Consider the following 288,358-nt stretch of genomic DNA (forward strand, 5'->3'; position numbering starts at 1 on the left):
TTTGAAGAGATGAGCATGAGGTTGCGTCATCAGAGGATGGCAACTACATGGTAAACGATGCATTCAAGAAGAGCACAGAAGGTGAGAAGCAGAATGCACCCTGTATGGCTGAAGAGAATAAGTACAGCCGTGAGAGATTAACATGTGAGATACAGCCAGAGTCAGTGGAGAGAGAAAGAGAGAGTGAGGAAAGTTGAGAAGGGTGGGCGATGAGGAGATGAAGCAGTGATCTCATGATAAGCCTGATAGAAAGAGGGCTCAGAGTTCTCCCGGGGAGCAGGTCGAGGGAGGTGGATGGATGCAGCAGACGTCACATCGGGCACCACTGCCATCAGCGGGACCTCGGCATCGGCAGAGGGCCTGCAGCCGGTAAGGTGCCAGTGCAGATGCAGATGAACGAGCGTCAGAGAGAAACAATTGGGCAGGGGGCAACGGGATGGGCATGAGGGGAGGCAGATAGAAGGAGAGAGGGAGCTAGGGAGAGGGTACCATCCCTGCTGCTCTTTATCGCAGCCATTGATCGTGGCGTGTGTGCATTGATCCAAGTCGACCATCTGCTAGAGTTAGATAAGCGTGCGAGGGCCTGGGCATTGTGCTGTCACTCATGGAGTGTGCACTAAGAGAGAGAGAGAAAGAGCGAGATGGAGGGAGAGCGAGATAGAGAAAAAGGGAGTGGTGATGTTGAGGAAGGAGGGGTACTTTGGCTGCAGGGAATTATGGGGGCAGGATTAGCCTCCTCACTTGCAGGAAACAGAATTTTAAACGGCTGTCTCCTGGCTCCCTCACACAGACACGCACACGCAAACACACACACACACACACACACACACACACACACACTACCCCCCTGTGTCTTCTCTCCCTGCCCCCGCCCTGACTCCTCACACACTCTGTATTACAGTGAACTTCATCAGAGCAGCTCCAGTGTGTGTGTGCTTGGGTGTGTGTGTGTGTTTGTGTGTGTGTGTGGTTGTGTGTGTGTGTGTGTGTGTGTGCGTGTGTCTGTGTGTGTGTGTGTGTACCCCCAGAGGCCACACAGTGGATTGTCTCGATGACTTCAGTGGCCTTGAGCTTCGACCCTGGACTTCTTTCTCCCTCCTCTTGCCTTAGTGGCTCCAACCATCATAAGAAAGGGAACCACATTTCATTGAGATGTCTCAAATCATTATCATCATCATTCTTTTAAGTTTGTTTTTGGTAGATTTCGGATGCAATTTTGGTTTCTAGAAATGGCTCAAAAGACATCCAATTTGGTACAAAATCCTGAATCACGGCTTGATTTCAAAGGCATACAACCAGTATGTCCCGTGTGAAAATATTCAAGTGGGCAACTCTTGTTTAAGGAGCCTGAAATGAGATTCACATTTTGTTGATGATTTCTTAAAAAATCACGTTTGATCCTCCAGCAAAGAGAGCCCTTGGAAGCCACAATCCCCACTTTTTTCTGTTTGTTCACATTTGGCTGCCTTTTTGTTTTACTGGCTAATCCAGCAGGATTTAGAAAGAAACAATATGGTGTAGCACAGTCGCTATTTGTGTAGAACGGTAAGCCCATGTGCATTCGGCTGAGTGGCACCTGTCCCCTTCCCCCTGGCTTGTAGTCTTTCTAGAAAATGGAAAATACGGAGGATTCGGGGGAAACATTTTGGTTGCCAAGGAGACCTATAAAAGAGCAACTGCAGCAGCATCAGGGTCCGACCTGAGGGGGAGAGTGGCAGCAGAGGGAGCGTGTGTTCTCGCAGCGATGGAGCCTACCATGCCCCCACTCTCGCCCTAAAGCTCACCCTATCTTCTGTGCAACTGTCTTTAAGTCTATTCTGCTCTGTTGTTGCAACTTTTTCTTTGCTCCATTTTCCTCTTTAGAATTTGCACATTGGGGTCCAACGCACAAGACCGCTGCTTTGTGGGAGGGTGGGGGGGGTTTTGATGTGAAGGCGAAAGTGGTATGGAGGGATTAGTGTGGCCGGTTGGATCATCTTACAGCCGCCGACCCCCCCACCAGACTCGTGGACAATGGGGATTAAAACTTCTCTTATTCTTCGGCCCCAAACGGCAGGATGACAAAGACAGTATTCCTCGGGGTCTTTTAACACCGGGCTGCACAGCTGAAGTTGTGGACAGGGTGGGGGTTGGGGGTCTGGGCAGGGGTTTTATACAGAAAATTAATCCTATGGAATTTTCTCCTCATTGCAAATGGAGATTTGTAGCTTTTGCCTTGCTATCTTGGCCAATCCCACATAACGTATCAGTGTCACTCAATAGAGGATAACAGCATCCGGTGGAGTGAATGTTTATATCTGAGGCACCCAGGGGCCAGACACAGCTGATAGGCATCTACATCCACGCAGCAGCACAGCTTCAAAGGGAAGGTGTCAATGGCTCATTTGGAATTGATGTGATAGATTAATTATATTTCACTTACACTGGCGTCCCACAACACCGCTCCTTTGCAAATTACAAGGCCCAGGCAACAGTCAGCGTGTCCAAAATGCTGAACGGGCCTCGATTTCTTCCTCATCATTTCACCTAGCAGTGCAGGACTGTAATTCTCTGCATGGGGGAGTGAATGTGTTTCTGATCTGAAATTGACCTTTAAACATGATGTTATGTATTGTGCCTGCTAGGTCATCTGAATCATGTGAATGTCAATTACCTGACTATTATAACCTGCCTGCCACTCTATGACTCCACCACAAGTTAACAAAAGGCTCCTTCTAGGTTAATTTATGCCGGTGTCTAAAATCACTCACCATCATCACATTGCATTGTGTTGTTGTTGTTGGTTGGCTTTATCCCAACAGAGGAAACTCACAATGTCACTCCGTTCCCTTTCACTGATGAATGGAGAAATGCAATGTCGTCTTTGGGGGTTGACAGCGAGCAATTTCCAACAACAAATGACAAACTACCCCTTCCTCCAACCGGGTGTGTGGCAAAATTGTTTCTCTAATAAAAAAAAGCATCTTTTGATTGTGAGGGTGGGGATATTTTAAATATATGCATATTATCTTTCCCTCGTTCACCCTCTCTCACCCCCTCCCCCTTCTCTCCTATCGCTCTTCCCTTTCGCTCCCTCTCTTTCTCCCTCTCTCTCCTACACCCTCTTCTCCCCTCTCTGTCTCTTGCTCTCTCGCTCCCCCTCTCTCTCTTTGCAGTAAATAAAAGATTAAAATGACTGTTCTAAAAACACCGACTGGTCACCAGAAGATAATTGTTTCAGCTTTGTTTACTGTGCGTGAATGTTTTCTCCCTTTTTAGTCCTTTTTTCTTTTTCATTGTGTCCATAATTAAAATTCCTTTATTTTCAAAGTAGTTCTAAAAGAGGGAGCTAAATTGCCTTTTCTGTGTTTATGTTGTCATTGGCCCACTGTCGGGAAGGGTAGAGGAGGGGGAGAATGCAATGTCCTTGGGCTGAATGGAAGATCAACTTTTAGTGTATAGTAAATGGCATTTATACGACGACGAAAGTGTGTGTGGGTGTGTGTGTGTGTGTGTGTGTGTGTGTGTGTGTGCGTGTGTGTGTGGGCGCGCGCGTGGCAGGCAACAAACTCAATGTGGTTCTTATGCATATGTACATTCAGAGGTGCACATCTGCTGCGATCCGACATTGTGTGCTCATTTTAATGCTAAGAGTTACACAAACAAATGTAATCTTACTTTGTGCTTCAGAAGTAAATTCCCACCTGTCTTCTGTGAGGAGGTGCATGCTGGGTGGGCTAATCTAATATCTTCAAATTGGTCATTATACGCAATTGAGGTGTTGATGGATCCCAACAACAACAGTATGTAAATGTGAATGAAAATTACAAGAGCAACTCTAACACCTTGTAATGAACACAGCGTCTCCTCAAAAACACACTGCACAAACACTGACCTGAAACATGCTTATGTGGCACAGGCGACAGAAATGAATTTCCGGAAGCCTTACTTTCATGCACATTGATGAAGCCACAGAGTAGTTCCAGTTCGCCTCCCACAACCAGGCTTTACGTCTCTACACCTCCTCCTCCCCCTTTTTCCTAAAGCAATGTCAGAACTGAGAACACATTTGATGATCAGGGAACTCATTAGAAAAAGGTGACAATGAGGTTTCACAACTCTGGATTTCCACCAGCCAATTTTCCACATCTCCCTTTGCTACCCCGAGCACGGCTGGGAAGACTGACGTGGGCTGCCTTTGAATGATGACAAGACTCCTGGAGGGAGAGATTGGACGGCCTTTTGCCCCTGATTCAAGCCAGCAAGGACAAGAAACGACACCACATTATAAGCCCTCATATATAACTCACCCACAGTGACCAGGAATGTTCACGCATACATACACTTCACACAGATACAGAAACATACAGACAAGCTCCACTATACAATCACAGTCCCCTCACCCCTGCTCACAGTGCTATCCCTCTTCTGCTTAGCCAGGCGCCCGTAATTGAATCTCAGGTTGGGATTAATTCTAGGAGCTGCACTTGACTCGGTCAAAAACAACTATTACAGAGAGGCAATGTATTTTTTTACACAGCACTTCACATTGATTAGGCAATGTGCAGCGATGAGAGATGCATTGGATTCTAGATGACTGTCATTTGCATTAAATGAGGGGTTTGCCGCATCCAGTGGAGAGGGGCTGCCTGACACCAAGCGGAACAGACTGAATAGCACTTTCCATAATGTACTGAGAGCTACACACCTGCATGTACTAGTGCATGCACAAACACCAGCCTACACACAAGTTGGTTTGCATTGCGTTGGTTACACATGCCAACCCTATATGCCACATACACAAACACAGCTGATCATATTTTATGGTTCAACTTCATAAAATTCGAAGACTTTTGACTAAGATCCAGAATGTGTTGGTTGGGTAGAGATGGGTTGAGTTTTCATCTCAAGAACAGTTGATTAAAATTACATGATCATAGCTTCTCCAAATGTAACTCCTCTTTTGTCATTCCAAGGATGAACTCAATGAAATGCGGCGTGATCTCAGTGGAGCTCGTGGTCGGAGAAAGCTACGGGCTGTTTCATTGCAGGGGGAAAAGAAGAAGAGGGGCGAGATGATGGAGGGAAGGCAGAAGTGGTTGGCGAGGAGGGGGGAGACTGAAAAAGGCCCTCTTTAAGTTTTGAATGAGAGCAGGAGAACGTTTTTCTTGCCTCCTCCCGTCGTGCTGTCAAACTCGATCAGCACTGAGGAGCAGTGACGCTGCTCGCCTCCCAGACTCCCCCTCTGCACAATGGAGTCTGCGAGGACCCACCATGCATTTCACATTCAATTTAGCCCTCCCCGGGACATGGCTGTCAGGGTCAGCATCGGCGGTATGAGACAAGGCTGGGGGTGGAGGCCAATGTCTTGGATGGTGGCAGGTTTCGAGGGGAGGAGGGGTATAATGACAATGCTGATGGGTTTGGGCTCATAGTCGAGAGAAGGGGTGCTGGTGCTGGTCAGGTTGGAGGGAGGTCGGCGGGGACAGAAGATCCAAGGAGAATGGACAGGAGATTTGGGGTGAAAATGGGGGTGATGGAGGGTGGCCTCTTCCCAATAATAAAAAAACTCCAAAAGAAAGGTCTGGCCAGGGCCTTTATTCGATGGAGCTTATGCAGCTTTCCATGGGGTCTTCAATGGGGGCTAGGAGACTGTTACTCTGCCGAAGCCCATTAGCCAGCATTAGGAGCGTCCACACATCCGCACAAGGAGATTTGAGACAAACCCTAAACAGCCCACAATAACCGCGAGGTACAAGCCTTGAGCCTTAAGACCTCAGCTTGGCCCAAAAGGGCCTTGAATAGACGCGCCCCAAATCATGTTGTTGAACAAATCAGGTATTAAGGAGAGAGGAGTTTGTCCGAATTTACTTTCCCTAAAGACTTTAGTTAAGCTAGTTACTGCGGAGCTTTAGTTAGGCGTCGGTTGCTTGTGTGTGATTGTGCATGTGTGAGGGGCCATCATTCTTCAGACGTCTTACACTATGACACCGTACAACCTCCCGGCAACATAAAGCCTTCCATCTCTTCCCCCTTTCACATAAAAACACAGCCACACTGAAGCCTAAATTCAGCCACTCCAAACAATGGGCTGCTATTGGCAATTAAATGGCATTTGGCAATCCTGGGTGCAAGTTAATGGTATTACTGTTGCAATTCTTCTCCTGAATAGCAAAACGGACTCCCCTCTCCACCAATAAAGCACTACTCACTGTCTTACCAGCATTACATAGCTTACCGTAGGCTTATGATTCACGGCCTTCCGATTACCATTTGAATATTTCCTTTTTCCGAAGCGCTGGCTGATGTAGTTTGAGGTGATGCTGGGCCTCCAGCTATTCATGGGTGAGGAGGCCGGGCTGTCGTCACCCATCGCAGGCCTGTCCTTCAAGCCGGCCGCTGCTCTCCCACAGTCCATAACAGGACAGCCACCCAGGTAGATATGCTGTACTCCTTACTCACATTGCTTCTTGGATTTGTCACTCACACCCTATAGAAACTTTAAGCATAAAGACAATCAGTTTAACATGCATCAGTAGCTTTTAGAGAATACTCTAAACGCTTTCAGGTGTGATGAATGCTTGTTCATTTAATTAAAAGTAGTTATTGCCTGACGAAAGCCTTTTTATTATCACCTGCTTGCTATTAGAATTAGTCAGATTTCCCCTATAATTTTCTATTACAACTCGTAGCAACATGGAAAGCAGAAATAATAGGAGGCATATTTATTCCTCTTCAGTGGTTAAATAATTTGCCTCCAATAGGTCTCCCATTTCTCTCTTTCTCCACATCTCTTGTTTGTCCAGAGATCCGCTTTGGCAGGCGCCTTTTCTATGGACAAGATGCTTTGAGAGGAATATGAAAAGGCAGATTTAAAGGTGACGGCTGGTCAGAGGGGACAGCGAGAGAGAGACTGGTTATCACAGCTATGCGGCTACATTTATAACGCTCCCTCCCCTCTTCACCCTTAGCTGAAATGAACAAGAGGGGAAATGGTGCAACTGAACAAAGTCACAGCGAGAAAGGTCTGCTCCTAACAAAGATGAATGAAATGATGAAAGGACTGAAAAGCTCAGGGGAAATATCTAATGTATTTCTCTACTGCTCTACTCATTCACACCTTTATTCTGCTTTCACAATGTGAAGTGAGCCTGAAACTTTATTGCAAAGATACTGCCAAACCTCAAATGCATGTGCATTGAAATATAATCCCCTACTACAATATGGAACAAAAAAACTAAACAAAAAAACTGGCCATTTTGTTGTAGGGCCCAATTAAATAATGATTCCCATTGAAGGAGCAGGGACGATGGCAGGCCAAGGACTACACATAGGAAAGGCTCGGAGATCAGTTGAGGGTTTGTTTATAGATTTGGTTCCCACAAGCACTAAAGGGGCTCCCTTAACTTGACAGACCAAACAGATCAGGCGGAGAACAGAGCAAGCCCTGTCAATAGTGAGGATTATGGGAACGGCTGTTTGGCCTCCAACCATTTTGCCCGCCAGAAGACACAAGAGGGCTCCAGTTTGATTCAGTTCCACTCTTATTGTCAAGTATCTCTGGCGCTAACATGCCCCGGTGCTAGCAGACAGACTGACAGAGATTTGGCGATTGACCTACTGTCATTTTTGCCTTATTTACATAAACATTTGAATATGCAGTACCATGTGCTCAAATAATAAATTTCAAACATATATTTTAAAATGTGCCATGACATTGGCTTCACATGAAATGACATCACACCAGCACAACGGGAGCAGTTCTCCTTCATGCTTTGTTGACATTACATTAATGTAAATAAAATGTATGCAGTCATGCACCCTGCCTCCCAATAAAACATACATGTGCATTCATGGGCTGCAGGAAGATGGTGTCTCACTGGCATTGTTCAGTTCCTCTGGGACGTGACTGGTATTGCGGTACAGTTTAAGCCATTTCAGCCACAGCTATGATCTTAATTAGCTACACCTAAAGCCCATCTCTTCCCCAGACAAGTCTAATTAAGCCCAGCGCCTTTCCACAGCAGAGCCCTTCTGCTAGCTAAAAGGGAGCCCACGATCTCTTGTCCGAGGATTACAACCTGGGATACATCACAAGCAATCATCTTCCCCCACAGCCCCAAAACCTTGAACGCTGCCCCCCACCAATGCTTGTTTCATGAAAGGCACAATACCGGTCCCTCACTAATTTGCAGTGTGTGTGTATTAACCAGCCTCTTCACCCAAGTCAAAGAGGAAGAGAAGCCCTCTTACAGGAGTCTTAATAAGTCCAGGGCATAGAGGCTAACTGTGTAGCAAAAAGCAGTCGTCCCTTTGTAAGTGGCAGCAGTCGCTCAAGCTAAACGGCTTGTTATTAGTAGATGGGGGTGTATCTTTTCTGCATTAGCTGGAGCAGCGACTCTTGCCTCGCTTGTGAGGCTCCAACATTCGTATGAATGCATTGAAAGGCGCGAATCCTTAATTGGATAGTTCCCTTAACCCTGCGCGAATCTTTGATCCTTATTGTAAACTTTCATTGTTGTCCATCAGTCTTACGGCAGCTACTGCAATTGCTGTGTCTCATCTTAGCATCCTAAACTCCTTAGTGTTAGTATCAGCTCAAGCTCTTAGCGCTGGATAAGCCCTTGCTAATGTCATAATGGTGATGATTTGGCTGAGCCCTCCGGCGTTATGTCAATTCAGCCGAGGAAAGTAAGAGCCACAATTAACAGAAATTAGCTAAATGCTATTGAGTGGTTCTGCATATTTGAGGGCAGGGCGCTGACCCCAACAACCCCACACTGTGTTGCCAATCAATTATATTGTCACTGCTGCGGGCCAACTTTATGATTGTGAGCATCAGCCAGAATCATTCAGTCAATTATACAATAATCTGCAATAATCTGTGGAGTTTGAACCCTTTTTGCCTCATCATCAGTTCACCCTGAACAGATATGAGTACCGGTACACACTTCACAGAAATGTCTAATATTAATGAATGATGCACTCTTTGTCGCTATAATTACATGAATGTCAGTGTGTGAGACATATTATAAAGGTATGCTATTGAGTAAAATTCTGAAAGGCAAATTAATTCAATATTAAAGTATTTATAGAAGTGTTATAGTGGGGGCATAGTGGAAGGTTTTACTGGCTCCACTCTGAACACAGCTGAAATGACTCTCACTTTGAAGTTCCTTAACAGACTTGTGGGTCAGACCTCCTGAGGAGAAAGAAAGACTCAATTCATCAGGGTGCAATACAAGTGAAAGTAGAATACTCTTCATGTCCAATCACTGGGGGGGGCAAGTGTGTAAGGCTGGAAGTGAGACTGCTGCAGGAAAGACGGAGCAGAGCAGAGCTGAGGAGTGTGTGAGGATCTCCTGCGAGGAGGCCAGCCCTGGGTGGTTCTCACTGAAAGCCTATTTGTGGATGAAAGTGCAGCAGCCCTGGGGTCCACTCGCACAGAGAGACGAGGCCAGTGATTAAAGGGGTGCAAGGGCAGGACGGCCCTTTAATTTGGGACTGCGGAGAGAAGGGGGGGGCCGGCACTGGTGTATCTGTAGCCAGACAATGGCGATTACCTTCCTCTTTATCTGGCGGAGAGGGGGCTTTGAGAGAGCAATCTGAGGAGCGGAGGAAATGGCACGACACAGGATTAGTGGCACAACAGGACGGTAAATTAAATGTTGGAGATGAAAGAATGAGGCTCTGACATGCATCAATAGAGAGCATTTGCTGCATTCTAATAACAGCAGCCGAGGAGAAATACCTGTAGAGATTAGCGTGTGTGTGTGAGAGGGAAAGATACACAATCATATAAATGACTTTGGACGTCTTTTATCATGTGACAACCCTCAGCGGGGAAGCAAACAGGAAGGTTGTGTTTGTGACCATGACTGTTACTCTACTTTGAAGTGTGTGTGAGAGAAATGGGTCTGAACGTCATTATAACTGCACAAACACTGAATGTCCATAGTGCATAGTCAGGTGTGATTTAAGTGTTCTTCTTGCACATCACTTCATGAAAGGTGTTGGTTGCAAGTTGTTGGACTTTTTTGGACTGGGTTAACCGGACATTTGTGTGCATTCAGGATTCATATCTCCACAATTGGGCCACGAGTATAATAAGCCCATAAGCATTAAGAATGTTTTCAGGATCTTTTTTTGGTTATTTACTGATGATTATGGGAACCCCATATTTAATTTAAATTTTTTTTTAAACAGGAGGATTGGTACTATTGTCTGATCAAATAACTCAGATGGAAATCACTTTTTTACATAACATTTCTCTATGATGTGATGTATTTGAGTGCCATGATTTCAGTATTAAAACAGAAGTCCAACGCAGATTTCAAAAGCCCCAAAATCTAAAAGACATGCCGCACCATTTCCTTGCCTCCTAATTTTAATACGAGTGTGTCGGTGTGGGTATATCTGTATGAGGCTGGCACCTATCAATACAAATGTTGCACTGCATACAATCCACAACACCCCCGGAAGGATCGCCAATAAGTCGCTGTCGACTCCCACATGAGATCAAAGACTTGATAGGTATATACACTAGGTGGTATAATAATTAAAAGTTTAAGCAAAAGTTCTGTCCTGTGTTAGATACAGTTGGTGAATTTACAGACAATATTCAAACATATTAAAGTCATCATTAGTGAAAAAATCAACACTCACAAACATGCTCATTAGCGTCTAGCATAGTGACTGACAGGTATTATAGATAAATAAAAACAGAGAGGAATGACATAGTGACAGAGTTATGAAGGGGACAAAAGAGTAGAAACAAAGTGTCTGATGCACAGGAGACAGGTGATGGGGTGAGCGAGAGTAGGTCCTGAACATGAGCAGAAATGATTCAATCAAAGAGTAGCTTTATCTTGGTTATTACTACACTGGAGCAGGATGATGAAGAGGAGGTTTGCCTTAATCTCAGCCACAATGGAAGGGAACAAAGGCGTGCTTACAAGCACTATCAGCCACAAATATCAAATCAGCTCTAGCTGCACCTAATCCTGCCAGACAGCATTGTTGATTCAATGAACCTGCGGTCAGAGACATACACAGCTATATGTGCAAAGGAGGTACACACACTGACATGCACACATTAGGTGAGAGCTACAATGTGTCTCATGTTGTCACATTCTGCGCTGATTCAAACTGGTGTAACTGGCTAACGACCAGAAGCACATTTATTATTCATACTGATTTAGTTAGTAAATATGGTTGACATGGAACATATGTATTTCAGACTAGTGGTGTAATACAAGTCTGTTGATTACATTTACTTTTCAAGCAGCACCGCTGCATTCATCTGCTCCAACACCATATCTTTATAGAATAACTTCTTCTGTTACACTACACCACTGTCATAAGACAGTTTGTTAAACCTTATACGACTACTATTACTTAACAAAAGCCTTCAACAGATCTATGACACACGTTGTGACCTCTGAACTTCTTGACAACCTTCTCCTCAGGGCCCTGTCCACGGTAACAGCAGCAGTGGTGGGAATGTCCTTGTTCAGGATGGCACTTGGCAGAGGGAAAAGGACACTGGCAACTTCATTATCCCACAATAACAGGCTAATTATTGTGTTTGTTAGCAACAAATCAGAGCACAACAGCCTGCATGTCCCTGTCCTGTTTTGAGCATCTTAATTACTTACCCCCCCACACCCATCCCCACACCCCCATCCCTCTCTCTGTTGCCACTGCTGCTGTTGTTATTTTGCATATAAAAGGCAACAGCTAATTGTCTGGACTATAAATATTCGGCATGCAATTAGCGTCCTGGCCTGCCTCTGCGTTGTGTTATCACCTCGCTGTTTGGAACGCGGTGCAGACCGCACACTCAATTCTCCATATCTAATGGGAGTTTGATAGCAGCACAGAACCTTTGTTTATAAGAACAAATGACAGTGAGCGCCTCCCTGTCGTCTCGCCCCTCCACTCGGCTTTGAGGAAAGAACACATCCACATTAGAAGGTTAATGCCACACCGATTATACCTGTGAAAAGTGTGCTACGGTAGGTAAGGAAAGGCAAGTTTATCTGTATTGCACACTTTAAAAACAAAGGCAAAGATCAAAGTCATTCACATAACGTGTTAAAGACATAAAAAAAATTAAAAGCAGCATGAAAACATTCAAATGCAAATGAATGATAATATAAATATTTATAAAGCGTATTGAAAGGGTCATGGTAGGGGCATGTTGTAGCAGCAATAAAGAGAAGGGCAGCTCATGTAGGGGAATTTGGTTAAAGACATTGTTTTGTTGTATTCTGAGAAAAGACACCTTAATATTGCAACAAACAACAAAGTCAGCACCGCTGTTGCAAGTGAAATGCTACAAATTAAATGTTTCCCACTGGCCGACGGGAGAAAGAAAAAGAGCAAAAGCATGAGAGAGATGAGGAGGGGCAGAAGTGAAAGAGGAGTTGAAACACCCAGTATGCAGACACTCTCCTCCACCTGACCTGAAATCAAAGAACGAAGGGTCTAGGGGAGAGGTGCAGAAGAGAGACAGTGGGGGTGGATGGGTAGGAGAGTCTTCACGGATGATTGCAGCCCAGTTTGAGCTGCTAAAGTGCAGACGTGAACTTCTTTCATCTACCTTCAGGGTCACTGTCCATGGAGGGAAGGGTCCTGTCATCCTGCTCTCACTTCCCCACAGAGAGCTTCCCAGCTCCTCAAGATTCCCACCCAACAGAGCCATGGCACCCTGTGAAAGCCGAGCAAACGCAACAGGAGTAGCATCACCCCAAAGCTGAAAGCAACTATGTGCAGCAGAGACTTCAGGCATCACATGGCCCGAAGCAGGTTAGAAAGAGGCCTTATTTGCTCTCATTAAGAAGTTCACTTTAGGGCGAGTCAAAATGTAGAGGGGGTTCACAATAGGGCCAACATGGATGATTAGATGAAGCACATGGAGTAAAAAGGAAGACAAAAGCTAAACTGTGGTTTGAGTATAACTGTGGTGATGAGTAAAAATACTAAAGAAACCTCTTGAGATCACTGACCTCCAAAGTGGGTGAAACCAAAAATGATTAATGAAAGGCAGAATAAAGCAGAGTTGGTAGTTAGACTTAGTCCAGTCTGTGTGGAGAGGCCGACTGGAGCCTGGAGGCTCGTTAGAGGCAAGATGCTGAGGGCTCCTAATTGGGCCAGCCAGGGCCAGGCAGTCTGAGAGAGAGAGAGAGGGGAGTCAGTCTCAAGATCTGGGTTTGCAGAAGGAGAGCATGGAGGGGTGTGGGAGTTAATGGTGAAGGGGGCTTTCCAAGTCACATGAAAGTTTGTGGGGATGAATGTGCCATAATTAGATTAATAAGTAGCTTAATTTATCGCAGCAGAGGATATCAGCGGCCCCACATTAGAGGCAGGCCAGAAGATTAGCCTCGATCGGCGTTTCCAAAACACGATTAGCCCCCCGGCACAAAGACCAGGCTCTTTCACAGGTTCCTACCACAAGGGCTGGGATTAGAGAAACATGTTGAATAATCAGCAGTGCCCCTGCATGCTCCTCTCAAGTCTGCACCGCAGCCAGGGGTGCACTGCAACCCTTTGCCCCCTCGCTGTCCTGCACACAACACTTATCAATTAGACTATTACAGGAACCAATTAAAGTCACGAGCAGCTCCACTAACACCAGGTCTGCCTGTACCACCCAGGTGCAGACACATTCTGCATGTTCACTTCATCCACCTTCACCTGTCGATTCACGAGTCGACCTTCAGTAACTTCAAGAAAATCTCAACAAATGGCATTTGCCCATGAAGTCAAGCTCAGTTGATTAGCATCTGGGTGTGTGGATATCCCGAGAGCCCATGGGAACATGGCTAATTGATTGTCCCTCCAATATCCTTGCGAATGCCAATAAAGACCTCAGCATATGTTCTCTCCAGCCTCGGCCACATGCATCATGAATGCAGTACTCTTAGTAAGCTTTAGATCCCTTGATCCTCTACAACCACCACATCCGGCCTCTTGTTTGAATAAAAAATAAAAAAAGTAGATCTTGGCAGAGTAGCCCATTTATATTAGAGAAGTTGCAGCTCTTAGTCATCTCCTGATACTTGAGTAAAATCTCTAGGATTTTTCAAACAAGCAAAACCCTGGCACAAGAGACACTTGACCAGTCTTTGTTTCAGTTTGCCTGGACAGTTGGAGAATCACAAGGAATGTGGAGAGGAAAGCATCTCATACATGGGAGATGTTTGTCCAACCAGACGGCGCATATTACTCCCAACCTGAGAGCCTTGGTATTTCAGCTCTTCTGGGCACCAAATGGAGCACATTTACAGCATCTAATGCCACTTCTGCTGCAGATAAGCTATTCTTCACATGGTTTATACCTCTCAGAATCACAGTGTTGCAACAAATATTCCAAATAGCTAGCAGGTCTTAGTGTAACACCAGCAAGATGCTGGTTTTGGCCCACTACAGGTGCAGATTTCAGAGATGTGCACCCCCATCATGAATATAGACCCTCTTCCCCAGAGCATGTTTTATAAATCAGTTGGCCTGTCACCACCTTGTCAGGGAGGTGAAGTCCTGTTTACCCTTGAAAAACTAGCAACTTTTACATTTCCTGCTGCTGTGCCGCTACTGCAGGCCAATTATCCTGTGTGACTATGCAGCGCCATGCATTTGGTGATAATGTGCGCAGAGTCAACATGTCTCACAGACTGAGCTCGCTGGTTGGTGCTGGCCTCTACACGCTCCAGCCCACCCTGTCATTCAGGTCACTACAGCAGGGCTCACCTGCCTGCACCTAGCTTCTGGACAGAGAGTGTGTGTGTGTGTGTGTGTGTGTGTGTGTGTGTGTGTGTGTGTGTGTGTGTATGTGTGTGTGTGTGTGTGTGTGTGTGTGTGTGTGTGTGTGTGTGTGTGTGTGCGTGCGTGCGTGCGTTTGTGTGTTAATCTAAGTACTGTCTAATGTTTTAGTACACAATATATTTACTTGATGTACAACAATATGTCAAATGTATACTTTATGTCAATATTAACATTTCAAGCTTACTTAATACTACTACATCCCTGTAATTTGAAACTCCACTGCATGTATTTGAATGTTATAGCGATACATTACAATGTACATAAAATAGCACATACAACATGTTGCATTGTTATACAAATCAAACAACAGTACATACAATTAGCTCCACCTCCACCAGCTACATTAAAACATGGCTTACACATAATGATCCACTAATATATAATAATACAACACTGATTGAGATCAATCTCCTACATAATGAGTATTGTTTTTTGGCACATTTGCTGACAAAAGTTGTTATTGTAATTTGAATACAGTATTTTTAGATCACAATATTGCTAGTTTACTCAAGTTAAGGATCTCAACATAATGCCATATCAACATTTACAGATAAGCCGTATGTCTGTCTAATAAAATACTTCTTATGTGGAATCTTATACTTATACCAGAACCTTGAAACAAGCACATTGGAACTGGAGGTACTTTTATAAATATGAAACTTTGTCTTTGCAATTACATTTTTGTAAATAAAAGTCTTAAAGTGAACTCTAGTGTCAGCAGTTTCCTATCCTTTATCATTCCTAACTAAACCTTTAATTCTTCTGGGCTCTATATTATATGAATTAGTGCTTAAAGCCAAAATCAAGCTTAGTTTGACTTTTTAAATTGGTATCTTGACCTTTGAAATCCCTCAGTGGCATCAGATTGTGAAATCTAAGGGTCGCCTGGAGTTGAGAAGAGGACTTACGTAGCTGGAGCTCCACCTGAGAGTCACCCAGTGAAAGGTAAGAGGTAGTTTAGATAGACAGTATGTGATGTAGAGAGAAAGTGACAGCTCAGAGATCTCGTTGAAACTTTTAAATCATACTTTAAGTGTGCCTTAAAAGAAGCAAAACACTTCTCCAGAATAGCATTGACAATGTACCAGGCCACGATCGCCGACGTTGCCAGTTCCACCAGTGGCCAACCAGCTCTCTCCAACACCTCAGCCCAGCATCACGGCCCAGCACTCTCTCTGCACTCTGCTTGTTAGATAGCAGCTGTTACACTCTCTCTTGGAGAAGCGATGTCTGTTGCTGAACAAACGAGGGAAAAACAAACAAGCCCTGGGCTTGATCGGGCCATGTGCAGCGTGCGGCGTGTTGCGCACCCTGCTCCGCTCCGCTAGATACTCCGGCAGCTAGCCTTCGCCGAGCATCAAATTAGAAACCCTCGCCATCAGGCAGACAGCTGGCAGCCTTCCCTCGGGAATGCCAATTAAGTTTGTAAATCATTTAGACAACAAAACTGTACAAGAGAAAAACATCCCATAGAGGCGTCCGTCCCCACAACTCCCAGTAGTCCTCACCATGACCTCCACTGCACCCCCTGCCCATCTGCAGCCGCCTCAGGAAACATACACAGGCCCAAGAGATCAGCAAATATGCTCAGAGAAATACATGAATATCAAATCAAAGCCATTGATTTTGTCATGCTAATGTGTTGTTATAGCAAATTAAGGGACGATGTTTTATTAATAAGTCTACTCCATCAAATAAAGATTGGCATAACAGTCTTCTGCTAAACAGTCACATATTAATCGACGGCTCCTTAGCAGTGTCGTTAGTTTGACAGTAGAGTCAGTAGAAGACAGGTAGGCATTGAACACCTCAAACCGGCCATTGTTGTCATTTCATGCCACACACAGTGTTGTAACAAACTAAACCGCGGCTTCAAACTTTAGCACTACGCCTGATCAAGTGTCCAAAGTGGTAACCTGAGTCTTTGGCCTTGGGGGGAAAAAAAGCTGGGTAGGGATTAGAATAATACCTAAGTAGCTTTCTGAAAATTGAACCCTTGAGTAGGAAAGGAATATGGTGGCCTGAGGCAAGAGTGTGACCCACGCTCTCCTGCTGAACACTCGCACTAAGACTTGTTGTGTGTTCATCTGACGCAGCCCACTCTACAGTTGTTTCAGTGTGACACACCAGGATGTGACAGACAGAGTGACAGCGCGGGTAACTAATTGAGACGGGATGCACGAAAGATCCTCTGAGCTTTAAGTAAATGGAAGTGGGAGAATATCCTCGTCTCCCAGCACCCCCCACCCCTCCACACACACACACAAAGCACTATCCCTGCTCAGGGCATCTCAATCAATGTTAATTAGATGAGCAATGATTAATATGGAAGCTAAACAAAGTTATTTCATGTAATCGGTGCTTCTGTTGAAAGATCATTCATTATGTCAATAAAACTCTGAATTCCTGTCAGACAACATTGTTACAGCGAGAGAAGAGAGGTGAAGCTGAAAGACCTCAAATTAAGGAACCGGCTTTGAAGAATATAGTCTGCAAATTACTACACAGGCTCAGTTTATTCATTCATGACAGAAATGCCCTTCTCCTGTTTCCTTTCTGACTAGCACTGATTAAAACATGTATTCGTATCCGTAGTACAAGTATGTGTTGGCTATTTTTTGCTGCGAATGGTGTAGAAAAACTACACTATACACAATTAAAATGAAAAAACAGCATACAAAATCACAAGCGGGGGGACTTGGTTAGACACAAGAATAAACAGACCGGATCAAGCCAAAGGTAAAGAGAAATATTCAATTTATTTCCATAATTTTCTCAGATAATAACAATCTGAGTCTGTAATTAGCAAAAACAAGCACTTTTAGTGGACTTACATGACAGTGAGGAGTTGTTGCCCCGAGCGATTACACTGAAGCTTGTTTCGCAGCTGCTGTCTGCAACGTTTGGGTTCAAATACTCGAACAATTTAAAAAATTGTTGTCCCCATTAGTCACTTAGACATAAAGCAGAGCATCAGCCACTGGAGGCAGTGCAGCACAAAAAGTCAAAATCTAACTTTCTAATGTTTCAGCTCTCTTGTGAATCAAGAGCAGCAATCAGTAGATTAAACTGTTTACATTGTCAGCATCTCTGCGCCTGATTTACTCTCTCATCATCGCTGCTATCAGATGACCTCTCTTTCCACACTATGGCACAAGAGCAGATGCTGACAGCTTCATAATTGTCCTGACAAACAGCTCAGTAAATGATCACTTTGCCACTATGTTAACACACTCAGACCCAGGAATGAAGCCAGAATTTAATTTCAGCAGACTGTGTGCCTCATCTAGATATACTTTTTATTAAGAACTGGAAGCTGGTAATTTTAGATACAAGCAGTGTAAATGCACAGACAGCTAATGGAGTTCCATTTTAGAGAGGCCTTTTCCTTTTTGGGGCTTTTAGAATCTAATCTCAGCCTATTGTCAGGATGGTCAGGGTGTCTAATCACCCTTAACCTTGCATCAGTGCCATAACCCCTTCTTTTTTCCTTGCCCTCCAACAATTTAAACATAATTTTAACATAATAACGAGACTTTAAGCATCATAGTGACTGCACCTTCCACCAGAATCACCACAACTAATGGGATCTAATCTATACAATAAGGGACATTAATATATATGCAAATCAGCCGAGGCTACATCTCTCATGGGGGAGATAGAGCGAGTTGGCATACACTTGTATCATTTCCGTCACATGTGTCACTTAGTTGTTAATTACTGTTAACATTCCTAAAATGCAAATATGTAGTTCTGCAAATAGCGCAGCACGTGTATCCTTAAGTAATAAGGTTCTGGTGAAGAGAAAGGCCCCCTTCCCCCTTGAAGGTCCAGCAGTGAGGAGAGAATTTGAGGCATTGGGGGGGGGTTGCAGGTCGGCTGTTCAAAGCCACTCTGTGCATTGTTGGGTAGTAGGGGATTAGGTCTCTCCAGGCTGCAGAATTTGCTTTCTAATTAAAAGGGATAAGATGTAGAAAAATAGTGAGGGGCATTACTACTGTAGAAAAGAAGGGAGAGGGGGGGGCAGCTCTGAAATGTTGAAAAGAGGGGATAGAAGTTTGTAGTGTCACCACTGGTGTTTAATCACAAGACTAAGCAAGAGTTACCAACCTCTTGTTCGGACTCTCACTGGTCATTTCCCCCCTCTGTGCTCCATCTCCAGCCTCCATCTCATTAACTCCTGTTGTTTGCTATTTAAGGCAATAAATATGCATTATTACTGAAAAGTACAGCGGCCTCAATTTTCTGTTCTGGTCTCTTTGTTTCCAATATTATTAGAATTAAACATCACTTGGTACATTATCCTTTTAGTTGGTGTTGTGTAAAGCAACTGGCGTATTAATGATTGCATTATCTTCATACAAAATATACAAATAATGCAAATACATTTACTCAAGTACAGTAAGTACACATGTTGAGTATTACAATGTTACTATTTATGGTACAATTAGGAATAGTTTGACATTTTGGAAAATTATTTAAATTTTAGGCTGCAGCCAGCAGCCAGTTAGCTTAGCTTAGCATTAAGATGGGGGGGGGGGGATTTTAGGACTGGTTCTGTCCACAGGTCCATAATAATAATAATAATACGTCTACCAATACCTTTAAAACTCCGTAAGTAACATGTTGTAAAAGTGTAAATGTAAAAACAACACCAGTCAAGGAATTGTGCTGCACATCACCCCCACAAACGTGTTTAAACAAATGAAATACGTTGTGTTAGTGTAAAGGTGCAGGTAGGTGGACAACTGTAGGTTGATAGAAGCAGGCTAACCATTTCCCACTTCCAGTCCTTCGTAAGCTGGCTGCTGGCTGCTGACTGCCGTACGAAACATGCAATGGTGATATCATTCTTCTCATGTTTCTGCAGAAAGCTAAAAAAAGAATGACCCCAAATGTCCAACTATTGCTGAAATACTTGTACTCACCTTTCACAGGGAAATAGTATATCCTCCTCTTTGGTCCGCTAAATGTATCCGACAGTTAGTTTTCATTTATACTTAAAGTACAGTTTTCTAATTGTACTTTCAATTTTAAAGGAGTATTTTTACACTGTGCTATTGTTACTTTTACGTCACTTTAGGACCTGAAAACTTTTATCTCCACTGATGAAAATAAGACAAGATCAATGGAATCAAGTATTGGGTTAAAGTGAAGATTTAAGGATCTTCCGAATATTGAAACACTTAATTTGAACCACTTAATTGTATAATACTAAACCCAGGGGGCTGGTCTGTGACCCAGCATGTGTTTGTATTTAACCCTTTCCTCAAGTGTCCCTCCTTCAGTCAGCATGCTGCTGTTTTGTTACCTTGTCCTCCAGCAGGGGTCCGGCTCTCCCCAGGCGCAAACGAAGCCTGAGTTTGCTTTTATTCCCCTGAGCCCTGGGAGGTTAACGACATGCCAACGACATGATAGTCTCACTCCCCTCCTCTTTTGGCCAGACCCCTTACCAGCACACATGCACTGGGACTTGTTGGTTGTGCTGCACCAGCACAAACCTCTCAAACCTTCGAGCCCTTGGAACTCCTTCTGAAACAGAGCTCATTTCTTGGTAGTGTCTGGTTGTGGGAGCACCCCCCTTACAACACCACCACTACCACCGAGCTCCATGAAGCTCTCACCTTTTACTCCCAGGCAATCCGATCCTATTTGGAGTGTGTGACGAGCGCCATTCTCCATCACCTCACTGATCAAGAGCCCCCCTGTAAAGCGGGCCCAGGGATGAGCAGGTACAGATTTGGTGAGAAGAGGGAGTGGGGCATGTAGTGAAAGATTCTGCAGTGAGCCAAGGAGAAGATTAAACGGCGGCTAACCGCCAGTGCTCCTCGACCCACCCTCCCCCTCCCTCTTCCTTCAGCACTCCCTTCTACTTTACTTGTGTCCTGAGGGGGAGTACCAGGGGGAGGGAGGGGAGGAATAAAGCCAGGGGAGGCCAGTGGCACAGTGGTGGCTGAGCCATCTTGTCATCATAGCAGGACAAGCACATTCAACCGTGTCCTCTGTACCCTCCCATCTTATTACAGACACTGTATTGCCCTCCGCTGAAATCCACCAACCCCCCACGCCCCCTCTTGTTGGAAGAGCGCTCTCCACTGGTGTCTTTCCTTTTTTAAAGGGCAGAGATGAGTCCTGGGCTCTGCAGTCTTTCCAAGCATCCAAATTAATTTGCGTCTGGGCAGCAACATAAGCAGCACGGGGCTATTCGATGAGAGTGTAGGGCATTGACATGCACTGGCAGTCATGCCTTGATCTCTTGCTTTCTTTCCTTGTCACTTTTCACCTCACCTTAGTGCCAGACTCATGCCAGCCTCATCCAGATGGGTGGCACATCCAGACCAATCCCTGTGTTTCTAAGAGGAGTAATAACTGGTGCGACTGAGAATACACTTCAAATCAAGAGTTCCTGGTTTTGTGTTCATCAAATAACCTTCTTAATGCAATCTTAAATTACCAAACTTCAACCACCAGCCACCCAAAAACACATACATCACAACGTGTATTGTCCTCACAGTGAATAAAATGAGGATGCACAGAGCAATTTATGAAAATCCCTCTGCTAATTTTGCTGATCAATACCTCAAAAACAGATCCGTTTCATAATAATAAACACACTAAGGACATCTACAAAACAGCATTCCTTTAGTTTGATAAATGGATGTCAAAGTGAACTTAATGCAATTTGACATGCATTTGAAGTTGTGATCCAAAAAGGGGCCCACAGTTAATGCCTAATTAGCGTCCCTAAATAATAAAGCAACTTAGACTAATAATTATTGCATGTACCCATTCTACCAGTTGCACTGACAATTAACCTTTCTCAACTGGTGATTCGCAATTTGAGTAAATCCTGTTATCAGCAAATATAACACATGGCACACACACACACACACACACACACACACACGTTTCAAACACCACTCAAGGAAATCTATGCAGTGTTTACGGTCGGAAAGCAAAACAACAAAACAAACAGCAGATATCCACTTTCAGTAAACACCACACAACCACTTATGCAGTATCTTCCCAGTGGCTTAGAGTGGGTGGGGAATCAACTTTAGGTGGCTGCTGTGAATGTCATTGAACTACTTGTGTTTACCCAGGCTTAATATTGCCATGACAAGGTCTCTTTAAGCACACAACGAATGCTTCAGAATGTATTGGGTCAATTCTGCTCCAGGGTCTAGTTATATAAATGCCTGGCGAAAAATATTTTACAATTTCAATTTTAGAGCCCAAAGGACAGTGGAAGAATGTACACACTAAGGAGCAGTGATGGAGAATATCACAACAGAAGGTGTGGGTGTCTCTGCTGCTGCTGACCACTGTTCAAATAACAAATGCTGTCCAAGTCTCTGATATTAGATCAAATGAGCCAAAAACATGATTACCCAGAGACAAAATAAAGGTGAAAAGATTCAGGGTTGAGCATTATCCCAAAAGTGTTCTCCCTCATCCCAATTTGGCAGCACTTGGCTTGTTGCCCACTCACATTGTGTGGACGGCCCTGCCACTGTTGCCATGGGGATGTGTGGACCTGTGCAGGCCCTGAAGGCAGAATGGCCTGGTGGTGAGGTGGGGGTTATCATCAGCAGCAGACTCCGCTGGGCCCTCATCCAGAGGCCTGGGTGCATGAGGAGCACCCACAACATCTCTGCAGGGCCTCTCTGCTGGTGGACACTGCTGCCGACTTGAACCCAGTAGAGGCTCTGAGATGGGGCGCAGTACTGTAGGGCTCCGGCCTGTCCACTGGGGGTCGGCTGCCTGACTCCCGTAAGCCTGGGCCAGACGGGGTGGGCTGGGGTGGGTAGGGGCCAGGCGAGGCGAGCTGGACTGCGGCCCAGTGCGGTGACTGCCTGTCTGCCCAGGCGCTGGGCCACGCTGCCACTCCTCCCTGGGCTCGTGCCCCTGCACTTGGATTTCAAAGGGATGTGACGGGGGGACTGGCTTTCCCTCTCCATTGCAGGATGCCTGCCCCACCAACTTCTCCGAAGCCCCCCCTCAAACAGCTTTCAGCCCCCACTCTCCCCAAGCCCCCAAATGCCCCTCCAACAGATTTTCTGTTTCAACCATGAACCCAGGCTCCCTCTCACACTGTGCCATTCCCACCACTGCTGCCTCACATTTGGGAGGGGAAGGGGGAGGTTGTGCTGCTACACTGCACCCATCTGCCCCATGTATTTCCATGCTGTGGACCATGATGCTGCAGCATGGCTCTCTGGGCGCCATAAAGACTTTGGCAAGTACACTGGGCCTTCAAGCACCCCTCCCGTTGTACTCTCCCTGTCCGCCACATGCACACACTGATGCACACCATCTGATTTAAAATGTACTTACACAAAAACTAGTGCATGTGATCAGGCTCATGTCTTGGCGAGACAGATGGTGGTTAATATAGATGGATGATTTACACTGAAACTGTAAAACAATAACAGTTTCAAATGCAATGACTTTACTTTAAGCTACCTCCGCTACGCCCACTGAACCCCGAGCCATCTGCGAAGGACCGAAGTCGGATGCGGTGCCACTGTGTCTGTGTGGCAACCAGCTCATTCAGCAACTGGCCCATCATCAGTAAGCATCCTACAAAACTGAAATGACACTGACAGGCTGTGTTTCAATTGGCTGAGATCTCCTTTTCTCCCCTCTTTCTCTCTCTCTCTCTCTTTCTCTCTCTCTCTCTCTCTTTCTCTCTCTTTCTCTCTCTCTATCTATCTAGGTTTCTCTCTTCATCGCTCCCTGCATGGCATTTCTCTGGCAGATCCTCCAGTAAAATTCCTCCCCTCCTGGTCTCGGCATTCCCGCAGCCAGCCTCCCTGCCTGGGCAGAGCGGAGTGGCTGGGGTTGGTTGGGATGGCGCTTCCCCCGAGCTGGTCCCAAGCTACGGCTACAACTCCAGCCCACAACACATTCCTCCAGCTGCTGACCAGTCACCCCAGCAACCAGGAGAGAGGTGAAGAGAGGAGGGACGGAGGCTTAGTGGAGGTTTGTATCTGCTGGGGTGCTACATGGAAATAATACACATGTGCATGAAATACCTTGCAGGAAACAGCTTCCACTCATCAACATGTTCATCACTGTGCATGTTCTGATCTGCAAAACTTTCAGATCATCTTGAGTGATCAGTTTCTTTGTATTTTCTCTACAAAGATTCAGTTCAATGACAAGCCTTCTCAGTGGTTCACCGATGCTCAACAAGGTACACATGGAAACGTGATGTTTCTCAGCATGTTAACAGACTACACTCTCCTCCACATCTCAGAGATGTGATGGGGTGTCAGTCCAAAGTTGCTCCTGGACAGCTCAAGTTGCAGTAGGACAGGAGCCGGACGGTCTCCTGCTCCGCTCCCTCCTACTTGTCCCCCAAGCCGAGCCGGGCGCTGTGTTTACTCTCCTAATTACAGGGGAGGGGCCGGCTGACAGGCGAGCCATCACAGATTCCCCACAGGCCTGGGGCTGGGAACGCTACAAACACCCGCCACTGTCTCCCAAATGTGAAGGCGATGTCCAACTGTCACAGGGGAGCCTTCACTGGCAGAACCCAAGGGCCCAAAGAGAGATATTAAAGACATGAGAGGAATTGGCAGAGTTGGCACTAACAGGGGGTACGCTTGAGAAGTCGAAGTGGGGAGCTGAGGGCATCGCCAAAATGTCATTCAAAGCAAAGTGTGGTTTGGATAGGGCATAAACACTGATGTACACACACACACACACACACACACACACACACACACACACACAACACTGCTCTAAGGCGGGAGAGTTACAGTACATGTACCAGACAAGAAAAGGAAATAGTGAAGCCATCAAACCATGTGATGGACTGTGTTCGAGAAGTCTGGATAACATTATTTTCTCCATCTAAATCACCATGCCGCATTAGAACATAACTTTGTACTGTTTTGGTGGAAAAGAGGCATGATATTTAAAGCCCCCAACACACACACACACACTCGTAAAATAGGTTTTGCTTATTGATACTTCACCTCACTGAGCAGAATAATGTACAGAGTTTGAAACTACAAAGCTGTTTTTTTTATTAATTTGCGAAAGGGTAAACGTTTCTCTGTTCTCACCTTAAATATATGTTTAAGATTGTGTGATATCAAAACGAGTCTCGATTTTAGACACACAAGATGTGGGAACTTGAAGCGTGAAGTGACCAAACACTGAAAATGGACTTTTACACAAAGTAGCAGACAACTTCAGTCCAGCAGTTAAACTTTTAAAATCAAGAACATTTGCGTAGTCAGAGACTCTGAATGCTTCAATGAGGAAGAAGGAGGTGTCATTTTTAGAATGTTCAACAAGGTAAATTAACTTTTTTTGTGTAAAAAACATATCCAAATAATTATTCAAAGCTGAGTATCTTATATGTCGTAAACCATGTCTGGAGGGGGCCTTTAAAATTAGATTTATTAGACTTGCATATTATTTAAAACTTTACAAAACGATACAGCCGCACAGTTTTCTACTTAACTGTATTAATGCAAAGTATGAAGCACTTTACAAAGCATGGAGAAAAGAGAAGCGCTTATTAATCTATCGCTGCATGTGGCTTTGATCAAATATACAGACTTTAATAAACTGTACCCACAGTGTGTGTGTGTGTGTGTGTGTGTGTGTGTGTGTGTGTGTGTGTGTGTGTGTGTGTGTGTGTACACTAACTCTCCTACCAGGGAGGTATAATCCACTAGAGGTTGTAATGCACCAGTGCTGTTGGGGGGGTCTGAGAGAATCCCTCTGGAGGCGCGGTGGCTGACCCTATCACATATTCAGGTCTCAAGTGTTGAGAGAAAGGTTAAAACGCAGGAATCATCTCCTCAACGGCTCTCGCATCCGACAGACGAGATCTTCCCGTTCCCTGCCGGCAACACACACCTCACCCCCGAGAGGCAAGACAAGAAAACCATTTGATAAATCATGAATAGTCACAGTTGTGCAAGTGCTGTGACCATTTCTAAAATGTATTATGGGGATTACACACAAAATCACACAATGTAACATTTTCAAATGTGTTATGAATGCCTCCCAGAATCCAATTCAAATCCTAGGTTACCAAATAAGCCTGAACAAATCCCCCACATTGAGTTCCTACTCCTTTGAAGACTCGAGAGGTCCGGTCTGCAGGGCAGGTTTTACTCGACATGCAGACACCTCCGCACACAGAGGAGAAGGCTACTGATGGCTGAGTTGAGAGGGAGAGAGCAAGAGAGCAGGCTGGTGCTTTCACAATAGTCTTTATTTGAACATTTGTGTTTTTAATTACTTTCAAGACAGTGTGGAGGCAGAAGAAACACTTTTTTTTGCAAATACAGCGAAATATGACATCAACTAAGAATTATTACAAGGTGTTTAATTCAAAAACAGCTTGTGATGTGTGTTTGTAGAAGACGCAGAACTATCCAGATTGATGAAGTCTGAACACAGTTCAAGTTTAACCTTGAGGAGGCCGAGTCTTCTTCCCTCTTACATTTGTCCTTGTTGGTTAGTCAGTCTTGACTTTGCCTCCTCATTGATGATCTGAAGGCGAGTGTGTTTAATTGCATCCGTTTGTTTGTTGGCGAACTCCTGCACAAACACAACACAAACAATTATGGCACTAATTAAAAGGCATGGCATATTAATGGAAAGAGCACACTTGACAAACACACACACACACACACACACACAAACACACACACAGCTACGGCATTATTGAGGCTCCGCATTTGAATTGACGGAGAAAATGTGTGTTTGGAAAATAAACCCAATATTTTCCTGATCAGCACATCTTTGTCATTGCAGAGGCACGGCACTAAAAACTAGAATACAGACTCATTCAACATTTGATTTTAAGCACAACTTTGATCCAAATCTAAATTTGTAACATTGGGAGTAATTTTATAGAAATACAATTGCAGAGTGCTGCTGGTGAATCCGTCTATGTGCCTCTGTGTCAGTAAACTCTCTCCAAACTGACACTGAATGAGGTTTCTCCCTCTTTAATCCCTGGGGAAAAGACTGGATGTGTTTTGATGACCTTTAGGGTCAGTTACATGTTACATTACACAAAGGTTTAGCTCCTTTGTGATAAGAAAATAGTGTGGGGAAAGCCCTCAGTTTAGAGACCTTTCTTATACGCACTGCACCTTTTTTTGAAAAGCAGCAGCAGCAGTGGCAACGTATCTATCAAACCTGCCGGGCTAATTAAAATACAGCTTGTGATTATCCTACTTCACCTCCTCTCTCTCGTTCACCCACACACACACACACACACTCACACACACACAACCAAACACACGCACACACACACACACACACACACTGTATATCTATTCACAATAATACCAGCTACAGATTTGTTTTAAAGATATGTACGCATGATCCAATAAATGGTAAATAATTTTAAAAAACATTATTACAACATTTATTTGTCAGTTTTTCAGTAACGATAATAACTGAGATATGTCAATCTGTAAAGCAAGAAAGTTTAAAGGATACAAATCTAAAGGAAGATTGAGGTATTAATTATAACTTTCTGGGTTTAAGCACACCAACAAAAGAAGGGAAATAATATTGATAAAAGCAACTCTAAAGTAACCTATTGTTTTAAAGTCAAAAGGCAGTATCGACTCAGGTACATTTAAATCCCAAATGCCAAAGGAAAAGCTTTGTCTTGACATTACAGATTATCATAATTTCTATATAGCCTTTCTTAGATTTAATTCCCTTTTTTCTGGTTCCTTTTTTTTTTTAGCTCAGGTTTAATTCCACCAACACATTCCTCATATTCAGCCATGCGGATATCAAACAGAAAATAAAGCTGCCTATAGAAGAGATATATAAATATATGCTTTAAATTCACATAAATCACCACAGCATTTAAAATGTGTCTTTTTTGCTAAACAGATGTTGTGTCTATTTGTTCTATTAAATCTTTAGAAGGTATGTATCCATTCTATAATGTGTTGATTATTTCTCTTTAAGCCTGGTTGAGGCGCAGAGCAGGGGGAGAAGAGGGCTGCCTGCTCGGTAATTATCCATAAATAAGATTTTTCTTTTCAACGCTATCAAACAAGGGTCAAACACCCATGCCTGTGCAATGCATTAGTACGGATGCATAGGCTCCGCATTAACTGGTAGGAATCACAGGTTGGAGCCGGCCTGGTGAAACCCTCCTCACCCTCAGGTTGAATGTAGCAGAGGCGAAGATAAAAGCCGTCGTCGTCAATTAGCCGCGAGTCAGTGGGAGCTGCTCGCCAGAGGCGTTTAACTCCTTCTGCCTTTAAACGTCCTTTTAAGATACAAAGTCCCTGCGGAGGGCCTGGCTTTACACTTTAATAAATTATTTAGCAATTTAAACGGTGAGATGCAGCAGATAACTGCATCAGACGTCACGATTTTGCACGCATGCAGTTTGAAAGTCTCGCGTTAGGGGCATTACCATGCAGCTGCTAAAATATTAGCAGCTTAAATCCACCTTTTTAAAAAGGGATTTTTTTTATGGAGGTGGGGGGGGGGGCTGCGAGCTGATTAATCTGAAATATATATATATATATATATATATATATATATATATATATATATATATATATATATATATATATAGCATCTCAATTTAAACTTTACATCCCGCAATAAAAATTGTGATTTTTGGCTGGAGTCTGGGGGAGTTTGTTGCAGTAAACATCTGGGCATGCTGCCCATTGGGATGGTCATAAGGTAAACAGAAATAAAATACCAAAAGAGTGTGAAGCTGCTCTCTATGATAGGATATGACGTGCATTTTAAATTAACTTAAACAGGGGATTGTATGTGTTTTATTCTACCTTTTTCATCGTATCAAAGCTGACAAAAATAATTGTGTATTATCTGTCAGTAAAAACATAAACATAAATAAAAAACACAAAATAAACAAACTGGGATACCTGGAGGTGTTGCAGTTCCTCGTCTCCTGACAGACTCACAGCAAAACCTTTTTCTTCTGCATGTTTGTTAAAAGAAATCCGGAGTTATGATCCATTCAGCGGCTTCTTCTGGTCGAGATCTGTCAAAAGAGATGTCACTGAGTTGGTAAAGTTGATACATGTTGTACCAGTGTGTGTGAGCCCCAGCAGGCTGCAGCCCTGAGTGAAAACCAGTTCTCCCAGCAGCTGTCACTGCACCTTTGACTCTGGCCTTCCACACGAGCCACAGAGAGAGGCAAAATGACGATTCATAAAACCCACGGTCTGCCTGTGTTTATAAATCTAAATCAATATTCAAATCTGTTTGAAGTAAGCGGGTGTGTCCGTGCAAGCGCTCAGAGTGTGTGTGCGTGTGTGTGTGTGTGTGTGTGTGTGTGTGTGTGTGTGTGTGTGTGTGTGTGTGTGTGTGTGTGTGAGAGAGGGAGAGAGAGAGAGAGAGAGAGAGTGTGTGTGTGTGTGTGTGTAGGTGTTCCGCAAAGCCTCTTAAGATGATACATTTACCAAGCCGTGACAAAAACCTTCGGCATATTATTTTGAGATGGGCACGCAGGTTCCAAAATTCAAGTGACATATGAGGAAGCGTGCTTGTCCCTTGTAGCCTTTCCTTGTGAAATAAGATTAATCCTGAGCTAAACGACTATCATAACATCACGTTTTTAAAAACGACAAATTATAATTATTTACTTATTACATATTATTACAATGTGACATAAAACCTAAAAAAAATTACCGTATTTTCATAAATCAAATAAAACAGTCCTACCTCCATAACGATGTTCTTTCACATCCTCCTCTTGTGGAACGCGTGTCAAGTGAAATAATGTCTCCATGTAGAAGCGGCCTCTATCTACCTTTCCCCTTTTATTTCTCCTCATCGACTGCCTGGTGTCTCTCGCTGGGAACTCCCATGTGCATATTGTCGGTGAATGTTGGCGCAGGCCCGTATCGGGCTGATGGGAGCTGACTGACTGGCTCTGTGGATGGGAGGACAGTTTTAAGGAAATAAGTCGCTCTAAATCCCCTTTTTTTTGCGACGCGCTGGAATGTGAGAGGACGGTGCAGCCTCCGAGCAATGCTTCAGTCCAGGCGATTCTTTCCCCTGCATGTCTTTTTGTCACATAATTAATTTGATGCCCTTCTCTAACAAACAGACCTATGAACAGTTTACATTTGTTTTGTGCCGGGTTCCCATAAAGTCCACAAAATCATATTAAGATGCTTTTATATTGTTATTGTCTGAAACTTAAAAAATGTGAATACATCTGAAGAACAACATTCACATTAATAGATGTCACTGTAAATATATATATATATATATATATATATATATATGTATATATATATATATATATATATATATATATATATATATATATATATATATATATACTGTATATGAGCGTGCTATGCATTCATACCACTAATATATTGGGCATTATGTTTCCAACCATTTATTTGCCCATGTATCCCCCTACCAGCCTTCATGTAACTTTCTTCAGGTCAATGGATCCACTGGATAACAGCGATGTCGAATATAAAATGTAATAAAAATGTGACTAAACTGACTTTTCCTCGATTTAAACTCCACTTCTCGACATCCACCGGCACACCGTGTGTTTACTGTTATTGTACCCTCTCTGCGGTGGGATGGGGATGTTGTCAGTCGCCCTCTCGCTGCCATTGGCTGAGGACTGTGCGTCAAAAAAAGTAGCTGGAGACATTTGTTTCCCAGGAGAAAAAAAAAAAGAAGAAAAAAAACCCCTCATCCTCCCCACCAGTGTGAGAGACGGAGACAGAGACAGACCTCAGCTCAGTCCTGCGGCTCCCATTGGCTGGCAGTTTGTACAAAATCCAACTCGAACCACTTCACTCACAACACACCAACAAATCCTAAAGGCGTACATGCAGTCTCCTCCATCACTCCGCTGCTGTCGCACCGCTTCGAAACCGGATGCAGGGGCTCAACCTATAACTTTTATGCTTTTATTTGAGCTGCTGTTCTGCCACTGAAGAAGACTACTGCCTGCGCGTTGACTGGGTGTTGTATTGTTTTATGCGCCAGGACGCCGGTCATCAGCACCGAGTTGTATTTTTTCTCCAGGAGGAAACCAAGTAGACAAAGAACTTTACAGTCGTCGATACCAGGGTGAGTTGGACTTTATTACTATAGTAGTATTATTTAAACTGTCGTTATTAGTATCGTTATCATCATCATTAATATTAGCCTATTATTTTCATTATGATCCTACATCGAAATAAGGAATCACAAAAGAGTCAAAGAAGTAAAAACAATTAGAAGCCGAATCACACCATTAAAAACACATTTTTAAAGGCTTTTAAACGCATTTATTTTAAAGAGGGAATTCAGCGTTTCAACAGTGGTCCTATGGGGCTGATATACAACACGCGAAGACACTCCAAAGAAATGCCATGAAGGCTTTGCCCTGTTATAAACTCAGCCTGTTATGAGCACACAGAAGTAAGTGTGCAAACCCTTTTAGATCAATACATAGATGCCCACAGCATCCGATAAATATAGACTACCAAACTGATGAAGTTACACCATGATAGGCTCTGCTAATGGAAACTAAGACAGATTCAAAGCTAAATTAAAGCGTTTCTATAATTATTATTATTGCCTTTTTATAATAATTGTATAATTCATATTTTACTCATTTCATACACTTACTAACTGCAGTGGTGCTACCGAGGACTAATTCAGTGAGTGAAGTTTCAACTTAAAACGAAACCCTATTCATTTCATCCTGCACCCTTGACCTCGACATTAATTTACAGCCGACATAATAGATAACTGTGGAGGGTTGAGGCGGAAAGCTGCACAGAAAATAAAGAACATTTATGCCTGCTATTTAAAAAAGAAATAGTTTCGGGGCCTTTTCCCTCTGCTGACTCTCCTTTGCCTCCAGAGACGAATCATTTCCAGGACAATAAATACATCACATTTCATATTTCACCCGTGTGATCAAGGATCTGATGACAGATTGTTTTTATGCGTCTAAATTGGGAATGTTGCTTGATTAAATAAACATGTATAATAATTACATGTATCCTTCTGAAAAGGGTCTGATGATTATTCTGAAAATTATTTTTGATTACAATTCACTATCGTTGCTAATTTGCAGCATTATTTTTAAGGAGCCTGCAGCACTTTAGGCTGTTTAAATATCAAACTGCGGTTCCAGTTAGATGCCACTCAGATTATCTCGTTAATTCATCAACAGGAGAAAAAAAGAAAAAAACATTGATCATAATTAATTCTTGGACAGGATGATCATTATTGAGCGGGGGTGTGCAACTGGTAGACGGGTGTTTTAAGTGTGACAGATTGGGATGAGGGGGTTAAAACCGTTGGATGTTGGAGGAAAAAAAATGCAGCTAATCAAGACGCGCAGTGGGGATAGCGGGCGAGGGTCACTGAAGTTGAAGTGACAGCAATCACACATATACCAATCAACATCTCAGAGAGCATTTATTTCTGATTAAACAACTGTTATGTGTCCAATAATAAAATGAAAAAATCGAAATGATTTTCACTCTAAATTGCCTTTAAAATTCCAATCTTGTTCAAAAGATTACAGATTATCAATTATCAAGCAGAATTATATACTATCATTAAAAAGCTATAGGTAATTTTAAATTGATGATGATTTGTTATGTTGTTTTATAGTTTATTGTTTCAGTTTCTTATTTCACATGCCAATGATTAGCTGTTAACAGTTCTAAACAACATTTTAAATTAAATAAGGTCAAAGAGTTAATAAAAGAGAGCCAAAGAAACCGAAACAAAGCGAAAATGAAGTATATTCTTTTTTAGTTGTATATGAATAGCCCGGACAGTGTTATTGTACTTGATATAAAAGAGCCATTGTCTCTATTGAACTATGAAGTGACTCGTTTCAATCATAGTGCCGGTGTATTGCTTTTTGTTTGTGGGAGGGGTTGGGGGTTGGAAAGATGAGGACAGCTGGACAAGTGGTTGGTGCTTTTTGAGGGGCGCCGTGCGTTTTGGAGAGAGGGCTTATTTCGCGACAACAGACATAATATCTCTTCACAAGGTGCATCTTCATCGGTGTCTTCTCCTCTTGTCATTTTTGGAACAGGTTCCCGGTGTAAGACGGACCACACGGTGAGCAGAGGACACCAAGTACATATCGGGAGCTCCATCAATTTTTCAAAATTTTTTCCAACTTCAGCCCTCAGACAAACATTAGCATGATGTCGTATCTAAAGCAACCACCTTACACAGTTAATGGCCTCAGCTTAACTACTTCTGGAATGGACCTTTTGCATCCATCAGTAGGCTATCCAGGTGGGTTTAAACGTTTGAATAAATAAGGTGTAATGAAATGACAGTAATTGCTTGGGGGGTATAAACTTAATGGACTGGAAATGTTACAGTGTGTGATCAATACCTATTTCAAAACCTCCAAATCTAAAGTCTTTTTTTTGTTTATTTGTGCGTAATTACGCAAACAAGAACAAATAAATATACTTTGATTCTGTCTGCCTTTGATAACTTTTGATCTTTTTTACTTGCTTTTACTTCTTTTTCAGATGGACATATACGTTACATGTTTCATTTCATTTACATTTTTTCTTTTAATTGCAGCAACGCCACGGAAGCAGAGGCGAGAGAGGACTACTTTTACACGCGCACAGCTCGACATTTTGGAGGCGTTATTCGGCAAAACTCGGTACCCGGACATATTCATGCGCGAAGAGGTGGCATTGAAAATTAATCTACCTGAGTCCCGAGTACAGGTGAGTTTACCAGAACATCAGCTACATTTAGAAAATGATCAATATAAATGAATACGTTATGAAAAATGAAGAATGTTTTATTTGTGGGACACCAAAGGGAACGTGTTAACACATTTTATGACACATTTGAATGTTAAAACAACTGTTAGATTTTACAATGTGAAAAATGGCAGGATACATATGAAACAAAAGAAGCTCGAATGAAACTGGTAAAAATAGATGTGAGGAAGAAACGCCCGTCTAACCCGTGACAGTAAATCTAAAGCTTAGAATTTTGTCTTCCTTAAATCAAGTGGAAAACGTTTGCCAGAGGGGTGAGATAATTCAACTTAGATTCCTGTTTCGAGAATTTGAGTAATGAAATAAGACCGATCCACTGGTACCAACAACTTTGTTTTATTATGAAAGACAAGCTAGATCTCTCTCGATTTTGACTGAAATAAATTAATCACTATTTCTTTCCATATAGATTAATACAAACTCCATATTATTTGCAAGGGAAACAATATTCGATGTAACTATCTGTGCTCTATATATTGGAACACGTATGATTTCGATTATATTTACTCTGTAATTAAGGGATCTCGAAAACTTACATGTACCAATATGTGACTATTTCAGGTCTGGTTTAAGAACCGGCGGGCAAAGTGTCGCCAGCAGCAGCAACAGCAACAGAACGGGGGTCAGAACAAGGTGCGACCTGCCAAAAAGAAAAGTTCCCCAACCAGAGAAGTGAGCTCAGAGAGCGGGGCCAGCGGCCAGTTCACGCCCCCCACAAGCACCACCACCGCCCCCGTCATCTCCACCAGCACCGCCCCAGTGTCCATCTGGAGCCCGGCGTCCATCTCTCCGCTCTCAGACCCCCTGTCTACCTCCTCCTCCTGCATGCAGAGGTCTTATCCCATGACCTACACCCAGGCCTCGGGCTACAGCCAGAGCTACGCCGGCTCGACGTCCTACTTCGGCGGCATGGACTGCGGCTCTTACCTCACTCCCATGCACCACCAGTTGTCAGGCCCTGGCTCAACACTTAGTCCGATGAGCACAAACGCGGTCACGAGCCATCTGAACCAGTCCCCGGCGTCCCTCTCCACCCAAGGCTACGGGACGTCCGGCCTGGGCTTCAACTCCACAGCAGACTGCTTGGATTATAAGGACCAAGCGGCGTCGTGGAAGCTGAACTTCAATGCCGATTGCTTGGATTATAAGGATCAAACATCCTCGTGGAAATTCCAGGTCCTGTGAACAGAGCAATCAGCTGTCAAAAAAGTGCACAAAACAGTGACGATCACATCAGACACGGCGCTGCCACCCCTCAATAAAACAGTCAGCCGGGCTCGGCGAGGCAGGGCTCTCAGGGGCCTCGGGTTTTTGGCATGATGGTCTTTGGTCCTCTTAGAGGAGAGGTTTAATTTATTTTAGCACCGGCTAAGAGATTTTTTCCGTTCGTTCACAGGTTGTAGCCCCTCATCCATGTCTGTCAGTGTGTGCCTCTACGCGTAAAAAACACCTGTTGAGGGCAACACACAATGGACTAAAAGAAAAGTACACCGCAGCCACGGAACTAATGTTTATCCAAGAACATAACTCACGTCCATTCTCCTCGTGAAGTGCTCGGGCTGGACAGACCTCCTTCTCAAGCTCCTTACGCAACTTTGCCGACATGCAGAGACACATGAGGATGGTGTGTGGACATGGATGCACTACTTTATTTAAGAAAAAAAGTGTTTATAAGGAATCAATATGTAGTTTCTAAGAGACAATCAGTGTGTGTCTTATATAAATGGTACATTTGTGTTTTTATTTTATTTTATCTGTGCTAGCCTTCGAAACTGTGATCTGTTGTATTGTATGCAATGTGTGAGCCCCCCTCGCATCAGACTCTCTGCTGTGATTTTAATAGATTTCTAACTTTTTTTGAACAACAAAAGATGCTAATGGTTCAATGACCGGCATCACAAAGAGAGACGGGACTTTCCAAGCGAATGGTAGGTATAATCAAGAGTTAGCTATACTGGAAATGACTCTCGGCTGCATAGAGCTCTCCACTTGCTCCCCTCCATTGATCTCAACACACGGTGATGGTGGATCCTTTACTGGCTCCAAAGATGGTGTGACCTCACCGCTGAAAAGACATGAATAAAGGTCCAGTGAGCTTACTCTTTCATCAACAAACGATCTGTGTGTGCGTGTACGCGCGCGTGTGTTTTTGTGGGTGGGTGTGATGGGGCGAGAAAATCGAGAATGAACAAAGTGACAGTGTGCAAAAAACAAAGCTGGGTATTTTCGAGATGGTTTGTTTGAGGTGCAGGATTATACGTTTTTTTAACTAAAATTAAAAATCAATAGTTAAAAAAAATACATAAAAGGCACATTTGACCTTTTATCAACGGAAATAATACTGAGTAAAAAGCAACATAATTTCAATTCGTGAGAACGAGAATATGCCTTGCTAACAGGCATAACTTCAAAAATGTGTGATTTAATGAAAACCATATGTCAACCACACTCATGCACCATTGCTCAAATGTGATATGATCAAAACGCCTAGATTAACACATTGCGGTTAAGATTACAGTTATCGATTGTATTGCATGTAATAAATTAATATGGGACGATACATACAAAAACATGTTTACGATCTGTTTACAAAATATAGTCGAATTAGTCAAACGCTTAAAATAAAAAATAAACGAGTTTATCCGGTGCTCAGATGGCAGAATTAAAGTGGTTTCCCCCCTTTTAGTTTCCGGTAGTTCAATTCAGATCGTTTCAACAAAGAGAGTGTGCAGCTTGAGAAAGCAGAGTTTAATCCCGGCCTCCAAGAGATGTTAATCCCAATATTTTACCGTCGGGGGGTTCTCTGAAGCGCAGGGCAGCAAGGCCTCAATCAAAGCCCACCACATGGGTTTACATGGCTGATTCTCACATGTGCGCTCTAATGTGAAGCCTCATAACGAGCACACATTGATATTTCATTAGACCAGAATCTGCACCATTTTGCTTTACTCCCGTCTTGTGTGTCGCCCTCTGCATCGGAAGAAGATGCATCCTACAATGAACTGAAAATCACTGCACATCATCTTTTTACTGATGATTTTTGGTAGCTGGCAGTGTAGGTGATACATTCCGTAAATATCACATTTACAGAAATTATCCCCGCTGCGTGATGAATAAAAAAAAGTGAGAAATCTGCAGAAACTCGGCATTAAAACCCACAAAGTTACTGTGCGTGTGCTGCATTTTTCATTTGAACCTGAGCTCAGAAGAAACGCAAAAAATAATATACCTAAACAAATTATTATTTGGGCTATCACGAGTGTAGATGATTTTGAAATACTTTATACAGGAGTATAGCTTTTCCACCTGCACGGGTTCATTTGCACATGAGAGTCACAGCTGCTTAAGATAAATCTGAGGAGTCAAAAGGTGAAGGCTGCCTTTTAAAAAGGAGCGTTTGTTTGTATTTACTTATTTTGGTTCAACGTTACCGTCAGCTTGGAGACACAACAAGTCAGACCGGCTCTGGGATCTGTAACGAGTCGACATGGCTCTGCAGTGGGCTAATTGTTAGAAGTCCAACATTCAATTAGCATCCTTGACATTGCCAATAATCTCTCTTTCATTGGCGTCTCCGCTAAAGGAGCACACTAATTAAAAGCGTTGCTTGAAATAATCGAAGCGTTAAAGACAAGAGCGACTTTGATTCCACTCCTGCGTGGACAGAAAAATAGGTGTGTGTGTGTGTGTGTGTGTGTGTGTGTGTGTGTGTGTGTGTGTGTGTGTGTGTGTGTGTGTGTGTGTGTGTGAGTGTTAGGCGGTTGGATTGTACTTTTGAAAGACTTAATTATACAATAGCCCGTATCCATAACTTATTCAAGGGTGAAGCAGAAATAGCTGTTTATATCCGGGTCCTTTGCTCTTTTAGTTTATCACACAGACCGATTTTAACGTTACAATATTCAAGAATCAATTATAATATCGCCACAATACAACGCCAAGTATAGCAACACGCACACGCATCGTTGTGGCGATAAACAATGCAACAATGGAACTTGGAAACAATAGCCGTGGCTCACTGAATCCTGAATATTCATGAGACGCGTCTCCTCTCGTGTCAACAACTCCTCCATCCAGACTGCTCAAGAAAAAGAGGGGGGAACGTGTTTCAGGCTGCAGGGTCACTTCTAAATGTCAGCTGTAGAAAAACAACCATTTCTAACGACTGAGAGAGTCACGAGAAAAGTTGGAAGACTCCACCGAAAAATATGTATAGCTCATACAAACATCTCTCAATAAAGGTGGTATAGCAAATCATACAACGTGTTAAATTCAAGTCATTATAAGCTGCCAATTAGGAAGCAAGGCCCCCATAGAGGGATTTAAAGATGTGACACAAAGAGTCGCCGTTCACATTTCCACGCAAAACAATGCACTCACTTGGCCCTAATCAATGCTCACTGATATCAACGGAAACACAATGGCTTCGCCCAGCTTGTGATTGTAACCTTGAAGCCTCGTGTCTTCAAAGTGCACAAGTCACGAGGAGGATTAGACATCCTGCCGCCACAATGCTTCATACATACAATGAGTTTTAATCAAGACCAACGCAGCGCGGCGGCGCACACGGGGCCAACAGACGCGCCATTAATCCCTCTGGGTTCGTGTCCCGCATGCAGCGCCCCTCGTCCCCCCGGGCTGGGTGCGCTGCGATCGGTCACACACACGCAATACATCGGCCGGTTTCGAGTCGATGCAAGGCCGCAGAGGGGGGAGGGGGGGGGGGATGATATGAGAGTGGGTTGAACAGGCAATCTTATTTACAAAATACCAATTTTAATCCATCAGTATAGTTAGAGCATGGTGATTGTGAGAGGTCAAGGTCCTGCACAAGTCTGCAGGTGTTTCCCCTGAAACAAAGTCATCAATGTCAAACTACGGTCTACGTTTGCTGCCATGGAGCTTTCTTAGAGCGGAAGTATGGGAGATAAAACAAACACAACAAGTTAATTATTGAGATAAAGAGAAAGAGACGGAGAACCACAATAAAAAACTGCCCGGGAATGTGGGACAGTTTGCTAAAATTGTATTAAAAAAACAAAAAACAATAATAATTAAGAAGAAGAAATATTATTTATGGCTCTCAATGAAAAAATCATTCAGTAATTTAGATTGAAATGACCTAATTGCTTTTAGATCTATACAACTTGTTTGAAAGCCTGCATGGGGTGCATTTTATATACAGTATATGCATGTGTATTTATTGTAATGAACATTTAAAATTAAAGCAACAACATAATGATGTGGAAAATGTGCAAACAACTAATAAAAAACAAAAATACATAATATTTCTTAAACTAATCCAGCAGTATCCCCTTGAAAGTGCTTATGCAGGCTTAGTCGACATTTTCTGAAATTATTTAAGTTTGTGACATCATCAATGAATTTGATAATCTTGTCAAAGATTAAATTAAAAGGGTTTTGTATAACCTACATAATAACAGATTTAGATGTTTAAAAAAAAAATGAAGTCTAAAGAGATTTGAAGTAAGCGCAGTAAAAAGCATGTTATTTTAATTTCTCAGACTGCTCACACAAATCCATGGATTTACAGAGATCCCAAACTGATAATGATACTACAGCTTGACAAGCTGGAGGTCTGATGATGCAAAGGGCCACACATTCTTTCCACGCCAGCCAGCATCAGAGAATCTAGAAAATCAAAAAACACTCACCAAATATGCCTAAACATTTGGCTTATGATGTTCATAAGCCCAAAGGACACAGAGGGCTTATCAGTTCATTAGCCACTTGATGGCCTATTTCAAGTTATAGTAGGTGGGAGGAGGGCGATGGATGAGGATACAACCCTCCATTACTGAGGCGTATTTTGTTAAGCTATTATACAGAGAGAGAAAAAACCTCAAACCCATAAGAAGATTACCAGATCTCAGCATATGTTAAAAAACACATTATTACTGTGCTTATGGGTCAAGTTAATACCTAGTTAAAGCTCAACTAGTTAGCACTAAGGAGGCTGTTCATTTATAAAGGTTTTATTAGGAAAATACATTCAGTATGAATACACTTTTTTGCAAACGTTAAAATGAAAATTAACAGATATAGTCAAGGAATCTTTGTTTGATGACCACATTGTCCTTGTGCATATAACATTACATTAAAATATTTGGAAGAAATAGTGGTAATGCACTTTAAGCTTGCAGGCCTTTCAAACTCCTTGGATTAAACATTTACCGACCATTAATTAAAATCTCTTTCGGAGACAAATGGAAATATTCTCATAGTGGATTAGGCTTCGTCCTAATGGTGATGCTCCTCCTCCCCCACACAGCGGGATGGTAAAGAGTAAAGTGATGAAATATTTCAAGTATAATCGGGCCCTAACTGATGACTAATGGTGATTAGTAATGCTGAAGTCCTAAGTTCAAACCGACAATTGTGGCCATGCAGTATTAAACGGAGCAACATTACACTTTAAAACAATGGACAGTTCTCATTATTGATCTGGAAACAACAACAACACAAACAACATACTTTTGTTGTGTCAAGTTGCTGCTACCAGGTCAAGAATGAATCTTCAAGCTCATAATATTTCTGCGCATATATACACTATCAAGGCTGTGGTCCGAGGCAAAGAACTGATGGACTTAACTATAAACCCATTTAAAATTGAAGCACAGTAAAAGGATTTTGAGCATCACATGTGAATCAGAAACAATACAGTAGATAATAAACACTAGTATTCAACAACATTATAGGGTGTTTTTGATATTCTCTTCTGGTTTACTTACTTTCAACAGAAATGGCAGGAACAGCTGACATTTGACATTGCATGGAAGCCATGATCAAACTCTAGTTAGGGGCCTCAAACACACCTTTTGATCCCAAATAGCTTACAAATTTAATGACTACATGGTGAACGGAGCCAATTTCTCACCATTCTGCCAGTATTCTCACCGAAGGCTAAACGGTATTTCAAAAACAGCTACAATGTATCTCCAAAGAGAAATATATTTTACTATAATCCCTGGCCCCATGAATTCAGCAATGTCAATTAATTAATTAAGTGTAATTGACCATTTCCAGAAACATAATACAACAATAATGTTTAATTTCCATTTAACATGTTTAGACTACATAAGTACATGTGGTTCCTCGGCTTCTCTTAAGGCACATGATTCTGTAGTTACCTGTGAAAGACCCACTGAGCCCACGAGACTCCTCATTAAATTAACACAGGTGCATGTGATGAGGCCTCACTGATAATTCACACCTTTCTAACTAACACTCTCTTAATCTCCTGCAAACACTAGTCTCTTGTGAGACGGCGAGCCTATAGGAAGAACCAACAATTAATTAGCTGCATCCAACAGATTAGAGCTGTTTTGAGCCCCCCCCCACACACACACACACACACCTGTGACTTCAGTGCAGAGAGTGGAGGAAAGGCAAATCAGAATCTCTTCTTAGTTTATTTCAATATTTCATTGAATGTTATACAATGAACTGTTCCAGAGTGGCATTGCACAGAAACTAAGCCTGTTGAACTCACAGCCCACACGTGTATGCCTCCATCCAACGTGCCTCGATCACATGACATCAGCCGTCTCTATCGCAGACGTTCATAACATATAGTTGAACTTCTAGAAACATCACGTCCACAAGGAGGAGGCACTTCTCTACCAGCAGCAGAGAAACAACTGGAAACCCCCACGCATGCACCTACATCTCTGAATATAGCAGATGCTCTTACTTTTCCAGTTTGAACACATGATGTAAATACTCTATACCCAAAACCCCAGTAGAATAAGCATGCATTATGGACCAGAGACAGCTGCAGAGTTGGGAAATAAAGGCATGAATGTCGGACATTTCATGGCTGACATTTTGGCATGCAGGAAAAGCGCAGGTGTAATTGATGACATTACAAAAACAACTGCATCTCTTTCAGGTGAGCCGATTGCAGAGTTCCGGTATTGGGTTTACTGGGACACTTGATGGAGCTGAGCCATTGATACATTTTCTTTTTCATTTGTGCTTTTCCTGCTGAGTCAAAATGTCGGCTGTGCGAAAAAGGTCTACTCTGCTCCACGTTGACCATGCATGAACACACAAACGGTTGCCTGTTGAAGAGATGACACCCTAGGGTGGGAGCGACATTATGGCTCTTGAGTGATTTCCATAATGCAGGATGAACATTTAATATGGCTTAAGGGTTGAGAATCTCCTCTAAGTGACATCTTCCGGGAGATCTTCTTCTTTCTTCTTATACAGCTAATTTGACAGTTTCAAAATCCCTCCATCCTCCTCTGATACATTTTTACCTCTTAATCCCTCTTTTCCCCCTCCACCTGTTAGTCTGGGTTAGCATGCGTGCCTCCCTCTTTCCTTAGAGCATATGGGGCCGGGGCTGACCCAGGGAGTCGTTGAGTGTGGGGACAGATGCAACCCCTTCTCTCCCCTCCCCCTCCTCCCTCTTCATCCACCCGCCACAACCAGCCTTCCCTCCTATCCACCTGTTTGGGTCACAGACCAGGGGGATGAGTGGCTGTGCGCGTGCCACACCAGCGGCTTGGCCCATGCTTTGTTATCCCACCCAAGACAAAAGGGTATTTAGGGAGGCCGGCTGCCTGCCCAAGGGGAACACAATGCCGTGAGGCTGGCAGGCCTGTGGACTCGGGGCCGTCGATCACGTGCCCGCTTTATGTGAATGAGCGTCAGGGGGCATCTGTTGTGTGTGTGTGTGTGTGTGTGTGTGTGTCTAACCTGAGGTCTTATGCCAAACAAGGGGGCAGGAGACAAAGAATATGATGTGTGTGTATAAGAGAGAGCGCGAAGCGATGGGGGGACATTTAAAAACAAGTGCAGCTATTATAATTAAATGAGGTCTACAATTGAATACATTGTGGTCCAACTAATAACAGGTCAAATTCTGCTGCTAATGAAATTCATATTGAAGTACTTGCCAACTTGTGCTTCATAATGTAACATTTTAACTGATTTGACTGTCTGTCCCTTATAGTGACAGTGGTGAACTTGAGTCATTGTAATGTGTCAAGAAGACAAAGAAAAGCCTGAAAAATACCTTAAGAACTCCGTTGGAAAATGTTATGCAACATCAAGTTGATCCAAATCTGGAGATGAAAATTTACTATTTTTAGAAAGCAGGTCAAAACATTAACTTATTGATACAGTTGCTCTGTAATGGAGGTTAAATGGAAGATTTACCCCAAAAACAAAAATGCATATTTAACATTTTACCTGTACACTGTTTTGATTTTGCCTTGCCTAGTTTTGGAGGTATTGATTGTATAGATGTATTCCTTCTCTTTAATATAAAGGGACTCTATGGCACTAAACCTTTGATGCTCAAAGTGCTAAAAACTGACAAAATTCAACAGCAATGTCTCCTTCTAGAAAACATGACCCGGATTTCTCAAGATCATCAACAGACCTTGTTGTGAGAAGTTTCATGGAGGAACTATTTTTATTTTCACAGTAAGGTTTGTGGAATACACCATATACAAATCTAGATTGATCAATAAACACCAAGTATGTATTTTGGAATTCATTTTCCTTTCAAGATACCAACTTGAACCTCCACATGTTCATTTACTGCTATATAATTAGTGTCTTCTGACATTTGTTTTGGACAGCACTGACAGTCCTTGCTCCCTCATATCACTTCACAGATCAATACAATTGATCAGTTCAAACAAGCAATGATTAGCTTCCCCCTTCAGGTCCTTGGTGACTGTGCCGCAGTGCGATTAATGAACTCCAGTGGGGAGCGACATTTCAATCGATCCTATTTGACCTCTTTGTATTTCTTTTTGTTTTTGTGGAAATCTTTCATATAAAATCTCAATTATTAGTCATCTTAAAAACTGACATATCAGCAGCAATGTATAATGATGTTCCTGTTATTTTGTCCACTGCCAATGTGCCTACTCTGAAAACTAATGTATTCATGCGTGTGTTTCTGTTTAGTCTAGACAACGTTACATCATTGTGGCAAGGCTGTTTGTATGTTATTGTGTCTATTGTGGCTTACATCGTGTCATGCTCTCTCGTCAGGCACGGTTACACATGGCTTGTGGCGCCCTGACCTACAACTCCCCCTCTTGTTTGTCAGCGGTTGTTTGGCCTACTTTCATAAAGACAAACACAGCCATTTGTTTTGTTTTGCAGCTCCATGAAAAAGTGGCATGGGAGGGACAGTTGGGGCAGTTGTTTTTTTTGTATGAGATGGGGAAAACACAACCGCTAGAGCAACTTTGCAACGGTCATAAAAAAAAATTAAAAATAATAATAATTCCTGGAAAAACAAGAAAAAGCTGCCGTTAACAGTAAAGAAGGGAAATAGGGTAAATACTGAATAAAATGTAAAACAAACCAAATAAAGACTGCCTCTCTGAACACTTACAATAACCCAACATATTTTTGAAAATCAATAGGAAAATATTAATTTGTTAACTTTACTTGTCATCTCAGTGGGTCTTCACTGACCTTCTGGCCACGAGGGTGGCAGACCCTTAAACTGAATACGCCCTCCCTCCCCTCTTCTCTCACTGCACAGTAAGGATGCTACAGTTTGTTAATGAGTGTGCTCCGTAGCTCTCTAAGAGTCCTTAATTAGTGGCACACTGACACTGGCCAGCCATGCACCAGGAGGGGCATGCTGGGAAGATGGGGAGGCACACTGGGGGAGGGGAGTCCAGTTCATAAATACTGTTGGCTTCATTGTTGAAAAAACAAAAAGGGACATCTAACCTATTCTGAATTATAAGTCCACAAATTGGATTCCAAAAGAAAATCAATTGTTTTGACACGAGGAACTTGATCAAACAAAATTGATTAGGTCTTTGAAAGGGTGTGACATGGATAGCACTCCAAGGCGAGGCAATGGATTGTAGCAAACACATGTGATTGAAAAGCTTTAAATGGGTGTCAAACAAGCCCCGACATAATGTTTGACTTAAATTATCAGCAGTCCCACAGGAGGCTTCTGGGACCGCTCCCCAGAGCCGGGGTGTGTGTGGAATACAAACAGGGGATTCACCAGTGACCAGTGGGTCAGCGCTGGAAGAGGCACGGGTGGTGGTTGCTCCTGTGGGACTTGGCGAAATTCCTACAGCAGCTTTTTTAATTTGCTGGACATGACCCCCCCCCCCCCCAGCAGGCGCTAACAGGACAGACAGCACTTTAACATACAGCCACAGTTGAGTGTGTGTGTTTGCAGGGCAGGTGGGGGGTGGGCTGTTGTAGGGTCCCAGATGGGTTAATGGGGAGTTTAGCATCAGGATTACAATGCAAAAGTGTGGCTTTGGATTGAGTAGTGATTACCCCAAACTCACACTGCTACCCACTTCTTCTGCTCACCAACGCCAACAACAGGGCGTGGTCAGATGGAAAAATTCATATTAACATTAATATTACATTATATTGACATTATTGTGGCCAAAATGATAACAAAATAATGTACAAAATGTTTTAACCTAAAAACAAATGTATACCAACTAATGTCTTTTAAATTGTGTTTTTTGGTGTACATATATACAGATGAGTCTTGGGGATTCTAATAAAACACACGTTAAGCCAAACATATTGTCCAGAAAACAGAGTTTCTCCACAATACCAAAAAACGTATCTGTTTTTTTAATAAATAATTATTTCAGCATTCAGCTACAATCAGCATTACCATTTTTTACTAATGAATCTAAGTGAATTAATAATTATGCGCTCCCTCTCATGGCCATAGTTGGTTAGTTTTTTTAAATCAGGATGTATAATGATAACAATGTTTCTAACTCCAAAGTGTGTTTAGGCCAAAAGACAATCTTCATGCTTTTCAGCCTTTCTCTCCTCCACCCTTGTCCATCACCTCCCCCCACCAGGAGCACTCCACCAGGGTGCTAGACTAATCTGTTTGTCAAACGCGTGTCCTTCCTCCGCACCCTAAATCACCCCTTCCTCCCTCCCCAGTTGCTAGCCATCCCAGGTCCAGCTCCAGCACCGCCAGCCAGCCCACGGAGATTGAAATGTTAAGGGCAGGGACGACAGCTCCACTAATTAAATTCCCCAGGTTAATCCCTGCCGATCCCCTCATCGCACTCTCCAACCCTGCAAGGAGACCGGGGGCAGCGACCGGGGGAACAACAAACAAACATTCAACACTAACAGTGGGCACCAAAAATTTTAAAACAAAAGAAGAGGCTGAATGTGAAAATGAAAAGACTGAAACGCCACATGGGGGGGGGGGGGGGGTTAAACAAAACAATATGTGGACTAACAAGCAACTGTGTGAAGCAGGAAGGCCACACCAACATTGTCAAACAACCGTGCACATTAATGAATGCATCACAAGTGAAGAAAACTCTTCAACCTACCTCCTGATAGATGATGTGAAAATATGTTGTTAATAAATGTAAACCAAAACAAAGCTCCTGCTGATTATAGATTGTTTCCTTCTTGAAAACATAGACTTATTAAAGTTAACAAGCAGCTCCCATGCCTGTGTGACGTGCCCTCACACTCCCAGTAGAACCTCAGACCTGTCATCATCTCAGCATGTACAGTGGCCTTGTGTCTGACCCTGTGCCACTGTACTGACATATAATGACCGACCACGAGCAAACTATGTGACCTTGGAGGCATCAGAAGAGGTCATACATTCCACCTCTTCATATGTGCAGGGTGGAGAAATTACTTTCTAACGGGTTACGAGGGAAATATTGTGCTTTTTTTATGGGCTTTTATCCTGAAAGAGACGCACCAATTGACCTTGATATCATCATCCAAAGCAAAATTACCCTAAAGAGGAAAGAGAAAGCTTAATTTGTAGGCTGCCAATGCTTCACAACCCTTCTGGAGTACAAGAAGTTATCATGAAACAGGTGAGCGGAAAACCCTTATCTACCAGAGCACACGTTAACAAGTTTTCAAATATCACCTCCTATAAAACTGAAAAATAATGACGACTCTATATGGATGCCAAATTTGATGCATCTAAGTTAATATTCACAGCAGATCCATCACAGAAAAACAGCACTACTGAAAAATGAATAGATCTCTGGTAGTAAATGGATGTAGCGGATACAGGAAATATGTCAAAGAGCATGATTAGAGCAGGTGCTTTTGTACATTGAGGTGGGCGTGGTGTTGGGGAAGGGTGTATCACACAGTGTGGGCTGCGTCACAGACACCACGCGCCTGCGTTGTGGCTTCGCTCAGAGGTGTAATGCCTGATTAGGGGATTACAGGAAAGTGCTTCTTTGCAGTTCTGTGAGAAACAATTATTAACATGTTGGTGTCTCTAATCCTGGATAAACACAGCTTTTCAAGAACAACAGCGAGTCTTTCTTCCCCCCTTAAAAAAAAAGAAATCTGTGTTTAAACCCCGTAGTCACTTGAACTCCAAAGCCTAACTAATACCAGCGGCGGAGACAGGCCAGTCGTGTGGAACACTGTCATTACAGAGGTTGTGCTCCTAAGACGTGGCTGGCCAGCAGGCCTTCACATCACAGGGGAAATCCACATTTAGCTTGGGGAGAGAAAAGCATTGTGCTGAGCACAGCTTGTTGAAAGGGCATTAGACTCAAACATGTTTGCAGTCTGTAATCTTTTATTTGTTTGTACACTTTACTTGTGTAATCTGCTTTCTACTAATACAGAGACAATTTCCTAAGTTATACTGGGCAACCCGTGGATAAGAGATCCAGGTGGGGTAGTATCACAAAGACTTATGGCAGGTTGACGCTGCATACTACTGAATTTCAACACGCACACGTTGCTGTCTGGAAAGGTTGATTAGTTTAAACCACTTATTTTAGGCATGAGAAGCAGCACAGCCTCTGTGGGATGCAATCAGGGCTTTTTGGACCCGTTGTTTAGTTCACATTAAAGCTAAACTGAAACAGTATACAGCAACCATAGTGAATGAGACCTGCTTGCAATCCTAAAATCCCAGTTTATGCCCCTGTAATAGTACACTGTGTGTTTGAACAAGATGAGTGTCTTCCATATATCATAAATGTATATGAATAACCTAAGAAATAAAACACAGTAATCTAGTGATTCATGAACTGAATTGGAAACTATTTAGTGTCGATAAAAGTCGAGCAGGAAGCAATCAACCCACTGCTGATTCCTGAGCCACCAATCTACCCTCTCACACAAACGTATAACCACACACACACACACACACACACACACACACACACACACACACACACACACACACACACACACACACACACACACACACACACACACACACACACACACACACACACACACACACACACACACACACACACACACACACACACACACACACACACACACACACACACACACACACACACACACAATCATTTCAGTGTTGCCTGTGGCTCTGAAATACAGCACATCAAAACAACCTGTAAGTTTCATTTCCGATACCCTTGAACCTGCTGACTGGCCATAATGTCCACTAGCTGACACTTTGAAGAGTACCTCATCTCAGTCGTCTCTGCTGCCACCATTCTGTGTGGTCCTGAGAAGAGAAAAGATGATCGATGATACCTTTACAAAAATGGCTGCAGTGAACACATGCCTCATTTAGTTACCCAATCTACATCAATAATGAACTAAGATACAGTAATTCCAAATTTTGAAATCAGGGGTGGGATAATCTTTAAATGCAACAATTAGGGATTTCTTTCAAAAGCATAACGCTAAGTAAACTCCACATATAGTCTATTGTGACCATTTTAATGTACTCTTATTGACCAGTGAATTGACCAGAAGCGTACCAGTGAGTATCACCATGGCTTCAGTCGCCTGGTTTCCACAGAAGAAGGTGCTGGTGTGCGATGCTGAGCTTGTGTTGTGCCCATCTGGCAGGGCAGGGTTTAGCCCTAATCCCAGAGCCCCTCGGCAGGGGAGCCCCAGTCTGTTGATCACTGCCCCCCTGCTGGCTCGTCCACACTCATGACCTCCTCAGCGCAAAAACACACAGACCCGTCGCAAGAAAACAAGCCTGCATGCCACATCAGCACATAAACTGCAGGGCACTATATGCAAGATTAGTTTGTGAGACCTTCGTATTCCACAAACCGTCTCTCATCTTTCTCGGCATATGTCAATATTGGGTGAAGAGTTTTGATGTCCAGTGGAGACGTACAGGCTTAGGCAGCAGCTCCAGCACACAAATATAAACAAACACTGTGAAAGACCAGAAGGAAATGTGACCCCAACCAACAGGAAAACACAGAGACACATATCCACTACATGCAGAGGGCGCAGAGACTTGTTTTTGTGAGGCAATGTAGAATAACACATTTATCACACACACAAGTAGAGACCCGAGTAAATATACACACATAATTACAAAAACACAGACAGATAGGCAAACACAGAAAGACACCCAGAAGCAGTCACCCAGCCATACACACCACACACCTAACCACTGATAATCCCCTAGACACAGGAACACACTCACACGCACACATACAGAGCATCATTATGTTTATCACTGTGAACCAGCCCACCGACACCCATCACTCTAATTCCATTTGTCTGTTTAGATTCGTTTTGCTTTAATCCTCCGTTGTTTGTGCACATCTGCAAGCACTGCAATAGTACAGACACAGCGAGACCGGGAACGAGAGGGAGAGAGACATACAGAAGGAGACGGAGAGAGGGAGCTCACAGGGAGCACTCTCCCTCCTGACATACTGGTCCCTGTAGCTCCAGCAGAAGGGGGAGACAGGCATATCTCCTTACCCAGGGAGAAGCTCCCTGTCCCAGCCACAGAGCCGCCGCCAGACCCGCAGGCCCCTTTAATTACTGCAAACAGTCAAACATCCAGTCACACAGGCTCTTACACCAACACAACATTACAGGCTTTTTACACAGTATTACACCACATCTTATTATCCCATTCAAGTCGCTCTATTAGCTCAATTGGATGGTGGGATTTTCATTTGTAAATTGGGGGATTTTAGATTAGCTTGTCTGTCAGCGATGAAATGCCCCCTGAGACTGTGAATTATGTGACCAATCACATATGAATCAATGCTTACGCATACTGTGGTGCATGAATGAATGGTGTCAGCAAGAGAAAATAAACACCCTTAACCTAGATTATGTACTGTATGTATACTACATCACAGATGTTATCAATGTAAGCAGCTGTATTGCTGCATGATCACAGATTAGACACACTATAGTCTTTAACTCAAAATGCTAAATACAGGCATATGATTTAGTCTTATTTGTATGAACGAAACGTGAATGACAACAGTTTTGTAAAGCTGACAATAGGCAGTGTTAGCTTTTATACAGCAAATGATATTCAGGTTTAATAGAGAATTATTAAAGAGATAAATATTAGCTGCAATAGACACCTAGCAGCAACATTATGCAGAACTGTAGCCGGTTGGTTGAAAAGAGGCGAATGAATTACCCTCTTCCTCCCCAGGCCTTGCATTCAGACACGGAGTGAGAGGGAAAGCGAGGAGAGAGAGGAAAAAAAGGCACCCCGAGCTAGTCGAGACCCGGCAAATTATGAAAATGCCTCTCTGTGTCCTAAATGGAGGCCGAGCTCTTTAATGTGGCACAAAATTAGAACCTGGGGGAGGAAGTGTGGCCCGCTTGATTGGCGAAACCCCTCCTGGTCCACTACCCTGCTTCCCTCCTCCCTCCCCCTCTCAAAGCACAGAGATATTATCCTGTGGCTGGTGGCACTCTCTTGTATTGGGGAAACTGAAGGACCCCAGAGAGAGCCCAGGGGCATCCATAAAGGTGCCTAATTTGTCAGTTTACTCCTCAATTATTTAAATAGATCTAAGAAGGGAGCGGAGAATGGGGCTTTTTCTGCCTCTTCGCAGTCAAAGGCAGAAAGAGACCTTTCTTCACGGTAGCCATTTTCAATTGCGCTCTGCACTGCTGTCTTTGATATACAGAACTGCTGTAGTGGAGAGGGGCTGTATCAAATAAACAAATGTGTGTACACAAGATAACAACGGGAACTTGAGGATAATATTTAGTTTGCTCTGAAGAACTCAAAGTTATTTCACATTTACAGATTTAAACAAACTTTACGAACGTGTGCACACAAAGTACGCAGGCACACTTTAACGTGTCTGTCATACATGGGCAAACACACACACACCTATCGGTGAGGATTTAGGTGAGGTTTGGCTATAAAGTGAGGCCCCTTTGTTACCACCCCACCCCCACACACACACACACACACACACACACACACACACACACACTCTCCTATCAGCATCCCCATACCCAGCAGGAGTACCAGCTCACACAACCTGGCAATGCCAGCTCTCAGTCCACTGGAGGTATGTGGGGCCTGGGGCCAGAGATTACCAAGCGGTTGAAGATGGATCCTGGAAATGGAGATGTCGCATTCCCCAACCCTCTGACCTCTAATCCCTCACATATCTGCCTCTATTGTTTGGTTTGTTTTACTAGAGGGGTGAGGTTGTGCGGTCTGAGGAGGTTGAGGATGCTATGAAGGTGGAGGGGGTCCACTCAGGGTCCTTAGGTGACCTTATCTCTCACATGCGTCTGGTGGAGGCAGGTAAAGGACCTTCTCCATGTCTGAATGCTTTGCCGCAGAGTCCTATTGAGATGAACTCACATCTGTGCAACAACAATCACTTTCAATAAGCTCTATATCAGCAGCGATGCCAGCACTGCATCCAGTGGCAGTACAATAGTCTGGGTTCTCCTACACAAAGACGTGAGCACAAAGACAATAACACAGTCCTTTAAATACCGGAAAGAAACAACACAAATACTTTGTCCATTCAGGCACGAATGACACATAGCAACCCAAATACAGGAAACACAATGGAGAGCACTGCAAACACCTGTACAAATAAACTCAGTAAACCTGAAAACATACTGTACCTGACATACAAACGGTGGCTACCTCACACTGAGAAGCACACACATCAAGAGTGATAGCAAACAAAAAGTCAATCATGACATCATGTCAACACAGACTGACATGATTGGGCCTAATTCTCCCCAATACACATGACTAAGTCTATAGGAAAATATTTAATTCGGCCAAAATAACAACAACTTTAAGTTACTGCAGTGGTTTTTACAGTTACGGTTCCACTGTATTCTACTGTGATCTGATACATTGCTGTTAACCGACTAACAAGAGCTTGAGATAAACCTGCAACTTAGTGCACTAGAATACAATCCAAGGCTAAAAATATGTGTGGAGTTTGGTAGCAGGCATTGGCAACCTTCACAAAGATGGGTGGCACCTCGTAAACATCCTTGAAACAGGTTCCTCAAGCTTAGGAAAGGGATCTGCCAGCAAAGTTTTTCAGAGTGCAAGATTCTGCAAAATCTGTGGCCAGCTGAGTATATCATGCCTCTCACACCCTCTATTCTCTTCCCAAACACTAACCAACACACCCCAGCCCTCCGCCTTCCTCCACTCCAAGCCTCCATCCAGCCAGGGAGAGGAGAGGAGATAGGCCCAGTTGCTAAAGCTGTCTTTTCAGCCCCTGCTCCCGCTCGGTCTATCTGAGATACACAGCAAGCGGAGGTGTCGCTTTTCCGCTGGCATTTCGGACAGTATCTACTTATAGACGGGAGAGAAAGAGAAAAGAAAAACAGAAGGGGTATTATCAGGGAGGGATGAGAGCAGCAAAGGCATTTTGTCTTTTTATTCCCCTCCTAAGCCCTGGGCTTTGCTCCCAATCCGATTGGTCGATACGGCCAGGGATGTAAATGAAATGCAAAGAGGAATAAGGCTGGCTTCCCATCTCCAGTGTGTGCCCCCCTAAGTCCTCCGCCCCTCTTTCTCTGTCTTGCTCTCTGGGCTGTTTATGGTGTTGTGTTTCTGTCTCTCCATTCACAGACTTGCTGCACTCCCTGTTTCCGTCTCACCCTCCTCACTCTGCCTCGTCCCCCCCCTTGCTCCTCTCTCGCTGCATCCCTCCCCTCTCCCTGGCTGGGCTCACAGCTCTTATCTCCTCAGACGTCCCACATTCCAGCGTTGCCGTGGCTCCCTGCCTGCATCCCTGGTCACGGCGATTCCATGGGTTCCCACAATCCTCGGCAGCTTGCTGATTTAGGGTGGGCAACTGACTCTGAGTCAGGGGAGAGGAGAGGAACAGAGGGGTTAGGGATAGACAGGGTGAGCGGGGATGAGAGGGTGGGAGACAAGAGAAGGATAAAAAAATGGGAAGACAGGAAGAAAGTAAAGTAAAAATAACAGGAGGGCAGGAGACAAGAGACAGACAATGTAAACACAAAAACAAACATTAATATGTACGTGAGGTTAAAATTGGGTGAAAAAATATGATCAATACCGATATATTTTAGGCCTTCTCTACCATGGAAAAAATAGTCAAAAATGTAATAAAATATACACAATCTTTATTGAAATATTTAGAAAAGCAGAGTGACATATTTCCTTCTTCCTATGAGAAACCAAACCATCTGTGCTACAGCAGGTCAAATCTCATCATCCGGCCAGCTGACAGTCGCCAACCAGCCCTGCGAACAGAGAGGGAAGATTACATTCTGAGAAAACTACACAAGTACGTTATACTGTCCTACTCTTTCTAGTGGTGTCAGCAGGCTCCTCCAGCAGTGTTTTAGGAATCTTATAGCGATGGACTGGGTTCACCCCCGTGCAACAAATTTCATGGCCGAGGTTCAGCACCAGCATTTAAAAAAAAGAAAAGTGTGTAACTGAAAACCCTCCAAAGAAAGTGACTTTGGCCCACTTGCTGTGTTTGTATGCTACGATGTCTCTCCAACAACCTTCACGTTGCCAGCTAAAAGTCCCGTGAGTTGGGGGACCGATGGGCTGATGTTCTTGTGCGCCCTCGTGTGTCCCAGGAGTTTTCATGATTTTGTGCTTGTATGATGATCAAAGTAATTTGCTTTTCAGTGTGCTGATCAGTTTATTGACTATGTTTATATGCAGTTCCGGAAAAGGCTTGGGTGGAGATTTCAGCGTGTTCACACACGCATCAGCATGCAAACACAAATCAACACACATTCACACAGATATGCACCTCTAAAAGGGTGCCTGGCATTGTGACATTTCATATAAATCCATGAGGGATTACAGTTAGGAAGCAAGAGAGGGAAAACACCCATCGAATCCATTAGTTGTTAAACATTTAAAGGACCATTTAAGATAGACTAGACTGATGTGAGGATAGAGGGGTGGGTGGGTAGTGCTGGTTATGCGCAGTGAGGACTGTGTGGAACAGCACAAGTCTGTCCTAGATTAAACAGTCGCTCTAATCCCCCATTTCTGCCCCCAAATTGGTTTTCCCTCAATCTCGGCCTTGCCATCCTAATGTGAGAAAAAGAGAAGTGGAGCAGTGGCTGAGGCAAAAATAATCAGCACGTTAAAAGCTGTGAGTGTAGAAGAGGAGAGAAAAAAAAAAGAACGAGATATAACGATAAAGCAATCGAATGGGTGATTTTAAGGGGAGCATGCACAGTTTGATTGGGTTCAGTCAAGGCTTCGTAAAGTCACCCTCTGTCCCTGGTCAACTGTAAATGTTCATCAAATGAGTGGGAGTTCTCTGTCCTTTGTGCAGAGTTCTGTTTGATAACTAAGTCCCAGTTTGTCTGCATCACCATTCCTCCGAAGTCCAATTTGCCCAAGTCCATTTCGACAAAACTTGAAGTAAACATCATTGTAGCCTTCTGGAGCAGCACCTTCAAACCATGAGAAACGGTACGTTGGCTCAGTTTTCATCCCCAGTGCCTTGCACATCAACTGGGCTCCATGTAGGTCTCTCTGGGTCTTGTTATGGGGTTTGCCTCCAGCTCTGGCGGAGCTCGTCCCTCTCTTTGAGCAGGTCAGTAATGGCAGAGCGTATGGCAGATGTCTGGGGATCTGTGGGTTCCTTCTCCAAGTAGAGACTAAAGTGCTGGGTGCTGCAGGTCAGCAGGCTGTCTGGACTGTAGCCCCGGTGACCTGATCGTAGCAGCCTCTCGCAGGCCAGTGCCAAATTCTTGTCCCAGTTTGGAGGGTAGTCTGATTGGGCCTCCACAATCTCCTTGTACAGCTGTCCAGCAAACATGCATACATATACACACAGACACAATAACAGATGTTATATAAAAAATAAAAAAAAGCCCATGAATATGTCAAACTTGGCCTTGTGTAGCACTTAAATCGTCCCCACTCTAGTAAATGAGAGTGCTGTTGCGTGTTTGCTGAGGTCAGACTCACAGTGTAAGACAGCTCAAACAGGCGAGCTTTCCCCTCTCCCTGCATCCTTTCTGCCAGGTCAAACAGAAAGAAAGCCGTCTTCATCCTGAAACAAAGCACGCAGGCTCAGGGCTAAGTGCTGGATGGATGAGCCATGCAGATCCACACTCACAGACGCACCACTGGAATAGAGTGATTTATGTAGATGCCGCAACCAAATAGAATGTACATGTAGATGCTCTACCACACAAGACTGGTTTATGGAGATGTTCTAGCGAGCTAGTATGCATCGTGACGCAGCTTTTTATCCGCACACTAAAGTGTACCACCTCTTCAAAGATGAAACCAATGTCTTTTGTAAAAGGTTTACTGTACCTGGCTTGCCACATCTCCTCATTAGCGACACACTCCCAGGATGCAGGATGGAAACTGCTCACACAGGAAAGAAAATATATTTTATATGTAAACAGCTTCTGGCTTGTGCACAGTTCCACTAACTATAAATGATTATTTATGTGAATATATTGTTCCACTCGACTGTGCAGGTTTTGATACACTAAATATCAATCTTTGCTGCATAAACATTAAATGACTGAGCAACAATACTCGCGAGCACATTAGACATGGAGTAAAACCACATCTCCCTTTTTCACTTTGTTGACTGTAAACACTTGACCTCTTCTTCAAAAGAATATTTTAGCAGGGTTCTCAAGCTAATATTTGGCTTGTGGGCATCGGCGGACACGCTTGTCGTGAGGGTGCAGGAAATAATGTCACAGTATTCAGTCGTGGATATCTGAGTGAATGAAGGGCTGCTGGCAACAGCAACAGAATATGGAGCTTTGACTAATTCCACTTTTGACACAGTTATTGACAAAATGCAATGAGAAACTCATTATTTTTCATCTCCAGTCTCATTTCAGAATGCTGAGGGCCTAATGTCTTGCTCTGGTTGCATTCACAAAGACCTGGATCACAGCATGGGAAACAGAGGACAACCTCACTGAGGCGAGCTCTGTGGAGTCTTTGGAAGGGTGATTGAAAAGACCGCAGTGAGATGACGGGGCAGGAGGTGTTGGCGGTGAATACACTGCAAGGACTCATTAGTTGGGGTTCATTATCTTCAGTGAATATTTCTAGTGGCATTGAAAAACATGAGTTGTTAAAACAATATGCATCAGGATTCTTCTCGTATTTCCTGGAAATTCCATCCTTCAAATTAAACCTCTTAAAAAATACTGCCTTGCCACTGGGCCAGTCTTTAAAAACTCACACTGTGGAACTAAGCAGTGTTTAAACTTACAGAAAGTCTAGTCCAGATCTCAGTTTTCAGAGGAAAATATGTCAGGCTGAACTTTAGAGGTGTTGTTATTATTATGCACAAGACGGAGAATATTTCTACTCGGTGCTGCTGTAAAAAAGAACATGGAATTTTGGGTTTGAATATTCCACTCAGTGTTAACATCATATAGCTTCAATGGAGAGGTGGAACAGGTCAATATAGGGTACCTATGTTATTGTCAAACAGTGTGGAATAAGACTATTTTCTTCACTTAAAGGGGAAAACGGTATGTTTAGGGGGCGATGTTAATGATTGTGTGTATTTGTGTATGCACCTGTTGTGTGGCTCACTCCAGTTGTAGATGTTGCGAGTTCGATGGGCCCAACTTTCAGGGTGAAACTGCCTTTGAATTGGCACCAAGTAGTCACAAACACCCAGAGGCCAACGAGAGAAACTATGTTCCCAGCTTCGGTCTCCTTCAGGTAGCCCAATGCAGGCAAACACATCTCTCCTGCAGAAAACATCGGACACAGGTTTTCAATCTTCCTCAATTATTATCCACGTAAACACCCCTCTTTCCCCAGGTAGCTGCTGGTGACGAGACAGAGAAGCACCAAGTTGACAAACCTTTCCTCCCACCCCAACACGTTCTAGCTTCCCTACAGTCTCCAAAGACTCGGGCCTTGAGGGTTAATCCAACAGGTCAGTGTTGCCCCACTGAGAGACTGGCATGTTGGCCTGGCAAACACTGCCCCCTGGTGGGCTTGGTATTAACTGGTCTCCAGACAGTTTCTGTGTCTAAATTCCTCTTGGAAGAGTGAGTGATAAGAGCAGGGAGCAGCAATGAGTCCACAAGAGACTGTTGAACCAAATCAAGTAGATTAGTCGACTTCTGTAGTTCATCAAACTTCATTTATGGCCTCAACAGTTACAGTCATCTTCTCCAGACACTCATCCCACTGATCTCGGCCTCATTAGATCACCCACTTGTTCATTTGGGCCTCTCTCTCTCTCTCTCTCTCTCTCACTCTCACACTCTTCTATTTATCTGTTCGGACCACCCTTTTATTCTGTCTCGGCTCTCTCCTTGTGACTAAGTAACTCACTGTGTGTTGTGGGACAGAAACTGCTCCAGACTGAAGGTGTCTCTCTCCTCAAGGTGGACTGGGTCCAACCAGCGGCCAGGAAAGTGCACCCCAGGGTGGTGCTGCGCCAGCTTGGCCACATACCAAGCATATGTCATCATCTAGAGTGAAGAAAGAGGACCACCAACTCTGTTCAATTCTTTGTATCCCTATGATTAGCAGTGTACAATTCACTTAAAGAAAGCGGCTTATTGGCAATTTCAGTTGCTTTTACTGCACATTTGAGATTATGAACGTTTTTTTTCTTTTCTTACTTCAGAATCTAAAGTTGGAAGCGCTTGTTTTCACTAAAGCCATTTATGCATATTGCAATGCTGAAGAGATATACAAATGTATGATGTACATAATTACTGCATACCCAACTCAAATACTTCCTGACATCTAGCTCTAACTTATTGTATTTTGTCTAAATGTCAAGCATTTATGATACAGCCTCAGTAAATTGTCATTTTGTCAAAAGATATAATTTGCTATATTTCTTTTAAAATACAGAAATCATCTGTTTCTAAATTATTTACCTGACAACTGAAAAAGACTGAATGTTGTCAAGCAGCTGCAATTTCAATACACACAATGCAATAATGTTTAACTGCTGGTTGGCCAGTAACTACATTACTAATACTAATTGAACTGCGTGAGTTAATATTATTAGTTCTTATTATGACTTAATTCTTACTTTTGATGTGTATCAAATATTAAAACGTCAAAGAACAGTTTGACAAAGACAAAGACGGTGTAGAAATCACAGCTCTGACCTCCTGGTCGACCAGGCGTACATCGGGCCGTATACCCTGGCAGTAGTATAAGTAGCGCAGAGAGTTTCCAGGCAGATCTCCCCTCGTCAGGATGATTGAGTCTGTTGGGACAGAGGCCAGAAGCTCCCTGCCGAACCTCTCGACCACACTGTTTCTGCTCTGATCGCACTCCCTGAGGATTATCAGCACACACACCATCATACTGTATAATATCATCAAAACACAACTTGTGTTTACTTGAATTTAAAAATGGTGTTGCGTGCATCCTTACGCCTGTTTGGAATTGTGTGATATGTGTACAACTGTGTGTATGCGAGTGTTTGTAGGTACGCTTTCAAGGTGCTCTGAGGGTAAGTTGTCAGTGCCCCCGCCCCTTCCCCTCCGCATAGTGCTCTGGCTGCCTATCTAATCGTGGGGAGACAGGTGTGATGGGTCTGACAGCACAGGCCATGCTCTCCCCTTGATCAAAGCCGCTCAGTGATGGCTGTCTGGCACTCCCCAGCACTACGCTGGTGTAATCTGCCTTCTCGGACAGCTAACATCTCAGACTGAGCTCTGTGAGTGGAATCTATGTGCTAACCGTGCCTCTCTTTAGCCCCTACCATGGGGTGAGCAGAGAAAAAACTGACATGTGGAGTTCAGACCTGCGGTATGAAGCTCAGAAGAGAAACAAATCAGGTTGACTCAGGGAAAACTTATGCATGGGGATTTTAGAAGGAACTAGAATGAGAGGAGAGTTTGTATTTCACTTTAACTTTACTCATCAGAAGTATTTCAAAGTAACTTCAGCAACGGGGATGCTGTAAAACTGGTTGCAAAGGTAAATGCAGACAGATTGTAAAGAAACTGACTTTTATATCAGGACAACCAAATAAAACTGGACCACAAGAGCAGCTTGACACACTAGTTGAGCTTGAAATCTCCAACAGCATGAAGCAGTCCAATACAATGCAGCTACAATTATGTGTGACCATTTTGTGTGTATCTTTTGTCAAATTCACTGTTGTGCTGTGATCCCAATCTTTCCATGTTGTACGAAACTGTCCGGTGTCTTATGTCTTAGCCCAAACAGAAAATGGTCTTTTTTTTGTGGCTCCATTTGATTTGAAATTAAACAACTCAATAGCAAACAGTGTGGTGGCTCAACACACTGCAAGTAGACAAAACACAAGCAAATAAGGAAACATCTTCACCAATCTGACAACACATGCACAGTATGTAGAAAACATCAATTTTACACTAAATGTGCACTACAAAAAAGCTCACATACAACGGAAACTGTAAGCATGTTGCTTATTAAACTGTCAATTCAAACAAATGTATAGCACCATAGGCATAGTATTAGTATCCCTATTGGAGATTAGTTCATTGAAGGATTGATAGCTAGGGTTACCTAATTGTTAACTGATAAACAAAGTGAGCAAAGGGATATCATTTTATTAGTCATGTCAGCAAAACGTTCAGGCAATTTAATTAGCTTGTCCCCATTACAGGTTCCGAAAGTAACTATTTCATGCCAGCTAAAAGGTTAACCCGTTTCATCATTAATTGTGTTTATTTTGTCTAATTATTTGAATTGGCAGTCTAATAATAAGCAACAGGCTAACAGGCTAGGTTAAACGCAGATCTGTAATAATATCTGAATAATGGGATCACAATGTGAAAATAAGCAAAGAATAGTTGTGAATTTTAGCTAATTTTCCAATACCATAAAAACAAAACCCACGGCAACAACAAGGGTGCGCGGTCGAATAGTCAAAAAATGTCCGACTGACGTCGAACCCGAACCACTTTTCCTTGACCTCTTTGATGGGAAGGAAAATTAATTTTTCAGTTTCACGTTCTATCACTAACAATGTCTCATATCCCTTTATGTTGTTATAGTTTATATGCAGATTATAATCTGATCATGAGAATATGCATACACTAGTTTATGAAACATCACACAACTCAGTGTGACCTAGAAGAGTTGACTTGATAAGAGTCAAAATAGTTGATTCAGAAGATGATAATCAGAAACATGACTCAGACTGAAGAGCTCGTCTGAGGCTGTTCCAGTTTAACTCTTTAATCAGAGCTTCTGTAACTGAAATCAAATAAAATAAAGAGAGCTGAGGCTGCAGTGCAACACCAGAGAGAGAATATCAAATATGGCATTTTAATCATTTTACAGCAGTTTGATCCCTTTACAGCAGTTTGATAATTTTACAGTAGTTTCAGCAACAACAATGTAACGTTTGTAGTTTGCCAGCAGGTTTAAAAGATTATTGAAAGTATTTCCAAGTTATAGCAACGGATATTTACATGATCTGCATTTGTCTTCATGATCGTTTGTTCATGTGAACGGCCAAATGGTGCATCACTTTAAATGTTGCTGCCGCAAGGAATTGTGGGGTGGAATTATCTCCTTTCCTTTTGTAAAGTAAGATCCAGTGTTTCCTATGCTAAAGGAGCTAAGTAAGGAAGCATTGCAGCTCCTTTCCTTTACTTATCCTTTAGCACTTATCATGGCGTCTTTCCTAACCAAAAAGGACTATTCGACCGCAACCCAAGCATGTCCCTGCTATGTGCGTCACTTTTCAGTGTCCCCTGGAAACAGTTCCCGTTGTATTGTGAGCTTCTTGCAGCCATTGTTTCTAAATGCTGCACATGTGTTGCAAGTTGGTGAAGATTATTCTTCACTTGCTTGTGTTGTGTCTGTTTGCTGTGCGTTGAGCTCTGAGGGCCAGTGTGAAAAAGACTTTGAGTCCTACACTGTTCATCCAAAATGAATATTAACACCAACAAAAATCATGTTTGATTGAATAACATGTAATATTGTTGATATTTACGAGGAATAATGTATGTTTTCATCACACCCAACAGGAAGTTAGTTACTGTAACTGAGTGCCATGCTAACCTGTGATTGGTGTGCACCATATGTGCCAGCAAAGCCACGGTGAGGACCCAGCCTGCGGTCTTCCACAACCCCCCCCAGCCCAGCCTCCTCTCCAGCTCAGTGTGTGTCCGGCTCAAGCCGAGGCCTGCCAGCACACACACTGCAGCATCACTCTGCAGCCAGAAACGCTCAACCTGCAGGAAGTGAGCATACATGTGACTACAGACAAACAAACACACATGCACCAGTGTTTCCTGTAGTTGTTTTTGTAGTTGTTTTTGATTGTCAGTCTAGTCCTGGGTTTACTAATTCCAGTATCAGTATCAAAATATACAGTTTCAGTGGTTTTATTTCTAGATGTGTGTACGGCCTACTGTATATAGATAATTCTCTCAGATATTGAACATGTAATCATATTTGTAATTCAATGTATAAGCACACATTATAGACCACTTCCGGTAAATGAAAAAAATGGAAAGACCTCGACTTAGAGAGGATGTCAAACTGAGTTGAAGTCTCATAGCTCACCACTCCAAGCAGTAAGGGTCTGCTGATGTCCAGGTTGGCTCTCCAAGCAAAGAACAGTGAGTAGACCACCAGCATGGCAGCAAACAGCCAGGACACCGAGCGACACGTCCTGGGATAAGAAAGGCCACGAGTTGTTCAGTATACTAATTATTGCTCTCATTATCACGTCATGAATTTTGTTCTGGATACTCTTAGATTGCCATTTCCACATACATAGCTGAACATATTATATTGCCTGTATCCTCTGTAAAAACATATACTTGTTTTGAATAAGTCCATAAAAACATTAAAGCAGGGATGGAAATCACAAGCCTGAGAGCAAATGTATCCACCCGCCAAGAGGTGCATGATTGATTTTCTAATGCAGACTGAGTCATAATGAGTTGGTGCCAAACGCTGAATCACAAACTCATTACAGTACAGCTGTAAAATGTACTTATGCACTAAAAAGAAAACACGTTACCCTTGTGGCAATAACAAATCATCATCTGAACCAAAATAGACACGTTCAAGCCAGAGAAAATTGATCTGATGGGTTCTAGATTTTTCACCCAAGAAATCCACTCCATAGTTCATGAATTAGGTAAATTAGAAATTGCACGGCTTCCTTTTGGCATCCTATGAAATGACCTTGCTCTTTTTCATCTGCGTGTGTATGCAGCCAAGTTTATCAAAGTGCACCCCAGGAGAGGGGAAAGCGGGGGGGTGGCCAGCGCACTAGAGAGCCTGGGGCTTCGTTCGGCTTTATCAGCTCCACCCCACAGACCCCAGAAAAGGCATTGCTGTAATGAATTACTGGATCACACTGCCACATACAGATAAATACAAGCAGTGATTTACTTATACACACAAACATGTTTTTGAAAATCCCAAATACACATCAACCTCTCTTGATTTGAATGTGGAGCGTTGCGACATCTTGACAGTTAGGTGCCTCAGTGGCTTTTTGTATTCTCTTTTTCAAAAATCAGCATTTTGTCAGTGGTTTTGTTCCCTGTCTTTTACTGCAGGGGATTATATTTTGGTTGAAGTGGCTGCTGGGATGTGTCTGACAGAGTTTGTGTTTCTGTATGCTGGCGTCTCACTCATCCTACCTGTCCCATGAGGAGAAGAGGAGGCCTATTCCTGCCAGCACCAGAGCAGGAAATGAAAGGTCTTCCACGCAGTGGTTCAACTGGGCCCTGCACACACACAAACATACATATGACTTAGAGTATATGATGGACACCAAAGACAAGCTCCATTACCCTCGCTACTACTGAACTCAAGGACACTAATTATCAAATGCCCTCCTACCCCAGTCAAAACATACTCCTTGGACTGTTTGCTCCTTCATCCAATCGGATTGACAGATAGGAATGATTGTGTCACCCACCCCCCGCTGCACCATCCGCTCCTCACAGTGCCTGTCAGTCACAGAGCGCTTGCTCAGAGCAGAGAGATAGTTTCCTGCCTCTTTCTTAATACCCATCTCTATTTGACAGTTTATTGAGTCTCTATATCTCCCAATGTACACTATGTGTGAATGTGCTCACCAGCGTGTGTTTGTGGGTGTGTGTGTGTGTCAGCTTCTCCAGTGGGTTTACGTCTCCAGTGCGACATGCCTGTCATGTTCGCCTCTCTTCCCCATCTTGAAGGTGTGCATGTCCATCAAGCAGCAGGGGTGATGGGATGGGGTGGGTGCCTGGCAGAGGGGGGGCTGGTAGTGGGGGGTCTTAAGACGCACATGCACCCACATCCCGTCAGCTGGAGAAAGATACCAGGAGTGGGATGACTGCAGTGGTGGTGGAAGCAAGGAGCAGGGGAGGGAAACCGGTGGAGGAGGTGGGGGGTTGCTGGAGTGGAAAAATACAATTTCTCCAGCTCTATTGCAGTGTCTGTCATCACAGCTTGTCACGCTTAAACACCAGAGCTGAGTGATCATTTCAAACTGCTGGAGAAACAGAACACAGCGATTTGGCCCTCTAAGCAGGTTCAGTTCTGCTTTGATGGGAGAGAGTGGAATGGGAAGAACAAAAGCTGCTGGGGAGCAGAGAGGAGAGAGAGATGGGCTGCAGAATTCATTCTGGGCTCTCAGGACAGATTGGGGTGTTTGTGGTAAAACACCAAACGCAGCACAAAGAGTGGTTGGCTCCTCCATCCGTAGAACCATGTATACAACTGCATACAGTATGTGATGATGTAAGAAAGTTAAAAAAAAACTGTATATACTGTATATCACATACCTCCCGAGTTAACCAATTCAAAATATGTGATAAATAGTTGCGTTTAGTATTTCAAATGTGTGTAGAGTTAAGGAGAAAAAAAAAGAAGAAAAAAATGAAAAGAGCCGAGCAGACTCACTTCAGCATTGAGGTCAGGTTTACAGCACTCTCCGTCTTTGCCTGCAAACGAAAAGATTATACAATGAAAACAATTGGTATACAAGTTGAAATGTGACAGGAGCACATTTACAAACTAATGGCACATAATGATAAAAAATCTACAGTGAGTTAGTTTTAGTTTTATCATAGCAGGGCAAGCCGCACGTACCAGACTGAAGGTGCCATATTCAGCCCTCAGCAGGTGAGTTAGCAGGCCTGACAGCGTGGTCTGATCCCCCCAGCTCCAGCGGGCTGTATTGAGGTAGGAGGAGATGAGCAGGTAGATGTACGGCAGAAAGCCAGCGAAGAAACACGCTCCCAGAGACACAACGCCACGCCAAGTCAGCTCCTGTTGATATTGAGAGAAATTTTCTCAATTTTCTTATATTCTCCAAAATGAAAGTAAAACTGACCCACATTCAAAAAAAGCAGCATCCCAAGAAATTCAGATTTAGATTTTTACACAACTTCATATTTAATATAGAGTATGGTAAGTGCCAACTTAGATGGGGGAAACCTATTGAATGTTTACGATCATCCTGTTTTCAGGTTTCTTAAACACCTATTTCAAGTGTTCTCTGTTCTCAGAGAGCTTATATCAAAAAAGACCCCAGAACTTACCCCGAAAGAGTAAAGTCGGTGAAGGACCCAGGGAATGATGACCAGTACATACAGCACCAGGGTGTGCTGGTTACAGAGCCCCAAGCCACAGCATAGCGCTCCCCAGTGTGCAATCTGAAAAGATCAAGCATTTTAGTACGCCGTCTAAGGAGTGATCAGAGGAAACTGAAAGACGGAACGACAAAGTGAGCGGAAGATTTACTTTCTGCCTCTGGGTGGCGTTTTCAGCACAGTGGAAACTGGCGGTCAAGAAGAAGAGCAGACCAACAAAAAGGTTGTTGAGGGTGAAGACCTCTGCCACCATGGACCACTGCCAGCTCAGCCTGGACACCGCGAAGAGCCCTCCAGCCAGTACTGCTCCGGGGCCAGGGCCTGCCAACCTGACAGTGAAAGAGGAGACGCCTTCATAATTATAAACAAACCCGGGAATACATTGTGTGTATTTAAAATTACACACAATGTACCTGATTCCAAGCAAGCTGAGTAATCAGACAGACTAATATTTAAATATACCAATCCACGCCTTACTTGGTCTTTAGTCACCTTTAAAGGCTACAGAACTTCAAGTGTTTTTATTGTTTTTTTATTTTATCCAAGTTAAACACTTTTCTGACACAAAAGGCAAAACAACAAAATCAGCAGCTTCACACAACATTTTTATTTTTGCCGTAACAAAAGCCACCCCCTTCCCCCAGACTAATTTGGGGACCCGTTATAATCTTCTCTTCACCCAAATTTGCTTCTCGGACAAGACCTTGAAAAACACCCAGTGAATTTGGGCCATTCACATATCATGAGAACTCCCTCCTTAGCAGCCGGTTGATCTCGAGCAGACAGGCACAGAAACCACCGTGGTAGAGATAGCACTTTATCCTCAGCTTCTTAAATATAATGTGTGCACAAAAGTTTCCCCTTCCTCCTTCTCCTGTACCGTCTCTCCATCTCCTTTGCGGTAATTGAAGCAAACTTGGGATAATCTGTCATACGCTAAGACCCACCACTTACTAAAATGAGAGACAGAGGGGGAGAGAGAGGGGCGACAAATGATGGGGAGAAGGGAAAGAAAAGAAAAATAGTGCAGAGAAGTGTGCGTTAAAGGGGGTGAGACAGTGTGCGGGATAAAGGATGAAATATAGAAAAGGGAAGAAAAAAGTTCAAGAAGAGAGAGGGGAAAAAAGAGAAAGGAGGGGGGGAAAACAGCCCAGTCCCCGGCATGCTGGCTCTGAAATATGAGCAGGCTCGACAATTAGGGAAGTCAGGCAGTATGGCCCTTTCCGCCATTGTGTGGAGTGGCTTAGAGTCCTCATCAGCCTATCAGCTAACTGACAGGCAGAGAGCTGCTCTATTCAGCACCGCAGATACAAGCTGCAGGCCAAACGGCTGCCAGGTCCCTTATGACCCCACAATCCCTTGCCGGTGACAGCTTCAAGCTCCATAGCAAATTAGGCGCTCTCACATTACAATCGCAGAAGACAGATTCCATTAACGGTATCTGAAATTGAGTAGAGAGCAGGCCCGTTATCAGACCTGACTCATAAGCACCGCCATTAATCACAAGGCATGATACCATTTATACATTTCCAGCTCTCTGCCTGCCGCTGTGATAGTCAGCCACAAAAGGCCTGATGAGACTTAGGCTAGGGGAACAATGGAGCTTTCTGAGGAAAGCGCGGTAAATCAGGGAAAAAAGGAGAGGGAGAGCGAGAGCAGGCTAGAAAAAAAACTCTTGCTTGCTGACTACTTCCCCTTTTTTCTTGGGTTTTCTCTCTCCTTCCCTTCACTATTTTTCCTCTGTGTTCACTGTAAGGCGAGCTTGGTGAATGAATATGTATATGTGTGTGTGTGTGTGTGTGTGTGAGTGTGTGTGTGTGTGTGCGCACTTAAAGAGGGGGTGGACTGTGTTGATTGGGCGCCTAGGAGTGGGTCTTAATAAGAGATAGCAGCGTCTTTCTCGCTTCACCGCTCCAGGAATTAGTCGTAACTTGAAGGAAGGATGAAGAGGGATGGGGCAGATGAGGATTTTTGTTGAGGTGCAAAGACCCCCCGCACCCATAATTTTACCTCCCTGCATGACAATTAACCCATAGCTCATACACCGAGCAGGGGGGCTGATTTTGGGGCAGCAATGGGTGCACAACAGTCGTGGGGATCCACGGACGAGGTTATTACACAGAGTATGTTCTTGCCTCTGAAGACTCGTCTGATAGTCAGGAAGCACTTTTCAGAGACACACACAAATATGCACACATACGCATTCCTGTTCCTCAACTTCTTTATTCTCCCAGAGTGCCTGACAAATCTCTCTGTTAGAGCTTGTCAGTGTGCAAGAGCCCAGTGATGTGTGTACAGTGCAGGCTGTAAATGACCTGTCTGTCTGCGCGGGACCACCTGGGTCCCAGTCAGCCTCTCCGCCTCTCCGCCTCTCCACAGCTCATTCTGCAGGCTGCTCCCAGGGCGCACAGATAAAGCAGGACACATTCTGACACCAGTGTGGCCGTGTTCCTTGTTATCACAACTCAATGCGGTGCAGGATGCTGCTGTGCTGAAATGTTGTGGCTCAGTGACAATGGCCTGGTTGAGACGTGGCAGAAGAATAACATGACTGACAACGAGTGACATTCTACCCTGAATTGATCCGCCCTGCCAAAATGTCTGTATCATCACTTGGTTACTTCACCCAATGACAAATAGTATGCATAACTCCGGGAATGACGCACAAACTTGGCGATAACGTGAGTTGTTTAGATTTAAATTAGTGCTAAAAATCATACAGAAGGAATGAAAATGGTGAATATTGAAAATATTTTGTGCAAAACTATTCGGAAAACAGGTTCAAACGGAAAGATCAAAAGGTAAATAGAAAACTAATGAATGACAATGATACAACGGGCAGTGATAAGCAATGCCCCCTTCAAGAACAGCATAAGGGATCAGTATAATCACTTTGAAGTGTCAAAATGGGACCTGCCTCCTTTACCCCTCAGTTCTACAGTATGGGCCAGAGGCGTGCCAGCACCAGTCGTCTGTGCTAAATAACAGCACACAAAAAGCCTACACCAGCACTCTGCACTATTGAGGCTTCACAATGGAGCTGGCCAATGGAGGCACTGTCACACCACCCTAGGGAGCAGACAATACCACAGCTGTGCCATCGCGGATCAGCGCTGCACTGTTCTCTAACCGAGTGGTGGTTTGGGAAGGCAGCGCTGGAAAAGAATCACACATTCCTGAAGAGAGCCCGAGAGAGGAGGTGGCCTGCTCGGGCTGAGACGGAGGTTTCCAGCTGGCCCTCGCTGACACCCCAGGGCTCTCCTCTGGCAAGGACACCAGGCAGGGTACTTAGTAGCTATTATGTGACAGTAAGTGTCTGTGCACTGCTTTGACATTTCAAAGCCAAGCAGCAATTGATATACACATTTAAGCTTTGAAATAATACTTTATGTATATGCGTTACAAAACCAACTAAAATACCACAAAGTGTTTTAAAGTCAGTCAATGTATGGATTAGGACAATAATGTCTTTCAGTGGAATTGGATCATAACAATGTGATCATTTTGTGTTTTCATTTTAGCAGCCTGTGAAAACCGATGGATGATGTCTGTTGTGGTGGCTTGACTTATACCTGCCACGAAATGTCAGAATAGCTCGGCCTCTGCTGCGTTGATTTGGACAATTCTGTATTCAAATTCATCTCTTGTAAATCCCCTAACTTTACATAAGTGCCACACTAAATCACTGGAGCACCCCTCTAAGTTAATGATTTAAAGCTAATTGTAATGAAAGACTAACAAAATGATATATTAATAATAATTACATAAGAGCATAAGAGTGTAACATATTTAATTGCACTGACTAATATGTCATTTTGCATACATTTGCCATATCATACCTATTTATATAATAAATCCTGTCTTACCAATATAATGATATTAATTTCCGCCATATTACCAAGTTGTTTTACAGATTTATTATGCATCATTACATACTATTTTTAACTTGTTAGGCTATACCCAATGAATATTTCTATTTTAGTGTGAAACTATCTTCCAGAAGAACCATCACCAAAATAATACATTATTAGTATTCAGATAAATATATTACATATTATATAATTATTTAGGCATTGCACCGCCATAATTCTTGTTTATAACTGTATATTTGAATCTGTGATGCCACAGTCTAATTTTCAGCAAGTCACCCAACCCGGCACTTCCCTGTGTGCCGGCCTCCTCCGGTGAGCAAAGAAGAGGCTGTCTGCTCGAACAGAGAGGAGGGTGAATACGGGTCCCGGCGCTCCGGCTCAGACACCCCTCCTCCAGGGGAGAGCTCCAGTGCTCCAAGTGCGTGTAAAATTAATCACCACAATTCTGCTCAAACAATGCAGCCACTGACATGACAATTTCTTCCAGAATGCCATCTTAATCTCCACCCAACACACAAAAATTACAGGAAGAGGGGAAAAAACAATTTACAAAAATCCTGTGTTTATGCAATTCCCTGAATGCCATTTTTATTGCTGTGTTTTCCAACAGAGTCATTAGGCACACACCAGTGATACATAAATGTTGCTGTATAGATTCCATTAACTAATTCTGGGTGAATTGTAATTGCCGAGTCTGATCCGTCTCCGTGCCTGGTGCCTTATTAAGACTGCCTGTGGTGGGTGAGGAATGTAATATTGACGTCCGAGGCAGACACAATCTCGAGCCCACGGGCGAAAGGAATATTAAACTGGTACTGTATTCTGCTGTCTATCTAGCCCTCCTCCCTCCTCCTCCTCTCTATCCCCATCCCATAACCAGTAATGAGGAAATAACATCTTCATTAGACATCTGTTTAACTGTATTAGAGGATGAGTCCTGGGGGAACCATTGGTCATGCTGAGGATGGGGGGAGTAAAAGAGGTCTGTTAAACTACAATATGACGGATGAGATACAGCAGAAATGGAACAAAAGGTCCAGAGATTTGGGCCTTTTAAATAGACAAAAGTAAAATTGTGTTCTGCAGAAAATAGGAATGAGTGTATTCTCTATTGCCACTTGGGACGATGATTTTATCGGACCATAGCAGATGTGAGAGGGAGGGGCAGCTTTGCCACCTGCAGGCAGAGAATCCGAGAACCAAACAAAACTCGGCAAATGGCTGCAAAACAACGCTCCCCACACACATTGCTCCTGACATGACCCCAACAAGTTACATGGAACCCCACCCCTGTGGAAAAACAACCCACCTGAGCGAGGAGGGAAGGCGCCACCAGGACCATATGGCGAAGGTCCTTATAAGGAGCTGGGGACGCAGCACAAGGCAGGGGATGGCACCACGCCCACCCTCCGGTCCACTAAGTATCAGCTGTGCCACATGGGCCCACTGTTGATGGGGGAGCCTCTCGCAGGTGTGCATTTTGTTTCGAGAGGCGCCAGGGAAAGGGGAGACCAGGCACCTTTGGTGTGCTTCAACAGTCCTGTTATGTAATCATGCGATCAAACAAAAAGTGCTGATGACTGAGCTTTGCGAGGTTGTTTTTCCGCTCTGATGGCTGTCAGCACGCTAACGTGTCTGCTCCTGGTTTCTCAGGATAAGCTCGGGAATGGAGAGAGATTCTTCTCAGGTAGCAGAGATTCAGAGCAGCTTTAGCAGATAAACTGCAAAACGAGAGAGCACAAAATACCGAGCTGTCTGGATTATCCCGCTATGAAGGGTGCATTCCTCTAGAGACTCATGGCTGAGGCCTTTAGCATTTCACAGGCAAAAATGTTTCTTTCTGTGAACCTCCGAGTGCAATCGATAGTAATTATCATTACATCCACCGCCCTCAAAGGCTTGTCAGGCCATGGTGTGAAAACATAACAAGACATGCAATTTGGCCATCAAACCTTATGATCAAGCCAAGGGAACTGTAATTGACAAATCAAAGGGAGGCTAAGTGCTACATTTAAACTTATGCAAGAGAGAGAAGTGGCTTCCAAGCCTATCAACTTACATTCCCCCACATTAAACACGGCAATCTGGCCGACAAATTTAAATTGATACATCAAAGGCTTGCCATGTTGGGCATACTCCAGATGAATTTCAAGGTCTTACAATTTACTATTTGAGAGAACTGCCTTCAAGTACCCGTATTAACTTCAATACATTTTGCCATCTAGAAATAATCACACAAAGCAATGATTTGTTTGCGGGGGAAAGTCTACTTCTCAGCTGAGGCACACCTAAAAATAAGAAGCAGTGGAAAAGTTTATAAGGGCCTCATAGGGGCAAAAACAACTGAATACATATCAGACCTTAATTATGTTGAGAAAAGACACAGCAAACTGACGTCACTGCAAGGAGGGTGAAGGTACGAACGGGTGTCAACTGGTCAGTTTTGGCATTTCATCTGAGGGAAAGGCCTGGCCAGAGGATCCCTGCAGGGATGTGGCATGGAATCTATGCCAGTCGTCTTGGTATGGTCAAAGCACCCAATGCCCTCTTTGCCAGAACAGAGAGGGAGGTCTTGACCATCCGGAAACCCCACTCTTTCACCCTCTTCATCTTTTGCCCTCTCCAGTAACCCCTCACCAGGCAGAGTCTGCCAGCTGATCCACAGCCACAAGCTCATCCCAAACTAGGCCCTGAGCAGATAATGACTAAAACCTTTTATGCTTATTTTTCAAATTGAAAGCTTAGATTATACGTTCATACTTAAGAGCTTACATGGTGTGACTGTGTACTCTGGCTGAAGTCCTCACCACCCATCATCCCTTTTTGAGTAGTGGGTGGGGTTGGAGGTCCTCATAATGACTTTTTACTTGACCATGATCCAAAATTGGATCTAAATCCCCAGAGATTACAAACAGGACTGCAGTTAACATGCACTCTGTAAGCCAAATATCACCCAGACTGCATGGATATTTTCTGGCCTCCAAATAACTATCTGTAAGTCTGGCCAAGAACAGAGTCCAATCCTACAATTGACTGGTGATTCATCAAATGTATTAAGACTATGGGGGCAGTACCAAAAAGCCCAAAAGAAGCACTGTGTTCCTTCCCTTTCTTGCTGCCCTCTCTTTATTATTTTCCTGCCTTGGAAGAATGGTTGAAGCTGGCAAGTTTTGATTCACCTCTGAGAAGCCGTAGTGCCCTCGTCTTACTGCTTCTCAGAGATGAAAAGACTGATGCCGTCTGGGCTTAGGGCCAGTCCCCTGGGGAGCACTGCCTTCCAAGACCCTGCCCTACTGCAGCAGGGCTGACCCTGTACTCTGACCTACTCCGGACCACCTGCCACCAAGCAAACACTGGCCAAGCACACAGGAAGTAGGCCCAGAGCTGAGCACCTGGGAACACACATCTCCATTTTCACCTGCTTTTCCCCCACCATAACTGGGTCCTCACAGCCCGCCAAGATGTACAGCAGGACGAAATCACATCATATTTAACAATTCCTATTCTGGAAGAGTAAATTACAAGTATATGACATGCTTGAAAATGCCCAAGTATGCATAAAGAGTGACAAAAAGGAAAAATGTTGACACTAAGCTGCCACCAACAATGCGATGTGGAAAATTACTAAGATCAGCAAAAGGGTGATGTAAGGTAGTCCAGCCAACCATGTGAGATAAACATACACACAAAGAGAGAAGGGGTAAAATACTCCTTACATGACAGGGTCAGCAGCAGGCGAAACTGCAGGGTGGTAGATAGATGGCAATGCAGAGACCGTAAACTGTGCTCATGACTGAGCAAGGGGAGAGATGGTTGAAGAGAGGAGAGAGGGAGGAGCCGAGTTAGTGATCCTGTTCCTCTCAGACCCAGGAGGAAAGCAGGGGGAGATAAGAAATCGTGCAATGTCAGGATTGGGAGCATGCTGGGCAATTGGGGGTGTGGGGGGAGCAGAAGAACAGGGATGCCGGGGGTGGGGGTTGGAGGGCACGGTAATTGTGATATACATACACACACACGCACGCTCACAATGGGTGGCTGATGGGTAAACAGGCAGGGCAGGGTGGTGGGAGAGAGGAGTGTGGCTGGGCTCTGCTCCTGAATACTGAACAGAGGATCAGGGACGACGCCGTCAGGACCCAAAAATACCACTCTCTGTTCCAGACAGCATCAAGATGCAAACCGTCAGTGAGGGAATGTTTGAAGACCCCCTCCACTCAAAAAAGTGTATTCTTTTTATTGTAACTTCCCTTGGATGTTTGACTTTTGCTCTGTGGATTGATGCATGTGCAGCGTTTGTCACTATACGCCTGCTGCCAGATTCCTCTGCTGAAGGGGGAAAGCTTCTCTGTGCTTTACAACATCTACATTTAAGACATACACACACATGCTTGTGATATTACAGCTTGTGTCGATGCCAATTAAGAAAGAGCCTACCTGCAGACTGTAATGCAGAGGGTACCACAAGCTGCAGCCCCCAGCAGGCTGCTCATCAGGCTGACACTGTGGGCTGGAGAGAGTGAGGGCAGTAGACACATAGCCAGGCGAGCAAGTAGGGTGAAGACAGGATATCCTGGAGGATGGGCCACCTATAAACAAAACGTATGAGATTGAAATCCCAAGATGCAATGAGAGATACAGTCACAGCTTCAAGAGAACAGCAAAGTCACTCAAGATGTACTTTGTGAATGGCAAGCTAAGACGAGAAAAGTGCAGATATTCTGAAAAGATATATGAAGAATGAAAAGAACTGGAGAAAAAGCAAGGATACAAAAGCCAGAATGAGAACATAGGAGGTGACCATGAAACATGAGTGAAGTGACGGTAAGGATGTGTTAACTTTACTCGTCCCCTTTGTCTGAGTGGGACATCTAGTTGCTCTTTTGCCCTTGGTAGGTGTTAGGAATGGTGTGCTGTCGAGCTGCAGTTATAAAAAAGGAAGACACACCCCTTCAGGCCTGACGACAAACTGACTGCTACACCCGACCCGCTCGCTCCCTCTCTTTCTACATCTTCTCACTTCATTTTCTCTGGCCTCTTCCCAAGGACAGTGCAGCTCCCTAGAGCCTGTGGTACAGCACGTGGTGTTCGCCAGCCCCAGCCCCCAAACCACCTCCAAGCCGCAGTCATTCTCGCCTGGGGGATCTCGGCAATCACAGCAATTAGCCGCTAAGTCTCCTCCACCCAGATAAGGGCTCAGTCCTTAAACACAGACTCATTCCCTGGCACTGATAACATGAGCCATGCAGGCAGGGAGAAAGGGCAGCTCTTCAAATAAGCACAAAGATGAAAGGTGAGAGTGCTACTACCTCACTGGTCACCTGCGACACAGCAGAGGCTCCCTAGTTGCATTCAAGCATCGAAACAACTCCACCCAAATCAGAGAGATGGGCAGGGAATAGAGCATGTAGGTCAGAAGAAGTCAAGGAGCAAAAGGGTACAACTCATGTTGAGAATAAAAGAGAGAAAAAGCCGACAGCTTTGGTGAACTAAGTGTTAGTGTCAGACGGGTAGGTAACATCAGTTAAGAGCATGTGGAGGAGGGACTGTGTGGCCAAGAGGAATGGACAGACATGCAGCTAAAGCACAGTCGGGGGACAAAGGCCACAGGGAGCATGGGGAAGCAGAACTCTGGAGCTCTCGGGATCAGAAGGGGGAGGCAGCAGCCTGGGGCCCAGGGACGAACTGCAAGGCCCTGGGGAGGCCTGAAAGGCAGACAGGCAGGCCACACGGACTGCAGCACTAACGGCAGGATTACTGGCATAGTGACACCGACACAGCCTCCCTAAAAGGATCACAGCAGCGTAATAAACTTTATTAAATAATAAAACTTATTATAACTGTTAACCCGATTTAGTTCATTCTTCGCGGCTTACACACACACACAAAAAAGAGGGGTGGATATAATAAGCCTTATACCGTACATAAGGCAAAGCCTACAAAAGCCATCGCCTTACCATTGACTTTAATTGGATTTGGAAAAACGGGTTGCAAATTATAGCATTCTCTACTTGCAACTTAGTAAAATAAGTGTATAGAAAAGAAGGGGAAAACCTGTGGACTGAAAGTAAATTAATCTGCTTTCTGTCCATGCTTAATTAAACTTCCTTAATGCTTATAAGAGTTAATGAGTGAATTGATTAAACAATACAGCTAATACTTACCCCCAGCTCACATGCAGCGGTGATCAGCTCTCCTGTGGAAGAGAATAGGGGAGGAAATTAATGTAAACCCAATAATTATTATTAAGAGACAAGTCTGCTCCCAAAGTTTTCCCAAATCAAATACTTGCACTGGGGTTTTGCATTAATTTGCCAGGATCAAAACCTACAAATCTTCCCAGTGTGACATTTCCTAAGAGGCGCGCTCATTCTCTTCATCTCTTGCTTCTCCCCTGATGCCTCCCTCCCTGTCTCCAGCACATGCACACAGATATAAATACACACACACACACACACACACACACACACACACGCACACGCAAACCATTAGACTCCCTCGTCAATGCTCTGTCACACATAGACACACATATGCTGATCTGAAAATAATGCTTCCAGTCCCCTCCTCCCCATGCATCAGGGTCCTTTTCCTTCCTCTTTCTTCTGCTGCTCTACGTGCCTCTCTCTTGCTCCCACACTCCCAATGCCTCAATGTCTCGTTTAGTCCGTTGGGCACAAACATAAAGGCAACGTTGGTGACAGTCACAGAATGAGGTAAGCTGTAAAAATAAGAGCCGGTTGCACAATTTTTTGACAAGCTCTGTGTGAGGCGCAGCACAAAGTGAAAAGAAAACCCCTAAAAGCTATTTGAGGAAGCTTTAATGTATCTGGGCACAAACCCATTTGTGCCAGAATACACCCAGAGCGTTTCAAATTATACTGATTTCTCACCCAATGTTTGCATCTCCCACTCATGGAAATTGAAATTTGGTTCAGATTAAATGACATTGATAAATGTTTGTGTTCAAGAGAGCTCCCTCTACTGGTACTAGATGGGTACTCATCTCATCCATTCAATACAGCCAATTAAGCAGTGGCCTTGTTTCCTACTTCGACACTGTCGGGATACTCAATCTATTAACAGCATACAAGCCTAAGAGGCCTAGTAAATTAATACAGAATTACATTAAAAAGCTAAAAGTCTTTTCAATTAGTTTTGAACCAAACATTAAAAACAGCAACAGAGTAGAGGTGGTTATTTTCAATCAACGCATCAAAGTGTTTTTACGTGTTCAAAATAAACATTTGAAGAGCAAGGACATGTGCCCCGATGCAGCACCAACTGTTATAGAACAGAACGGCTGAGTTTCAGATGGCATTGGCTGCATCACGTATTTTGCAACCTTGCCGATACAGTGAATTATTATGCCTAAATTTCTGCCACATGAGGAGCCCTAACTCTTATCACTCTAATGGACCATGAAGTCAGAACTCCTGCACCTGCACAGCTTAAATGTTTTCTCAGCTCCATTTCACCTGGCATGAGCCGCCAGCACCTGCCATCATTTTACATCACACTTTCTCATCCTCATCAGTTTCTCATTTCACTCATTTTCCCTCAGTAGTGGCACACTTTTACGCCATTCAACACAGAAAAACTCAAACTAATACTGAGCCAAAACATCCATCTCAGTGCCACAGAGATGCAGTTCTGCAGCCCCAAAACTAAAGAGGGAAAATATTGACTCGACGGGGTAGCAGCATGGGTGCCAAGAGTCTTTGTGATAGTGGAGCATGGGCACCCACACCAGTCTTCCCATAATCCCCATCATTTCCACACTCCACATTCCTAGACAACAGCGTACCCGCGGGACTGTGCTCAAGCCTCTCCAGGGCACATCACACCTAAAGAGATTAGGACACAGAGACGGAGACCTGGAGAATTCAGAAGGGTGTTCAGCTGGCACTATCAGAGCGGGCATCCTGCATGGTCCCTAAACACTGTGAAGAAGGGGCTGGCTATTTTTTCAAAGGCCCCGTTTGCTAGGCAGCAGCACAACCAGCAGGGCTACTCACCGCTCCAATTGCCTGCTCTCTCCTCATCTTTCCTCACTCATATCTGGCCGAGCTTTTCACACGCTTTCATTCTGCAAAATGAGCATTCCCCTCCATAGCAGCTTGTATGCCAGAGCAGTGCAAACCTAACAAGCACAGCCTTCATGCTCTCAAGTCCACATTTACAAGTTTGTAACCTTGCTATCACTTCTAAACACTGTTTGTAATTGTGCAAGGCAGTCTTTCATAAACTGTATTACAAGAATGTTGTAAAATGTGTTGGCCTACAACACGGGAAGGTACTGAGTGAAATACATTTGGGACCACTGTTGAGGCTGGTTACAGAAGTAAGAAAATAAAATGTTCCCACACACATAAAATGTAAATAAACAGACCCAAATTGTTTATAAGTCAAGGGCTGTCAATAATACTTTGTCATTACAAATGGTGTCATGGTCTTGCATTCAGTATCAGAAATAATGCTCTACTATTGCTTTCTCCTTGTGGCTTCTAAAGAAAAAACAGCAAAAGTTGTTTGAAGAATAATTTGATCAAATATGTAAAAGAAACAACATTTTGACGCAGTCAATAACTTACTAATAACTTTGGATTCAGGGCGGGGGACTGAAATTAGGTGTGGGTCAAATGGTCAAAGCTAATATTGTGATAATTATCAAGGCATAAACTCCACTGGGCCTAAAAACAGAGCATGATTAAAAAAAATTCGAAACCATCTTATCACTCACTACCTTTCAAAAGTACCACTGAATTCCATGTAAAAGCAGTATCTACATTTTAAGACCCTTTCAAAACTTGTCTTTATAATTATAAAGATAGATATATTATTTTCATTTGTCTCACCAATAAAAACACCAATCACAGTAAAATCAATACACAGACCCTTCACAAATGATTAACAATACAGCAATGCAAAGGTGGATACACTTTATGGAATTATAATCTCAGGGTAAGGGGATATGTTTGCATTGTTTGGTCATTATGCTAAGTGCACGTGGTACAAAGAACCCCTTACACATATTTTTCTTTACCAGACATGTTCGTCCAGCAGGCATTCCTTTGAATATACTCTTCATTCAATTTTGCCTTTTAACACTCATTCAGTAACGTTAGTAGATTTAGAAAACGGTGCAGGTGTGATCTATGTATGTTCTTGAATCTTAAGTTATTAGCTAATGATGTCTTACGTTTCTTACGTAAATGGTATGTGTATTCCAAACGCAATGCATTGGTGTGCTTATGTGTGTTGTCTTGAAGCACGCCTTTTGTTTCTCATATTGGCAAAAGTGTGTTTTAATCGTATGCGCGTGTACCCGCAGTACCTCGGACAGCACCCGTTAAGCTGCAGCAGCTGCGGTTATACCGACAAGGCGCCACACGATTGGCTGACTGGCAACATAACAACGCCACGTGACCAGAGGAGCGCGAGCTAGCTGACTAGCACCAACCTGAGTCTCCACCGGGGACTGTTCTCTGCACACACGGCACGTAAAGAGCGGCGACCAAAGCAGCCGTGGTGCCTGACAGGATCCAGCTTGTCCGTGGCTCCGCAGACATGTTTGTTTCTGGGTAAATAGCGGTAGTGTTCAAACAACTGCTAATGTCTAGCTATCATGGTAGCGTTAGCATCATCCATTGTATGGTTAGCGTCCATACATTGAGGGTGCTGGGGCTGTACAAAGAGCTGTCCGCTACCTGTTGCCCAAACACCGACATCAGCCGAGAGCTGAAGTTGAGTTAACGTGACACCAAGTAAAGACCTGACTTAACATTACGGGTTTATGTGGGGCGGCTTCACAGTTAACGTTAGCTAGCTCAAATGAAACGCTTCTGTTACAGGAAGAAGCGGCTCAAGTCACGCCAACGATACACTCGCGATACTACCTGACGCGGTCATAGAAGCAGTGATTAATATTGAACTAAATAACTTTGAAACCCCAATGACAATACTACCTAGTTCACTGTGACTAAGAAGCTAAGAATGAGGAGTTGAGATCTCTCTTCGGTTCATGTGGCTGAGGGTGCATTGATCTGAACATAACTAGAACAATGAATACTGTTTATCTTGTTGCATAGTTGTGTTACTTTATCCTAATTTGTATACTTAGTGTTTTTTAAATAGGCCTATAATATGGATGTGTACTAGATTATTAAATGTATCTACAAACACATGATAAATTACATTTTTTTTTACATTACATACTACATGCTGCATTTTGCTAACTGCCTTTTCCAAGGTCAAGAATTAACTCTTAATCTATACTTTAATGGAAGACAGCAAGTCCTTTACCGCTATGTTGTCTTGATTATGAAGGTTATATATGTGTGTATACCTTATGTGTATCTATAAATTGAACTGTGTAAGTAAGTCTTTGACAATGGCACAATTGGTCTTAAACCCGACTCAATGGCACAGCCCCAGTCCCTTTGTATTTTATTTAACTAAATGTGTACTTCATCCTCTTCACTAATGTTCTGTCAGTGTACATTGTTTTTCAGTGGACTGGTGCTGTTGAAAAAAATGCTCAATGCAATATAAGGGGTTCGATAAAAAGGGCCAGCCTAAGAGATGTTGGATATATGGAAGATATTCCAGGTTAACCCAAACTCAAACATATAGCTTCCTTTCTCACCTGATTTGGAGCCTTTAAAAAAAAAGATAAAGCTCCAAGTCATAGTCACTGGTGCATGTCCAACTTAAAGTCCTGAGAGTATAAGTATGAAGGATAAATATGTCTGAAATTGTTGTAATAGATGTTTTATTATTACCAGTCTTTTCTAAAAAGCAAGAAAGGGCATTTATGGGGTGGAACACTGCCATCACACAGACACTTTGATAACCCTTTCAAACTTTACATTGTTACTACTTCATTCAAAACACTACAGCTGTTACTTTACCTGCGGAGAATACACAATTAATTGTAGCGGAAAAGCAGTAGATTATACCTGAAACAAGATACATGCACCCATAAATGTCTCACAAGTGTCCATATTTCCCAGGTTGAAGGGTGACTGTAATAAAGAAATTGCCCTGTTGAACTGATAATAATCCCAGCCCACTATAAATGAGTCTGATCCCTCAGTAAATTGAGCCCTTGGTGAGGTGGAGTGGTGTCAGCACCTAGCCAACTCTCAGATGGCTCTCTAATCCTCGCTTCTCTCTCACCACCACCCTCATCGTCTAATCAGTCTTGAACACACACATAACGCTCACACCCATCTGACACACTCACACACACAAACGCACCCAGTACTCACCCTTCCTCACACTTGGGCTCAGCCATCTTTTCAGTGTGATGTCACTACTAATCCACGCTTGGTTATCCGCTGGGCTGCAGTGCTGCCAGAGGGATATGGGGAGGAGATGGAGTGAATTGGGGGAGGGGGGAACGTCATAAAGTTTTCTTGCTAAAACCTCCCCTTCCATTAGCCCCCACCACAACCAAAGTCTTGCACCCAGCCAAACTGAATAGCATATGCACTGACAAAGGCTCAATGGAGTGTTAATATGAACACACATTACAGCCCTGATAGGAAAGATAAAACACAGCTGTATATTCACAGAGGCCTGTAGCTCCCATTCGAGGCATAGAGGAATCATTAGAGAGATGGATTAAGCCCATCCTCCAGCCCCCCCTTCTCTCGACCACATGCATCCACAAAATGCACAGCCTTTTTATTGACAGCTTGTCCAAAAAGAGGAATTACCCACATGGTTGAGGCCCTCATTCCATATGGCACCAGGCTATTAACAAACATTAGTTGACTGTAATAGCGGTGGTATTAAATTCATTATCTTTCTTATGTGAGGTGTGTGTGTGCGCGCATGTGTGTGGTGCTGGAGTCCATGAACACACACTCAATGTGTGCCAATGTGTGTGATTAGAGACTTCTAATGTTCCAGCTCTGGGGATTTGTACCATGAGATAAGAAAGGGCATTAATGGTGAATTGTGACGGTCCAACAGAGCAAAACTGTTGTTTGAAACATGAACAATCTACATATTGTCTCTCATAGAAAGGCATCTGATTTTTTAGCTCAGTGCCTCACAAAAACACAGGAAAGCCATGCATGAGCAAGTGGCTTACAAGACCAGTGAGAGAAATTCAATCTATTTGATTTTGTATTTTCCTCACTTACCACATATCTGTTTTAATCTTACCTTAATTAAGCATCCTTGAAATGATTTGTAATCCAGTTAAGACCTTTTGAATCTGCTTCACGGCCATATTACACCCATTCATAGTCCCATAAACATTTGCACTGCTCAACAGTAGCTCACTGAGTGTCAAAATGCACATACTGTAGTTGTTAAAAGATCAAACATTGGTATTTGCATGTGTGCAGGAACTGCAAAGAGAAACAGTGTTTAGTCGACTTTCCCCAGGTTAAAAAGGTTAAAACAATAAGCGATATCACAACACATATTTAATGCAAAATATGATCCTGTAGACAGTCAAGTCACTCTGGAGACTCACTACTTCCTGTCATGCAACACTGCCACCCTCTCCTTTGACTCAGAAAACCATGGAGCAATATTATAGGCAAGAACTGTCAAGCGAAAGCTGCAAGACACATGACAAGTGGTTGTATTAATATTCCAAACCTCGGATCAAATGCTGGGCCGACCAAAATCAACAAAACAAGTCAATTTTCCTACATTTTCTCTGGTGAATAAGTCTTCAGAGGGATTAATTCTCCTCTGTGATCCTGTTCTCATTACAAGAAGCAGGGAAGTCAAACACACGTAATAACAGGGCTGACTGCTGTTCCTTTGTAACATGTGGCTACCTAAATGATCCTAAATAAGATAGATGACAAGGATAAAGCAAATCATAATCGGCATTTTGCACAATGGAACATAATAGTCTAAAGAGAACAAGGGACAACATACAGAGCTCCTTTTTCCATCGCCTGGAGCAGCGCACCTAGTCGAAAGCAATTAAAATGAGAGGATTCAATTTGGTCAAACACCGGGAACCTAAGATAAATTTTGTATCTCATTTTCCAGCGGAGGACACCGCCTCACGCCGGTGCTATCATGTTTGTTATGGTATTTTGAAGAAACAGCTGGCTACTGACAGAGTCGGTAAAACAACCCCCTTCCCCAAATGATGCTAATCCCAATCATTTCGAGACCCAGGGGTGAGCGAGAGAGGGAGAGTCGGGTGAGACTGGGAATAAATTTGGTCTCAGACTGGCGTTGGTGGAAAATGTACAGAGCATGGGGGGCGGTGGGGGGGGCGGGGGCAAGACAGCACGCCTCTACATGGTTTCCATGTGGGAGAAATCCACTTACTTGAACTGATAAAGATTTAATTAACACATGACTCTGCAATTACTCCGTAATTAAAGTAATCTGTCCCCTCGTTTGGATGAGATGCCACATGCCTCCATAAGAGCACATGACAGAAAGAGGGCATCAGAGGCTCAAAGAGGTACACACATAATGTTTGAATTTGTCACTGGATTTTCCAAACCTATTTCCCCCTCATATGTTCTAAAAAAAATATTTGTTCCAGCTTCTCTTCAGCCTGTGTTTATTTGCCTTTTATTTGACAACTCATTTGTTATTCATTGAGAAAATAATAAGCTGAGTACGCTGAGTACAAAGTATCATCAAGAGCCACATGAAATAGTAAATAGGCCTGATATAATCATAATCCTCTTCAAACTGCACCGCATACAGCTTGAGTTGTGTAACGTTGGCGCTCCAAAGCTTGCTGAAAGCTAAAGAATACCTCTGAAAAAGTGATGCTTTTGTTCGAGGAGTTCAAGTTGCACAAATCAAAAGTGAGATTCCTGTGTGAGGTTTGACCTTGGGCATGGATAAAGAAAGGTGAGCCCAATGTACGGCAAAACATCAGTGTAGTGTCTCCGCCACAAAGAGTGACTAACCACAAAAGACAGAAATAGTGGGACAATGACAACATTGTCCAATATATTCCACCGTGCTACGGCAGTCTAATTCTTCGGGAGATTTAAAAAAGAAAATGGCCGCCAACTTCACTATATTAAAAACCTAGACAAATAAATGTGTCATGTGTTTGCTTCTGAGGGTTGTTACTTAATTTAAATAAGGGGAAGAGCACGATCTCTTATTTACAGATGATGATCTGCATATAATAGGCCTCAGTTGCATGCTGGGTAATTGGGGTAAATATCGCAGCCTTCAACTTGCCATCTCAGGTGTCTTGCTGATAACTCGGCCCACAGCCCGCAGACACCTGTTGCATTTCACACGCTAGGAAACAGAACACTTTTTGTTTTCAGGAAGAAAAAAAAAATGTTTCTTTTAAATGCTTAGCCGAGAAACTAGCTTGATCACTATTTTGAAATGTTTCTTAAATGCAAGTCAGATTTTTTTCTCATCTTGTAGAGCAGACTGGAGTCTGAGATTAAAACAGCAGTATTGGGGTAACTGGACTAGACTAGCAACTATATTGTGAAGCCTTGTCTCATAATAGACGATATTTAGTTGCATTATGGGAAATGTAGGAATCAGCTTTTTTTTCAGTTTTACTCATTCTATAGGAACTATAAATTAGGATATCTCTGCCTTTCCATCTTTGATTTTTATTTATTTTTTAATCTCTCTATTGAGAGTTCCTTAACTTTAAGGAATACAAAAATGCCAGAATACCCCCGTTAATATCAAAAGTGTGTTTACTGTATTCATTGACCTACCATGTGTCTCTGCACTTCACTTATTCCATTAAATTGTCAGAAAAATAAATAACAATGAATGTGTATTTGTGTTACTGATCTAAAGAATAACTTTTTTTTGTAAAATTGTAATGCATCTGATGTAGCTGAAAATAATGACCATGTAAAATTGAGTTGTGCGGATGTGAAAAGTGTTAAAAGTTAATTAGGTTTAAAGAGGTTATGATAGAAGTACTGAGATTGTTGTCTATTACAAATACCAGCATCAGTATAGCACATGAACCATACTTTCTCATCCAGGAAGCTGGTTCAAGAAAAAATATTGTATCATTCCACTTTATTTGCATAACCCTGCCCTGCTTAAGGCAGGGGAGTCACCGAGTGATCTCAAAATTAGCATGCTGTCACCTTCAGAGTCTCTACTGACATTCAGAGAAACACACATGAACCCATCTCACATCTACTGCAGCAATGTTAATTAGGAAGCATGGCATCCCACTGCTCCATTCCTCTCCAAACGCCTAACTGACATGTTATGTATTTAAATCCCTTTCATGTGCCCTTATTATAGAGGAGATGAAGTCACATGCGAATGATGGAAAATGTCATCATCATCATACAATATTTTTGCATGCACATGAAAATAAATGCTAAACATTACTCACTACTGTGCATATTTGTCAGCCATGTCTTATGCATGATGCCAGGATTATTAACAAATAGTATAATTAACAATATATATATATAGAAAAACAAAGATGCGTCTAATATTTAAGATGAATCAGTAAATGTACAACTATAAATGAATCGCTTATACATATCTCCTGTGGAAGTGTAATTATATAGAGGATTGTCAGGCATCTATGGCCATGCACATTTAGTGAGTACATTTTCTTTTGTTTTAAATGTATTTGTAATGTATTTATACTGAGTCTGTTTCATCATGATCATCAAACTTCCATTTCTTTGCTCTGTATCTTTGGCTATTCAATGCCACAGGCTCAGTGGTTTGGTGGGCATAGTACCAACTTCTCTATTGTTGAGGAAATAGTGCCCTCTTGTGGCTTCAGAGGGGAACTACACTCAGCACTCAACACGAGCGAAGGTTGCTTATGCAGTCATTTCCTATGATAAATATTAAGATGAAGCTGATAAGATGTAACGTGAAATATGAATGAAACAGACTTCAAGAAAAATGTGTCCCTTATCTCACAAAGTGCGGTGTTTGATGGAGCTATCAAAATCCAGGGCCATTTTGGCAACCAAGATAGCAGGGAAATGCTTATCCTGAGGAATGATGAAACACGTATGTAACTGTGATTAAACATTACTGCTGTGTTGTGCGCACACGGCTGAGACATCTGCGGTTCAACGGCAGAGGCCTCAGAAAAGTAGCTCCATCAACTGCACGTGCTTTATTTAAACCCCTGAATCCATATCACAACCATATCTGACCAGACTGTCAGATCTTACCAAGGCCTAAAATCAGATCAGAAACAACTCATTTTGAGACATTTTTAAAAAGACATTTTATTCTTTGCAAAGGAGGCATTGGGAGCATCGGTGTGTTCTATGGCTTGTGTACAGACAAAACTCACGGAACAAGGCCTTGGGTGAACTGAGAGCCCCACCCACGTTTACCAAGGAGGAATGTTTGGGGCAGCTACTCTGCAGCTGTTACAGAAAACGGTCTTAAGCAATGGGCACAACGTGTTGGAGAGGAGTTCTACTGTACAATATGGGGCTTAGATCTTGACCCTGCTCGGCAGTTACATCAAAATCAGAAGAATCAAGGGATTCAGAAATGCTCTGTGGTCTGAGTGTAGCGTAATGCTGCCGTTACTTTTCAAAATGCTTGGTTTGTTTCTTTTAAGACGCAACCAACAAAGAAAAACCCTCCAGCGGTCCACCGCTGCTTTTGTGATCAGATTTGTCAACAAGCCCTTAATCAAGGTGGGTTCTGCCCGTCTCTCAATTATATTCATCATAATACAACCTGAAGAGAATGTGAACGCTCTAATAGCAACACTAGCCTCAACATCTCACAATTGTAATGCTCAATATTGTACTTTATAAACAAGGGGCAGAATTAATGCCTCCAACTACACTCTACATATGGGCACAGTCTGGTAAGGTAACATCACTGAAGAATGCACAATTCGTCCCAGATTCTTTAGTTTCAATTGATCTGCTACTTTGTTTTGGACAACTTGCCTCATCCGCACACAATAGAACTTACCAAATTTGGCATGGTGTGTGATAATATCATTATTCTCTTGGAGCTGGTTGTGAGCAGCTGAACAGCCTCGACCGTAATCCAGAGCTGTCAACATTCCACCATAGCAGCAGTTTGGGTTTAGGATTGTTTACAGAAACACTTTGGATCGGAGAGAGTGGTCGTTACATCTTGCATGTGGAGAAAAAACAGCTCCTCCTTATATTTGGTATAATCTCTGGATGCTGCTGAGACTGTGCCCAGGTTTAACAGCGTACAAATCATTGGATCAGACCCAGCACGGGATAAAGCTAACAACAGTGCAGATTGAATACAGTACGTGTGTGGGGCAGGGGCACGGCTAGCTAGCAGGCTAGCAGGCAGGTGCGGTGGATGCATATGGTAGCACAGTTCTCATCTTTCACTGTACTATTACACCTTGAACAGCACAGCCATTGAGAAGGTATGTTGTATAATTAAAGGACCACCAGTGAGGAGAGCCAATGTATTTCAGTACATTCATTGTCAAACCCTGCGAGCTTGGTTGAGTTCCTGTTCTCTCTGGTGGTGTTTTGGAAGGTGGGCGAGATCATAGGAAGGGGGATTGTGGTGAAATGATGCAGGTCGACTCAAACAAAGCCCAAGGGTGCCCACACAGTCCAACCCACACACTCTCACACGTTATTTATGCAGAAGAAAAATATATTAACATTTGCATTACAAAACAGTACAAGGGCCTCAGTGTAGTAAAATACCTCTTCTGTCTGATAGAAATGTGTTGAAGAATCCATGTGGGCTGTCATTTCCATATGTCTTATGTATGCAAAATTATCTCTCCCTTTGCCATCTTTTCTCATTTATTAAAAAATATTCCCACCGTTTAATGGGATTTGAGGCACTGGATTATATCTCTGTACATTAAGTCTTTTTCCCTGCCTTAGAGTTTGTTCAGCAAATGGAAGCCCGAATCCGGAGAACTACATGATATAGATGCCATTAGGGGTTCAGGGCAGACAGGGCAATGGGGAGCACTTAACTAGTGAGCCATGAGACCCAGAGTTTCTCCCAGCCAACAGTCCAGCTGTCTGGCTCTGTAAAAACATTAAATTATTCTCAATATTCAACCACCTTAAAGCCCACGGATGGAAAACCAGCAGTCGTTGTGGTTTAAAACAGTCTTTTGCCGGACAGCTGAAACAGTATTTCATTTTGGAGGAGCAAGGCATCTGTGGTCCAGTGTGCTTCACGTCTCTGTCTCCCACAGTGGCCATCCACAGCCACACAAGGCCCTGAACAATCTGTAATGGCTCTCTGTTGTGAAGAATCCACAGTATATGACCAGAACTTGAGAAGACTTACTCCTTTCCACAGCTGGCTTGCATGAACAAAAGAAAGCACAAAATAATCGGAACAGTTTCACAGCATGTTGGCATTCCTGTCTAATCTTCTCTGACAGAGCAGGACCCCTCAGCTCAGTCCACCGGGCCCTGGAAGATTAGCTTGGAACAGCCCTGAGTGAGGCTGAGCTGGGTGGCACAGAAGGGGCAGGCAGAGTGGAAGGCGTGGGTTCCGTGGGGCAGAGGGATCTCGGCCCAGTACTTGACCGACTTCTCCGAGCACACGTGTCCACATGGCACAAAGGCATGAGTGGGTGCACCCGTGTCCACGTAGAAGGCCGGCTCGCAGCCCAGCCACAGTGGTACGTAGGGCCCGACCACCCGGCACATGGGACACTCTCTCTGAGGGCAGGCCTCCTGCTCTGAGCGGTGGCCCCAGTTGTGGTGGCCGTGAACGTGGCCACAGGCCAAGTAGACCCAAGGCTGCTTGTCCTCGAGGGAGGAGAGGGCGCGGCTGCGTTGCATGCTGGGGAAGGCGAGCGTGTTGAGACCCACGGGGCACTGGGGACGCCCTGCGTTGATCTCCTGCCTGAGAGCCTCCAGATGCTTTTGGGTGGGAGTGTGAAAGAGGCCTTCTGCGGTACGCCACAGCAAAGTGGCTCCACAGAGATCCACCAGGGAGCCGTCCTGCAGTATATTATTCTCATGCTCCACCTGCAGAGGGGGATGCAGCAGACGCACATTTAGTTTCAGAGAGAATGTTTTGCTCATGCATGTAACCATAATAGACATATTCTGTTTGTGGATTGAGAAGCATCTGCTAAATACTGCAGCTGCTTCACTTAAGTCAAAGTGACACGTCTGCTGTATATGTATACTGCATGTGAGAAGCTACTGACCAGTTTGCCTGGAGTCTGTGCTGAACGAGTCTCTCTCAGCGTGTAGACATCCCCACAAACAGAAATCTCTCTCCATACGCCAGGCTTTGACTCCTCCGTGAACCCACCCTTGGGGTGCATTACCAGCACACCATTGGTTGTTAGTCCGTCCATGTGACCGTCAGGGTTCTTCCATTTTGCAGCTTTTTCCTGTCGGCAAGACGGAGTACAGATGACAGTAAAACAGTGACACAAATTGCATTTGTTTATCTGATTAGAGCTCAGCTGGAACTAGATGGAAAGAAACAAACTGGACATCCAGCCCTCCATGCAGCAGTGGAAGTAGAGGTACCGTATATATCAACCATGGTACACTATATGGTAATTACCCCAAGGAAGATGTTTTTGGAAGAATCAAAACCAGCTGCGTAGATGCGAGCAGTGTAAGGCGGGTTGCGCTCGCAGACAACTCGGCAGGCAAAACGGGAGATGGTGCTTTGTGTAATGGGAGTCTCCTCTCCCTCCTGGCCTCCTGCTATTGTGTCAGTCACCACAAAGTCTATGGGACTCTCAGTGGAACGCCCAATCTACAAAGCAACGTAGAAATTCATGAGTTTCATGCTCTTATTATGATATTGTGTTATGTGATATCAGACATTCCCAGCCAGCAATACAAAATATACCGGGTGTATTTTTAAGCAGACCAAAGAGATCAACACTGAAACATTTCCAAAACAGTTCTTAAGCTTAACAAGCGGAGGTAAAAATAAGCATTTCCTCTTTTTTTATCTAGAAATGGTCCTTCTTCCTTCCTTAGTTTCCACTCACTATTTATTCAGCGTTGTTTAAAGACACAAAACAGAACTGAATGTGACGCACATGCCTGCAGTGCTGACTTCCCTCTGCTCATCATCTCCTTGCTGTACATTCAGATTAATGCTACAGACATTGGACAGCACACATGCACAATCTGGGGCACTGTTAGGTTCGGGAAGGGAAAAATAACAAGATGTGCATGGATTTTTAAGGCGTAGCTGCAAATATTCTTAATTAAATGTCAATTACACCATTACGCAATTGACAGTACAAAATGGCAGCTTTTTGATAATTCCTTTATTGTCCAAAAAGGCCAAACAATTGATTAAACCTTCTTTAATGTAAGGTTTTCTTCATCATATATAGTTTTAAATTAGATATAATTGGGTCTGGACTGTAAATAAGTAAAGTAAAACAAGCAAGATATAAAATATAAAATCTGAATACATCTCCATGGACTCTGGGAAACGACGGGATTCAACGGGTTATTCGAAATACAAATTAATGCTGTGGGTTTTTACCTGAAACATGTCTGTGTCCTTGTCATGGCAGTACTCCACCACTACCGTATGGTTCCTGGACAGTGTGTAGGAGATGCTGTGTTGGCCTTTACAATTCACAGCCTGAAATATAATAACCAACTCATTACAAACACGCTACCCATTGTGATATCACATTCACAAATATGTACACAGGATTTGAGTACTTCGCACACCAACACTGAGGGAGAGTGTAACGGTTTTGTGTCATAGTGAAGTCAGTGGGAAACCCTTTGATGTCTTGGTTTGTGGCTTTAACACCAGATCTGAGCGTGCCAGAGGTTCACAAACTGGAGCTGCTTCACTGCCATGTGCATTATTCAATCATTGCATCGCTGCTGAGATTAAATTACAGATCGGTGCAAAACAAGCCCCACTATTAAAATGCACTCAATTGATGAGTCACATCCATTCAGAAGACTAGAGTGCTTGTTGGGAGATAATATATATTTGTCTTCATTTCCACCCTGTTATTTACAACAACAACACATTGTCAGCCGTTTTATTGCAATGGATTTTTAAAAAAAAGAACAAACAGTAAAGCAATAACATTTCTTTATTACACTACAAGCAAAGATCTGTGGCAGGAATTTCTGGTGGAGGAACAGGGCAGAGCATGATAAGTCACACTACCGCAACAGTGACCATAAACTGCCCACCGGCCTCACTTAACACCAGCTTGCCTACCAGCTGAACTGCCTCAGTGGGGCCGGGTGGGTTAGAGCCACTCAGGCACCACTCCCATCAACCCTTTACCATATGTACCACTATCATCACGCTCTAATCTGCAAATTCCATTTCCCAAAACAACCCCCCTCCAAATGCAAGCGGGAGAGAGAAAGTGGGTCATCAGCACTTCCACACTCTGCCGTAACGTCAGAGACAGACGGGGACAAATGTCATCATCGCACGCAGTCTTGTCTCGACTGCGCCGCTACAAACAAATGGCGCTCCACCTGTTCAGCGTCTAAAAGGAGTTTGTGCAAACTCCAAACCAAAACATATATTTGTTTAAGCACAACACCCAACCCCCAACATGTCACACACGTACCCTTTCTCAGTGGAAGGGTTGAAAATAAAAAGCACAGCTACTGGTCATCCAGTCCCCAAAGGAAGGCCAGAGTAAACAATCACACTTTCACAAATGCACAAATTGAGATCAAATGGGGAGAAGGCAGCGGCCGGATTTGAATAGGCTGGCAGTGGCATCATGGGAGCTCCTCATTATCGGCCATGAACACCACAGTGTGCACCGACACATGAGGTTTCCCTCTCCGCTTCTGAGCCACAGAGCACTCTCAGTTCATTTGTCTGAGACTGCTACACTGTGAGGGAGCTGGAGTGAGTTGGTGGACTGCTGTAGAAAAGGAAATCATTTCTTAGAAAACAGGAGATGGCTTGGTTCACTTTACTCCTTAAATCAAAAGGGCAGGCTCTCACGCTCACCCCCCTGCTAGTTTCTTAAGGAATGACTATATTTGGCATTGTGTACAGCTGAGACAGCAGGGTCAGGCAACTGCAACAACTTCCTCTTCAGTTCACCCTCCTCGTCCAAGGCCTGGTGGCAGTGTGGCACAGAGGAACAGCAGTGAAAGGTGAAGGTCACAGCAGACTAATTGTGTAAAGGGCACGCCCAGGTCTAGTGTAACATTGTTTGCTGAGAAACCACTTGTAGGATGGGGCAGCAGAAACGTGTTGCCATACTTCATAAGCCACTGCGGCACAACAACATCCAGCTCAAACTCAGCCAGAATTATGCACAATCTCTGCAATGAAAAAGCCCCTGTCACAAAAAAAACCTCGGAGCAGATACCAGGAGTCAAGTTCCACAAGGTGAGAGTAGCCTGAACCTGAGGGCCTTTTGCCAGCGATCTAAACTCCCAACAAATGTCTAGAATATTGGCCTCCAAGAGGTGCAGAGGTAAGCAGTTCCTCTTGCTTGTTTAGCAGTTTTGCTTGTGAACCAAAAGCAAGAATGCAGGAAGGCCAACGTGTTATACTGGACAAGGCAGTTTCTGGCAGGCACTCCAGTGCAAAGAAAAGCTATGAGGCCCAGGTAGGAACTACAGTTATGGTCCTGGAAATGTCAACATATAGGGCGGCCAACAATAATGCAACGGCACTCACTGCTAAGTTCCATAAGCTACTGAAATCACTGAACATCTGCTGCTCTGACAAAAGCACGTTGTGTTTTCTGCTGAGGTCAATTACAATGTGAATTCAAAACGGCACCAGTAAGTACACAGAAAAAATGACTCATCAATCTGTCCAAGTTATTCACTTACATGCTTGTTTATATTTAGTCTAAACCCTACAATAGAACAAACAAGTCTGTTCAATGAATGACTTGTTGATCCTCTGATCTGTACCTTGCTGGCCTGGGGTGTGTTGAGGATGTGCACAGTGCTTGGCTTAACACCGTTGGCTTTGGTCTTCCTGTACAGCGCAAATCGGCTTTTCCGTCTACCCCGATCTCCATTAGGCAGAGAGCCATTGTACCTGTCGAGAGAGGGGTGGAGGGAAGGACAGCAAATTATCATTAAAAAATGTTAGGAAAATTCCCCCCATCATTAGTAGCTGCAAAATGTGTCCAATAAGATTTAAAGTATAATTTATTGTAATCATATAACAAGTTAATGGGTTGAATTAGAAACATTTCCGTGTTTCGTAAAGGAGCTTTGCAATGCATTACATCATTGACAATCTAAGATCCCGTATTAGCAATCTAAGTGTTACCTTGGATAATGTCTCTCATTACATAATGCACTCTGCTACTTGTGATTTCAGTGCGCTAACTGAACTGCAGCTGTTCTTTCGCTCCTTTGTCCCAGGCTGGAGACGCTTTTAAGATGCACGTCAGGTTTGCTAACACTTTGGGAACGCACAGTCTGGGTGGAACGCTGGCTCACGCGACTGAAACACGGTATCTCATAGTTGGATTTTTTTTTCTTTTACACTGATGCATGAAGTTCTAAGATCTCAATGTCAAAGCTGTGGTTACACCAGAAGAGAATCCTCTGTTTTCACGTCTCAAAAATCAGACTTTGCCCCTCAGTTTGCTGTGAGGCACCTTTCTGAACGATGAAGCCCCCTCTCCCCATCCACCAGCTGGTTCCTACAGCTGGGACACCCCATGCTCTACTCCCATCCAACACACAGACCTTCTGCCACACACACTCCCATGGAACCACAGTGTGTGGAACAGACACTTAGCACAATGCAAATATCGCTTTTAAAAGCCTCATGTTTGCATAACAATGCATATCATGAGCGGGTGAACTTTTCAACCACTACATAATCTGCCATCTTTGTTGCAACACAAAAGCAACCGTCGCAACTAGAGTCCCTTTCTGCTCCTCCCTCCGTCCCTGCAAAGCTCGTCCACCTGTCCCATGTCTCCTCGCGGCTGGCCAGGCATGGAAACACATGGTCCCAGTCAGCACAGTGCACAAAGCTGGCCTGTAGGACAAGCCACCCAGAGAGCTAGAGAGGCACTGAATGATACCGTGAAAGATTACAACAATACACTGACAGGAGGGACATGACAAAATATTAGTGGATAAATAATTGTGGTTTGGATTGTTCACTATTGCAAAGACTGTTCAGCTTTTAATTCCAATGTTGGATTGTGGTTTTCTTTTATATACATAAAAACAAAAAAGACATTCACTCTGGTAACATGGTACGCCTCAAAATATGAGAAGAAAAACAACCTAAAATGTTCCAACGTGGTCTTAATCCTAAAAAAAGATCTATGTAGGGAATACTGTTGATCTATTATTAATAAACACACTTTTGAAGCTAAATTAACACCATCCTGACTCCTGAATTTTATTCGACCTGTCCTAGAAACTCACCCACCTAAATAAAGATCAACTCGGCATATATGTCTTAGTTGGATACCTGCCTTGACATCTCACACATATACAACACACAATAAGATGATATGCAGCTTAGCATTTCTCCATGATGAATTCCAAACCCAGAATTTAATCCTGGCTCTTTAAAAAAAATGTAAAAAATTCACACACGCCTTCTATTATTCACCATTACATTGCGGACCAATGTTCTGTCATTGAGGAACTGCTACCATTACATTGGCAAGGAGAAGCTTTTTAAAGCTGCCCTCTAACCATCTCTTTTGACCTGTGCCAGACAGACAGCGGCTTTACCTTCCAATATTTAGGAGCAGGGATTAGAAGACTCACCTATCCTCCCGGGCTGCACCAAGCAGCCAACAGCACCTCCTACCTCTTATACTAAATGAAAGGCTGCAAAGTAGGACTACAGGCTATTAGTGCTTCAGATAGGTCAATCTAAAGTGTGCAAATACATCAACAGTACATCATCACTGCATGGGAAGCAGCCAGACGGCACAGTGGGTGAGAAGAGCATCAACTCACTCAGATCTAAGCCGACATGGCCCCAAGTATCCATCTGACTGGTATAACCTTGCACAAGACACTGACACCACATCAGCTCCACCTCCTCCCTGACTGTGTTGTGTGGCTGAGGCAAAAGGAGAAGCCTTCGCAAAAAAAAAAAGGCATCGCATCTGAACAATTGGTGCCGTTTTTTTTTAATACCAAAGATGCCCCCTAGTTGATTTGTATACTTCTTTACCGAGTGTTTTTTAAGGGAGAAATGTACAAAGTTCAATCAATAGGCCCAGTCTCCCAGTCACAATGAACAGAGGAAGCTGAGAAGAGGCGACGGATGAGTCCTGATCAATCCATCCTTTCATTTCCAGGATACCCACACAGACACCCCCTCCCCACTGACCAGCACCAAGCCAATCCGTCCAGGCAGAGATGGGGGGCAGCCATGCAAGTAATAAGAGCCACCACGGTGATGGCAACAAACCACTGAGGGAAGTGCTGCTCAAACAAGCTTTGTTCCATGCTGTCAGCTATCTTGTCTACCATCAGTTTTATCAGTGGGATGTGATGTCATGGCAGTGATTATACACCCGTCACATCTGATTCAAATATGTGTCTTTATGTCAGGGGAGAGAACAAAAGTATCAGCTATAAACATGCCATGCGTATAGCCTGGGGTAATAAGCAGTCAGCGCTTTTTGTTCCTCTATAATAAGCAGTATGGCTGTGAGAGTATGGGTGGAGGGCAAGGGACAAAACCACACTCTACCATGCTCTGCATATATAACCTGTATATGGATTTCATGCTAAGTGCTTCAAACAAACGTTATATACATGTAATCTCTACAGCATGTTGAGCACAGACACCTAAAAAAGCTAATTTGAAGTCATTTGCTGTACTGGACACATTCCAATCACTAATGACACAGCAGGTGTTTTCCGTTATCTGTGGCAGCCATTGGTCCTGACAGATTATCAATATAAACATGATTGTTCAGAATGATAATTGGTCACAGTTTTTCAAACAGATCCTGAAAAAAATAAAAACAGCAGTGCTTTTGAACAAGCTCTGAAATAAACAAAGAAAAAGACACACCAGCTTGGCATGATGAGACACGTACACTAATGCCGCTCTAACTACCTTGTTTGTTTTTACAGCAACAGATTATGGATGGGTATTGTTTGAAATGTTGCAATAGTAATGCCAATATGATAGTTTCAGTGGGAATGCCAACACTTGAAAACACGTTCCTTTTACAAAAGTTTATTTTGTGTTTAACAAAAGGTACCCAAATAACTGGCATGTAAAATGCTGCCTTAACACAATGCAGCGTTTTGATCAAGTTCTAGGTTATCTGATCAAATAATATACAATTGTATCCATGCAGTTACTCCACGTTTCCCCTTTTATTATGTCACGATTTCATGGATATTGTGATAAAGGACAGTATCCATATCCCCCACTCCTAGCTGATGTTGGGCCCCTACCTGACCATGTGGACAGGAGACGTTAGTGAATGTAAAGACATCCAATGTGTGATGTTAAACTATTGAAGGCCACACTGATCTATAGGCCCGTTTTAGCATCATGGACATCGTACAAACCACGGCCCTGTCGTGTAAAGTTGTGCGGTCGGAGCTGCGGATAGTTTAGAAAATAGGAAGAAGCCTGTGGGCTGGGGGAGGGGACCATCACCACTTCCGAATTCCTAAAACCCCATGAATCCAACTTTTAAGATAGGAACGAGCGCCCTGGTCAGAGGTGCTGACTGCGTCTGGGTTGCTGAAGTTGCCCTGAAACCAATCTTGGGGGACTTCAGTTGCTACAAATGTAGCTGGATTGTTTTTTTTCTTCTCCTTCGTCTTCTTTTTCCCAAGTGTCAGAGGTTAAAACACCGCCACCCACTCGGGGAGACCTACATGTACACATTTCTGATTGCGCACGTGTCTGATTAGTGGAGTAACGTGAGCGCGTGAATCTAAACTGGGCTTGGTGTTTTTCCCGAATAGATCTGGAAAAATAGCCGTGTGCAAGGCGACGTTTGTCTGACATAAAACACGGTAATAAAGTTCACACCTTATTTAACCAACTTACGCTCACGTCGCTACGTCACCTATGCGAGTGCCCTCTTGTGAAACTTCCTCAAGATACATACCCGCCTTCACGTTACCGTACTGGAGTCTATAAGGTTATGTTATCCCAATATAAATATATATATATATATATATATATATATCAGCAATGCTAAACTTACCCCAGCACCACCAGCTCCCCGTATTTCACTGGGTCTTTGGACGGGGCGCAGTGCTCCTCTTGGCTCGACGAAAACATGAGGCTTCTGGCTTCACTGACTAACATTAGCGATACAGTAATAACAGCGGCTCACAAATCACCGGTAATTATCTTCAAAAAACACGACGGTCTCTCATTTCATATTCTATATCCACATGAATATGTCTGTGTCCACGCCAATCCAATTTGCTATAAATAAACTGCTCCCAAACTACTTTAGCGTGACATGGCAAAATGTAACTTACTTGGCGGTTGAATCCGCTCTGAAGCAGATACAAAAACATCGAGGAGCAGGGCCGGAATGTACCATTCCTCGGTTCTTTACTTTGTGGGGGGGGGGGACTCCAACACGAATATTTGTTTAAATTGTATTTTTGACCCGAGTGTGCTCTGTGATGTTATACAAGTACTTAACTTCGATAGATGGGAGTACTTTTTGTCTACTTTATTGTTGGGTAAAAAAACGTCCTCGTATTTGGAGCAAAACTCTCCACTTTTGCCACCTCACCATGGTCCATGGATTGCACCCTGTGTTATGTAAACAAAGAGTACAATCTGGGCATTCTTAAAGGGATCATACTTTTTCTGACGTGTGTCTGTATTTAAAGTTTCCGGTTTTCCATATCTAACGAGAATATGGGTTTACGCACGTTTTCGTCCTTTGAATATTAGCATCATGTTGCTCGCTTCTTTTTCCGTAGAAATGTATCGAGGATCACATACTTTTATCAGAATCGACTGCTTTTGTATAAAGTTGTTTTATGTGAGTCCACTGACAGTAATAGGGGGAAACACATGGTGAGAATAATCGTCCTGGTACATTTCCTGAGTGAGCGGATGGTGAAATCAGGTTTGCTTATTTTATTGTGGACCCCTTCGGCCCTTTCAAGAACTTTATTTGATTATGACTTTATTGCAGTTGGCTTATGCATGCGAGTGTTTATGCAACTTAATGACGCGACTTTTTATCTGCTCATTTTTATCATTTTATTCAGTCGTCTAGCTTCCTATTCTCATTTTTCCTTTTGTTGGTTGCTGGCCTACAGGTATATGCTCATTTCTTTCTGTACTATCTTATTATTCACCTGGCTCCTTGTTAGGAGATGCAAATCAGTCTAATAATAACACCATGGCCTAGTAATCTGCTTAATTACTTATTCTGAGAATGACTCACAGAATGGCTCATGTAACCAAATGTCTACAACTCATGAGAGGATTTCAAGAACCTCTCAACCTTCCAATATCTCACAATGCCAGTTGTTCTCACGCCTTTCTGATGAATGTGCCACTTCTCCACTTTTGTCTGGAATTCTCATTAACATTTTACTGCCTCGGTCTTGTTTTCACAAGAAGCTTCATGGCTGGAGGTGCCCTTACTGCTTCAGGCCCCTTCAGTGCTCCTATTGCCTGAGCAATTATGGCCTCCTGTTTGAACTGGTGTTCAGTTTCAAAGAGCAATATCACTTGACACAAAAACAAAAGGTGGCAGGGGGTCACTGGGGCCCATAAAGGAAGGCTGCTATAGCCTCCCCACCCTAATGTTGCTGACATTTTGCAGTACAAAAAGATAGTGTGTTATTCCATTTGTACGCAATACAACTCAGATTAAACTGTGGCATTTGTTGATTTTGTTCATGGCTGAGCATACTTGTCCATTAATAGTACAGAGGAGTGAACTTCAGCTTCTTTAGCAGTTGTGCACAAGGATCAAGCTGCATTAGGCTTTTAACTACGGGCCTGGAGGCTGGACTTAAAATGGTGGGTATAATGAATGTTTACTGCTCTTTTGTATCACTGTCTTTCCGCTTGCTTTCATCCATTGGGCATTGTCTGTGTAAACGAACACTACAGTCTTTTCTATGTCTGTCTGACTCACCCTCCCGCATGCACATGCACACACATTAGAGTAGGGCGGGGGAGATCAAAGGCTCTCTAGCACATACCACACTGATGGAGAGCAGATGCAGGGAGTGGGCTCCTTTGCTGAAGTTGTGCTGGCGTAGTCTGAGTGCAAATCTATGTTTAGGAGGAGGAGTTAAATGTTAGCAGGCAAGAAGCATGTAGAGCAGAGGCCGACCGCAACAAGCCTAAAGGCGCAAATGGAGATCAACAGTAAGAGCATGGATGACATAGGAAAGACAAAGCCCTTATTAACTTCCTCACTGCCCTTCGGCAGGCTTTACACGTCTGGCTTTCTATGGAAGTCATGAGGCTATCTGAAAGTGTAACCTCAGGCAGATTTATTGCCGTTTTTTTCCCCATGATTTAATACATTAAATAAATCTTTTGTCATTTACACACATAGGACAACACACTTTCCCAATAACTACAACATAATATATGGGATAAAAGTGACAAAACTGTATAACATCACCAATTTGTAATCTTAGAGATAATCAATGAAATGTTTTGTAAACCGCTTGTTTATTTTATTCAGAGTGATCAAGACATTTAAGCCCATGCCTGTATATTAGGAGTCAGCTACATTACAGGAGACTTTGTGTGATAGAGATATATATATATATATATATATATATATATATATATATATATATATATATATATACACACACACACACACACACACACACACACACACACACACTCCCTGCATAATCCAGTTAATGATGAGTGTGTTGAGGATACAGATGCCTGTTTTGTCGCAAGGTTTCCATGAGGGTAAAGCCAGATCTCCAATCAGCTGACTGCAGCATGACGTTGTGGGAGAATGAGAGGAATGTGCTGATCCCATGTTGCTCACGCCTCTGACCCCCCCAGCCAGCACAATAGTCCTGTTGTTTCAAAGGCCTTTTAACATGCAAAAGATGAGCAAGAGCTTTCTGTACAGGTTCACACAGCATCAACAAGTGACCACAAACAAGTGTGCCCACCAACATTACAGTCAAGTCACACATTGTTCTTGCTAAGCTTTTGATTATTTCAGCTTCCAGTTGAAACTTCCTTACGTATTTTCTTACTGTTGGGAAGTATTTTGTAAAAAACGCCTCTGAGAGATTTTACAGTTTGCTACCATCACGGGAAACTGGTCACACCCCAAACGTTCATGATTTATGCTGCACAGTGCGTTACTGTCTCTCCTGTTCTATAAACCACTTACCTGCAATAACACCAGTACATGACAAACCTGTTTATCGTGGACAGCCCGATTTACACCTGACGCTTTGAAATTTTCCTTTGCACATTCCGGTTTTTCGAGGTTATGAATTAAATCAGTTTGAAATGTCAAGTCAGGTTGCATGCTGCCCCACAGTGGTAGGGAGAGAGAAGTGCAGTGGAGTAGAAATATGAAACACAGGATGCTGGTCAGATTAATCAAGCACCCCTTTTATTAACATCGCCTGTTACAAAAAGAACAAAATCTTCAGTGTTAATGAACTTAGCAACAACATAGCGAGTACTGATTACACATGATATGGGACGCTTATTCCTAGAGCAGAAGGATTAAAAACCTCTACACTGTTGACCTGGCCTTCTCCTTCCACAGCCAGGGTCACAGGCTTACTTCTCTCTGGAGCTGCAGTACAGACTTGACTACAATATGTCCATGCATCTCCATAGTTACAGTCACGTAGTGACCCTTCTGATATGCTCAGACCCCTTTTAATCTCCCTTCTTCCACCCAATACTGAGCCACGGTATGCATGGAGCTATGAATTCATCAATGCACAATGATCCACAGTTTGAGATAGTTCTCTGGTCAGGAGGCAAACAGAGCAACAACAGTGTATTTCAGCAGGTCCTAACTGATACATTTAAACAATACATATCTTTAAGTTAAGAAAAAAAAGGACTGAAACCCCAAAGTTGGAAATTTGTATCACTGCCCTCTCTTGACAAACAACAAATACTACTGTAGTATTCAAAATGATTTCATTGAAAAATACAGGTGTTTTTAAACAGAGGAATGGTTGCCACACAGTTTAAAATTATACTGGATTTCACTTTTAAGTTAAGAATAAAAATTAACTGGTGATGCTGCTGAAAAAGTGGAATGTGGTGGGAGAGGAGTAGTGTGTTTTGGTACAGTGTCTGGAGTGTTTGGAAATTAACAGTAACCTCTACCTGCTCCCTCACAGCCAACAACGAGACTACGAATGGTTTGCCAGAACCTTTGCCAGAGTCAGATGGCGGCTGCCTCCAGTACAGGTGAGGGGATGTGGCGGCGGTTGGGGAAAGGTGGTGGCTGGGTGTGACAATATGTGTGAGTGGTAGTGATTAGACCAAAGGTCAAAGGTGGTCTCTGTAGTGCAGTCAGGGTGGCTGCGTGGGGGTCTGTCCTCTCACTATACTTTGGGCAGCTCTTTGTCAGCCTCCTGGAGGAAAGCACAAATGTATGTTGTTCAGACTGCACTGTAGTGAGAGGAAAGCTACAACACTATGTTGTTTGATTGGGCTGTGAGAACAGCACAGTAACCGGCCTTACCCCTTTCTGTCTCTTGGTGAGTTGCTGGCTGACTCCTTGTAGCAGCTGCTGCAGTTCTTTGACTGTTTGGTTCAATCCTGCGGCCATCTTCTCCTTTCTGTCAATCACTTCCTGTTAGAGACAGAATGGCTGGTTTAGTGAAACCACCTAATTCCCATACATGCAAAGACATACACCACTAACTTTTACAACACCCATACTGCCCCAGGCTCTTACTCTCTGTGACGACAGACTGCTATTCTCTATCAGGTCATCAGCTTTGTCCGTCACTTTTGAGAGCTCCCCCTGGATCAGATCAAGAGACTGCTGGGCCTGGGAAAAGAACGACAACCTTGATAACGTGTTTACAATGTGGCCTGGGGTTGGACCCATATCAGCAGTGTATAACAAAAGTCTAAAAAAATCGAAACAAGTATTCTTACCGTATGCAGGTCACCAGCCACGTTTTGCCTCTCATTCTCTTCCATCTCCAGCTTGGACAGAGTCTCAGTGAGCTGGGTTTTCAGCTGGAATCAAGACAGACACTTAGTACAAGCTGTAAAGCACATTATAGCTTCCCAGTCACAGCTGTGAGTCCCATCTTTGTATTTACCATTTCATATATACAAAGAACATGTATTCAGACCTACAGGGACAGGTTGCCCCAAAATCAAAAATACATGTAAATAAGTAGTAACTGGTTCATTATTTCTGGAAAGAGACATTGCTGTCGAGTTGTTCAAATATATATATATTTTTGAAGCTTTGAGCACAACAAGCCACGTATCATAGTTCCATTATATTCAAGAGAAGCCAGACATCTCTCCGTCCGATATCTCCAAAACTAAGCAACACTAAAATAACCTGGAATGATAAATAGCACTACAGTTAGGAGGAAAATGTGCCTTTTTGATTTGGGGGTGAACTGTCCCTTTAAATGCAAGCGCTCAACATTTGCGCAGATTTAGCCATTTTTGTGGCTGCATTGGTGTGTGCATGTTGCTGAAAGGTAGAGGCAAGCGGAAGAATCACCATCCCGGAAATCTAGTTTGAGTAATACATTCATGTTTTAAGGCTTTACAGATGCCATATCAAGATCAAATAACAGGACTATAACTATGTAAAGTTATCACCACTACAGTCATTGTAATTGCAAAATAAAGAGTTTAATTTCATCATTCACCTTACAGTTATACCTCATAGTTACCCATTTGTGCATACCCAATAGGCTAATTCATTGTTGCCAGACTGTAGTTAAGCAAAAGCTTGGCAATCCTGTGTTGCTTCTTTCAAGTTTTTAAGTCCTCATTGTAGTTAATCTGGAGGCTACATTTGTGATAGTGCTATAGTAACGCAGCCAATATATCGTCAATAATCTACTGATTACTAACACTTCACAGAGACCACAGAAAATTGTCCAGTGACATTATGGGCCCTGTGACAGACAGACAGAGTTTGTGAGAAGGCTGAAGATGATGTAATAGTGCGCAGTTCAAATTGTGGAGTAAAATGATAGCAGAAAATTGACAAAATTAAGCATTGGACTCCGCAGAAGGAAGATACGTTGACTATTAAGCCATTTGTTAGATACCTGACAAGTCAAAGTGAGATGAAGTGGAGTGCCAATGTAGAGAAGGAAGAGTTAGTCTTGTAAGTGTCAGATAGTAAAGGTGAGTCATCACTCTTAACCTCAAATTGTTGCTACTTTACAAAGTCACATGTTCTGGCTCCTAAAACAAGTGGAAATATTCTGGAAGATAAGGGTTAAGTAAATTCACTGAGGTTATGGATGATGACCCGCACAAGCAGAAGATGGAGAGCCTCGTCTAGGAGCAGTCAGTGTATCGCCACCACTGAGTACAATGAAGGATGGGTTTAAAAAGGAGCTCAAGCTAGAAGGTGAGCAACGCTTACCAAAGTCAGCTCCTTATTCTGTCTGATAGCCTCTGTATATGAGCCATCAAGTCTGGTCTGCAATTCAGTCAACAGATCTTTGAGCTGAAATTAAGTTTGAGATGACGTGTTTATTGGGAGTCTGTGAAAGTCAGTCCAGGACGGCAATACCAGCACACAGTCTACGAAGGGATACGAGCTGATCAGGCCATAAGACATCTACAAAAAAGGAATGCTCTTACTAATAAGCAGAGCCGTGCAGTGATAAATAAAGCACAGCATCCTGTTGTGCATGACCAAAAGCAGTCTGCAGTCTGTTAAGTGGTGTAACGAAGTCGCTGGAAGAACTGACCATGTGAAGATTGTGTGTGCTTTCAGGTCAATGTTTAATGTCTGTGTTGTTTGGGTTTCTAATCACAAAATCAAAACACACCATGAACATTTAAGTGACAAACAGAGCGCGATCTTTTGCCACAGGAGTGTATGAGAATTTATGACATCATTTTTCTGCTCACCTCTCTGACTTCTGTTACATAGGTGGCACTCTCACACTCCGCTCTCTCCAACTCAGACTCCAAATGCTGCTTTTCTCTTCTAAGCTAAAAAGCACAACAGAGATTCAGAGTTACTTATGACCGAGACCAACATGTTAAAATGGACGAATGTTTGAATTACAATAACACAATTTGAAGGAATATGAGCGTTTTAAGCTGCGGACAAGTTGTCAAAGAAAATTACGTTTGATGTCTTTTCCCAAACACTTTTCCTTGACCTCAATGGAACACATCATGAGGTTGAGGAAAGATGTGAAGGGGAATTCACAAGGGCTTAGGAAATGACAACCGCAGTGCTCCGAATATCCAAGTGCACTTAAACTATGCAACGTTGGACGATTTTTTGTTGTCTTTAAGAAACTTTATAAATAACTCATAGAAAATTAGTAAAGTGACAAACTCACTGCTTTTAATTAAGGATTCTTGTCCAAAATAGAATCACACCTCCACCTCCGTTTTCAATGTATCCATAATGGACAAGTAAACAACGACTACGGAGGTTATTGACTGCTGAATGTGGCTTTGCTTTAAATGCTGCAAGGAATTGTGGGATGGCATTATCTCCTTTCTTTATGCTAAAGGGGATAAGGAAGGAAGCACTGAAGCACCATTCCTTAGCATTTAGAGAATTCAAACAGCCACTTAATACTTCTATGTAATTTCAGTCTATTAGAAACCTTCCTGAGCTAAAAAAAATAAATTATATATATATATATATATATATATAATTATAATTTATTTGAGATGCGTGTTTTGAGTAGACTGACATTTTCCAACTCTGCTCCATCAGTTAGTCTCTCAATCTCTTGCTCCAGAGCTGTGACTTTCAGGCTCATCTGAGGAAGGAGACAGAGAAAAAAGATGCAACGAATTACGCACACTATGCAATATTCAGTGATTGTGTATTTAATCTGGGAGTTGGTTCCTGCTAAACTTGAACACATACCTCTCTGAGCCCTCCCTGTGATAGCTCCAGCTTCACCTTCCAGCGAGACTCCTCCTGCTCCACGCTGTTCTGGAGGCGCTGCAGGATGCCCTCCTGTGGATGGAGCAGGATTGACAGCTCAGTTTGGCAAGAGACACCACTACAGAAGCACAAATGTTAAAACCTCATCTCACCGTCTCTGCCAACACCTTCTTGTACGTCTCACAGTCTTTCTGTAGAATCCTTTGGGTTTCCTCAGCTTCTTTCAGCTTCTTAATCATTTCCTAGTGTGAGAGAGAGCAAGATAAGTATTTGTTTTTTCATTTCTTCAGTTTAAGAGGAAAGATGCTCAAATGTACATTTCCACTATATTTACCTTAGAGTTCCCTGATGCAGGGGTGGGTTGTGCAGCTGAGCATTCAGCTACTGCCCCCTCAAATCTGTGGAGCCACTCCTGATGGTTCTAGTGAAAAGAAGAGATCAAGAGTAAAGAGAAACATCATAACACAGGATGAGAAGTAACACGGACTACGACTATACTATCCATACCTGCTCACTGGACAGAGGCACATGGGGCAGAAGTCTGTGCAGAACCTCTCGGCACTCTGCCTGACACATTGCCAGTGCTGTCTGGTTCTCCTACAAGGCAAGAGGAAGGGGCAAAGAGGAAAACAACAAAAGAGAGAGGAGGAGAGATTGAGCACGACTGTTAAAATAGTTCAGTCACTTCGAAGACAAGGTCCAGTGGTCATCAGGGCAGATATGACCATTGCTTTTCCTTCTTCCCCTTCTACTCTCCATGATATTGTTTTAAAACCAGTCATTAAGTCATCCATCGCGCCGTTCCAATCAATGTCCCAGGAATGATTCACTTAACATAATCTCAAACTACAGTTTTACAGCATTAGGATAAACGCTGTCTCACTCCTACTTTCAATTACCCCAAGAAAACATCAGCATCGTTCAACAGGCCACACCAAGTGTCAACAACCTCAGATTCAGAGCATATCTCATGCTTCAGTCCTTCTGCAACCACAGATACATCAATCTGCTTTCATGAAATTGTACAAAGTACCTTGAAACGCCTCAATGAATAAAAAAAAAGGTAGCCATCAGTCCTCCCACAATAAGCAAGCATCATGCACTGTCACTCTGAGCCCTTAAGGGAAAACATATGCCAAGCTCAAGCCAGCTGGCACTCTAACCACTATTCACATTAACACACCGTGTCAAAGGCAGCTCTGAGACAACTGTATAGAGTTGAATACAACCGACGTGCACTGATGGTACACAACAGCTGCCAAGGAAGTCCCTGGCTCAGCTCTGAGAAGGTCCTTTCTACTGTACTCAAATTGCAGAAGAGCAGCTGCTGTGCTGATGGTTCAGCACGTACTGTCCCTAATGTAGGGGGAGGAGGGCAAAAATATATGCTCACTGTAACTGTTAATAGACCAGCTATCTGGTCGCCAACTCCATGTCGACACGAAGGGATCTGAAGCTACAAGAAATACACAGTAGATTACACTTTACGTTCTTACGGAGCATTGAAATACATCATGTCACTGTTGCATATTCATTAAAAGTTTTCAAAGATCACATTTTTCCTTTCAAAAAGTATAGACTGCATTAAAATCAAAGTGAATTAAACAGATTTTCATTGATTGATTAACGGGTGATATTGACAGCACGGATGTCAGAAAGCAGAATGGGGAGAAAAAAAACATGCTAGAAATGAGTCACACGACAGAAAGAGGCAACAATTATGACCATGAATCTCAATCTAATGACATCTAGTGAAACAATCGCTAGGTCACTGCACACTCATTTCCAAGCATCAATCTGACCTTTGGGCAGGGTGAACGCTTCTATATATATATATATATATATATATATATATATATATATATATATATATATATATATATATATTTCAGAGCTTAAAGCATACAACTTATATTTGTAAAATCCATAAAGTCTGAGATTTGTAAAGGGGACGATCGTAGATACAAATACAAAGCCAATTGAGGGCAAACAACAGAGGGGACAGTGAGGTAAATGAGTATGCAGCTTTTTTATGGATGGTGGCAAAAAAAGAAATCTCACTGGGTCAAGAATGGCAAAAAACAGATTTTTTTTTTGGGGGGGGATGCATCAGATTGGAACTAGAGTGACGGAGACTGAGGTGGGGTGTCGAACCTTGACAGCTTTGCTGAGTTTCCTTTGAAGCATGGACTCGGTGGCTGACAGAGCTTCCATTGCACTCCAGTTTTTCTCCCGAAGCTCCTGTTTTGGTCAGTTCCAGAGAGATACTACCTTCAGTTCAGCCTCAGGAAAAATGCATTCAGTGACCCTTCAAATAACACCGATAGAGTAACAGAACAAACCGGATGCATTTCTCATTTTAAGATTGCTACACTCCACTTTCCCGCCCCCATGTTCCAAAAGCTAAAACTAAGTATGCAAATAGCCTCCAGAGTCCCAGTCTCGGACCTCGTAAAAGCAACATGCACAATACGCAAGATATGTATTGTCTGAAGATATACACGGTAGATACAAAAATGAAAAAACAAAGTATATAGGCTTGTCAATTCAAACATGACTTTAAAATAAAAAAGGTATGAGAGTTTCCAATGCTCTCAATCACCAACAAGCACCGACAAGCTTGCCGAAACAGTCAAGGCCAATAGAGACCATAACAAGAGGAGACTAGAAGCCCTGTTATGCAACACTCAGCTTCAGCAATCCAGGTCAAAATAGACATCGGTACAGATGTGTACAATCATGTTGAGAACACAACCTGAGCCAAAGAAAGCATTCCATTTGTAATTAAATGAACAAAAAGCAAAACAATTGTGACTAAGTGGCAGTGGAAAAAAGGGAGTATGGATGCATGTGTGCAACTCCAGTGTGAAGGGAGTGTTTTGGGGTACCACACAAAGGGAGGGGGTGACATCTTACAGGGTTAGACCAGAGCAGCTACTGTGTTAAACAGTTCAGGTAATCGCTGTCGGAAACCTACGTTGTTCTTCTTCCTATGAAGCTCAAGGGAGTCCCTCAGCTCGGCCAGCTCACCCTGCAGATCTGACACCTGCTTCTCCTTCTCTGACAACCTGATAGACAACATTCAGAACCACTCATTATGGGTTATTGTGTAGATAAGGGATCTTTAAAATAAAAACATGTGGGAAATATGTATGTTATCATTCAGCAATGTAACTTTACTCACGCTGCAAGGAGCTCTGGGCTTGGCACTGCAGTGTGAGCCTGCTATTTGGAGGGGGAAAAGACTCAATTAAACTATGAATGAATGAAACTCAGAAAAAAAATCACATATTATTTAAACTGGTTTGGCTAGTGACCCAGTAAATACCTAAGAGCCCCTTCCTACAACCTAATTTATTATACTAGGTTAACTTGGCAAATAGCCGTACAAATCGTCCTGCTTAAAACCATTAAATGGGTCACAATTCCAATTAGTGAGCAGTTCTTTGAGATTGTTCCTCACCTGTTGATGAACCTGCTCTACCTTCTCGCTCAGCTCCTTAGTTCTTGCCTCCAGCTCAGCCTGCACCATCTGGATGTCATGGTCCTTTGCTGCTAGCCTGTGTGTCAGATGTGCTGATTAGTAGTCTGATTTGTGAGGCACCGCTAGAGGACTACATGTTGAAGTGGGGGGCTGAACTGACTGAGCCTGGATTTCTTGGAGCTGGGTAGCAGATCTGGTCAGCTCTTCTGGCATCTGTCTCAGCTGCTCCATCTCCAACTGCAGGGCAGCCAACTGCTGCTCCAGAGCCTGAGAGACAAAAACACCTTAGACAAGACTGCAAGAACAATATAAGGAAAACACTTCAAAATGCAAACGCAGTACTTTATTAATACAGAAAAGGCCCCACCTCAACTGTATTCTCACTGGTAGAGCTGCTGTCTTGTGCCATCTGTAGACTCTCCTCCATTGATTTTAGCTTCACATCCTTCTCTTTGATCCTATAAAGCAAAAGTGAGCAACAGTCTATCATACATGACAGTTTGACGTCATACAGAATCTGCTAATTACTGATGCTAGTGGAGAATTACTATCAAGGGTGTGTATAAGGAGTGTTCTAAAATGCTTAAAGTAATCAGCCTCATAACATGTACTTGTGACTTGAGAGCATCAGCTAGTTGGCAAAGCTGCTGCCACTCGCTGATCGATGTTAAGGAAACTAAAGTTCATCGTTAGTCTGTGTGTTATGGCTACGTGATCACACGATTATGTACCATTACATTGACATGATCCCAAAATATCAACTTGATTGATCTTACGTTATCTGGAGTTCTTCCACTATGGACTCTGATGATGCCTGTGATGAGCAGAGAGGACAATTAAAAAAGAAATGAGTACGGAATATGGTGTATAAATCCTTTACTAAAAGGAGTTTTCTCCAACTCGCCTGTTCTGCTGTCTTTCTCTGAAGGGCCTCTGTTTCTTGTTTTAGTGCCTCATTTTCTTGTCTTACAGCCTGCATCAGGGAGAGAAATTACTTACAGATGTTTGCCCATTAGGATTTGCGATTACAAGGCAAGAAGTGGAATGCAGAGTCACTTAAAGCACACTGGTGTCAGTCAACTGTGAGTGAGGCAGCAGAAGAGAAAACAAACACCTTGAGCTCTTCTTCCTTGTTGGCCACTTCAATCAGCCCCTTCTCAAGCAGATCCTCTATGGTTTTCATGTTGTCATCCTTCTCTCGAACACTGAGTGGAAAGTAATGGAATTAAGATATTCATTATGACTTATTAGTAACAAGTATAACCAGCTGAAGCATTAAAAATATGTCCCAGTGTTCTCTCTCACACACACACACACACACACACACACACACACACACACACACACACACACACACCTCTTCTGGAACTGGTCCAAAGCCAGTTGGGAGGCAGTCTGCATGGGGAGAGTCAAACGGAGAGGGTGCGTCAACCAGAATAATGCACAACCACATATCAACCTTATACATTTGGGAAAACAGCCAAGGTACACTGCTAACCTGATCAGAAATCTGTGCCTGCAGATTCTGAACATCAGCCTTCAGTGACATGCTCTCGTTGTGCATGGCCTGCAGATGAAAAAACAGGAAAGTGAGACGACAGTGCAATAGTTTGAGAAATGTCATTGCACTCTACAATTATGTCTAAAGTTTATAACGCTGTGAAATTAATTATATCCTTTTGGCAATTGAAATTGCAAATATCTGTAGAATGCTTCACATGGTCTTCAATCCATATTCCCTCTCAACACAACGAGAGGCCTAGAACATGTTTACCAAAATTCCAGCAGACTAATGAACCAACGTATAGGAAGCTGTAGATGGTGCGCTCAAGTGACTATACCTGCATGTTAGTTTCTCTACTGGCCCCACTGCTCCTCTCAGCATTTAGAGAATCCTCCAGACTCTTCCTCTGCAACTCCTTATCAGCCAATCTGAAAAGAGCAGGGGAAGAATTGGGAGAGCACATGATAAATGGCGTAATATTTTCCCTTGTAATGCAATCACTAAGTCTGAAAACATCAATATTGTTTCTCACAGCATCTGAAGCTCCTCAATGTGAGAGACATGGGTGACCTAAATGAAAAAAAAAAAAAAAAAAAATCTTGTTAGCCTACATACATGGCAGGCTGGCATCTTTTTCTTTTTTAAACATCAGTAAATGAGGTTGACCCATATACCTGTGAAGAGATCTGGGCCTGCAGGTTCTCATTTTGGACTTGCAGGGTCTCATTTTGGACCTGAAGACATTTGCTTTCATTCATAAGGTCCTGTTAAACACAGTGTGCATTAGTGTATCCAAGTGGTGTGTGTTGCTCTGCTAATTTTGACACAAACACACGTGCGCACTCACACATGCACACGGTGGCTCACCTGAACCCGGGCTTGGATTGCGTCATCAGGCATACTGTGCTGGGACATCTCCATGAGGTCCATCACTCTCTGCTCCAGCCGCTCATTGGAAACCATGGCTTCAGTCAGACTGATGTGTAGGGTCTGGATCTCCTTGTTTTTGTTATTCATCTCAGTCTCCACTGACAAAAGCTGGCTATGAAGCTCTACACCCACACATACAGACAATTAGCTGCTGAAAGTAGCCCATCAATTCAATTCACTAATGTAGTGGAAGCATGAAGTTAAAGGATCACATTTTGTTTGATATATTTTATCACCTTGCTTTGAGTCCTGAAGTTTCTCTCTCTCAGCATTGACACTGTGGAGAAAATTCTGCAGCTCTTCCCAACGTCGCTTAGCATCCTGCAGTTGGGCCTTGGGATGGAAACATATCCAATTTGATGATTAATATTCTCCAACAATTATAGTAGACACGTTCTGTGCCGCCAAACAACACAAACAAACTAACAAATGACATCCATCAAACTTCTTGTCCAAATTACAAAACATATTCTAATTGTTTTAATGGAATTTTCTAGTCTGTGCAATAAAGAAAAAAAGATTTCCCCTCCTCAACTCTTTCAGAGACTTCTGTGTCAAGTTAGCCACTTAAATTTCCGTCTTTGATTGTGGACAATGAAAAGACAGGAAACGCTGATCTCGGTGTCTCACAGGAAAGTGTTCATACACAGCACAAAAGCCTCAAACGTTCCAGCTTCCCAAGCAAACACAATCCTCCAAACCCAGGTTATATTTCCCACACCCACCCCAACTTCAACTACAACCTCCTCCCATTTCCTTGGAAATGCTTCCACACCCACTAACCAGATGTGATGCCGTGGCTCAGGTTTTGCACAGCTCAGTTAATTTTTGTCTCAGCTGGGGAAACTCAAGTACGGGCTAAATAAACACATTGTGCATCTGGATTAGTGTACCTCCAGCTGTGACACATTCTGCTTGTAGTTGACCTCCAGTGACTTCCTCTGGTGCTCCTCCTGCTGCAGCTTGCTCTTGTTGTCTGCCAGCTCTTTCATCAAACCGGTGTACTCGGAACGCAGCTGGTTTAGCTCTGCTGAATTCCTATCAAGAAGGACAAGCAATAATAAGTTATATGAAAATGGTTTAAAAGGGCATTAGTGTGGTAAGTTGTTGATGAATAAAACTACAAATGGCCGGTATGGGGCATTTCACGTGCAGATGGATCGCTTAATGTGAGCCACGACGATGATCTGGAAATGCTAATATGAATAGGATCACTAGGATTGTTTCACCAAGATAAGCAGATGAGACATTTATGATGCTCTAGTGAGAATGACCAGTAGAGTATTATCCATTGTAGTGTAACACTGACTTGCTCTCCATCTGGTTGGTGGCAGAGCTGACAGCATCCCTCAAGATGCCGTTCTCCTGCTGCAGTCGAGTGATCTGGCTTTCCAGCTGCTCCCTGACCTGCTGGAACTAAACATAAACAAGAGGTTTAAGCCTTGAGGAGAAATGACAAAAAGGTCTGGGTTCCTTCACATTTCCCCCACAGTATTGATAAGAGTGTCGTCTAATATAATATAATAACTGTACTGTTAATAAAACAAAATTGGAAACCTTGATCTGCATGCTCTGAAGCTCCTGGTAGCTGCCTTGTGCTTTTCCTTGCATGCTACCCAGTTCTTTCTCCATGAGTGCACGTTGATCTCTTATCATTGCCTCCGCTCGGCCTGTCTTTTGCTTCTCAACCTGAAGCTCCTAAAGCACAGAAGTAAGAGGGCATATGAAGCTCTTCACAAAATGGAATTAGTCTATACAAACAATACATTGGGAATAAAAACATGTATCATCTCAAGTACTTCATTAAGTAAAACATAGGAATCCAGACCTGGCTAAGCTGTTTCACTTTGTCCTTTGCAATGGAAGCCTCCTCCTGCAGAGTTGTAAGAAATCTCTCTCGTTCCTGTGCAGCTGGGTCAGGCCTAGCTGCAGACTGGTGGTGAGACACAACGTCAAAAAAAGCAGGCATAGCAAGTCCAAATACCTCAAACATAACACCATATTCAAATGCAACAGTATTAATCTCTCACTTTGTGCCAGGCATCCAAGGCATTCGGGTTCTTTTCCCGGAGGATAACCATCACACTGACAGCCTCGGCCTCCGACAGAGCCAGGCTGGACAGACCAGACAGCAGCTCCTTCAGCTTCACCTCCGTGTTCTCTGTTAAACACAAGATACAGAATGCAATTTAGTACATTACTATATGGCTGCAGAGTATATATGGGATGGAAAAAGGACCAAATACTGGACAAGACTGTTTTTTTTTCTTGCCTTTGTCAGTCTCATTCTTCTGCTTCTTGCCACTCCCTTTGGATGGTACGTCATCGTTATGGCGCGCTTGGTGGTTGGCAGGAGTTGCAGAGTCAGCCAGAACATGGACTTCATCTACTGAATGTGAAACAACTGGTTGATTACAAGGTGACAAGTTCAGGCTTTGGTTTGTGTGAAAGTCCTCATACTTGAAACAAACTGAAATATAATTTAGCAAGTGGGACCATTGCGTTACCATTTGTAGGCTCGGTCTTCTGCTTCTTGGCAGAGTTCTTCTTCTTGCCACTGGTAGCACCTGGGGTTGCACCATCCAGCACTCTGGTTTCAGATATAATAGGAGCCTCCTTCTTGACTGGAGCTGGATGCTGCTGAGCTATAACCTCTGGCTGCTGGTCATTCACTGTAACTTAGGGAGAAATTCATTGAATTGTTTCATGTTTTCCACAAGAAACTAAGTGACACACCAACTTCTAACTGCACTCTTAGCTACTCACCAGGCTCTGTTTTTTGTTTCTTCTTCTCCTTTTTCTTCCCAGAGATCTGGGGCGGTGTCTGAGCCTGAACAGGAGCCTGAGCAGCTTGGACCTGGACCTGGACCTGAACCTCAAGCTGGGGGGAGGAAGGGCTGGACTGTTTGCCTGCAGCCAGAGGTTGCTCTGCTTTGCGACTGACCGGCTGTGAGCCATTCACTTCAGGTTGCTCAGAAGGAGCTGCTGCAGTAGCTGCAGCGGCAGCTGCTGCGACAGCCTTGGCAGCTTTTTTCTCCTTCTTCTTTCTCTCCCTAAGACCAGCAGGTGCCTCAGGTGACACTGAAACAGGCACATTGGGAATTGGTGATGGTGGAGCAGGATCTGGTGTAGCTACTGGTGCAGGTTCCTCCTCTACCTCCGGAGTGGAGCTGTTGGCACCATCAGTAGCATCAAAATCACGAAGATCCTCTTCCGACTCTCCTCCACCTCCCCCTCCTCCGCTGGCACTCTCCTTCTTCTTACTCTTCTTCTTTTCATTCTTCTTTCGGGGTTCTGGCTTGGATGGTGGTAGCTTGAGGTCGCGTTTCTGCCTGGCCAGAACCTCATCGTAAGAGGTTTCCTTCATGAAGAGCCAGAAGAAGAGGAACATGAGGGCAATGACCAGAGAAGGGGCCAGGATGAGCAGGTACTGAGAGTCGTAGATATCCAGCGCCATTCTGAAGAGATGACAAAAACACAAGAAAAAAGATTTAGGCCACTTTGCAAACAGTCAACATCTGTTAATATTTTCCACATATTTAATGTATAACTGATTAAGGTAATGGCTTTCTACCAACAAAGGCAACTGGCAAATGCTGCTCAAATCCATAGATCACAAGAACCAAACGTCCCAAAAATCTGATGAAAATTAACCTGTGATTTGCCATGGATGAACTGGTGAAAGTATGACATGAGACGTGGAGGCGTTAGTCCACCAACGATGTTTAGCGGGTGTGAATGAAAGGACTCTCACTGACACCCTGTCCTCTCTTAATGGTATGATCCAATTAGATACCACCTCAGCTACACAGCTTAAATCCCCTATCTTTATATAGATTCATGTACAACGAGGTGTATGTACTTGTAGAGCTTGATATGAGCCAGATAGAAAACTTCACTCATGGTTTAACCGAGGACAAAAATAGGTCAAGAACATCAGAGAGACAACTAGTCTAAAACAGAAAATAACTTTATTTCCCTTCCCTCCCCTCCTTAAGCCCTCACAAAGACGATATGGTGGTATTTGAAACTCTCATCAAGATGGATTTGCAAGAGGCAAAAATACACCCACATGTAAGTGTCACCCGATGAGGTCTGCTGCAGCTGAAGTTTAACCCAGGCCTGCTTCAAGCCAAAAGGACAGGGGGTTCTTCTTCCATTGCAGGCACATGAAGAGGTCATTTATCAATTTATCATCTACCAAAGCTATTTGTTGTCTTTTCAATGCAACGCAGTAAAAATGTAAGAGACACAATGAATCAGTAGAAGCTATAAACCAAACCAACTGGAAGCATTGTAGTCATTTCCTGGTATAAAATGACCCTGAGGAGATAGTTGCATGATGGTTGTTAAGATAAAGTGGATTGTATATGTATACACATAAGTTATTTGAACATTTTTGGCAGTGTTGGAATTTTTTTAACAGGGAGCCTTGAGTTCTCCGATATGCACCATCTTTTTTTATTAAATATGTTTTCCCCCATTAACTCAACCTGATTACACCCAAGTCAATAATAGAGCTAAGAATTCTTTTAAAATAAATAGACATTTCTAAACATTATTGCATCTGGAGAGTGTTATGTAAACTTACAAACAGCAATGCCTTGAGCAAGTGTATCCACTTATTACAAAAAAAACTGGGACAATTTAAGCCCTGGGTTACGACAGCAGCGTTGTGTTGTCAACAATACAGAGCGGCAACAACAGTGAGTGACCTGAAGTGCTGCACAATCCCATCCTATACCAAGGATCTGTGGCGGGAATATAGTGTAGGAGTCAGCGTCGTAGACCAGACCTCTTTAGCAATTTGGATTAAGCAGATTACCCATGATGATACATTTAAGAATAACTTTCCACTGCAGGGCTTCCTGAGGACTGACAGACTTAGCTTTATAGTGTAATGTTGACCCCGTTTCACTCTCCTCACCCAAAAAAAAATCTAATTACATCTTCCGCAACATACAAAAATGTAGCAGACCTGTTTTAATGTATAAGATTTGACACATTTTATTCTGAAAAGATATTAAGCCTTTTAAGCACCAAGTATATCCTCAAAGATTTGGCAAAAAAAAAAAAACATTAAATACATTTTTTGAAAGAGTGTTGACGCTGACTTCATGAACACATTGGATTGGCGGATGTTACTAGTTTATTGATTGTTTTTGCCTTATACATGTAATGCTTATACACGTCCACTGAGGTGTTACTATGGCATCTGTATCAAATAGCATGCATTCCTTCACACTCAATAGGCTACAGCCGGGGGCAAAGTAATACAAAAATATGTGGCTAGAGATATTTCAGTTGCTTTTAGCGAGCAGTGGAAACTCAGCACAGAGTCAAAGCGTATACCATGATCAAAATATTGACCTTTGATTTTCTTTTGTATAGTTTTCTTACCCGATACTTCACAGGAAGATGTGTTGTATTACTATGACAATACAGAAACCACCCACCCACCCACCCACCCAACCACGCACACACACACACACACAGAAAAAACCCCGCCTATCAGCGGCCTGGAGAGAATGACTCAAATGTACCAAACTAAAACATTTATATAAAAAAAACAAAAGGACCAAAGCCATAGGAAATTGGGCACATCATGGTTGAATTTTTAACAAAATTGTACCTTGCTATCTTTCAATGGCTACTGAGTGAGGAAGTTCTGTTACGTCACATTCATCCATGGAACTCCCATGTCAGACCAACTTAAGCTGTGAAATCATTCTTAAAGCAACATTGCTTCTGGACATATTAAGTATGGGTGGAGTAATTGGAGTAAACATTTGAAACCAGTATTCTTTTTTTCAGTCCCGGGCCTCATAGTGTAAGGTGCATGAGTTTCCTTGTGTAGCCGGAGCCCTGTCCCAGCATTAAAATGAGCCTTGAGGACAAAGCCCTCTCGGGCTGTTGGCTCCCCGGAATCTAGCCACTTGTCTGGCCAAGCCTCCTGATTTGGGAGACGAGGACAGAGAGAGAACTCCTGATAACTATCGGGCCCAGAATGCAGTTCAGACAGTAATTGACAAGTCCAAATAACAGTACCGTCTATCTATAAAGTATCAATTGCTACAGATAGTTAACCTATTCTAGTTTAGAGCAATGAGCGAGATAGACAATCTGATCATCATCAGTATTGCAGTAATAAACTAAACAGAAAGTAACAAACTACACAGTGGGGCATCTGATTAAAGTGTGTAAACTATATATTCTGTTCAGGCCACAACAAGTAAACTTGTGTGGTACTAACATAATTAAGACACCCTAGTTAAGGGCTTATCCTAAAATGATGCCTAAAAGCTCATAAATACCGTTACAGCCTCTTAATACAACGTTTCTAAAAGTGGGGTTAAGGGGCGCTTGACAGATTCAGACCCAGTGTGACGGTCATATCTTTAGTCACCACCTTATTGCAGATGTAGCAAACACAAGTTTGTCATTTTAAGTACCATCAATGAGTTACAACATCTTGACCAGTCTTTGATCTCCAGCAACCTCCTCAAAATTCAACAAGGGCATTTCACAACGGTAGAGTACCAAAATGTCCCAGCATGCTCACTCACGTCTAATCGCCGGCCTTGTGCACACTAGTGAACCAAGGTACGCAATGGCAGCTGTTCTTACACCAAGACAAGACTGCTTGATGATACAGCCTGTGATCACAGATGTGGTAGATCTGATCCAACACCAGCTATAGCGTTAATCTCCCTTGCTAGGTTAGCCCAGCTAACTCTTTAACACACATTAACGTTATAATCAAATGAACCATGACACCGAAGGTAGAGGCACACATGTCGACGACAAGCAAAACAAATGTTTATTGAAACAGTGCAGGCTTAAACGTGGCACGAGTAGCTCGCGGTAAAAGTAGTTGCGACACCAGATCTCGTTAAGGAGATATCCAAACAGGGCTCGTCGCCCCCCAAGTTAGTCTCGAAGTGGCTCGAGCCCAGCATTATGAATGAGCTAGCTAACGTGAAAGCTAGCCAACGACTGGCCGCCACGTACGACCGTTCGCCCACCAAACCAATTATAAGTAACGTAACAGAGGAAGTGTTCAAGAACCAAACTGACCAGCAAAAACGTGAACGGGACACCAGAGTATATTTATTTCACCAACAGTCAGCCCGTATGGAGGCGTGGACATCTGCCCCGCGGGCCTCGTCTCGCTGCTGACCCAGCCTCCCCCTCTCCTGAAATCTCTGACCCGGTCTGCTGCTTCATTCTTCCGCTCAAGTCCTGAGGGCCGTTCCCAGGCCCGGGTAAAGAGCTTAGCTGTGCTAAGACCGGGACGAGCGGCCTTTAAAACGAGAAATAAACATCATATGGCCGACAAACACGGCATACCTGTAGCTTCAGTTCGCAGTTCCCTTAACCGGTGGTGAAATGGCGTTGTTCTGCGTTGACTCTTGCAGACTTCCGACTTCCCAGGGCAGCTCCAGCCTGGCTTTCTTCTGCGCTATCCGTCAGACTATCTGCCGTTTCTGGTTCGCGGGGGCGGGTCATAGTCAGGCTGCTTGTTTTGCGACTCCGGGTACACCGTCTGGAGCCGTTATTAGAAACGAGAGCTAGCCCCGCCTTTTCGAGACAACCTTGGCTCATAAATCGTGAAAATTGGGGAAATCAAAGAGGGGAGTGGTCATTGCACTCCCCCAAAGTCCTTAATGTAGACTTCCACTATATCTGTTGTATCTTGTTATCTAACCACACTAAGTGTATTTTAATTGGTATGAGAACAGTGTTACTTTAGGGATACAACACATATTTTAGGTAACATTTTCCAAATTAAGGTATGATATTCTTTAAAATACTTTCCAAAAAGTTACACTGAAATTCAAAGAAATGCATTTAATATCAAATATGTCAATATGAACACAATAAGCCCAGTAATGATATATAGACATTCATCTTGTCATTCTTCCTGAGGTTGAATCAGTCATTCCTCTCCTGTGTCAATGGACGCTGGCTGCCCTGCTGCCAGAAGTTCTGCCTCATACTGCTTCTTCAAGCCCTTCAGATACATACGCAAGCTTTCATGGTCTAGTCTGGAGTTCCTGGCAGTCTGCAGGAGGCGGGTGGCCAGCTTGTACACAGCTCTTTGCCTCTGTGTTCCTGGATCACTGTGATGTTTGGCCTAGAGCAACAATAAACCACGCCATGGGTCCAATATGCTTATTTTGTCAATTAAAGCTTGTTTCACTGTTACACAAATGTGGGGCATGCCATAAAAGCACAAGCTAAAATATACTGTAAATACATTTTTTTTTTTTTAAAAGGCACACAGAACAGGTTATGTACCAAAAGCTGATCTTTAGGAATCATACCAAAAGCTGCTGGCTAACTTTGGAGGCAATCATCTTTGCCTCTTTGATTATGTTTGAGGGAAGTGCCGTCATTTCTGCTGCTCTCAGACCTAGAAGAGCAAAAACAAGCCCTGTAACATTTGTTATGACCAGTTTCAACAGGATTGTAGTTAGAAGTCACTGCTTCTGTACCATAGTGGCTTTCTTCAGAGCATCCTCGATTCAGCAAGTATGTATACAACACACTCTCTGCACCAGTGCCACCACTGTGTGTGTGCTGAACCTCCATGTGCTGGTTCTCCGCGTTGGGATAAAGAGACTCTAGTTGGCACAGCTCAAGAAAATGTGTGGCAAACAGGGTGAACGCCTGCAAACAATCAGGAAACAGCACACACCTAAAACCGCGAGCTGTATTGACTCTACTACTTTCCTTTTGACCTAAAAGGTGTTACACAACAGACAATAAACTATATGATTAGAGCATAGGAATCGGATTAACTGGTTTTCAGCTGAGAGAAAGGAATGTCAGTGCAGGGCTGTATACGTGCAAACTCTACCTTGAGGCTGAGGAGGAACTCACAAACAGAGTGACAAATGCCGATGCCCTCCTCCGCACTGGTACCCCGCCCCAACTCGTCTATGATGATCAGGGACCTGTCACTTACATTGTGGATTATGTAAGAGATCTTTGGGGAGTAAATATGCAGTCAATCATAATTTAGTCCCCTCATATATGTAATTAAAGAACGTCAGCAGGCCAATTCTAATAAGACACACACATACCTCCTTCATTTCCAACATGAAGGTGGAAGAATTTGTTTCAAAATCATCATCCACGCCTATTCTGGTGAAAATCTGATCAGCAACACGAAAAGCAGCATAAGCCGCAGGCACAAAGGAGCCTGGAATAATAATGTAAGGGCATTACTCAAAAGAAATCAAGCATAAGTACATGCCTAGCACTGTGCGGCTTTGCGCTCCAAAGTCATAAGACTGAAAGGTTTGCTGCTGACCTATCTGAGCCATGATTTGACACAGCGCCACCTGCTTGAGGTAGGTGGATTTGCCGCTCATGTTGGGTCCAGTGATGATGACAAAGTTGCTGCCCTCAGAAATGTAGCTGTTGTTCGATACAGGCTGCTGTCCAACGATCCGCTCCAGGATGGGGTGACGACCCTGCTTGATGGCCATTGTGTCCGTGAACTCAGGGCGCACTGGCAGGCACAGCAGAAGAAAAGCAATGACAATAAATGCATCGATCTGTTGGCATTTTGTTTATATAATAATTATTATTTCATGCATTTCCTTGGAATGATCAAAGTGCATTAAAATACATCTACACTGTGCGAGTCAGTATTTTGTTACAAACTTACAAAGCCAGTACACTATGATTACATTATTGGGTATACGATTTCATCTCTTAAATGAATAATTAATTAATTGCCTTAGTGAAAAGTGTATCACAATATAATACAAGCTTATTTCTAACAGGTGTGTGCAGTTGTAACAGCCAGCTAGCTCTTCTGCTGAGGAGATTTGTCTCTGTAAATACAGCACATCAGTGCACACTTATGTAACAAGGGTAATCCGAATACAAGCTGGCTGGGATAGAGGGGGGCAGGCAGTCGGCACATGTCTAGGGAGATATGCTTTCAGACAGCTGAGGGCCAGTGCTCACCACCCACGTGGCGCTTCGGGCTGGTGTTGCCCATGACCTACAAAAAAATAAATAAAACTAAGGCCAGCAGAACTGCCAGCGCAGTGGAGTAGTTTGTCATGTGTGACGTTGGCTGGGTGCTGCCTTTTGTGCACACAGCACTCCCTCAGAAAACATACCAGTCTTCTTCAAGGTTAATGCGACAGATTGCCTGACTTGGAAATCAACAGTAAGTAATACTTACCATAGTCTGAGATGGTGCATACATTGGCCAGTGACAGCAACATATCCAGCATGGACACGGCATCCGAGAGCTTGTAAAGGCAGTGAATGTGCTGGTGGATAGTGCTAAGCAGTTGACATATCACCCTGTATGGAGACAAGTTAGACGCTACAGGGGCATTGCTCAGGAGGAAAATTAGCTCACAAATAGCACCCTCTGGTGGACAAGAAGTAGAAATAATTGATGAAACATACCCTGTTAATAAGATGAAAAGTTGATATAGTAAATATGTAGAAACTCGCAGTGCCCTCATTTATTGAACGTGTTTACTAGTTGTTAAGTTGGTTGTGGTTGTTAAGGTCTTTGTCAGCTAAGAAATTATTCTTGCGTCCATTTAACAAATAATTGTGAGTCATCACAGCACAATAATAGTCACATCTTTGGCATCGATATGTAAAGATGATCTTTGAACTTAGGCACATTTAAAATTCTATGGTTACTTAGCTACGGTGTTCTCCGGTATAGTACAAAAATCATTATTTCTTTCAATATTCATTACGGTGCCAATACATTACTGTGCATGTTTGTAAGTGACAGGATCATGATCTCCTTACACATAGGACATGTGAAAGATCTCCCTCAGGGCCTCATCACAGCGGTCATTCAGCTTCATCAGGTCTGCAATGGTGAAGCTGTAGTTGTTCTTGTGCTTCGTTACCTGCGGTGGCATACGTTTTGTGTTAGTTTCATTTAACGTTATTGTCCCGATGGGGGCAATTTGGCTTTCTTCACTCCCAGCTGATAAATACGTTTTTTTCAGTTCTTAGTTAGTTAGTCTATTAGCCTGCCTCTACTGAACCATACCTTGATAAACTCAGCGGGGAGTTTCCCTTCAGGTAAGACCACTCCTTCGAGCTTCATTTGAATGAAGAAACCTCGAGCTGTGCTGTAGCTGGTACGCATTGGAAAACCATATTTCTCCCCCATCTGGCTCACTAGCCCTGTGCAATACAATGACATTCAATAAGCTTGGCTGTAGAAATAATATACACAAACATTGTAAACCAACGATGTCAACTGAACGGCCATACTAAACACCTGCAATGTCGTCCACTATCTCAGTGTAAGCTCTTCGTGCAATGTCGAGGAACTCGTTGATGTCGGGGCGGACAGCGTAACACTTCTGGGTGCGCATGTTCAGGCTCCCCTTCAGGTAGGTTATGTCCTCATTAATCACTGTCTTGATCTGCTCTAGGATCACGTCAAACCTGAAGGACACAAATACAATGGAAGAAGTCTGTAGACGGTGCATGATAGTATATTTATATCTAAAATAGGCACAAGACTCGGTACCCGTTGTCCTCCAATGAGGTGCTGTATGCCTTGAGCAGAGCTGTATTGCAGTTCTTCAACGCCATCTGTTCATAAAGTACAACGTCCAAAAGGATGTGGAATTCACATTATAACAACTGGTACAATGCTTTTTGTGGGGTAAAAAGTTGTTTCCTCATTCTATCCATGGCTATACGATGATGTTGAACACATTTCACAAACCCGTAACCGTGGCACCAGGTCCAGTGTGTGTTTCAGTTGAATGATGTGTGTAATTTTTGCTTCAGCAACCTGAACCTGTAAAAACAAAGCAAACATAATGAAAAGTGCATGAAAAGGGAAATAAATACCTAGTGTCCATACACACGCAATTGTGAGTACTGAAAGAACTGTCCGTACTGTTTCCTGCTTTGGAATTTGGACTAGAACAGAGAGCAGCTGGTCAATGTCGAGGAAATGAGCGATGGCTAAGGAAAGGCAAAAGAGCAAATTGTCAAATACTACGTTATGCTCCTATCTCCAGCATGCACTTGATTTAGTGTGTGATTAACTCCTGACCATCCTTCAGGCCAAAGAAGAGCTCCTCATCCCGCAGCAGCTCTTGTATGGTGTCCAAGCGTATGTTGATGGTGTCCACATCGACGAGAGGCTCTAGGATATTAGAGCGCAACCTTCTCGCACCACCAGGTGTTTTGGTGTGGTTAAGTACCCCTAAAAGAGTATGCTTGCTTCTGTAGAGACAGACCGACTGAACACTTACCGTACACGATTATACAAGGACAACACATACGAAGATGACGCTGTCATACTCTTGCCCTCTTACCTGTGGTCTCTGTTATTGACAACCAACTCCAAGTTAACGGCAGATGTTGAGTCAATCATTGCAGTCTGTTCACTCCCTTTAAAGATCACTTTGAGAGACTTGCCAGCGTAGACTGAGTTCTGGATGAACTCTAAATATTTCAGCAAAGCAGCAGCTGCTGCTAGGCAATAATACCTGGACAAATTATGATCATTTGTAATAAAAGATTTGTGTTACAGTAGATCTATGTGTATACGTTACTGTACTCAGTGGCGTACTTAGCTTGCACTTCCATGAGGACTGTGCCAAATTCTGGAGCACACAGCTGCTGAATGTATTCTAGTCCTTTCCTCTCATTAAAATACTTCCTTTGGATAGCAGTGAAAGCTACTCCCTGACAAAAAATAACATAAAATTAAAAGGTATTAAGGTATTCGTTTCAATGACTTGTGTTTTGCTTATAACGTCTGCTGTATTTCTACCGGGAAGTTCGCCGTGATGAGACTGAACAGCTTTGTCCCTTTCCCCTTCTCACTGGTTGTGTCTGGCATAAGTATTTCTAGTGGCACCAAGATGTGAATCTTGGTTATGACCTTCAGAAGAGTAAAATATGAATGAGACAGGAGTCTCTGCCGAGTGCAGCCATGATTTACAGCCAATCGAGGTTACACAGTAGATTTAGAACCATGAATTAATTACCTTGGCATACGTCCCAGTGTCTGCAAACTGCGAGAGTATGAGCTCTGGACATTTCAAATTGAGACTGGCCATGCCAATCTCTCCCCGAGCCAAACCACGCCCTTCAACCACCGCCACAATCACAGAGGCACCAGAGGTCGTGGTCGCAGAGGAGCAACTTGTTGCTGCAAAAACACAGACATCTGAATTAGAAACACAGCTTCAGTCATGTTCAAACCGTGATGGAGGGCTGACATACCGGTGTGATCAGTCAATGGTGTGCGTGCTGGGTGCGTGCCAGTGGCCCCAGCAAAGCCTGGTGTCCTCCTGAGTTTTGGCGTTCCTCCGCGGCTGCGCAGGGAGGAGCTGTCCGAGGTAGACACAAGGAGGGATGAATTCCTGCCTGAACTGAAGCTTTGATGGAACTGACCTATGTAGAGACAACATATGAGGAGAGGGTCTATGATTATCTTGACCGTGGTGATCTTCAGGTAGCGGTAGCTCGGTGCTTAACGCCTTTTAGAAAAAATGTCCGGGTTCCAGTCCAAGGTTAGTAGGCCTGTTGTCCAGTATATTGTGTGGGCCACTGTTGTGCGACAGTAAAAGATGATAATGTAAGTGTTAGTTTAAACGACTCAGCTCGGGGGAGAGACGGACCGTGGGCGGAGCGCGTGCTGCCTTCCTCTAAACTTTGGTGGGATGAACCGGAGGAAACTGACGCGGGATCGTACGAGGTCGTTTCATTTGGTCGGCTTCGGTCCATTGGGGACGCCCCCCATGTTTGCCCACATCCCGAGGTGTCGTCTACCTCCTCTGTGCTGCTACCAAACATTTTAGTCAAATAAATAATACAAAACTAATTAATCCATTTGTCGTTGAGAATGCTAGTAACAAAAAAATAAAACGTTTTCGGCCAACTGAGGCCTAATTTGCGAAAAACCCGGACGCCTGTGAGTAACGGAAAGAACTAGCTAACGTTAGCTGTTAGCTAGCAAAGCTTCTTTGCTCGCTTCGCGCGAGATCATGTCAGAACCCGAAATGTAGCATCTGCGCAAATACGTCACGTGACATTTTTTTAAAACCAAGACGATTGATTGGTTGACCTTACTGACAGTTATTTAGCATATATGTTAAATTATCGATTAATTGACGTAACTGACATACCTATTTAACATATATGTTAATTGTTTGATTGATTGATTTGTTGACATACAACCCCTCACACTATCCCTCAACTCGGCTACACACAGGAAGGCAGTGTGCACCTTATTGCTCAAAGCCAAGATAATTCAATTGGATGCACCTAATATTGGAGATACAAAAATTATACAGTAAAAGGAACATGAAAGACATTAAGAGGAAACAATTGTTGTGATATTCAGACTGAGTAGACTATGGTGTCGATAGCCTCTTTCTATGGATAATGATTTTATAGACATTATAAAAAAGAAGCGTTCAGATATCTCATATAGTCTTTTATTTATTTTTACCAGGTTTGACTTTGTGAACCTTCTGAAACAGCACATATTTTTAGAGTTTACATCTGCAACTGACAATGAAATGAAAGCACCCAATTGTAGACAAATGCCAATAGGTACATAGATCGTGAAAGAGAAATGGTCTTGAAGAGTATACAGAGTGAAATTAATTATCTAGAATATAGTTTGGATAGTTTTTAATTTGGATGATTGAGTATGAATGTATGAATTGGAAACATCATGCAGCTTTATGAGTGTATATTTTGAAAGCAACCCTCAGTTTACACAATTCCATCTTAAACAGAAATACCGTATACAAAGATGTGTTCATCATTAGTTGCCACTAGACCATAATGGTATTAAATAGGCTGGGTAACAAAGGTGAAAGCTATCCAAAAGGTTAAGCAAAGCATGACCTGGCTAGAAGGGGAACGAAAAAGAGTGAAGAGGAAGAAGGATAGGGGAAGCAGCTAAAACACACATATATACATACAATAATAATATATACATGGTCTGATGAGCGATGGCAAACTTTGAGGTCAAGACCATGACCGTAGTCTGAAAATATTTGCGTAGGTACCTTTCGGTGGATGCCTGACATTACCATATACTGTATATAGGACATGCCTTGTGTAGTCACTATCAATTAGAAAAAGAGCTTCATCACTTGATATCTCAAAACAGACAAGACAGTGCAGCTGAAGGGCACTTTTATTAGAATAATGATTACCACAGACATAATTTTGCAGAATGAATAGTAGCATTTTACTAATAATTTGTTCTTGTGCAGAAAATAAGTTGATATCTTTGTGTAACGTACAGTGTGTTCATTCAGTGCACTTGCCCTAATATGAAGAGTGTACTCTTTTATTCTGGAAAATTCAAACCGGAAGTCCTCTGCTCGTTCCTCCCGGGGCCAACATGGCGGCGGACACAGATGAGGTTGATTATTTTGTGAGAGAAATTGAGAAAAACGACGGGTGCACCCTGAAGGTGAAGCAGTACTACTTGGGAGACGTTGGCTGTGTTGTGTGGGATGCGGCCATCGTTCTGGCAAAATATTTAGAGACAAAACAATTTTATAACCCGTCCTCTGGAGTCAACGTCTGGGCTGGCAAGAGTGTTGTGGAGTTAGGAGCTGGGACGGGAGTCGTCGGTCTGATGGCAGCAACACTGGGGTGAGTAGTGAGCTTAGTGCGTGTGTTTACGTGACACTCTGTCCTTAAAGTGTTGGTCTACATGTGCTTGTATCCCCAACGTGATGCAGTTCAAAGGAACTCTCTTGATATTGCAGCCATGACATCCTTGTATTGATTAAAACCACGGACTGTATATGAGAAGGATTACAACTAATCACACACAGAAAGCCAAAGGGCCGTTTTCATTGCTGTGTACTGAACCCCATAGAGCTGCAGTTACTGTGACAGACCTGGAGGACTTGCAGACCCTGCTAAGAGTAAACATCCAGGACAATCAGGCACTCGTCAGTAGTGGATCAGTAACTGCCAAGGTACTAAAATGGTTTGTACTCTTAAGTTTTGTTTTTTGATTACATTTATATATCTAAGCCACGTGTTCAACCCATTGCAAGACATGTCTCCATGCTAACTGTTTGATTTCTAAAAAGGGGTGAAGATGTGTCTGCCTTCCAGCCTCCCCCACATTATGTTCTTATGGCCGATTGCATCTATTATGAGCAGGTAATTTACATAGGTTTTCTACTTTTTAATCTAAACTTGACCCTTTGCAAATTTGCACTTTGTCACCATCATTGTAAATTCGATTAAAACCTGAGGGATAGCACTGTATTTCTCTTTGTAATCACTATCATGTATGTCCACACAGTCTATTGTTCCACTGGTGGAGAGCTTGAAGCTGCTTTCTGGACCAGGGACCTGCATTATTTGCTGCTATGAGCAGCGCACAGAGGGTGTCAACCCAAAAGTGGAAAGGCAGTTCTTTGAGGTGAGAGTCCAACTGTGCGTTTCATTTTTTAATACTAATAAATAAGTAAATGCATATTAAGAAGCTGAGATATATATGGCATCATAGTATGTATGTATAAGTATGTGGTTTTTTCTGTTTATCTTTTAGTTGCTGCAACAAAACTTCAACTGTGAAGAGATCCCTTCAAACAAGCAAGACCCAGAGTTTAGTAGTCCAGACATCCACATCCTGCACATCTGGAAAAAAGAGTCTAATGTGCCCCGAATTAATGTATCTTAAGTTTGGAAAAAATAGGCTTTTTATATATAACTGTTCTGATACATTGATTGGAGTAAAACTAAACAGAAAATGTAAACCATTGTAAATTGTATTTTTTTCATACACTATTAAACCAAGTTTATATATTATCAGTTTCATTGGTCTGTGCAGTTGTAGGGCTGCGGCGGTAGATGGCAGACATGTGCAAGCACAGACATGTGAAAGTGCTTATCTTTAGTAACATTTTCAGCGAGAGGGTTCACAAACAGACCAGCAAGGGACTAAACCATGTTTTTGCTGGTGTTCGTTTGTATGTTTACGGTTGAGGATTATACTTGCAAATGTCTGTGATCTTTGGTTTTCTTTTTCAAAACACAGTGAAAGTTCAGAGTATACAGCTCAGTAAACTGCAGGAAACTACAAACACAAGACTTGCTGTGTGTTTGCTCCTGAGCACGGCCCTTTTTCTGCTGTGCCTGATTAAATAAACATTGTTGTAGGTCATTACATTAGGATAAGACTCAGTGACATGTACGATTTTAAATAGTTGACCTTCCCCCAGAAATAAGTAGCTAGTGACGGCCACATTGCTGTTAGAGTGGTTTTCACTGTAACCTAAAGGATTTCTGCTCATTGTGAATGAGGAATGTACATTCAGACATTGCCCATTTGTAACACTAGGGGCGATGGTTGCTTAATTCCCCAACAAGTATTTAGATGTGTAAATGGTTAGTCTGTGCAAAAAAACAACTGCAATTAGAATATTAAGCCAAGATGAGTATTTTTTTTAAAGTTATAGTTTTTAAAGTTGCGAAGACATTGTTGTTACATTATTTGAATGTATCACATTGAGGAAGGTGAGAAAACAAATCATGACTAAATTTCTCAATTCATAGTTTATGTTTATGTAGTTTATCCATCTTTCTTTTAAACCAAGGCCAACATTGTGTATGCTAGTTTCTATGCGCCCTCCGTGCAAGGGGAATTCCACCACAAGCCCCAGATTAGCTGGAAGATTATGGCTCTTTTTCAAGCATAAACCATGAAGTACGCCCGTACTCCCACAGGCATGCAGGGGCCCCTCGCGGCCTTTCATGCTGCTCTCTGTTTACACAGTGGGGCTGTAGTCTAATGAGCAGGGTGGCTTCCAATGCTCAGACCAAATAAAAAGGCTAATGTTGATGTTGACAGGATGGGGTTAACACTGACGATCCCATTAAAATAGTCAAATCGCTTTATAGAAGAATGCAGTGGGAGCAAATTTTTAAGATGTTCCTCAATCTATTTTTTTCTCTACATGGATCCAGGAGTGCAAAGCTAATCTTGCCTGAAATGTGCTTCTACTGTACGACACGAGCATCTGTGAGGACGTACTGCCTCTCTCTGTCATGAATTTCTTTCTGAATATAATGATTTGATTTTTCATTTTAACAGAAACAAGCAACACTTTCTAAAAGTTAATTAATGCCAAACTCATCGTTTAAATACAACATGAACTGTTGGCACATCTGAGAAAAAGACAAACTTGAACCGTTAATGATCCCTTCCTGTCCAAACTAATAGATTCATTATTCCAACTGTGATCAGGGAGAGGAAAAGTGAGTTCTTTTTTTTTTACAGTTTTTATAGTTACTTAAATTACTACATCAGATCATTTCCATTAATTTCTCCCTGTAGTCGTTCTCTGAACTCTGCTACAATCCTAGTCAGCCTACTATTGAGATCTCCTTTGGCGTTGACCAGGATACGTGCAGCTAATTAATTTGACTTACAGCTGATATGAAGTCCATTTCCCCCACTGTGGCGAGGACGGGACCCAGAGGGGTTATTGGGAGATTAGACGGGTAGACTATTCTGTGTCAACATGGCATCCTCCTGTTCACCCACAAGTGAAATCATTTAGAGTCTATTTTCCAGTCTCTGGTGTTCTCTCCCCCTAACATGTTAACCCAAAATAATTCATATAATGTAGTTCTAGTCTTCTTTGTGGTTGGCTAATTAGGCTGGCACTACAGGGGAATCGGGGAGGTTCGTAGTAAATGAGGACAGCCCACAGTGAAGCAGTGGTGTCTCTAATCTGTGATCATAAACTCGTAACAGTTGATTCCAGTTTAGAAATTCAGTACTGAACATGTGGCATACATGCTGCATACACCAAGACACAATGGGGGCATTTTCTGCCAACAGATGGTGCTATTAGTAACAAGAACTCTTTCCTGTGTGGAAAGCCTGCAGTACAACACAGTTCATGTCCTCATAAATAGGCCACACAGTGCTGTGCTTTAACCCTCGCCATTTATTGATTATGGCATGGTGACGAAATTCATTTTGAAATTAGTCTTACTGTTGTCCCTGAGATTCATGTGTGATTGAACCCCAGGCCCGTCTGCACTTTCTACACACAAAACATAGTGCTGTAATGTGCACGTACCCCCCCCCCCCCCCCCCCCCCACCCCCCCTCCTCCACCCCCGGTTCTTTTAAAACAAGAAAACATGAGCGAGCAGTGCAGCTCCCCTCCAAACCAGATGGGTGGAGGAGAGTCTGACTCCATGCAGCCTGTGTGGTGTCTACCACTCTGCTGCATCACAGCCAAGTGACACAGAAGATCCTCTGTGTCGCCATCATCACGCTGCCTGGAGCCAAGAGACACTGTTCCAGAAAGGGAGACTCATTTTCTCGCTAACTAATAGGGAGTGGCTCAAGAATAGACATCAAACTGGGCTGATTAAAAATAGAAGACGGCTGCAAAAATGTGTGACTCCTCTGATCGTGCAAAGGTCTAACCCTCCACCTCGACACCCCATCACCCCCCTTTACCCCCCCCCCCCTCTCCCCCCCACACACACACCCTTTTCTCTTTATGCCTCACTTTATGCTCAACAAAGAGATAACGGTCCAGAGCTCCATTCCAAAACAGAGCATGTGATCAGTTTTTCTTCTCCATCACGATGCTAATAATCTCTGATGCTCCTGCTCAGTGGATTTGAAAGCAGGAGGCGGTGTGGTGCCAGTGAAGCCAATCCCGACAGGACAACGAGCTTATAGAAACACAATGTTGATTTACCCCCCCCCCCCCCCCCCTCCCCCTCCCACCAACTCCCCCGTGGGAACAGGAGGAGGGCGGGGATGCTGTTAAGACAGCTGTGCTGTAGTTGAGAGGGGACACAAATCCAGTACTGTGAGAATATAGTGCACACTTGCCCCCTTCCTCCATTACTGTAAATACAGTGAATGTCCATATCAAAATTAATTAAAAGAGCTCAACGCAAACCCGTATAACTCCTATTAATCTTTGTAGACCACTTATAATAGTGATATAGGTTGTGGTATAAGTAAAAGTGGAATAGTGTACTGATTCCATGCTTGAAATCCCACAAGTACGGCATTCTAGTGCATGATGTATTTGTCATCCTTAGAATATGTGGTGGCGCTAAGGGAAGAACTGCAGATGGGTGGGTGCAGAGTGTGTGTGTGTGTGTGTGTGTAAATCCCTAAATCAGTACCTCTCAGTAATCTGAATCTGGACTGTCGTCTAATCCGGACACGGTGTCACTCTAAACATCGTCTCCTCAGTAATTAACAGCGATTGTGTCAGATATACTTATGTAATCAGTCATGGAGCGTGACAGTGTGGCGGCAAGCTGCCGAAGGAGGCCTGACTTTGAGGTTGCTTTGCATCGTGGGTCAGTGTGTGAGGGCTGAGTGAATGCATGTGGCTGGTGGATGCTGCTGCCGGGAAAATGACTCCTCTCTATATTACTGTCTACTTTGGTATATAAGTGTTTCTGTGTGTGCTGAGGAGGTTACGTAAATCCAAATTACAGATGCCACATGGCAACGGTCAGTTCATGCTCTGCGTACTCTATGAAGGAGAATAATCTAAGACATCCAATTGATTTCATTTTGCTTCAGAAACAGATGCATTTAGATTTCCTTTCCTCGCAGCTGAAAGAAGCAGCAGCACCACCTATAATGGTCCCCCAGGCCCTCCCCCCCCCTCCCTTTCTTATTCATCGCACTGCTTACATCTGAAGATAACATGGTTAACACTCAGCTATGATCCTCTTTACTCTGTGTGTTACAGCTGGGAAAACACAGCATATGAGTCCAGAGGCAAACTGGTTCACACTCACACAGCTGTGTCAAACATCCTGGAATTCTCAGGAGGAACCATGTGGACAATGTTCTGAGTTTTCACATCATGGAATATAAATAGAAGCCCTGAGGCATAAAACATGTAATGTAACTTAGATTGGATACTGTTTAAAGTGGGAAAAAAACAATATGATTGTAGGCCAGTGAGACTCTGCAAACAACACTGTATGGTTAGTGGCTTAAATTATGTAGTTTGTGTGTATGAGCACTTCATATCCATTAAAAACACAGATTGGTTATGTCTTGTGGACCCCCAGCACTTAATAATAATTAATTAATAAGTGTATAGTTCTCTGAATGTGTCATTTCACCACAGCAAGTAACCTTCAGTTGCAGATATGAATGGAATGTATTTTGGACCAATGCCCAGTGTACACCTTGGACTTCCCAGCTGGCCTATACCACAGCATAGATACTAAAACTACAACGCTTTTTTAGATTGTTTCTGAGTAAAACCTGCAGCGACACACCTGCAATCGAAACCAACTCTAGTGACACCTACAATATAAACAGCAAAGAGTGCGTCTGCGTAAACTAAAGGCATCCAGGGGTTTGCATGCAGCGTGGCATTCAAGAGCGCTAACCTCAGCAGGAAACCTGAAATAACTTTCAGCCACTTCCGGACTTGTTTGACACTGAGCTCTGCGTGAGTTCATTATTCAACAGTTCTTAACCAGCTGACAGAGGGAGAGCAGTCTAAAACAAAGACTGATTTTTATTGTGCCTGTCCTTGAGTATAAGCAGCCATTGAAACAAGCTGTGTGAGCTGTGGCTTAGAGTAGGTGTTCTCTCCTACCATTCGGAAGATAAATAAACCACTTTAATAATGGTGTTTGCCAATGTGCACAGGAATACCTGTGACTACAGGCCTTTCAAGGCCTACAGTTATTATCCAGCTAGGTGTGGCTGTTGGAACTGTAGGCAAATGTTAAGCAACGATGACTTTATTCACATCCCAGTCGGAAAAGAGGATTAAATAGTCCTACCTGGCCAAATGTTACACTGCAGCTGGTGTTATGAGGAACACACTGCAGAAGACAAACCACACCCCTAAAAACCACAAACATAATTCAGGCTGGGTTTGGAGGCATATCAGGCATGCAGCTTTAATACCACTCACCATAGTTATATTCCTGAGCTGTTTTTAATCTTTGTCAAGTCAAGACCAATGACAGGTGAGCTGTCGTTGCCTCAAAGGGGAAAATAAGGCATGTTCCAATAATGCAGAACTTTGCTCACAGAGAGTGGGGTCTGTTTCAGTTTCTCCCCACTCTTCCTCTTTCTGTGTAAGAATAGAGGAACTGACGGGAAACAGCCAACCTTGTATGTTACAGTACCAAAAACACCAAGCCACACTGGCAGAGATCTCATCAGGTCTTAAAAAATAGGCATTGTGGCCTGAGATAAATCAGTCATAGACATTCTTGTACGAACTAGTACAGGTAGGTATTTAAGTAATTTACCTTTTTACTTTCTGAATTATGCCACCAGTGAGTTATAAATCTGAAATAATCTGTTTCCATTGGTGAATGAACATGTCGTTGTGCTGTAGGGGAACACAAGTATATTCCCAACCCCACCTTTGCAAAAGCTGACCGGTTGAAGACTTCATTAAGCAAGAGGAATGAAGCCTATTATACCAAGCACCTATTACAGAGCTCTCCTCTATGACCTTTCCTTTCAGAAAGTGTATGGAATTCCAGCCGAGCACAGAGGGAGTTGACATAAGGTCCAGGAGGTCTCATCTTTACAGAGGAGGGGTCATAAAACATTGCTTACAGTCTCTGTCCTTGCCCCAGGGGCCCCAGTGTTACCAATAAAGCTGTGAGGATCATATGGTTGTAATGAAGTGGTGGGAACCAAAGCGGCCATTACAGCCCAATTAAACTGCCATCAGCATCTAATGGAGGGCCTTGACTAAGACCTTACCAAAGACAAGTATTTACAAATACCCTTAGAAGCTTGGATACTTTCTGGACTTGCAGTTTGCTGGTCATTACGAGTATGGACCCCTTTTTCTTATGGGAGCATTTAAACGGCTGCAAGAGTTGTGTGGGTTGTGCGAAACAACCGAATGTCATATCTGTCTTTGTCACCTGACCTGTGCGACGGAAACCTCTGTGGTGCTAAAGCAAACATCCCGAGGCCTCTCCAGCAACTTGCTAGGCACCAGAATCTGCCACCATGATTATACAGCCAATTATTCGTAGACATGTGTAGGATACAGTGTCAAACTGACAGTGTGTATCCTATTCTTGCAAATACAAAAAACAAAAAAGCGGACTCTGTGCTTTTTGAGCAGCATACATGGTGCCAGTTTTTATGTAGACACTGGAAACAGAGCCCATCGGTATGCTGAGTGTAACAATCCTAATCTTCTGTAGCCCTAAACACAGTAGTCAGACCATGTATCAGCATTCATCCTGTCTGTCAGAAGTGCAAACCCACTTGTTGATCAGCTTTAATGGAAAGTAAAACATTCTTCCAATGTCTCAGTGGTATCTGTCAGAATGACTAGTAAACATTTCAACTCGCAAATTCAACTTTTAAAAAGGAACATTTTACGGAAATGGCTAAACAAATTATTATTCAGCAGTAGCAGGAATGAAATAAGGTCAGCATTTTAGTAGAAAGGGGGAGGAATACAGACACCGAGGACATGGGCCTCCTCTTCCTAACTGTAGGAAAAATTCTAAAGATTGGACAGATATCACACTCACTTTGAGAGATTATATAAACACAGATTATGTATTACACACAAACACTATGCTCCTGATTATGTGGAAAAGAGTGTGAGTGGCTCCCGTGTTTAAAAAGGTGCAATAAATGGTCTCATTAGCAACTGGCATCTGTTAAATGGGATAACACTCAAGTGTTATCCCATTTACATTTCTCAACACCAGCTCTGCATTAGTCAAATTTAACACACATCATCCCCTGAATAAAAACAACTGGGACTCGCTTTTTAATGCCAGTCCCAACCAAAAGCAAACTCAGGAAGTTACAGCTGACAGCTCAGCATCAACTCAACTATGCCTCGCAACCAACATGCAACATTCAAAAATAATTCACAATTCAGCTGTACATCTCTGCTGCCCCTCCAACTCTGATGCAAACTATCATGTGGCTCTGTTGTTGCTCCAAAAAGACCAGCAGTTGGACTTCCTGTTTTGTACCCCCTCCCCCCCCCCCCCCATTAACTGGCAAGGGAACTGAGGCCTGGACATAAACCCTTTATGAAGAATCTGCCCAATAGCAGTGAAACCCCAGATAGTTTTAACAATACAGACTTTTACTTTTAACTATGAGCATTCGTGAAACTTTCCCAGTTTTTTAAACCGCTGTTCATATAATGAACTACTTACAAATAGCTTAAATGAATAAAGCATTTGATCACTCGCAGGCCTATTACACTAACCGTCTTTTATCTTTGAAAGAACAAACAAAACAGACATAACAGATTTAAAATCACTTTTTTAATAAGACATTACAATGACATTGTTCTGTACATGGTTCCCCCAGTCATAATAAGAGTAAGAGCTGCACCACAGGGTGTCTTCAACATTTCACCAGTAAACAGCTCCCTCCGACTGCACGACAGATGGACTCTGATGTAGGGTTACTGTACTTTCGTACTCATGCTACAGATATAGGCTATCATATAATGTCCCAGTACTGAGACTAATCAACTGTGGTATCAGATTTAGAAAGCTCAGAGCTGAATAACATTCCTTTGGAAAGATTGAGTCAACTTACTACGTGTTACCCAAAATAAAAAAATGCATCCCAACAAGCATGTTTAAGAGTTATTTGAGGCCTATTTGTTGAATATTCAGCACAATTAGGTATCAAGACATGACACGGAAGGTCAATCAGTAAAATATATCGCCCACAGAGGGGGATTGGGAGGGCTATCAAAACACGTAGTTTGGTTTCTCTGATGTCAAGACTGATGACAATGAAATGTGATCAACCGTCATTTATTTTTGTTTTTTTTCCCCTCGCAGCTGTCAATACCATTAAGAAATCCTTTTCATCACAATACTGTGTTCAAACAGATGTCATAGTCCTTCAAGTATACTGTGACATTAAAGATCTCACATCAGAAAAAAAAGAAGACTCAAGTTCAATGCGACAGGGACTTAAGAACCTTGAATAAGGTTTTAGTCCAAGAATGAAGACAAAAGCTTCAGCTTCATTAGAAAATCATACAAACAGGGCAAAGAATAGGCAAAGGCGGTGATCTCTCTGGCTTTAACATAGGACCAATTAATTCAATATTCATCAAGCAAACCCCGAGATAATGAATGTGATATAGGCCTGCTACAGAGTACAAGCGAACTTTAAGCCAGCAAACCCAGTTAAAGATAAATTAGTCATGGGGTGAACGTAGTATTAAAAATAAATGGGAGATAATCAACTTCCTCTTAACCATATTCATTTTGAGAAGTTATGTGTTACTTGCAACGTTATTATAGTTTTGACCTAAAACAGTCAGCACTCAATCATTAAGATTTGTAATTCGAGGTTAGCCATGTCAAGCCCTCATACAGTCCATCACCTGTGGTCGCACAGGAGGGCTGAACATACCAATTCCTATCTCTGATGCGGGTCAATCCGAGCTTCTCTTGGATTTCGTGTGGCTTCATGGCGTCCGGAAGGTCTTGCTTATTGGCGAATATCAAGATGATGGCATCCCTCATTTCCCGGTCGTTAATAATGCGGTGGAGTTCCTGCCTTGCCTCGTCGATGCGATCCCTGTCCGCGCAATCCACCACAAAAATTAACCCTTGGGTGCCCGTGTAGTAGTGTCGCCACAGAGGGCGAATCTTATCTTGCCCCCCAACATCCCAGACGTTGAACTTGACATTTTTGTAGGTGACTGTCTCCACATTGAAGCCGACTGTGGGGATTGTGGTGACAGACTGTCCGAGTTTCAGTTTGTAAAGGATTGTTGTCTTTCCTGCAGCATCAAGTCCAAGCATTAATATTCTCATCTCCTTGTTGCCGAATATTTTAGACAGCACTTTCCCCATTTTGAACTATTGTGCATAAATACTTCGACTAACGATAAACAAAGTATGATACCCGTGCTGATGATTATTCACTTTTTACAGCTTCAGTTTATGGGCTTACTTCAGAAAACATGACTCAGTGAAGAGCATATGGGGTGGGGGGAAAATAAAGTCAAAAATGCACACTCACGTTAAAACCTAACACACAGTACTTAATGGATTTTTGCTTGAAAGTTTGTGCGTCCAGTGAAGTGCTGGGACATTTATGTTCAAAGTATCACCCTGTTTGCAGGCCCTACACGCAACATGGCACGTTAGACTAAGAACTTGGCAGCAGCTGTTGCTGGACGTTCATTTTGTTGCCCAAATCGACATGAAGCTGTGTGACAAAGACAGGCCGTGGCGATTACAATGTCCAGAGAGCAGACGCCGTGTGTAGATAAGGCCCCGAGGAGGCCGCGGTACTTGTGAGTTCCTTCTGGTGTCCGGTCCTCCACATCGGGTGCGCCCTTGTTCTCTTCACCGCTACCGGGGGAGAAAAGCAGCTTTCAGCGGCTAGTCCATAAAGCGTCGCGCCGGGTAACTTCACCCTGCTGCCGGCGTCTATGAAAATAAATCCTCGGTGACTCAGGAACACATGTGTCCACTCATGCAACTCCACTTCTTATCCCCCTGAAAAAGAGATTTAGGAGGAGGGTCAGACATGCCAAATGAGCAGGCTATCGCTCACGGCTGCTAAAGAGGGCTAGCGAGCTACCGTTAGCTAGCTTGTTGCCTAGCAAGCTAACCCAGGGCTAACTAGAAAACGGCTCTTAGCTGTCGCAAACTAATACTACCAGGATACAAATACATATGCGACAATGACAAACGGTTAGACTCGCAACCCTTCTGAGTTCAACGTTGAAATATAAGCATTTTACCTCCTATCTCCCCCTCCTTTCTCGATAAATACAGCCAGCTCTCGTCTTTCTCCTGTAAGTCGAGCTGGTCGCAGTGCTGCTACACCGGAAAGGTGTGGAGCTGCATCAACCGCCACTTCCTCCCGTCGACTTCATTCAGCTCGTTCACCGGCTGTTGCTGCTGCCTCGCGCCGCTCACGCTGTCTAGGGAATCTACGATTCCCCTCGTCAACTATGACATACCCAAACTGACATGAAATGAAATGTAACGTTATAGTGATGTGAACACCACGTATTTAGTTATTAGTTAACCGTTATCAGTATGTGACGTTTTAATTGATTTCAAACTGCTGCCCGCTAACGACGTCACGGCCTTCTTTTAGGTTTCTTTGAAGTAAAGACATTAAATATGAAAACATTTTTGTTTCGCTACATAATAATATTGAATATAGCGTTGGTAATAATTCAATATATAATGTCATCTGATTAGAGTGAATGTGTATGCATGTAAAGGGTACCACCACCCCCTTGTGGCAATTACATGTTATGACGTCTCAGTCCGATGAACAACATTTTGTATTGTCTGTTTTGACAACCCTCTACAGAGGGTTGTCAAAAAGATTGTGTAGTCAATCTGGTGTTTTTTTTAACTTATATTAAACAAACCCAAAAAGCATTCCTCCACAGTGTCCATCTGGTGTTTTTATTGATCAAGTGTACTGCTAAATGACAAATAGTCATTAACTGTCAAATGTTTGATAATCTGTATATTTCAATGAGTCGCTTTTGCATAGACATTGAACAGATAGACGAAGGCACATGAGTATTCAGAGATAAAGAGAAACAAGAGTCAGTCAGGCTGGCACAGAGGATGTTTGATCATCTGTATTTAGCATTTAAATATTACAATCTGTTTAACCAATCCTAACCATATACAGTGGGTACGGAAAGTATTCAGACCCCTTTAAATTGTTCACTCTTTGTTTCATTGCAGCCATTTGCTAAAATCCAAAAAGTTCATTTTATTTCTCATTAATCAGCACCCCATCTTGACAGAAAAAACAGAAATGTAGAAATTGTTGCAAATTTATTAAAAAAGAAAAACTGAAATATCACATGGTCATAAGTATTTAGACCCTTTTCTCAGTATTGAGAAGCACCCCTTTGAGCTAGTACAGCCATGAGTCTTCTTGGTAAAGATGCAACACGTTTTTCACACCTGCATTTGGGGATCCTCTGCCATTCTTCCTTGAAGATCCTCTTCAGTTCCGTCAGGTTGGATGGTGAACGTTGGTGGACAACCATTTTCAGTTTCCTTCACTCCCATTGAATGTTGCTTCATTCATTCTTTTGTTTTGCACTGGAGACCCAAAATAAACACAATGTTGTACCTATTGTACTGATAGAGGGATGACAATAAAGTCTCTATTATCTTATCTTTTAATAAAAATTCTGCCGGGACTGTGTAGGTAAATTTTGGTATTTGTTGCATATTTTCTGTCAGGGTGTGGAGAACTGGGAGACACTGAAGTTAAATGGATAATAACATTTACATATAAAATATACAGTATTTTACTGCAGTTGAAGTATTATTATCACAGTGTAGGAATACTCTATTTCTGCATTCAAAATGTTACACAAGTAGAAGTACAACAACATTAGCATACAATTGTTAGTCATTATGATGAATGTACCAATTAATAAGGATTATAATTATTAGATATTAATGGGATCACTTTAATATACACACATGTAAAAAACGTACAAGATTTATGTCTGAAATGTGAGCATGAAGTATAATATAAATACTTAAGTCAAGCACAAATTGAAATTATACTTAAGTATTTGAGTATGTACTGAGTTACTTTAGCCACTGAACATAAATAGGCTAATTATTGTAAAGCAGTGGCTTAAGGAAGTTTTGATGGGCCCTAGTGCAAGCTAACACACACTCACACAAACACAAGCACACACACGCATACACACACCATTGTGTTGTTTGTCATATGATCAAATAAAGACTTGACATTGAACAATATGAATAAAGCCTACATATTACCAATCAAGATTGCATAAATGTATATAACAAAAAATATCAAGGAAAATATGAATGTGTTTTCATAGTTTCTGAAGAGTAAGCATTCATGTTGTTGTTGCTACAGTCTATTTTACAAAAACAAAAAAAAGGAAAACCTGTATACTGGACAGAGATGTGTTTGCTTCTTCAATGGAACATATAGCAAACGGTTCCTATTTTTCTTATAATTATGTTCTTAATGTGTAGGCATTAGGGGAATTATTGGCAGAAGTGGGCTGTAATATATGTCTGCAATAGTGTATAATGACCTGAAACTAAGTCAAGGAGTTTTCCTTATGAGACTACATAGAGACCGGGTCATCTACACGGTTATCCGCCATGTTACATACATACAGTGGCCCAGGATGGACAAACATTTGCACTTTTACCTGACCTGAAGTCCACTATAGTTCTTTGACAAGCTTGGAACCGGAGGGCAGGTGCGCAGAGGGTTATTCAGTTGGATGCAATCTGCAACCTCACCAATAGATGCCACAATATCTTCCACGCTGCTCCTTTAAACACAGGCATGTTGCAAATATGGAAGTCTGATTCCCTTGCGAGGGCCCGTCAATGATACAAGGAACACACACCAAATGGGTCATGGTGATAAATAACCCAGCATTTTATGTTAGGTTTGTGTGTGTCATGTGTTTACTTTTGGCACTTCATCAGGCATTCTGGGAGTCACTGGGTAATCATGTACCTCTACCCTGACCTCAGCCCCCAGAGGCCCCGCACTGTCTGCACTGTTTAGTTACACCCCTGATAAAGCAAGATTAAGTATTGTAGCTGCTGCATTCACACTTACATAACTCTTGAGTATTAAATATGCTTCAAAACCATTTTTGAGAATATATTCGGCAGTTTTATTGCAATGCTGAACCATAAATAGTAGTGTGGAGAAGGTTTGCTGACACTGTCCAGCAAGTTTGATGCCCTTGAGGCTGCACCCACATCCCTGACGTCAGAGTGGACACTGTCCATCAACGTGTCAAGGTCAACACTGGAGAGAGGGGTCAGGTACGAGGAAGAGCCAAGTACTGCGGGCTACATTTCAATATAATAAAAAAACGCTCACTGTTTAATCGCACGAGAACGGGCGGGATCTGCTCTACTAGACCCAGAGAACGGGCGCCGTCCGGCAGCTCCCGAAGAACCGCTTTTGTTGGCATACGACACGCAGCACGCGTGTTTAAAGCGACAGCACTGGGCTCACTGGTCATGGCGGACTCCAGCCTGAACAACATGACATCCCTCGCGCGGGCTTTGTCACAGCCGACGCTGAATCTGACAGAAGTGACCGATGTTTTCTCTCCGAGAAATAGTCTTCGGCATTCATGTCGAAGGAGAAAGTTGTCGAGCTGCAACTCGTTGGAGTGCGACGAGTCGGCGACTTCACCCTCCGCCGCCGAGGCGCGCGTGCTGGTTCTAAACACCGGAGGGACCATCGGGATGACACTTCACAACAAGGGTACATGGCGAAGTGAACGTAACGTATTGTGTGTCTGTCCTGTGCCCTGCAGCGGCGACAGCAGCTCGTTAGCACGGCGGATAGCTTGCTGGTAGCAGCCCCCGGTGCATGTTCTCATGAGACACGGAGTTAGGCCCTGCGTGACAAAGACATGCGTGTGCGTCCCAAAATAGTCAATTTATGCGGATTGAAACCCACGTTGGGTCACACGTGAGCTAACTGTCCTACTTGACTCCTGTATCCAAATGTAACGTTGTCAATCTCCTCTGGAGGTCATGCGAAACAACCTGCGGCTGCACACGCGGCCCCTGTTGATGGATGTTCACACATTCTCTCAATGAATAACTCGATGTTGGCATAAGGGATTGCGCAACATCTGGTAGTGAGGCTGCTGCGAGTAGCCTCACATCCAAAGGTCCGATCAGAAGTTAACTAGAACAAGACGTCTTCATCCATCAGTGTTTCACTTCTTGCACATTCGTGGCCATTGACTCTGTCGTTTTTAATCACCTCGTAAAGGTGTTTGTTGATTTGACAATGCTATGATAACATTTTATTGTGATTGGAAGATTGTCTCTTAATCTTAAAATGAAATGGCGTGGAGATAAATCACACTTTTCTATGATAATGCGTAAATGTGGACATGCAGGTTCATAACCCTAAAACTAAAATGTTTAAAGACCCCAGGATCACCCATTTCTAGACAGGGCCATTCAATCTGCTAGTTTATTAGTGAATTATATTGACAGCTGCTTATCTTGACATTTGGAAATGACTAATTAAGATCATGTCCCAGGTAATGAAAAATAAGTTGAGTTTACTTCGGACCACTGATATATATTTACTAAGACATGGGGTTTCAAAGTCAGAGACTGTGGACCTCCCCTCTGACAAAGCTGGGAAAAAGACTGGAAAAAAATTAATACAATTCTCCAAAATTACTGTATCTCTTTAACCAAACCACACACATGACCTTATTTTATAAACTGATGTAATAATAAGTAATGCAACCTGTTTTCCGTTCACTGAGTCTCCCCTGAAACAGTTTGGAGCCACCCTGGGGAGGCCCACCTCCCACATTGAAACCCCAGATCTGAGGTTATGTTTGCTGGGTAATTTTCTCTTTACTGACTCTTGTCAAGTCGTCTTTTGCTCATGTTGCTGTCCGCTGTGTTCACTGTTCTTCACTTTTATTTTATAGATTTGAACTATTTGACTGTTCAATGGCCCAAAAACTAATTTGATGTTAGAATCATAATTTGGAGGGATTTCTTTTTTGGCCCCTGCAACAATATCTTCCAGTTACCACTAGGGTTCAGTATGAGACTGATGTTTGGTGTTGAGCTGATCGTAATGCCCCTCTTGCTATTCTCCTAAACTGTTACTGATTCACAATAATCCCACAGAGAGCAAGCTATGAAATATTAAAATTAATATTAAAACCATTTTTTCATATTTCTGTAACCCACAGTGCTTGCCCCAAAAGCCAATGCTTTTGTGAAGGGCCTGCGCAAGTTGCCCATCCTCCACGATGAGTTGTATGCCCAGCAGACCGGCCTGTATCAGTACTATGGATCGGAGAACAGTCTGGTCCTGCCGTAAGTGAACCCAGTCTTTATTCAGAACCATTACAATAGTCTGTATTCTGCTCTTCACACAGGATTCATGTTCTGGTTTTATGTGTAATATCAGCTACTCAATATATAAATATATATATATATATATATATATATATATATATATATATATATATAGTTCTTACGGTATTTGAAGACTAGAGACTGAATGGAAACGAATCCCTGTCGTCAATAGTTTTAATGACTCTGAACTGCTTTTGTTGCTTTGACAGGAAGCCAACGCCCCATTCTGACCATCTATTTCATGGGTGCTGTAGTACTGGTAGCATTGTGTGTGTGTGTGTGTTTGAGAGTGGTTGGATGTCTCTCCCATTCTTGAGACCAAAGTTTTGGGTGTGCTTGCCTGACAGGAAACGCATGCCGACGTGGCCTTAAATACCAGGACGGACACGCGAGCACGGAGCTGTGTATTGCCTGAAGTACTTTTGTGTCTCCTACTCTCTTCCCTTGCTAATATCAACTCTGTCACCAACAAGCCAGCTGCTTTAAAGTGTGGCAGACGAGTATCCCAGCTGAGGAAACCTGATCTTTCATGGAGGGATTGTTTGTAAAAAGCTGCTGTCGTCACACAAGGAAAAGCAATGCATATCTACTCTATTGCTGTTTGTTTAATCCATGTTGTATTGATCTCTGGTGCATGTGCTGTGGAGCCCCTTGTGACAGAGCTGCCCCCCAGCGATCAACAAACTCTTAATAGTCTTAAATGTCAGTGATAGCGGGGGTGCTCTACCAGAAACATACCCTTACTCACTCATTTCCATACCTCCTTCATGTTGACTGGCCGTGTTAAAACCGACTGAGCGGCAGTAGGATGTGTGGTGGTGATAAGGTATCCATACATCAGGCAGTGGTCGACTGTTGGGGTCCGCTTGTAGGGCTTATAAGAATTAATATAAGAGGACTTCAACCTCACACTGCTCCCACACCTTCAGCAACCACACCAGAGTTTCCTGTTTGTTAATTAGCTGCTCGGTAAACGTCTTAAATGTTTACTTTGAATAATATTAAAAACATTCGCTAACTTAATGTTCTGGGCGAGAGCATGTTTAACCTTTTTAATATTTCCTCATCCTTGAGTTGGCATAGTGTTCATATCAACTGAAGTGCGCTCATATGCAAGTCTAATCCTGTTGAGAGTATGCAGTTACAGTCTATGTTGAAGAAGGAAATTAGTTTATTGATTTATTGAAAAGCTTTATTCATGTGATGTTGAGAGGCAACGCCACAAGGCTGTTCCCCCCCTCCCCCCCTCCAACCCTGCTCTTCGACTTCTTAAATCCCCAATCATACTCGCGCATGTAAACACACAGACATTCATTATTCTTAAGCTATGAGGAGGCATCCTAGCAGGGGTATGCTAATGTGTAGCTTTTCTGCACCTTAGGGTACTCTGCCAGATATATGAATAATTTTGGCTTCAAGATTATCAACAACATATGTTCTAGGGTCGTGTGTGTGGACTACAGGCTAATTAGAAGAGTGTCTGCAGGACCCCTGGTTGGGTGAACTGGGGCTCGTCCCCCCGCTGGTCCATTCAGCTCCTATATTTATGTTAGAAGGCTGCCCTATGGTGATGTGGGGGGTGTCTCACCCTGTTTCTTTAAAAGGGAGATTAAAAAGAAAATCTTTCCATGGCTCTTCAGCCAGTCACGCTGCTTTAATACAGAGTGTCGCAGGTGGAGCCGTGAGACGCCGGAGTTCAAATCCACGCAGAGGCAGCATGAATATGTATACATGAAAGGCTTCTTCCCTTGTAAGATGGAATATAAAAAGAAACATGTACTTTCGCCCAAACCTGAAATGGCTCACCGAATAACCCTCAAGACATACCGAGTCAGCCACCTAATGTCCCTCAGCTTTGCCTGTGTTTACCATACACATTGGTGAAGCGCCACAGCACATTACATCTTTACTGTGGAAAGGGGAAATGGCAAAACGGTAAAGGGCTGCTCTCTTTACCAGTATGCAAACATGCCCCTCCCTTTTACACTTCTAAAATTCTCTCTATGTGTCTGAAACCTGGCACCCTGCTGCTGAGACAGAAGGCCCGGCTACTCGCTTCATAAAGTCAGCTTGGTTTTCAGCATTCCCCTATCCTTCCTTAAACTCACTTCTCAATTTGAACCAGAACCTAATCCAACTCTGTTTAACAAGCATGATGAAGACTAATAATCATTTCCCACAGTGAAGATAATAATTATTTGTTTAACCACGTGTCCTTGATGTGTTTTGGAGTGAACTTTTTTGCTAAAAGACTAAAACCACTGATTTTGTCTGGGCTGTTTGAACTAGTGTGTGTATAACGACAGAACCTCGTAAATAAACGTCTCTTTCTTGCAGGCTGAGTAAAGGCTATAAGAGGATAGTCTACACTGTTATAGAGTACAACCCTTTGCTGGACTCTTCAAATATGACCACAGATGACTGGGGTAGAATTGGAAAGGACATTGAGGTACTCACCGCTGGATCCATTTCATTGTTAGGTTTCTGCTTGCCTCCATTTCTAATTAAACACAGAATGATTTATGCTTTTTAAAAAGCGAAGCATCAATCAATCCTATAATATTCATATTGCTCATGAAATACAGCATATAATATTGTAGAAATTTGCTGCCATCTCAAATGATCCACAATATGTGGTCTTTTATTTTTCTCCAGAAAAACTACGAAAGCTACGATGGTTTTGTGATCCTTCATGGCACAGACACAATGGCCTACACAGCCTCTGCCCTGTCCTTTATGTGTGAACATTTGGGCAAACCAATCATTCTCACCGGATCACAGGTAAGAGCTGCTGCTGTCCACAAAACGGGACGAATCTGCGGCATTTAAAATATTCTCTGAGACCCATTCTTTCTTCAGGTGCCGATCTACGAGATGAGGAATGATGGCAGAGACAACCTGTTGGGGGCGCTGCTGATCGCAGGCCAGTTTGTCATTCCCGAGGTGAGCAAATGGAGAGGGGACTTAAATGCTACTCAACTACACTGTTATTAGATTATTAGACATTTGGCAGCCTCAAAGATAAAACATTAAGAATTGTGAAAAGAAATCTGTGTAAAGAAACAGACTAGATGGTTTACAATAGTGACTTAGATATGTGGGGTTTATTAATTCTTAATACATTTTAATTGCACCGCTGAATGAAAATAAGAAATCTTGTAATATTCCAACCCTATTTTATTGTTAATATGTTGAGTACGGTCTGATCTGCAGAGACGGATGTCACTATTGGAATGCAAAAGATTACAAAAGCTCCTAAACGACGGGGAGACGTCTCTCTAATGACAGTGTTTCGCAATACCGAACAACGTATACAAGAACAGGAAGAACACGGAAATGTATTTTTGGGCTGCCATGCGAGGTGCAACCTGCCCATCAGGATCTAAACTAATGCTCAACCACACACATGGCACAGCCTTCTGGAGCGATGTAGGCTTCAGTATCTCACACAGGACACGTTGACATGGCGACATCAAACTGCCAGTCTTCTGATTGGTGGTCGGCCTGCTCTACCTCCTGAGCCAAAACCACACATCCACAACCGAAGTGCAGTAAAAATTGTGTCCGTTCAATAAAATTTTGCTGCATTGCAGGTTGTACTTAAACAGACTGATGTGTTTTCTGCGACAAGCATTTTGTAATGTCTTTGTATCCGCCTTTTAAACCGGTGCACACAGGTTTTCATGCATATGTTAAGTCCTGCAGCCTTAAAAATGAGTTGTGTCTTTGGAGAGGAGCAAATGTTGTGCAAGTAAATGTGTCTTTGTCTCTATTTAGGTTTGCTTGTACTTCTACAACAAACTCTACAGAGGGAACCGTGTGACCAAGGTGGATGCTGGGAGTTTCAATGCATTCTCCTCGCCGAACTTGGCTCCTCTGGCTGTCGCTGAAGTGGACATTACAAGTAAGCCGGTGCTGTCATGGGTCTGTCTTCATGTGGAAAATAAACACTTTAAAATCTTTTTTTTCCTCCATCTTGTCCTTTAGTCAACTGGGATACTGTGTGGCGGGCAAACACCACGGCAAAGTTTCAAGTCAGCACTGAGCTGAATAGGAACGTGGGCCTGCTCAGGCTGTTCCCAGGAATCACCGCTGCTACTGTAAGTCGCTCAGCGCCTGCTCTAGACCAGAGACACTTATTCTGCCCCCGTCACAGCCCTCTAATGTCCAAAGGTTACTTGTGTCCTTGGTCTTTGGTTGATGTGACGCACACCAGAATAATCAATAGGTTTGTTTTTCTCTTTTTGTTATTCAGCTGCTTATAGTTTGATGAATTTCTTTTTTGCACAGACTTGACTGAATGTTTGTTTGTGGTACATCACAATAAATACATCACAGATCACTAATTACTTGCTTTGAATATAAGTATTTGCATGATACTAAAATTAACTTAATTTCACGTGTATAACAGGATGCCTTTTCATTATTTAAATCAAATTCACATAAATATGATATATTTAGTCAAATGATGATGGGTAAATGAAAAGTACATTAATCATTGTTACAGCTCGGTGCACATTTCAAGTTTTTTCCTTCACCGTGTATTAAAATGTAATTAAAGATATGTTCTGCAAAGGTAACTGACTGTTCAAAACTACTGTTTTGTCTAACTGCAATAAAATAGAGTTAACTTTAATTTAATTGCACTATTACCCATCTTCCGTCACCTTCCCGGTCATGTAAATTGCCATCAAAGCTCAGCCTGGAGAAAGATGAGAAGGTGTTATGGGCCATGACCAATCACCCTGTAAAGAGGGGGGATTGGCGTAGATACTGTAACATTTAGCTGCACCTCCCCCTGCAGAGGCTGCTGGGAGACTGACTTTACTGTGTCAATCTGCTCACACTGCCCAGCTTGGCTATCAATACTTTCTTACAGCCTTTAACTGCCTTTTATGGGGCACTGTTTTGATTATGCACCAGTGTGCCCACTGTCTCTGCTATATGAGAACTTCATTGGTAATCTGCGTCAAAACTTTTTTGTCAAACTGCTTATCGCATCAGAAAAATACCGACCGAACCTGGCACATTTAATGTCGCCTTCTTCTTACATTTTATGGTTACTGCTTTGGTCTTGCCAAGTGACTTCATGCTTGCTAACACCTTCAGATTAATTGCTCTCCTTCCTGTCATTTCAGTCATCTGCCATTCTAGTCATATGCCATGGCTAATGATGTGGTATAGGGCCTCCTGGTGCCAGCCAACCAGTGACTGAGATACTGGTTGCATAGACAGCACCAGATGGGCTTTTAGGAGAGTGAATGGTCTCATGCATTGTAGTGTAGGGGGCTGCAGGAAAAATAACACAGAATACTAATTCCTCAGTTTGATTACACACAGTTGAGAAGCCAGTCCTGTTGGCCATAAATCTTGGGAGTTTGTAATGTAAATCCTTGGTGTATATGTGTCCAGATGAGGGCTTTCTTGCAGCCACCCATGGAGGGTGTAGTCCTGGAGACTTACGGCAGTGGAAATGCCCCCGATAACCGGCCTGACCTGTTGGAGGAGCTGAAGAAGGCCACCGACTCAGATGTCATCATCATCAACTGCACCCAGTGTCTGAGGGGGACCGTGGCTGCATCTTACGCCACCGGCAAGGCACGTCACGCCACCTACTAGTCCATAAAAATGTTGTGAATGTTGATTTTCCCAAGTACAAAATGAAGCTGAGCGAATCAATCATGTCATATATATATATATATATATATATATATATATTTTTTTTTTTTTTTAAATACAAACCTATGACTTCTCAGGTGTTGATGGATGCAGGGCTGATAGCTGGTGGAGACATGACTCCAGAGGCGGCCTTGTCAAAGCTGTCCTATGTATTGGCCAAGAAAGATATAAGTTTTGATGCCAAGAAAAAGGTTGGTTTCTACCTTCAATAGAAATATTGCTTTTAAAAAGCGTAAGAGGATCACCATGTAGATTACAATAATAATCATAAGGAAAAAGTGAAACGTGTGTGTGTGTGTGTGACTCACTCTGTCCAGTTGATGGCTCGGAACCTGCGAGGTGAGATGATTTCAGACGTAGCTGGAGCTAAACTGTGTCTGAGCGACAACCGTTTTATCCAGGTCATTGCCAAGGCTTTGAGCATCAGCTGCAAGGAGGTGAGGGCATCCCCAATACACAGACCAAAATAGTTTGACTAAGAAGTTAAGACAAGATCCTGGTAAGGATAAAGTTATTTACAAAGCATCGTGGCCCTTAAGAGAGCTCAAGACTTTTAAGAGGCTTATGGATTCTTTTTAGCAGCGGGGAAATGTAGACGAGTTAATGAAACGCTACTGATTAGATGGTGCAAGGTTAATGTGTGTGCTCGATCTCATTAGAAATGGAAATATCTCCCGCCCAACACAAAAAAATGCAAAATGACAGAAATTATGAACTGCTTGATTTATAAAAAAAAAAAAAAAAAAAAAAAAAAGAAAAGAAAAGTGGGCTATGTTAGAATCTCTCTGAGAGAATTTTCTGAATGTTTGTGCATACGGCCCCAGTTCTTTCCCTTACATAAGGAAAACGCACTCAACTCACATAGTCGTCCAGACATGATTAGACTTGCGCGTGCAGTGTTGAAAGTCTAATCCAAAAAGGCCAAGTTCATTCATTTCAACCTATTCAGAAAAGTAGCAGTTTTTGTATTGAAGTCTGTGGTGTCTACAGGAGCTGGAAGCCATCCGCGACGCCCTGGCTCCTCCACTGGCATGTGCTTCCGCTAAGATCGGAGACATAGAGGCCTTGGAAGCCCTCAAGGAAATGGTAACCGTACAAGCTCAACTACGTAAAATCCTTTCATTCACACTTATTATTGTTTGTTTCAGGGAAAATGTCCTTTTGCACTTTTTCCATTTTGACATTAAAATCAAATGCATCTACCTTCTGACACACGGCTTAGCACTCAACTTTTAAACCAGCCGAGCAGCATTTTACCACCTCATCTCGATAATGTTTGTTTTGTAGGGTCAACGCACCCAGGTAAAACCTTTCACATTGATGGTTCACCAACAAGTTTCCAGGGTCACTATCCTCTATGAAGGGTATGGAAAACACAGAGCCTAACAAAACATGAGACTTGACTGGTAAGGCAGGCCTAGAGTTGCCCCAGCGGTCACATGTACATGTTTGTGTGGGGCTCGACTTGTATGCAGCCGCTTCTTGGATTAGCCTACAGTCTCTGGACAAATTACAAGTGTAAATGAGCTACGTTCACAGACATCTTTTAATACATTGTCCCTGCTTGGGGTGAACTTTGTGGTTGAGGATTTATTTATTTCCCTTTTTATTTATCCTCCTACACCACATTTGTTTGTTTGTTGCCTCTACATGTGCTGCTGAACAGTAAGAAAGAAGGTTACCGAACTGTTAATGAAAGGACCAGGCTGGCAATTTTTATTTTATTTTTTATTGTTAACACGTCCCATACATAAAATCTCAATACATTCCAACACGGTCTGTAGCACTCAGTTTCATTCATTGTAAACTACAGCTCCCATGTTAAATGCAATCAGAGACCATGTCACCCAGAGCAGCTGTGTGCTTTGTTGATGTGTTTTTAATAGTTTAATAGTTACACTCTAAGTCTAAAGTTTTGGCCTTGCATATAATATTTATAAAAGGGATCAATTTATTGTTGGCTTTGGTAAAAAAAAAATACAGAATACCACGCGGCCACCAGGTGAAAGACACTGTGCATGTTTGTCTTTGGCAGGGCACTAACATGTGTCTGAGTGACTACGATGGACGCACACCCCTCCATATCGCTGCCTGTGAGGGCCACCTCAAACTGGTGGAGTACCTTCTGAGCCATGGAGCCACAGTCTATGCTAAAGATCGCTATGGGGACACACCCCTCAGCAACGCAGTACGCTTCAGGTAAGACTCGAACAAAAAGGGCTGATTTTATCTGTTAAAATAATAATGTCCTTTTAAGAAGTTGCAAACGCAACATTTAACATCCCCTTTGGCCATTAGTAGCATTGAGTATGTTGTTAATAGCTGCTATAGAGGAGACTCCATTAAATGAGCTGCTGCAAGGTGGGGAATCTAGCTTGGATGACAGGAAGGGAGCAGCGGCAGTTAGAGGGGGGTTGGGACCAGGAGAGCAACTCGTAATGGAGTTTAGAGGCCAGGCAATAATTATATGCTAATTGTCATCTCACTGTTAGACAGTGTTTATTTTTTCCAAAGCTGTTCTTTTTTTAATTTTTGTCATTCGTTGACTTGTCTACCAGAGAAATGCCACTCTTTTGTTTCCAGTTTAAATGCGATGGAGCCTCGGGGTGAAAACGTTGTATGTGTTGAAGCTGTGCCAAATAGCTGTTGTCCTATTTTAACGGTTGGCACTTCAAGTATGGGCTTGTTTCCCTTTTGTGATGGTAGAGGGATGCATTGGAGCACTGACACCTGTCGTTACTCTTCCGATGCTACACACCTTGCTTGCTTTGCCCTTCCTGAATATGTTTCATGAAATGTTATGAAGATCTGGAGCTTTGAGTTTGAGCCGTCAGGATGTCCACATGTCTGACTCTATTCGAATGTCACAGACATTTCACAGTGCACTTCAACCCAATAGCCATATAAGGAGTGGCAGAAAGCATAGAGAAAGAAGAGTTAAATAACAAATATGGGGAGTGTCCTCTGAACCAGTCCGACCAACCTGCTCCCAGTTTCACAGATGAGAGATACTGGCTTCTCAACAGGAAGTCTCGAAATGCTTTTAATAGTTTACTTGTCTGTGCGCTGCTCTACATAACATCAACTTTAGGCTAACTGACCTTATAACATAGCAAGCTCTGCTGTTATTTATAAAGTGAGCTGTCCAGTGGTGAACCCTTTCAGGCCTTTTTGTTTCATCGAAAGTTTTCCTGTCACCACAAGTGACTCCTGTGTGGGTGGTTGAGTGCAGAGCATAAGGAACTTGTTCTTACATGTCAAACCACAGTCACTGCCACACACACTGTCAAGGAAAGTCAGACGACATTAAATCAAACTGCTTGAAAAGAACATACAATCTCAGTCAAAAGTGAAATGAATGATATACTTGTAGTATTTCTATGTTAAATAAATTAGTGCATTCATTGCATGTTCTCTAAATAACTTAGGCACAAGGAGGTCGTGAAGCTGCTGAGAAAGACTGGCGCTCACTTCTCCAGAGACGAGTTGGATGAAGCAGGAACTGAACTGTGCAGGTGAGACGCGCATAGAGCACATCTTCGAACAATTGCACACACATAAAGTCACAAATGTCCCAGTTGCCTAGCCATCATTACTGTGACCCATCCTACATAGTTGACTCCGGTTTAACCAGTTGCCCCACTGTTGCACAAACTGTAGGAATGTTCCCCGGCAGCATAGCTTCCTATCTGCTCTGTCGGCATGTGTACGACACACTGGCTTGCCCCTGTTATTCATCTAGCTGAGACACCCGACAGGTTTTGTCTAGATAATTTACAGTTTCAGAAACACGCCTTTTGTAAGATTGCATTGTTATTAAGATACAAAAAAAACTATCTAAGTCATGAGGTTCAACTTTATCAATTTCTTCCCTTGTTGTGCAGTTTCAGAAAAGTCTCTTTACACCTCAATTTGTCCTTCACCCAATGGTTATTTGATTGTTGATAATATTGATTTTGGGAGACGGAGGCCTGTGTTGTAATAACTGCTGTGTACCTGTTGTGTGCCAGCCTGGCAGCCAGCGGTGACCTGGAGGGCCTAGAAATATGGAAACTCGCTGGAGCTGATCTGAATAAACCTGGCTATAACGGACAGACAGCACTTCAACTGGTGGGTCCCCAGAACATCTGAAGTCCATAAGAAAACCCTGTCTTATGCCTGTGTCTTCTCATTCTTTACCTGTCACAGGCCCATGCTGTTGGAAAAAAGGAAGTGGTGGCATTTTTAGTCCAACTCATGAGCAAAAAAGCCACGGTAACCACAGTTCTCCACTTTCTATTTGTGTCAACAGCTTTAACTTGATATGTACGCGAGTGCATTGGTCTCTAATTGCCTCTCAATTACATTTTTGTTTTGTTTAATTTCAGCCAGTATTTGGTGAATGTAATGAGTATGTTGAATATGAGGATGATGATGAGGTAAATGTAGCGAATGTGTGTTTTCCCAGTTTTTGCATTTCCCATATTGAGCATGCCTGTGTGCCTGCTAGAAATCCATTCATCCGTCCATTTGGTAAACCACTTGTTCTGCTCAGGCTTGTGGCCTGTGTATCCCAGCATGCTTTGTATCAGAGGCAGGTTTCACCCCTGGTTAGGTCACAGGACTAAAACACACATTAATACTACACAAACCTATTCACACCCACAGGCAATTTCGAGCAGCCAGTGGGAGAACATCAAGCTGCTCATAGAAAGACTCAGTTGCCCCTGCTGGGTTCCAAAAACGAGGGCTTTCTTGCTAGCGGCAGTGCTAATCACCGAGTGCCCATGGGCCCCTTGTGCTTATTGTTTATTAAATAACACGTACACGATACACAGTAAATTGTATTAAATGAGGTTTCAAAAGATTCAACGAAAGAGTGAGAGAAATTGGTAATTAATTATTTGAAAAATGAATGTCTAAGTACAAATGAAACGGAAACAATGTTGACCCCTTTCTAAAAGCAAGCATTGGTTTCAGTTCCTTGAAGAAAATGGTAACACATTTCTGGGAATTTATGACTGGTCTGTTTCTCTACTTTATGACATTTAATCGGTTAATCTTTAAGTCTCTAAATCGAGAAAACAATCAACAGATTAATTGATAATTAAAATAATTGTTAGTTGTGGCCCTGGTTTCGAGACGTAACCATGATCTTTGAGATTTAAGCTAAGCGTACCTCAGAACTGTTTGTTTTTCATCAAAACTCTATCGGATATGAATCACCTTTTTAATACCTTTCCACCAACACTTGTGAGTGCTAAACCTGTGCAGCCTGCTTTACACTAGCTGACCCTTGTGTGTGTGTGTGTGTGTGTGTGTGTGTACACTAGTCACAAGAGCACTTCAACATCTTTCCATTCCCCAATGCTTCCTGTTAATCCTGTCCTCTTTTTGTCTCCGTGGAAGAGCGGAGTGATTGAGTTTTCAGCCACCCCGACAGGATCGTGAGCTGACGTATCTCAACCAACAGGAATCATCATCCTCCTCCAGCATCTACTTCCTTCCCCCGAAGCCGTCCTCTTCACACCGTCCACCGCACTATTACCTTTCACAGAGTTACTGTGACTTTGTATGTTAGATTGTTTTACTTTCTTAAAGCCATCACTGCTTACAGTTCTCCCTCCAAACCCAGTATTGGCACTACTTTGAGTCCAAGGTGAACAAAAAGGGCAGCACTTAATGCGTGTGGATGTATGGTTGCAACATAGGAGTATATTTATGTGAATGTCCAATCAGGGATTAAGGGTGAACTTCACCTGAGCTGTTTAAACATGGAGAATGCTGAAACATTTTGTTATATGTATTAAAAGAGTAACAGAACTTTTGACTACAATCACTTTACTTTATAAAATAATGTAGAAATATATTCATGATGTCTGAAACTACAGAGTACAGATTTTATTTTTATGGGTATTTTTTTACAGTTAAATGATGAAATATCTATTCATCTATATCCCTGAATCCGAGCATTTACAGTTACTCAAACAGCAACTACACAAACCTGTAGTTACCTTCCAGGCTTCTCCAGACAGTTTCTTGCACTGATTAGCAAGTTTGAAATAGAAAAGAGAAATTCAGACTATTGTGTGAGCCAGATAAAGACTGTCTATGTTTTCATTTGTTTTGATGTAAACTTATTGGGCTTTTAAAACATCTCTCTTGTTTGGTCTGAAAAGTTAATGAACCAATCGTGGTCCGTGTATTTTCCACTGTGATGTTAGCACATGTAAGGGACCATTCTGTGCTTAATGTGACTTTGAAGTGCAAACTAATTTAAATGACCTGAAATTGTTCCTGTCGTTTCAAATTCTATAAAAAATGGGGTGTGAGAGAAAAAGTCATTCGGTGCAACATAAATAAATCTTTTCTTTCAAAGCATTGTCTCCTGTGATTGCTTCTGAGTTGCTCTGAACACTGAATCTCACATGAAACTGCATATACTGCTCCTGGCTAAGGACTCCTGAGCAATTTCCAATTCGACATGGTTTTCTATATGAATTAGCACACGTCTAACCAATTGTTGAAGGTCATTTCTCTTGCGCAGAGTCCCTTTGTGTTCTCTCAAGAAATGTGTTCTGAATAACAATTGGATTCATTGTGATTGCAGTAGGCCTTTAGGAGAAATACATCAAACCCAAACGGTGCTTTCTGTGAGAGTTTTTACTGTCTGATTGTGAGATAAATCAGACAGAAATTAGACAAACTTAGAAGAAAAAGATGATATAAAAATGACATATATCCATGTGACTTCTCAGCCTGCATTAGCTGGTATTTGCTATCTCTGTCTTGAGGGCGGCTGCCCGTCGAGCTCCTTGCTGGTGGAACCCAGCTCAGCCGGTTGGACCAGCATGGGCTTCATTCCTGCCTGAATGAGAGGCTTGTATGAACCTAGCCCCAAAACAGTATATAAAAGGCTGTTAACTCTGCAGTCACTCAGTCGGCTGGGATGACACCAAGGAAACACCACTGCGAGGACAGAGTTCACCTTCTCCGGGTAAGCACCCTTACAGAGAGCTTGTAGTTTGCTGCTTGTGTCAGTAGATTTCTTCTGTAACACGAAGGGTCTTAACTCTTAACGCCTTTGCTACCAGACGATTATTTCAGGAAACTAATTCCAGCTGTTTTGTTTTTCGTTCACTAGTGGAATCAACAGTTTGAAGGAAAGACTTTTCCCTGAAGAAGCCTGTGGTCCCTCTGATTAAGTGGTTCTCAACAGTTCAACAGTTCTTTGAGAAAATTGTGAAATGTTTAGGACCACTTGACCAGTCAGACAAATGCTGCCAGCTCGGGAAAATGCTGCCTTTGAGTCAATCTTTAACGAAGGAAAACATCTCTCAAGGCCCGACTTTTAACGACTTTAGAACAACCGTGTGATTTCATCTGTTTCCTTGCTGTTGATTTCTCTCTCTGTCTTCTACTCCCATTGTGCCCCCTTGTGTTACAATGCCAACTGCAATCCAGGAACCGTGGGGGCTGTACAAATCCTCAGGCTTCAGTCATTTAATTCTGCTGGCACACTTGCACATTTTTAACAGCTCTGCTGCAGCAGTTACACTCGTCTTTTTGCTGCTTTACTGTTGTCACTATTCAGAGGTACTGATTAAAACAAGCCAATAAAGAGTAATTTGCCTCTGTTGAGTCCGTGTGGATTGACGGAAAGACAGTCTGCGGTGATGGTCGCTGTCCAAAGTACTGAAACTTGCTGCAAAATCAATCATCTGCTCTCGTTTTCCATCACATTTTTTTCAAATGTATATGTTTAGACATGGGCAGTTGTGTAAGTAGTATTCAGATTATTTACTAAGTAAAAGTACGAATACCACACTGTGAAAACCTTACTTCAGTAAAAGTGTGTAAGTATAATCAGCAAATGTAAAGTAAAGTACTCACTAAAATGGCCCCTTATTAATGCGTTTGGGTTGTTATGACTGCTGCATGTATGCGTATGTTCCATTTTACTGCTGTAGATGTTTACGGTTGTGCTAATTTTAACTACTTGTACTTTTAACCCCATAAATGAACACTTTATCTTTACATTTCGCAGTACAAGTTTCTGGACTTTTGTTCTCTTTTAAACTGAAATTACTTTAAATTACTTATTAGTCTAAAGCTGGACTCTCTTAGACTGTGAATGCCTTAATTAAATTCTAAACACTCGTGTTTTCCATTCAGATCTTTTATTTATTTATTTTTCATTAAGTTTGGTGGGAAAACCAGACCTAAAGACTCAAACTCTGACACAAGAAAATCCGGGGGCCTTTTACCCAATGTATAGGCTACTTTATACTGCATCAATAATTCATGAAAGCACTGTGCACCGATTATTCCGAGTCTCATTTTAGACAGCCCCTTATCCTTTTCCCTTTGATCTCCTCCATGCGCCGAGAACTATCAATATTTGCTAAACGTTTCTCACAAAGGCTGTCCGTGCACCGGTAGAAGCTGCAGTCTCACGGGCAAGGGGATAAGACACAGGAGAGGCATTAATAAGATGCCCAGAGCGATTCCCCTGTGCGTCCGCAAGGGCAGCAGATGTAACACATGCGGTCCCAGGGGATCCCGTCCTCGGAATTTCATCAGCGGCCGGGGGAGACCCAACCTCCTCCATTGGGGAGGGCTGGGTGACGGACGTGGTAAATCATCTTTACTATGGATTGTAATTATCGGTCTGCTGACAACCCTTGCCTCTCCCCTCTCACAAAAAGTGTGTGTGTGTGTGTGTATGTGTGTGCGTGTGTGTAAGTGAGACTAGGGGGTGATGAGTCGCGGATTGCGAGGTGCTTGTGGGATAAAAAATAATGTATTCATCCCCAGAATATTTATTATTTATCCCCCTCGCCTGTCATTGTTGCGTGAGTTTAAATCTTCATTCTTTATAAATCATCTCTGACCTGCTAAAAAATACAAATTGCTGTAAAGGCAACACCAACATGTTTTATTCTGTCCCACTGACCTGCAACTGCAGACAAGTTTAACTGATTGAAGGAAAAATCCACCCTAAATATAGTTCCACTTTCCACTGTGTCTGTTTTCAGTTGAAGAGGCGTTCCACCAACTTTACAGTCAACCTGCAAAACAATGAGTCTCCTGTTTGGAGGCCGGCTTTCATAGAGATATCATGCCTGGACTTGACACTGTCGTTTTTACAGAAACTGATACAATCTGAGAGCAGCAGTAAAGTGCTAATGCATTATGGGAGATGTAGGATCTAGTGTTTTTGGAGCTTGCCCAAATAGTAGGATAGTAGGAAGTCAGGATATCTGCATTTTAAAAGCTCTTTGGAGTCCTCCAGCATTAGTGCAATACTGAATCACACAAACCTGGAACATTGATTCATCCAGTTTTTGTTTCAGTTATATAACATGAGGTATTTACTTATTTGAGCAGTCTCCAGCTGTGAATAAGAAAACATCAGTAACATCACCATACTGCTGTCACTCACTGCCCCACAGTTCACCCTCTGTGGAGCAGCTCCATGGGGACGTTGAGCTGCAGGAGAAACTGCTTCAGCTGAGCTGACAGAAAGATCCGTGAATTCTGATTTAGATTGAGCTTTCCTATTAAAAACACAGTTATTCACATTATCATTAATACTACACAGTCAGCCTATTACATTGAATAATGGCTATCCATTCAATCTATGGGAGCCTCAGCCTGATAGATATGTTGAAGGATATTCATTGAATATCAATTACCAATCGTACATTTTAGACACCAGATGCATTATTTGGCATCAATAGCTACAAATAGGCTGCCTCAACCCTGATCCTCTACAAACTTAACAGACTGAATAAACTACTAAACTAAACAAACATCATAGCAAAACGTATTCCTTCTCAAAACATGATTACTTATTAAATTACGTTACGTTACATTATTTAATTTGTCTACGACAAAAATAGATCGAACACATGAGGAAATCTGTGTCTCCTTCAAAATTAATGACAGAGTGCCCCCCCCCCTTCCCCCACACCTGTGTGTGGGAAAACAGTTGGGTTTTCATCATCAATAAGAAATAAAGTGTCTCCTATCAGATGTTCCCATGTGAGAAATGCAATGTTATAAAGCAACACTATAACCATATACAGTATAGTTTAGAAATATTATGTATAGGATAAAGACATAAGCCGAGGTCATAATGGCGTGCCACAGACAGTAAGTAGGTCCTTACATGAATATTATAGGAATATTACAGGGAATATGTCGTTAGGGGTTATGGCCAGGGTTGTCATTGTGTTTTACATCTTCGTGTGGGGGCTGACAACGACGCACCAGCAAATCGGGTGAGAGAGGAGGTCATCACCGTCTGGAAGGGGGAAGTGAGTGAGTGAGTGAGAGAGGAGGGAGAAGAGTGAGAGGGGGGGGGGGGAGAGGGAGAGAGGCTGGAGAACAGAGAGCAGCACTTGCACAAGGTGCTCTTTCGCTCTCAGACCCGCAGCGCTCAGAGATCAGGATGACCAGCCTCGGGATGTCTTAGAAAAGTATTTCACTTGGACGTGAACCATTTTGCATAACGGATGGATTGTATTGCTCTGTTGTCTTCTCGGACTACTGGAAACCTGAGAGCTTATTTTACGCACACGTGCCCACAGCGCTCACCGTGAGTCACTGGATGTCCGGATTAAAACACCGTGTGGATCTTTTTGGAGGGTACGAGAGAAATGAATTAGATGGATATCCAAATCAAATAGGTTTCCCGAAGAGTGGAATATTTTCTAGGCGTAACTCGCAGCCCACACATGGCTTTGCCAAACTCATCGGGGTCTCCCGGAGCTGGGACGCCCAACCCCAGCGTCATAGACCTGGGTACAATCTTCGTTGACTCCGACATCATATTTGGATTTACAAGTCATCTGTTGAAGAGAAAAACAAAGGTAAGAGTACCCTGCAGGGGTGACTGAAACACAGGTTATAACAAAGAATGATCTAATACGTCAGTGTGCGGGTAGCCTTTACAATCTATGTAAAATAGTGAGGAGACGGACAACTGGTGTTTGAAGGCTCTTACCGGTGTTCAGGACCTTGAACAGCACCTCGCAGCATCCTCAATCCCCTCACTGGCTCTCAAACTTCATCCCTGCATCTCACTCACCATCAGTTCGACTTATTGAACACTTTTGGAAAATGGAGCTGCAAATAAAAGTATCTTTGCCAGCGATGCACTTTACTTCTCCTAAACAATTGCTCGGCGTCAAGCTCTATATGGTCAAAAAAACTCCGAACGGGTCGACAGAATGACATTATAAGCTGCAATAATTAACACCCATCCGATTTAAATATGGTTGATAACTTATTGTAGGGGCGTTGTGGACGGTGAAAAAAATGCGACGACTCATCAATATCTTAGTTTTGTGTGTCTCAAAAATGTATATATTTGCATTTTGTTCACACAATCCTTTCCAGCCTTTCCCAATCTTTAAATGACAATATAAAATGCATTTGAGCGTTTTCATTTTTAAATCGACCCCTTCACGTCGATACACTTGGCATGAGCACTACCACAAGACAAAAGATGTGGGTTTCCCTAAATAGGTCGTTTGAGGGCAGGAAAAATAGGAATTGCTTAAGACCATGCGGCCACTGTCGCTTACATCACCCACATGCAATATTAAAAGTTCACCAATTAAATATTTAACCCTGGTACCTCCACCCTTGCAGTTTGAGAGATGCTGTTCTGCATTTCACCAGAGGATGGCGCCAGACACCAACAACACACAGAGGCAGCCCTGCGTCTCGAGGGAGGCAACAGTTGCTGAAACTGAGCGGACGCAGCTGAAACGAAACCCAAATGATCTATTTGATTATGCTCTATTATATTCTAAAGGATTGCCAGATAGACGAATGATCAACACTTACAGTCATTGGAATACAATCAGCGTAAAGCACCCTGAACTAAATGTATACATTTTCTGTAAGGTACTTAATGTGCATTTCAGCCAACAAACCATGTCCGTCTTGTGATCTTATTGAAAGGTACACACATTCATAATTTCCTGAACATATCATTTCTAATACTCGATTCCAATCATCACCAAGAGGAGCCCACGTGTTAACCTCCTCAACCCCAGTCAAAAAACCGTATTCAATCCCACAAAATGTTTACATTTGATACAAATGCAGTCTCAAAATACCCCTAAAATTACAGGCGAACATTTGTAGAACTTTTATGGAAGGATGATGCCATAAAAACATCGAGTCTGGGGTTTGACTATTTCTCTTAGTGTAAGCATCGTATAGCTTCAATGGAGATCTGAGACACTGTTATACACGTGAGACGGTCGCACTGTGTGGAATAGGATGCAAAGAGAAAGAGGAAATGTTTTACGGGGTTAAATTAGTAGACTAATATACCACACAGACAATTCAGAGTGGTCTATGGTGTAATAAGAGCTCTAGCCCGTCATATAGCCCCCTCACCCCACAACCCCTGCGCAGGAAAAGTTTTCTTCAGCCCTCCCATTCCAGGAGAAACACCGCCTCCTGTGCACCTCCTCTGCCAAAACCCCTCTGCTGTGAACTTATGGTACACACTCACCAGTTGCCTTCGACCTGCAGCTACTGGTCCAGTACAATCTGTCAGATGACTGGAAGCCCTCCGCCAGGTCTCCAGTCCAGCCTCTATGGCTCTACCCTGCGTTGAGAGTTTGGTGTTTGACGCAGACGTTCTCCTGAAGGTGTAACCTTGGTCCGGGAGAATGAGCTCCACTGGGTGTAATTCAGCTCCTGATGGAAGGGACCACAACAACCGCATGTTCACTGTGAGTGTCTCACTGCACGCCATTGAGTGTATTTAAAATAAGATCACGTAGGTTGTTGTGTCGTTTCCACCCAACTTAAAAGCAGCCACACGTGCGTCTCTGCGGTGCGCGCGTGGACAGGTGCTCTGTCTTTAAACGCGTCGTCAAGGCACAGACCAACAGTTTCACTCTCACAGCACTTGAGGTGTGACCTGATGTTGTTCCCGCAGTCGAAGTTAACCGAACTTTCCCCTCATGCTCAAGGTGGAGGGATGTCCGAGCGGAGAGTCTCCGGTAACCCCCAGGAAACGACTTCACTCTGCGGAGGACGCGCGGTGCAGTAGCCGGCCTCCCCCCGAGGGCGCCGGGTCTGTTTCCATCTCCGAGTCGGAGGAGAAGGGGGGCTTCTGCCAGCAATGTCAAAAGAAAGTCACACAGCTGAAGAAGCAGGCGCTAGCTCTGGCAGACGAAAATGCACTGAAGGTTGGTTTAATACGTTTTTTTCACACTCTTTTTAGGCCAATCCCATTAAAAATAAATCACAGTTTTGCAATAGGTCACTCCTTAAAGTTTGGAACACTGATATCACCCGAGCTGCATTTCACAGCATGTCTCGTTACGAAAACAGTCAAATTAGATTAAAACAAAACAAAAATCCAAACATGTGAGTTAAGTACAGCTTCTCGGTCTGAGCTGCTGTAACTTTGCTGGAGCACTATTGTCTTTTCTTGTCCACCTGCACCTGCTCCTCATGCTGGTATCGATGGACAATGAAATTCAATCCTCTTTATGGTTTATAATTGTACCTAGAAATCTCCCACCATCCATTTGTAAAGTTGTTTGTTGCATGCTAGACTTCAAATGCTGGCCTTGGATGTGAAAATGTAAGCCTTTGAGGCTTTGAAAGTGGCCCATTGTTCGGCTAAACAATGCTTATCTCTTTATTTTGCTGTTGGGTGTGTGTGTGTGTGTGTGTGTGTGTGTGTGTGGGGGGGGGGGGGGGGGGGGTCGGTTGAGTTGAGTTGAGTTGAAATGAGCGAGCTGCTCACGTTGGCGACTGAAGAGGAAGTTAAGTCTCAGTCGACCTTCGCTGTGCATTGAAAGTGTTCCTGTATGCTGCTCCCACAATTCCCACCGCTGTTAAATATAGGCTCTGAGACTGCTGTTGTTGTGGCGGGCCAGGTTTGCCCTCGGGTTGGTTCTCCTTTGTTGTCCCGTTTTAGAGAGAGAGAGTCCCAAAATTGGATAAAATTACAGCTTTTTAAGGCTCACCCCAAATCCCAGCGCACCCAATGTTCATACGGGACCAGGTAGACAAGGAACAAGGGGGCATTTCTGAAGCACCTGGGCTCTGTGTTTGAGACAGCTCCATGTGTGGTCTAATCTTTGTTCTAAGCATATCAGATCTATGTTCAGGTATCAGGTAAGTCCACCCTGTAAACACATTAAGCCTACCCCGTAACTGCCATTATCTGCCATGGGAACTGACCTCCCCTTTTTAGTGTGGGACCCTTCAGCATTGCTTTGTGGCCTTCACCAGGTGCTCTGTATTGTAGAAAGAGATGGGGGGCAGCCCCCCACCCCATTTGCTCTTGTTGATGGCTAAATTGGGCCTTAATTCTGGGGTGACAAACAGTGATGGCAGGGTGCTCTTATTGTACCAGAGTTATGGTATGGAAGGATAATAAACCCATTGTCTTTGTGAGCTTGAGCTGCCCACCTGTTGGGACTCATAGGATGGACGTGGTTATGGATGATCGCTTCCAAATTGCTTCCTCCTTGGAGGGAATAAGGTCAACAGGGTGACTCAGGTGGTCTGAGATCAGGATACCTGCAAAGGTTTGGCCAGTGTTGTGTCTGTTGCTGTCATGGGAAAAATGAGAGCGGAGACTGTTTATCCGAGGTTGCACTTCCCCTCCCTCCCCATCCGCCGGCCGTCCCGTTTTTGTGAAGAGGAAGTCTGCTCGGTCCCCAGACATCCCTCCCGCTCACCCTGCTGGCAGACTTATTGTTTGAGCATAGTAGTAGAAGTGAGTGGATAAAAATGCAAGAAAGATTGTTTGGGTAGAGTGAATGTGCTTTTCAACATGAAAAGTACTGGAGGGAAAGTTCCCTGTTTACACGCACGCACGCACGCACGCACGCACGCACACACACACGCACACAACACACAACACACAACACACAACACACACACACACACACACACACACACACACACACACACACACACTGAAGCCCTCCCAGACAGCTTTTGTGTTTTCCTGTTTGGGTTTAGAGGAATCTGCTCGGGCTCTGTCCTGCATGTCTGCAAATATAAGGAAGTTAAGGCCTTTCCCCTCCACACTGTAGCCTAGATGCGTATGGGGGAACCCTGGCAACGACGAAGTAAAGGTTTTGCAAAGAAACCACATGGCCAGCATTATAAAAATATTTCTTTATGTGTCAACATCCACATATGTTTCATGCTTCCTGCTTTTAAGTGTCAGCCTCATTTCAAGAGCAACAGTGCACATGCTCTTGTGTTTGACAACTTTTTGAAACTATGTAAACTATGCATGCAACTATATTGCCCTTTTATACATTTAACATGCAATGATTTTTTAATTATTAATATTTTATGACATTGTGTTGAAGGGCTCAACCCCTAAATTAACCTTGTTGAAATTATGTCCTTGAGCTACAACCCTTAAGTTTCAGCTGCCGCTGCACATTTTATATTATTCAGACAGCAGATGATTAAAAAAAGCCTGGGAAAAAATGCCCTTTGCTAAAAGCCAGGCCGAAAGAGCAGATACACTGACAACCTTCAGACCGGATCTAATCGAGGGAATTCACCTACCTAATTTGCATAATTAAACCTACACTAAATAATACCTTCAGTAGTGAATAGCAGACAGTCTGGATTCAATAATTGCAGACTGTGTTTATTGTGGCTGGACACAGTGGCTAGGTGAGGTATGATATAAAGAAAGACGATCACTTCAACCTCAACTTCAAAAAAAGCAATTAGCCTCTGACTGTAATCAGAGGCTGTGGATTAGATCTAACCGGTTTATACATGCTAACTGTTCTCTGCTTTCTTGTTAGTCACTGACTAACAGGTTGATTCTCCGTATGTTGGTTGTGTGTGTGCTGATGAGATGAAATGAGAGGAAAGTGTTTTTTGTGCCTGTGTCATCAACCATCTAGTGAAAAAGTGAAGAGAGTGTCATTGGCAACAAAAGGCTTGGATTAGGTTTGTATGGAGCCAGCGGCCTGCGGTCCTTGTGACCTGTAAGGACCATAATGTCTCGCCTGCAGCAGCTCAAGCCCCTCAGTCACAGCTTAGACAGAAGCTCTGTCACTTGATATCTGTTTTTTGAAAAGGCTAACTATAATTGTATTTGCTGATCCATGAGAGAGATGACATTAAAGGACAATGGGAGCCAAAAAGGAAATGCAAGGAGGTGCATCATGGCTATGGTTCGAAGAATATTTCACGAACAAGTTGTGCAAAACTACTTTGGGTGCTAATTCACTTTCTATCAAAGATCGATGTCTCTACGGTTAATGTGTAGCTGGAGCCAGCAGCCAGTTTCCCCAGATTAGCATAAAAACAGGAAATAAGGAAAGACAGCTCCAGTAGCCTCGCCCTCTCCAAACCTCTGGAACTCAGTAATTAGCACACTACATCCTATATGTTTAATCGGTACGAAAAGCAAAGAGTAAGACATACATGTTTCGGTTATCTGTTAATATATATATATATATATATATATATATATATATATATATATATATATATATAAGCTGTAGCTACATGTTGAGCGTATAGACATGAGAGTATCAATCTTTTCATCTAATTTTCTGCAATAATGTGAATAAGCACATCTAACTATTCTTTTAAAATGTCTGCAAAGAATACTTTTTTGTTGCCCTCAAAGGCTATATATAAAGTATGGATTTCTACTGCTCAAACTGAAGGTTGGAACATGGAAACATATGGAGTATTTTCAAGCTACAAGCCGTAGTTCTCGAGCAGACACGTTGGGGTTTGGTATGTTGCAGACTGCAGGTCAATAATAAAGTAAGCAGAGCTAAAAACCCACTCATAAATACTGAGGCCTATGAATATACAAGCGCTCTTGGACCTTGTGTGCTCCACCAGTTCACTGACTGATTAACAGAGAACGTCCTGCAGGGCCGTGAGGACTTGAACATTTGGATTAAGTGGAGCCGTTTGAGGTTGAGGTCAGTTGCAGCCAGGTCTTACCTATCTGATGACCTTTGCCCTCTGCATATGGGGAAACTGCATTTAGGACCAGGTCACTCTGGAGATGAAGGTGTAATGAAGTTAAATCTTACAGAGGCCGAGCCAACCACCAGCTAATCATGAATCCTGTGCACTGCTGATGTATGCACCATGTGTCCAAGCCTATTATGGATGATGTGTACAAGTGTGACTATGAATGTGGCTAAAGGAATTAATTTGTTCCATGAAGCCTTTTGCCAGTTATTTTCATATGAATTCATAAATTATGGGACCAGTAATTCTCACAAACGACTCATTTGGATTCATGTTTGATTTGTTTCCGCTTTGTTCGTTATTTGAACCTTGATCCACTTAACATGCAGAGTTATTAGTGAATTCATTTAAATTTGTCAAATCGTGTTTTGTTTCCTTAAGCACAGAAGAAAGGAAATTAATCATCCATTTCATTGACAACATTTTTCCTGGCCAAAAAGTCTGAGTTTATTCGACTGTGTGTGAAATAAATTATAATTTATTTCTACACAGCCATATGTGTGTTGGGTGCCATTTTTTGAATGCATTCTGTGCCTGCTGGCCCATTTATGGCTTTGTATAGCTGTCAAAGAAAAAGTGAGTGTTTCCTATGGCCAAGGAGCCTTTGTTGGTAATGTCACTTTGCATAGATGAGTGTCTAAGAGAAGAAGAAGAAGAAGAAGAAGAAGAAGAAGAAGAAGAAGAAGAAGAAGAAGACGAAGAAGAAGAAGAAGAAGAAGAAGAGGTGTTACTTCTCCTTTGTTGACTGACCTCTGACCTTTCTGTCAGCTCTCCCGCTCTTAATGGTGGGTTAGGGTTTCAGCGGACCGACCTGGTTTGGAACAGGTGTACGCTGCCAGGTTCGCTGCAGGAGGGCAGACGACAGGACAGAGTGACTGGCAGACTGATGGAGGGAAGGATGGAAAAAAGACTATGTGAAAAACCCTTCTGGCTGTGAAACTTGAGCTAACGCGGAGTTAAAACAGAGCATGACGATATTATTCTATTCACCTCTAAGCACCTGAGCCCCTGGGGCTCTCCGTGGTGTGCATGTTGTGTGCCTGTGTGCCTGCTCAGCAGTGCATGCACTCCAGAGAGCCTGGGAGGAGATGAGAGACGAGGCAGGAGAATAGAGGAGCCTCTGGGCTGAGCCGTCCCCTCGCCTCATCCCTGCATGCAGTGTGACTTCTGCTTTATGGCATGTGGCTGTATTAAACCGCAGAGCAATAATCTGGTGTCAAGTGGTGCAGAGACCATAGACATCAGTCATGGCGCTACCGTGCTGTACTGTATCTGTGAGCCTCAGCAGCATGCAGCTGTCCACTGCCAGTTTACCTCAAGTCTTCAGAGCTTCATTCATTCACTCTTTCAGCTGCCAGACTCCTCTTCATGTGACCAATTTGCATGCATTATATTCTCTTCTTTTAAACCCACGACAGGGGCTGGGTATTGCACAATAATGTGTCCGTTGTAGCAAGTATTAAAGACTGTGAAGTACTTAAACCTGGCATCAAATGTGTTGATAGATTGTTATAATCATATCAGCTTATTCTTTCATTAGACAGTTCTCTATTTAAACAAAGGTTTGCCCCACTGTATTTTACATTCAATAATTGTGCCTACTATTGTACAATGAAAGAACGCTTTGGTGTAATTCTTAAAGTAAAGTATTAAAAAACCCTATCATTTGGTCGTTGTATAAAACTTGGCTGTCCATTGAGAGTAGCATTACAAAAGTAGTATTACAGTACAGTGGACATGTGGCATAGAAGGACTCAGTTGGCTAACTTTTCAGTTCAAGTACTGCAGGAATTTAATTGTCCTGGAAGAAAATTCCTTCATGGTCCTACTCTTCAAAGTAGCTGACTTTCATTGTCCAGAAACCTTTTTTTCTAACCTTCAGGCAGTTCTGGAATGAATGCTCCATCTTCACTATGTCTGCTTTTATTTTACATCTTTAATTTACTGAGCTGAAAGTGAATTGACCCCAATTGTTGCAGCCCAGTTCACTTCTTATCGCAATTGCAAGGGTAAATTGCTACGAGGCAGAGTGCAGGAAATGGGTTCAGGGTGCGCAGATGCAAGGGTTGATGGGTCTGATGGAAACTAGCCGAAGCTGCAGTAAGGCTGATGCTCAATGCCTTTCATCAAAAGGACAGGGAAGAAATCTGTCAGAGGAGGAATTCTCCACCTGGAATAACTGCCATTCCTTACGTCTGCACTTGGCGGCCGGTTGCTCAGAAGAGCGGATCGACGGCGGGCAAGATGAAACAGGAACTGACTGAGGCTCCTCAGCAGATGCCCACTTACACACACGCAATCTACATACACAGGCACGTGCACACAAGTGAACTCATGCGTGAGCTCAGACACTCGCACACAGATGCACAGAGTTTACCTGAATGTGTCCTCTTCTGGCCATCTGGCCCTCTCTGGTTCGGCTGCATGCCACTGTAATGTCTACAGAGAGCCGTCCAGATGTTCCCTCAGTTACCTGTCAAGGTGAGAAGAGCAATTTAGAGCTGCTTAGACCTGGGAATTTACTTTGCTGCCTGTAGATATTGTAAAGGTTGCAGTGCCTATCTCATTTACTAAAGTCAAATATGTAAAGACGACCTACAGCTATTCAGTAAAGACGTTCAATCAAAGTATGTGACATGGGAGACCAGCTGCGTTATTACCTGTATAATGAGAATAAGAAGGCAATAAGCTATGGCTTCATGCTTGGTAGAGCGTCGTAACTTTTCTTAAATCCCTGTAAATGTTGGCCAGAAGTGGCCCGTTACATTGAGAAACCGTGGCGCATCTTAAGAAAGAACTGGTACCACACTATTAGGATTAAAAAAGAATAGAGAAGAAGAAAAGAAGAAAGATACAGACAGGAGACTGTGAGCTTAGCATAGCATAAAGACTAAAGATAGGAGAAACAGCTAGCCTGGGTCTGTCAAATAGTAAAAAACAGAACTCTTTGCTTTCACACTTCAGTTATTGTAAAGATGTGTTAATTTGTGAGCTTTACATGTATATTGGTGGTGGACATAGTTTAGGAAGCTGTTTCCCGCTGTTCCATCTCTATGTTATGCTAAGAAGGAAACCTGCTAGCTAACATGAACTAGCTAGTCTCCTGGTTGTCGCTTCATATTTGTCGGTCAACGCTAACTCTTAGCCAGAAAGTTTAGTGTGAATACCAACATGTCTATTCCTATAAACAACATGTTTTTTGGCAACATGCTAGCTTGCATTGCGCAATTTAGTCAGTTATGTGTGGCCATTTTGAGTTGGTGCAATAATATTTAAAGTACCTATTCACAGGTGTATATTTACTCAGTCAGGCAAAATTGAGGCCTGGTTTTGCTTTATTAGCGATCTTTTCAGTTAAAGCACCAGCTAATGCTGGGATTGTGACAACACCTATATACTTTAGCTGTTTCCCCATTGTTAGTGTATTTGAAGAATGATTGCCATGCATAATAGCACTTGTCAGAATGGGTTTGCTGCTGTTTGGTGAAGGATCATGTGTTACAATGAACCAGACTGAAATGAAACAATGGATCTGCTGTCTAGGCTGGCAGGGCGATGTGCTGCAGCACAGCACAGGTCTGCAGAGCATGAGAACGGAGCAACAAAGGCAGAAATGTCAATGAGCAAATGACACAAATGCAACAAGAAATGTAACCAGTGGGAATTAATCAGTTTGACTTGTTAATTTAGGGCAAGCCGTGTCTGATTCTGAGTATGTGCGTATGCATGTTTTATGCACTCTGCGCTGCCACTGCCCAGCTCCCATATGTCATGGTGAAGTGAGACGTGCATGATCCAGCCAGACTGCAGTCTATTATTGAGTCTGATTCAGAGTATTGGAAAAAACATAGTTGTTGAGATACATGAGATACATCAAGATGGTACACAGACACCGAGGAGCACTGCGTTGGAGGTAATCTCCTGCTGGCTCCATAAAAAGTGTTCAATTTGACAGCAGGCCTTGTGGTAGCAGACAAATCGCCTGGCTTATAGCAATGTGCTGAAAGAGAATGCCAGTGCTGTGTGTCCTTGCCAAGATGGATAGGCAGACAGCAAACTCTGGTCAGTTTGGGCGTGGCTCACTTGCTCACAGCAAACAGTGGATCAGTGGAGTATGGTTCCTTAGTGGACTCAACATTGCTTTGTTTGTTTTCCTCTTTGGCAGATGTTAATGGGACTTCTACTATACTACTTCTCACCTACCAAGTCAGAAGATGTCCTCTTTGGCAACATTTACCCCCAGAGTGTGGCGCATTGAGTGTTGGATGTTGATGTTTGAAGAGCATTTTTACAAAAATGAAATCTGTGATCAATGTTTATTAGCAATCCTGTTTCTGAATGAACATTGTCAGGTTACAGTTGCTTTTTTTGCAGCAACTGTAAAGGAACTGTAATTTATTTCCTACTTACACTAAAAGACAAATGATTAAATGATAAACTGAATTTTGTATTCAAGTTAAAGGAATGTTTAAATATGATGTACAGTAAGGGGTAATATTGCTGTAAATAAGCCAAATGTATTACATTTGCACTATTGATTATTAGCCTATTAGCCACCTATGACAAAGTTATTATTATCACCTCACAAAGCTTATGTTGAACGTGATAGCAAATAGTGGCTTATTTACCCATCAGGCATACATATAGCATGTATTAGCATGTGTGAGTCATGTCTCTGGCCGTCTGACACATGTAAGCCAAATATTCAATTTTTTGTAGCTCCATTTTAATCTTCACCAACTCCTGTGGGAAATACCCTTGAGTGGATACATACAAGTACAATTGCAAAGCTTGTAACCCGAGTAAGCTAACTCAAAGTTAATGGATATGGACTCCATACAAGCTACTTTGAGGTAGTGTAATACTCTTTCTCACTATAGTAATTTTGTTAACAAAGTCATTTTCCCAACAACAACGATCCCAACAATCTCATTTTTAGTTTGGGACTACTGGGTGCATGTTGATGTCTGTTCCTAGAGGAGCCTCTCAGTGACCAACATAAGTAAACTGTGCAGCTGCTGTGTGAATGCACCAGTGTGCTTTCATGTCATATTTCTAAATATATATGTCTGGTTGACAGTATGCATGCATATCCCCGTGTTATTCTATTTGTGTTTGTGTAATAGTAGATGGATTGTGATGGTTGTGTTGTGATTGGTAGATGGGTTATGTTAACCTGTCTTTCTGGCCTCCCCAGCTATGCGTTGGGCTATTCTTTATTGTTGGGAGCTCATTCTGATAAGTATATAGTGCTCCATAAATCCTGGCACAGTGTGAAAATGCTAGTCAAAGTTCACGCTGCTCATGTTCATTTCATGCTTGAGTGTCCAGCTCCGTGAGGCCGGATGAGTGCGTGTATTGATGATGTGTGAATGTGCGTGTAAGTACCAGAGGAAGAAGAAAGAGACAAAGCACATTCAGAGTCCCTCCATCCTTTCCACTTTACCACAGAAGTCATCCATCTTTCTGAACTTAACTGCTACCAATTTATGATTGCATTATTACACTCAGTTTTATAAAACGCAGGCCTGGTGGTGGTCTGGTAAATGGAGAAGGTGACTGGCCAGTGCCATTACTCTGGTACTTGGCAGGCTTAGCTTAAGGAGAAATATCATATCAGCCCTGCTGTTTTTTGACTTGCCCGTGGTTTGGTGCTTAGAGGTGCTTATAGGTGCTTGGCTGGGCAATATTTCGATACGATAGTTTCTTAACTTTCAATGAAATCATGTCATCATTAAATCATATATTGAGTTATCAATTAAGTCCTGTAAATTGATAATAACAAGCATATACTAACAACTCAAATTGCTAATGGTTTATCTACAAGTCACTCAGTTATTAGTCTAATTATTGGTCTGTTAAAATATCCCAAACCTCTGATTTCCAACAAAACATTGATCCCCTCTATAGACAGAAGGGGCAGAAGAAGTGTTGCAGCACATAAATCATTTTTATTTCATTATGACAGAATGACTTTTCTTAGCAATTTGCCTGCTGACATTTTAAAGGAAATGGCATCGTGATGCATTTTACAAAATGGCAGCAAAGTTGCTTTTAATCCCGTGGAAAACTGTGTTGCTGAGTTTCTCAATAGGCGGAACACCGAAAAGGTCAACCTTCACTGTATGGATTTTCATAATGGATTTTCACCAGAAAGAAGTACACTAGCAGCAGTGTTTGTCTGTGAGTGGCAGGAGAGGTCTTTATCTCAGAGTTTTTGCACAAAACGTTTGAGAAGCTTCCAAAGCAGCAACGGCCGAGAACTTTATCATAAAAAAGAAGAGTATAGCCTCAAGTACTGACACCTGACAGCTTTCCTTTTAAATATCTGTCTCATCCAATGACCTGCTCGGCAGAAAAAGGCACTCAAATGTGTGGATACAAGTGTTACATTGTGCCTTGAACCTTGAGAAACAGTAAAGAAAAGCACATTTACTTTGGAGGTCAAAGAAAAACAATGTAAATGAGGCTAATTCAATTTATATTCAGAACAGCACATATATTCAGTGCTGTCTTGAGAAATGATGCTGTCTTGAGCTTGTCATTAATCCCAGCGGATGCGTGTGGTGTAAACCTTCCCCTGCCTTCTCCCATGATCCGACTCCCATTAATACATCCGTCCTTTATGCTTCCCCTCTTGTTACCACCGCTCTATTTTATGATGTCACTCTCTCCACTGAAGAGCTCTGGGCTGTTTTATCTCCTTCGTGTGTGTCGGGCACTTAAACGTAAACCTCTCTGTTTACGAGTCCCAAACTGCCTCTCCATCCTCTGTGTTTGCTGCTCAGTATCAGTTCAGCATCGCCCATAAAAATACAGCTATCCTCGCTGTTCTGGGGACTCGCTGCTGGGCCTCGCTCTGCAGACCCCCAGCTAAGTGCTGCCCGATTCCCATGCTGGGTGTGAGAACACGTCTGCAAGAGAGTGTGTGGACAATGTGCACATGGTTATTCAGAGAATTGTCTCTTTGGCCCAACTGAATGTAGTTTGTTTGCCTTGGCAATTCACTTATCTTTAGAGCTGCTTTCAGTTAGTATTTTGTTCATAGACGCTGGCGTTTATTTTAAAAATTATCATTATTAATATATGCTTCTCTCAGAAGCAGGTAAATCAACATGATAGATAATAGCTGTTGTTTACTGTTCTAAATATATAACATTTTATTTAGCATAAGGGCTGGAATGCCTTTGAACGTGTCTGTGCAACACTGAAATGCTTCCCTCCCTCTGTGAAAAGGCTCACCTGTGTCTCTGGCCTTGGTGATTTCCTGAATGGCTTTACTGTTCAGAGGTGGCGTAGAGGCTGCTGTTGTGTTCAGTGCGCTGACTCTTTGCTGTCAAAACGTACAAAAACAGGGTCCTTCTCTCATGTCCAGACAGCTAGCGGGCCGGTTTAATTTACACGGGCTTTGTCAGCTTTAATTTGAGGTTTAAGCAATGTGTTGGTTTCCAGGGGGGGAGGGGGGGGGCGTTAGACCTACAAAGCAATGCTTACCTTTGACTTGACTTCATGAGATGTTCAGATATATTTCATAGGATCAACATCTACAATTAATCTTCCCTTGTGGTTTTAATCGGACTTGTAAATGCACGAATCGTGGTTTTTCTCTTTTACTTTTCTTTTATCTGCTGCTCCTGCCCCCTAACACAGTTAAACATGCAAAATGTACGTATTCAATTTCTATAAAAATGTCCTTCTGTCAGTGTGAGCATTTCTTCACCAAAATGTATTCACCGCTGTCAAACGGTCATTACTACTTCCATCTAGCGAGACGCTACCCTCCTCCTCCTATTCTGGCCATCCACTGACCCCTCGGCCTCCCATCATCCCATGCTGGGCATTTTTCGTCTTCATCTCTTTGTGAGTGGGAGGCTGTTTTGGCTTCAGTGACCAATGGAGGGGTGAAACCAGGGCACACTTGAACTCCCATAGTGCGGTCACTGTGGACCACATTTGAACTGGATTTGACCCGTCAGACTCAACCGGATTTGGGTGTTTTGATCTCATTTATGCACTTCTTATGCATTTACATACACATCTAGAATCAGTTTTCAGCAGCGGTTGGTTCCCATGCTAGAAAGCATTTAAGAAAGTGGTTCCTGCTCGAGTTGTTAAGTTATAGAGGGTGCTGTAAAAGCCCTACAGTAGCCATTCAAAGTCATGGTGGCGCTGTGGGGATGGATGGCTTGAGGCTGCTGCAGCAGCGGAACAGTACTTAATTAGCTCATAAACAAAGGCTGGTGGGGGATCAGAGAGGGCAATCTAAGTGGCCCGTTCCTTTGAGCTTCTCTTGCCTTCAACAAAGCCCCTCTAATGGCCCCGTCACTCCGCTTGTTGTGTCTCACTACGGTGTGCTTCCTGACAACATAAAAGGCTCACATTCCCAAAAGAGCCTCAGACAAGAGACGATACCCATCCACACCTCCTTTGGCCAGCCGCGCCCTCTATCCTTCCTCTCGCTGCTAGATATTGACAGTGCTCCTCCGCTCACCTCCACGGTGTATATTTGGTTCCCCGTGGCGACCACTGAAGCTTTCATCTCCCCTCTTTCAGTCTTGTGTCCGTGACTTTGGTGGTCTGTTTTATTGCGTCCCTTTGTGGGCCCCTTTGCTGGCACGCTACTGGGAGACTGTGAGGAAGCGCATGACTGTGCCAGGATCTTGAGAGATTATTCAAACTTGACATTAAGACAGGTGGGTAAATCGTGTGTGTGTGTGTGTGTGTGTCAGGTGTGCATGCCTGTGCGTCACAGTGGCGTGGTGTCCATGTTTGAACAAGACAGTGAGTGTGTTATTTTTTGTATGTTTGGACACGAGGCCCTCTAAAGAAAACAGCCGTCCACCGCCACACGAGGACGGCCAGGCAGCAGGTCGGAGGCAATTTCTGCTTGTTTGTGCGCCTATGTTATCACCTCCTGTTTCCTGTCAAAACAGGAAAAAGACATGGGCGAAAATGGAAAAGTTAGGAAAGTGCTGCCTTGATGTGCGTTGGCTGGAGATCCAGCTCTGCCTGACAGTGACCCTCCTGGCCAGGAAAAACAGACCCTTTCGGGGCGTAACCCACTGCGGGATATTTCATGGTGTTATTTTTATCACTTTCACAAAGCACAGCGAGGGATGCTTTCCCCAGCTGTTGACACAGGTCTGGGTCATTTCTGTCTCCAAAACAGTGCAGGAGCAGCAGGCGGAGAAACAGAGGGAGACGTCCCATCTGGACGTGTCCCTTCGGCTGGCAGCCTCACATGATTGTGGTCTCTGTTTAGGAAGGGAAATCCTTTTTGACATTTCGTTAATCATGTAAGCGAGTCACTCCTTTTCTTTGGATGATCCCTGGACCTCCATCACAATACCTTTTCCGTTAGGCTGGAGTTGTCATGTGATTTTTATCCATCCATCACGCATATTTGTTCATTCTTTATAACACGTGCACACACACACACACACACACACACACACACACACACACACACACAGTAGGCCTGGTAAAAGCTCTTTTATGGGGCGTAACTGCGAGTACATTCCAGACAGTAGAGTCAACTATCAGTGTGTTTCAGGCGGCTTACTGCTGATGGCATGGCAGGTAAAAGCCTCGGCGTCTGCTGCGATATGGCTAAATGAGAAGGCAAGGACAGGCACGCTGCACAAACAGCTGATTAGGGAGTCAGCTAATTATTGACTGTTGAAAAATGATAGCCATCTCCCTCTCTGCTCTGCTTAGGGAGTCACTGTGTAAAACTGAGAGTTACTCTTGTGTGGAATTCCAAGTGGAGTTAAGTTTAGCTCTTTATGGGTTCTCTAAAAAAGAAAGAGCTGCTCGCACATGAATGCTATTGTTAGATTGACCAGAGTGCACGAAGCAGGCTTTTCGTTTTCCCAGCAATTTGTGTTGAGGCCTGAGGGACCTTGACTTGTATTCACTACCACTGCTGCAGTGGCCAAGTTTGACCTCATGGAGAATACTTTTTTTTTGTTATATTTGATCAGTAACTGAACATAAGACTTGACAGGTAAACATCGGCAATAGATCCTTCAGCACGTAGCGTCTAGAGCGGCAGCAGTGGTCTGCTCCTTTCTCCGTGACCCAGATTAAGATACGGCGTGGGCATGTTGACTGGGGTCGTTGTCATCAGCAGGCAGGTCGGAGTTCATTTGTCTTTCTTGACAGACCTTAAGGTGGTGTTGCAGTGCTTTGGTAGAAGGCCACACCGACGCTGACCTCCATGAGTCGTGCAATTAGTTACCCTTTGACCCCTCGGTCCCACAATCAAACTCAGGGCATGGACCGGGCATGCTTCTGCATCCCCAGACCCACTTTACACATGACTATGTGTGTGTGTGCGTGTGTGTGTGTGTGTGTGTGTGTGTGTGTTTGTAGGTCCAAAGGCACAGATGTAGCATGTGATTCACTCTGACATGATGAAATAGCTCGTTCTTCTTTCAGTCTACTTCACACTTTAAATTAAATAAATAAAGCGTTTGGAGTGATGCATAAGAATCTTCACCCCCCCCCAACCTAATGATATATCTGGCGACTTTCCATTCTCCACTCATAAATATATAAAAGTACCATTAGTCTGCCTCCGTCTGCTGCAAACCGTACAGCTTTCCTCCTTGAGTGACTATTGTTATTTAACTGATCTTAGCGGGGTGTTTCTCATGCTCTTAAGTGCAGTTAAAGCGCATCACTCAGGGCTCATGTAGCCAGACAGACTCAGATGAATGCCATCATACCCTTGAGCCAAACATATAAATCTCATTGCAGAGTCAAGCTCTCCATTTTCACTTTGTTTGACATGATCCGTCCTTGCAGTGTGGCTCTGAACATACAATTCAGCTGTGAACCTGCAGCTTCCTTCTGCTTCTCTCAAGACTGCGTGTTTCTCCATCTCAATGAATTCCTCAACTCTCTTCACCGCTCTTCTGTGTTTTGACATTTAATATGAGCAGTCAGAGAGAAAGCCCCTGAAGAATGGGAAGAGCACAATTCAAGACGGAACTCAACAGAGCTGCCAACAACTGGCGTCCCTGTCATGTGAATAGAGACGGTTTCGTAACTTGTTCCCTGTTTTGCATTTGGTTGGGCTGAGAAAAAAGATTGGCAGTCTCCATTTAGCTTCTGCCAGTGATTGTTGGGCCTCTTAGTCATGTAGAGGCTCGTTCACACAGGTGGATAAGATATGAAGCTTTCACAAATGGCTCTGCTGGAATGGGTTTATACCTCTGCTAGTCCTTTTTTCAGTCTGTCTGTTGTTTAATATTGTCTGTCGATCCGCTGGTTTAGTCCAGACTGAAACATCTTAACACAGATTCTCAGAGGATGATTCCTGCTGACTTTGTTGATCAGACTTTTCCTCTCGCACCAGCGGCAGGTCAACATTTCATGTGTTCAACACTTTGGTTTATGACCAAATACCTGCAAAACTAATATCATCCCCATCAGCCGGGTCTGTACTTTGTGCAAATGTCGTGCTGACGTGCTAAACTAAAGATGGTTAACAGTCAACCTGCTTTACGTGATAACATTGTCATTGTGAGCATGTTAGCATGCTGCCATTAGCATTCAGCATGAACAATGACACTGTGCCCAAGGTCAGCCTCACAGAGTTAGTTTAGTCTTGTTTCAGTGTGCTCAGCATTGTGCCAGGAAAATGTTCCATTCAACTTTTGTGAAAACATTATGAAATAAAGCACAATAGAATAAGTTAATCAATTAGAATTTCTTCATAAAAATAAATAGATATGAATGAATACTTTTCAGCCCAACCAATTCTCACCAACTCATTTGAATATTAAGTGAAATAGTTGCTTTTTGTTGCGGGCAATAAGGCCATTTGCAGGAGGCTATTGTTTCTCCCAGACAAAGTGGCCAAATGTGCACGTGAACACATTTTGATAAGCCAAGCATTTTCTAGGATGGTGAATGAAAATCCTTCGGACTCAGTAAGTGGATTAGTGTGCGCTATTCTCCACCGAGATAGTTCAGCCTACTTCCTTATCTCGCTGATGTTCAATTGAATATGTCTAGACATCTCAATTAGCAAGAAAAAACACACAAAACACAGCACATGGTTAGTGCTTATCTAGCAGTCCTCTCACCAGCTTCAACAACTAGTTCTCATAAACAGACGTTTTCCAGCCCTTCCTGGCTGAATGCACTGGGCTGATGTTTACATTTCTATTATTAGTGATAATTGTGTTCTCTGAGATGTCATTGGCATGGTAATGACATCTTTCATGATAAATTAGTATTCCCCCCTCTCTCTGTCTCACCTAGGCTGTTGCACCAGTCGGATTCTGCCGCTCGCAACTCTGCTGCTCCATTGTTCTCCCGACACGCAGCAGCTTTGTGAGACACAAAGCATGTCACTCTCTGAGATAAAGCTCTGCAGACTGGGAGCGGATGGGATAGGGACGCTCAGCACAGCTCACCTTGGCTCAGGGTGATTTGTGCTCTGCTGTATGAACACGTTTAGGGATCCAAAATGGGGAAGGTACCTTTCCCTCGTTCTACAATCCCTACGGCTTTGTGTTGCTAATCAGTCACCCTGTTGCTCTCACATCCGCCTCGGCACATTGGCCGATAAGTGAAAATTGAGATATCCTCCAAGTAAAAAAAAGTGTCATGCTCAACAATAACCACTTGCAGTGCCTCATTATGTGGCTTCAGGAACCAAATCTATAGTCACTCCATGTGTAGATAGGGAGTGGGAGGGAGACGGGAACTCCAGCAGCAACAGAAAACTTGAATATTTACCCAGTTGGCAGCTTGCCAGCGTAATTACTGTACCGTCCATTGCAAGAGAGTGGAGAGAATAATTGTTGTAGGATACTCAACATTTCACCTTGTCATCACTTTCACACCCTTCTATTTTCACGACTCGTATGCATGCTTTTACGCCATATAAAATAAGTCCAAAGCTCTCCTTTTATGTTTATGTGCTGCATGAAAAAGTATTTAATATTCGATCAAAATGACAAATTTCGATTAATTATGATCATGTTGTTGATGGGGTAGACTGAGATTTCTTTTCCATTATGGGATCTGGAGAATGTTGATGAAGATACCGTATGCAATTACTTCTGTTTGAGCATGAGTAACTCCCTTTGCATTTTTGTTTGATAGTCAACCATTTGCGTGCATACTGGCGCGCCACACACACTCTCTGTGTGGCTGAGACGGTGATTAGTTGCCATAAGCTTTCGCAGCAGTTTGTTTTCTCTCTAAGTAAACTGGAACTGGGGGTGCTCCGTTTCCCAGTCCAAACGAAAAGCTCTCCCGAGAACAAACTGCAGTGAGTGCATCTCTCTTGGTGCGACAGCTCAGACGGAGCAGGAGCAGGTGGCTGTCATCACTGTGTGTCGACTGAATGGGGGTTTGAAATACAAGTGAAAAAGTGGTAGTAGTTTGGGCTGTTGGAGGGAACTATTGTATCAGGATCTTTTATTCTGCCGTGAGTGTTTTTAGAGTGGGCTCTTCGATCAAAATAGATCTCTCAATGGGCTCCAGTGGATGGATAACGAACACTGTTTCAGTTTCACACTGCACACTAATGAAGACTTTGCAAATGTATGGGATGGTGGGGGAATTACGTTTCGGCCTTAAATGCTCCGTTTTTGCTTTCAAATGCCAGTGGTCATATGTTATTACTCCTGCATCCTTTTGCAAAATAGCAGATTGAGAGGAGAGGACCAACCACTAACCTCTGCTCTTCATCAGCCACGCTCTCTGAGAATGTGCCAGATTTTTAACCCTCTTACCTTGTTTTCAACCTCCATCCCATCACCCCACCTTTTATTCCCCTCTTCTGTCCTTGCTCTCACCGGCAGGTTACAGCAACACCTGGCTACTGCCTCTCCAGCTTGCCTGTTGAATTTTTCATTATGTACAGATTTTTGGTTTGTTTCCACAGCCAAGCCTGGAAGAGCAACTACCTTGAGAGCGTCTCTGAGCCAAAAATCAGCCATTCTAATTAGAGGTGCACAATTGTTGGTGCAAGTGTACATAAACACAATCCACTGCGTCCCCGGTGAGGGCAGCACAGCAAACAGCCTGACGTGCTGCACAGCAGATACCGTATGGGCAGGCAGGTGGAAAATATTCCAGGTGAAAAAAAAGTTGATCTGGTAATGCAGCTGAGCATTACTTTCACTAATGAGAAAACTTTGGATGGATCATTCATGTTGTTCTCTCTGTGAAAGCCCGAGCATTGTTACATCTTTGAAATCAGTTTCTTATTGGGTTGAAGTAAAGGAGACGTCCTTGTGGCAGTTGCTAAAGTCCCTCACTCTCCCGCTGGTGAGTCCTGGCTGGACCTCCCAACAGCCTGACCTCGGCCATAGCCGATGAAAGCTTGACGGATCTGGGGCTGAGACAGGGAAGGCTTCCTTGGGTCCACAGAGGAGAGAGAGAGATGCTGGAGAGGGGGGAGCGGGAGAATGAAGTCTGTCCAAACAATCTGAAAGGGGCTTGTTTTCTTTATGTGCGTGAGTGAACAGGAAAAGGTAATTAACTGGCCAAGTGGCGAAAGACTGGAGTGATGGATGGGTGAGGTGTAAAGACACAGCCACACAAGGACACACACACACACACACACACATGCATGCATTTCATCTATTTCTTCCTCATGGTTTAGTGGACCTTTTATATAGTCACACTTCTATATAACATGTACAATATCTGTCATTCTGCCTCCAGTAAGAGGAGCTTCAAGCACTCACAGCCTGATAAATTGGTCGACCATATGGAGTGGTGACACATCATTATGGGAGGTCATTAATGGTTGCAGGGTGGTTCGCCAAAGACTCATGAGTGATTACATCTGACTATCTATGTTTAACCTGAGGGTCAGCCTTTTTTATTTTTGATGGACGGCGGCATCTGTTTTTATGGATGACAGCAGAAGCTGGAGGCTGCACTGTAGAATGAGCCATGTCGCAGCGCGAGTGAGCAACATGTCGCACCAGATCTTATCACGGTACTCTTAAAAAAAGGTCACAACTGCACTTTACATGTTGTGTGCTCTTTCTAACGGAATATATGCTCGACCCTGTAAACCTTCGTCATCTGAGGATTTGTCATGTGTTGAAAGTGTCACTAAGGGGTAAAGCCTATTTGCATTTTCTGTCAACCATTCACTGACAGTTAAAGGGAGGTAAGGGCTAAATCACACAGGTCAGACAGACAGACGTCTGTGTCTGTGAGCTTCTCACGAACAGATGCTTGCTGCAGGGACACTCGGCTGGTCATCTCATGGAATACTGATGCAAAAATCTGATTCTCTAAACAAGGTAATCGTCTGTTTGATCTAAAAATGGGGAAGTTTGTTCATTGTAATGTGTTGTTGACTTTGTAAGTAAGCAGTTTGTCTTCAAGATGGTTGCATAATTTGGTAATGCTATCTTATCTTTCCGAGAAAAATTTAATATTGTAAAGTCAGAGGTGGAAAGGTGTAACACTGAATATTTAGTGGGCCTCACCTAGTGCTTGTTTCTTGGTGCTTCAGCTTTCTTGAACCAGGACCAGAAGAGAGAAGCCTCTACAAAGGATTTTGTAAGCATTTCCCTCACAGAGACTCTTATCGCATTATCTGACTAATACGATAAGAGTTAGACAAAAGACACATTTCACATTAGAAATGCAGGGAAAAGCAGCAGAGATATTTCATAATGATTTGATGGAATCTCATTGTGCGCCCAAAGACTGACAGAAAAATGAATCCGTTTTTCACACAGCTACAGAGGATGAATGAATTCAGCAGTGCATAGCGCTGGGTGATTTTTCTCTGAGGCACTATTATGAGGTAGGTAACGGCAGTGTTTCTGCAGATACCGTGCTTTGTTTGGGTAAAGTCTCATTACAGGTTTGTTTAATCTTGTCAAGTCAGCAAACAAGGGCAAACATCTGTTTCATGTGATTTGGTGAGCCTTCCCATTCTGTGTTCTACCAAAGGCATTCCCACAGAGTTAAATAGCATGCTAGTGTGACATCCTGAGTCATTGTCTTCTCTGCCTCCGAGCATGCAGTGGTTAAATTTAATGGTCTGTATCCCAGATCTGCTGCTGCACTAAAAGCTCTACCTGATACCTAATCAGCGTCACCGGCCTTCCAGCTCTCGTCTCCTTCGGGGGAACTGAGTCGAGTCGGCTGTCTTGAAGGTGGAGGTGGTGGGAACAGTTGAGAAGGAGCAGGGGGCCGAGAGGGATTACACCACTGGATGTGTTACTTTCATCCTGGGAATGTAATCTGCCTTAATGCCCTGTGCTCACCCGGGGCAAGGCCAGCAGCTGTGCTCATTTTTCTCCTGGCTGTCAGGGGGAGCCGGGCTACCTGTGGGAAAGCAGGCCTGCTGGAAGGTCTCGTCCTCACCCCGGGATCTGGACTGCCAGGGCTCCTGCGGTTTATTGGGGGGGCCAATCCCTTTGAGACTTATGGAGACGGTGTGTGGTTCGGGTCAACACTGTCTCAGGCCAAGCAAACGGAGATTGGCTGGGTCGCATCCTTACAGGGAAGCAGAGGAAGGGAAAGCCGAGAGTTGAAAAGTCATTAAATTTGACAGCTGCTGTGTGGTCCTCGACTTTACAAGAAATGCAGTCATAGGAAGTACTGAAGAATTGTAATCTGTAAACAGGACTGGTGCTGGTGAGTGCAACGTTTAGAGAGGACCGATATAAAGCAGTGTGGTACTGACTCTTGGAAGAATGTGTCCGTGCTGGTAGACTAATAAAAGAGAAACCTGGAAGGGGGAGGAAAGAAAGAAAGACCGTGCATTTTAATATTTAAGTCAACTTTCTGAACAAAATGAACACCGACGATGGAGAATTAGTGAAGGTCTCATTGCTACAACGGCGGTTCTGGACTGATTCTGGGCAAATCGGACCATGACTGATGTTGGAAATAAGAAAGTTAATCACATTCAAACAGAATGCTACAGATTACAGGAAATTGTAAAACAGCTCAGACAGGAGCTGCAAGCCGCAGGCTGTATTTATATTTATATTTTATTTTTCTCTATTTATTCTCATCAATTTGGCCACTGATGCAGTGGGTCACAGTCGGCTCAACTGGAATAGAAAATATGGTTTCCAGGCTATTTTACTTTCAATGGAGCATGCCTAAAAGTCTCTCGGCTACCAAGGAGCCTCATGCATTTCAAATCGCTATGACCTTCCCTTGATTTAAGGCAGCTTGCTATATCTGGCCTGGCGCTCCACATCAGAGGCACATCAGACGCTGAATGCTGAAACAGTCAGAAGGCATTTTCACTTTGTCTGGTTAGAGAAAAGGTGTACTGACGAGACGAGGTAAATGAGGTGTGATTTGAGGAAGAACCCTACGTGTGACTTTGCCCGGTTGTGCCGTTTGCGCCTTTAGGAGGCACGGGAGAGAAATCATGCACATCTTTCTCCCTGTCTCCCCTTCCATACAGTAAGTGGTTACGGCTGAGCTTGTTTCCATCAGCCTCTGGGCATGGGATGTCTGTGATGACACTCTCCATCAACCCAGAGAGAGTCAGTTAGTCGGGTGGCTCTCTCTCCGGCTGCTGGTGCTGCCCTGGTTTTCATCACAGTTAGTGTGAGGGACAGAGACAAACCTCGGTCTCTAAGGGCAGCAAAGGGCTTATTCCAAAGGCAGGGCTTTCTCTCGGCACACCACCTTTCCATAATAAGGCCCTAGCATCTGACTGCATTTGTCCCAAGAGTTTAATAAAGATCAGTGCTGACAGGCAGTAAACCAACACAGCCACCCACAAACCTCCAGGCAAGGGCCACAACTACCTCCTCCCACCTCTCTTTCTCTGCCTGTCCTCTTATCCTCGCTTGTGTAGTTTGAGTCTCTCTCTGGATAAACCTCGGGTTGAAAACCGAAACCATCTCCCACTTGTACTGAACAATGGCTGAGGAGTCAGAGCCCTGAAGTAGTTCCACTCCACGCCTCTCGGGAATGCTTTGGACATTTGGTTTGTGTTGATGCCGTTACATGCTGCTCCTCAACAGTGCTTCTCTTTACGCCCACTTGCACCTGTCAGTAATATATTATATGGGTGATAAAAGAAACAATATGACTTCTGGGGCTAGGCGCACTCATGCATTCTTACGCACGAGCTCTCAAGCCGTTTGCTTGAATGTGGTAGCCCAAACACGTAAACTGTTTGAGCTTGTCCCCACATGGTGACTTTTCAGCAAGCTTTACTGTGTTGGATCTGTATTTATTTTATATCCAAAGCTACATTGTCTGAGCGATGTGTGAAATATCGACCAATCTTGATGTCCTTGTTTGATATGCTCTTCTCCATCTCTCATGTACCATATCGAGAGGGATTCTGTGGCCTTCAGTTTCAGCACATCACCTCATTCTCCTCCAAATCCCCAGCTTCATCATCCTCATCATCAGCGCCATCATCCTCATACGTCTTGTGGCCCTGACCCTTTATTCACTTCACAGGGCGTAAAGCTCACAGACAGCTTTACAGGAGAAGCCCCACTCTCTAACCTCCAGAATCCCAACTGAATAGCAGATGGGCTCAGCTTTGTGTCCTTTTTATTAGCTCCCCTAAATCAACACCTAACAATGCACAGAGAGAGAGAGGGAAATTGATTTCTTCCATCTACCAGTGCCCCGAGGTGGGTAAGGGGTGGTCCCAGGGTAAAGGGTGAGGGGTGATGGAAGGGCGGAGTGGACTGGTTATGACTTTACTTCAATTTCCTGTCTAGAGAGCACGTACATGAAGCCAGACGCGACTTTGAAAATAGCAGCCAGCGGTGTTTTCTCTAGCTCCAATTTGTCAAAGACTCTTTCATCTTATTTCAGCGGAACTGTCCCGTCTTGTGCATAAGTATCCCGCCCGAGCGTTAAAGTACAGATTGTTCACGTGCCAGTATCGAGCTGCATTTGATAGACTTTTATTTAATCCATATCATAGCTTCATATTTCTATTATAAGCTTCTTACATTTTAAATCCATTCCTCACTATCGCATCAACATTCACCATACTGCACTTGATCTGCCATCAGCCAGTTGTCAGCCCATCTTTCGTTGCGAGATTTATGGGATTTTCTACATTTTCTTAGATGTGCTTGCATCCTGTCCGTGCCTGCCTATGTGTAAACGAAAAGACTCAATACAGTAGATCATTTACCAGAAGCACTCCTTTTACATCAGGGCAGGACTTACAGTCCTCTGCATGATAAGTAGTAGAAGTAAAGTGATGATATGGAGATTATGCTGATCTGTGATTGAGTATAATTCAGGGGATACCACTTTTTGTCCAATTTTGAGAATAAGGACGAATGTACAGATGATATGTGTCCACTTTCTATAAGGCTGTAGGGAGGTTGCGTTGCGTGATCATACTATTAATTATAAGGGTGTTTGAAGAGAAAGGTCATCTAAAAGTATTTGTATTGAGCTGCTTTCATGGGGAGGAGATTTAGAGTCCCTCAGCCTGCCTCTTTGGTCTCTGGGTCTATTGGGTTAGCTGTATTAAGTGGCACTACATTAGGGCAGAGGATTGCTGTTTCTCCACTGCTTCACTCCTCCTGATCACCTCAGAGGTTCCATGGAGCAAAGGCCTCATAAACATTTATGTACGGGCTGTGGGCTCCTGCCTTAGGCCACGACTCCACAGGGCAGAAGCCTAGTGCCCTTTTATGCCTCTTAAGAGACTGTGTTGACTGTCTGTGTGTATGTGTTTGTGTGTGTGTGTTTGTGTGTGTGTGTGTTTGTGTTTGTTTCCCTAAAACACAGAGAAAGTTATGTTCCACCCTCACTTAGAATGTGAATAGTTCATTGATAGCTCAGCGTGCCTCCAGCTTCCTGGAGGAGGTAGTTATTGTCACATTTGGTGGCTTGTCATATGTTTTCATGCTGGGACACTTATTAAAATCATATTTAAATTGTATGGTTTTGGGCACTAGAGTCCCCTCGGCAGAGACTGAAACCCACAGGGAGCCTTCTTAGAGACAAAGTGAAAGGGCAGAACTCCACTGGACACCGTGAAATCGGCCCTCTTATTTCGAAGGCTTCACACATTTCGCTGTTTTTTGTTGTTGTTCGGAATGTCTCTTCAAGTAATCCTTCCAAGACTTATTTCAGAGTTGTCGCCTCACGTTTGGCTTGTTTGATCTCGCTGTAAAATGAGCACAGGCCTGGTGAACCTGATCCGCAGTCTTAAATTGCATGCAGGCAAAGCATCTCAGTCTAAACAAACAAACAACCATCCCTGAAAGAGGAAGTGGTTAAAGCAGGGGTGTGAGGGTCCCAGAGGGCAGTCAGGGACCACACTGCTAGCAGACCACTGACGTGCCTGGAAAATGTGAACAACAAACAGGAAATCCTTTCATAAAAACAGATAGTGAGATATGCTCGAGATCAAGTTGTGTTCAAGCCCCTCTCTTGTTTGTGTTTACTTTGCAGGACCCTGGATATGCAACCTTTCTGTTTGAGCAGCTCCAAAGACCCAGTAGCCATGAAGCTGGTGTTAGCTGTTGCCAGGTGTGCTCCACACCTCTTCACCAACTGAGGCAGGAGGCCTTGCAGATGCTCCACGCTACCATCCCCATCCTCACCCTCAGCTCAGACATGGCAGCCCTGCCCACTACATCCTTTTTACCACAGCCTGCTAGATTAACTGTGTCATCCTCCAGTGTAAAACAACTGTCCAAAGGCCAACCAGCAGCTCACTCAGTCCTGCCCTTGGGGGAGCGGCACAGGGTGCCAGGCTGGTCGCAGAGCCCCTCTGTCTCCTCAGGGCCTCAGACAAGTGTCCAAGTGACAGTGGCAGGAGGGCAGATCAGTGGATCCCTGAGCTCCGTCACCATTCAGGCACAGCAGTACCTCGAGGGCATGTGGAGCATCTCCAAGGTCAACAACTTCATCCCTCAGCCTATACTGGTATGTCTTTACCGTGGTTTTTTCAACTTTATATTACATTCCATGCATTCTCATCCATTTAGACTTGTCTTTAAAATAGTGCAGTTAAATGAGATTAAATGATGATTTTCATGCTGGCAATAATTGGTAATGTAAAGGAATGTGTTTGATGCATTATAATTCAATCATGAGGAAAAGTGATGATAAATATTCAAAATATTCAACCTAAATCAATGAAAATGTATCATGACATATACTTGGTAAAACATTGTGTGCTCGTCAGGTTAAGTCTCCTCAGTTCAAATGTTACATTTCGGACCTTTGGAGGAGACGAAGGCCTGCAGAGAATGTGTGAGTCAGAACTCTGCAGGAGTGCTGACCTTTCATTCCTCAGTAGTCAAGGAGTCTGAGGGATCTGAGGTCAGAGGTCATAGCAACACTAATCTGCTGACCTTCTCCTCAAGGGCATTTCAAATGACCACCCCGCAGCGTCACCATAACTCTTCTGTCATGTTGGATAAGCATTAGTCTGTGCTTTGTTTGATGTCTAAGAGACTGGGAAAGGTCCTGAGTTTTGCCCTTGGTGTCATGGAACTGATCATGCTGTATCTGGTTTACGACCATAATGTATTTTCATATTTATAAGTTTTACAGTGTACTTTTCTTAACGTCATGAAGCATATTGCTGCCTGCTGATATGAGGCGTTCTACTTGACCAACCTTTGAAACATTCTTGACCAGGCAGACGCAGTAGTACATACCAAACAGCATGTGCTAATATTATCTAGTCCTTACACTTTAATATAACAGATACAGTATATAAACTGTAATTTTGCCATTTTTTGCAAACTGTGGTTAACTGCAGTCTGTTATGGGTCTCTAGCAGTGTTATTCTTTTCTGCTTTACAATTGAAGACAGATGTTCACTCCCCCCATTAATGTCAACAAGTGCCTTCAGAGATGGTTTATGGGAGGCCATCAAAAGCTTTTAACTGCATGTACACAATGTAGGTCAAATCAAACGGCCTGGCACGGGAGGGAGAGGCTGACTTGTTTTCTCTATGTGTCTAAAAGCAATTAGTGGCCCCTGGAGCTGGGATGAGTCGCTCAACGCCACATAGCCAAGGCTTAGTCTCTTCTTGGACAGAGAGAAATCTCCCTTCCAGACATGGAGTTACAGACACAGCAGAAATGCGTGTTTTTTCCCCTAGATTGTTTCTTTCATTAAAACCAGATCCTTCAGAGAGACAAAAATCCACACACACACTCACAAGGATTGGGAGTTACGCTGTGATTCATGAGTCCCTCTTGCTTTTTCTGGAGGAAGAGCATACAGTGATCTTCAGACAAAGAATCATAGATGGACGTGTGTGTGTGTGTGTGTGTGTGTGTTAGACAGAAATCCTGTCTACCAGGGAGCCCGGGGCGCTCCCACACAGCCCATTATAGGGCACCTTGAATCTCCCATTTGAAAAAAGGCTCTGGTTAACATCTGGAATGAGGTTTGTGGTCGTTGGAATTTAAACTGACTGACTTGTCATCGACTGACACTGGTTCATATGAGAGTAGCTGACTTGAATTGGGCAAATGCCCTGATATGAGACCCCAACTTAGAAAAGTTACTTCACAATTGCTCAAGTAACTCCTGGCTGGCTGTTTGAATATGAGTTCCAAGCTGCTAAACACATTTTAAGGAGTGTTATACTATTTAAAAGAAGAAATTGACTGACACACATTAGCGATTCTCTCGTTGCCCCATAAAATCCACAACCACATGAGCGCTAATCTACAAAGACCAAGTGCTCTTGACCCATGAGGGTTTCCGTTATTGGCCCACCGGTCGCCTGCTGCCACAGCCTGCTCCATTGCCACCAATTTGAAGCCCGGCAGATGATCTTGGCTGCTGTTTCTTTGGTGCAGCTGTGCTTGCATGGCTATGTGCCACAGAAAGCAGTGATGACAAGAGAAGAAATTAATACAAGATGGAAAGGGAAGGAGGATTCTTGCCAATTTAGGAAACTTTTGATATTTTGAAAAAACTGGAAAAGGAGTGAAATCCTTCGTCCTTTTCTCTCATGATAGGTCTCCAGTATTGTTAGGAGTCGGTTTTCACCTCAGTTGGACTCTGTTGGTTACAGAGGCCAGCCAAGCACGACAGTCAGATTAACACAAGGCCCATTTCAGCAGCAGTAATCGTCTGTTCACTGCTGGGATCAAAGGTCACAGGGGAGTCCTGGTGCTCTCAGCAGCGGAGGAGAAGATGGTCTGCTGATAGGGTGCTGGCCTATGCTGTTCACTTCAGACTTCACAGGAAGCACTCTCCCAAACTCTTTTTCTCTCTTTCGACTCCCTCCATTATGTTCAAATCCCTACCCCCTCCCTTTTCTGCATTTTCTTTCCAGTGGTAAAGCAAGAAAAAGGGATCAGGGAGAGCTGGGGGTTAAAGGGTGGAAGGCCAGCTCATTACTGGTTCTCGGTACAAACGGGCGAGTACACATGGCTCCACTGACACGGCCTAATTACCTGACTAGGGGATAGTTTGTGCTCTTCAGTCAGAATCAGGGCCAGTCCAGGTCCAAAGCTACAGAGAGCAGCTCGGCTGAATGGTTTAAGTCCCCAGTCTTAATACCAAGGGGAATACTCTTTGACGGGCACTGCGATGAGCTCATTGGTGTGTGCACCTGTATGTGTGTGGTTGATTCGGTAGTTATCAATTTTGAGCCCACACCGCAGCTACGAACAGCTGTCCCTGTATGCTCCTGAACTTGTGCTGCCAATTGATTTTAAAGCCGACACTACGGCGACTCAATCAGTGACAGATTTGATGAGCTACACACAACAGCTTCCTGTACGGCTGCGGGTGAAGTGCTCGAGTCTTTCGTGCCAAACTGTAATGGGAGTTCCTAGCCTGCCACTGACACCAGCATGGTATGAGGCTTTCCGCTCTGGCGTCTGCTGAGGATCTGTAGTTGGCTCGCTTCAGTTCGCATGCAGCCAGTGTTTTGCGTGATGTACTTCTCAAGTCATAACTTCACATGCTTGATATCAGACTTAACCTCCATGATAAAGTCTCAAGAGAGCAAAACCAGACCTCTAAAACAAGGATTCTTCACTCTGATAACAAGCTCAAAGGGAATAAAAGGGAAAGTGGGAATTCATGTGTGTGCACTGCAGGTCCATCGTTTGGTCAGTGAAGCTTTTCTGAGGAAAGAAAATGTCCTTCTTTATGATAGCAACGCATTGCTCTGCATGTAAAGCTAGTGGTGGAGAGCAATGGCCAAGCCTCTCATCTGAATATCTGAATGTAAGTATGTCCTCACATCCTGATGTCTAGCATTCAGCATGTCAGGCTTGGCATATGAATAGTGCTGCTGTCAGCGTGTTGACAAATGGCTGATAATAGAAGGCCAGACACTTCATGAACAAATTTATTTTATTTTAGTTATATAGGCAGAGGGCCTAAACGGCGTTTATAATACATATCCTGTCAAATGGTACGGAGGCTGCAGCGGTGCGTTGTGCTCAATTCAAGGTTGTTGCTGATTACACAATGTCCATGTGTCAGTGTTATAAATGTTTTTCGGAAAACTTTGGCCTTATTTATTTAATTTCTGATGCTGAAAAACCACAGAACCGGTTCTTGTCAGCTACTATTGATCATTGTCTCGCAGGATAAACTAGCGGCTCCGGTGAGGATTAACCTTTTGTTAGTGTGGTGACTCCAGCTGAAGCGTAGACTCTGAGGTGACTTTGGTTTATATAATTAGCTCTCTGCACTCCTTCAGTTGGACTATAAGAAATCACTGAACCACTGCAGGCTCCTGAGCTCCAACCGAGTCTTTATGCTCCATCTCCAATAAGCTACACCAGAAACAGAGGGCGAGACTGGTCTGTGTTAAAATATGTTAAGCCATATTCATACTTTAAACTTACTGTGCATTGTCAGAAACTGTATCATCATCACAACAATGATAATAATCTTTCCATACCCTTTTGGAAATATGTGCAACAAGAAACAAGAAGCCATCATAGGAAGGCCTGCTGCGGCACATATGTAACTCATATGAAGATTTACAGGTGGTATATCCAGTGTAGCTTTGGAATTAGTTTCCAGAGTACCAAGGGCTGAAAAAAATGCAGTTCAACTACAAAGCTTCCAGAGCAGGGTGTTTCCACGCAGGCAGAGTTTCGATACGTTGTATACATTTATGGAACAAATCACATTTCTCTTAGATAGTCCAAGTAGAACTCAGCCTGCAAAGTGGCAAATTAGCCATTGAGGTATAGATATAATCGGGAGCAGAGTGAAGTAAATCGCGTATGATTTAATTACTAATTAAATGTGGGTTATCACTTAATTACAGTAGGCTACAGCCAGAGCAACCTACAGAGAGTGTTGCCAGAATCAATGAATGGTGCAGCATCCTTGCTGTTCTGTAGGGAGCTCTCTGCTGTGGATACTGCTGACTCTTGCTAACCGGTGCTGGCTGCAGCAGCTGCCTGTCCATCTATGGCATAGTGGGAGTAAATGGAGTGGAAGGAAGGTGGGCAGGAGCACTAACACTTGTAAGTGACGGTTGTGGTCTTATCGCTGTATCTGTTCGTCAACAGGCTCAGGGTTTGATGGGGGAAGCAGACATGGATGTCACAGCCTCGGAGGCCCCAGTCACCACCATGACCACCAACACCTTGACGCCCTGCCGACTGAGGAGTTCCAGCCAACCGGGACTCCAAGCACCCGTCACCAACACATCCAGCTCCCCCTCTCCGTCCTCATCTGCAGCTGCCTCCTTCTTCATTAGGTAAGCGCCTTCCCCGGTTCCGTCCAATCACTGTCAAAACGTTCAGAGATTAGATCGAGCTTTTGCGGTGCTAAATAAAGTGCTTAGTGTTTTTCTGAGCTTGTGTGCGTACACACCTGCATGCATTCAGGCTCCTGTGTGTGTTTGTGTGGGTAGGTGTACAAGAAGAAAGCCGACGCAGAGATATGCACAGACTTGCCTTTAAATGTCTGTTGAAGGTCGTGGTTCATGGTGTTAACTTCCATGTGGGGCACCTATTCCATGGAGATGTTGTTCTTGCCACGGTTGAATTATTGCATTGCCTTGGGATACACAGCGTCATGGGACTAAATTAGCCTTTGGTTACAGGCACCACTGCCCATGAATGGATAATAGAATTACATAATTTGATATAAAGAGAGAATGTCTCTCACGAAGGGGCTTAGGTTAAAGCCCAGTATTGTCCTGAGTTATTTCATGGTTAGATCTTTTTTATCGTTTTTTTGTTTCTTCACTTTTAAACAGCTCTTAAGATTTTGCAGCTTTGCAGGACAATAATTTAGTATTTTGGTGAAACCATTTAGTCACTGTGTTTCTCAAGCTGAGCGAGGCTTTTTCAGCACTGCTTGGCTCTGGTGTTGTTGTTGCCCCGGAGAATACTTCACCCTCTTCAGGCGGGTGGATGGCTGGTGCAATGTGCTATATTGTCATTGATAGATTCCCTGGCAGGCTGGCCAGTGCATACATTCCCTTCCTCCTCTCTCCGAGGAGTGCTACGCCATAATGAAAGTTGGCCCAAGGGAAGCTGGCTAAGAATGATGCATAGGACCATTGAAGCTCTGCACCACGGGAGGTGAAGGCACATGTGGAGTGTGACAGGAAGCCCATGGGGGATCACTTTTCTCCGAGCACTCCAAATGGAGTTTGTCTTGCCAGTTTTCAACAGGGTCAGAGTATATCAGTGGGACCATGATGCCTCTAGTTTGACTAAGAGGACATTCCAGATCCTCCACTAAATATGCTACTTCCTGTGCTACCACTTCCTGTCACAAGAGCAGAACTCCTGAACAACAGAGAGGCGTGGCCCTTTGCTAGACAGGGTTAATTCCAGACCCAGATTTATTAGTGCTTATGTTTACTTTGGACCTGAGCTCTAAAATAGTAGCATTCTGTAGGGAGCCATGTCTGCCCAGCTAGTGTGGGCTAAGTGCAGGCTAAAGAGGGAGGTGGACTTGTTGTTCCCCTGTAGCAGGTCCTGGTGGGGAAGCACAGTAAAAGGTTTCACCTCTTATTCCATCCTAAAGATAATTTGCTGCCAAGAATGTGGTGTTGTACTTGGCCCAGAGAAACACAATGACGATGAGCCAGCTTTAAACAGCATCACATTCGGCGGACACAGAGAGAGGTGGTGGAGATGCACTTTGCTTGATTTGAAGCACACGCCCTTTTCCTGACCCTCTGCAGCTGTTGCCTGCAGCAGGAATATCATCATCTTCTTGTTGTTGTTTTTGTATATCACTGCTGATTGAGTGAAAACAAATTGAATCAATCAACCGATTTTCTTGTTTTCTTGGTAGCGCTTAAATAGAAGAGAGAAAAAAAGAAAAAGGCCCAAGACTTGATTGAAAACTCATATCTGATTGGTATTCCTTTTTGTTCTCGAAAGATACAATTAGTGGGATGCATTTGTAACTCCTGAGAGCCCAGGATGTGGGAGCAGAATAACCAAACAGTAGTTTCTACCCCAATGGAGTGGAGAGCGCTCCTGAGACACTTGTCTGACATTCACGAACAGCGTTCCACTCCGACATGAAATTTTAATTAGAATGCAATTAGCTGGAGTTTAGCTGCTTTAGCTATTCTGCTGCTGAGAGAAAAAGAAGAGCGTGGTGAACAAAAGTGATTCGTCATTTAATTTCTCATTGCAAAGATAAATCAACCGTTCAACTTTAGCTTAACTGTTGACTTGATAAATACAAAGACGAGCGAATCAGAGTCACTTTTTGACAATTTCTGTCCACATAGGTAATAATGTTAACTCTGAACATACAGAATATTTTAAATTACTGTTGAAGAACCTATAGTTTAACGGCCTTTACAACAAATCGCTAAATAGTTTTCTTCACATTGTTAGTATTTAGTTAATGCATTCATTTCAGTATATAGTTTTGTCTGTTAAATGCAACATTTATATATTTTTATTTCCCTGAAACATATTTAATGGGATAACAAATTGTTAGATTTGGTAACTTGTGAGATTAAATGATTAATTTGAAGGAAGTAGTTATTAATTCAAGGGAACAAATTACTCACCGTGTACAAGACTAAGAATGTGATTTTACTGTCCGTTCTGTTGCTCATGGGAGAATTTTCCCATAGAAGTCTGTTCATAAATATTATCATGTGCTGCTTCTATTTTCAGAAACTTTGATCACATGACAAATGTATCTGTTAAGGCACTTTTGAAATTCCAGTTATGAAATCGTTCTGTCATCCTGCTTCCTGTCTCTGGTAATTGTTGAAAGCAAAGCGATAACCCCGAGGTCAGTAATGACCAATTGGCAATTAGACTGTGAGACTGACTATACAGTCGCAGGAAGACAGGAAGAGTCAAAGGTCAAACTCTGACTGGTGTGTATGTGTGTGTGTGTGTGTGCATATTATTATGTGTGTGTGTGTCATAGTATAACATGGGGGGGTAGTGAATTTAGAGCCATGTGTTCAGCTGACTAGCACGTTAAGCCCTGATTGCCTTGTGACAGAGCATATGATTAGTGTATTGACACAGCGTTGAGTAATGAAACCAGGCGGAGTTCACAGCAGGGGCTAGACGGTGTGGCTAACTGCCGCCTTGCAGATCCTTCTCCCCATCTTTCTGTTCCATTAACACCTGCTGTATGTAACAGTGTGTTTATTACCCACTGGGCCCGTGGGATTTCTCCGTGCACACTGCTGAGAGGAGTCGGCTGCTCACTTTGCAGTCTACTTTTCTCGCTGGGCTCATTTCTGCATATCAGCATGAGACAGTTTTCCATGGTCTATAGGTGGTCCCTTGTTTATGTTTGTTTGGAGGGAAGCTAGTCCCTCCTTTGTTTGATACTTCACATTAATTACACTCCGGAGAGTTATGATTTACTCACTCTAAAGATACATGGAGGTAATGAATAGAAGAGTATAGAAGACCTTGGAGAAACCACTCGTTGGTCGAGATTCAGAGACTTCAGAGGTGGCACATAGGCCGGCGGGTGGGCTGTTGCAGGGGCAGGGCGGACAGCTGTTTGCTGGAATGCGGCCCTGGAGGAGCGTCAGGAGGATGTGGTTTTTATGGTCGTCCATCGCCGCCCTGCAGCTGCTGCCCAGGTGAGTGTTTGTGCAGTAATGACTGTGATTGTGCAGAAGGAATCCTCCTGTAATTGTGGCAGCCGGACCATTTAGCCTCTGTTCTCCTGCGCGCACAAGACCCACTCTTTGTGTCAGCAACACTCACTCTGCCCTTCATCCCCCAGCCTGCTCTGAGTAACCATAGAAACAGGTCATTAGCTTGTGGGAATAAAATGTGACTGTTTGTTTTTTTCCTTTAAAAAATGGGCTTTGGAAATCAGGAAGTTGAAATGGCCCTCTCTACTCCACTGGACTATAATTTACTATAGTAGAGAGGGGGCAAGCATCTCTTCGATAATGAGTCCTGCGTGTTGCAAAGTGGAAGCACTGCAGGACCACAACTGCTTGTTCTTTTTATAAACCACACATGTTGGCTGCCTTGCTGAGGTCCATTGTTTAGTCAGTTTCTAGTTTGATTGTTTATGATTACTGTTACTTTCCATGACAAACTTGGCCGCTGAGTCCATCCTGTTTGTTTCTAAATACGATGCAAGCATTGGTTGCCGGTGTAGTTCCAACTCTTTTATCCATACAGAGAGGCTTGAAGCCGACTTGAAGCCGACTAAGCAGGACAGTGATGCGTTTGGTTGGCTGTGCTGTGATTGACAGCAGGGATCGCCATCACTGACACATATGCAGGACATATTATGTAAAGCAGACGAGTGTGCTGAGCACAGTGGATCTGGCCCACATGGCAGGGGGATAGAGATACAGAGCAGGATGGAGCTGCCTGGGACGAATGGGCTTATGAATGTTGTCACTCAGAAGGCGTGCTCAAGCTAATGCTCCATTCTGACAGCATCAGAGTCAGGAGGTCTGTGGAGAAGAATATTGGATTCACTGCCATGGGAGTCAAGTAAGTTATGTTGTGCACAGACAGCACTGAGCTCACTTGGATGTGTGTTGGTGTTATACATGCAGCCAAATGCACGTTTGTGTGTCAGTTTTTTGAGCTGCACCGTCTATTGTCTTTTCTCTCTTTGTCTTTCTTTCGGTGTCGCTCTCTGCTTTCCGCTCTGTGGAATGTGCAGTTTTGTGCAGTTGGAGCTGGACAGACTTTCTCCCTTGAGGTGAGAGGGTAATGGTTTTGTTGTCAAGCCACAGCGAGATGGATTCCTCCAACAAAGCGAGAGTGTGAGCAGAATGTATAGCATGGCAGAAAACATACTGCTGAAATGCTGGCTACATTTTGAGGAAACGGCCACAGTGGAGCCAAAATGTTAATACTACCTCTACCTCCAGAGCCCGACAAATGAGAATTGATTCCTATCAATCTGTTGAATCTGAGCAACACATGCCCAGGGCAGCGAATCGCTCATCAGAACTATTGAGTGGGTGGTAGCTGGGATGGTTGAGCTGCTCTGTGGTATTTGTCTTTGTGTACTGTTGAATAAAACACCAGCTGGCATTTTCCTGCCATAATCAGGCTGATGGGACTAATGGCTGCCTCCATGCAGTGGCAGCACCAGCTGAGGCCATGAAGGGGCTGCAGCCTGTAGATAAGCTCAGGTGTGATTCTATCCAAGGCCTGAGCGCCGTCAAGGCTGAGGTGTTGATGGAGATCCAGCCTGGTCATGCAGCCTCAGGGATCTAGAGCAGGTAGATACATCCCACTGCCCTCATGCATCGTCTCATCCTCTTTCACACTCATAATACCTCCATGACTGTTGCGTAACAAACATCTTTTCTTTCTGATATAGAGATACAGATTTAATCTGTACTGTATCGGATATTGTGATAGGAAAGAGCATGTCCAGTCAGCCTGAGGGACTCTTATATAATATATACTGAATATTGCAAGATTTGTATTCTGTGTGTTGTTCTTCACAAAATGTGTGTTCAGAAGAATTAGCTTCACAGCTGAAGTATCTCCCTGTGGCGGATTCCCCTGCGTCTTTTTGGGTGCGAGTCACTTCCCTGGGTAGGATAACATGGTGTGATAGTGCTGTGCCCCTGCAGCACCAGGGTGACGGGCACTGTTGTGGCAGGCAGTGTAGAATCACTTGTGCTTGTCCCCAGGAATGGCAAACAGCTCCAGTAATAGAGGAAGGAAAGGCAGAGTGTTTGTCTCAGCCTGCGTGAGGGATAACCTCTGTGCCCTTTTCCCTGTCCCCCAAATAAATCCCTGAGTCAGGAAGTCTGTCTGGCCCACTCATATAGCCTCCAGGGGGGCAGTGGAGGGAGGGCTGACAAACAATGAGATGAAGCGCTGACTCAAGCCTGTGCATTCACCCTGGGTCCACGTGTACTAAGCCCTGTGGGGAGAGGGGAAAGCACTGCCATCCACTCCTGACAGATTCCTTTCATGAGTAGAGAAATGAGAGGATGTGAAGCACCGACCTCTGTCCTGTAGGCTTGTCACCTCACATAGGGCTGTCTTTGTCTCTTAGTATGTTGGTGAAGATGACCAGAAAGGCTAGGTTGTGTGCGACTAGTTGAACGTGGGTAGGAGAAGTCACGCCCTCAGCATTAATCTATTTCCTGCTCTGCTTGCCTTCCCACATCGGGCATTCCCCAACTGGATAACGGCTCTGATCGTTGCCCAGGGCTCCGTGATCAGCACATTAATGTTTGGTTATCCCGCTCGACTCTGCTCAATTCTCTAACCCCCATACCGCTAATGGATATTATGCATCAGGCCTGTGGGGGCAGACGGATGCCATCTAAACCTCTTTAGTGTCCCTCAGTGAAAGGTGTCATGCAAATGGAGTCTATTTTCTTCCTTCTGCATTGTGGTTGAGACACAGTGTGAGAGTGTTGAGGAATAAGAGAGTGAATTGCAATAGCTAGTGGCAGGGAACACGCGTTGAGGAATTTTATGACCCATTGTGTGCAGATGCAGAATAGAGCCTGTGGCCTCTGCTCCCATGAGCTGCCTTTATGTCTCACAACCCAGAGAAACAAAGATGGCTCCTGGCGGGGCTTCTCAAGCATCAGCCGGGCCTTCTATTCGACAGGAATAACTGATAGCTGCCTAATCACTGGTTATAGGTTGATTTCCCCAACTACTAGGCTTAATATTTCAGACACACGTATACACTTTCTGTTTGTCAATGGGAAGGACCCAGCTTTTTTTTATGGACGCAGATCATATTACCGCTGAGGATAAGGCCATTGTCAGGACAGGTGGTTTAGCGTTTACCTCATCAGCCATAATTTCTGAAACCTTTCAGCATCATCACACTGCCTTCTTTCTTTTTTATCTCCATCAAGGGGTAGCTCAGCTGGTGGGGCCAAATGACAATTGTGGGGATTTAAAAAAGGAGTTATAGTACTGATGAGGCTGATGAAACATACTGTGCATTGTTGAGTTTATTATCTGCAAATGTATAAAAGTAACCTTTGGCTTAACTGTTGACTGGTGCAATAAATACATAACGATCCCTATTAAGACACTGGGGGAACATAAAAGTGCTTCTAGTACATATTCCCCAGTATATTGTATCCACAATGTGCTTTTGACTCGAGAATTAGTAAAGATTAAGAGTTATTATGTCGGATATTATGCCCCCGACCTTTTCTTTTCGGACACGTGCAAATCCGTACTGTATGAAACTTAAAGTAGCAAGGATGATTGATCTCCTCTGTTTCTTTTCCTGCCGTCCTCATGCCAAACGTCTTAAATGGAGAGGATTATAGCCTGTAATCGGTTCGCGACCCAGCACGTGAGAGCCAGCTGCAGTGTGCTAGAAATCCCATTATCCCCATACGCTCTATGTGGCCCAGCGAGTGTTGCTGTGTGTTATGTCTGTGGTTGACTTTATGAGTGTGTGATACAGGATAAACTGCTTAACTTGAATAAGGCGCTTGTAGTCACTAACGTCTTAGTGGCTGTTCTCAGGGACACATTTGCTCATGCAGTTGGATTAGTCTTCCCCTTTTCCATATACACATGTGATGTAGTTATCGATCCAAATAATTGTGTCTTCCTTCTATCTTAAGACGTGTCACTTCATCGCCTATTCCCAGATCTGCTATCGTGGTCATCTCTCTGACCGCACAGCTCATTTCACCTGACTTGGATGCCCTCTAGTTTTTGTTAGGTTGCCCATTGACTTGAATATAGATGAAAGATTAAGAAACACGTGTTCGAACTCCCCTCCCCCTGCGTTCCGTGTCTCCGAACGGCTCACTGATTAATCACTCCCAAATGTTCTCAGCAGCCTGCGGGCCTGTTTGTTGTGATAGCCTCTGTGTGGAGAAGTGCAAATAAATAATCGCTAGGTGTCTTACCCTGGCAGCAAGTGATTAATGAAGAAGAGGAGGGGAGCAGGAGTCTGTTGGCTTTCTTCCTCTCTGTCTGTCTCTCCCACACTCATCATTCTCCTAACGAATAATAAGTTATTCCCAATTCTGTTATGTATTCATCTAAGAGGACATTATATTTGATGAGGGGGGCATTTCATGTTACTAATAGTCCTCATTTGTCTCTTGTATATCAAATATCCGTCTCCACTGCGTGCCGTTCAGGACAGTAGACGGGAAACGTCACTCAGTCAGCGATGACTCAATGCCAAGAGTTCTTCTCTGCAGAGCAGAACAGCCTTCCTGAGGTTTTCAAGGCAAGACGTGGGTGGGATGGTGGGTGAATCGGAGTTCAACATTTGTATTGAGAGTGTGAAGTTATTCTAGTTATTGCAGCCTTGGAGAGAAGCGCAGCAGAATACCTGAAGCAGTGTCTGAGGAGCAGAGTGAAAATGCACTGGAAGAGATGAAAGCAGCTGTTAATCTTTGTCAGCAGTGCCAGGGGTGGGGAGGCTGCAGTCTGCAGAGCAGGGAAGAACAAGTCTTCATTATCATCTGTCACCCATCAGCTGAAAAGTGAATTTTTTTCCAAGACTTTTATTTTTTGCTGCCTGGACCAATTTTGACATAATTGCTGTGCTCTTTCTCCGCTCGCATCTGAGGCGGTAGTTTTCTGGAAGCCCCTTGCAAATAAGTTAGGGTCAATTGCTTAGAAACTTTCCTTTGAGGACCTTATGACTGTCATTGCAGGTATCTCCAATTCTTTCCTCTAGAGACCTTAAATTGGCCCCTTTATCTCATTGACTAGTAAATGGTTCCTGCAGAGCTAATGCAATGTGCTTTGTTTAGAGCTCCATGGACTAATTATTTGCGCTAGTTAAGGTCATATTAATAGCAAGATGTGATCCTGAATTCTAGAAAGAACAATTAAATGAAGTGTAAATAGAATTATAGACCCTGACTTTTACTCTTAAATGTCCTTCAGTTGCTTGTCGTAAGCCCTCCTTAAGCCCCTAACTTGGTCAGAGAGCTTTGTAGCCTTTTCTGTGTGTGGATTTGGTGTGGGACTGTGTAGGGTGTCTGGAGACGCAGCGCTTTATAGGCCAAGCATTAAACACAAGAAACACCGGATGTCAGTGTTACCACAAGAAGGGTTTGACACCCACTCCAACAATATTCCCTCCTCCATCAGTCGGGGGTTTGACCTTGGCACAGACACAGAGCCCCCTGTTTGCTCAGTCCTTTGGAAATGTGTTGGCACAGATCATAAGTCTGCTTAACATAGTTCCTTTGATATTTCAAGGCAAATTCAGAGTAAAATGAATTACGAAGATGCTTTTACCTCTGTGTTGATACATGCCAGTGCTTAAATCCACTGTTGCTTAATCAGCTATACTGTAGGACCAAAACAGGCTTTCTTGAATATTGAATATTGAGTTTTTTCACTTTTTGGTGCCAACTGTTCCATTTATTCTTGGCCGACTGGGGATTCCCATCTTTGGGAATAAAGCAATTCCAAGCTGGCTGTGGCATAGCACCAACGATCATTTTTCCTGTTTCCTTCTCAGGCAGAAAATGATTTACCTCCTCATGGACAGCGACTCACTGGCACAGAGCCAGGCCTACTGATCGAAGAGAGGACTTGGCTGCACACCCTGCTGTGCTGCTCCCTCTCTCACTGCCTCTTTCTTTCTGTCTGTCTTCCTCCTTCCTCTTCCTGGCTGTATTTGGAGATTCCTTCCCCTACTGCATCTCAGTGATCTCTAATTTGTTATTTTTCCATCGCCTCCGCACGGCTTTCTTCTCACTTGCACCCCCTTCCTTTCTCCTCCTGTTTTTCAAATGATCCCCCGTTATTCAAGCAATTCCCCGGAGGATGCCCTAAACCCTCGTTTTTCCACCTCAGTCCACAGAATGTTTCAAACGAGTTTTGAGGAGGCCGTGACATGTTTTCAAATCCCAGGTAGAATTTAGGATTTTACTTAAGCTAAGCTGCGTGTTTCTCTCTTGTTCTGACAGAAGTGCTCTTTGAATCCACATTGGAACATGAATACGACAAGTCAGTTGCACAAGGCAACACCAATTTTTGTGGGGAATATTTTTTCTTTTCTATGACAACACATTGTACTCACAGATGTTACATGAATGCATTTGGCCTTACCTAATTGGCCGGGGATTGCTTCAGTGAAGATGTGCGTGCAGCCTTGGGCTGTCAGCAGTCAGCTCACAAATGATGCCCCATTTGGTATTCTGTGTCCAAGGCCAGACACTGTACAGGGACAAAGGCTTGTTGAACACCTTGTTGGAACAAAGAGATTTTCTAACAGGCCTTGGTCCAATGTGTTTGGGGGGGGGGGGGGGGGGGGCAAATATCCAAATATTGCTCAGCTAACTGGACATCATATTCATAGCTGTTTGGCTTAGCGGGGTTCAGTTTATCTATTTCTGAGGATTTATAGAAAGAGTATAAATCTTAGCCTGGAGGTGTTTGGCCACTTTCTGCAGACTCCTGTTGTGTAAACCGACACTATTAAAACAGGCACACGTGCTGCCAGTCAGTTGAAAGCTTCAGAGCTTTGGATTGATAAGATTCAACTGACAGCCAGATAAGCCTGCTGGTTCTCTCTTCCATTTTAATTTATCTGTGGCTGCTGAAGGAGAGAGGAAACACATTTTTCAAACTGACTGGAAAGATCTGGGTTTTGGTTGATTATAATCTGAATAAGATAGCAACACTGTACGGAGGGGAATGTCTGTTCCTGTATCATCAGGTGGGAGCTGTTTCTGGTCTTTTTTTTTGTAAAATTGCACATTTTTGCAACAATTAACATTTGTTGAACTACATTCCAAGATCAATCACTGAATTCAGGATGTTTCAGCCTCAGGCATTTTTGTTTTGAGTGATTTAGGATAAAGGAGACAAAGTGAGAAAAATGTATGTTTATAGCACCTAGATTGTAGGGGGACTTTAGAGAGGAGACAGGCTCATTACCAGACTAAACCCCCAGCGCCACACAGGAGGCTCGGATCAGCCTTGTCATACATTCAACAGCCTGTGCCTCTGTTATTGTACCCATGTGCCTAATGCTGTGTCTCAGGTAACCAGAAGCCGCATATCTCTTGGTTATTTTAGGAGCACACCCTATGTGACCGCCTGTGCTTTTAGTGTTGAGGGTAATGCATATATTTATACATGAATGGCCATAAATCTGGTGGATGCTGACACTCACAGCAAACTGTCTTGACTGACCCATTTAGACACAGCTACAATGACTCTGAGAAAACGTTTTATAGTGAGGAAGCATTCGTCTCATCCTAATGATCGCCACCCTGACCTCGCTCGTAAATCTTGTCTGGGTGAGCCTTCTCGCTGCCACTGCTGGCTGGCAGAGTATGACATCATCTCCCCTTGTCTGTGCGCCATATGAAACTGTGCGTGTTCACAGGCTGATGTCATCGGGGCTTAAGCACCACTGAAGCTAAGCTGCGGCTGGGTTAGGCTGCGGGTGAACCTGGGACCGCAGACATTGAGATGCAGATTTGTTTGAATCCAAACCAAATTTAGCCAAGCCTGCAGAAATGTCTTTCTGAACTATTAGTCTGGTGCTCTTGCTTTGACTGAACTCAGGTGGTAGATGCATTTTATCCCCCCACACCTCTGGGGCACAGGGCTGTTTGATCGTGTCAAGGGCAGCTCATCAATAAGACAGTGTGTACTGATTTTAGCTCTGGGGAGGTTTTCTATTGATTATTATATGACTCAAAAACAGAGCACCTGACCTGAAAGACCAACATACATCCAGCACAATTAATCATGATAATCTGCTGATATGACATTTTGGACTTGGCAATGTCTCCAGCACTCAACAACATGGCTTCATGCAACATCCACTCTAAAAATCTCACAAATGCCTACTACTGAGTCCGTGATTCATTCTGAATGTCTCCAGCAGCGTGCCAGCCTGACTCATTGTGCTGTCATTATCATTGCATGGTGTTGAGGCTGGCTGGAGCCCAGTATTCCCACCTCCATTCATGAAGAGCTATGCCGACCTGCTAATCAGCAGCAGTGGGAAGCAGATTCACTGTGGGAAGGTAGGGGGTGGAGCAGTCTGATATCGGATCCACTGATCTGATCCCTGCATGAATGGTCAGAGTAGCCTTATCTTGTCTGCAGACGGAAAATAAAGGAGAATCACAGAAAGAAAATGTCAAGGATAGTAAATGTGGCAAACATGATAATTAGCCACAGAAAGGGGGCAACCTAAAGAGGTGTATAGCCCGCCTGGAGAACAGAGACAAATGTGCACAAACAAGCAAATGGATGCGCCAGCTAATGATTCTCTGGGGAAGAAGGATTTCTCTTGTTAATTTGACATAGCTTGAATAGAGGGCTGGAGCGATTATTGGCAGCGGGCCAAAGTGACACTTTTGAAACATCAGGCAAACTCTGCCTGTTCTCCAGTCATTGACTTACTCTCCTCTTCACTCACTGTCACTCCCTTTAGAGCTAAGGATGGAATCTAGATATCCTTTCTTGAACAAAGGCACCAGGAGACCCTTTTATTCCAAACGATTCTTAATTTTACATCTGTCTTGCTTTGGCTCAACTATATATATATATATATATATATATATATATATATTACAATCATTATCTGTCCCTGAGGTCTATTCAGAAGGAGACAGTGATAGAGTGGAAAGGCCACCTCCAACTGTGGCTGTTCCATATCATTACGTCATTTTGATATATAACACTTGAAATCACAATAAAGGTAGCCGCAATGAGCGTGAGAATAATGACTGGTTGCATTGTCAGGGTGACCAATGGCCACATTAGTATTGTCCCGTACTCATCGACTGTCGCTAGTCATGGTTCAATGGGATTCAGTGTAAAAGTAGCAAGTGGCAAAGCTTCGGGAGACGGTTCTTGCTCTTTAAAATAAGCCCACCTCAGGCAAATTCATTTGGACACACTGCAGAAAATCAGAGGTAAGCGTGCTGTGGCGAGGAGGGAGATAAAGGTTATGTGATATATCAAACGGCTTCATTACTTCAGTATGCTGTGCTCTCTAAATAGGTATGCAGTGGTGGGTTTTATTTTTCTGCTTTGTTTTGCCCCCAAAATGTAATCCGGCAGAGTTCATACAAGGGGCACTGTGTCAGAGGGAGAGAGGCAGAGAGCGCTTGCTGTGGGTTTGTGTTGAATGTACTTTCATCTGGCAAGTCTCACACCCACTCTGTCTGCCGATATGTTGTAGTGGGCACTCTGCAGCCAGAGCAGCAGCCTTTCAAACAAGGTTGGCTGGTATCTGAGGGGGGCTGAGAGGGCTTACTGGTAAATTGGCAGCCCAGGGAATACAGGGTACTCTCACCCCGGCGCTCGCCCACTCACATGCTTTCATTCCTCTTTTTACCCTTGACCATTGACTGACTGCACTCTCTCTCACCAGCCAAAATCGGTCTTTCTAAGATGTCATCTGCTCATTGTTTGTCCTCTCCCCCTCTCTCCCTTGCTCGCACTCTTTTTTTAATCTCTCTCAGCTTTACAATTGAATCAGAGCATCACTCATTCAGGCAATCCATCTTTCTGCTCTTAAGTATATCCTTCCTTATCTGTGTGCCACTCCTTATGATTAATAACACTTTCATTCATCTGGCTAATTCCATCCCTCAACAAAGGCAAAAAAAACTAAAATCTGCAAGTGTATACTCACTACCGCACAAACGCACATACACACTCGTGCTCATGCATGCATGCACTGTAGGCATACTAACCAAATCTGTTTGAAGTGTGGGACCCTAAAAGAAGAGAAGGCTCCTGTATGCATTAAGTATTCATGTGACGTGTGGTGGGGGGCATACGTGTGTGTGTGTGTGTGTGTGTGTGTGTTGGGGTTTGTGTGAGACAGAGTGTGTGTGTGTCTGTCTGTGTGCATGTGTGTGTGTGTGTGTGTGTGTGTGTGTGTGTGTGTGTGTGTGTGTGTGTGGGGGTAGAGAGAGAAAGAGAATACTCACAAATTGCGCCGCGAGCAGCCAGCAATCGAGCGCTGACACCTCGTCTGGCAATCGGAGGAAAAAGGGGCTGGGCTGAGGAAAGAAAGAGAGCGAGAGGAGGGCGGCAGGGAGAGAGGAGGGAGTGTGTGTGTGTGTGTGTGTGTGTGTGTGTGTGTGTGTATGTGTGTGTGTGAGAGAGAGAGAGGCAGGGAGAGAGAGAGAGACACGGCAGGACAGCTGCCAGCATTTCTCCGATAGCAGGAGAAGGACCGAGAGGCGGAACAGGAGTAGGAATTCTCCTCATTCTCAGCCACCCAAGGAAATCTTCCAACTCAGCCAAGCGTGCTGATTCTCTGTCCCTCCTCTTGCATGTAAGCAGCAGAGACTCTGGGAAGGAACTGGGCATCAGGACCTGCAGCCACTCATGGCAGACGCAGCGCAGTGGATTTTACGAAATGAGAGACAGCCATGCAGCCTGTGGGATGAATGCAGAATTGTGATGTGAAAGAGGGAGTGGAAAGTTGGAGAGCGAGCTTTTGCTGGGTTTTTGCATCTCTGAACTGACGCTGAACTTTTTCTAGTGAAAGAGTTTGAGGTTCTTCAGTGGCGTATGAACAGAGGAGGTGCTCCTTCTGATCCTGACCGTCTCCTTACCTCCTCCTACCAAGCTCTCTGGACTACCTGCACAGCTCACTGTGAACCTCCTGCAGGGTACTCATCCGGTCTGCCCACCTCCACCCTCCCCCACCTGGCGCTTGTTCCATTTAGTTACTATGACGCCTCCGCCTCCTCCTCCAGGTTCTCCCTCCGCCCCCCCAGCTTCTTACAAACCTCTGTGAAATCAAGCGGAACCTCGATGATTGTGATCGGAGCAAAGAGGACCCATGTGCCCCAACTAGTGAGCAGCCCCGCCTCGTGCTGTCCTCGGCTACTGTGCCGGCGTATCAAATGTGCAAGTAATGGAGAACAGTGACAACACAGATATGGATCGCAAAGTTGAACTCTATCAGTTGTCTGTTTTTTGACTATAGGCATAAACCAGATAATGGATTGGAAAGAGCTGTAAGTACACCATTGCATCATTTTCTTTATTGGTGCATGTTCAAACAAACCTGTGGTTCAGTCTGTAATATGTATAGCACTCAACAGAGCATACCCAGTGTGTGGATATTGTGTACTAACTTTACACTAACTGATATCACAGGCACAGTTTCTGCTTTAGACTAAGCTGTGTAGGGAAACAGCTTCATTAGCATGGAGATTGGGAGTGAACAGGTGGACAAGCTGTTGTGGGCAAAGAAATCGGAGCCTCTCCTCACTGCCTATTTTCCATTGACTGATCATATAGTTGGGCAAGCCAGCGAGAAGGAACAGCAAAGGACGAAGAGAAAGTGACAAGCAATTAATTTCCCTTTGTACTTTTGGTTGTCTAGCAATATCATCCCTTTTTCTCACCTTCCATTGAAGAACACGTACACTGATCATTGTGCAGCATGAATTAAACCTCAAGGTTACCAGCTCTGCTTTGGAGTCGGGAGCGCTCCTGACCAGCCAAGGCAATTATAAACCAGTACAGGATAGTGGCGCCTTTTTCCCTTCATGGTGACTCCTGGTGCTCAATTTATCTCTTTGCTGAAAGAGGAAAGAGACAGAATGAGGTGAGAGAGACCGAGTGAGAGAGACGGAGGGACGTGGGTACATTTATCTTGAATGAATGTGTTGTGGATACCTCTCATAAATGCGCATACACACTCACACCCACTCCCCTGCCTGTACATACACACACACACACACACACACACACACAGACACACTCACACAGACACACACACACACACACACAGTCACACACAGCCACGTGTACCCTGGTGTAGTTTCCCCTTTCTCTCCATCTCACATTCATCTATTCCATCTCGTTTTTTTCAGTCACACGATCCGTCTCGCATGCTATCACACAGGCAGCTCCCTGGGGAGAGCCTTCTCCTGTAGCCCTCTTGGATGCAATAATTATTCCATCAGCCGGCAGTGTGTTCCCTGATTGTGCTCTTGGGCTGTCGCTGCAGGGGGCGTACAGTGGAGAGGGGAGGGTTGAGGAGACGAGGGGGGCCGGTTATCATTCCGGGATGCAGGGAGAGGGAAGGGTAGGAGGTTTGTGTTTTTGGCAGCAGCCCACCCAGTCCTGTCCGGAGGAGCTCAGAGCAGGACTAATGAGCTCAGGCTGGCCCATTAAGAGACTGCTGCTCACCAGGACGCACACGGTTCTGCCCTTTTCTGCTCTTTCACATGCGCAGCTTCTTCTCTTAAAATCCCTTGCTCTGCAGATTTCTCATCTTTTAACCTCACACTCCAAATTGTTTTCAGTCCCTGTGCCATTTATACCTTCACGTTGACAACGGCGTCTTTGTCTTCCCTGCATTGCTCTGAAATCCGACTGCTTGAGTGAAAACCATTTGAGTGCATTTGAATTTCCTTCGAGTATTACTTTCCTCCCTGACCTTGAATTTCCAGCTCAGGAATGGTGTTAGCTGATCCAGGGCTATGCCATACCTGGAACCACTCTAAGTCTGGCCTGATTTCCTGAATGCTGTGCAGAGAGATTGGTGCTGTCCTTTGAGGTATAGGAGTTTAGACACAAAGGAGTGCATGTGCTGGACTCAGTTGGCTTGTGACCAATAGATGTCTCATTAGTACTGACTTTTGGAGACAAGATGACTGGATGACAGTGGATTTTAATTAGACTGTCAACAAGCTGGATTCAGTTACAGCAGTTCTGTTAGATGCCAGCACAGCAGAACTGCTCAGGCAGTTGGTCTACTAATGGTTAGTAGACAGTTGGGTTACCAACCTGCCTCTCAACTGCTGGTGTTAGCTATAGTTTATTGTCTAATTTAAATGATCAAAACTCCCAACAGTACATGCTCCAGCGTTGACTTAAATGATGGGTGAACACTCTCATAATTGCTCAGCTTTAGTAACAGAGACAGACATGACTATATCCCAGAGGGGCAGTGTGTCTGTAGTCTTCACCTGTCATGTTTTGTGTTTGATCAAGATAAATGCATGAGTATACAGGGTCTTTCTGCTATGACATCTTGTGTTTCATCCCCCGCAGGCAAAGAGAGTTGCCAGGTAATCATTTATCTTATTGATTTGCAATTTCTGTTGCAAAAATCAAGGTTTAAAAGCACTCTATATCCTCTAGTTGAATGGTGGAGTGCTGAAGCATTATTTTTCTTGGTAGGGGAGTTGAGGTGGGAGTTGGAAGAAAAAGCATTTAGAGTTGAGGCGCTGCATAGCTCTCCTGCTGACTTTGTTTTCTTTAGGGAAACTAAAAGGACCTTGTTTACCTTTATGTTACAGCGTGGGATCAGCCAAAGGCTTTGCAGCACCCTTACAAAGGCCTGGTGCTGAGTACCAGACTATAAGTAAACATCACATGAGAACAACTGTATGGAACTGTGTTTTCTCTTCTTTTTTTTTCTTTAAAGTTTAGCTTCAACCTCAAGGCGTCTTTTGTTGTTGTTTTTTCCAGGGCAGCTCAGAAGCTGAATCTGTCCTCGAAGCGGAAGAAGCACCAGCCCTCACTGCTCCACCCACAGGAGCCCTCCATTTACCCCACCAACTTCAGTGGCATCCTGCAGGTCTCGCCACCCCCGGCCCCGCCATGTCTGCTCCGAGCCGTGTCCAAAGTGAAAGAGAACCCAGGGATGGGAAAGGTGAGAACAGGCCTGTATCAGTATACTCAAAGCTGAATGCATGATTTAACTCCCCCTTACACAACCACACACACAAACATACAGAAACACACAGACCCCCATTGGATAGGGGAGAATGCAGGGTGGCGACACACTGGTCCACAGGCAGCGTGCCGTCTGGTCCAGTCCATGCAGATGTAGTCAGATAAGCTTCCTGGAATGTTATGAATTCATGCAGTTTGTGAGACCAGCGTTCCTCTGTCCGACTACAGAAAGACAGCAAAACTATAATCCTCAAATCTGCGGTTGTGTTGAACGGCAGGATTTCTAACTCCATGGTAGGTGCAGTGTGCGATGATGAAAGTCAGGCTGGCAGCAATAGGACAGTCATTAAACAAAGCTGTACAAACACAGCGCTCTTCCTTTGTGGTTTATTGGGTATTGTGTATTTGAGCTAGCGTCCTGTATTTGTAAAGCAGAAGAAGTCCCCACACAAGATTAGATCCCACCTGGATAGGAAGCGCTCGCTTCTGTTGCCAGGTATCCAGACGGTTGAGATTTTGCCACATTTTGTAAATCTCCCATTGACAAGGACTTCATAAAAAACAAAGCGTCCTCAAGCCCAGACCTGAGGTATACTATACATCTGTGCAGCTGGTTTTAAAGGAGATTTATGACAATGTTCCAAGCCTATGAGGCCAGATTTTCAGGTTTTCTTATTGTAAAGCATTGCTTTCTTTGATTTTTTGTCTCTCCTTTTGCTTGTGGAATCACAGTTTCAATAACATTTTCAGTCGCCTACATGGTTTGGATTCTGCCTGCGTCTGTTTCATATTCAACTTAAGATTTAGGTGAATGTCTTGTTTCCATCAACCGTATGTGGGTCACTTCCACTTTTCCACTTTTGACCTAGACACAGTTCTTTCAGGCATAGACAGTTGAGTGGAGAGAGGAATGCCAAGCCACACTAATGGATTTTGTGGGGGATCAAGGGACAGAGAAACAGGGCCATTAGCATGGAGTTCGAGGTGTGAAAATACTGTAGCCAATCCTCTGTGGCCTCCAGTATCTGATCTCCGCCAACATAAATAAAACTGAGACATTAGCTCGCCTGGTAGCCTCTGTCTTGTAGACAGAGACTCAGCAGTCATGTGTGGAAGCCCGGTTTAAATGTCATAGCAAATGTAATTTACTGAACATATGCACACGTCAGTCACGATAACAGCCCCCTGCGGAGTACAAAGACAGTTTGCACTTGGCCTGCAGAATGCAAGATGAATTCACTCATTGAAAGAAAGGGATTTGCAGTGACATTGTTTCAAACTGCTGGTGCCTGGGTCTGTAGCAATATTTATATTCTAGTCGTGGGAAGAATGGGCCTTTTGCGTAGGCGTGAAGAAGATGGAGACTCCCAGAGTGAGTGAAACAGTCCTCTGTCAAAAAGGGAAGAGAGAGTTAGTGATATTTTAAGGTTTTTATTTCAATGCCTGAGAGGCATCATGGGTACTTTTTCAAGAAGCTTTGAAATGGCTCAGGGTTGAGTTCCCTATCACATATACTGTAGGATATAGAAACTGTACAGTTGACATCATGCGAGGTGTAACACTAAACACTCAGGGGGATGACAGGGACTCCAAAGACTGCTATTCATATCCCACGAGCCGTTTATGTCTCCTGTCAGTCACAGATATATTTCTGCTAGGACTTTGGAGATATAGTAGAGGTTTATTTCTGACCATCAGATTGTAATGCAATATAGAGCCGTCAGAATTACAAAAGAAGGTGATTGTAAAAAGAGGTGTACAGTCTGACATGCACCCGCACAGACCACACACACACACACACAGTACAGCATGTTAGAGCCAGGAAATGGTGAAATAAAAATGAGATTGTTTGCAAGAGGTGCCACTATACACCACTGGCAGAATGACCTCACTTCTGTAACCATGGCAATGATGGTAGACACGAGTGGGCTTGTCAGAGCAGTGTTGAATTAACACTTTCAGATACAAGCCGCCTTTTAGCGTAACATGCGGGCACGATGGGCTGTACTGTGACCTGTGAAATGCGTTCAGACTGTACGGTCACTTTATGAATGCCAAGCCCCAGAATGCAACAGGGTAGGTTTTGAGGCTCTTCATGTGGATCTGCCATTTTTCAGGCAACAGAGGTGAGGGAGAGGAGAAGGAGGAAGAGTGAGAAGGAGGAATAAGAGGGGGGGGGGGGGGGGGGGGGGGGCATATGCTCCTGCACTCCCATGCTGGTGAGCAGCTCCTTGTCCAGAAAAACAATCCCGCTAGAGGGATAATCCCCCAGCGTGGCGCTTCACACACATTTATTTCCACCATTTTCTGCTGTAACTTTCAGTACGCACCTTGCTGCCTTTCACTGACACCACTAGGCAATGTGTTGTCCCATCAGGTTCACCAGTCAATGTGAGACTGAGTGTTACCATGGCAACTATCTATGTCCATCAACTCTGACATAGTGGATGTGATGTTAATGCACAACAATGCTGAGCCATGCTCTCTTTGGATGCCTATAACTATGCCTGCTTATGGACTGGGCAAGAGAGGCCAGTGCCCTAGGGGGCCTCGGGGTGCCAAAAGAAAAGGGAGTTGAACACAAGGACCCTCCATGCACACAGCACTAGGCCCCTGGGTGGTTATAGGTGAGGTGTAAGGGTCCTTAGTATTTAAAATTAGCTCACGGCACCAGGATCTGGCCCTGCCTATAACATCTATTAAAAATTCCTTAACCATACATTTCTCCTCTTTCTAAGCTTATTTCAAGCTTTGCCTGTAGTTTTTTCTTTTCTCTGCTGAACCCGAAAAAAATGTATTCTTACTTGTCTCTGCTAAGTCCGTCTGTACATTTTTCACGTTTTATGCTTTCTCACTTTCTCACTTTCTAATCCATCCTTTTGTTTCCTTTATCGGTCTCACTCTGTGGTTTAGGTGAAGGTGATGATGCGTATCTGTCCATCTCTGGAGACTGCAGACTCCTCAGAGTCACAGTCTTTCTTGAAAGTGGACAGCAGGAAGAAGCAGCTGACCCTCTACGACCCCGCATCCAGCCCACACTCCAGTTCAGGACACAGGAGGTCTGCCACTGTGGCTGTCCCAAAGATATTCGCCTTCGATGCTGTTTTTACCCAGGATGCCTCACAAGTAAGGGTCTGCAGGGGAGGTGTACTACATGTGTGTTTGTGTGTGTACGACGTACGTGTTTTTTTTAAGGTGTTGTGTGGGAATTCAGCCTCTCAAGGGCAAATGGATGTCTTTATGCTGGCAGGGTGTGGCCAGGGGCTTAGAGAAAAAATGCCTGTCTTGGGTCAGAGGGCATTCTTACCAGTGTGGGCCTAACAGCTGGGCCTTTTAAGCCCCCTGGGGAATGATTTGAATCCACCACAGTTATATCTAACCTCTCCTTTCATAGAACAGCTATATGTAACCTCAGCCCTCTGCCGCCCACAGCAGGCATACCCACTGAGATCAAAGACAAAGGTCAGATACATGTTTACTATACTGATTTGGGAGCAGACCAGTTTTGCCCTCTCAACTTGAGAGCCATAGATCTTCTAGCAAACCACCTTCTTGGAGCGAGTAGGTTGCTGCTAAAGCCTAAATGTTGCTGTTGCAAAGCTGCGGCCAAGCTGCTAGATTGTGCCGCAGGGACAGCACTGCTGGTGGCTAACAGTAACAGCAAGCTGTTCTGCTGATCGAGGCCTTGTTTGCAGTGTGATGTATGGGAAGGGGCCTCTGCTGCAGGAGCCTTGCCCCAGAGGACCCATGCTGAAACAGATTGCAAAAATGAGCCACTCGTTGCAGCACACACAAACAAACATTAACACACACTCATACTCCTGAGTGATGAAAAATACTGAAACTATGAATGTGATTATGGTTTAGCTAATGCCAAATAAGAGTTTAGTTTATAGGATATTGTTTTGTATTCATTGTTCTGTGCCTGTGTATTTCCAGTCTTTCTTAGATATGGCAGAATTGACTGTGAGCTGTCTCTCTGTGTGTTCTTACAGGCTGAGGTGTGCTCAGGGACAGTAGCCGAGGTCATCCAGTCTGTGGTGAACGGTGCAGACGGCTGCATCTTCTGCTTCGGCCAAGTCAAGCTCGGTAAGCTCCTCCACTGGCAAGTGATTAGACAAGAGCCTTTGTTAGCTGAAGAAAATTCTCATTGTTCTTTGTTAGCAGCACTTGATGTCCACACTTGGCTTAGTGGTGCACTGGTGTGAGTCAAGGAATGGTAGAGTGGAGGAAATGATGGGTAGTGAGTCTGTGGAGGGGGATGAGCGGCAGAGTGCTGCATCAAGGTTTCAGGGCTCAGTCTATAATTAAAATCTTAGTAATTGGCCTGGGCTCTTAGGCTGAAGGGCTTGCGCTCCTTGTGTGGCTGTTTCCACCAGGTATAAAACTGCTTCTGGAATGAGTCCTTGGATTAGCGTTTTTTTATTTTGCACAAACTGAATATTACCTTCTGGACATAAGCCCCACATCAGCTATTTATTTTTTCATCCACAGTTGTTAAACGCAGTAACGCTCAGAAAATATCCAATGTTGGTGTCTATTTGTTCGTCAACTTCCTGCTCACTCCAGACAGCTTAATGAAAGAAGTCATTTTAGTTTGAGCAAATAGTCAGTATAGCTGGCTTTCAGACACAAGGCAATATTTCCATTTCCATTCCCCTCTCTCTTTCACACGTCCCCAGGCAAGACATACACCATGATTGGCAAAGACAGCTCCACTCAGAGCCTAGGCATTGTGCCCTGTGCCATTTCATGGCTATTCAAGCTCATCAATGAGCGCAAAGAGAAGACGGGAACACGCTTCTCCGTCCGAGTGTCTGCGGTGGAAATCTTTGGGAAAGATGAGGAACTGAAGGACTTGCTGTCTGAGGTGTCCACCGGCAGCCTGCAGGAGGGGCAGTCCCCTGGTATCCACCTGAGAGAGGATCCCATCTGTGGCACTCAGGTGAGAAGCATTCAACCTCTGCACTCTTTCTTGGTCCAATGATCCTTTCATTCTCTCTGTGGGTTATACAGTCTTAGTATTGATCTTTTTCTGTCTATGATCTACCGCTTCCTCTCCCAAAAATGTTGACTTTTTCTTGTGTGCGTATGTGTGTGTTTTCTATCTCTCAGGACTTCTCAGTCCGCCTCGCTCTATCCTACCCGCCTCTCAAATCCCTGCTTTTGTTTCCACCAAATTCAACTGTGGTATTGATGGCTTTCTTCTTACCTTTGTATTGACTCTCCTGTCAGCATCCATCAGCATCTATTACCCGTGTGTTAGCGCTAGCCCTATACAGCACAATAGAAGTGTTACTGGGGGATGGTGGAAGACTGTAGGTTTGAAGGCACTCACAGGTGTTACTGTCAGATGTTGTTTTTTGGGGAGCTGTTTGGACTCTGACTTCAAAGGCTGTGCAGTTCTGTGAAGCTCTGTCTTGCTCTTCTTCTCAACAGCCACGTGTGGGCTCCCTTTATGTCCCCTGCTTTCTCTCTCTCTCTCTCTCTCTCTCTCCTTTTTACCCTCCTCTCTTTCTGTATCTCACCACAACCCTCATCACAGCCATGCTGAGGGAAGTGCCCCCTGCCTCCTGCTCCACCATTACCTCTCCTAATCCTCCTCCCTCTGTGCGCATATCTGCTTTTTTAATCGCCCCCGAGACTCAATCTAATGCGCAAGCAATGTGTGCCGCGGTCCAATTAACTGTCTCCCCTCTCTTTCTCTGCCCTCTCTTCTCCAGTATCCTTTTCACATCTGTCCTCTTTCTCAAGCCCTACGTGGTCTCCTTTGCTTGCCCTAACCCTTTTCTCTCTCTCTCCCTCCCCCCACAGCTCCAGAATCAGAGTGAGCTACGTGCCCCGACGGCTGAGAAAGCTGCCCTCTTCCTGGATGCAGCCATCGCCGCACGCAGCACAAGCAGACCCAACGTGGAGGAGGAGGAGCGCCGCAACTCCCACATGCTGTTCACTCTGCACATCTACCAGTACCGCATGGAGAAGAGTGGCAAGGGAGGAAGTCAGTACCATGAGATTACTTGATCTACAACTCTAGCAGTGTTCCAACAAGGGAACTTATATGGCCATTGTTCAATTTCCCAACACTTCTACACCGATGTTCTAGCATGTGTGTTAAATTCGAAGGTGACCTCTCTTTCCCACTAAATAATCACACGGTGTTTCTTTTCTGACCAATGAAACATCAGACAAGTCCCTTACTTGCTGTGTTTATGAATGAATTGGTTTTAGTCTCTGCAAGACAGAAATGTGTTTGTAAGTATGTATTATGCTTTGATCGAGAGTGAATGAAGCTTTGATGCCTGACAGGAATTTAATGTGTTGCTGCTGCAGTAGCAATTACATCAGTCACCCACATAACAATGTGTAGCCCTCTGATTTTTACACTGACAGCCAATTCCCTCTTGCTGTAATTTAAATCAGTTGAAGGGGAATGTATTCGTTCCTCCTTGTCACCAGTAGTTACACATCTGGTGGACGTTTACCAGTCAGGCTGCAATTTGAGTTACTTCAGCGTGGGAATCATACATTCTGATCATAAATAAATCAGAAGGTTCTGACAATCAACCGTCTAAACTGTGGCACTCCTGTCATCATGGCACTGTGCATGAGGAACTGACTTCAAAGAGGGCGTGTCTGGGCTGTGCTCACCTGATTCGTCTTCTGTTGTTGGCACAGTGTCAGGTGGTCGGAGCAGGCTGCACCTCATCGACCTGGGGAGCTGTGAAAAGGTCCTGAGTAAAAGTAGAGATGGAGGGGGAGGCTTGTGTCTTTCTCTAAATGCACTGGGAAATGTCATCATGGCATTGGCGAATGGAGCAAAACATGTACCTTACAGGTAAGAAAACCACCATTAGTTGTACTGTCTCTTTTACTGTGTTTTAGCTTCTGTGAAGTTGTGTCTATAAGTAGTAGTTTCAGGCAAGTTGCTGCATGTGTCGTCAGGCTTACAGGTTTGCTTTGTGACAGTTTATTTAGTTTAGTTTGCCTCGTATAATAGCTTTCACTGGTGTTGCACAAGATTATATTATAGTTACACAGGTATGAAAAGATTAATGACTTGTCACAGGAGTATTTGTCAGCTCAGAGAATTAAAAATAGCTCTTCCTGGAATTTGCCGTTTGCTAACAACAATGTAAATGCTCCATGTAGGGACAGCAAACTGACAATGTTGTTGAGGGAGTCCCTTGGCAACATCAACTGTAGAACCACCATGATCGCCCACATCTCCGATTCCCCCGCCAACTACGCTGACTCGCTCACTACTATCCAGCTGGCATCCCGCATCCACCGCATGAGGAAGAAGAAATCTAAGGTACACTGATAAAGTGATTAGCACCAATGAATATGGTTAAACACATGCAGTAATAAACAGTTAAGTAAGTAGTGAATGAATATCCAGCGCTACATCCTTACAATTAGGCATTTAGCAATTTAAGTGAATAATTCTATAACAACTGTGCTCCTTTTATTGTTGTTCATTGTTTATAAATGTAGAGTATTTATTATTTTTAATATTACAATTTAAGTGTTGCTATTACAGCAATTATTACATTCCTAATGTGCACGTGCAACTTTGATTGCATTCATCATATTTCATGCCACGACTCACGTCCCTAAATCTTTCTTCCTCCTGTAATTTTTTAGCTATTAAGCAAATGAATGTGTGAATGCTTCTGCAAATGAAAGATTATTAGTGCAGTAACTCAGGGCTAGTTTTTCTCGGCTCCTCAACGCATAATCATGTAATCAATACCACTGCTCAAGGAAGTGTGTAATGCATCCCTCGGATTAGAGAAATATATGCTCCAGATAATTAGGTTGAATGACAGCATGTATTTATTTAGTATTGGTCCCAGGCATAATTATAATGCAGTCCACATACAGCAATTTGTATTATTGACATTAATTTCTGTGTGACTATTGATGTGCACTTTTAACCTTTAGATAAATATCGACTGGTAATGTCATTGGAATTAATATTTGTCCTACGATTGATTTTACTATGAAATTGTGAAGAAATTAAACTACTATGAATCATAAGGATTGAAATGGTTTTGCAAAAAAAAAAGATTGTTACATTAATATTGTAGGTTAGAATCACATTACTGTCATCACTTAATGAGATCATTTTTAAACCCCAAAGACTATCTTCTCTTCTGCTTTATCTCTGCTTTTCAGTATGCATCCAGTTCATCTGGAGGGGAAAGTTCCTGTGAGGAAGGGAGGATCCGCCGGCCGCCCCACCTCCGGCCGTTTCACCCTCGGACGGTAGCCCTGGACCCAGATCTGCCGTCCATGCTCAGTGATCCAGACTACTCATCCAGTAGTGAACAGTCTTGTGACACTGTCATTTATGTAGGCCCTGGGGGAACTGCGATCTCGGACAGGGAGCTTAGTGACAATGAAGGCCCACCTGCCTTTGTTCCAATCATCCCCTCCCTGAACAGAAAGAAGTCTGCAAAGGAGGGCCCTCGGGACAGAGACCAGTTCTTTAAATGCAACACATTTGCTGAGTTGCAGGAGAGGTTGGAGTGTATAGATGGCAGTGAAGAACCCACTGCCTTTGTTGGAGAGGACAAGCGAGGCCAGGCTAGCCCCAAGACCGACATATCTAAAGAGAGCCAAGGTTCCCTTTCACCAAAGACTGTAGCAAATATTTCTTACACCCAAGAGGGCACACAACCGACTTGCAGTCCCACCATTACATCTAAACTGGACAATGACGACACGCAATGTATACCATCAGACAGAACCAGCGCTGATGGTGAGAAAGCCTTGGTTTCAGAAAGCACCAACAAACTAGCAACGACCTCGGGGCCTAATTCTGAGCCTGTGGTGAGGGAGAAGGTGTACTTCAACAAGAAAGCTTTGCCCAAGCCAGCCCCACCTCCTTCACAGCAGAGAGACTCCAGCAAGGACAATACTGGTAATGAAGAAAGATCCAGCACCAGAATGCCTCCTGTAGGAATGAGCCACCAGGCTGTGAAAAGGAGGGATCCATACACGTCCCCTCTACTCAGAGCTCCGGTGGAGGTGTGCCAGGTGCGATCTACCTTGAGGGAAAGATGTCTGGATCGGGACATCCTTAGAGCGACTGTGACCTTGCAGCAGCCCGTGGAGCTGAATGGAGAGGATGAGCTGGTGTTCACTGTGGTGGAGGAGCTGTCTATATGCGGTATTGTAGATACAGGTCGGCCATCCAGTATTATCAGCTTTAACAGTGACTGCTCCCTTCAGGCCCTGGCCTCTGGTTCCCGACCAGTCAGCATCATCAGCAGCATCAATGATGAATTTGACGCCTATACGTTGGCTATGGGAGGATCAGAAGTAAACATCGCAGTGGTCACACCCCTCCAGGACGGAGCAATGGAGTGTATGGATAGCAGGGGTTCATCTATCAGCTCTTGGCTGAGTGAGGTTAGTGTCTGCACCTTGGAGAGTGAAGGGGCTCATTCCACAGACGTCTTCCTTCCACAGGCCAAACACATGGGACCGGAGGCTGCCTTTTCCTTTGATTCCCTGGATATGTTCCATTGTGTGTCCTCTCCAAGAGATGCCAAGAACTCCTTAAATGACAGTGGATTTAGTTTTTCCGAACAAGACAGTGATAGTGCTGCGTCAAGCAAACTATCCTTGACAAAGTGCCCCGCATCTCCGGAATCAGCCCAAGGCTCCCTCAGATTGACATCCAAAATAACTAAAGCTCACTCACTTAGCTCCTCTCAACTTCCACAGGGCCCCTCCATAGTCCACTCCAGTCTTCCCAGGAAGATTAAACCTACCTCATCCATCTCTCATAGTAGTAGCAACAGCAGCAGTAGAGAGCCACCAAGGCAAGAAGCTAAGCAGGAGAGTCCTTGGCAGCGTGTTGACAACCACACTGAGCCTCAGTTTTCCGACTCAAGCAGCATCAGCAAATTTATCCGAAATCCCCCCAGTGGCATACCTTCCAGCAAAACATCCAACAACTGCAACAGTGTACCTCGCCCACCCAAGGTGCAGGGGTCTACCTCATCCCAGAGGGTAGTCGATGGCTGTGAGAAGTCAGCCAGTAAGAATCCACCCAGCAAAATGCCTCAGTTGAGACGAGGTGCCACCACCCTGGGAACAGTGCCCGTCATCCATTCCTCCACAGATTACAAGGGAACCCAAGATATTACTGCATCTACCACAAGCCTTAAATACTCCTCCCTGGGGAAAAACAACAAGGCTAACTCACAGAAAACAAGCAATCTCCCTAAACCAGGTTGCACTTCACCTCCCCCTCCTCCAGTGCGAAAGTCCAGTCTTGACCAAAAGACTAAGATCCTGCTGCCCCAAAGTGCCTTAAAGTCAGCATATGGGGAAACAGGAAGGGTCTTTGGGGCAAGGGCAGCGGTATCAGAGGATGAGCTTGAGGTACGTCACAGAGCGGACTCTACCAGTTTCAAAACTTCCAGTCTCAACACAGCCAAAGTTACCTCCAGCCTGAAGGCCAGAGGGCCGAGAGGAGAGTCTGGGCAGCATTATGGAAGTCAAATGTCCCTGGAAAGGTGTGAAAGCCTGTCCTTATCAGGTTCCAGACATACGCTTAGTAGGGAGAATAGTGGAGCAAGTCTGGGAACCAGCAGTAGCAAATCCAGCAGGACCATTCCGAGATTTGGTATCCCTAATTCATCCAGCTCTCCTATAGCTACCTGCCCATCATCCCCAAGTGGAGGAAGTCTTAGCAAACCTGGTCAAGTAAAAGCCTCTGTAAATCCCAGAGCATTAGGAGCAGTCAATGGTAGTAAGGCACGCTCACTCTCAGTCAACAACTCCAAGGGCCTAAGTTCCTCTACCAAATCTTTGGCCACCCCCTTGACCAGAAATACCAATGCCAACCTACCACCATCAGGACGGACATCAGCTCCTCGAACCACTGCTGCTGTCAGCAGTAAGCCTGGGAGAGGGACCATCATGGGCACGAAGCAAGCCATGAGGGCTGCCAACAGCCGTGTGAGCGAACTGGCGACAGGCAACCTATCAGGCAAACACATGAGAGGTTCAGGAGATTCAGACAGCGGGAATGACAGCGGTGTGAATGTGAGTGATGACAAATCCCCCATAGCCATGCTGCCCTCTCCGTACAGCAAAATTACGGCACCCAGGCGGCCTCAACGCTACAGCAGCGGCCATGGCAGTGACAACAGCAGTGTGTTGAGCGGGGAGCTGCCCCCAGCTATGGGCCGCACAGCTCTGTTCTACCACAGTGGTGGCAGCAGCGGATATGAAAGCATGATCCGTGACAGCGAAGCCACAGGCAGTGCTTCTTCTGCCCACGACTCCATGAGCGAGAGCGGCATGTCATCTTCAGGCAGAACAAGGAGCTCCAAGTATCCCAAGAAGAGAGCAAATGGTAAGAAACAAAATGGGGTTTTTAGGGTTTTACATGTATCAATGCAGGTAATATTCACACATATCATATTGACTAGCATCAAACAGTGCTTGCTCGTGAAGCTACACACATTGAAATAGCTTCCAGAAATGAATGCCCTCTCAAAGGAACTTTATGAACCCATTCTCATTACATCCACGTATTGGTGTTTCATTGGATTTTCTCTCCTCCTGAATCAGCAGAATATATTATTCATACATATATGGGGAAATGATAATGAATGTTTCAAACAAGACGACTTCGAACCGTGTGATAATCAAATAAGATGAATTGAACACGAACAGCAGTGACCTGGATCAGTTTTTTATAGCTATGTGTGTGTGCATATATATATATTTAACCATTTGAATTCATGTCTGTTAAACCAACCTTTTGAATTATTGGGCTGTGTATGTACAGAATATTCACCCCTGAAACCCTCATAAATATGCAATCACCGCAACTCTGCCAGCCTCTGTAAGGCCTCACACCCCTTTATATCTCAGAGTGAGACTCATACATATTTACTCATAAATCCCAGCAAATACAACTATTGTGTGTCACTAACGCAACTGGTGCCTACCTGACCATATGCATGGCTTTGCAGGCTTTCAGAGAAGACGGCTCATCCCGGCACCCCTGCCAGACTCTTCTTCCCTGGGGAAGAAGGTGGGCACAGCAGGCCAGTGGGTGGACTTGCCTCCTATGTCAGGGCCTCTAAAAGAGCCTTTTGAGATCAAAGTGTATGAGATCGATGATGTGGAGCGGCTCCAGAGGCGACGTCTGGAGGAAACCACAGAGGTGAGCAGAGGGTCACTCCTGACTTCTTCTACATGGTGGTACAGCTTGCTGAACTTGTTTTAGATAATGTTTTGTCTGGGTCTAGGTCTCGTTAAATCTTCTTGCTAAGCCATATTTTGCATGTGCGACATTGATGCCATGCATGCTCAAGATGTGTCACATTGACTTGCGTTGTGGGAATGTCTTAGCGCACTTCTTCCCAGTTTCTTTTTAAAGAACAAGACAGTAATGGTATATCTCAGACGTCTGACCTTCAGTCAGCTCAGTGGCAAATCCTGGAGTTAAATGTCTGCGTCCAGATTCCCAGAGCTTGGCATTTTTTTGGCAGCCTTCCTAAGGAATGTCAAGAGTTCAGGAGGCAATTACTGACAAGGGTTAATTGGTTTAGAAATGAGTGATGACTCGGCTTACTGCTGACGACGGTGACGTGTGGGAGGAGTAAAATTAAAAAGATAATGTGAGAAGACTGTTCAAAGAATGTGTGATGAATGCAGGGGCGCCCAACACCAGCCCAAATCAACTCAGCTCTAGCACTCATCACTGGAAGCCTGATCGCTTTTTATAGCTGACTCCTCTTCTGTGGATCATTAACTGCTCCCACAAGTTTTCCGCAACCAGACAGGGATTTGTTGAGAGATGATATTAAATCAGCTACATGGTGGTTTGATTTACTTTCAATTAGGAAAAAAAATATCTTTTGTTTTTTTCTTTGCCAGCCATTACTGCCTGAATGACGAAATTACTTTTTACTATTTCAAAATTGGAATCAGAGTCTTGTGCATGTGCATCAGTAGCTTGTGTCTAGAGTATGTGTATATAGTAAGATGCTGTTTCCATATGCTATTCATTCTGTTCATGTTCTATCTTGTTTGACATGCTAACTAGTTTTATCTGTTTACCCCAATCTTGTCTTCAGCAACCATTCCAGGATGTTGACACGGTGAGTTAATATTAGGGCTGACTGAGGTTTCATTATTTGCAACACTGGCTGTATTACGGTAGTTACATTACCATGTTCATTATTCAGCCCACAATGGAGAAAAAATACATTTTTACATCACAAAACCTGAACAATTCCCACATTTACAGCACAACTTGGCTTCTTAGACTTAAAATAAATTATAATTGATTGCACTTGCTACTTTATTGTATTTATTTATTTTAATCCATTGTTCATTTAATCGATATTTTGGCTTTAGGAACGACTTTTACTGGTAGTTTTCCTACTTTTTTGCTGTGCCAGTTTCAACTTTTTTGAGCTAGCTGTAATTAAACATCAATCCTTTTTCTCTCAGGGCCTGCTGTATTTTAACAGTAAGCTGAAGATGCTGGAGAGAAGGCAACAGCAAGTGAGGGAACTGAGGGCAAAGTATGAGGTGTTGTTGGAGGAGCTCGATGACACCAAGGCCCGACTAATGATGGACCCCAGCAAGTGGATGGGAGAGTGTAAGTGAATGCTAAATGTTCTTTTACAGTAAATTTATATTGAAACTTTAAAAGTTATTTGATGACAAACCATTTAACCAAACATTCATTTCCCCTTTTGTAACAGTTGAAGTGGACCAGGATATGGATAAAGAGTCTCCAGAGTACCTGGAGGCCTTGGCTCAGGCCACAGAGGAACTGGAGTTCTGTGTCAATCTATGCAAGTCCCGTGTCATGATGGTGACCTGCTTTGACATCAGCATGCCAAAATCTGGTCCTCAGGGGGGACTGCGTGAAATGGAAGTCTGAGGACAAAAGAACGTTGAGGTGGAGGAATGAGAAAGTGAGAAAACAAAAGGATGATTAAATGTAGCATTCAGTCTATAGATATCACTGGAATGAGGAACAACAAGTGACAGAGATGAGATGAGAGTGGATCTTTGCATGAAAACAAAGGAAATATTAACCACCCGGCTACAGTGCCTCGTTGTTCGGGACATGTTTTAATGGCAGATAAATTAAACGTGAGCACCAATGCAGTGGCCATCACTTACTCTAGAGTCAATGAACAACACCTGGAAGTGCCTTTTGTATTGTTTTGTTTTGAGTCATTATTTTTCATATGGTGCGGGTATCCTAAGCATACCTTTGAAAACCCTGAACATATTGCTTTTAAGAAAAATATTTTATATTGCATTGTATAGTGTATTTATATGATTATGTGGTGTGTACAAATATACTTTTAATGGGGAAAAAAGAAAGAAAAAAAAAGAAAAAGCAATAAGCTAATGTTATTGCGTTCCCAGACTTTGCCTTTTCTCTTTTTTCAAACCTCAGTCAGCATTTTATCCATGTTCATTCAGCCTCTTGCGCCTTATTTTAACTCTCTGGTTCTGTAGTTTTCTAGATTTTCAAACTGGACTATATTATCTCATCAAGGACTGCATTTGCTGTTGTCACTCATCGCCTGCCAGCTGGCCTGTGTAAGCTAGTAGGGTTGAGTGAATGTTTTTTCCCTCCAGTTGCCTTGATCGAAATGGGTGTCAGTGGATTCACTAAGGTAAAGCAGCAGTTATGTTGGGGAACGGAGGGCTTATTCAAGCTGTCCTTTCCCGTGTTTATCTCACTGAAAATGAGAGATTACGCCAAAACATATCAATCAGAGGGCCACTGTGATGGATAGTGGGCGATTATTCTTGATTCAGCCACTCAATCTGGTGCTCTAAATACAGTGTGTGGTCAAGCAACCCTGAGAGATGAAACCTTCCCTGTTACACTCGTCTGTAAAGGATTGCATGATGACTGGTTACACTGATAGCGGTGCTCATCAGTGAGCCACATTTAACTCCAAATGGGCTCGAACTGGGTGCTATCTTTACACTGTAAAACAAAAAGGATCAGATGAAATAGCACAAGTCTACTGGCCTCCTACACAACACATTTTCAAGTGCTACCAAGCCTCGGCTCTATGCATTCCAATACATTTACTGCAACTACTGTAAGAACCTCAATGCTGACTTGAGGGCAGCAACAGTTTGGCCTTGTTTGTCCCCTGTTTTTTCTTTTTTTTTTAATAGGCAAATCAACAAAGGTGATCCAGTGTCTCAAACAAAGACTCAAGAATTGCTAATTTCTTGTTAAATGATGCAATGAATAATAGTAAATGATCGTGACATGGTTTAGGAAAATTAATCACGGTATCAGCTCTTTTAAGCTGCCAGAATGTGCTGGTTAAGAATCAAACGGCTGACACAGAGAGAACAAAGATGATCGTGAAAATGATTGTGGAGTCAAACAAACTGTCTTTGTTGTATTTTAGTATGTTTGATTTCTATATCTGTTACAAATATGACTTTGTTTTCTTTCTTTTACAAAGATGTACTCAGGGCCTCTCTGAAGATGCTGCATGAGGTTTTTTAATCATTTTTGAAGAATGATTTCTACTCCATTTTTACCATTCTAATTTTTTACAATAACTTCAATTTTCACTAATGTTGGGTAAGGCTCATAAAGTAAATAACTATTACCAAACCAAGACCTTTTTTCCAAGAAATTATTTTATGTGAGGTCATATTTCATATCAAAACCCATATTTTCGAATATCTTTGTTTTTGTATAGGCTTTTCAAACCTTGTGTATAAATGTATGATACGGCAGCTTGTGTTTCACTTTTACAGTACCTGTGAATAAAATGTTTCTTCTTACTGATGAATCAGAGTTTCATGTTTTTTCATGAAGTGTCTACATACATAACAAAATAAATTAAATCCAGTATTTGACACATGGACATAGGTGTAGCTTTACTTTTCACCACCTTCATTTTCTTTCTTTATGCAATTTACAAACTCATTATATACTCACCATTATGTTACTAGGGCAACAGCTCCAAGTTAAGGTTTATTGTGACCTGCATTAACAATCAATTTAACAGGAAATACAAATTGGCCAATCATCAATGTTTATGTTGAAAAGGTCTGTATATTAGTATACGTATTAGACAAAAAAAGGAACATTAAGGCTACATTTTAAATGAATGTTGGCTGATTCTCAATCAACTATTATCTATATGTGTCACTAAATTGACATGTATTTACCTAAAAACATGAAACATGAAACATGAAAGACATACGGAGAAAATGTGTTGACCTCTTCTTTGGACTTTGTGGGGGCGTGTCAGACTGTTGATTGACCGTCCGGATGCACCCGCGCACTGCGGCCAATTTATTCACAGGAAGTAGCTGTTAGACCATTAAAATACTGTTCACGGCGTCTTCTATGGTTTGAAACGGGGAACTTGTGCCAGGTAAGAAATGTCGCAGTTTCGTTTGAACGTCTTTACCACTAACGTTAGAGGTAAGAGTATTTTTTATGTGGTTGAACTCATGAGCTAGCTGGCTGACATTTGCATTCTCTGTGTTGGTTGGCCTACATTAGCATTAGCATAGCTCTGTCCAACTTGTGCGTGTGTGTGTGCGTGTGCGCGCGCGTGTGTGTGTGTGCGTCGGTGCGTGCGTCACTTGGACCCTGCTGTGCAATAACGTAATGCCTCCTCCCGGTTAATTCTGTTTTGATCAAAAGCATAAGAGGTTAATTTGGCGGACTTCCAAGACCAGCTGGTCACTGTTTCAAATCAAATTCTTTGGGTGATTTATTTTTTTTATTTTTATTTTTTGGGGGCTTTTAGTCTTGGGTGGGTTTTTGACACTTGTGATAACGGTGCCAGGGAGTTACTGTACAGAGGAGTCTCTTTACACCCAATTCTGACTAATGCGATGTAGGAAATTCTATCTTTTTATTCAGTCAGTCTTCATCCTGTAGTGATTTGACAGACTGCAAAAGCCTTGTTTTGACAAACTACTCAAGATCCTGTCGGCTCAGACTGGAGCTCGTTGCTCTTAAGGAAGTCTGTGTCTGAGTGGTAACAGTTGGCCCGGGCTGCTGCAGACGTCTGATGGCTGCTGAGCACAGTCAGTCTGGTGTGTCCCAGCACAATTTGCCTCAGGGCTCTCATCATTAGGAGGGAGTTGGATGTTGTATGAGAATTCAAAATGAGTTCACTGAAAAGTCAGGAGTGTCACCCCTCACCCCAACCCAACAATGGCCCTGTGTTGGAACTCTACCCACTCCGGTCTGTGAGAGTCCAATTGATATCTTTAACTTTCTTCATGTCTCGCGTCTTTTGTTTCCATTATTTTTTGCTGACATAATGTGCTGCAGGAATGAGACCAACACCAGGACATTTGTTCACAGTTTTGCACTCCTGGTTCCCTCAAAGTTAATGGGGCCCAATCACAATCTCCACAATCACGGACTCACAGACTTTGAGGCGCGCTCCTGCAAAGTCCTGGAGGGTTTAGGGCTGTCCCGCTGTCAAATTGTCGAGTGTTTGAGGGCTCTCTGACATTTTGAGCCCTTTTTATATACCCTTTCTGTAAATCTGCTGACTTTGCCCAAGGGAATTACTCATAATACATAGCATTGCAATGTTAAATACGGTTCCTAGTGCAGTAGCAATGTTAAAATAAAAGGTAAACAAATAGGACGGCACATTACATTTACTCTAAAACATTAAAGATGGAACATAAAAACACATGAGATTAGAGGAATGCAAGCAGAGATTATATTACATGTACCAGGTGATGTCACTAAGTCCCTGAGGATTCAGACATTGGGATTGGACTTGGGTTTTTTGATTGACTTTTTGGCTTTGTGTCTGAAATAAGGTCTGTGGTTAACATAAGCTTAAGGTATTTTAACTTTTGTCCACGTTCATTTTATTTATTTAGTTGCTAAATGAGACTACAACAACCTGAAATCCTGGATTGGGTAAATGTACCGATCTAATATAATTTATCAAAGAATATTGCATTTAGGCCATTTAATTCCTTTGTTATTCATCAGGGCATTGGACTGAATGTTATTAGCTTCAGACATATCAAAGGAAAGCTTTTTGAACTCTAAGGTGTGTTAGGCGGCCTGCATCTGCCCTGGGCATTGTTAGTCATAGCAGTTGCTCACTTTTGGTTTTACAGCTCTGCAGTCCCACCGATTGGTCTGTCTCAACCAAGCCTGCGCTTTGAAGAAGACCCATAAACCTGACCAAATGCTGCCACTTATTCTCCGTAATTAAAACAAGCTGCCGTGGAGAAAAGTCCTTAAATTATCAGAGGCTAGGCAAGATGTAAGCCACACACACACACACACACACACACACACACACACACACACACACACAGTCTCTGCCTGCGTGGTCGTGCTTCAGGGGGGTCGTAACCATTGACATCTCCATCCTCGTAACCGATTGCATGTGTGAGGAGTTTTGCACCAAGACAGAAACATTTTAAGAGTTGAAGGCCTTCCTCCATGTGTACTGTAAATTCAGGATGGGTGGCCATACAAGTCCGACGACATGCCACTGAGCTGACAATGCTTTCAGGTAGTAAATCAAACCAAGGCAATCCATAATGTGAAAATGGATTAATTAAAGACGACTTGAAATGATCCACCACTGAAGATTTAACCTTTTTTACTGTGTCATTTAGCACGCTTCGGGGCAAGAAATGCTAGGGAACTAGCAAGCGTTGCCACATTATACAGTAAGTTGTAATGATGTAGATGATATAGGGCTAATCATGTATACTGGTACAAACTGTAATGTGAATCCTCTCTTCATGACCATCACTGAACTCCCCGAGCAGGAGGACGAGCAGGATGTGGGTCATGAGTTCATCAGCCTGTTGTGTGTTGACAGCTTGCAGGCTGGCAAGGTAACGAGCGTGGTGATGAAGATGTGCACACAGACACAGCCAGTCTCTGCTGCTGTCTGACAGTGCGCTGTAGTCAGAAAGTGTCAGTGGACAAATGAGTTACAGGAGTGTTGGATGTTTTATCTTTTTGCATGGATGAAGCGTTACATTCTCATCCTTTTGTTTGGTTCTCTGTCGTCGAGCACGTCTCGGCTAGAATCGATGACAGTTTGTGATTAAAAATGCAAGTTACTCCCTAGCTTATTGTGTTTGCTCCGTACATGATGCACTGACCTTGTCAGAGTGATGAGGAGAACTCCTTTCTCCACCACATGCGCTGACCTTGTTCTATCAGTGGTCGTGTAGTCCCTTGGTCCAGATTACTTGTAGATAAGTGCTGATTTACATAAAGGCTTTGTTTAGAAGCACTATTAAAGTGCATTCAGAATACTGATGTGAGGAGGCTAATGTGCAATGAATATTCATCATTTAAAAAAAAGGTTCTACACAGAAAACATAGAAGAGGTAAATTCCTTGTTACATCAGCAGGTTGCAGTACACAACAGTCAGGTTAATGACTTGTGTTGTCCTATGGAGGTCTTTGTTGTTGTTTTTTTTTTTTTTTTTCAAAGGTTTCCACCTTTTTTTTTTTTTAATATCTCTAAAATGCTCTCAGAAGATCATTGGCCATTTAAAAAATAAAATTAAAATAATTATTCCCAGAGAAGAAGCTAAATAATTTAATTCCAGAAAAAAGTGCTAACTGAGATACCGCTGTTAATTGCACATTGAAACTGAATAGCCAGTCATTCCATCAGGTTGTGCTCTCTTAACAGATGGGCAGGCGTGATGAAAAAGACCCTTTTTAATTAGTCTGTCTGAAGACGTTTCTTCATAACCGACAGCCTCCTTTACGTTTAAGTTTCAGTGGCCACCAGGCAGCCATCTGGTGGACAGCAGAACCAGGGCTACAGGGTGGCTCCTCACTCCACTGAGCTGACACGTAGCCCACAGACTCAAAGAAAAAGGCTTGTGCCTGACGCTGTTTAATCTGTTACCTTTCTGCTCTGTGTGGGGATCAAGGGTCAAACAAACCACGCGCCAAGATATGCAATGTAAAGTCAAATCGTGATGGTTTTCACTGTTGTAACGGCTAAAAGGAATTAACTGTTGAGTGTGTAGCATTGCTTACTCGCTGCAATCAGAATATTTAAATTAAATCGTCTATCAGCATATAGTTTCAGAAAGATTACCACTTTGGGATTGCATTTTGACAGGCTGTGTGATGGATACTTGCATCAGCAGATTGCAGGACAGGATTGTTAAGCCATTTCTTTTCTTCTTGGATGACTTCAGTTTGCTATGATTGGCACATAATTTTTTTACAGTCCCTTTTTAGATCATACATGTATAAATTGTAGGAGCATTAGCACTGGCACCATCTTTTCCGGGATGAATTGTGACTCATGAAAAGTCTAATGTGATTTCAGGTCACTGTTATGGCTACTGGGAAGATTATTTGGATTCTCGTTCTCATTGGATAGCGAAATTGTGTGCCTTCTTTTTACCAGGAATAATCATGTTATGTGTCTTGCTGAAGAGAGGCATTTGATTTTTCAGGGCTTTTCTCAGAAATCCTTTTGCATTGGATCAAGCTTTCTAACTTTTGTGAACCCAACCTTCAAGTGTGTGAAATCTATATCTTCTATCTTCCTTACACATTATGCTCTTCTGATTTGTTTGCTGACTTTGGAATTGGCAATACCGAATTGTAGTGTTGTGTGCAGAATACAAAAACAGCCGAAGTAACAAACAAATTGGCAGATGAGTGTAACTCACTGTTCTTGTATCTATACGATATCTTGAAATAGCCTTGTTGCTCAACCTCACACCATGTGAACATCTTTGCAGCACTGTGCAAGTTCTTGCAACTTAATGAGCACTTTGCAGTAATGATGGTATATATTGGTTATGTCTGTCCTTCCTTTGTATTTGTCTCACTCGCTTTCGCAGTTTTTAACATGACCAAAAAAAAAATACAATGAAACTGTCATGGTCCAACCTCTGTGTTAATCCACCAATCAGCCACTGCCTTGTTCTATTGATCATGCTTTCGTCTGCCTCTCGCTCACACCTTTTGATTATGTATGCTGTTTTCATTTACACATGTAGATGATGATGATTATAGCTGTGAGGTGTTTTTCTTGTCTCCCGTGAGCTTTTCCATAGCAGCAGTGAGCCTTCATTGTCAACACTGAGATACAGTGCATTGTCTCATCAGACGGTTTCAGACACACCACAGTGGTGACAGCCCAAACACTGGCTTTGTGTTCCCTCTCCGTCTCCCAGATTAGAGCCTGATTGGTGCAGGTTGCTGACAGGAGGCTGTCAGTAGTGGTGATGAATGAAGTGGAATATGTGCAAGTGAAGAGGTTAATTACACAACATTTAAGACTCTTCTTTACCTCACCATTCATACTGTAGCCAATCACATCCAAGACACTCGCTAATCAAAAGTAGGTTGGCAGCTCTGCGCCGTGGCAACAGTTGCCGTGATGGTGGATTGTCTGGCAGCGAGCGTGTGTCCTGCTGTTTGTCTATTTGAGTTGGTTGGCAGGCTGATACAATCCTCCTCTCTTTTCCTGCTATTCATTCATAGCCAAAAGAAGGTGGAGAAAAAATGTGTCCTCTGAATTACTGCTAGACCATCATTCTTACTTGTGTCTGATTGTGCTTCATTAAAGCTGCCAATCATGTTGGAATAGAAACAATTTGTCAAACTACTGAAGTGTTCTGCTATATTTTTTTATTATTGTCTTAACGAGCTATACCCCCCTCATTTATTGAGAGTTGTTTTTAGTGTTTCTTGTATCTTATTTATTTATCTCCTAATCAATTTACTTCCCTCTTTTAAGTGTTGTTTTTACCTATTTTCATTATTATTGCTATCATTACTTTTCCCTGCAACATCTTGTTATCAGTATTATTGGTATAATTGATTGCACAAACTAACAATGATATAACTGCCAGAGATGACGATGCTGCTGTTTGTTTTGCTGTGATATGTGTGTCATGAACCCTTGAAGAAATTATTTGATCGCAAGTCCCTTTAAAAAAAATTTATTTTACAACATATGCTCAAACATAAAAGAAATATCTTCTATAGTTTACTTTAATCAATCACTTTTGATTGAAAGGTCAGCCTCTTTACCAGTGGATATTGTTTGATAGTTTGCTACTACATTAGACGAAGTATAGAAACGCGTGAGGCATACAGAATTCAAAGTTTCAGTCTGAGTGACAGACTTTAAAGTCGAACATAGCCACGATGCGATATGACACTCTGCTCCTCCCCCGTACCCTGCAATACCGTACTGTGCAATGTTGTCATTCTTCTGAATTGGTATACTGAAATCTCGTTCTAAAGTGATGAATTATCTTTTGTGCGTGTGTGTGCAAAGATTTTTGGATATCAAAAGATTTGTGGATGACTTATTTTACAAGAGGACCCTGCTAATTATTTTTCTTTTATGGTTATATTTCTGTGTGGAGCCCCATATGTAAGCTAGTACAGTTAAGCAGATTCCCAAAGGTATTACAATCACACAGCCTAGTAACCAGCCTGCTTTTTTATGATTGAAAATGAATAATGTTTTGTTAGCTGTCATATAGCGAGGACCGTTTTTACAACAAAGTGCATGTTTTTTATTTCGTACTGTTGTACAACAAAAGTAATTTGACTTTTGTTCTTGTGACTAATGAAAGGGGATGGAAACTCCTCGGAGGATGGAACAAAACATAATGTCCTTGACAACACTCGGCCTCTTTCTTTGAAGAAACAAGACATTGCTCAAAATAGCAGCAGTAAGATTATTTCTTGTGCAAATTTCCCCACGGTGATGTTCATTGTGTTTTTAGTATATGTTGTTCCATAGCAACTGAGATGAAATGGTTTTATTGATTTGCTCAGGAGCAAATTAGGCCTCACCCTGGAGTATCTGTGCAATTCACTCTGCACGGCCTATGTTGTGCTATATGAACAACCTTCAACAGATATTTCTTCCTCCTCTTTAATTACCACTGGTTACCTGAATGGCATGGCACACAGAGCGGCCCTCGTAATTAGCCGTTGGCTGTTCTAAGGCACAGCTCATTGATTAGGTCATGATTGCTAATAGGACGTGGAATCCTGCTGCCTTCTCTATCGACATAGGTGAGAATGAATGGCAGTTTTAAATTGCCGCTAGACCTCAGAGTTAAGTATTTAAATGGGCAAATGTGTAATATCAGTGTTTTACAATCACATTGGAGTTCTGAACATTTTAGTGCATATCCTGGGGAACCCATTAATTTATGACGGATGTGCTTACCATGCTGATTTTGAACATGGAATTATACAGCAATCCCTCTTTTGCCATATTTACAGAAAAAAATGAATGTGTTAACAGCTTTTTGCTGATTTATTTCCACATGCATTTTGCTTCCTGCTTCTCTCTTCCCTGCAGCGTACAGTTAACCAGATCCTCTTGTGACAAGAACGCCTCCAAAATTATATTAGCATATTAGCTTCTGATAAGTGCCAGTCCTTCTAAATAATTCATGAAATGGTTAATCTAGAGTGGTACACTTCAGTTTTTCAGACTTTTGCGTGTTGCTTCTTTGTTCATTCGTAATAATTGATCTTCTCTCTGGGAATGCAACTAGTCTGGATGAACAGGTGGGCCAGTGCCTACAGGCATGTGAACTTGAGGCCTCAGCAGCTCCACCATCCACACTTTGTGCTCGGGAGACTTTTGGCGGGCGTGTGGCAGTCCCTCCTCCCTCCATCTCCACAGCTCCCCAAACACAGTTGTTCATGAATATGGATGGCAGGCGAGGCTCCCTGGCATCATTAACGTGCCACAAGCCCATATAAATCACATCACCATAAAACCTCCAAATGCTCTGATAGAGTGGTAACACAGTAACAACCGGCTGAAGACAAACAATTCTTGAGGAGAAACACTTGGGTCTTGGTTGCTAGTGCTGCTGATTTGATTGGGTTGTATCTTACTTTGTAGTAGTGTTAACAGCCTCAAACATCTCATGTGACAAGGCTGGATGCAGTTGTATGCAGAGTTTATCTTGGCTGAGATGTTGGCACTTATGCACAGCTGCAATAGACTTGAACCCATAGAAAACTCCCTCCTCTGCATGACCAAGAACATTTTTTCATTATATGGAGTATGGTTGGATCGTACATATATGGTTGAATAGTCTAATCAACAGTGATCTGAACATTATTAGTTCAATCAAAATTAATGAAAATAAATCTCCCCCTTTCACTCTCTCTTTATGGAAAAAAAATGAAGGGATAAAAACAAATTTAAATGGCACAATCAGCAGCTGGACCCTGCACTGAGGGCATTTTGACAATCTGTTGGCAGCCATGTCCTCTCTCATCCTCTTGCCATACACAGCCATGAAACACACTCTCAAAATGCTTGGTGTGTATTGTTGGCCATTTAAAAGACCTTCTCGCCATCTGTAGTGTTCTTGAATAAGAACCTTTATGGTTTGTGATACACATGAACATGACGTGTGTATCCTCGGGCCTTGTTCAGACCAACAATAGCACTGCGTCAAAAAAACACTCATTCTCCTTCATGGAGACCACTGCACTGGCAAAGCATGGTTGTTGCGGCAGAGGACTCCAGTAAAAACACATTGTTATCCATCAAAAAGTTGCTCCCGGCGTAGCTTTTGACACACTCCAGTACAACATCCTCCAATACGTTATTTGCTGCAATGTGCTTTGAAACGCAGGGGGTGTACAAACAAAATATTCTGTGGATAAGTCAACGAGTGTTTCCGGAAGAATGTTGCCAGAAGAACGTAATTATCCAACATGGCACACATGCTCCTCTATCTCGTTGTAGCTGAGGAAGAATGACTATGCTTATGTCTATTAAAAAGCAAAGGCAACGCGAGAGGAGATGGTCCCTGACATGCAAAGAGACGGCTCGATGGGGACTATAGCTGTGTTGTGAGGCTGATGTGGGTTATCGACCAGGAAATGCTCTTCAGCTACTTCCTCATGCCCGCTCTCCTTTGTGATGAGCTGCTGCATTGCATTGAGGTGAGGACCCACAGCATTAGTTTTCAAGGGCTGTGAGGATACCTTGATCACAGAATAAATGGCTAGTTGTATAAAAGCAGTATGGGCTATTTAAACCATGTGCATGGTCTAAAATGCACAGCCCAAGAGCATTCAGACTCCAACTCCGTCTGCCAGTTAAGCGATGCATACGCTGGACACAAAGCGCACCTGGTTTTTTAAATTGCGGACTCTTCAAATTGGAGAAGCAATTATTACATCCATCTTTTTCAATAAATTTGCCTTTTAGACTACAAAGCTCTGGAGATATTGTAAAGGTTTGGATTGCACAAGTCAGAAATGGCAATATATATATTACGCATCCATAATATTTAATAATATTAATGTTAGTTCAGCTCTCTTCAATGAATAGACATGCAAAAAAAGAAACGGCACAAAGTTAACATTTCAAATATGTTTAGCTGCTTCCGCCATCCACAGCAGTATATTTCTTTGCTGCCGTGCTGGTGCTCTTTCCTGTTTCTCAAAACTGAGTTCATGCCGTCTGGTGTAAGTAATACATCGACTAAGGATTAGTACCTCCATACAACCCCACTTCAAAAAACCTAAACTATCCCTTCAATGTTGTCGTGGCGTATTGTGAAGGGAGCCTCTGCCTCCACCGTCTGTCCCATCAACATCTCCATTTGAATGCACCCGTGTTGTGAACCTGCCTCTGTAGGTGCATCTTACTATCTCAATAATGCAGCTTTTTAAATGGTAAGAAAATACTTCACCATTGACTTTAGACCAGGTTTGTGTTCGTCAATGGCACACTTGCTTTGTGCTAGCTCAAGTTAGCGATGTTCCTCAACAATGGTCCTGAACATACCTTATTTTAAAACATTCATGCCCATTGGCTCACAGATGGATACGAGTACATTTGCTACTTGCACAGCATCCTTTTTTTTTTTTTCCATGGACATGGCCGATTTACTACAGGAGGACTAATTCTCTACACCACAAAAGGGAACACATGGTGTGCCTGCTATTTTGTACTTTTATCCATGACAGTGCACCCCTGGAAACTTCAAAAAGGCCACCCTTGCCAAAAAAGGAGGTGCTCCTATAGTTCAACTTTTTGCCATGTATGATGAGTGAATCCACTCATGAATATGGAGTAGCATGGCCTCGATCAGGCAGGCAGGCAGGCAGGCATTTCCTCCCTTCTCAGAGTAACTTCAGAGGAGGTTCCTTGCGGGGGGTCTGGAGTGGATTCTGGGGGCCATGACAGTGCCAGCCTTCTTAACAAACCTGGCCCTTTTTGTCTTCCGAGAGAATCCATGCAAAATTCATCGCTTTCGCCCTCCAAAGACAGAGGATGGATACATATATTTGAAGCCTATGTATAAGGAGAAGAGAGGGATGGTGCCTTAGCTTTGTGCTTGAACTTTTTCTTTTCTTTTTCATACTCCCGGAATAGCAATGTACGGTACTACAAATGATGCAAATGCACTGGAATGATCTTTTCTCCCTAATCAATCGAAGAATTATTCAGTAAGCGTGTACATGATTGAAGCTGAAGCAATTTGATCATTCATGAGAGAATTCATACAAGTGGAAGTTGTTACAGCTGCATTTCCTCAGCTACCCTTGATTTACATTTAAAAGGGGCATTTGCACTTGTATAAGCAACAATGTTTTTACTTAACTCAAAGGCATTACAGAGGATATAACTACAATCACTCCTCTGAACATTAGAGGTGCATGAAAAACATAAGACTGAATGAAATTCCAATTTTATTGTGAAAAATTTGTATTGATGCTGTCATGTAAAATTCATTAGATTGTCAAATAACTTCAAACTGGAATTCAAAACCTTTTATTACAATATATTACAGCAGGTAAAAAGTGCATTCTTTATATCCATTTATGTTGAGCTGCGCCACTATAATGAAGTAAGGACGAAGAGCTTATTATTAATGCTATATACGTCATTGTAAAGCAACTGTGAAATCAAGATGACTAATGTTTTATTTTGATGCAGCAATTCTTTTGTCACTTTAGTTTAATGTTTATCACGCTTTAATTTCCTCGGGGACTTTGCACACCAGCAAATCATCCATTCAGAGCTCTAGAAATCTGTGTAAATCGTTTGAAAACGATAGCCTTTAACTCAATTTAGACAACTTTAGTGCAATGCTCATCCACCTCATACAGAATTTGATTAACAGTAGCCGAATGCTGATATTAACCAAGTGATGCAATTACAACTACAGGTTTGGTGCTAAAGCAATTATCAAGCTGAGTGAATATTCTCAAATCAGATTAAGATGGTGAACTTCAACCCGTCCTGATTAAATAAAACATAATTCCTCTAGCATGGCTACACCTCCCTTTGCCTTTGACTTGTCTTTTTACAGTAAGATTAATATTCAGAAATCTTTTCATTGACATCCACTTAAACCTACTTTTGTCGTAGACTATATCTCATTCAATAAATGATATTATCAATACAAATTGGAATCTGGTCCAAGTTGTATCTAATGTTGACTGGCTGCACAGATTTCAGCAGATATTTAAATAAATCCTAAACTGATTAGAGAAGAATATTACAGAAAAGACGCAGCAAGCCAAATTGTTAATGTTTTTGAGTGAGCGAAGTCTTGTCTTTAAGATAATGTGTGTGTGGGGGGGGGGGGGGGGTACACAGGTCATTATTATTGCTCTAGGTCAGGATTATGGAAAAGCTAATGCTAAAATATGCAGCAGGATGGAGATGTGGGTAGAGGAAGTTTGAGCTAACATTGACTCCTTAATGTAATTACACCCACTCGGGAGAGCCGATGACAAAGGTGGGCTGGGGATTTGAGTAAGGGATGTGACAGCCTCACAATAGAGAGCACAGGAGTGTCAGCAGACCTGTCCCTCAGGGTTGAAGGCCGGCCTCATGGCCTCAGGCCAGGCACAACCGATTAAAACATGCTGGCCGTAGGGCCTGGAAACAGCACGCCCAAACACAGGACACAGGAGCTGGAATAATGGGCCATGAGGATGATGCATGTAATAATTGTTATTCCAGTGCTCTGCCTTTTGCTTGAAGCACACACACTGGGTTGACTTCAATACAAATTCTGCAGAGCGTTTTTGTTGCACTAAATTTAAGCCAAATGTGTGTAAATGTGGAAGTGTGTGATTGATGCATGTTTGGGCAAAGCTTGTTATTTCTGTCAGGTGCGATTTCTAGCATAGAAAATGTAGCTTTTACTTCTTGACACGCAATCGCAGAATGAATTGCCCACTCTGGAGTTGGCACTCCCTCACACACAGAGAAGGAAAGAGAAGGGGGAAAGAAAGGCCCTTTGATGAAAGGACTGAACCCAGCCCCCCACTCGCACTCCTTTGCTCCCTCCTCCTCTTCCTTGCCCTGTGGAGTTAATCTGGCAAAGAGGAGGCAGCAACAGCCAATTTACACAAGCAGCAGCAGCAGATTTTTTGTGTGCTGTGCCTTCTCTTCTCCGGCTCGCCTTGCCGGTGTCTCCACCCCCATCCACCTCTCTGTTCTTTGTGTGTACGTTTGCTTGCCCATATTTGTGTGCACGTAGTCTGTGTTCTTCTGCATGCACTGGGCGGTGGAATAATTGTACAGTAAGAGGAAAGATGGTCCAACCCCTGAGGCTGGCAACACGTTCCTCATCCAAGCAGTGCAGTTGAGGTGTCATGGCACAGGGCATGTGCCCCCACTTAGTGAACAGTCTGGCAATTCTTTACCTTTTCTTTGTATTTTTCAATTCTGTCATTGTTCTTATAAAGCCTTTTGTGAGTGCCTTTGAACAAAGGTAAGAAACACGATTTTAAGAGGTTCCCCATGATTGACACGCACACGCACACGCACACGCACAGATGTTAGATGAGCATCCCTTTTGGGCACCTATGCATATCAGGGAAAGAGGAAAAATTGAACAACATGTTTCAATTGCCAATAGACCTTAGATGGCAGTATAATGAAAAGCCTCAATGAATGGAGTTGTGTGTTTTTATCTACATCATAGTGGATGGATGGAGGCGTTTGTCAACGGTCCATCACTGTGTTTAAACAGTAATTGACCTAAACACAAACTATGTTTTTTGTTTTGTAATGGTATTAGTCATGCTGGTGTGAGATGCTTGTTTCTGCTTCCTGCTGTAATGTGTTCAATAAATCCTCCGGACACACTGATTCTCTCGCAGTTTTGAATCAAATCCAAACATCAGTTTTTCTCCACCCGGCTTGCCCAGATCAATTAAATCAAAGTTCATCTCAGCCGGACATAAATTATTTAATGACTGGCATCTGGATCTGGTGTGGCTGTGCATGCATCCGAGCTGTGATGGTAATGAGAACTGAAGGGATATAGGATGCTATTTTTGTATTCCTAATATCCATGGTAGCAGTAGTTATTGTTGTATTAGTGAGACCACTGGTGGCCCAGGAAAACGGCGAATTGAAAATATTTCTCTAGATACATAACAGTTCTCTTATAGGTCATTCTGCCGTCTGCTTTTGTGTTTTTTTATTTTGTGTATGACATTTTATTTTTGTTACCATTGATAACGAAAAAAACAACAACATTACTGCCAGTGTTGAATATAGTCCAGATGGATGACGATGTAGGTGCACTGAGTTTCTTCTCTTGAGTTGAATGTTTAGGTCTGCCTCCCCCTAAGCTGTTGGTCAAATGTTAGGAGACCTGTCTCATTCTAATTTACACAATGATGCATCAGCACTTTGTGTGCCCCGGGTCAATACAGGTCTGCCAGCTCCTCTTGCCGCCTGTCAGAGTCAATAGACTGGCTGACATGACATGTCCTGCACCAGTGATTGAATTACTGGTCATTTGTCTGCCATGATTGTCTTTCTGTCATATCAGCGTTAATCTCATTGTTGCCTGTGATATCTTTATCAGATGTGACAAAGGAATAAAAGAACATTTTGCAGTGACATTACGATTGTCTTTGTTATAGGATACCATATATTTGTTCATAAGACCAATTTGAATTACTAAGTACCTCCATGACTTGCAGTCTTCTAATGAGACCTGGAATGTTTCCGTCAGCCCTCATCTTTTCATCCTGTCTGCAAGATTTAATTCACACATTGTATTAACCTCGAAATAACTGACTATTCAGCAAAAAAATTTAGTTTAGGATTTAGTTTAGAGACTTATTGTTAATGTGTGTCTCCATTTAAAAGAATGGTAAAACCATTTTTTTGTACAATAAAGGTTGTTTGATTGAAGTTTATTGATTATCCTCCATACTTATCTCTCTGCTGGACCCTATTGCTAGAAACAAGGTGGGCCTATCAAACTGCCCGCACACAGCATGTTGCAGTGTAAATATCATTGCAATGTGTACAGAATTAATTAGTTTATTTATTCTAGTTTCTGCACCACATTTTAGTAAATTAATTACCTGTTGTGTGCAATATGTAGAAATTACCGGGATAGAGTTGTGTGAACTGAATAACGATTAGTATGAGTAAATAAATAAGAAATCACTGGGGATATCGACTGGAAGAAATGCTCCCATAATTGCTTACATTTACGGTTAACTAGAGTATTGGCCTAAGATAAGTAGTCATATCTCAAAGTAGTCTTTAATATAAAGTCACAGCCCTTGTTTTTTTAATGTTTTTACATTTCATAAAAAATGCATATGTTTTGACACTGAAACAATGACAGTCGGTGATACTTTAAATTCATGCTATTGCCAACAGTTAATGTTGTTTTTGTCCTCTCCCTTACATTATACTCTAAGAATACTGAGACAAACCATAGAATTGTTAATAATTTAGACTGAGTGGAATATGCATGCTTTTTCTCTCATAGACTGCTTAAAATGCACAGACTGAGACTCTTCAAATATTGATTTTCTCCCTCTCCAATTGTGTTTGTATGCAGTGAACCTCCGATTTAGACCTTTCTGTGACACGTGAAACAAAGGAATGTGTAAAGGTAGTAATTCTGTTTCTTGTCGTGTCTTTTACCAGTTTTATGCTTTAGCTCAGTATTTGCATCAGTTCGTACATGATACAGAGGTATTTCTGTGGCATTTTGTAATGTAAAACTAATAAATTTCTTCTGCTCACTAACCTAACCACAGTAACTGCCTTGGATGTGTAAATTATTTTTTACAGCCTGTTGGGCCTTAGCAAGACACTTGGTGGCACAACTTCCGAGGAACTCCTTGATGGCTGTAATTCATGTGCTGCAGTTTTCAAAAGCTCATAGTTCACCTTGCTCCTCTGATCTGGACCCGGTGTGGCACGTATTATTTAACAGGGAGATGAATGCCCGGTTGGGCGTTGCTTATGTGTCATGGCGTAAGTCATGATGCATAACATGAGTAGACTGACGGTTCACAGGACGGTAAAGAGTAGAGATATCAACATCAACACAGGCTCAACCAACGGCAAAGTAATTTTGCAAGTCGATAAATCGCTGCCAGAGAAATATGAGTCCAAGGTTATTGAGCACAGCGTGAGTGATGGAGACATGGAGTGGTCCACAAGGCTCAAGTTGCTGTGGAAATTAGATTTAACACTGTGTCATGTTATAGACCTTAGTTGAGGCAGAAGAGAAAAAGTATTCTGAGTGGAACTAAATAGTATCTGTTGATGCGATGCTTCAGGCATATTGGGAGGAATTATAGACTGAACAGTAATGTTTCACCAGCGCTACATTCTCTAAAGCGGGGCTGTTTCATTTACCAGAATGTTGCGTTTATTCTGATGAACAGTACCCATCTTCTACATAATGGGGAAGGAAAAGGGAAGGGTGAGGTGATGGGGATTCAAGATGTGAGGTTGAGGGGCGGGGGTAGGCAGGGTACACCATCCAATTTGTGATGGACCAGATGCTGTACCCTCAAGCGAGGTATTTTACCCCAAACGGTACCTGTAAAAACTCCCATCTGTTGAAATGGGCTCTGGAATATGTCAGCACTAGCTGAAGGCTCTCTTGCTGTGCTCGAGCTGGCTGTCTGGCTCTGAGGATCATGTGTTGTCAGCTGTACCCCATGGGCTGAGAGGGAGAGAGATGCTGTTATGGCAGTCTGACAGGAGGGCTGTGGGAGCCACAGCCTGCACCATCTCTCTGAGAGCCCAAGAGAGGAAGAAGGGAAAAAACGAGATGCTATCATAACATGGAGCCCATTATGTTGAATGTCAGTGTGGTAGAGAGATTGCAAATCATCTCTTCTGAATGTCACGAAAGGTGTCATATGCATACAGCTGCAACATTTGCTCTGTTGGATGCAAATAATAATGGTCAGCAAGCTTTTGGCTGGACGCACCGACAGCTGATGTGTCCTCTGATGCAGAAGCCAAATGTCAATAGGTCCACAGTTTGTGTATTTAAATTGTTCTACAAGTTTTGAACTGTTATTGGGACTTGCCTTAAAAATGACCTTTCATTATGAGTTTACAGTAATTCAGAAAGCATAAGCCCTGTAGCTCGCTCAAAGGAAGCCTCAGGCTTAGTCTAGTATTGTATGATGATGTGAGCACTAGTAAAAACTGGGCTGCATGACATTATAACCATCTAATTAAGTATTTTTTTGTACATGGGTTTTGTATATCTTTAAAATATGTTTTCGACATTTGTTTTTCTCAAAGCTTAAATCTGTAAGAGCAAGCTGTGTATGACTATTTGATTAACTGCCTTTTTAATAATTACCTTTCAATTAAGGTGTGGTTGAAGGTTGAGTTCAAATTGCAAAAGACATTAAGGTGAGACTGAAACGAGAACCAGTCTGACCGGTATCTCAAAACTCTCTGAGGAAGTGCAGCTGAATGACCACCTTATATTTCGAAGCCTACACTCCCTCTGCTCTGAGAGGCAAAACATTACCTGCAATTTTTCATCCAGTCTTACTCGATTTATCCTTGCAATTTCACTCTCGTTCAAAATGTCCATCTTTTATAAAGGTCTATAGAGATCCAGGGCTAAGGCAGTGGGTCTAGTCAGACACCTGCCCTCTGACTGTGCTTAGAGGACATTACCAAACACTGTAATATGTTTCAAATGAGGTCAAACGGGAGACTGCACAATGTCTATGTTTTACTTTAATTTTGTCATGATGTTCTACAATTTGAAAGACTTTTTCTTATTACATCTAGTCTTCACACCTGCAGCAGTTATGTGCATGGGTGTTTGTGTGGAAATAATCAATCCCCATAGCAATAATCAATGGGGGGAGAAGTATGCAGTAATTCAGTTAATTAAAAGCTGGAAGGCATCAGACAAGACAGGGTGTTAGATCTCCATTTTAGAGCATCGTTTTGTGCTGTACTTTGTAAAATGGCTGATGGGGATTTTCTGACTGCAGAGAACTCTCAATATTCATCAGGCATTGTCAAATGGTATTTGTAGACATATTACCTAATCGGGAGATTACCCTTACTCTTTAGTTGGTCATCCAAAGAAGCATTGTTGGAAAACAATTGTATTGGCCGCAGTGTTGAACATAGTATTGTGCGTGAATGTTAATCACTGTACAGAAGCATATCTTGTAGACACTCAAACAACAAGAAATGAGAGGCAAGAAAGAAAAAAACACCAATTAGCAGTGATCTGTTGTAGCTAAGTGGACTTGGAGTGAAAGCGAATCAAATAGGAACACGAGGGATGAATTCTTTCTAATTTGAAGTCATTTTGATGGGCAACCTGAGCATGGTGGAGCATATGGCAGACAATTCCAGTGTGTTTTGATAGTGTTCATAAACGGAGACCATTGCATGCTTCATTTCAACCCAAGTGCACTTTGCTAAAGATAAATGCTGCACAGAAAAATGAGGGGGTGTAAATTGGTCTGTAATTGCGTTCTCCAGGGAAAAACCTGCATACAAATCTGGTCCCATATGCACTTGCTGTGTACCACCTACACGTATATGCACAATTTGCCGACCACAAATGCACCTCGGAAACTTTGTTTTGGAAATGAAAATGAACAATTTTAAAAATTAGCAATTAAGATTACGGATTTGCTTACTAAGTGAGAGTGTCTGCCTTTATCAGACTTTAACCCCATCATCAATAGTATTGCTGGTAAATTGATGTCAGCCAGTTTACTCATTCGGTGTCCCAGATTACAACCTTGTGGTGCCTGATGAAAGCTGTAGTTTCTTCAGTTACCTGCTTTTTTTACTGTGACTTTTATTCAAAACATCAGGGCTTGACACACGCTCAATACGACGGGTTGTGGAATTGACTTGGACTTGTCTGAGACCAAATCTAGTCCAAGACCTTGACTACCGCTCCAATTGAACTGAATGAGAACTAGAAAGCTGTGCTCAGTATCAGTAGAGTGCAGTTCTCCGCCAGGTGCATCTGCAACAACTACTGCTGTATTGTGTTATTTAATGAATACTATACCCAAAGTTGTCCTGTCTAGACATTAATGGGCTCTAAGGCATTCTATTATTACAACACACAGTGAGCCAACTAACAACCAGTGACTGTATAGCATCATAAAACACACTTCATTCACTCTCAGAAATGTACGTCAGTAAGGCACAAAATACAAGCTTGCAAAAACATAATTAAACTGACCAAATTTTACAGGTATAGCTGTGTATGTACTGGTAGTTTTGCAGCAGTTCGCCAACCAACAAACGGTGATGTACACAGCCAGTTGGCTGTGTAGCGTCGTAAAAACACACTTCAATCAAATGGAAAAACAAGCAGCGATGTCTGCGAGTAATCAACCCAAAGTCGTCCTTTTAATATGCTTCATACTAAATTCAACTCACCAGTTTTTCTGCTCACTTACAAGGTACAGCAGTGTGAGAGGTAGTTGGCTGTCAGTGGTTAGTCAATCGCACTGTCCAAAATGTGCTTTGAGAGTAAAATAACCTGTGGACAGAGACAGAGGCGCACGCTCACACACAAACGATTACACGATTCTCCTGAAATAGATAATGATGTAACACAATAAATACATTGCGAGCTTGTTACAAACATTTACACCAATGAGTGTACAGATGTGAACTCTGCAGTTTCTGTGACTGATTCAGGGTGCTCCCTCTCCACAAGAGGAGAGGGGAGCGCTGCAGGGCACGTCAGTCTGACTTTACGTGTGGCTGTCGCGCTTTGTTTGAGATGTTTATAAAACATGATGGATAATGTAATTCTTCTGCCTGTTCACAGGCTGACAAGCCAACAGCGCTAACAAGTTCTACAGAAATCTGTGGAGAGAAAACTAAGAGGAATTACGATTTCCCGCTATAATCTAGATTTTTATTTTCTTAAATCGCATCCCACATGCCTCTTTTACTGTAGGCTTTCATATTTAGTAAATATTGTCCTGTTTGTTTTGCCTGAGTACTGAATTCTTTGGCACTAAAGGAGGGACAGCTGGACTACGGCCGTATCTCCATGTCCTCACTCCACCCCGCAGTGAAATACGTGTATCACGTCTACTCTTATCACATCTCTGTCCTAGCAGGCCCTGCCCATCCACTTCAGCTTGATGCTGGGCTCCACCTGCTTCTCTAATGGAAGAGCGTATGTTACTCCCATGGTACAGTCCTACTACAATGTTTTAATTAAAATACCTGCTTCGGAGGAGGGAGGCTCCGAGGGTGAGAGGTGGACCATAGGGTGAGCGACATCTGCCCTCACAAGCACAAAGGCAGATGGACATCTTTGTGGGCTCCATTTTAATGCTAATCATTATGGAGATGAGTGTCTTATAGGGTGTATGATGGCTAGTTCTTGTCTGGTCATAAACGATAAGATATATTTCTGTTATTGCCAACAAATATCCTATTCAATAACAAATTCAATACTTTTTGATTGATCGTAGGCCCATTAATTTCTTCTAACAACTTAAATGCAGGTCACTAATATACTTTACATGTTATAAAAGGCTGGACAAGTATTGTAGTCTTCAGCAAATGTTTCTCAAAAAAGAGTAAATGTTGTATCATCACTATTTTCTGTATTTGGAGTAAAACAGTGTTTGTGATTATTTTCAGCACAATAATTATGTTTGCAGTGTTGACTACAGCACCCATGTCCACTGTAATGAAGGAACAATATCGGTGTGAGTCATAGTTTTTTAAGAAAGATGAAGGTCTGACACATAAAATGTATCAAGATTGGTCTACACAGGCAATACTTGGGATAATGTTATTGTTGGTTTTGGTCTTTTAATGTGATTTGTTGGAAATGAGAACAAACATATAGTCAGACTTATCCTTTTAGTATGATGCCTGATAGTGTGTTGTTGTAGTTTGTGTAATTTACAAGGATATGATGGCTTTACTTGCCCTTTTTAATTTTTGATTGCAATCAATTTTACAAATGAATCTCTAATTTTAGATGATTAGTATTTTCCCTTTAAATCAAATATTAATATTGCTGTTTTATAATTGTGGAAAAAAGTATGCCAATATTCACCATGATAGTGTTTTTCCTGTTTATGATGTACAACATATATGGTGATATTATCTCATTGTTAATTCATTAGATCTTCAGATGAATAATGGATCATCTCTTTTGAGACCAGTGCCCTTGTTATTGAGAGAATTCCAGCTCATATCAGGGCAGCACTTTCACCTTTTGCTGGAAAGCCTTTTTCAGAACCAGTCACTGATCCATGGTATTGCACATCTCATACATCATCATTCATTAGACAGTGTATTATACCGTGTATGTAGTTTGCTGTAATATTTGGGTTGGACATTTTCTTTACTGTATGTTGCTCTCCTGACCTGCTATTGGCAGTGTCAGTCCTGTATATATTTTTTATTAAAGAGAGATTAGATAACATTTCTGATCTGCAGCAAGCTGGAATGAATCCTGGATTTCCCTCGTTGTGATGAATCATAAACATTTCACTAGTTCTACATTCAAATTACTATGAAAATAATTACTCTTGTCTGTATGAAATATATATGTATGTAGTATGTCATACTTGGTAATGTTTGAACGATACACTCATTATTACGATCAACTGTGTTTTTAAAATAGCAATAATTAAACATCTGCTACATTTCAATTATTTCCACTTGTGGGTAAGAACGGCCCCGAGCAAATGGGAGTCTGTGCCCTATGCAACATGGGTATGGGAGCCTGAATAATCAAGATAATTATCTCCCTCAGCAACATGGTTTTTCAAAAGGAATTACCATAAAACATTGCTAATTTTAATGGGAGACCTAATGCAACTCAAATAATTATAGCAAGATGGGAAGTAGGGTGGAGAAGTGGAGGGACGCTTGAATCATTCACCCCCATTTAGAGGAATTGGATGGGCGGGGGAGGGGATAGTAGTTATATCAAAAGGTGGAGTCTGATCTATTGTCACTAATTGATTCTGCTGAAAACCTGTTTAGCAGGTAATGCGGCCAGTGAGTGATCTAGTTAACGAGTAACTTTATTTCATAGATTCTATTTCCTCTTCTTTTGTGATTTTTCATTTGTAGAAAAGGCACAATTTTGCAAAATGAATGTCCAGTTAGTATTTTCTCTTCGCTCTCTCTTCAAGACACGAACATGACCAAAAAGGTCAAGCAATTAATTTAACCATAAACCACGATAAATTACCAAAACCAATTTTGCAGAATAATCCATAACAATATCAGTGCTGGTTGGCCAGGCTGTAAATACAGCGGCAAGATGCTGTGATGCATGGCTGCTGAAGACTCCGCTGGAAATAAGCAGTTGTCCCTCGGTGCAGGATTGAAATTCAGGGTCAAATTGTTCTCATTTACCCTCAGTTGGTTTCTGGTGATTTGTTGAGTTTATGGCATGTAATGCTAACAGAGGCCCTGTTGGTTTTCCCTTTCCTCTCTTTTTTGAGAATAGCTCTCAAGCTCGCGAGGCAGTGATAAACCGCTCAGCTGCACACACTGGATCGTTTCACCCTGAGGAGAATGTGCACTGCAGTTTGTCACCCGCAGTTGGATGCTGATTTTACATGTGATCTTCTTTCAACAAGCTTGACGTATCTTAAGATTCTACAATAGAAACCACTCTTCGTTGTTTTGTTTTTTACTCTCGAGATCAAAAGTAATCGGAGAAGAGCTTTAACCCAGTCACTCATCGCTGACGGATCTGATCTTCTTCAGTGAATGCGAGTTCTGAGTAGGAGACGAGCTCCCGAAGGCAGCATTTCCAGAGCTGAGCGCACAATATCAATTCACCCCTTAATGAAGCTGCTGTAATCAGACTCGTGCAGAATGGTCGTCTCTCATTAGCACTCCGGTTGGAGAAACGCGCTGCAACTCTTTGATGTTGTCAAAGATTCTCACCACTGTGTTCAGAACAAAGAGCGTCTTCCTGTAAGATAAGGGGAGGAGGACGCTTCCTTCTGCTGTGCTGAGGATGTCAGGAAACTGTTTGAGTTATGGAACCCTTTGTTTTGGTTCCAAAACAAATTATAGGAAGGAAGAAAAAAAAAATATTACTGTGATCTCTTCTGGGCAACACAATTTGAGAGGGTGAATCCTAAGCAGAAAACACACTGCTCTTTTCCTTAGACGGGAAATAATATGAAATGTGTTTTCTCAGTGATGGTCTAGTGACCGGTGCAGGTTGTTTTCCTGCCTCTCGCCAGGTTTAGGCCGATGATCCTGAATGTGAATCGGCAGGGATAAATGGATGGATGAGCAGATAGTTGCTGACTGATGTCTAAAGCACTTGTATGGTAGTTTAAAAATAATGTTTGAACCTATTTGAGGCTTCTGAGGCATACCTGGCATTTGATAAGGCTCCATTTCCAGGTTGAGTTAGAGACAGGATCTTGTTTTCCACACTTTGGCTCTTGCTTCCATGGCTGCAGTCTGGAGATAACACTGAGGCTGGAGTCGCCAACCTATTGCCACAGAAGAATTGGAGAGAGGCTAAGAAATTGGGCAAGAGAAGGAAAGCAGAGATTTTGAGGGAGTTAGGGGCTAACTTATTTTTCTTGACTCTGATTGTCTTGGGGGTTTCGGTCACACATGGGAGCTTCCACGTCAGTGCTGATTTAAAAGGCACCACCACTCTCCTGCCTTCGGCAGAACGGCTGCAAGGAATAATACCAAACAAATAAGCTTTCCTAATTGTATGCATACCTGGAGGGCAGTGGAAGTTACTCAGTTAGCCCCACACTGTTGGCTACCTATGTTTTATATAGGAAACTGTTAAAAACGGGGGGGGGGGGGGGGAATTATAGATTTGTTTGGAAAATGTTGTTGGTTTGTGGCCCTGGAGACGCCTACTGTATACGGGAACTACCACAGAAGTTTGAAGTACTTTGTCAGGTGTCTTTTCTTTTTCTGTCTGCGAAAAGACTTCACACCCCTGGCCATCATGGCTGGTGTGATCCAATCCCATGATGATCTCTAGTTCAGACTATGCTTTGTGCAGCTCTCTGGGATTACAATGGACTGTTTGAGTTGCTCAACAACCATCTTTCTCTCTGGGTTTAGCATCTTGTTCATTCTTCATAATATGTTCTGTACTTACTTAGCACCTCCCCCAATCTCATTGTAAGTGAGACAGATTGTCCATTTTAAAGCGTTGAATCCCTGGTTATTTTCAGTTGAAATGCCAATTTTTTTATATTAATAAAGTGAACATGATGTTTGCTTAGTTTATGCTCCTTTTCCTAACCGCAAAACACACTGATGAAATAAGAGGATTTTGATTACTCTCCTTCTCCTAGTCCTCCTTAAAATGCCAAATCAACATAACCTCTGTTATAGATAAGGTTCAGAGTCTTGTTAACTGTTACTTCATGGCAATCGATCCAATTTGGCGAGCTATATTCCCTGGACCAAAGGGGTGGACCAGGGGATATTTTGTAGCCATGCTGCCAACAGCAATTGTTTAGTTTTTAATTTTGTTGATTCATGCCATTACTTATTTTGTAGGTGCACATTGATTATTTCCATAGAGAGAACCAGAGCTGGCCATCAACGGTGCTGATTCTCAAATACAAAATCTAATGCCATGATTTGGTTTGAACTGTAACTAGCTAATACCTAAACTATCAATTGCCAGAGATGGAAGTTCTATGCACATGTCGTATTGGTAAATATAAGTTAAGTGTCTGTGCACTGTAGAGTTTCCTATGATTTAATCTGATGTAAACCAGGGTAATGAATGCTCTTGGCTACGATGGTCAGGGATCAATGCTCTCTGGATAGATCATCTGCCAGTGGCCAAACACACCAGTGCACTTGTTTAGACCAGCATAATTATACCAGGAGGAAATCAACTCTCAGCTAAGGGAAATCAAGGTTTTAATTTAATTAAAGATAAGACCGCACACGAAGATATGCAATGTGTAGGTCTTTAGGTTTTACAAGCTGGTGGCCCTTGCTTGGCAGCTCCCTGGAGGGAAATTAAGCACTGACTGCTGTACTGTTAACATAGAAAGCTATGGGCTCTACCACATAGTAGAGTCCAATGTTCTGACTTTGGATTATCAGATGAATTTAATAGTCAGGATATGGTGTGACATTGCTGCAGATTTCTGTCCCCTTGGTTAATCTGCCTCAGAATTTTAACCACATGGGTGATCTTTCAAACCGACTCAAAATAAGTCTCTTGACACATGGAAATGAAGCAGAAACACACACACACACACACACACACACACACACACACACACACACACACACACACACACACACACACACACACACACACACACACACAGGAGGCACAGCTTCCACTTATGAGTGACTGCTTCACATTAATTAATGTCTGTTGTATTACATTTGAAACACTTTAGGTCCTTCTATTTTGCATTATAAGCAGTATATAGACAAGTGTTTTATGTATTTACTAACGGTTATAAATCCTTTGTATTGTAGTGCGTTACAAACCATGTCATGAATATACTGCTTACGAATACTAAATATACAGAGTAGCGATATTGTCTATGGTAGAATAGAATGTACTGCCTTAGATTTAAAATGTGTATACCAAATCTCTAGTGATGCCACTGTTTCAACAATTATTTAGCCCTTGCCATCCGTCTAATAGCTTATCATTTGAGAATCTTAGAAAAACTACACTTCTGTGTATATCAAGCATTAATGATGGCAATAGCTGAGCTGCAGCTGTAATGTAGCTTTCTGCTACTTAAGCAGACCTTCAGAAGCGGAGTGGAGCTCTGGCTTTTACAGCTCTCAGTAGACAAGCAGGCTATCGACGGAGAGCTGGAGACTCCTCTAAATTCTGATTACAGCCATTTTGTGACACCTGGGGGACTGGGAAGGATGTCTTTAAACCAGTCATAAATATTCACAGCAACTTAATTGTGCGTGCTGAAGTGATATAAAGACCCAGCAACATCACACTTCTGGGGAATTGATGCTACAGAACGGAGTACTTTGGCACCTCCCTCGGACTCGACTTGTGAGAAACTCACAGGAACAGTCCGTGTCATGAAGAATTGCCAGTCTCCAGTCTGCTCTGTTACACATGCAGCCCTGTCTTCATGCACCCTGCCTGCTGGTGCTGCCGATGCAGCTTTCCTGAGACTCCACCTCTCACCTTCTTCCATTGTTCCTCCTCCACGTTACATCCCTCAGTTTTTTATTGACTCTTTCACTAATTGCAGCCTGCATAAACAAAGCGTGGAGGGGACTTTGCAGTATAAAATGCTCAGATAATTAGTTTTTCAGGGGGGAGGACTGTGTCTGTGGACATTGATCTGATGGTTTGCTGTATTGAATGTGTGAGGGAGGGACTCCTGTGATGGTGACAGGTAGCCTGTCTCATGGATCACAGCCTCTCGTCAATACTGCGCCCAGCAGACCCTCCAGTGGTCTGCTGTGGCGCATTTTGTAGAATGACACAGGTGCCCATTGATTTGGGGTAATGCAAGGGAGGCATTTGTCGTAATTTAATGTTATTACAGTGTTTCTTTCATTGGTTTTCTATTTTGTTGTCTTTTGCCAACCTTGCATCATGTCTTCATTAGTGAAAACAGTGCAGGTCTTCAATAATGACTGTAGAAATGTATCAATCAACTGATCAACTCTTAGTAGTTTTGTATTTGCACTTCTGTGCTCCAGGTATTTTTTGGCAGGTGGTATGTAATCCTCAGCAAGTGTGACAAACACCAGCAGAATCTACAGCAGTGGTATTCAATTCAAATTCAAAGAGGTCGAGTTACTACAATGTATTCCAAGCCGAGGTCCAAACCTCATGTCTAAATGATGTCTTATAGCCTACGCCTACTGTACGTCTATTAAATAAAACTTTCAACAATAGTTATTGAGAATATTCAGATTAGGATACGTTTTGCATCGATACATTTAAGTTGTAGGGAAAACAAATAGCTTTCTTTACCACAAATATAATTACTCCTAGCACAATGACCCTAAGGCCTACAAACAAGACACAATCTTCTACTTCAATACTCTTTTTAAATAAGTCCAATTGGGGAAAATTATTATTCTCATTAATTTATCTGAAATTGGTCAAGGTTTAGCATTTGGTGATCCCTGATCTAAATGGTTCATTTTCTCCTCGCTAACATGGGAGGGGGAAGGTTTTGGGCAGTGGTGTCTAGGTGTAGCAGGAATTAAGATGAAGATGGGAGTGTTGGGGTGCAGGTGCACCAAGAGCAGGAGGTGACCTTGGCCATGGTGGGGGCCGCAGAGAGGAGCCAGCCATCTGTCTTGGGCCATGAGGAGGTGACCCAGCATCATTGTTTAGTCTAACTGGGTGCGCTGGGGTCACTGGGAGGGCCAGACCTCCCGTGTGGGGACCAGAATGAGGTGTCTGAGCTTTATAAACACTGACTATAAAGAGAATGAAGCTGTAGACCAAAAGTGTACAATAAATGATGCCCTAAAATGTCAAACAAGCTGTTATCTACTCTATTATTTTTGAGAGAATGAAGTATGAAATATAAGAACCGCTATATCACACAGAGGGTACACCTCTATGCCCTCTGTCTATTCAGAATCTTTATTTATACCAATGAAATAGCCCTGGACACAATTATTTTGTCATTTTGATGTGGCACCCTATAACCTTCCACCAATTTGTGAGGCGTTTAATTGAAACTACAAAGGAGAAACGATTTGGACATGATTTGCTTCCTGACTCAATTCAAAGTGGGCTTTTAATCTCCATCTTTTAGGAATACTTCACCAAAAACTATTTTTGTCCTTTTTGTGCAAGTTCACTCTTTTTACCACCAGTATCGCAGCTAGTGGTTAAAAGATGTATCCTGTATGTCCTGCTCCAGCCCGAGTGCAGTCTGGTTTAAATAGAAAAAAATATTGGAGACTTTTCTTTTTAACAACAGTAAAACAATCTGGAAACCTCTTAAAATATAAACCTCAAGTTAGCGTCTTAGTGAGTCTGTGGTGCTTAAAGATAACACCAGCAAGCTGTCAATGACTGTTAACAGGTTCATGTTTATCAGGTATGTTTACAAGCTTCACTATCTTAGTCTAGCTAATTAGCACGCTAACAGTTGCTGAGTAGCACAACATGCCAATAGTTTTGCAGGTGTTTACTCATAAAACAAAGTATCAGACACATTGCAATTGTTCAGTTTATTATGAGTGTTTTGTACAAACTCTTGTGGCAATCTGTCTTGTAGTTGTTAAGATTTTTCATTGGATAAGTAGAGACATTTTATCTGCTGATAGTGCTGGAAAAAAAGTCAGGTGATTACCAAAGTCATTTGGATTTATGTTCTGGGGACCATGGATTTCCAAGCAGTCCATCCAGTAGTGGTCTGGACTGACCAATGAGCTGACATTGCTATCCATAAAGCCTCACTACTATCATAGCTACAAATAATATAATAGACAATCTAAATGAAACACTTTTTATAAAGTCAAGTTTTTATAAAGTCATAGTTATGAGCTGAGTTTTTATTATACTTTTACAACCAATTGAAAATCTGTTAATGGTTTGCTTGGATCATATTTTTATAGTAGTTTACAGTACAATCTGGGGCGCTATTAGGAATTCAGTGACAAGTACTATCAGCGTTTGCTCACAGCTTTGAAATAACTGCAAAGCGTGGAGGGGACTTTGCAGTATAAAATGCTCAGATAATTAGTTTTTCAGGGGGGAGGACTGTGTCTGTGGACATTGATCTGATGGTTTGCTGTATTGAATGTGTGTGTGTGTATATATATATATATATATATATATATATATATATATATATATATATATATATATATATATATATATATATATATATATATATAAAAAAAAAATATTTTTTTACTGCTCAGTTTTTTCCCCTGTCTTCTTTGGTCTCCCGGGAAGGGCCCTGGACCAAATTGGGTTCTTTTACCAGACAAAGACCTTTTGATGAAGCAGTCAGTCTGACAGGGACATGGCAGGCTTGCAATCAAGGTGTTAAATGATAGGGGGGCCATAATGTCTGTCCTTTCAGTTTGATCACAAGTCCATAGCTCAAGTTTTACTTGGCACTTTCAATCACCATCCCTGTTTCCTTTCACACAAGGCTTGACCCTCTCAGCTTCCCTCTCTTATATTCTTCACTCTAATGACAAGTTTCACTTCTCACCTCATGCTCATTAGTCACCTTTTGTAAGCAATAACATCATTGCAGCAAGGTCTATACATTCACAGGGATATGGCCACATAAATGAGTAGCTTAGCCTGTGTGATATGACCATAGTGCAGCTGTTTTATGGTATTGAAGCATGATTTGTTAAAAAAGAAAATGGAATTGTTATTGTGTGTTAATCACATCAACTTCAAAGGCTTTCAACTTCCTGGACTTGAAATTCAAAGAGTGTGCAAATGGCAAATATGAGGGAGTTCAAAGGTCGTGGTGGAGCTGTGGTCTGTCGGCTGCTAAGCAGATAAAGAGTGACAGGGTAGTAGCTAGCAAGCTCCTTGTGAAAGTCACCATAAACTAGTTTTACAGCTTTGCATTGTAAAACTGACCTCACATCTCTTTACTCTGTCTGGAGTGTAATGACAACGAGTGCTACAATGGCAACACACACCACGGCTCGATGAGAACCCATGTGAGGAAGGCTTAGCAGCTTCGCCTTGCAGATATTGCTGAGCCTGGCTCACTGCTGTTACTTCCTCTGTTTTATGGGACTCTATTTAAATCAGAGAATTCATTATGAGTTTGCAGTGATGTGGCCTTTTGTTTGACCCACAGCATAGATTAAAACGACTTGCATCCTTTTCTCAGACTCTAATTTTCAACATGTCACAATCTACCAGGCTCCTCAGCATGAGCTCCCCACAAAAATGAAGGGAGGTGATGTGGCCATATTACACACTAATTTTAAATGTTCACCAAAAACTCAGTAGCAGCAACCTCCAATCATGCAGACAGATTAGGTAGGTCATCCTTTCAACGTTTTTGGTGAAAGCATTTTTAAAGTTTTTGGGTCATCATCTTGTGAGACATTTTAAAGTAGATTATTTTATGTGCGCGCAATATTTAAAAAACGTCACTAAGGATCATTTGAGCACTGAATAAAAAATATTTTGAGTTAGCCGTACTTGAGTTTTTATCTGGTGCTTGTGTGAAACTTACGCTGCCATCTTTGCAAGGACCCCCCCTTGTAAATTGTATTTCCTATTCTCAATGGGATTATCCTGGATAAATAAAGATGATTAAAATGGTATTTTCCATTGTTGGAGGAAAATGTACAGTAGTATCTTATCTTGAGATGTCAGTACGTTAGCTTAGCAAGAACACATGATGATGAAGAGGATAAGCCAAAGGATGTATATTAACACGTGTTATATTCAGACTATGATATGTGGCTAGTTAGTTTATTAGAGGAGAATTACAGCGTCTGGTTGGTTCTCCATTATTGTTCGCTATGAGGATGGATTGTCAGCAGGTAGAATAACAAGTTAAAACATATTTTCGATAATAGTATATACTTTACTGTTGCCGTGTACTGCACGCTGACATTATGTTTGAACTCAACTGGAATTAGTAGCCTTACAGGTGTTTGGAGCTGCATGGGTTTCTTTAAGCTGATATGTCTCAGAAATAGTTAATTTCATGGTTGGCACAGTACACCATCCCCCTCTGTATTGAGTGAGGGTTAAGCCTGTGTAAATGCATAGGTTTCCTGAACAGCACATACACCTGACATTCTCTAGCTGCTCTGGGTCCAGTATGTGTGAAATGGTGTGTGGTGAATCTCACTTCTTTTCTTTTAGCATAGCAGCACCCCTTTTGATTTCTTAGGCTCTATTACTCTCCAATACAGACCAAAATGGACTTTAAAGGCTGCCAGCACATCAGAGAACATTATAATTCTGTTCTTTGTGTTTGAATAGATTGTGCTTTTTGTACAATGTGCCACCTTCTTTACAAGAGAAAAATATGTAAACCATACGATTTTGCTCAAAAAAAATTGTGAATTTAAAATGTAATTATGGGGACATTTAAAAGGAAAAGAGAGGAAAAAAAACACCTCCTCAGTAGTTGTGTGGTGTTGATTGGACAGTTTTATGTCTTTGATTAAAATTTATGACTGCATGACATCCCACACGGCAAGTAGTATTAGCGCTGCACATAGTGAAGCACACTGTTGCTCTTAAATTAAAGTGTCTGTGGTCAGCTGATGAGCTCCTTTATTCTTTTAAGAGACTCACAAAACAATTACTAAGACTGCCCTCTATTTGACAGTCATCCTTACCTGATGGTTTTAATACATAGAATTAGAATTTGTCATCTAAATTCTTACATACTGGAATTGGCTACCTCCCCAACTCTCATTGTGTTTTGGGATAAAAATAACATTTGACATGTGTTGATGCCAAACACTGGCAAACCGAGAGAGCACAATATGAAACAGATGCCACCACAGATGGAGGATAAACAGGCACACACATTTCTGTTACAAAGCAGAACTGTCACTAGCAGCAGCAAATGATGATTGTGTTGTGGCAAAGTAGGGATTGAGAGCCGGTGTCTCGTGGGTTTCATGGCATTCTGTACATCTGTCTTCCTGTGGAACATGGAAAATCATACCATGGCCTTTTGATATCGTTCATTTGACACACTGAGGCTGAAATGATGTTTGCCTTTTTATTTCTTCTTGCTGCACCTTGAGCATTTGCAGATAAAACTACTAACAGTGTTACTATGTCTAACAGTTGGATGCTGCAGTAAAGAGCAACAAAGGCATTATTTACTGGGCATGATCAGTTTAAGTAATGATACTTGCACAAATGAGTTTATGTGATTATTTTTGAGAGAAAATCTATGCTACTGAACATTGCTTCATTGTGTTGAAATTATGATCAGTTAATTCATTAAAGCTTAATCTAAAATCAATAGTTTTTTCCAATCAACCCAATTACACGTTTTTCCCCCTAAGGATAATTTAACGAGTTACGTTTATCTCTGTGATACCTGTTGTCTTATTACTGTAAGTGAGAAACCCAGAGGAGACTTTATTATGTTCACCTTCTCCTCTCGTGTGATGATTATATGCAGGACCTTTTTGATTAACTGCCAGCAAGGATATGATATTACAGTAACTGTCATCCTGCCACTGTATTTATTATGCAGAGTTTTTATATTTTGGCCACTGTGTTTTAGGGGGGGCGTGTGGAGTAGGTGAGACAAGGTCTGGAGCTGTCACCTACTGAGGGAGCCCAAGGGAGCCCAGGCGGTGATTTACACTCTGCCAGGACACCCGCAGTCTTCAGCACGGTGTGTTATGACATGTAATCACAGAAAGTCTTTTGGTGTTGCTCCTCTTTGTCTCGTGCAATTCTTAGCACTATCCCCATCGCTCACCCTGTAACCCTGTGGCTATATGGTTTATTTGAAGATTTTGGATGCTTTTTTTTTTTTTATTTGCAATTTGTCCTTTGTATGGCAGTGCTTATGTGTTGTGGTATAGATGGAAAATCCAGATGTGCATCTTTATTGTAAAACCCAAAGGCTGAGCACATTCGGAGAACTGTAGGGAATTATAACAGCTGGTTATCCTGAATATTGTCTCTACCAAACCCTGATAACATATGAAATCTGCATCTACATATGGTGTTTTTTTAATTGTATGTGCAATATTTGTCCATCTTTCATATGATTTAAGCCTTTATTCAATTATATGATGTGTAATACCTTTTACAAGAGTAAAGTAAGGAAGGGTAATAGTATTTTGTTTAATTTGTCAACGGACTGGATTTCCACCACATTACGGGTCATAGGAATATCTTCCAAATGCAGCTGAATTAAAATGTTAGCGTAAGGCCAGAGCCGAGAATGATTTGTTACTAACAAAAATGAGAGCTACAGTATGTATGCCATGATATCCAATTATCTACAGCAATAAATGCAGTGTAGGCAAAACAATATAGTGCCGTGTCCTGGTTGTTTGGGAGGTATAATGACCAGTGAAGCAGACGGCTGGCTTACTATGCATTGGTTCTATTACACTTATCAAATGTAAGAATGTGGTTAACTTCGGAGTTGCTTATCTGGAAATATTTCTGTTTGTAATACCAATGGAGTCCTGGTGGTACATGAGCGGGGAAAACAGGCTTCAGTATGTGGGTCTGCGTCCGTCTGTAGCCTACTGCTGTCGGTGCCATGTGTCTGACTGTCATCTCCTTTACAGGTCAGTTGTCATGGAGCCACAGGTTGGCACTGACTCTAAACACAGCCAGCTCTCAACCTGAAGCCTGCCTTCTCCACTGATCTGCTGACTCACTCTGCACATAGCGAACCTTTCAGTTCAAGAGGGAGGAACACCAGCCAGAGGTAAACGCTGTAGCTGAGAGGCTTGGAGATGACAGGTTCAGCACTATAGAAGCGTTGCAGTTTGTTGGGTTTTTGTTAAGCAAAGGGCAAGCACTCTGGGGTTACAAACACCCACGCACAAATATTTTAGTGTGCAGGCAAATATTTGAGTGTGGGTGTTTGCAACTGTAACACGCATAGAGAGGGAGGGAAAGAATATTTTCTATTTTCTATGCCCTGGGCGTGAGACATACCAGCGACAGAAACCTCGCCAAGTGGGATATGATCATAAAACTGCAAGGCACTCCTCATTTTCAACTAAATGAATAAAATGGTGTCAGCATGTTAGCCCCTCCGGATCTGAAAAGTTGGCAGGACTATAAACTAAAGCTGTTACTCCATGACAAGACAAGGAGTCCTTTCCTATCAAGACATTTTTCATTTTAAATGGTTTAGCAATTGCTAACAAATATTACAACATAAAGTATGGCTGGGAAACACAATAGTATCTATGTATCAATACATTAGTTCAGAAAGAAAATCACTATGATTAAGATGACCAGTTACTTAGCTAGATCACAAGTTAGCTGTAATGCAACTTCAAACAAAACTACAGTACATGATATCCAATTATCTACAGCTATATAAACAGTAGGCGGAACAATATAGCTGGCTTACAATGCATTGATTTTGACCAAGGATCATATAGCCTATTCTATTACACCTGGTTATTTGTATATACTGTCTCACAGCTGGTTGTTTACAGAGCTGTTGATAGAAATTCCCTCTCTTATTAAAAAGATGTGCTGTTTTTAATTCCTTTTCCTCAATTTTGCGGATCCTGTTCATTTTTATTTCAATTACTGCACTCTTCTTTAGAGGGAGAAAGTGTACTGTCATTAGACTTTGTGTTAACCTCGGGAACCAAAAGGCCCAGATGTCACTACTTGGTCTGGGCACAGATAAGAAAGGAAACAAGTGAAAGAAGGGAGAAAAGGGTGATAATGATGAACTGGGTTAAAGGACATCTAAAGGTGTTAGTTTCGGTCAGATCGGCTGGAGAGGTGTCAGTTGGCAATCTGGGGAGCGTTCACAGTTTGGTCGAAAAAAACTAACTGATACGATCATAACTGGAATTGGTTTCCTCTCAAATATGAGACAATTTAAGATACAAAGTGGAAATCTTGAACATAAGTCCCTGTGAAATGGGTATGTGTTATCCTGTTACTCCAACATATACAGACATTTGCACCATAAAGAGGACATCCTTGATTGTCAAAGCAAAGGGGATTTTGCATACCAAATTTTCCTGTTGTGTCCCTCATGATTAAAAAAACAAAAAACCTGTGCTTGTTCCAAAATCCCTCTAATACTTTCCATCATGGGACCTGTTATTACCTGGAATAATGGTTATTCCCTCAAGGCTTCCCTCTTCTGTCATTTTGGTTTTGACAGTGCTGTGGTGCGACTATGGCTGAAGGCAAGTTTAAACTCCATGTGCTGGCTCTCCATGAAGCCACACAATTATCTGGAGCAGTGCCGGACTCTGACACATTCTGTGTCCCCATATTGCGTGTGAGTGCAGGGTGCGAATGGAAGCTACCTCTGGAAAACTTCCCCTGAAGGCACAGTGCAACGGCAGCAAAGGGATCCGCTGCTGGTGTTTAGTGGATTGCAACGTAAGCTGTCAAGTTAGCATGAAATGCTGAAAAGGCCTCGTTTGTTTTCTATTTCATGTCATTATCAACTTCAGCTAAATCAGTTAACTGTTGAACTAAGCTGGAAGTGAGCTGTCTATTAAATGAAATACTGTTTTATGATCCGGAGAGCGGGATCCTCCTGTGCTGCTCTCCCGACGGTTTCTTCCTGTTTTTCCACCGTTAAAGGTTTTTTGGGGAGTTTTTCCTGAACCAATGTGAGGTCCCGGGACAGAGGATGTCGTATGCGTACAGATTGTAAAGCCCTCTAAGGCAAATTTGTGATTTGGGGCATTACAAAATAAATGGTATTTGCTTGTGTGGTTTTTCGGAAGGATAACAACAGTGGAATTGTTATTCAGTCCTGCACCATCTGTGCTTTGAAAAAAGATTTGAATGTGGCTCACGTGATCGAGTGGCACCTGCTTGTCAGAGGGTTGCTGCAAAATATTGCTGCATTCAGAGAAGGCAGTACTCCACCTGCATGCCAATCAGGCTAATCCCCTCCACCTGCATGCACTCACACACATACGTGTGCTTTCTCTCCCTCACTCTCTTCTCCAGTGTTTCTTTTACATCGTATCCCCTGTAGGTATGGGCACACATGCCCATCACAACATGCATTCATGCACTGACGATGCTTGTAAACAGGCACTAATTAAATTTTCTCTGTGTGTACTTTGTACTCAGTGTGGCAGATATCAGTATGTTTTGTCAGAGGGATTGTCTTAGCTAAAAATGGAGGTACACTGACGCTATTTAATGTCTGCTCGCTCTCGCATTGCTGCCAACATTGATTTAAGCTGTTGGATGTGTGTCAAGCAAGATTTTGTTTTTCTGTTATTTAAAGTAGCTGGCATCCATGAAAACACTATCAATGAAAAAGGACAGGAGGGAAATGAGGAGTGTTCTGTCTGCTGTTTTTTAAGCTATTGATTTACACAAGAGGAGATGTGAAAAGGACCTTTACCCAAGCTTATGATTGTTTGTGTGTGTGTGTGTGTGTGTGTGTGGTGTGTGTGTGAGAGATCATACAAGCTTGGATGCATCTGCATGAAAGTATTTGTGTGAATGCCAAATAGCCTGAAAAAGGAGGGTTATGAACAACTGTGTCGGCAACAGGAGCTCAGCTATGCACACACAAAGCAAAAAGCCCATTCTCCTGAGCATCCTCTCTGATCTCTATTTTCTCTGTCATGTCAATTCAGTAACAGGTGTCTCACCTAAGGCAAAAACACTGTATCGCTGTCTTCCTCTTTATCACTCTGGATTTATCTTTGTTGCAGCTCTCTGGGATAAAGTGGGAACATCGTAGTGAATTTGGTACCCAGGCTATGTCTGTCAGCCTTCCACTCTGCGCTAGTTTCATTGGGATTAACCTCATGGTGCTGCCTTCTTTGGACACATTCCCAGCAGTGCGCTCATGCTGGGCTTGCTGGATGAACAGAAGGTTAGGACATGCCACAACATTGTGTAATGCTGGAACGGCACCAAGGTGGTGCCAGGCTCTGGAGGCCAGATCAGGCACCAGTATCTAATTTAGGGGACTCACCTGTGTGTGTTAGTGATTTTGATTAGATTTTCTTCATCCAGGAATCGCATAGTGAGCCTCACTCTGTAAATCTTTATTGCAAATTGGATTTGATCTGCAATATCATCGACCATGGCTAATGTGAGATGTCACAATGACTGCAAATTACATGGTGAAATGTGACATTAACATGAAAATGAGATGATAAGGAAATTAGAGTCTGGGAGTATTTTTGAGGAATTGTGACGGAAATTAATCTTTTCCTTCCTCTGGTTACATTCCGATGTTTACGTCGCACTGTATGAGTCATCATGCTGTGTGTTTCTGCTTTATTCATTTATTTATATAAAAAATCCCTAAATGTCCTTCTGCCCAAGGTTTTCTCACAGCTTTACAAATGTTGGTTAATATTTATAAATTAGTTAATAATTGCCCCTTCATTTAAAAAATATGAAGCATTGACATATGGAAGAAAAGAAAGCGTAGCTCTGCCCAAGATCAGTTAACGCCACTGGAGGATGTTAATGATGCGTTTAAAACTGGGTAGACGGGGACATCATGAAGCATGAATACACAAACCACTGTTTAGTCAGCATATCTTAAATCTGACATTTAAAATGTTCAACCCTACATGTTTGGTTTCTCGTATACAGTCGATGGACGTAAGTGTAGATGATCAGCAGCTGAATTCAGCATTTCTACCATTCGTTCTAGTGTTGAATGTTAAATTGTCACCAATATAGTATGATGAGGACATTTTCTCAGATCACTTTTCTGGCATGTTATTAACAAGATATAAATACAAAAATAATTTGCAGATTGAGCCTAAACTGACTTGCATGTTTCTGCCCATATAGGGATTTAACAAAAAATCATTTAATGAAATCAAGACCTGGTAAAATGTAGGTCTGCTAACTATAGCTTCTGCTAGGTGCGTTGTTGTGTCCTGTCTTCAGTCCGATAAACAGGATGCTTCGAGGGCATTAGACTAATAATAGCCTAAGCATGGTGAAGGCAAACACCACCTGGCAAATGTCACAGCCAAGTCAAGTGATTTGGAGGAGGGCCATGTTTACATTGAATCAGCCGTAATTGTGGGTGATTGAGGTATTACACACTAATGGCATACGCATTCATTGGATCCATTCTTTGCAAACTGAAGCATTACTTCAGAGAGGCACTTAAGCATGCAGCATATTATAAAATTATTTTCTCAATTGCTCATTTGTCTCTGCAATTACAGCCCAACTGTCGGGAAAAGGAGGTGCATTTAAAAAGTATTCAGAAATCAAACTAATTATACAAGAAATTGAGTTTGCCAGACAGAAGTGTTTTTTTCTTCTTTTTCTCCCCCCTTCCCAAAATCTTCTCTGAAGCTGGTCAATAAACAATCTGCATAACTTTACCACATCAATATTTAATGTGCCAGCTAAAGGTCTCCTCTCCTACAGGTCGCAGTCGGTCTGCGTCTGTGGCGAATTTCAAAGTAGTAAACATCAAACCCAAACAGTCCCAAGGGCTTTCACCGGCATGTGTGCCTGTGTGTACTTGTGTGTGTTTGTCTGCGTGTATGCATAATGAAGAGTGTTTGTGTTTAATATTTTCATTGTGCTTTGCAAGTCTGCCTATGTGTGTCTGTGGGCGTTTCCATACATCAGAGAGAGAGGCCTCAAAGCCCTCCCAAGCCAGTAAAAACGATCTGCTCCCCCAAATTGCTTGCAGCCGGTCTATCAGTGGGGAGGGGAAAATATGGGGTGAGTTTTTAAAGACGAAAACAAATGAGCCAACACAGCCACACAATTAGAGGGAAGTTATGGCTATGTGTCGTCTTTAGATGAGCAACATGATGGCCTCTTTAGCCCGAGCGGGGGTAAAGCCCTGCCCCAGGAGATGGCTCATTAGGGCTGAGGAGGGGAGAGGAGGGGATGCTGAAAGTCAAAACAGTAGTCGTGGAGAGAGGGGGCCGCTGCCACTCAGGGAGAAGAGGGGGCTCAGCTAAAGACCTCTCACAACAAGGGTCATTGTGATTGTCTGGAAGACATTAGCTCATGGCCCGACTTGCTGCTGCTCACAAAGGACCGCTGCCATAAGCGCTGCATTAACTCTAGTGGCTAAATATTGCCACCATTCAGTTTGAATACTTGGTATTACGATGAATTGTATTTTCATAGATAAATCTCACGTCCTGTGTGAATGTTGTGTAATTGTATGCAGTTTTACTCGTAGTTGCTGACGAAAGTTTTTTGGACCACAAATGTTTCTTATCAATAAAACCTTTGAACTTGCAGAAAAATTAGCACAAAGCATATGAGAAAAAATTAAATATCAACATTCTACTAAGCATCCCCCCAAAAATGTACATTAGTTGAGTAAAATGTTATCGATATAATATTGAATAAGGAAACCACTCAACAATTATGCTGAATTAATTGTCATCCAGAAATGTCACTTACGGAGTTTGTTTTTCATCACTGATACAATCATTAATGATGCATATCATTAATTGTGATATGGTTGTAACGGATCATGCATTTTTGAATTGGTTGCGTTTGAAGTTTGTATTAAGGGTTACAGTATAACGGAACAAAGAAGAAAAGGCATTGTAAACAGGAACTGTACTGGACATGGATGCCTTATCTGATTGTGTTACTGTAAGGATGAAGTGAACGTGATGTCCATCACTAAAGCCTTTGTTCAGTGGGCGCAGCAGCTTTCGGTCCCATTATGGGACTCTACATGTAGCACTCCAGGGTCTTTAAGAGCTGGAAGAGTGCCACCAGATGGTTAAGAGCAGAAGTGAAGATGTAATGTTCCACCCTGCATCTTTTTTAATGATCCATTACAGTGGGCTGTATTTCATTTGCCAATAACGGAAACAATACTTTGACTTAACGATGCTGACTTTCATAACTAGCAAATCACAATAATAACTCACGATGTATTCTGTAGCTATGTTATGTAAAAATATTTGGCAGGTCACGTATAATGCACACAGTGTTGAAACAAAGGTCAGTAAGATCTATTTATTGTATTTTAAGAAAACGGATACATTTACAGATAAAAACTATGATTTGAGGATTTTACATTACTTAAGACGGACTACTTTCAATTATAGGTTCACGCTGGCAACATTTCTTTCTAAATTGAAATAAATAATGATTTGATAAAGGAATTTTGAGTAAAACATGTTTGATTAGCCGTAGTGTGGTACCGACATCCACCCGTCACCTGTGGAAACTCCTGACGTTACAGCAATGATTTGTCAAACTTTCTCTTTGAAAATGACCGCCATGCTTTACTTCTCTGATGATCAAAGGAACTAAACCCAGACTAATTCATTTGTTTTCTGTCTTATGTTGAATGACCCTGTGCTGCTGAATTCAACACAATTTGCATACTGAGTATTAGCTTTGGAGCAAACTGGGCTTCACACAAACAATTGCATACAGCTTAATTTCAGCAGCTAATTGAGAATCGAGTAAGCATCTCTAATCTGTTAAACAAAAAGAAATGGTATTTTCTCATCCAATTAATATTCTCAGTTTAGCTAATTAAAAATCCAAACAAGAGTATACTCTGGTGAGTTTAGTGTGAAGTAAGACTGACAGGAGTTTAGCACCCTCGTAATCACACCACGCAGAGCCATGGAGAAAGTAACAATGATGGCTGTGTGACTCTAAAGTTCTTTAACAAAAAAGCCTTGATAACTGTGGGGATTTGTATAAAGGTAAATGTAAACCATTCAACTTCAGGGCCTTTGCAAGTGTGTGCTTCTGCCACTTACCTGGAACCTTTATAACCATAGTAGCTCGCCTTGAAAGAGACGTGGTGTTAACTTAAGTGTCTACTTTTTTTTAAGATATCATGGATGCTGTGAGACTTTGTGAATCTCAGCCTGATGGGCACCACATCTACTTTTGAATAAAAGCTAAGTGCCATTTTCTCAGCATTTAATGAAATGGATCTGGGAGGCCATTTATGGCTTTTGTTCCCAGGCATCCAGGCTCTTTATCCATCTTCTGGCTTTTTACTGGTCAAAGATGAATGCATTTAAAGCAATGATGTGTCAGTGAATCTCTCAGTATTAAATCTGTTTGATTTTCACATCCTTGTACACTGGCTGAAAAGTAGATCGATGAAATAAATTAAAAATAATAATCTACTCGCGTCGAGGGTTCCTTTCAAACTGACGTGTAAGCATCCCAACTCCTCGATGGTCATTGTTGCTGTTTTGTTGTGGTGCACCTTCAAGGTCACATACTGCTAAGCAAGTTTATGTCAAACGCTCTCAGCTTTTGACCTTGGACAAAACGGCTACCACCTCCCTATCAATCACCAGCTCAACCAAGAACAAGAGAAAATGATGCCGCTAACAACATTATCACAGCACTTGTTCACATTTCATTGATTTGAAAAAAGCCATCACTCACATGTCACATGGTTCAGTGCTCTTTTACGGGAGGGATGGGCACCTCAAACGAGAGCGTAGGGGTCTTGGTGATCGCATTTCAAACCGATTTCTTCTCACCCTTTTTAAATGAAGGCCAGCATCCCATGTTGTGAAAGGAAAATATAAAAGAAGAATTCACAAAATAAAGCAATTGTGTTGAATCGACACCACTCAGGCAAAGTCAGCAAAAACTAATCCTCTTCACAAAGGACAAATGTGTTATTGCAAGGCTATTTAATTGGTGTTTCTGTTATTTTGTCCACTTTTTGTTTCTGACAGAACCTCATTCTCGTTCATTGTATATTTGTAAATGTTGATACGGGTGAGATTTGCGAGCCGTATCATCTCCTCATCACCTTCTCACAGGTAATCATTCGGATCAAATGTATGACTTTGAAATAATCAAAGCATCCTTTTATAAAGTTGGAGGACTTGCCAGAGAAAGATAAAAAAAAAGTGTGTGTGTGGGGGAGGTGTCAAAGTCGATGCAGCAGAGATCTCCTGGCTTTAATTCTTAATATTGATCAAACTCCAGAAACAGTGGACCTACACTTCGATAAGGCAAGTTGATAGTTGATAGTTGATGCTGCTCTTTATTATCCCATAATGTGTGTGTGTGTGTGAGCAGTTTAAGTCAGTGTGCCACATCCCCAAAATAAACTATTTCTGCTTTCCTATTTATAAGACTGATGCTCCAATTGGAAAGAAAAATGCTTTTAATGTTTTGATTAATTATTGATCGCAGCAGCAACCCCCCCATGCTCAATCTCTGACATAGAGGCCGCAGAGCGCTCTCAGTTGTTTTTAGGAGACAGTGGCACACGCCTGCTCCCCTGCGGGTTACTGATGTCACACTATTCATCAGCTCCTATTGAGATGTGATGAGGGAATGGATTCACCTACGAGGATCCCAAGAGGTGCTCCCTGGACAGCCTTCCCGCCCTCTCGTCCTCTCTTGTGTCCCAGGGGAGATTTCAATTAAACAGCCTGAATGTTTGGGACATTTTAATCCTCCTTCCACCTCGTTTATCTCTTCACCCACACCGCTATAGCCCAGACAGAAGACGAGTGCATCCGTGGATAAAACCATCTCTGTGTTCTCTTTGTGTACTCGTCTTCTGTGTGGAGATTAGAGGTGCCGTGTGGATGGATTAGGCTTCTTGTGTGCATTTAGAGGCCGTATAGAGGGAATGTGTTTCGAGATTCAGTTTTGACATTGTAAGTTTTCTTAGCCTGGTAAGCAAGGCTGAACTTTGTGTTTTAAAAGCAGGGCTGTGTCCAGGGTTATTCATATTTTTCTTTCAAACCTTAAATATTATTTTGTGGCATTTCTGCTTTATTTTATAATGAGAGAGACGGACAGGATAGGCAGGGGAGCAAGGGGATGGCATGCAGCAAAGGACACAGATATGGGCTGCTGAGGTCAGGACTCCCCAATGAGGTATCAGGCTTTACCAGAACCCTCCTTGAAATATTTGAGATTTTAAACTCAACTGACTAGTTCGTTATTTAATATGGGCAGTCAGAGAGCTACTTAGTTTAACTTATTAGAAGGAATTCATATGGTAGACATTGTTTGACATTTAACATAATTTCTCTACTTGACTGCAGTAGAAAAAGTATTTTATGTGCTTCTTTGGTATATGACTTCAGAGTTTTAGAGGCAATAACAGGATGTCTACTCTCTCAGACCTCTTCTCAGGCTCATTTGATATTCATGTTAAGATTGACATGTTTGTAAGAGACAGAGATGGATGTGATGACCTTTAGCAATCAAATTACATAAGTATGCCATTTTTTTAAAGATGTACACTGAGCTTTGCTTAATAAGACCTGTGCCTTGCATAATTGACTTGGTTTTACCGTGCGTGTGTTTTGCTCTGCATGTCTAGAGGGAGGCGGTCTTTGGCTGGCTATTCTCTGAGAAGCAGCATGTTGATGGTCAATTGATTAAAGTTTAATGAACGTATTGATTGAGGTGATCTGGATTGTAAATTGTTCATGCGTTGTTCTGAAGTCAAACCGAGGAGCTGGCCTGTCTGTGCAGGTCATGTGTTAAATGGACATCGTTAGTGTTTTACTTTCAGCTCCTCACTCAGCTGCCAACCGAAGTGTGGAGAGATTAGAGCCCAAGAAAATTCATCGAAGCAATCTTCTGTCATCTTTTAGTTCCTCGACTATCTCCACAGTTTTGCATTGTTGCTCTGTGCCGTCATTTTAGAGAGGTTGAACCTTTTTTTGACGTAAGTTTGTTCTTTTTCTTTTTTTCAGTCCAATCAGAAAGACGCATTCATTTCCTCTGAGCTTTTTAGTATCTCTGCCTAAATCAATACTTAATGTATCTGTTCTATTCAGTTGCAGTTTCCAATTCAGTCACACGTCATTCATGAGACCTTAGCAAACAAGTGCATTAAAAGTGAGTGAATTGTTAATACCCTTTTTAAGTCAAAGGTAACATAAATATACACACACACACACACACACACACACACGTAGATCATTTCGTATTTCACAGTTTCAGTTTTGTAATTTTTAAACTGTTCCATTCGGTCTCCCTCTGAATACAAGTATACGTACAGTATTGTCTACCAGTCTGTGTGTCAGGCAGAGAACCATCTAAAGACAATCAATGTGTCTTTGGTAAAGAATGAGAATGCCCGGGAGACGGGGAGATGTGTCAATCATTAGACACTCTTAGTGAAATGTAGGAGCTTAATTTTGTCGTTCCAGGCAGTTGATACAGCCTGTGATTCAACGTTGTTGGACCAGAGTCTGATGTCTCCTCTAACTGATGTGCAGACGGGCAGGAATTCCTCAAGGAGAGGGATGGTCTCTCCTGCTGGAGTTAACGAGGTCATACCTTTGGTTCTTTTGTCAATGTAAAACCAGTTCAGATGGTGTATATAGCAAAGTTAGAGATGAAACAATGAGTCGATTAATTGATTAACAGAAAACTCTTAATAATTATGATAATCTATAGTTTCTTTTATCGTGATAATGTGCTAGTTTTATCTGTTTTGTACTATTGTATCTGTGGGGTTTGTACAAAATTAGCCATTAGCAGACATGGCCTTGGGCTCTGGGAAGTTTTGCAATGGCATCTGTGGTAATTTTTCACAAGTCCTTTTTTCTATTCTGTGTTTTTGTGGACTAAATGGTAATGAGTCAAAGAATTTGAACATACTCGGTTGCCAATTTATTGGTTACAATTCGCTAAAACTAATGCTCAGCACAGTCATATTAAACGTGTTCATACCTTCATACCTTTAAACAACCTTCATACCTTCATTGAAGTTTAGTTTTTTGTTGTTGGAAGCTGTAAATTGTGGTGCTGTTGAATTGTATTGTGTTATACTGACGGGTGCTTCTATCATTTTGTCCACCCCATATATATCAAAGATGGTGTTGAACTGCATTACATTATACAAACTACATCCTCCTAATTGATCAGTCAAATTAACACCTCTAAAACAGTTTCAACTAAAACTGAATTAAATGTTCTTAAAGGTATGATTTAATGCAGGTAAGTGTACCTAATAATGATTTAACAACTAAGTGTATTTGCAGATTATTGGCTAGTGCATATTATTACAAAATATCACAAAAAAAAGCTTTCTCAAAGCTGTTATGTGCAGATACCTTCATGGAGATAGTCTCTCATAAATGTATTCCTTTTGTGCTTAAAAGCAAAGCTGTATGATGCCATATAAGTATAATTTTACTCTCTCTGGACAATGACCTGATTGGACAATGTGACTGCGGTCTCCAGCTGAAAAGACAACTTGCTGTACAAATCCATTGTGACATTGCCCAGGGCTTAAGATATAAATGTGGTTGATCTTCATATTGCAGTCTACTTGTACCTGGATCTCCATTTTAATGGGCTAATTACTGTAGTCAGCTTGGCGGCCTGTGTGTGCCTCAGAGGCCGGGGTCTGAATGGGCTGCAGCCTCTGCCAGTAGACTGGAGACAGCTGGCTGTGTAGTGTGCTTTCCAGAGATGTCATAAAAATCCTTCCCTAATCCTTGGATCCCCTGCTGGGAGCCTGTTGTTGGAGAGGCATCACACAGAACATATGACGCTGTTGATAAGAGAGACTCCAAGCGATTTAGTCATATTAAAAAAGGATCACTTTGGGTTATTAGCTAACTGTTTGTCATGACGTTATCGCTCTCAATACTTATTCAAAGATGGTTTGGTGACACTGATAGTGTCTGGCTGTCATTGGAGGTTTCTCATGAAGTAAATGCAGCATTTCATGGAGTGAAGAGGATAGACTGTGCTTGGATTTAATAATTTATCCTCCTCATCCTAGTCCAGATGAAGTATGTGTCATTCAGAGGTGTGAATGGAGTCAGTTCTCAGGGGGAATGCTGTTAGATATCTGCTGGTAGACCAAAAGAAAGAAAAGGCTTTACACATGATTTACCATGAAGCGTATAGCAAAATATTCTCTGGTTTCATATGATAGCATTGCGTGGTAGTCAGGTGAATGTCTGTGCCCTATATATTAGATAATCATGTGTAGTATCTGAAATAAATTGCCCATTTGTGACCTTTTTTGCTTTGCGTTTATTCCAATTGGTTAGGTTTTATTAGCAGTGGGATCAGATGAGCTGTACAGTGAAAACAGTCTGTAAGCACTGTGCTAATTGCTCTGCGGTGAGATAAGCATCTTGGAAAAGATCCAGACGTGAATTATGAGCACAGTCAGATTTAACTCCCTACACACCGACGCGACTTTGAACACACGGTGGTCGGACCTGGGAAATGACTGTTTTTATATTTTGGCTAAACAGACCCCTGCTTACTGCATACAGAACCACACACACGTACACACACCAAGTGGGTGGTAGAATATGACTTTCACCTGGCAAGCAGCGGCATCAATCGCTCTGGAAAAAGAAAAATGAGACCCATCATGATGAGAGCGATGAGTTTAATTCACTGGTGGGCTTGTGGAAAAGGATGTAACATTAATTTAAACTACTTCAGAGGTAATGCATAGGGTTTATATGATACTCTTTTTTTGAATATCTCATTCCCAAACAAGAAGTACAGAGGGCTTCTTGTATTGTATGAGTTGCTTCTTCTATCCCCCCAGGCAACTCAGAATATAAGGCTTATAGCATTTCTTCTTATTATTGTGAATATCATATATATATACATACATACACACACACACACACACACACACACACACACACAATATTCCTGGTGTCAAAACCGCATAAAGGCTTGTGTGTCATAGACATGCACAGAGAGAGATCCGTAGATATCGGGAGAATAAAAATGGCTTGTGTGTTCAGAGGGGACCTCAGCAGAGTCTGATTGATTTGGCTGTAACGGTGACAACAGGCCTCCCCTGTGTTTCACTCCGCATAATTCTTTGATTAATGCCGTGCATCCCAAAATCGCTCCACTGCAACACAAAATCAAATTAAATCACCTGGATACAATCTAATTGATTGGAAATGCCAAAGACAAGGGCCAATGCCATTAATATTATGTAGGATTTAAAAAAAAAAGTGGATTAAGTGATTTCTTTTTATATTGTGTTTATTTGGCCCATAATACATTTCATCATGCTGCTTGGTGGTATTAGGATGTCACATGTGAATATCCTCTTTCTTCTTTGAGTCTATTTCACATTGAGATAGATGTGTCACCTCTCCCTACAGGCCACATTCCGTTGTATGTTTCATTGTAGTTGGTTGTTGTGTACCAAATCAGAAGCCACAGATCACTAAAGCATTAAATGAAGGCACTGTATCCCTCTATCCACTTCACAGTGTATGACTTTGTTTCAAATCAATACTGTAAATTATTGAAGGCACGAGTTGGGGATATGCCAAACGATATTCATTGAAGGGAATCATGTTCCCCTGGGCCGTCAATAAAGCAGCGCGTGTTCTTTCACTTTACATCTTGGCAAGCCTGTTGTGGATCGGAAATTACTACTTTGTCAGATTGTATTTTTCATGAATAACAATTACAGACTTTCATAATTCCTTTCACGAAGAGTGTACCCCGTGATTGATCATCTTAAATCTTCCTATTCCTACCTATCCCTGTGATAAGCTGACAGTATAACACATAGTACATCCGGAGCCTAATTGTGTCCGTCTGTCCTCTTTCAGGCTCTGCAGAATCGGATAGTTTTTCTTTTTAGGCAGTGTGTTTTTGGGACATTTACACCTGGACAGATGTAAATGAACTTGAACTTGAGACAGAGCTGATTTAGATGTTGATGGTCAAGGTCAACATGACCTCACAAAACACGTTTTTGGTCATAACTCAAGAATTCATATGCCATTTATGACTGCTTTTTTTTTTTCTTCAAGCAACCCCAAGTGATTAGCAGTGGATAACTCTCCACACTCACTGTACATGGTCTTATTGTTTTTGGGATATAAATATACTAACACTGACATTTATTTTTGTATTAACTCTCTTATTTTCTTATGTCTATATGCTGTGGCATTAACTGCATCGCTGAGGTTGACAGAAGCCTTGATTTTTAACGCCTTTCTCGATGTCGGGCAATAAAATCATGTCTTTTTTCTGGCATCGCAAAGCTTACAGGTAGGATAGCTTTCTCCACAAAATCTGAGTGTGTGAGTATGTTGAATCATTACATTACATTTAGCTGACGCTTCTATCCAAAGCGACTTACAATCATACAACGTAGACACAGCTACGGGGAGCAATTCAGGGTTCAACGTCTTGCTCAAGGACACTAGCCACTAGCCGGGGATCGAACTGCCGATTGAAAGACGGACCTGCTAACTAATGACCCACAGTCGCAATCAATAGCATCTCTCAAGTCAGAGGCAGCAAAAATCGCCTTCCACTGAGCAGGTTCAGGTATGATGAGTAGCCCTCAAGCTTTACTGACCCACCATTTTTAAGAAGCCATGCAAGGTAAACAAGTGCAATATATTCTGGGCTGTAAAGGTCCAACAGTTCCTTTACTGGTGCCGACAGCCATTATTGTTCTAGTTGTCAGTATTACACACATAAGTGAGCAGATGATGCCTTATGAGTAGTATCCTGATAGAGCCATCAATATACACATCCATGGCCTCGTTCAGTCCGTCACACCTTGTTCCACCGTGTGTGTGTTCTGTGTCGAGGGAGGTTTATGAATAAACTGACAGTGTGAGATCTTTAACCGCTTTCGGCTGTACCCCAATGCCCCACCACGTCTTAATCGGAACATCATCATTGTCTCTCACTACTGCAGCCATATAGAGCTACTTGCCACACATACTATTCAGTGTCATGGGTTAGTAGTCTAGATGTTGGGGTTTACAGCTGAATTAAATAATGAAATGGTGTAAGCAGAAGATTCTTAGAAGGGGAATGTCTTTATGCACCATTGCTTTAAGGATACTGATATGTGGTCTGATGGCAAGTGAAAAAAACAAGCTATTGTTTCTCTTTTCTAAAATCCCCATTCTTGTATCTGAAATGCCTTGTGTAATCACCCTCCCCTGCTTTGAGCCATCAAGAGGTGCTTCGCCATACACATTATTTACTCTCAAGCATGTTTCTTCACACTTGTGCCTCGGTCCTGCTCCCTTTATTTGCCCTTTGTCCCCTTACATGTGCAGGAGAAGATCATTTCTTGTTTTTTCCTCACCGCCCATCTTGAGTAAATCCTGGCTGACAGTTTAATGGCCCTAAGACATGCAGGTATATAATCTATAGAGCGAGGCCTGATATCTACGTGACAGATGTGCAAAAATAATGGGCGATACGTGTGAGGTGTGTCACTCTCTGCTGCAAGCCTGTAACCAAGTTCAAGCCAGGACACGGCAAAGAAAAGGGGCAGGAGAAAAGGAAGAGCAATATGCTCGATGTAGAAGTCTCCTTCAAAGTGGCAGGAATACCTTCAGTACTCACATAGTTTGTGAAGGGAGAACTATCACTCTTATGAAAGTTTGATATTTGGGGAATATGATTATTTTGCTTCTTGTTGAGTAAGTTAAAAAGGTTGATACCACTTTCTTGTTTAAGTCATTTATCCACGAAAAATGATATGTTAATATTTGCTGGTTCCAGCTTCTCAAATGTGAGACTGACACTTTTCCGTTCTTGCACTGTGAGTCGGACAAAACATGCAATTTGAAGTCTTCGTTGAGGCTAAGGGAGCTGTGAAGTGCATTATCACTACTAAAGAATAATTGAGTGATTTAATAGATGATTAAAATAGCTGTGGTCATAGACTTTATGATAAATAAAGGTTAGCTTTATCTAGCATAAAGACTGGAGGCATGAGCACTTTGCCTGGCTCTGTTCAATGGTCGAGGCAAAGAAATCCGGTATCAAGTATCAATTGTATTGCTTTAGAAGCACTGGTACAGACTTTGTTACCTTTGAACAGAGCCAGGCTAGCTGTTTCTGAACTCTATGCTAAACTTAGATAGCATACGCTGCTGGTGGTAGCTTCAGATTTACCGTAAAAACTTTTGAGTGGTATCAATTTTCTCATCCAACTCTCGGCAAGAAACTAAATAAGCGTTCTTTCCCAAATGTCAATTTCTTTTAAATGCAACAATGTTGCCAATCAGGAAATTCGAAGAAAGGGAGCAATTTGGACGCTCCTAATTCTATAAAATGCAGCCTTAAAAAGCTATCAATGCATACCATTAGCATAGACATTCAAATATGATTTTACTGCACAGCAATATCAGGGTTTTAAGAGGGATTTGCATAGTTTCAGATTCACACTCGGCAGCTCACTTTGGCCTAACACATGCTGAGTGCTTTGGCTCAACATATGCATCTAATCTCCGTTGTGCTGCATGTGCACATCCCCGCAAGAGAAGGAGTACATCTTCCACCAAATCATGGAGATGACTCTGGTTTGATGACGCCAGTCAAACATTTGGACTTAACATTCTGGATCCAGTGTCCTGTCTCGTTATCCATACGTGTGCATGTGTGGCCATGTGGTAACTTGGTCATGTGGTCACGTTTGTGTGAGTCAGTAAATCTGAAACGGAACTAACAAAACAATTATGTTTGTTTTTCCCTTTTTGAGGGAATGGATCTCCAGCAAATCTTTAAAACATTTAAAATCACGTCTTCTCCAACAAGCACAATTGGAGACTCATATTATTTATGCCCCCACTGCCTGTATGTATTATTTTGGGATGCTGTCTAAAACTAGAATGAGACACATATGACTGTCTCTATTTCTAATTTAAGTTAAGAAACTGAGGCGTTTCACACATCATAAAAGTAAATGCTAGATGAAATAATATGGTTATTACAATGATCCCTCATTAGGCAGGAACTTGGATTTAAAGGGACTTTATTGAGCTTCATATCTTCACATACTGTGTATATGGACGTTTAATTGTTTGAGTGAATAATTATGGCATTTAAACATTAGCATCAACAGTTGGCTCATGTCCAAATATGTAGCAATGTGACTCCGCTGTTGCGTTCTTTGATCTTGATGTCAGACGGGACATCTTTAGCCCCAGTTCAGACTCCCTGCTGATTTCACACAGTAAAGTCATAAGATTCAATTTGGTTTTGGAAATGATGCTCTGATACTGGGGCTCTCATTCAAGGCAGCCGGGTTTTTAATTACTGTTAATTACAATTTACATAAAGCTTTTTAGAAAACGGCTCCTGAAGCGCCTGTAATAATTCTACATGTAAATTAGTGGTTATCTGATAAAGGCTTGTAAGTGTGTGCATGCTCAAAAATGGTCCGGCTTTTAAAACGCCATCGGAGTCAAAGTAAAATGGAAGAGAGCAAAATAATAATGGTGCGGGAATGTGTCACAACAATAAGAGTGTTTGTTTGCTCAGATGTTTGCAAAGTGGAGAACGGTCATTAAACCCAGTACATGTATTTTTGCAAATGATTGAGCAAAGAAAAGTGGTGTTTTATACCAGACACCTTTTTGACAGTAAAACTGTGATTAATCCACTGTAAATATTGATTTAGTATGAATATGCTGGGAAAGATGGGGAGGACCATCTCAGACCTCATCATTCTTCACTTACCATTAAAAGTCTTCATTATAGAGCTCCTTAATCACATCTAAAGTTTGTATGATCAACCAAGCCAAAGTTGTTATCTTGTTTGTCACATGGTGTCTAGACTCTCACCTCATCCATGTGTCACCTCGTCCTGCTGCTAATGGCTCCATCAGGCTCCATATTGTAAATCGGAAACAAATGAGATATCTCCATCACTAGCCAATCAGCACGGCTAATAGGAGATAGCCTTCACTCATGTTTTCATCGGCCATGTGTTTATGCCAAACGCTGTAGTTAAAAGGTGACACTAAATAAATTGGGCTCACTGAGAACCACGGCTGAAAACTGAAATCACATTTGATGGCACTCATTAGCTTGGCTGGTTGGCCAAATACATCATGTTGTCACAATTTTGGCCCACATAACCTATTAAATGCCATTAGTGAGGCGCAGTTAAAGGCAGCAAATTACCCATGTGCTACACAGCTCTCTGCATCGGGGTTTTCAACACGTTTGCTTTGACATGGATTGTGAAATTTAAGCACTGTGTATCTTTAAGCTTTTGGCATACCTGCACTTAAATTAAGACAATGCAGGGTGTGTATGATAAAAAGGCATTTTAATATTCCAAATAAAATGTACTCGAGAGTATACTTAATATCACAAAGGACACCTGCTGCCACTAATTTAGTTATTTTGAGAGAGAGGATTTCTGCTCCACTTAGAATAAAGAATAAACGGGTTACCCTCGGTGAATGCAAATGAAGTGGAATTTAAAATGCATCTCAATTTCTGAACCTGAACAGCAAAGTCTGACATTCATAACAACCTCATAGTCGTTCCCTTATCACTAACCAATAGGTATGTGCTTGAACCCCTCTGACATGGCTGATAAACAAGACGGCTCTGACAGAGAGGAACCTCTGTGGAGCCGATGTCGCCCTGTGACCCTCTTTGGCCCCTTGTCCCATGTCACTGTTTGTGAAGCCATGGTGACAGACACTCTCATGGGAGGAGCCGGCGACCTTTGCTTAACTAATGGGTCCTTCATCGTGCCCGCTGCCACTAGCACAAGCCCTGTGTTTATTGCTCTTTATTTTAAATTAAATCTACAGCAGTGCCCATCCATCATGATCGCCATGACCTTTACTGGAGGTGATGACTTGGCCCTGTAGAAGGCAGTGTGCAGTGTGCATTTCCTTTTCTTTTTTTTTTTTAAGTGGCCCACCACATCAGAAGACGGTTTCTTTGAACTATGTTGGCTGCCTCAGATATCTCAAATGTTTACTTACCTCTGCAGAAAGTAAATAACTGTGTCTGTCAAGTTCATAATCAAATGAAGTGTTGTTAAAAGCCTGTATCTTAATGTTTTATTTTAAATGTCTAAATTGTGTCACAAACTGGGCTGCACGGCCATGACAACAAAGGGATACCACAAGCAATTTAGTTAACAGAAAGGGGTTTATTTAACTTAGGTAGCATAACATAACTTTGGTAGAGTCAGTCGTTTAAGTGGTGGAGGTGAGTGTGTGATATGTTGTATAATGTCTTCACAAACAGCCAAACGTGTGTCTCAGGACAGAGACCAGAGTGCTGCTGATTACCTCAGGTGTTTCCACTCTCGTGATGACCTCTGCCACGCCCACCTGCAACACCTGCAGGGACACGAGCCAGTGGCTGAGAGGGTCGTCACAATTGTTAATTCACAGTGCCGTCTGCATATTTGAGTATCATAAAACCCACTGTGCGGTTTCAGACGTTCTCTGTTCCAGCTCAAATCAAAGCCAAGTATAAAGAGATGCCTGTCAGGCCATCTATGTATTTTCAGTCCTGTTGCATCATACTTTGCTGGCTGGCCTGATGTCCAGGTTTCGAAAATAAAAGAAAGAAATCTGTTTTAAAGGTACCATTCACATCTTTTCTGTTGACCTCAAGCAAGTAATTTAATTAAGGGCGCATTTCTATGAATCCTGCTTGATGGTTTGTTTTCATTGCACACAAGTGCAGTAGGAATCCCACCTTGTCGATGCACCGTTGGAAGCCACAGCAAGGATGCCCTTTTAAAAGGAAGCCAAGTCATCCTCAACAGTATGTTTTTGACCTTGGGTGATGTCCTAAATAGTTGGGAATGCTGATCACTGCTGTACTTTGGTTTCCCTGCTGAATAAGAGAGCCACAGTACTCCATGGAGATTACTTTTTCTCAATCCCCCGACTCTCCTGTGATAAAACAACATCAGCTATGAGGGGAGAGTTCCCCAGTGGTTAATAGGATCTCCCCTCCAGGCTTTCTCATGAAAATTGAGAGACTAGCAGTGCTTCCTTATTGTATACAATCCATCAGGACCTTTTAACTAGCTTGTCATGTTGTATGAAGTGATCTAAAGATCAACTCAGAATGTTGTTTCCTTGAATCCAACGAAAAATGAGTTGATGACAGTGATGTAATGTAATTGGCTGGAATTGTGAGCAGTGCAATTTATTTCAAATATAATATCTAATGGGAATTGCAAGATGTTTTGGAGTTTGCTTTCATCTCTTAAAGTGAGAACTTGTTTTGCTTTCATGGATAAGTATCCATTTTGCAAATTGTGAAAAATTGCAATCTTTCAACTTTTTTTTTCTACTGAGGGGATTTTTTTTTATTTTTTAGGCTTTACACAAGCTCAGCGTTCTATGAAACAGAGTGCTTTTTTCATAAAATGGAAAAATTACATTATGCATTTAGAGTGCTTTAATGTCAGATTGGAGGTTGCAATTATACCTGTGTGGTGCAGAGATTTCATCCATAAAGCCCACTTTGCTGTGCTTTTGGGGGGCAGTGAGAAGTCATTATCTCAGCAAATGGAAATGTGTACAATGGAAAGGAAGATAATAATTGACAGAAAGTTGTGCATTTATCCCAGTAATTTGCTTGGATGTGGAGAATCTGTGTTTTTAATAAAAATCCCTCAGGCTCTACTGAATGCTGCTGCTGTTCTAGCTGCTCAATGCTTTGAAAAAGCCATGTAACATAAATAGAAACGGTCTGCGTTACTTTCTTATGAATTAGCAGCATGCAGATGAAAAGAAGTTCTCTTCACTGCAAAACTACTGGAGGAAAAGCTTTTAATGTCATCTGACGTGGAACAGTGGCTGGCTGTGCATATCTAGTTATGATTGTTGTTCATTGGAGCATGGATTCTGAAGAAAGGACCTGCTGGGCTTTCTTCAAAGTCTGGAAGCCTCCATCAGTCTCTTTTTATAGAGCCTGCGGAACAACGAGCAAACCAATCAATAGCCCATCATCTGCCCCATCAGATGTTATCACATCCTCTTTCTAAACCCAGGCTGACTGACTTTAAACACTTGAATATTATAAAGTCCTCAGAAACCTTTACATCCACCGTTATGAATGAGAGGAAATAATGCCACAAAGAATGACATTATGATGTCAGCGCTCTCTGTCTGTTCACGTTCTCTTGCAGCAATGTCTCCCTGGGATGCAAAATATTTTTAACATAATATTGCATATTAATGTCCCACAGTTCATCAACAATACAGAGCAGCCTCCTTAGTGACACCTTCCACATCAGTCAGTCCACTACAACACCACCACTAATCACACCCTGTGACGAGTCAAAACACAACAAGTAATTTGCAATAATACACAATGGTGTCTCCTGCATGAAGCCTGTTGAGCGCTGTTTCTTGTTTTTCTTATTTCATATGTGGCTCTGAGTTTTTCACGTCATTTTCAGTTGTCGTTCCAAATAGCCCTGTTAAATATTTTTCATTACCCTATGTGGCTTTTTACTACGAATTTGCTATTCATTTTAAGAGCATGTCACAAATTGCTTTATGTTTACAAGCCCATAAGTCACGGCTCCAAGGTCAGATTCATTTTTTTAAATTGAAACTAATGAATATGTGAAACGGAGTTAAAAAGCTTCTCTAGTGCATATGTCCTTTTTATGATCACAAGCAACCTCAGAGTTAAGGAGGATGAATACAAGGCTTTATTCAATATTTAAAATGGAAAATGAGTGCATATATGGTCTTTAAACTAGCACCATTTGTAATCATGCTAGGTGATATATTGTTCTTAGAAATGTTTTTTAGTCAAAATTAAGTCATTATGAATTGAATGAATATTTGCTTTCATACAAATACATGTGTTTCGTAGGAATCCCCTTAAAATACTTTGACCTGAAAAGGCCACACTGATCAGTTATTGTTGCAGGTTTAATCCAGTGACTATTTACATTTGGCTGCTATTTGCAATAATTTGAAATGCAAATATATATGAATGTGATTCTCCAAGTGTCTGCTGTCATTGTTGATGAATTGGTAAAGAGACATCAGAGCAGGTCTGATAAGCCAGTCTATCCCACAGAGATCCCCAAACCCTAGAGATAGGGCTGTCACCCTCTCCTTTGGCGTAATCTCTCCCACCGTGGAGCTGGCATGTCCGTGCGGATGAGTTGGAGCGATAGCTGTCCGCTCTTATCTGACAGGATTTGCTCCGCTGGGAGACATTTGGCTGCACTGGGAAATGGAAACGGCACCGTAGAGCTGACCATAACTCTCCATGTGGTATGTTCTGGTGACCCCATGGCTCAGTCAGCACAGTGCAATCACAGGAACACACACACATATACACATATACACACACATATATATATATATATATATATATATACACATATATACACACACACACACACACACACACACATACACATACACATACACATACACACACAACATAGATAGTCCTCTTGGGCCGTAAAGCCAGGTGGCCATGTGTGTTCTTTGTCCTCTGAGCTGTATCTCTCTCCTCTATCAGCACTTTTTGCTGTCTTACCATAATGGACTTGCCTGGGATTTAAACGTCAGGTCAACACCCCGTTCCCAGACTCATCAGGATACAGGATATTGAAACGGATAAAAGAAAAAGAGCTGAGGGATAGAATGATGTCTCGGCTGTAGATTTTCTTAAGAAAAAGAAAAGAAAAAGAGGGCATACAAGCGCAATATCCCAGTAGGATATGTGGAGATATATTGTCTTTTGACTGATTGGGAAGCTTACTGCAGCTTTAAGGCACAGAATAACCAAGCTTATCTGGTACATTGGTTCTATTGTATTACCGTCTTGTCAGGATCAATGGTACTGCAAAATAATGGAACACAAGTAATGTTTGACTTACAAACAATTTAACAGTTATGATTGACTTAGTTTCATCAAAGAAAAATGGTCATCTTGATTGTTTTGGAGAAAAATGTTTTTGATAGCAAATTATCTATTTGTCAGATGTTAAATATATTTGTGTTCTAGGTTAAAGTATTAACATTTGAAAACATAGTAAAAATAATAGACTGCATGAGAAGCATACTAAATGTAAAATTAACATAAAATCTGAATTTCTCTTTATTATTGATGTCTATGAGAAACACTAAACGAAGATGACAAGTATACTGAAGAATGATTGCTATTTAATGAATTTTTTATAAACTTGATTTATAATTCTCTATTTCTCTTGCTTAACTACCTCTTCCATTGCACCAGGAACAAAAGTAATTTGTTATATGAAACACTTTCATTGGTTAGAGCCAATGAAATCCAAAAGGTCAAATGGGAAATGCAGTAGCAGACCTTCTTCAGCAAGCGCAGTCTTACAACATTGAGTTAGCCGTATCAACCTCGCATTAACACCCCCCCCCCATGATATATTGTATATCATGGGGGGGGGGGGTAAATATCCAATAGTACTATGCGCTGGAAAAGCACTTCATGGAGCTGTTGTTTACATGATGGCGTCAGTGCAGGCAAGCCCATCTCATTGTTCTTGGCCCAGGTCGGTTCCTAAGAATGTGCTTGTTACCTTTGCCCCGCAGCTTAATGATCCTGCTGACAAAAGACAAAGGTTGGTCGGGGGACAAGGGTGCTGAATAATTGGTACATTGAGCATGTCTTCAGGAGAAGTGCTCACACACATCTGATGTGGCACAGAGCCAGAACCTGAACCGTAAGCAGCCGGAGGAGAAAGGTACTGAAAGAGGCTAAAAGATCTAAGTGTTTTGTCCCTGAATCCCCTTTCCAGTTTTAATGACTGGATTCTCTGTGTATCCCTCTCTTGTTACCCTGAGTCACCTGTTGCTGTTGTTTTTCTGAGTGGGGGATGGATACTTGCATGCAGTTCTCCATATTGTGCCCCAGATCCCTTCTTAATCTGAGGTCAGATATGTCTCCTAGATAAACAATTATTAGTGTATTGCTGACACTGAAAAGAAATATCTTTGAGCATCATTTTGCTATTTGTCCTCACTAGCTTCTCCCTCTCTCTGCAGCCAACTGAACCTGTGAAGTAAGAAGTTAATAAAGTGTTTATGCTCTGGATCCCCACTGAAATATCTCTCCCTGCTGAGTCCTTAAAGCCAGAATAAAATGCTGCTGCTGCAGGCGTTTGTACTTGGGTGTAGTTTGACTACAAATAACCAGTTGTACACGGCTACCGTCACTACAAATTGCCTATGTTCCTGAGGAGTATGCTATTGAATTAACCTTTTTATTTATAATTTTTTTTTTGTGTTTGCTGACATCTGGTAAATGCTTTCATACTTTGTATAACAATGTGAAAGACATGCAGAACTGTAGATGTTGGCGGAAGTCATTTTTAAAATATTGATCAAAGTTATTCTCAAATATAGATGTCACAATTTGCTAAATCTAAAAATAAACTCTTTCCAACTGTAAACCAAAAACATTGATGCCGTGGAGCATCCCCATCGGTGACTTCACTTATTTGCAGATTAGATTTAGATTGCTTGATCTTCTGACTCTTTGGCTTCTCACTAGTTTCTTAATCATTTAAAACATGGGCTGTAATCAAAACCACTTTACTGTTCTATCTTTACTGTCTGACATTTCATGATAGATCCTTAGTTTTGAGTCAATGTTTGCTTTCTGCTAACAAGACATTGCATTTTACAGATGCAGAAACCGGCAGTTTTCAAAGCAACCAATATAACTTATTAGAATCAGTTTTTTGCCAAGAACGTTACACATTACAAGGAATTTGGCGAGTTAATTGGTGCATCACAATAAACACAGTGCAATACGAATGGGAAAAGCACAGGTGTTATCAATGACATTGACAATGTCTTTGTTCCAATACGTCATGTCAGTGTTACAATGAGCCAGTATACACAATAAAAAGACCCCGAAACTGAAGCAGCTAAAGATAATTCAGCCATCAAGTCAAAATGTCTTCTGTGAAGAAGGCTTATGTGTCGGAGATACTGCACCAACAGTGACGACAAATAATTGTAATTTTTCATAAATCTCAATATTTTACACTCACGTGTTACATTTTATTTTTAGAGTGGTGATTGAGTGAATAAGATAGAGATTTAGGACGTAGCCTGTGTTTGATTGACAGCCTCTTGACTTTCTTGTTGGCTCGGTAAAGCTCTGTGAAAGGACAGCTTATCATTTAGTATGTGGAGTCCCAGTGTGGCGCTTCCTATGTTCAATCTGAGCAAAACCATAACATTGTATATTAATATTGCTATAATTCCACTGGAAGTTGATACAATAACATTGATGCTATAATTGAAGATAATATTGAATTATCTCCCAGCCTACAAGGTCAAGTTATTGAAGTGGATATTGTGGCATCCCAGAGCATGTGGCAGGCTGAAAGCATGGTTTAATCAACACACTATTATATTAATATTTACAGGCACTTACTATTGTGTGTTTTCTTCCTCATATCATTCAAATCATCATCTTTAGCACTGCTTGACAGTTGTAGATATCTTGCTGCAGGTTCACAAGTCTGCCCAAGGAACAGACAGTCGGCTGTTTCCTACTTCTAAACTAACACTAGTATTAACCCGGCTGCTGGGAGTACATGCTGCCGCCATAGCAGTGGCTGTAATAATTGGGCAGGGATTTCTTCCTCCCAGTCTGGGGCGTAAGGGTTGCTATTTATGCTAATAACCTGGCCAATTAGCCTGTGGAAACGCAACTAAAAAGACCTCATCTGCATTAGCCCTACAGACCCCTCCCCCCCAGTGGACATGAAGTCACAAACACTCTGAAGAAGCCCAGTAGTTTAAGTTTCCTGTGTGTCTCCAAGATCTCAATGTGTTTCCTGAGATGTTGGGGTCACGTCTGCAAGACAACAGCAGCCACATATCTGACTGGCAACCAGATGGGACATCCACTGTTGGACAGCACTGGTCCAGGCGGCGCCGTCTTTATTGGCTCTCCCCATGTCCTGAGGGTGTAATTAGGAGACGGGTCAGAAAAGGTCCAGCGATGCCTGTTGGCCCCAGTGAGGCACAAATGACCAATCATCTGCTGTGACAATAATGACGTGTGCTGGTGGAGGGGTGAAGACAGGCAGCCAGCAGTCTCCATCATCATCATCATCATCATGATCATCAGCACCACCACCACACGAGAAGATTGCAGTAATACCGGGTCGATGAACTATCACAAACCGGGGCTTTTATCTTCAGGGTCACTACCCACATCTGCAGATAAACATTTAATAACTAAGAGGTTGTTGTTCACTATTTTTCATCTGATACTGACCTCTCAAAGTCTACTGCTAAGCTCCATTGTATTTCCAAACATTAATTGTTGCACGATGAGATGTTTCCATATCCAAATGTGTTTATGAATTCTGTGTGTGGTGTGATCAAACCCCAGTGGGAATTGTAGGCTTGCAAAGCGTGTGTGACCCCCGCCCACAGCTGCTGCTTGCATCGAGCGTAATTGAAAAGTGTTTATGCGCAGTTGACATTTAGATATTTGAACAGGCTTTCCCATAATCCTAGAGGGGAAGTGGTGGAACTCCTTTATTGGCTTGTGACATTTATGCATAGTGTGCTATATGGTTAAATGTGATGTGGCTATGCTAGTATGTATCCTGTATGTATCCTTTTTAAGATTTTGCTGTTTGTGTGAAAGGCAGAAATACTATTATCTTAATGATTTGCTGTGTCTGTGGACGAATTGGTTTTAAACTAGCTTAATGTTGTGTGAGATGTGTAATATACTGTATATAGAGGCTGGTAATACTCTTGTCAGGGTTTATGCATAATTCATAATTCAGTTAAATCTTTTTAACTGAAAGTTTTTTTTACTCTGGCTAACAGCTTTCCACAACATGTTTTTGTTTTCAGCGGTGAGAGGAGCACACAGACGGATCCTGAGTACAAAGGTCAGAGAGCTACCGTGCAGTCGCTAAGCTCTTCTTTTGATACAGGTCACATCTTATGCTGTTGAATGAACTTTGGCTCCGTATTCAACCACAAACTGCACAATGAGCTGCACTGAGACGGATATTGTTATTTGAGGAATGATTATCATTAAAAAAAAAAAATCAAACTTTATTCATTATAAAACATAGTTGGACTGTTAGACTAATCCCCTAAGGGAAACACTAATACATATTTGCAGATTTGATTTATTTTGCTCTAAACATTTTCTACTGCAAGAAAATGATGGTTTGAAAATATAATGTGATGCAGATGATTATTGAAGGGCACAGGTTTATGTTAGGCATTCAACTTGTTTACATTTTCACTCCTTCATAATCCACCTGTTCTTCACATTTTCCTGAGATTTTTTTGTCCTTGTTTCTGGGGCTTGAATCACTAGAAATGTTATGTGCAAGGATACAAGAGGTCAAAATTGCCGTACATAAAAACGGTCTACTGCATTATTTGTTCCTGTAACCCTCTCTGCAGAACAGCAGATGCATTTCGTGAGAGCAAAGTTTCTCCGAAAGACATGACCTAGATATTCAAATGAATGTGTGAATGACGTTTTGTCATTGTGATATGACTTATACATTTATCATTCATGTCGTTAATTGGCCAATCCTAAAGACAAACAAAAGGGAAATTCTTGCAGGCGCTTTTGAAAAGACAGTTGCCAAGTCGTAAATCCGTAGTAGGTAAATAAATGCAGCTTCTCTGTTTCATTATGAGTGCATGCCCTCTAATAAATCTGTTGGAAGAAAATAGTCGTGTGTACACACTCAATCCCCCTTCATAGAGCTTTTTATTTGTTCTTCTCCCTTTCGTGATGATAATCATAAGTGCAAGATGCCTCAACATGAAGTCAACTCTTTCCATATTTAATTAATCATATGTTTTATTCAGTTATATTGCTCAGTTTCCACACTGATTTCTGGGTCACCTGTGCTTTAATGTTCAAAGAAGCTACCTAAAAGTAACAACTCATTAACTCATTTTAGTGGCGTGTCCTTTCATTGCAGCTTGTGTGGTGTGATGAGCCAGATTGGAACTCAGCTGTGTCCGCATATGCATGTCCACGCTCGACACTTCTGCTCAAGCCACAATTTTCCTTCTCGCTTCCCTTTGCTCTCTGGGGAGTGGGACTCCCGTGCAGGAAGAAAATGATGGAGGTCCGATCTCTGTTTGACTTGACAGTTAATACATCCCAGTGTGATCGGGTGACAAAAGTCATTGCATTGAAATGACAAGTGTAACCGCGGCCTATTATGGTTGCACTGCCGTAAAACCCTTCATGTGCAGATGGAAGGGTCTTTTTACAGCTCATCCAAGGCTGTGATATACAATTAACTTCTCAATTGTTTTTTAAAATATTTTTTATAATCTTTTTACCCAACCTGACTATCGTCCAGGTTTGTACTGGCAGCCCCATCTCTCTGCAGCCCCTCATCACCAGCAGCCAAGTCGCAGCACATAACAAAGAGCGATGATTACATAGCAATCCATAGCTATTACCCAAGAGGTGGAAAACATGAGCCATTCCAAGCAGCAGCCCTTCAGTTCACCACCACGCAGTCCCGGCATTTACTCAGCCTGGGCTGTTCTTCCCCGAAACACTGACCACTAATGACAGTGGAGCAACACCTGAGCAGGCTCTTGTGGGAAGGACACTTCCATAATGTGATTCAGATGAATGGGTTGGCAGCGTTACTTCTCTGAATCAGACCACAGTATCATCCTCAGGATTTTGTCATCCAGCATTTATGCTTGTAGCCAAACAACGACATCCACATACCTGAAAGAGGCTTTCACTATTCCATAGGGCCTCCACAGATCAATGCACTGTCAACAGCGTTAAAATGGATGTGTATGGAAATACAGTAAATGTATCATTTTCGCAAAGTGTATTGACACTCCTGTAGATTTGTGATTGTGGGTGCTGTTGTTGTATGATGACTTATGGGCAATTGGTCGGATATCTCATCGATTAGACGCTGGGTCCAATTAAGGGGATAGCCTCATCATAACAAATAGTTTGTAATGGATAGAAGCAAATAGTTGTATTGTTTGGAAACATGTATAGTTTAGCAGTAAATTATCCTCTATTATTGACAGATTATTCTGCGTGTTTTCTACCTTCTGATTTCCCTTGAGGATTAAATGGGCTGCACAGAAAACATAATGCTATGCACCATCTGAGTTTAAATTCAAATGTATTTTGTTTGGCTGAGATGTGTATAATCAAATGGAAAGCAGTGTGTGACCAAACAATTCCATTTACCGGTAACATCCGAATAAGGTGATTCAGTAATTAACATCAAAACAAAATAATGAATTATTCCTCACATAATTGTGTCGTAAAACTGCAGATGTAAACTGATTGTCTCTAACCTCTGAAATTGTCATTTCCAGTTCCTCTCAGTGCAGAATACTGTATATTATCCCCACAACATGACCTCATAAGATATGTGAACACCGCTGCCAGGATGCTCTGTTTCTAAATTAAATTCTGATGTCAGATGACATGGAGTTAAAGACATCCAAGGGTCATGGCAAAGGAAATTGCTTCAACTACTGAATAATGTCAGGTAAATGAAAAACGGAGAGTACTGCGTGTACGCTATTAGAAGCATCCAAGACGAAATTGCCTCCAGCTGGACACCTAAATCAGATTGTGAGAGTCGAAGGAGCACTCCTGTTGTAGCACTGATTGACACGTGAATACATTTTATGTGTTTTGAAACGGCACTCATTCGGAATTATGAGTGGACAACATGGCTCTGTGACGTCCTGCTGCTGGAAGATCCGTAATGGGCAGTTTTGAGTATCTTATTGCATGCACATACTGTATGTACACAGGAATAGTTATCCCTAATGTTCCAGTGCATTGGAAGGTGCATCATGTACAGTATGTACCTATTTATTGTATCCCCTAAACCGGCACTGTGTAAACATATGCACGTTCAAAAACAGCTCGGAAAATAGCTTGTTGAGCCATTTCTTCCTATTTAGAACACCCACAATGTACATTGCCTGAAATAATGTTAATATTTACTTTTTAGCTTTGTATACATTATTAATCATTATATTAATTTCATATTTTGTATTCAGCTGGGGTGCATTTTATGATTGCAAAAAAAATATTCTGCGTTCGCTTGTTCTGCTTGTTCTGCTTGTTCTGCTTGTGTGGATCCTAATTTTCTCAGGTGATGCACACTACAGGGATTTAAATGAAACTTCTGTGATTATGCAGGGCAGGATGTCTAGTACATGGCTCGGAGCAAGTGTAAACATCGCCATATTGTAGCTCAGTGAGTGTCTGTACGTTGTGTGCTATGCTTATCAGCTCCTCAGCTGCAGCGCTTGGCGTCTGGGAGACTCCCACCGCTGTCGCTTGCTGAGCTCAGCCCAGCCCAGATTAATCTAGGAGGCATGGCATGCATGTCTCCGTGCTTTTTTGCTCTCTTGAAAACTTGATAAGAAATTCACAATCCCTCCAATCACAATTTAGAACCGCAGAGGAATACTACAGTAATGAGTTTTTTTCCGAGGCCATTTGATTGCCGTTTTCCTGGTGGAAGATGAATATGGTGAGGATACGGTCCCTCTACGCCCCAAGGCTACAGTCACTATACAGTCTGATTTAAAAGGGGACTTCTGCAGACTGAAGCCGGCACAGTGGCTAATGGGAAGAACCCGAGATAAAGAGAGAGAAGGAAGAGAAAAGAGAAGACTGCGAAAAAAAGAGGGAAGAGCAGGGAAAGTGATTCCAACTCCCTCGTGACACACAAAATGAGCATCGATCAGAAAAAAGGTGTCTGTTCGTGTCCGCTACTTCTGAGCAGAGTCTCTCACTCGTGAATAGTGTGAACGTCAACCAGCCAAAATGCACCATTTGGGATTGCTCTCATAACACGTGGCAAGAAGTCAGCTTCCTGCTGCTTGGGGATGGCATGGCATCTAATACAACTTTTTAAACTACAGTGAACTCTATAATCGGCCTCCAATACTAATTTATAATTATTGGTAAAATCACAAGAGGATTTGCCAGCACTGCATCAGGTTAGGTAAGGATGCTCTTTAAGAAAGCCATCCATCACTCAGGCTTGCTTCAGCTGTCATTAGTGGGGGGTTTGTCTGTTCTTGTCAGGAAGATGCTGGGAACAGGCCCTCGGAGGCCCATGGGTAAATCTGTCCGTGCTCCTGATTCACTGGGCCATAAACATTGCGGGGACTTGATTACAGGGCTTCGGTTTGAGCTATCTGGGTTTGGGTTGGGTTCAGGTTTGGGAGGGAAGTGCCAGGGTGCTGTGAAAGGATCCTCACATAGAAAACAGGTACCAACACCACTAACTGTAGACGTGGAGGCGCTACATGATAGAACAGGACCTGAAGTTACATGCTGCACAGTCAATGACAACTTAACAAGATGGCGCATTTATAATTATCATTCATGACTATCATTATCTATTGCATGAGCTAGCTTTTCAATCCAAACCATCATACTTGTTCTGTTAACCCAACAGGTATTTTTATATAGCATAGTTTTACAAAGGATAAAGTCTTCCTCCAGGCCATGGAGGGGAAACTGTACTGTACCGTAGATATTCCTGCATGTGAACTGTGCCTGAAGCAAAACTATAATAAATCAGACTTGAGTGAAAAAAGGGAATTTCATCATTCACTGTGCTTTACTGTAATATTAATAAATGTATCAGGATTTAAAATGTTTTGTTTTGTCGATTTTGAAAAATGATTTTTTGAAAAATGTCTTCATGCACTGGTTAAAAAACTGTTTAAAAGTGAGTGCATTCATTTCACAGATGTAAAAACTAATTTAAAGTTGTGTACACAGTACGACTGATCCAATTATTAAATCTGTTTATTAAAGTTTTAGAGTTTACACTCTTGATGGTATATCAATGAAGCGCCTGTATCATAATACTGAACCATTGTAATTGAGAGCTAGATATTATAAACACGAGTTATGCTGTGAATGACTATGCTGATGAAGTAACTGCATCACATAACGTTACCATACAGAAAGGTTAAGAAATTGAAAATCAATTTAAGGTTTATGACCATTGAGCCAGGAAATATGCGGTCTCCAAGGGTCACCACATGCTCTCGTTTATCTTCGGTTGCTCATGATCACATGCCGTAAACCGACTGAATAGACGCTTTTGTTTGAACAAGGATGTGTTGCCCAGACTCGTAATGGCACAAAAGGACTCCAAATAAAATAATTTGCTTTAATCAACCACAGAGACAAAGATTGTCAACTTATATTTATATTTTACTCCAACAGCTGCCGTTCCAAATGATCTCAACATGAGAAACTCCCCTCCCCTTCCTCACAGTGACGGCCTCTTCTCTCCAAATGGTCATTTTGACACCAATAAGCTGCATGTTGCCGTGTGCCAGAAAAAACTGAATAGTTGGAGTATCTTCTCTCTATTCTAGAGATGTGCCATCCCTCCATGCTGGCTTGTTTGTATTGGCTACAAATAGCAGCTTTTTGCTGCATGGCAGCTGAGGAGCCCTGTACAGTTATTGTCCTTGACCGAGTGAGTGAGAGAGAGTGGCGGAGACCAGCATTGTGCTGGCCTCGTGAATCAAGATCAGCTGGTGTCTCAGTCGGATTAGAGTGACGCCTCTGTAATGGCCCGTCCCCATACCATTTTCTAGGTGACAGTAAGCATTTCCAAGACTGCCGTAGACTCAGCTGTTGATGGTTAGTTGATTGTTTTCGTTTGTTAATTCCAGAGCTAAAAAACGTACTGTATCTTTTAAATTTATTTTATTTTGATGTAGCATTTTTGTTAGTCAAGCTGACGTTATATGGCTCTGTGATGGCAATGTCTGTGATCATTCGAAACAATCTCAACGAGTATATTAAGGATCGACATTAAATTTATTGCGGACAGTCATGATCCCCAGAGGATGAATCGACT

At 42.8% G+C, this 288,358-nt stretch overlaps 9 protein-coding genes across 21 annotated transcripts; 4 read left to right on the forward strand and 5 right to left on the reverse strand.

Annotated features, from left to right (window-relative positions):
• The first annotated feature begins 30,790 nt into the window (after positions 1-30,790).
• On the forward strand, positions 30,791-35,705 carry otx2b (orthodenticle homeobox 2b). The gene is made up of 4 exons (XM_034525114.1): positions 30,791-30,900; positions 32,876-33,084; positions 33,385-33,536; positions 34,158-35,705. Exons 2-4 carry the CDS (start codon positions 32,988-32,990, stop codon positions 34,779-34,781), a joined length of 873 nt encoding a protein of 290 aa, XP_034381005.1. The 5' UTR covers positions 30,791-30,900; positions 32,876-32,987; the 3' UTR covers positions 34,782-35,705.
• A 17,290-nt stretch (positions 35,706-52,995) lies between these two features.
• tmem260 (transmembrane protein 260) lies at positions 52,996-79,836 on the reverse strand. 3 transcript variants are annotated; one of them, XM_034525513.1, is made up of 17 exons: positions 79,534-79,550; positions 77,724-77,840; positions 74,428-74,459; positions 72,701-72,852; positions 64,546-64,723; positions 64,344-64,457; positions 63,892-64,071; positions 63,703-63,743; positions 62,454-62,540; positions 61,360-61,468; positions 60,853-61,025; positions 57,954-58,125; positions 57,160-57,299; positions 56,388-56,564; positions 55,147-55,200; positions 54,793-54,877; positions 52,996-54,625 (listed from the first exon to the last, which is right to left on the reverse strand). In XM_034525513.1, exons 2-17 carry the CDS (start codon positions 77,830-77,832, stop codon positions 54,365-54,367), a joined length of 2,064 nt encoding a protein of 687 aa, XP_034381404.1. In that variant the 5' UTR covers positions 77,833-77,840; positions 79,534-79,550; the 3' UTR covers positions 52,996-54,364. The 3 variants fall into 3 exon arrangements, with proteins under 3 accessions (XP_034381404.1, XP_034381403.1, XP_034381405.1); XM_034525512.1 differs by lacking the exon at positions 77,724-77,840 and having other exon boundaries at positions 79,534-79,836; XM_034525514.1 differs by lacking the exon at positions 79,534-79,550 and having other exon boundaries at positions 72,701-74,048; positions 77,724-77,801.
• Positions 79,837-84,452: 4,616 nt separating this feature from the next.
• peli2 (pellino E3 ubiquitin protein ligase family member 2) lies at positions 84,453-95,680 on the reverse strand. The gene is made up of 6 exons (XM_034563298.1): positions 95,361-95,680; positions 91,096-91,225; positions 88,709-88,810; positions 87,761-87,958; positions 87,393-87,581; positions 84,453-87,207 (listed from the first exon to the last, which is right to left on the reverse strand). Exons 1-6 carry the CDS (start codon positions 95,462-95,464, stop codon positions 86,629-86,631), a joined length of 1,302 nt encoding a protein of 433 aa, XP_034419189.1. The 5' UTR covers positions 95,465-95,680; the 3' UTR covers positions 84,453-86,628.
• A 3,042-nt stretch (positions 95,681-98,722) lies between these two features.
• Positions 98,723-116,685, reverse strand: ktn1 (kinectin 1). 7 transcript variants are annotated; one of them, XM_034562591.1, is made up of 36 exons: positions 116,504-116,685; positions 111,920-112,611; positions 111,661-111,831; positions 111,426-111,542; positions 111,184-111,314; positions 110,982-111,086; positions 110,711-110,851; positions 110,463-110,569; positions 110,047-110,191; positions 109,390-109,486; positions 109,091-109,275; positions 108,898-108,987; positions 108,756-108,793; positions 108,561-108,651; positions 108,218-108,286; positions 108,077-108,114; positions 107,834-107,924; positions 107,624-107,692; positions 107,496-107,533; positions 107,087-107,177; positions 106,880-106,986; positions 106,699-106,795; positions 106,420-106,457; positions 106,213-106,303; positions 105,390-105,476; positions 103,743-103,832; positions 103,570-103,656; positions 103,388-103,477; positions 103,215-103,307; positions 103,036-103,104; positions 102,230-102,313; positions 101,736-101,819; positions 100,265-100,348; positions 100,059-100,154; positions 99,843-99,953; positions 98,723-99,732 (listed from the first exon to the last, which is right to left on the reverse strand). In XM_034562591.1, exons 2-36 carry the CDS (start codon positions 112,608-112,610, stop codon positions 99,703-99,705), a joined length of 3,843 nt encoding a protein of 1,280 aa, XP_034418482.1. In that variant the 5' UTR covers position 112,611; positions 116,504-116,685; the 3' UTR covers positions 98,723-99,702. The 7 variants fall into 7 exon arrangements, with proteins under 7 accessions (XP_034418482.1, XP_034418485.1, XP_034418481.1 ...); XM_034562594.1 differs by having other exon boundaries at positions 106,420-106,460; positions 111,661-111,825; positions 116,504-116,683; XM_034562590.1 differs by having other exon boundaries at positions 106,420-106,460; positions 116,504-116,683.
• Positions 116,686-116,989: 304 nt separating this feature from the next.
• Positions 116,990-131,219, reverse strand: msh4 (mutS homolog 4). Of its 3 annotated transcripts, none has more exons than XM_034562599.1 (20): positions 131,112-131,219; positions 122,411-122,517; positions 122,173-122,336; positions 121,956-122,066; positions 121,752-121,867; positions 121,495-121,668; positions 121,230-121,402; positions 121,071-121,138; positions 120,894-120,968; positions 120,693-120,757; positions 120,438-120,607; positions 120,204-120,340; positions 119,954-120,057; positions 119,361-119,485; positions 118,473-118,673; positions 118,243-118,361; positions 118,017-118,145; positions 117,652-117,826; positions 117,481-117,569; positions 116,990-117,290 (listed from the first exon to the last, which is right to left on the reverse strand). In XM_034562599.1, exons 3-20 carry the CDS (start codon positions 122,242-122,244, stop codon positions 117,093-117,095), a joined length of 2,301 nt encoding a protein of 766 aa, XP_034418490.1. In that variant the 5' UTR covers positions 122,245-122,336; positions 122,411-122,517; positions 131,112-131,219; the 3' UTR covers positions 116,990-117,092. The 3 variants fall into 3 exon arrangements, with proteins under 3 accessions (XP_034418490.1, XP_034418489.1, XP_034418491.1); XM_034562598.1 differs by having other exon boundaries at positions 122,411-122,581; positions 131,112-131,217; XM_034562600.1 differs by lacking the exon at positions 131,112-131,219 and adding an exon at positions 122,809-123,088 and having other exon boundaries at positions 122,411-122,581.
• Positions 124,532-125,931, forward strand: vcpkmt (valosin containing protein lysine (K) methyltransferase). Its single transcript, XM_034562601.1, has 5 exons — positions 124,532-124,807; positions 125,037-125,150; positions 125,257-125,329; positions 125,475-125,594; positions 125,724-125,931. The coding sequence occupies exons 1-5, from the start codon at positions 124,551-124,553 to the stop codon at positions 125,853-125,855; spliced, it is 696 nt and encodes a 231-aa protein (XP_034418492.1). The 5' UTR covers positions 124,532-124,550; the 3' UTR covers positions 125,856-125,931.
• A 2,736-nt stretch (positions 131,220-133,955) lies between the features above and the next one.
• Positions 133,956-135,155, reverse strand: arf6b (ADP-ribosylation factor 6b). Its single transcript, XM_034525182.1, has one exon. The coding sequence runs from the start codon at positions 135,025-135,027 to the stop codon at positions 134,500-134,502; it is 528 nt and encodes a 175-aa protein (XP_034381073.1). The 5' UTR covers positions 135,028-135,155; the 3' UTR covers positions 133,956-134,499.
• Positions 135,156-138,966: 3,811 nt separating this feature from the next.
• aspg (asparaginase homolog (S. cerevisiae)) lies at positions 138,967-153,130 on the forward strand. Of its 2 annotated transcripts, XM_034525557.1 has the most exons (16): positions 138,967-139,456; positions 140,928-141,054; positions 143,434-143,545; positions 143,752-143,877; positions 143,956-144,039; positions 144,874-145,000; positions 145,084-145,196; positions 146,509-146,694; positions 146,853-146,966; positions 147,093-147,212; positions 147,766-147,861; positions 148,811-148,974; positions 150,204-150,290; positions 150,786-150,885; positions 150,964-151,029; positions 152,164-153,130. In XM_034525557.1, exons 1-16 carry the CDS (start codon positions 139,207-139,209, stop codon positions 152,203-152,205), a joined length of 1,914 nt encoding a protein of 637 aa, XP_034381448.1. In that variant the 5' UTR covers positions 138,967-139,206; the 3' UTR covers positions 152,206-153,130. The 2 variants fall into 2 exon arrangements, with proteins under 2 accessions (XP_034381448.1, XP_034381449.1); XM_034525558.1 differs by lacking the exon at positions 150,964-151,029 and having other exon boundaries at positions 138,976-139,456; positions 152,164-153,099.
• A 4,073-nt stretch (positions 153,131-157,203) lies between these two features.
• kif26ab (kinesin family member 26Ab) lies at positions 157,204-222,565 on the forward strand. Of its 2 annotated transcripts, none has more exons than XM_034525541.1 (16): positions 157,204-157,631; positions 159,759-159,977; positions 184,195-184,671; positions 189,262-189,452; positions 206,587-206,770; positions 209,707-209,919; positions 210,789-210,882; positions 211,476-211,738; positions 212,608-212,791; positions 213,469-213,628; positions 213,943-214,105; positions 214,972-218,170; positions 218,796-218,989; positions 219,906-219,929; positions 220,285-220,435; positions 220,542-222,565. In XM_034525541.1, the coding sequence occupies exons 1-16, from the start codon at positions 157,497-157,499 to the stop codon at positions 220,721-220,723; spliced, it is 6,033 nt and encodes a 2,010-aa protein (XP_034381432.1). In that variant the 5' UTR covers positions 157,204-157,496; the 3' UTR covers positions 220,724-222,565. The 2 variants fall into 2 exon arrangements, with proteins under 2 accessions (XP_034381432.1, XP_034381433.1); XM_034525542.1 differs by lacking the exon at positions 157,204-157,631 and adding an exon at positions 159,347-159,515.
• The last annotated feature ends 65,793 nt before the right edge of the window (positions 222,566-288,358 follow it).

The sequence above is a fragment of the Cyclopterus lumpus genome, chromosome 22 (assembly GCF_009769545.1).
Source record: "Cyclopterus lumpus isolate fCycLum1 chromosome 22, fCycLum1.pri, whole genome shotgun sequence".
Lineage (NCBI taxonomy): Eukaryota > Metazoa > Chordata > Actinopteri > Perciformes > Cyclopteridae > Cyclopterus > Cyclopterus lumpus.

Coding starts and splice junctions, on each gene's coding strand:
- msh4 (XM_034562600.1), bottom strand. CDS start 122,983: ATGTTTGGTAGCAGCACAGAGGAGGTAGACGACACCTCGGGATGTGGG. Junction 120,608..120,692: donor ACCTCATTGGAGGACAACGG/GTACCGAGTCTT, acceptor TGTGTCCTTCAG/GTTTGACGTGATCCTAGAGC. Junction 118,362..118,472: donor TCAAATCATGGCTCAGATAG/GTCAGCAGCAAA, acceptor TTATTATTCCAG/GCTCCTTTGTGCCTGCGGCT.
- kif26ab (XM_034525541.1), top strand. CDS start 157,497: ATGGCTTTGCCAAACTCATCGGGGTCTCCCGGAGCTGGGACGCCCAAC. Junction 159,978..184,194: donor CAGACGAAAATGCACTGAAG/GTTGGTTTAATA, acceptor TTTACTTTGCAG/GACCCTGGATATGCAACCTT. Junction 209,920..210,788: donor TTACCCAGGATGCCTCACAA/GTAAGGGTCTGC, acceptor GTGTTCTTACAG/GCTGAGGTGTGCTCAGGGAC.
- vcpkmt (XM_034562601.1), top strand. CDS start 124,551: ATGGCGGCGGACACAGATGAGGTTGATTATTTTGTGAGAGAAATTGAG. Junction 124,808..125,036: donor CTGATGGCAGCAACACTGGG/GTGAGTAGTGAG, acceptor TGAACCCCATAG/AGCTGCAGTTACTGTGACAG. Junction 125,151..125,256: donor ACTGCCAAGGTACTAAAATG/GTTTGTACTCTT, acceptor ATTTCTAAAAAG/GGGTGAAGATGTGTCTGCCT.
- arf6b (XM_034525182.1), bottom strand. CDS start 135,027: ATGGGGAAAGTGCTGTCTAAAATATTCGGCAACAAGGAGATGAGAATA.
- otx2b (XM_034525114.1), top strand. CDS start 32,988: ATGATGTCGTATCTAAAGCAACCACCTTACACAGTTAATGGCCTCAGC. Junction 33,085..33,384: donor TCCATCAGTAGGCTATCCAG/GTGGGTTTAAAC, acceptor TTTTAATTGCAG/CAACGCCACGGAAGCAGAGG. Junction 33,537..34,157: donor TACCTGAGTCCCGAGTACAG/GTGAGTTTACCA, acceptor TGACTATTTCAG/GTCTGGTTTAAGAACCGGCG.
- aspg (XM_034525557.1), top strand. CDS start 139,207: ATGGCGGACTCCAGCCTGAACAACATGACATCCCTCGCGCGGGCTTTG. Junction 145,001..145,083: donor CGCTGAAGTGGACATTACAA/GTAAGCCGGTGC, acceptor CTTGTCCTTTAG/TCAACTGGGATACTGTGTGG. Junction 146,695..146,852: donor CATCTTACGCCACCGGCAAG/GCACGTCACGCC, acceptor ATGACTTCTCAG/GTGTTGATGGATGCAGGGCT.
- tmem260 (XM_034525512.1), bottom strand. CDS start 79,795: ATGTGTGTTCATATTAACACTCCATTGAGCCTTTGTCAGTGCATATGC. Junction 64,072..64,343: donor ACCGACTTTACTCTTTCGGG/GTAAGTTCTGGG, acceptor CAATATCAACAG/GAGCTGACTTGGCGTGGCGT. Junction 54,878..55,146: donor GAGGAGATGTGGCAAGCCAG/GTACAGTAAACC, acceptor GCTTTGTTTCAG/GATGAAGACGGCTTTCTTTC.
- peli2 (XM_034563298.1), bottom strand. CDS start 95,464: ATGTTAGTCAGTGAAGCCAGAAGCCTCATGTTTTCGTCGAGCCAAGAG. Junction 88,811..91,095: donor ACACACCCCAGGCCAGCAAG/GTACAGATCAGA, acceptor ATTATATTTCAG/GCTGTGAATTGTAAAGGCCA. Junction 87,959..88,708: donor AGGACACAGACATGTTTCAG/GTAAAAACCCAC, acceptor GTTGCTTTGTAG/ATTGGGCGTTCCACTGAGAG.
- ktn1 (XM_034562590.1), bottom strand. CDS start 112,610: ATGGCGCTGGATATCTACGACTCTCAGTACCTGCTCATCCTGGCCCCT. Junction 111,087..111,183: donor CCTTGGATGCCTGGCACAAA/GTGAGAGATTAA, acceptor TCTCACCACCAG/TCTGCAGCTAGGCCTGACCC. Junction 107,534..107,623: donor AGAGAAAGACAGCAGAACAG/GCGAGTTGGAGA, acceptor TGCTCATCACAG/GCATCATCAGAGTCCATAGT.